General features: G+C 38.7%; 5 protein-coding genes and 1 long non-coding RNA gene across 16 annotated transcripts; 3 read left to right on the forward strand and 3 right to left on the reverse strand.

Annotated features, from left to right (window-relative positions):
• Nucleotides 1–18,577: 18,577 nt before the first annotated feature.
• On the forward strand, nucleotides 18,578–61,520 carry LOC124142549 (sodium- and chloride-dependent glycine transporter 1-like). Of its 5 annotated transcripts, none has more exons than XM_046511097.2 (14): nucleotides 18,578–18,657; nucleotides 47,937–48,194; nucleotides 49,923–50,054; nucleotides 52,355–52,670; nucleotides 52,757–52,889; nucleotides 53,653–53,787; nucleotides 54,147–54,250; nucleotides 54,706–54,830; nucleotides 55,337–55,449; nucleotides 55,726–55,863; nucleotides 57,299–57,398; nucleotides 59,793–59,893; nucleotides 60,266–60,433; nucleotides 61,061–61,520. In XM_046511097.2, exons 2-14 carry the CDS (start codon nucleotides 48,008–48,010, stop codon nucleotides 61,178–61,180), a joined length of 1,872 nt encoding a protein of 623 aa, XP_046367053.2. In that variant the 5' UTR covers nucleotides 18,578–18,657; nucleotides 47,937–48,007; the 3' UTR covers nucleotides 61,181–61,520. The 5 variants fall into 5 exon arrangements, with proteins under 5 accessions (XP_046367053.2, XP_046367052.2, XP_048253844.1 ...); XM_046511096.2 differs by lacking the exon at nucleotides 18,578–18,657 and adding an exon at nucleotides 40,723–41,085; XM_048397887.1 differs by lacking the exon at nucleotides 18,578–18,657 and adding an exon at nucleotides 47,536–47,847.
• Nucleotides 61,521–73,955: 12,435 nt separating this feature from the next.
• Nucleotides 73,956–100,323, forward strand: LOC124142550 (sodium- and chloride-dependent glycine transporter 1-like). 7 transcript variants are annotated; one of them, XM_046511102.2, is made up of 15 exons: nucleotides 74,162–74,296; nucleotides 82,719–82,806; nucleotides 83,493–83,662; nucleotides 87,160–87,291; nucleotides 90,170–90,485; nucleotides 90,579–90,711; nucleotides 91,086–91,220; nucleotides 94,593–94,696; nucleotides 96,336–96,460; nucleotides 96,778–96,890; nucleotides 97,322–97,459; nucleotides 97,782–97,881; nucleotides 98,648–98,748; nucleotides 98,988–99,155; nucleotides 99,739–100,323. In XM_046511102.2, exons 4-15 carry the CDS (start codon nucleotides 87,273–87,275, stop codon nucleotides 99,856–99,858), a joined length of 1,572 nt encoding a protein of 523 aa, XP_046367058.1. In that variant the 5' UTR covers nucleotides 74,162–74,296; nucleotides 82,719–82,806; nucleotides 83,493–83,662; nucleotides 87,160–87,272; the 3' UTR covers nucleotides 99,859–100,323. The 7 variants fall into 7 exon arrangements, with proteins under 7 accessions (XP_048253846.1, XP_046367055.1, XP_046367056.1 ...); XM_048397891.1 differs by having other exon boundaries at nucleotides 74,181–74,296; nucleotides 81,145–82,806; XM_048397889.1 differs by lacking the exons at nucleotides 82,719–82,806; nucleotides 83,493–83,662 and having other exon boundaries at nucleotides 73,956–74,296; nucleotides 99,739–99,877; nucleotides 100,263–100,323.
• Nucleotides 100,324–123,265: 22,942 nt separating this feature from the next.
• On the reverse strand, nucleotides 123,266–150,847 carry LOC124142551 (integumentary mucin C.1-like). Its single transcript, XM_046511106.2, has 8 exons — nucleotides 150,745–150,847; nucleotides 150,134–150,174; nucleotides 144,059–144,164; nucleotides 141,869–142,027; nucleotides 141,297–141,420; nucleotides 139,238–139,366; nucleotides 138,987–139,038; nucleotides 123,266–123,796 (listed from the first exon to the last, which is right to left on the reverse strand). Exons 1-8 carry the CDS (start codon nucleotides 150,756–150,758, stop codon nucleotides 123,396–123,398), a joined length of 1,026 nt encoding a protein of 341 aa, XP_046367062.2. The 5' UTR covers nucleotides 150,759–150,847; the 3' UTR covers nucleotides 123,266–123,395.
• Nucleotides 150,848–152,133: 1,286 nt separating this feature from the next.
• Nucleotides 152,134–153,246, forward strand: LOC124111343. The gene is made up of 3 exons (XR_007221693.1): nucleotides 152,134–152,294; nucleotides 152,525–152,705; nucleotides 153,088–153,246. It is a non-coding gene; the product is annotated as an uncharacterized LOC124111343 (long non-coding RNA).
• Nucleotides 153,247–156,220: 2,974 nt separating this feature from the next.
• Nucleotides 156,221–165,680, reverse strand: LOC125381092. Its single transcript, XM_048397296.1, has 7 exons — nucleotides 165,596–165,680; nucleotides 162,356–162,579; nucleotides 161,468–161,545; nucleotides 159,760–159,916; nucleotides 157,679–157,772; nucleotides 156,717–156,798; nucleotides 156,221–156,522 (listed from the first exon to the last, which is right to left on the reverse strand). The coding sequence occupies exons 1-7, from the start codon at nucleotides 165,609–165,611 to the stop codon at nucleotides 156,373–156,375; spliced, it is 801 nt and encodes a 266-aa protein (XP_048253253.1). The 5' UTR covers nucleotides 165,612–165,680; the 3' UTR covers nucleotides 156,221–156,372.
• An 8,348-nt stretch (nucleotides 165,681–174,028) lies between these two features.
• Nucleotides 174,029–194,177, reverse strand: LOC124142612 (serine-rich adhesin for platelets-like). The gene is made up of 14 exons (XM_046511184.2): nucleotides 194,106–194,177; nucleotides 193,234–193,390; nucleotides 191,349–191,442; nucleotides 190,718–190,799; nucleotides 189,521–189,604; nucleotides 187,089–187,244; nucleotides 182,360–182,511; nucleotides 179,997–180,037; nucleotides 178,683–178,788; nucleotides 177,549–177,707; nucleotides 177,076–177,199; nucleotides 176,005–176,133; nucleotides 175,534–175,585; nucleotides 174,029–174,651 (listed from the first exon to the last, which is right to left on the reverse strand). Exons 1-14 carry the CDS (start codon nucleotides 194,160–194,162, stop codon nucleotides 174,029–174,031), a joined length of 2,016 nt encoding a protein of 671 aa, XP_046367140.2. The 5' UTR covers nucleotides 194,163–194,177.
• Nucleotides 194,178–204,186: the final 10,009 nt, after the last annotated feature.

Genomic DNA, 204,186 nt, shown 5'->3' on the forward strand with positions numbered 1-204,186 from the left:
GAAATCTGAGAGTTGCTTTGATATTGGACACTCAAGTTGCTGTACCGAATTCGGCGGAATGATGGTCTTCTTCCATACCGAGATTCTGGATACTTGCGGTACCTTTAGAGAACGGCATAGAGTCATTTCAATGGTATCCGATCCAATCTGCAGTAACTGTTAAGTCAAGTCAAGATGTGCCCCTTGGGGAACTAAAAAGTCAAGTCCCAGAAGAACATCATCTTGGATTGGGCCCACTACTACAGGAATCGAAAAGGTTTTACACCCTAGTTGTAACTGGAGTGGTTGTGTTACAAATGAGGACATATGTAAGTCCCTGACGGCAGTTCTCAACTTGATGTCCTGCTTCTTCTCAGGCTTCTGTGAGTTTGTTGTAAAAAGTGTCCGAAATAATGGTAACCTCAGCCACCGTATCCACCACTGCAGTTGTGTGCTGGTCTTGGATTTGGACTGGTACCAGAAACATGGATCCACTTTTTAATTGCCTAACTGTGATTTCTGGAATTGACAGATTGTCATCATCTGAAGTACTGGTTGACTCAAGAACTGTAGGCTGAGTGTAGGCTGTCAGAGATGGATGATGTCCATTGGGTGGCGACAATGGAGGGGGTGGTGACAAAGGAAGTTTAGGGGGGTGGCCTTCTTCAGTTTGGATCGAGGTTAGGCCTCTGTGCTCGATCCGGAAGTGTTTAAAGCCTCCTTAGGGTCTTGTCTGGCTTTGCTTTACCTCCCCTGCTTTTCATGAGCACTGAACATGACTTTCTTCTCTCCATATCCACCTTCACTGTAATTGTTTTGACAATCCCTTCGGAAATGACCTGTTTTCCCACATTTAAAGCACTCCCCGATCCAGTTGGTGATGATGAGGGGCTTCTAAATCGTCGACTCACGATAGCCATCAGCTTTTTGATATCTTCTGACATCTCCTCAACCCGAGCTTCCAGGCGGGTCAAACGTTCCACCACATTTGACCTTACAGGTTGTGATGGAGTTTGCCGCTTATCCTGTGAAGGGGTATAATATGACCGAGGTGTCATTTGGGCACCTCAGTGTTCTTCCTCAGAATCATTGGCCAAGTGCGATTGCCTCACATCACGTCGAATGACTGGTCTACCATAGACTGCCTGGGTATTCTGGAAGTACTAAGTCCCAGTTTGGAAACATAGTGGGCAGCTTCTTTGTTTGCGCATCCTTGGCAGAATCTCCGCACCACTTGTTGTTCCACAAAGTCCTCAGGTAGATCTGTAAAGGCAGCCATCGCTACTTGGAGTACACGCTCCGCCCATTCTTCCAATGACTCGTCTGAGCTCTGACGAAGATTCGGAAACTGCAGTTGGGCAGTCTCAGCTGGAGACCGTTTCCCAAACTGCCTTTCAAGTTTCTTTACCATTCCTTGGAAGGAGATGAATTCATCTCTCACTAGTAATAAGGCGAAGAAGTCGGCTGCTTTCCCTGCAAGGCAGTAACACAGCTTGTCTAGTTTCTCCTCCTCATTCCAGGCCTGAGATCGGGCGAAGCGCTGAAATTTCATGTAGAAGGAGGACCATCTTGCACTACCATCATATGATAACATCCGTGGAAGTGGAGCTGTTGGTTTTTCAACAACTGCTTTACGTCTCCTCGGAATGAGCTGTGGACGTACCTCATCTGAGTCACTATCCGAAGAGTTACCTAATGGCTCTCTCCAGGCGGCTGGTTGATGATGAGGAGCCCTCCTGATTCTTTCTGTCCTATCCTTACACATCCTTTGCCTATCTCTGTGGGCATGTGCCAGATCTTCTTTATAAAATCCAGATTGATCCCATCGTGGCTGGAGTTCCCCGCAATTGGCTGGTATGCGGGCCCCAGGTTGTGTAGCATCCACCCGGCATTGGTTAGGATCCCGTACAGAATAATAATCCATAGGGTCTTGTTCTTCATGCATCTGGGACCAACGAGGACGGGAACATTGACGGCTACCAAATGAATGGCCATACATATCCACATATTCTAGGTAATCCCTTTGGGCATGATTAACCCTAGTGTACCCCTCGGCATATGTGGACAAACCATGTTCTGTCCCATCTTTCTGCCTTATGTCCTCTCTAGGCCCAACAGGGGTGCTTGAGGTTGGAGGCCAAATGGGGACACCCCCATTCTGCTTGAGCAGAAGTGTATCCTCCTCCTCTGAGTCTAGGTATCCCCTGTACTGCAAAGCCTTCTCTCCCGGACTGTCATCTTGAGCAGGCTTGGGATAACGAGACCTGGATGGAGTGGTCCGTTGGGTGGATGGGGTTTCACGCGTATCATTCCCCTGGGCTGAGTTAATTAGGATTGGTTGAGGGGCAATAGACTTAGTTTGGCCTGTCCTCCTCCATTCCCTATGCCCAGGGGTTAGAGCTTGTCTCTGGTGGACATTCCCCTCAGCACCTTGGAGGACCCGAGGGTCAATCTCCTCAGTATTGGGCTTTGTCCTAGAACTCCGCCGTAACACTTCCGTACCCTGTACCTCAGAATGAGGGTTAGGCATGGGTGCCTTAGCGAGATGCCTGGATCCAGGATCCTTAGGGCTACTGGCTTCCAGGTTGGCAAGAACCTCAGAGAAAACCTCCATCTCCCTGCTGAGATCGTGAGTGGCCGCCTGCCTCCGGCCATAGAGAGCACTATGACTTGGTGGAGTAAGTCCTCTATGCCTGGCCTGCAAGTTGATCTCCGCTTGTTCCAGTTGTTTTAGGTTTGAGTTGATAGCATCCATATCAGGGCTAGGAACTGCTTGATGGAACATTTTAGCTTGCGACAATCCACTCGAGGTACTTTCCGTAGCTGGAGTAAATTGTCCAAATGCTGATTTAGGTGTTTTGGTTTTGGATGGTGCAGCTTGCCTAGAAGCAGGTTGCCCCACCATCCCGGGAGACCAAGAGCCTGCAGTTTGAGTACCAGTGGCAAAGGATATGGTGCTTAGAGCCTGTTCAGGGTTTCTGATAGAGGGGAGATTACGAATATCCTCCTCCGTCAGTACGCCTAAGGTTTCTCGGAGCTGAACAATCTTCCGGGCCAGTTTCATCCCTATTCCCGGAATAAGCCTGAGTTCTTCCTCAGAGCACAGATTAATGTAAACTAGCGGCATGATTGGATTATCTGAAATAATCCAAAAACCCGTCTTAAATAATTAATTAGAAAGTACAAGTTATAAAAACCTCATGTTTGGAACGAATACAATTGGGAAAGGAACAAAAGTGTCCGGGCCTTCCCTAAAGTATTCTTGCTCTTGTACTACAACCTAAGGTAAGACAAAGCTGACCTTTCGGTACCTACATGGTAGCTGTATAACTTTAAACTAACTTAAGTAAAGAGATGTCAATATTATGGATATGACAAATCATGTACATGTCAAAGGATAGATGAATGGAAGCTGCAACCTCCATGGCGGATTACACCTGGGCTAGAGAGACCATGGCGGCAGAGAAAACCCAAGATATACCATCAACCATACCCCCCACTAGCAGAGAACTGTGGCAGTGGCAGCCGAAAGCGAAGCCCATCATCTGAAGAAGGATAGAGCGCCAGTTGATCGTGAAGAATGCTCCACGTTGCCGAATATACTGACTGCTGACCAGTAGAATGATGCCGTTCGTATGAAGGACAGAGCATAAAAGTGGACGCATATTGTCAGCAACCGGACTTACAGGCTTCACAAACCAGAACCAAGTGAACGATATATCGTCCCCCAGAGGACCGACTTCTCAGCTGCTAAGCATTAGCTACCCTTACCTAACACTACCAGACTTACAGATGAACACACAACACTGCAGGCAAGATATCCGAACTGCACCAGCAGTGAACAAAGCAGATGGCATACCCCAAAATAATCTGTACGGTCAGCGGTTGTCGCAAACTGAAATGAAACCCGGCCATACTAGGGTGAAATACTTGCACCATCTAACGTTTGACCTACATGTATGCTAATATAACACAATCACATTTCATGCATGGCATAAACATGACCATAAAAATGACAAATAAATAATATTCTCAACAACTGCAAAAGCTACCACACTTACCAAATTGATATAAATAATAAACAAATGTAATAAACACAACAGGTCTAGGTGACAGTTGACCGCTGTCAGTCAGTCTTATCAAGAGTGAGTGAGCGCAGAAGTGTCAACCTAACACCTTCTATAAATAATTGAAAAACCTAATATACATAAATATAACCCCAGGCTTAGGTGACAGTTGACCGCTGTCAGTCATGCGAATGACCGAGTGCAGAAGTGTCATCCTAAAACCTTGTATAAACAATTATGCACAGTGAATACATACCTGCAAACCCCTGCATTGATGAAAATACCTGCAGAATACTTACCCACTATTTAATGTGCATTAATGTGAATACATAATATATATACATATAATAATAGTGTAAAGGGATAAATGATGGTAACACTACACATATATAAATATGCTGACAGAATTTATATTAAAAACAAAACACGCAAAGCCATGGGAGTTGTTAAAGCGTTACCATGCACCCAGTGACAGTGATTGACAGCTAGGTACAAGCAACACTGCAATCAACACCATGAAATTTACACGTAATACGCCGGGTGAAAAGAATGCAGCTTCCAGCGGTTGACATGATCAAAACACATGGATAGTGGATACATCAACACCCTTTGATATTACTGTGCATTTAACATTACGAGTATGTTTTTACGGCCGAAAAGTGATTAATATAAAAACTAAAGAGCATTGGGGTATTACTCTAATAGCCAATGAAAAGGCTCAAAACGCTCCATAGTTTTGCTCTATATAAGGACATCACCTGACCCGTTCATCAGTCCTTTCCAATTGTCGTGTGACATATTTACTTTTGTCACAAATATCACAAATAGGCTTAATCCTGTTCACAGCGCTATTGTTGTGAAAGCCTAGTGATAGGGAAAATTAAGGCGCTTACCTTACAGCGTAAGCTTGATGAAGGGGAGATCGAGAACGTAAGCTTCTGTGGGTCTAGTCTGTTCAGTCGGCTGTCTTGTCTCAATCTCTCGATTGTCACCTGTCAGATTTGGCGGGTAAGTTGATCACGTGCCTCGATCACACCCGGAAACATACGAGTAACATCGGGTGGCCAATCCGATGTAACCCAATGTACGAGTGTGGAAGCACCAATCACTACATTATATATGTTCTAATATTTACAAAGATAGTAACGTTGGAAAAAATAACAAAATGCGATATCTTTGACAACACCAGACGAAGTTGAAACAGCTCTGTAAATATTATTGAAATATATTATTCTCAATCGGAAATGATTTCATGACTATTTCGTACCCAATCTAATCCAATACGTACCCTTAGTTTAAACCATAACTCCCCGCGGTAGTTAATAATTCCTAAATATACACAAATAAATAACCGATTATGCCATTATCAATCCCTTTTAAATAACAAAAAACACAATCCCATGGGCACTGATTGGTTATCGAAAACTGAACTCGCGATGTTACCCACAACAGCTAAAAGCTCCGTACACTGATCAGTAGGAGTCAGCATGGAATTATTATATCATGTACACGGAATGCTTTGGGTTTTAGAAGCCTCGTTCTCAATTGTTCAGTTTCGTTGATCTTTTTTACCGTTAAATTGCCACAAGCGAAAACGAAGTTTACCTTTTCAGTTGAGTTTGCTTGTTATTTTTAGACATACGCGAGAATAGAAATGAAACCGTGCTTGCGTTGGTCGTAGTAGAGTAGGCGATCTACTAGTCCAAATAATCACAAGCAGCTGTGGGGGTGAGGCTGATGACGTTTATTTAAATACGGTAGGTACGAATGTACGTACGTACTTCAACCTGATCCAATGAAAGTACAACATAAGCAAATAAAACACAAAGCTAATAAATATATACAACCTGTTATACATGTAGTTACTCTTTGAATTTCTAAAATAGAGATATCACTTTCATTAAATAAATAGCACTTACTTTATATCATGTAGTACTGTACGAATCTGTACAATACATCACACGTATCCGTACAAAAAACATCAATGCATCAACACACAGACATAAAATATATTGATATGATAATAAAGTGGAATATAGAATATTTATACACCATCTGAGATGACATTACATACCAGATATGTGAAACCTGAACTGGTAATATCGGTAACAATGATAACAAGGCGAACGTTCCCACTGACAAACCTGCATAATAAAGAAATACATTTGCAGAATACTATATATAAAGTGATATCCTATGGTAATAGAGTATTTAAATATATAATAAATACAACATCTTAAAATAAATAATCAACTAACCTTAGGTATGAATATATGCCTTCACATGTCCAAATACTCACATGATAAAAAACAAAAGCAGAAATAAATCTCTCCGAGTATAGGATCTTTCCTTGTGAGATGAAAGTAGCAACTGATTTGTAAAATTTAACATCTAAACATTGCTGTAGCTGTGGCCAGCTTGGCCTATCAACAAGACAATAGACTGGGGCGGGGCGCGCTGGGTCAAAGAGTGCTGTAAGTCAAAAGCATGCAGTGTGACAATTTGTGGACGTTAGACTGAGAGTAAGCTTACTTAATGTTACAGAGCTATGGAATGAATGTTTAAGGTATAAAATACTAAGGTATAAAACATTAACTAATATTATAACTAATAATATATTCTTAAAATGTACATATCGTAATAAACTAATTAGTTAAAATGGCAACAAGGTCTTATAACCTTACTACTAACTAATAAATCTGAACTAAAAGTTATGTACATATGTATAAAGACTTGAGCCTGCCACAGAAACAATTAGTATACATTTACAAATACTACAGTCAGTATTTTGTTAGGTAGTCATGTGGTCACTCGTTGTCCGGTGACCTCCAACGGTCAGAACTAGCTAAGATCGACACTGTTTTGCGTATGCTAGTTATAGTATGCTATAATTGCAAGCAATCAGAGTGACATATTCCTATTCGGCTTCGGTCATGAAGTTAGTGAACGTGGTGTTTCTAAATGAACAATGGTTGTTTTTTCTCGGGTACTGTTTGAACATTATAACAAGACATTAATTACACTTACCTCAATATATTCGAGGAAAACAGTAATCCGATGATCGAGCTTGTGCTTGTGTCTTGTCGTCTGCTCGTGGAGAGGCGCAAAAAACGCAGCACCCTCTATGAGAAGCTGTCAATTATGAGTAGGGGGGGGGGGGGGGGGGGGGGGGGGGGGAGGGGGTACTCAGCTATTATAGGCTTGAAAACTGAATCGAGTCTTGAATATTTATAAGTTCTTGGAAAACTCACTGCCAGAATTCATCAGTGTACGTATGGCCATAGGCACTAGATATCTCTTTATAAGTTTCCCCGCCCTCAAAGACATATTCCCGGAAATGAGAAGTATCTCCCCAACAGAAGCAATCTGTGGTGTGTTCCATGTATTACCACAGAATGTCCAGGGAGCTGTATAGGTACTAGAGAGCCCAGGCAAACACCGTACTCAAGTATGGCACGATGAGGCAAATGAGGGTCAGAGTGCCATAACCTATCAAAAAGAAATTTCAGTTCAGTGTGTTTTTGCTCTGAAACATTCCAAAATGTCATGTTCGTTATCATCTGTTTAGGTTTTATATGTCCATTATTCATGTATTATTCTTAAATACAAGGAATCTTAACTGATCAAATTGGGATCTGGTGGTCGGGCGCATTGAATTTGCAGATTGTGTGTCATCATTCTCCGAAGGCGTGTCATGTTGATCTGAAATAATGGAGTGCATTACAACCCCAAAATTTATCAGCGCGTCATCGGTAATCGGTAATCGTAGATTTGAATGAGGTGACATTGTTCGGGCAACATTTCATTGATTTGTCCTCGTTTGCATTGCTGAAATTAGCTGTCATGGGTGGACACATCGACCACTCCTATATTAGTCCTCGAGCAGAAAATGACCAAGTTCAACTTTAGTCTGCACCCGAGAAAAATAGGTTCACAAGCATACAAAATCTTCATCCGTGTTCTTCTTCGATCAAACTATTGCATGTTGGAATAAACATAGATGTGGAGTCATCAAATTTTGTACTGATCGTGTTCAGTTTAAGTCTGCTGTTTAACTCAATCTCACCTCAACCATTCCTTTAGCAGACAGTGAACATTCCTAAGATGCCCAGGCCACTTGGTAAACCCGGTTAGAATAGGTCCCTCATTGATAATAACCAATGGGCCAAAGGGAGGCAGGGGGTAATTACAGGTAATAGCAATGGAAAAATGGAAGGTGGCACAGACAATAAAATCAAAGCAACCGGTGAAGTGTTACATACCAATTTCCTTGCCTTCTTCAAACTTTGATGCTCATAGTTGCTGTAGATTCATGTTTAGAATAGTTCCTCAGCAAACTGTGCTGGTCGTTAGAGGCGACCAAATGTATCAAACACGGTCACTTAGTGACTTTACAGGGGGCACGGGTGGCCCAGTCGTCTGAGGTTCCGCAATTCGCTGTCCAGAAACGTATGATTGTGGGTTCGAATCTCGGGTCGCCCGGATTATTTTTCTAGGTTTGTCAGCAACATACCCGTGCTCGTTGGTTTCACCGAAGTGGTAAACGTCTAAGACCTGCATCACTTGGGGCTTTCCTCCAACATTAAGCTCACACGCCTTAATATGACTGGAATAATGTTAAAAGCGGCGTTAAACACAACTCTCTCACTCACCAGCGACTTTACAGGTCGCCGTCACTTAGCTGGAAAAGAATTGAGTGCAACAGACAGAATATATGCAAAAATTAGAACAGCAACACACTTACATACTTGAGGTCACACATGATAAATATTATTTTGTAAATGCAAGTCACCCATTGTTGACAAACATATGTGACTATATATTATTCTTTTTAACATAACACACTTACATACTTGAGGTCATACATGATACATAATACTTTGAGACTACGAATAAAGATCGGGGAGAATATGGGGTTGGAAGTCATCATCAAGGGTTAATTATAAGTTACTCAACACTAGGCAACTAAATCAGCCATAGGATGCTGGGACACAGTCGTCGAAAACTAAAGCGCACAAGCACAGAGTTTTGTAAGAACATGAACGTTCATATCGTTCAGGTGTTTGGAAACAATATTTTAGATTTCAAGATCTGATTTACTGGATTCGATATGATGTTAGGGGAGTGAACATCAGTGTAAACTCTCAATGAAGGATTCCAATTTATGATGACGATTACTGGAAAGGAATTTATGGCTTTTCTTCGCCAGATACGATATATAGCATATAATTTATGCATTTATTGACTATTTATCACATGGCTTGCAAACCATTTATCTTCGATCAGTGAATCAATACTACACGAAGGTAGTGTGATTATTTACATATTAGTGTATAACATCGAGCAACTTTTGAACTAGATTTGTATGAAGCTCTTTGACATCATCGTAGAATGACCATGCTCAATAGTTCATATAACTAATAAGTTGTGAAATGTAGACATCAAAGATGGATCTGCTGGGAAATTGCTCGACATCAAGGTAAAGTCATCCCGATCTTATACAACCTTGTGGATAGTTGTTTTGTAACAGATAAACCGATGCATATTCACTGTATGCATGATCATGTATGCATATATCAACTCCCACTGGTATTTCCCGCATTGGACATAATTTGTATGTATGCCACATAGTGACTTTATTCATGTAGCTCTGTGACTGGACAACATACATGTCATGAAATGAACTTCTGGGCCCACCTACACAGAACAATCCTAGTTACAATCGATCTTAGGCGCTTACAGTTGACAAGCATAGTCGCCTCTTACGGTAAGCAGATATATTTCTGTTGATTATATTTATTACTTCATGTAATTTATTTAAAGATTTGCTTGAAACGTCTGTTTTGTGGCTCTTTGATATGCTCGATATGGACCCGTTGTCGAAGCATGTGTCCCAGAATTTTTGTTTGCAATAACATTGCGGGAAAAAGCTTATTGTCATTGTCCAACACAGACGTTTCTTACGTAACATTATCACATGTAGAGCCATAATCAATTATCCCCTGGGTGAAAACGTCTTTTTCACTTTGCATGTCCTTTCCATCTGGTATTCCGACAGCACCTGTATGAACAGCCGGAAGTTGGATGCACCTGCTTGTTGGTCTTGGCTAGTGAATACGCGAACACATTGTTTTCATATGGCTGGAAATGTACAATATCACTAAAGTAATTTGGTTTCATGTTCATCGTCGTCTTCAATCCGAGGTAATTCCGCCGTCGACATCTGCATAACTTTCTATACTAAATGGATCGGGTGGTCAGGCTCGGTGACTTGGTTGATTGCATGTCAGCCTTTCCCAGTTCCGGTTATCGATGCTTATTATGTCAATCACTAGACTGTTTGGTCCAGACTGGTGATGGTGTTATTATTACTCTATATTATTTTTTTATTTTCCAAATTAAATACTGCTGTAGTATGAAGTCGAAAAGGGCTTGTGGAAAGAGTACATGTGTTTTACGGCAATCAGCAATGCAAATTACGCTGCATGTAACAACACACTTATTTACTTCTGATTTTGTTACTCAATGATGCAGTTCATCTACTTGTTCGTGTAGATTATTGAAAATTTATGCATACTACTCAGCATATTATGCCATGACAGATTATCTGTAGTAATGTGAAAGAATCGCGGGTGTTTCTTCATTGTTTTGAGTAGTAGAGATAGTGAGTGAGTTAGGTTCTACGCCGCTTTTCACATTATTCCAGTCATATCACGGCGTGTCAGCTTAATGTGGGGGGAAAGCCCGAAGTGATGCAGGTCTCAGACGTTTATCACTTCAGTGAAACCCACGAGCACGGGTGCTGACAAACCTAGAAACATAATCGGGGCGAACCGGGATTCGAACCCACAATCATAGGTTTCTGGCGTGCCCAAGGGACGCAACTCTGCACAGCGAATCGCGTCGACTTAGACAACTTGGCCATCCGTGCCTCCTAGTAGAGATAGTGTTTGCATAGTTGTTGTTGAAACAACTCGCGTGACTCATTATTCTAAACACACCTTGCACGAAGTATGATTGATGTGACGGATCTTCTACACGTATAACCTTGTGTAAAGGGCTTCACTTTGAGCACCGTGTTTTGTTTAAATGTGATGAACTGTGACACTATAAAGTGGTATTTAGGTAGATATAATACTAGTCAATAGCTGTAAACACATTTGAAGATATATCTGTGAGGTTTAAGTTGATTTTGATAGCCCGGGCCAAGTCGGGGCAAACACATACGTAACACTTCTGATAGAGACTATGTTGCGAATGTAGAGGGAAAAACTGAGCTTCACTTTGAGCACCGTGTTTGCTTTAAATACTGAGATCTGTGACACTAAAGTGGTATATAGGTAGATATAATACTAGTCTTTAGATGTAAAGTATGTTTAGTAACTTTAGAAGTGTTTTGACACTTATTAACACGTGTCGGCCCTGTGACATTCGCAAATATCCAATTCCAGAAAACATCCTGTGTTGGTTTAACATGAATTAGTAAATGTTAATTAGGGATGCCCAACACGTTAAACCATAAATCACACCTCAATGTCAAACCACTGCCCGCACAGACACACTCACACAACAGGCAAACAAACACATAAACATCGACACAGCTAAACTACAAACATAAAAAAACCCTAACATTAACAACTCAACCAACCCCGCCCAAAAAGCAAATAATCTCGCCAACCACTTTTCGGTGGTTAGCAGTAACACCAACTTCAGCCAAAAATTCCAAGATAAACTTAAAACAGAAAACAAACCCACAAAAGAACCAAGCAATAACAATCTAGAAATAAACCAACCCTACACAATGGAGGAGCTCCTCTACGTAATCCAAAACAGGAAAAAGGGCACAGCCCCAGGATTAGACCAAACTTCTTACCAAATAATTAAAAAAACTCCCCCTAAAACTACTCCAGGCACTACTCAAACTATACAATCTCATCTACCTAAACGGACAGGTTCCTACTCCTGGAAACAGGCCCTAGTCATACCAATCCATAAACCTAATAAACCAGCTAATCAAGCTAACTCATATAGACCAATATCTCTAACTTCAAACTTATGTAAAGTAATGGAATCAATGGCTAAAAATAGATTACAACATTACCTAACCCAAAATAACATCATAAACCCAGATCAAAGCGGTTTTACTCCTGGCCGCTCAACCATAGATAACGTCGCCCGACTAGAGCAAGATATTAAGACAGGACAACTAAATAAACAATATACCACAGGCATCTTCTTCTCTAAAGCTTTCGACATGGTATGGCACGACGGGCTAATACAAAAACTTAAAAAAATAGGACTCAAAGGTCAGATAATAAACTACATCCAGGACTTCCTAAACAATCGTAAAATAACCGTGGGTATAGACCAAACACTATCGGACCAATGTCCCCTAGAAAATGGCACTCCCCAGGGCAGTATCCTCAGCCCCACCCTCTTCAATATAATGCTAAACGATCTATTCGAGGGCCTATAACCTAAAGTAAACACATCAAAATTCGCGGATGATGGAGCCCTCTGGATCCGCACTAAAAGCATGAAAATGGCCCAAAAACTTACTCCAAAAATCTCTTAATAAAATACAACAATGGGCTGACAAATGGGGCTTCTCCCTTATCTCAGAAAAAAACAACAGGAATAGTATTCAAACATAAAAACATGAAACCCGCCTCCCCAATCCTCAGGCTAAACAACCAAACAATCAAATTTAAAAAACAAACCAAATTCTTAGGACTTATTTTCGATGAACATCTCGCCTGGGATGCTCACATCCAAAACCTAACAACTAAATGCAGTAAAGACCTAAACACCCTAAGATGCCTAACTAGCTCTAACTGGGGAGCCTCCAAAGATAACCCCACTCTCTCTCTCTACATATCACTAATTAGATCAAAACTAGACTACGGCTGCGCCATATACAACACCCTAAACAACTCCCTATCTAAAAAACTTGACTCAATACAATATCAGGCTCTCAAACTAACTACACGCACCCAACGTGGCACCTCCTACACTTCACTTCAGGCCTTAACAGAAGAAATGCCACTAAGTCTACGCAGAGAACAGCTAAGCTTAAATTTCTGGGCCGCGTCCCAATCAAACCCTCTCATCCAAAACTTAATAAACCAAAACATCAGCCCCAAAAACCAAGCTCTAGCTCGTAAACACCCCTTACTTACCCCAATATCCCAAAGAATAACAAACTACCTAAATGAACACCAAATTAAAAATCTTAAACAAAACTGCAAATAATCAAATATCTTCACCCCTAAACCCCAAAATAGACACAGCACTAGCTAGCCAAATAAATAAACAAACCGACCAAAACATAGCTAAAACCACAACACTAGCATACATACACGAAAATTGGCCAAATTGGTGTCACATTTACACGGACGGTCTTCAGATCCGACCTCCAAACACACAGGTTTCGGAGTCCATACCACACAACCAACTAAAACCACACAATCCTTCCGACTCCCAAACAACCAATTCAATATTCAGCCCTCCATAATCAAGAATCCAAAAACCACAAAAAAAAATCTAATACTTACCGACTCCCTAAGTGGACTGCAAGCCCTCCAAAACAAAAATACCAAAAACCGACCTAAATTAATAAATCAAATACTTAAAAGCTCCAACGACTTAACTAAGGCAGGCAAACAAATAACCTTCTTGTGGATACCCGCCCACGTAGGAATTTACGATAATGAAAACGTCGATAAAGCAGCTAAACTATTCCTCAAAATCCCAGAAATAAGCTTAAACTTACCCATCTCAAAATCAGAAATTAAAAGTGTAAACAAGCAAAAATTCACCCAAAAATGGCATAACCTATATCTAAACTCAAATAGCCAAATCAAAAATTCTCCATCCATCAAAAAAAATCGACAGAGTAATCACTAAACTCCAAACAGGACACACCAACTTAAATAAGCACCTAAAAAAATAAAAAAACACACTTCAGGTAACTGCCCACACTGCAAACAACTAGAAACCCCAGAACACGCACTCATCCACTGCACACACTACCTAACACATCGAACCGCATTACAAACCACCCTCAATCTAAACAAGGCTCTAACTCTAGAAGCAATACTAAACCCACAAAATAAACTAGAAAACTTCAAGGCCTTAGGCGTATTCTTAATCAAAACGGAACTAATAAAACGCATCTAAAAACACAATAACCTACCAAATCAAAATCACATAAACAAACAAACATCCACCATACCCAGCTCCCTTAGTTCTCCTCCCCAATCCCATCGGCATCTATTCCAAATCTCAAAATTCCCAAATTCTACATAAGCAGCCCCTCTTGGGTTGCACAGACCACTTTCGCCCCTTTCGGAAACACATTAAATGGCCTGGCCAGGCCCGTGTGCGAAATACGCATCAGTCGGAAAGCGCACGTTAAATCTCCAAAGTAAGTAAGTAAGTAAGTAACTACAAACAACCTACTCACACACATGAGTCCCAAAGAGGGACAGGTCAGCCGAAATTGCTAAGGCAGAAGGCGACCTCTTAAACACTTAAAGGAACAACATCATCAACAACAACAACAACAACAACAACAACTACAAACAAGAAAATCTGCACCACCCACATCCAAACTACTCCCCCCCACACCACAGGCAAACAACATCCCACAACCCAAACCAACAAAATACAACCAGCATATCTTAAAGACATAAACTGCAGATTCACGCAAGGCCGCTCAACCTTAGACAACCTCGCTCGCTCAGAACAAGACATTAAAACGGGCCAATTGAACAAACAAGATACAGTAGGTATATTCCTAGATTTCTCTAAAGCTTTCGATGTGGCATGGCATAACGGACTTATACAAACTACAAAATGCAGGACTCAAAAGCCTAATAATAAACTATATTTAAGACTTCCTAACACATCGCAAAATCAACCGTGGGTACCAACCAAACGCTATCGGACCAGTGTCCCCTAGAAATGGCAAACCTCAAGGTAGGATTCTGAGCCCAACAGTTTTCAACATTATGATATACAACTTATTCGAGGGATTATCAAATAAAGTTCAAACGTCTAAATACGCAGATGACGGAGCCCTCTGGATCCGCACTAGAAGCATAAATATGGCACAAAAAATATTGCAGAAGGCATTAAACAAAATACAAATATGGGCAAACAAATGGGGCTTCTCACTAAATGCCGAAAAAGCTACAGGGATAGTTTTCAAACACAAAATATGCGCGCAAACACCCCCAAAACAATAATCCTATAAATTTCCAAAAACAGACAAAATTTCTTGGACTAATATTTGATGAACATCTAACTTGGGGTGCTCAGATTAAAAACCTAAAAAATAGATGCACTAAAGACCTAAATACACTACGCTGCCCGACAGGTTCCAATTAGGGAGCCTCCAAAAAGACCCCACTATCATTATACACATAATCAATTAGAACAAAAATAGACTATGGATGCCCAATATACAATTCCTTATAGGTACGAAGGGATTGTCTCCCCTAAACTGAGATGTGTGTGCGAGCTCGCAGAAAATATTGCAAATATCTGGAAATATCTGAAGGGTTAACTGCCTGAAAATGTCATTTAGCGTTAGATTTGATATAAATACAGTCCCCAGATCGCACACTTTAACTATCTGTGGTGTGAAAATTATATAAAATGAACACGGACAGTGACTTCATTCAGACTGCCATAGCGGCGGTCACTCCCCTCGTCTCGGTGAATGTTGAATCTATCACACGTAGCAGAAAAAGGTGTTTCTCGGGCGATACAGATTACCCCCCACAACCTTCACAGACTTTAGCAAATAAGAAATCCAAGGGGGTCTCAGTCGGTGTTAGTAATGGTGAAACTAAGACATAGATTTCTGACAATGGGTCACATGTACATTCACAACATGAAGGAAGTGAGGTTTAGGGTGTCTTCACATCACTGCTGTCAGAATTCAAAGATATGAAATCTACACTCACAAGAGGAATAGAGAATTTAGAGGCATCGTTCGAACAGAAAATGACTGAACGTTTGGCGCTCTTGACTGAAGATAAAGTAAAAGCAGAAATTAAATTTGTGAAATCTGAACTAGATTCAAAACTCTGTGAATATGAGGTGAGGTGAGGTGAAATGGGGTTTAACGTCGCGTCCAAGATTATTGCACTTATATAGCGACGTGCATGCACGTGTTTGTCTGCTTGTACTAGTCCGGACTGATGCCGATTTATAGTGCTAGCCCACTGAAATACCATGCCGCAGTTTAACATGAATACCCCACTCAGACACAGTATACTGACTCCGAGCCGACCAGTCCTTGTTTTAGCCCCTTAATCCCGAGCGCCAGACAGGGTAACAACAAATACCATCTTTTAACGTCTTTTGGTATGACGCGGCCGGGGATCGAACCCCAAACCTTCCGCTCTCCGGACGGACGCTCTACTACTGGACCACGGAGGCAGTCTCCAATACCAAGCACATAAGATAATCACTCGCACATAACGGGGCACCTCGCTTACCTCACTGCAGGCCCTAAATCCCCCTGGATTTACGCCGAGAACAGTTAACAATAAATATCTGGGCCTCAATCCAACAAAACACCCTTATCCAACATATCCTTAAAAACAATATGAGCCTCAAACAACACTAGCACGGAAAACCCCATTATTAACACCAATCTCTCAACGCACACTCAACTACTTAAACATACACAACCTAAACGATTTAAGACTAAACACAAAACCAAACAACATATTCACACCCAAACTACAAATTCCCAATATAGACACAACAATCTCCTCCAAATTAAATAAAGAAACCGATCCTCATACCGCTAAAGCCACCACACTATCATACATACACGAAAAATGGCAAAAATGGTCTCACATCCATACAGGCGGGTCCTCCGACCCGGCCTCGAAACACACAGGATTCGGCATCCATGTATACCAACCCACAAAAGAAACTAAATGCTATAGGTTCCCAAACTATCAATCAATTTTCACGGGCGAATGGATGGGGATGGCACCAGCTCTACGTAACCCCCAAATAAAAAAAATTACACCAAAAAAACCCAAATCATTACTGACTCACTAAGTGGACTCCAAGCTTTCAAAAGCAAAAACACAAAGACACGACCAAAATTATTTCAACAAGCTCCGCAATCCAGGTAAAGAAATAGATCAGTATGGATCCCTGCCTACATCGGAGTGTTTGGTAACGAACACGCCGACAAAGCAGCCAAAGCATCACTCAAATTAGAAGAAATAAGGATCAACCTATCAATATCTAAAAACGAGATTAAAAGTATCACTAAGAGTAAAATCCCCAAAATGTGGCAAAACCAATATCAGAAATCAAATTGTAAACTGAAACAGGTGCTCCAAAAGCCACTAAAACCCAAAAGTTCTTCATAAATCCCAAACAATCGACAGGGCAATAATCAAATATTATTGCAGACAGGGCACACTAAACTAAACTCACACCTACACAGAATCAGAAAACACCAAACAGTTAAGTGCCCTCACTGCAACCGAATAGAAACACCTGAACACGCACTTTTACACTGCACACACCACCAACAACACAGAACAACCCTCAAATCCACAATAAACTGTAACAAACAAATGTCTCTGGCAACACTTCTAAACCCACATACGCATAAAGTCGGAAAGCGCACGTAAAACCACCAACTCTCTGGTCGGTGAGAAACCTCATCAAATAAAACAAGACAAGTCAAGACATTGGCTATTCTACGAGGACTCTCGGTATGTAGTCATAATTATCAGTTTATTACATTGTTAAGATACATTTTGATTCAAACTCAATTAATTGAGCAAAACTATGTCTGTGGACACTTGAGATCTGCCTAAATATGCACGTTTCGTTTTATTATTCTGCAATCCATTTTTAATATTACCCGCTGGCCCGACCCGGCCCGGCCCGACTTTTAGGCAATCCCCCCCGAAAGCAGTTACGACTGTCTTCATACAGGCTATTTACAGACAGACAGACAGACAGATAATTTATTTGAGTCTCACCTCGTTACTTTAATATTACATTGGAAATAAACTCTTTAAAAATATCTTCGTAAAAACAGCATATAAAGTAACTAGCCACTCCATACTGAGTTATGAGAGACTATGGCATAGGCATTACTTAGAAGTTGACGGATGGCAAGATAGACACTATTTTATGGATCACAACTTATTCCCTCATTCAGTCTTGCTTGACAACGGTATAAGGATCTATACCGAAACGTCGCTTTTTTACAGTATTAAAGTTCTTTACCGAAACGTCGCTTTTTTACAGTATTAAAGTTCTTTAATACTGTAAAAAAGCGACGTTTCGGTATAGATCCTTATACCGTTGTCAAGCAAGACTGAATGAGGGACATAGTGCAGAATATATATGGTTGGTGGAGGATTAACTGTACTGTACCTGGCTATTCACAAAATGTTCTTTATTGGTGCATGAATGCGGCAAACAGAGCGTTAAGTTAAGAAACTGGCGTGTTTCCGAGCTTGTCAAACAGGTTTGTACGAGTGTCCGGCGATGTGTTGCTGTTGCCTTATATTGTGACACCAGGAACATTTTCATTCGACGTACAAGTTTCTGTAAGGTAAATATGCATTGTTTCAGTCCTGGGGTATAATCAGTAGCAAAGAACAAGGCGTATGCCATGAGAAGAATGCGATTTACAACGTCAATTCTACAAACAATTCTTTCCTATTTAACTCTTCCATGATACTTCGGTGTAATGGTAGAATAGTCAAAACAGCCTTGCTTCACATAAGCCAGAATTAAACGCGATCTTTGAACTACATTTCCGGAAACTTACTACGTTAAGTCACTTTCCTTGGAAGGACGTTAATGTGCACCAAATTCATGTTTCTTTGGACGAAAGTTGATCTTTAAAACCACTAGCATTTTGTTTGTTGATTATTCTCCATTGCTGCTGACACATATTTTGGAGGTTCGATTCATCAAACGAATATGTCACACGGCTTTTGTTTAGGTGGAGGCCATTTTTAGTTTCACTGGTACAATAACGTAAAAAGTGATTGGTTTGTTGTATATCATCCTAGAGATTTTGGCTATTGAATGGTCAACAATAACAGTTCTGTGTCTTGTTTATATGCGATTGAAATATTTGGAGGACTAATAATGACCACAGAGGATGAAGTTAGGTAATAATATAAATAAGTCACTCGAAACTATGGGTCCTAGGGCTCGAGACTGTAAATGCTAATTTCACCCGGGACATATAATTCCTCGTAGCCCGTTCGTTAATATTAGCTTTATATCTGCAAACAGGTGTGGTGTATGATCCTATTTGAGGGTCAGGTAAAATTCCTCTTCAGTTTGATTTTATGCGAAGTTCAAAGTTTAAACGATTCAAGCGTGACACTCTCCTGTGTCGCAAACTTTTCATTCAGTGAATAATAATGTGTATATAAAAGGCACTAAATCAATCCATTGAAACATGCACAAAGAGCTTCATCAAAATGATAAACATATACGTAAATTTCAAAGATATTTGCAAATATAAAGTAAAAGAATTATTTTGTGAGTTAGCGTAAAATAAACTGAAAAGTATATATGCAGCCCATCACTACCATTCTCATGTGTATAGCGATTGAGATCTTAGTCAAGGTATGGGCTTTTTGAAATGATGAATTTTAAGCAGAGATTTGAAAGTGTTGAATGTTCATGACGCTTTAACAATGGTGCTGCTGTTTTGAAAGTTCTCTTGTCGAGATTTGTGTTTGGGATAGAATTTTTGTTGTTGAGACCGTAAAGCTCTGGTGGGCACTAATCTCTGGCTTCTTCTCGGCTGTCTGACACTGCCAGCAAGGGCTCACCTGCTGCCGTGAGTCGATTTGCACGCTAACGCAACTGAGCGTGACAAGAGACTGGGATACCGTCTGCAAGGACATCTAAATAAACTTCGAAGCAATATACGAATTTTTTAAATAATTATGACTTCATACCGGGAGTCCTGGTAGGAAAAGCCAATGTCTTTTTTTGACTGTGTGTTTTCTTTGATGAGAAGGTTTCCCAAGGAGGGTATGCCCGAAAAGGAAGGGCAACCTTGGGGACTTATTGGGCTGCTAATTTAATTTTGGGGAAATTTGGAATTTTGAAGAATGCCGTGCTAAAGGTTTTGGAAGTGAGGGAGTTTGTGTGGTTATGTGTTTATTTTTGATTTTTTAATAGTTTAATTTTTTTTTATTTGTTGTTGTTTTTAGTGACCTTTAGAGCACCTGTTTTAGTTTACAATTTGGTTTCTGATATTGGTTTTAACACTTTTGGAGGATTTTACTCTTAGTGACACTTTCAATCTCGTTTTTAGATATTGGTAGGTTGATGATTATTGTCCCCCGCCGCGCGAAAGCGCGAAGAGGGGGATATAGTATTCACGACCGTCCGTACGTCCCACCTGTTTGTTGCCGCGATATCTCAAGAACTGAACACTGGATTGTCTTCATATTTGGAACTATGGTGTATATACAGACTCCGCAGTCTGTTTTGGTGACCTTGACCCCATTTTCAAGGTCACAGCAGCCAAATCTGCTTTTGGAGTTGGAAAACGGTGTTGCCGCGATATCTCAAGAACTAATCGCAGGATTGTCTTCATATTTGGAACTATGGTGTATATACAGACACCGCGGACACCAGTCGGTTTTGGTGACCTTGACCCCATTTTCAAGGTCACAGCAGGCAAATCTGCTTTTGGAGTTGGAAAACGGTGTTGCCGCGATATCTCAAGAACTAAACACTGGATTGTTTTCATATTTGGAACTATGGTGTATATACAGACTCCGCAGACACCAGTCGGTTTTGGTGACCTTGACCCCATTTTCAAGGTCACAGCAGGCAAATCTGCTTTTGGAGTTGGAAAACGGTGTTGCCACGATATCGCAAGAACTAATCGCTGGATTGTCTTCATATTTGGTACTATGGTGTATATACAGGCGGGGGACATTTCGTCACTTTGTGACAAATACTTGTTTCTTCTAATTTTAGTGATGCTTTGGCTGCTTTGTCAAATGACTCCCCAGGCTCAGACGACCCTAGAGTCATTTGAGCCTAGGCTCAGATAACTCCCCCCATTTGTTTTGAAGAATACAAATGTTTTGACACTAATTGTGCAACAGTCTGTGAATGTCGTACACAAATATGTTTTCGATGATACAGCACAGTATTTTCGATGATTGCATCCCGTTAGATTTTTTTGCATAATAAAATTATATTTGATAAATTTGAAGGACATTATCAAGTCATTTCGTTTAGACTTTTTAAATACTGTTACATATCAGCAACTTTATTTTCTGACATAATGGTGGGTATTGTCGCATTACTGCTTTTTTTTTCAATAACTTAGAATATATTTTATTTGTATTCAATATGCTGTTTGATTTACTAACTTTGTATTTCAAATAATACTGCACCTGATGTTTGATTGTAATGTCTGTAATATCCTTTAGAAAGATAATTATATTGGCACTATGACCTGTTTGGCAATCTTATTTCTTCATGTAAAATGTTGATATGCATGCACGATCATTATGTAACAAAATTAATGGAAATCTATATTGTTTAAAACATGAAAATAATTACTTTACCTAATGTGATATGTTAATAAGTTTTCTTTTTGAGGTTATTTTTATCGTCAAATTACCTTAAAGTGAAGTTTAAGTGTGCTTTGTGTTCGGAAATTATTTCTTTGTGTACGAAGTCGGCGCGGTGATTGTTTTATTGGGTAATCTGATATAGAACAGGGGGAGTAGTTTGAGGGAGATATTAAAGAATCGGATACCGAGTATGGGGAGTAGTTTGAGCCTGATACTCAAGAATTGGATATAGAATAGGGGAAGTAGTTTGAGCCTGATACTCAAGAATTGGATATAGAATAGGGGAAGTAGTTTGAGCCTGATACTTAAGAATCAGATATAGAATAGGGGAAGTAGTTTGAACCTGATACTCTAGACTTTTAGACACTCCCTGTTTTTCCCTTCTTCTGCTTCCTATCTGACAATTCTTGTTGAAATGTCACTGACGATCTCGCCGACCCGAAACGCTCCACGAATGCTAATTTAACCATATGGGGAAGGCTCATGCCACTGATCGGCACATGTGCCAGTAAAAAGTGTCAGTGAGCTGACCCACATCACTGTATTATTGTTTATATCCCCTTTCAACAACAGCTGTGTTGTGGCGAGACTGTCTTTTATCTGATAGAACCGGGGGTCAGGAGACATAGACTTACACAGGATTTTCCCAAAGCATTGACAACATTTTGTTGTCTTATTATTGTACTTGTTCACATATATTATATTTATTCACATGTTACATTATTTGTCTAGTGCATACTAGGTAGAATATATCACCCTGTTCATTCATATAATATTTTTTCAGAGGAGTTTGACCAAGAAAGTCTATACTGTGGGGGTTTATAGTTAAGTTGAACTCATTTAAAAATATTCTCCAAACAGTTAAGAGCTCTTGAATTTCTTTTTAATTCCCCCCACCACCAGCCCCTCTCGCCGCTTATATTTAAGTATATTTAAGTACACTTTTCTGATTCAGCATGCATGCTCCAGTGTTTTTCTATTGAATTCAATTATGCGTGTCTATTCTATTTCTTCACTCTGGGTCATCCTAAATAATATTCTCTCCCCCCCCAACACCCGCCGGCTGTTCAACGCCAGTCTCCCGTGAACACGTCAAGGCCTAATGATGACAGTAATGATGTGGTGGATACCATATCTCCAAATAAACCGCAGCGCGGCCCCTTCAGTGAAGGTTGACATGAACAAATCTCCCACCCCCTAACTGATAAAGACGAGGACGGCTGGATTATTAATCTGCAACACTTTCTTTACTTCCGTCTGGGACTGCATTTACATTATACAATCTCATCTTCAATTAGTTCCACCATTATATCATCAAGCGTGCCAAATAAAATAGGTAAAGTAGCCATATAGATAGTAAAGATATATATCAGTGTGTTCTTGTGTTATAATGCATTTTTTTCTCATCAAATAATCTTATAAACCAATGAACTGAGCAAAAAATCGCTTGAAACTACTATATATAATATGATTCATATGATCAGTAGTTTGACCTTTGTGTATTTCTTTTCTTAAATGTATGCCCGTCTTTTAGGAATGTAATGTAATGTTACCAATGATCAAAGTTTCATTGGAAACAAAATAAGAAACATGGTTGCAAAATTACCATAAAATCTAAATGAAATACAACAAATTGGTAAAGAAATATATTTCCAAGGGTAAACACGATTATCTTAGAAGTAAAGACGAGAAAATTACAGCCACATCATATGCTTTTTCTGCATAACTCCCAACCTGTAAAATTGATCTTATGCATGTTGTTATTAATTTTGCTCTATACCCCGTCTCGGAAATTATATAGCTTCCCTTTAACACGCGGGGTTGTCAAAACAAACGTCCCTATGTAAAAAGTTTTAAAATATAGTGGCAGATCTAGGAGCCTCGCATTTTTCGCATCGAAATTGTTTAAAATACGGGTTTGAAATATTATTATCGCTTTCCTTAACCGTTTAGGCATGAAATGAAGTAAAAAGAGTCGCTCAATACCCCCTCTTGGAAACTATAGAACTTCCCTCAAACACGGAATGCCGTATATGCAAACGTCGCTATGGAAATAGCCTGAAAACTTAGTGGCACATCTGGGAGCCACGCATTTTTCGCTTCGAAATAGTTTAAAATACGGGTTTGAAATATTATTATCGCTTTCCTTAACCGTTTAGGCATAGAATAACTTAAAATAGCCGCTCTATACCCCGTATCGGAAACTATATAGCTTCCCATTAACACGGGGGGTCGTCTATACAAACGTCCCTATGGAAATAGCCTGAAAACTTAGTGGCACATCTGGGAGCCTCGCATTTTTCGCTTCGAAATAGTTTGAAATACGGGTTTGAAATATTATTATCTCTTTCCTTAACCATTTACGCATAAAATAACTTTAAAAGAGTCGCTATATACCCCCTCTTGGAAACTATAGAGCTTCCCTCTAACACGGGAGATTGTCTATGCAAACGTCGCTTTGGAAATAGCCTGAAAACTTAGTGGCACATCTGGGAGCTTCGAATTCGCATTTTGGTATGGAAATAGCTTATAATACAGGTTTCAAATATTATTATCTCTTTCAGACAATCAGGCAACCTTTGGCCCCGCAACAAGTTAAACGTTCATTTCGCCTGAATGTCTAAACAATGACGCAGTCCAAAGCAGATATTCCACTGTACTACACAATACACATTGAACGTCAAAAGCCCCTTGCATGAATGCGCAATGCGGATGCGATAGGGTAATTCTCTCAAATGTTGGAGGCAAAAGGAATTTCAAAGCTTTGTACACATAGATTGCGGTGTTCTCAGCATTCCAGAGTATTCTGGGCTCGTCCTCACGGAAGACTACACCAAATGCATGGTGATAAATGATGATCGGAAATCTACATTTGTTTGCTGTTGTTGAACGCCACACACAGCAGTATTCTAGCTATATGACGGCGTCTGTAAATAATCGAACCTGCACCAGATAATCCAGTGATTAACATCATGAACATCGATCTACACAATTGTGATACGATGACATACATCAACTAAGTCAGCGAGCCTGACCACCCGATCCCGTTAGTCGCCTTTTACGACATGCATGGGTTGCTGACGACCAATTCTCACACGGAGCTTCACGGGTTAATATTGTTAGTAGAGGGTGACCACGCCTGGATGAACACCACCAAGCCATTAGTCCTTCATTTCCCAATGATCGTCCGTTTGCCGCGTGATTGCGTTATCAATTCGAATTACGAATTCCCCGATGTGAACAATAACAACGAAGAGGGTCAGAATTTGCTCACGTGAGAAGGCACCGTCTTCATCACACAGCCTACCTACCCACATACCTACAAATGTAGATTAAAAAAAGCATAACTAAGAAATCATTTTTACGAAATAGGATTGTTAAAAATACTTAAACAAAAATGTCATTAAAATTTCCACTTAAAGAACGAGTTTTTAAATTCTGTAATGTGATACTGTTGGAGATGAAGTTCATTTTCAATCTTACTCTGATCTTAGATTTTGGAAAGATGTAGCTTCCCTAGATCTTATTTTATATACGCAGTAGTTGAAAAGCTTGTACATTAATTAAATGTCAAGTTCTACCTTTCTTAACCCCCTCGCCGCACTTCGATCTGAAATGCATAAACGGCGTCTCACCGACCATGGGAGGTATTTACAGGTTGTTACAATTAGCAATCCCCGTCATTTGAATCGGCAAGATGTTGTATTTTTAGATCGTATTTGTTTCCTGATATTGCCAAGTAGCATTGATCTGTAGGCAATAGGCGGTGGGAATAGTTATACCTAATATAGACAAACTTAAGACTGACGACGTTGCTTATACCGGTTATATGGTCGTAACGGGGAAGGTGCAGGGTCAATGAGGCTGGCTGACGAAGCATGCGGGTCACCGGGCGTGACAAAAATCTCATAGAATATTACGTTTCCGCTTCTGATAATGTAATAATGAGCATATAGGTAATTTAGTGTTATTCTTACCACGGTGTCACTGGTAATTGTGTAGATGTCGAGTCGGGGTCGGGTGACACATCAGGTGATGTGGATCTTTTCTTGTTTCCACTTGATTTTCATAGTTTCCATACCGCGAAACTTGCTCGTGTTGGTTCATAAGCGTATGGTTTTGCGATTTCTTGATGAGTCAAGGGAACTTCCTCCGACCAGGCAATGTATCGGATGCCATGTTGTCTCACCATAAAACTGGTACTCGATATCTTTTGCGTTGTGACAAGACAGGGACCCAGTTTAATTGACATTTTCAGACTTATTGTGAGCTTTCTACTTTGACTGTGAAAATGTTCAAACACTGATACTAACTAATTCTAAACTTGCGTTGTGTTTAGAATAAGAAAGAAAGTGATTCTTGCGAGTACACTTCCCCTTTAAGGACGTGACGGTGGAAATAACACAAAGGCTGATAATTAGAACGTGTTTGCTTTATTTCACAAATGCTATGTTACCCAAGACTGACAGAATGCCTCACTGTTTTCTGACGTAGAAAATGTGGAGGCAATATACCGTTGTTCGTCGCGCTTTCCCCCTCTATCTCCCATCCTTACAATTCGTGTCTTAGTTGAAGACTGAACAAATGTCATTCTCTACTAATATTCACTACAAAATATGTGCAAGTTTAACATATTCAGTAGCAACGACCATTTTGGGATGACAGGGCAACAGGGTAACGTTATAGCTTGGCTCCGTCTCTACATTTCACTAGTCGTTGCAGCGCCCATTGTTCAGGGAACCGGACCCGAAGCGACAGGTTGGACGATCGCGTATATCATTTCAAAAGGAGAGTTATTGGCCTTTGGAACTAAGCGGTCGGTCTTCGTGAATACTGTAAATCATGAAATGAGTGACACCAAATTAATGTGAGTGGTGACCCCTGGCCTACAATGCCTGAGATTAATGCAAGTAACCCTTCCTTTGAACTCATCAGCAAACGATAACACCAAGACTGTAGACGTAGAATTCCATGATTAAATTTTGGGCGATAGAACTAGGATTGAACGGTATCATATGCTATTTTCACAAATTTAACTTAACTGCTAATCTAACCTCCATGAAATCAAAATTCAGGTTATGCATTATCGCGCAATTATTTCAATTTGATGCCAAGGTAACATTTGCCATGATGTCAGTGTTAAACGCTGATGCGTTTTCAAGTTTCAAACTGAACAGAAAGGGCCGCAACATTCATTCATTTTCACTGACTGCCTGAAGGTAGCGTAGTGTCACTTCAGGCACTCGTCGCAGTCTCATTCTCTTCACGTAAGCAAGCGTTACGTCACATACATGTAGGAATATAAAGCAAAGGTTGTTGGTTTAGTGTCTTTACATACACAAATGGTGATAACACTAGCCATGGCAAGGCATGTTTTAGCTCAGTTAGCGATGTGACACACAGCAACAACACGTTAGCAGTCCCCCATCATTTCTCTTCAGTGTTTATTTATTCCGATTGAAAAGGTGGAGCCCCGAAACACTCGATGCCCAATATCAGCTTACCAAACGGACGACGTTTACATTTAGAGTTGTACTATGATATACATGAACATGTACACTAATTTTTGCATGTCTATGCAATAATTGGTTCATTTCACTTACTTCATCAACAATTACTTTTCCTTTACATATGTAGTAAAAACGCGCTTGCAAGTCATGTAATACAAATAAGTCATTCCGTTCCATTTGGTAAAAGTGCAAATTATCACTTCCTGAAAAACATTTACATTTTTCGGAGCCCCCCCTCTGAGACCATGGTGCTGAAGTTCTTAATCAATGACGCTTTCTTAAATATACCTAGTAGTACGCAATTAATATCTTATCTTAAATTGCCTATACCAACCTCAGGTGAACTGTCATTTAGGCCCATTCGTTCTCAGCCTTTTCTTAATTATCATAATATCACAGTATGCCATTGTATGTAGTTTGTAAACGTCCGATATAACATCTTTGGTTATTGATGTGTCGTTCTTCTTGTGATTTTATTAAGCTGAACTGTCATGAATATGATCCCCACAATAGTCTCTTTTCACTGAACGGCAATGTTAATGTCGAAACTTGCCGTATCTCATTATAATTGTCTACCTGAAATAGTGCACACCAAAAGGTATTCTCATTCCGCGACTATCATGTACGTCGACGTCAACGATATTCCATGACTGCTACATGATTGGTAGGACATGGATACGCCATGACAAGGCAAAGAGAAACTGAGACACATTTGATGTTACATGACTATACACTGACATTATCTCTCATGTCGAGTAGTTAACAGACGCGACGAAACCATATCCATAAACATGAGACGTGCCAGTCAAGCAGCACAGTCAACTGCACAATTCCGACCGCATCATGAGCATGCTGCCATGCATCAAAATGTGATGACACCAGCTGCTCGCGAAAAGGCGAACCTACCACACCCCACCGGTCCCACCAGCAACAAACACCTGCAAAGGCAAGCAAATTCTTCACCCGAAAAGACTCGGGTACACACGGTACAAGTCAAAATAGGGAATGGCACAGGACATCATTTTGGTCACTGACGCGTCAAATCTGGAAATGTCTTCTACACGTCCACCACAAAGCCGTCTGAAAGCCCCACAGAGGCCCCGAAGGCTGTGAACGCGACCAAACAAAACCGAGCAAGGGTCGCACTCACCGAAATCATTAGTCATGATAATTACATACATTTTCCCCCTAACCATAAAGTCAGACTGCGTTAACCATACTAGTCCCCCTAAAAACCGAATATGCATCCTTTCTGAAAGGTGATGTTTAAGATGAGACACGCATCAAACCTATACTGTTGATGTAAATGCTGCTCTGATTTAAAATCTGTTCTGTTAACAAGATATGTGCAACTATGCTTCCCTTTTGTGCTGTTATGCTGTTAAGATTATGAAATGCATCGCCCCTGTATTCATTCGATATATATAAACTGACGTCCAAAAGAAACTTTACCAGAGTTTGAAATCACTCTTGCTCAAAAACAAAAAAACCATACATGCATGAAGTAAAGTGTATTGAGAAGATCAATATATCAACATAATCAACACTGAAAATGACAATCACACCGCGACCGAGAATTACGTCAGAGCTCCCCAAAGTTGGGTGTGGTACAAAACTCGAGCTTTCAGAATCATGGACAATAGGCAGTGTACATAAACAATCGCTCACGTTCAATAACAAGTCATTAGTAGCGTGTGTGAACACCAAATGCCTCAATACACGCAAAAACTCTTCGACACACAGAAAAAGTCAGTCGTCTGATGAGGTCACGTGGGATTTGACGCCATTCTTCTTGGAGGGCCAAGATCAGTTCTTACCGGTCGGCTGGAGAGTCTGGTCGTTGTCGAACACGACGATCCATCAAGTCCCAGAGGTGTTCTATGGGGGACCTTTCGGGTGAGCGTGCAGGCCACGGCAGGACGTTGACGTTGTTGGCTGCGAGAAAGTTAGTGACAATTCTAGCTGTATGGGCTCTAGCGTTGTCATGTTGATAAATGACACCAAGTGGCTGCTGTTGGAGAAATGGTAGGACAACTGGACGAAGAATGTTATCCATGTCACGCTGAGCTGTCAAGTTTCCGTCAACGATGACCAGTGGTGTCCTCTCCTGCCCACAGGTCCCTCCCCACACCATGACACTCCCTCCACCATATGGTACGACCTCCTGCACGCAACACGCCGCCGTTCGTTCACCCCTTCGGCGGTAAACACGTTGTCTTCCATCAGCCCTAAACATACAGAATCAACTTTCGTCAGTGAAGACAACCCTCTGCCAGTCACGTCGTTGCCAACGTCGTACAGTCCGGGTCCATCTCAATCGCAGACGACGATGTTGCGCTGTCAATAGCTGTCCTCTGTATGGTCTAAAAGCCCTGATTCCATGAGCCCTGAGTCTCCTGGCCACTGTCTGTCGACTAACCCTGTGACCTAAGGCATTTGTCGCCGATGACGTCACTGTCAGGAAGCGATTTCGGAGGTGCAAGGTACGCAAGTACCGGTCATCATGGGGCGTGGTCACCCTGGGTCTGCCTGTTCTTGGCCTGTCAGCGGTCCGCCCTGTCTGTCGTTGCATCAAGTTGGTAACGGCAACACGGGAGCAACCGAAGGTTCGTGCAATATGGGCGTGGGTGGCTCCCATCTGTACCATACCCAAGGCTCGTTCACGTTGTTCGACTGTGAGTCGTGGCATTTCTTTTGTGTTTTTTATCACTGTGGATGTCTGACTTGCCGTTGCAATCGTTTAATACCCTTACCCGCACGTGCATTTGCAGTTGTCCGTGGTGCACGTGTTTTTTACGTTTTCGCGTGTTATCTCGCAAACATGTAACAGACGATTAACATTTTCTGCATACACTATTGTTGTATTTAGGTTATGTGTTTTAGATAGACTTCATCGAAAAAAAAATTATACTTTGTGTGAAATTTATATTTTCAGTTGGTAAAGTTTCTCTTGGACGTCAGTTTATATATATAAATATATATATAAACAAGGTGGGGTTAAGCACAAACTTATTTGAATATTTTCAACAGTTATAATTACTCATCCTTAATTTGATGACGACTCGAGGGAGATCGTTTCTAGATAAAACACCCTGGTCATTTTATAAAACTATTTGCTCTGCAATATTCCAACTTTATGACGGAGGTCTGTAAATAATCGAGTCTGGGCCAGACAATCCAGTGATTGACATCATGATCATCGATCCACGCAATTGGGATACGATGACATGCATCAACCAAGTCAGCGAGCCTGACCACCCGATCCCATTAGTCGCCTCTTACGACAAGCATAGTCGCCTTTTACAGCAAGCATGGGTTGCTGAAGACCTTTTTTTACCTCGGATCTTCACGGGTCCTGAAGGCTCTGATTTTGACTAAATTTCTGTTATTTCTGACACGCGCCTGAGGTACATATGTAGTACCCGCATATGGGCTCTGTGGAAATCAAGAAAGTTGTCACCAAAGTAATGCGAGTGTCGACCGCTGGCCTAAAATGTGTCATGAAATTAATGCTATAGGTCCTGCCTTTGAACTGTAAAAGCTGATCAGCTGACAAAATCACCAAGACTGTAGACTTAGAGTTTCATGATTTGGTATTGGCTGATGGAAGTTTTATTGGCAACTATCATTTGCTATCTTCAAAAGCTTAACTTCAACTGTTGATCTAACTTCTATGAAGTCAAAGCAGGAAAGTTTATCCATGACTCTCAGGAAATAAAACATGAAAGAGTAACATGTACATGCATTGGATGGAAATGTGCCTGCCTGTGTGACAGTTTCACTAAAGGGGAATCTTCTCTCTACTGGCAGTAGTGACAAATGTTCTTTTTGTGCTTGTATATAGTGTCCCAAAAAGAAATTATTGTGATGTACTTGATGTACTCACTGTTTTCTGAATTGGTTGCACAATATTGATAATGATACGTTAGTATGTTAATATGTTATAAAAAATTAAAATAGATAAAAAGTCCATATGTTCATATGTTACGTCATTGAATGTATAGAGTAGATGACTACATTATTTACCTTGGTTAGGATTAGTAATATAATCAATCTTAGAATATTGTGTCGTCTGCTAGCCCAACTAGTGTCATCTGGAAACGATTTAATCACAAGCTGTCAATCACCGACTGCCTAGCCCCAAGGTGGAATGCCCTCCTGTCGAGTTTAAAGAAAAAAACCAGTCTGCTCATACATGTTTAAACTTCAAAGTAATCAATGTACCTCGTGTACAACCAATATTTATATATGTGATGTGCAGAATTATGTCACCGAATATGTATCCGATTACACTTGCCCAGGCTGGCCCACTCGGGATTCCCTCTACTTATCATTTCTCCATGCGATACTCACACCGTAGTCTGTCTCCGAGACCCTAGAGAATCAATTAAATTTTGAAAAGAACTCCAACTCAAGTTAGAATGATTTGGCAAGTCTAGACTGCCTCAGCCCTGGCACTGAAATCAAGCAGTGCTCTGGGCTCCATTTGGATTCTATTTTGTAAATATGTCTGGGAATATATGTTAGTCCACTGACAACCGTACATTCCAAAGATGAAGCTATTTAAATCTTTTCTTAGAATATCGAATTGTCGTCCATTGTCCGATGTCAATGCATTGATGACAAGTAAGGATATCATAGTTAACATCGATGCCGCGCTTCACTATTCCCTATTTAGTAAATACGTGTATGTACATTGCTGCAATGAATATATACATGATCACGCATTGTGCTAGCAATTTAACTGGATCAGCGGGTAACATATAATATTATTGTTCCATCGATATCTCTCCTGGTTGTTCTGTCCATGTTTTATATACAAACGCAAATTTTAATATAATTCACTGAAGCATGTATACTGAATGTATACATGTACATACAAGATGTATAATTTTACTGCCATTCCAAGATAAAATATATATTTGCCATCATTTAGTTGTGGGCATGCGTTTTGTTCCCGTTTGCCCGTTTGTTGTGAGAGAAATATTCACGTATGTCAGTGCGCTCATACCGCTATAACAAGATTAGTTTGGCCCTTCTGTCGGCGGGAGCTACCGCCCGTTATCGAAGCTGGCTGATACAGGCCCTTAGGGACCCGAGGTAGAATGTGTCCCCAGCACTCGTTGCTGGTCGTAAAAGGTGACCGAATTGGGCAATCTTAAAAAAAAGAAGCTTGCAGTGGGTTGCGTCCTTATATGTGGGCAGAAGAAGGGAGTCAGGTGGCTGAGGGTACCAGAGACGGAAACAAGTTCCTGAGTCCAACATACCAGCTTCAAATAAATTAGCTGATATCCATGTTAGCTGTTCTGAGAACAATACCCTAAATGCCAGCAAGGGCTTAATCCGTGACCGTGATCACAGTCTAGCTGAAGAGACCATAGACGAAATTGTATCAGAACTTCACAGTCAAGGTGTGACTGAAGCCAAACCATTTTACATATCGCAAAGATGGCTGTGTGTTACCATCCAACACATAGCTTCTATTGTTTTATACTACAGTACTAACAGTTCAGTTAAAGTTGGTTGTTTCTATATGACTGATGACCTCTACATACCACGACCTACCCCCTGTTTCACACGCCAGAAAATTGGATATGGACACGTCTTGTACACGCAAGGCTACTTGCTTCAGATGTTCTATTGTTAAAAGCCAGGGCGGCGAAACTGTAGAAGCTGGCGTTTTAGACTTTAGCGTCGATATCAGTGACCACAAGGGTTTTTTGTCACTCGGCCAAATTGTATCAACTTAACCAAGTCTTAGAGATGTTTCAACGCCTAAACCAGCTTACTGTTTCCACAGATTGGGAAAAAATGTTTGACTCGTGCAATTCGGTCAGCGAAGCACGTGACGCCCTAACATTAGCACAAGTTAAAGAGCTCATCATTGAACCATATACAGTCTAACCCATTTAATTGGTGGGTATGGATATAGTGTCCATTTACGTATACACACTTATCATGGACATATACAGAATTTCATTCTACCTTATTATTAAAATAAAATACCCGTGAAGATCCGGGTTTGAATAGGCTTTCATCAACCCATGCTTGTACGAAGGCGACTAACATAGTCGGGTGGTCAGGCTCGCTGACTTGGTTGATGCATGTCATCGTATCCCATTTGCGTAGAACGGTGCTCTTGATGTCAATATCTGGATTGTCTGGCCCAGACTGGATTATTAACAAATCACCGTCATATAGCTGGCGATACTGACGCCCTTGTACGTTTCCCAGACCATAGAGAATAAATTTAAAAGGAATCCAGCTCAAGTCTAGAACGATTTGGAAAGCCGAGATTGCCTCAGTTCTAATCCATGAAAGTAAGCCTTAATAAAAAAATATTGCTCTTGGCTCCTTTAGATTATATTTTGTAGATACATATTTTTAACGACGTAAATTTTACTGACACCGGTACTGTCCCAATTGAAGCTATTTCGAATTATCGTCCAGTGTTCGGTGTCAATACATCGATGACAAGTGAGGATATCATATAGTAATCGTTGATGCCGCGCTACACTATAATAAAAATTATAATCAAGTTGACGAGTATGTACATTACTACAGTGAACATGTACATGATCATGCCCTTCGTTATATCAAATACTAATACATTATTGTGTGGTGAATTTAACTGGATCAGTGGTAACATGTGATATTAATATTCCATCAATTTCTTTCCTGGTTGGTCTATCCATGTCTACAAAATAAAACTAATAAAATTAAAAAGGAGCACAGAACAATTCTTAATTTCAGGCTAGATGTGGAAATCTAGACTTTCCCAATCACTGTAGACTTGAGTTGGTCTCATTTTTTACTTTACGTCGCAGCTCATACCACACAAATAACAAGACCAGTTTGCCCCCCGCCGGAGCTCCTGGCTTTTTGTCATATCATCTAACATGACCAACTCTGCTCTTAGTAAACAAGAACCTAATCAGTGAGGGGTCCTTTATCATCGCTATTTGACTACTTATAAAAATCTGATATCTCTCCTCACAGCTGGTAAATAAATATTTCTGCTGAAAATTCGAAACAGAGTGAGTGAGTTGGTACTACATATGTATACGGTTCTATTTATACAACATGCAGTATTCATTCAGTGTCGCGAGCTCTGCGCTGGGTTTGAGCACACATTTCCTACCCCTCTCCCTTCGGCAAACAACTCATGGGGGGTGTAAAAGAGATCACGGGTCAGGCGTGCACTCGTCAGTTGTCTGATGCGACCGAGAGTAAGATCTTCCGGACGACCACTGCACTAGAGGTATGTGGATTGTTGATTAGGTATTACGTGTTTGGAACTGGGAGTTGAACACTAAGCACTTATAGAAAAGAGCTCACAATGAAACGTTTTCAAGACGTATATGTATCAGGTTGAACTTCTACGACACATATAACTTGGTTACCGCTTCCTAACTGTAACATTAACTTACTTACTTACTTACTTTGGAGATTTAACGTGCGCTTTCCGACTGATGCGTATTTCGCACACGGGCCCGGCCAGGCCATTACATTAACATTAACTGAACTTTACGCCTTTTATACACATTTGTGATAGGGCGACAATGCGACAGCGAGACATATTTTGACCTTGAAAATGTCGCATTACGGCATCGTCGCCCTTTGGTGTTAAAAATATTCAAAAGTGACAATGAGACAATGCGACAAATGGCCAAAATGTCGCGTTGTTGAACTGTCGCGCTTTGGTTAATTTTGACACGTTTTGCTTGTTTTTATAAGGGCGTCAATGCGACAATACGACAACGCGACAATGTCCCTTCCAAGATTCCATAGTGATCCGTACAAATAAAACTGAGTTATGAAATCGAAGTTTAACATGCCAATTAAAAGATAATTATAAAGTGTACAAAATGCGCTATTGCAGCTTCTGATTTCATCGCTCTTCAAAAAAGATTATCAATAATGGGATGAGTGTTGAGTTCAACTCCATGCCGAGTCTATACGCTGTGATTAACAATAATGCCCTGAGTCAATACATTTTGTCAAATGTTTGACATGTATTACCTGTAGGAACATTTTGCTGCATGTCTGAAAACTAAGTTCTGTCCACCTTGGGAGTTAGCAACAAACCGAACATTAACTTGAGAATTAGCCATTTTGTTATGGCAGTATGAGAGAGAGAGAGAGGGGTTTAGAGATTTTACGACCGCTTCAGCCATCGGCTATTTCGCAGTCGGGGCCAGGAGGGTTAACAGTAATAATGTAATAATGGGTAATATTATTATTACCCATTATTACATTATATTACCCATTATGGCAGTATGCTTACTTACTTACTTACTTTGGAGATTAAACGTGCTCTTTCCGACTGATGCGTATTTCGCACACGGGCCCGGCCAGGCCATTTAATGTGTTTCCGAAAGGGGCGAAAGTGGTCTGTGCAACCCAAGAGGGGGGTTTTAGGGGTTGCTTATATAGAATTTGGGAATTTTGAGATTTGGAATAGATGCCGATGGGATTGGGGAGGAGAACTAAGGAAGCTGGGTATGGTGGATGTTTGTTTGTTTATGTGATTTTGATTTGGTAGATTATTGTGTTTTTAGATGCGTTTTATTAGTTCCGTTTTTATTAAGAATACGCCTAAGGCCTTGAAGTTTTCTAGTTTATTTTGTGGGTTTAGTATTGCTTCTAGAGTTAGAGCCTTGTTTAGATTGAGGGTGGTTTGTAATGCGGTTCGATGTGTTAGGTAGTGTGTGCAGTGGATGAGTGCGTGTTCTGGGGTTTCTGGTTGTTTGCAGTGTGGGCAGTTACCTGTAGTGTATTTTTTAAATATTTTTTAGGTGGTTATTTAGGTTGGTGTGTCCTGTGTCCTGAGTTTAGTGATTACTCTGTCGATTTTTTTCGATGGATGGAGAATTTTGGGTTTGGTTAGTGGTTTGCTGAGCACTTTTTTGATTTGGCTATTTGAGTTTAGATATAGGTTATGCCATTTTTTTCTGAGTTTTTGCTTGTTTACACTTTTAATTTCTGATTTTGAGATGGGTAAGTTTAAGCTTATTTCTGGGATTTTGAGGGATAGTTTAGCTGCTTTATCGGCGTTTTCGTTACCGTATATTTCTACGTGGGCGGGTATCCCCAAGAAGGTTATTTGTTTGCCTGCCTTAGTTAGGTCGTTGGAGCTTTTAAGTATTTGATTTATTAATTTAGGTCGGTTTTTTGGTATTTTTGTTTTGGAGGGCTTGCAGTCCACTTAGGGAGTCGGTAAGTATTAGGATATTTTTGTGTTTTTTTTATTCTTGATTATGGAGGGCTGAAGCCATGCCAATTAGTTCTGGCAGTATGACATGCAAATGCCATTTTATACACTTCCAAGATTGACATCAATCACTCATATATAATTTTGATCATCCCTATGCATTTAATAATGTACATGAGAAAACTGTTCACCTATTATCATCAAATAACAGTTAGACACTAATTGAACAGAGTTCACCCTCAGAAGAGGGTTCACTTTAATGACACAGACTATACCAAGCGGTTATACCCGTGTCTCTTAATCCCCTATAATCCACTATAACAACATTTGGGGTGAGGGCACAGTGAGGTTAAACCTGTACATGGTCACACCGGGTGATTGTTGAGATCACAAATTTTATCTACCCATAGATATGGTAGTGTATATTCATTTCCAATATCCTCTTATAATTAATGGTGAATGGTTGAGTCCCCCACAATATTTCTTCTTATTAATTCTTACAAAAACAAAACAACAAGTGGCGTGTGGGGGGAAATGGAGCAAAACGAAATTAGAAATAGGACTTAGGAAGACATCTTCCAAAAGTAGTAAAACAAATCAGAAATCAAACTGCAAACCAAAACACCTGCTACAAAAGTCAATCAAAACTCCCTAAAACCATCATAAAACCAAACAATCTACCAAATTAAAAACAGGCCACACTGAACTAAACTCACAGTTACACCAAATTAAAAAAACATAAAACCGTTAAATGCCCACATTGCAACCAAATAGAAACTCCTGAAGACGTACTACTACTTTGCACACATTACCAACAACACAGAACAACACTCAAATGCACACTAAACTACAACAATCAAATGACACTAGCAACTCTACTATACCCTTAAAACTTACAAACCTATAATTACAAGGTATTCATCTAATCAAAACAGGCCTACTCGACCGCATTTAAAAACAAGCTACCAATAAAACATAAATCATAAATCTGTAAAACCTGACAACCACACAACCTCACAAACTCCTTTAGTTCCTCCATCTTTTTAGCATGGTATATTTCCAAATTCCAAATCTATTTAATCTGGATACCAGGGCATTAGAGGTGTTGATCAGCGTAGCTTAAACTTCAACTGATGGCATTCTAGGAATCCACCAGGCATATGTAGATGTTCATTAAGGTATGGGATTTGTTTCTAATGAACAATCCGCGAAGCATGTGGTCTCATGGAATTTATGTGCGCCTTTTATCAATATATTTTCTGGCGATGGGTCGACCAGAGTGTTCCAAAGTGGTTCGAAACTATCACTACCATGCTTTACCCAACTTTTAATCTTGGCAGATAATGGAACACCCTGTCTATAAACAGAATGCAACCGTTTATCAATATGCTTTGGTGAATGACTCTCAATGGTAAAACAAGTACTGATTGCTTCACACTCGGTTGTGCACACTCAATGCACTTACTCGCTATTCACCTTATGAAGGGGCTATAAGAAGCCCTGAAACGAAGTTGCAAAGAATAAAGAAGTTGTTTTCCAAAAAGGGTGTCGTGTATTCATGTCTTTGCAATTTCTAAATGCATAACAAAAACTTCAATGGTGAAAGATGACTCACCAAACACAAGTCAATGATACATGTATGTCACACATAAGCATAACAGCAACATAGATATGGCAGGCTCAAAACTTTCTGATATAAACTCACAGCTACTAAATACTCGTGAAGTATCCAAAATTCATAACGTAGTGACAAATCTGACCGAAATGAGTCATTTTCTTTTGTGTTCTGTCACCTTGTAGAATAACACAATTAAAATCGATTTCATTGAAAGTGATATAAACATATTTATTTCCATAAAGTGGAGGGATTGGCAAACAAGCAAATTTGGCTTATCTGACTGCCTCTCCCAAACATGATACATTTACAAATAGCAATGTATTGAAAGTGACATGAGAAATAGCATACATTGTATAATTGGCATTAAAGATAAGTACTGTTCTGTAAGTGTTTAACTACAGTTACATTATTATTTACATTCAGCACAACAATATCGCAGTATCATATAGCAAAGCCATCATCTCAGACAAAATCTCTAAATCGGCAAGAAGATAGAATAAAACTGTGCACCGATTTCAAAATTTCAAAATTTGTTACTGTCGTTACCATTGAATTGCCATTTAGAATTGAATTTAAATCGTTATCCTTTACGAAATAATACATGTTTTGCCTTACTGTACTGTTTAAGGGACACGTAATAAAGAAATGAAGTGCATCTTCCGTATGATAGCCACAACAACATCTCGGGCTGTCGGATATAAATCTGGCAAATTTGTCGGCGTTTAGATCACTGCAGCCAAGCCTGAGACGGGAGTGTATAACCTGACAGAATCTTGATCCATAATTTGTATCAAAGTATATACCATTCCTATCATTGCTTTTTATAAAACTTTTAAAACTTCCTTAGCTACTGGCATTGGTGTATTCAATAGGTAGTGAGTTCCAAATATTAACTATATCTGGAATAAATGATTTGGCATAATTATTTGATTTACACTTTGTGGTTTGCAGCAGTGTTACTCATTTTCAAAACTGGCTTTACATATGGAAGAATCTTCCGGGGAAAATTGGATAGATACTGTTTTATTCGGGTTGAAATCGACCCGCCAGTTTTCTGCCCAAGAGGATATTCTACTTAGATCGTTATTCAGACAATGTGCTGCTGTATTCGGGTCATTTACCACGAAATATAGGGATGTGTCATCGGCAAACAATCTTATATTACTATCAATATCGTCTATAATGTCGTTTATGAAAATTAGAAACAGTAGCGGTCCTAAAACTGACCCTTGTGGAACTCCGGCCGTAACTGGTCGTAAGTCTGAACTATACCCATTGATAATAACCCGTTGGCATCTATGTTTTAGGTAGCTTTCAAATCATCTCAATAATTTCCCTTTAATACCATAGGATTTGAGTTTATGGATAATGCCTTTGTGCCAGACTTTATCAAAGGCCTTACTAATGTCGCAAAAGACTGCTCTGATTTCTTTGCCTTTATCAAGTTCTCTAGCAATAAAATCATATAAGTAAGTCAGCTGGTTAGCGGTAGAATCTCCTGGCATGAAACCTGATTGAAGATTTGTAAGCAAAATATTATCTCTTAAGTAATTAAAAACATATTTGAAAAAGCATTTTTCGAATATTTTAGCCACACAACACGTGAGAGCTATAGGTCTATAATTACTACATTCATTAATATTACCTTTCTTATAAATAGGCACAACGGAAGCTTCTTTCCAACTTACCGGAAAGGTAGACTTATCCAGGGATACATTAAACAATTTAGCTAGTGGATATGATATCGCTGAAGCACTTAATTTCAATAATCTAATGCCGATACCGTCGGGCCCTGTTGCTTTACTTTCATTAACAGATAGGAGAAGCTTCTTTCCAACTTACCGGAAAAGTAGACTTATCCAGGGATACATTAAACAATTTAGCCAGTGGATATGATGTCGCTGAAGCACTTAATTTCAATAATCTAATGCCGATACCGTCGGGCCCTGTTGCTTTAGTTTCATTAACAGATAGGAGAACATCTTGATCTTTTCTAATTGGCAAATAAAAACCTGGAATTGAAATATCAAAAGTAGGTATGCCGTCATGCAGCCAAGTTTCGGTCAAGCAAATAATATCGTATGAATGAAATTCAGTGCAGAGTAAATCTACCTTGTCCTTTAAACTTCTTACATTTAGATGAACAATCTTTAAATTACCATATTTTACTGGCCCAGGGTTTGGGTGAACATCACCGCAACATAAGAGAAGTATCACTACTATAGTAGACGTTCTTAGCTTATAGATACAAGAGAGAAACAGCAAGTACTTTGTAAATTTGCAAGATGCCTTGCTATAAAGTCTAGAAGCAAATAATCCCACCGCCTGTCTATAATGCGCTATATCTACCGGCATCTTTTTTTAACAGAATATATTTGTTTTCTATAGAGGCAGGCGAGGAGGTGACGCGCGAAGTTTAAATTTGCAATGCTGAAGTGCACTATATATAACCAAAAGCTGACAACAGAAAGCTGAATGAAAACTACAGAGAGAAAGAATGTCACAACACTCACAGACAAAACATGACCAACACAAAATGAACTTTCGAAACATAAACAAAATCTATATACATAAACCGAAATTGTCGGTTGTAGAATAATAATAAAAAAGCAGATTAATTGGGTAACAATAAGAAGAAAGGATAAAATCAAAGACACCATAGTTTGGTGTAGAGTAATGAGAAACTAACTGAGAGGGGGAAATAATATAAACTATGTTTTCATAACAGATTGTGTGAACGGAAGTTGTAGATAAATTTAATATAAAACAAAAATAGATGGATAAATAACAATAATAATATGAATAAACTGAGCTCACGCCTGGGGCAAGTCTAGGTTCTGGCATACCTGGGTTAATTGCACGGCACGTGAACATCGACTGACTACTGTGTGTCGCACACCTGGCTAATTTGTAAGCACTCGGCACGTGCATATGCATATGAAATGAACAAGCCACAACGATCAAAATTAGACTTCTAACAGGTTGGGATATCCTCCAAATATCAAGGAATATGCACCAAATTAAAGATTAAGGACATAATCGAGCAAATGTTCATGCGGACCATATCCAGGTAAGTTAAGAGTTAATCTGCTAACAAAACCAGAATACTAGAGATTATGCTATACGAGTATGATTGTAAACTCACTATATACATTGTAACATATCAAGGTTGATTTTAAAGGTCACAATATCACACGTTCGAGTATAATGGTAATCTCACAATATACATTGTAATAAACAAACGTTGACTTTATAGGTAACATATCACACGTTCGAATTTGATGGTAGACTCACAATATACATTGTAATATACAAACGTTGATTTTATATGTCACCATGTCACCATATCACACGTTCGAGTATAATGGTGGACTCACAATATACATTGTAATACATAAACGTTGATTTTATAGGTAATATATTACACGTTCGAGTACAATGGTAGACTCACAATATAAATTGTAATATATAAACGTTGATATTCTAGGTCAACAGTTTGTTGTATGAGGTCATCCCGTCACATACTGATTGTCACTCAGTGTCACATTTGTTATTCCATGTCACACAATGCCACACATGTCATACTATGTCACACAATATTAGCCGCTGGCCTATGTGTAAGTAAAATCGTGAAACGCATGTTGTAAAAAAAAGAAGAAAAAAAAAGGCACTCAACTAAGTCAGTTCCGATGAGTAGTTACACACCCTGACTTCCTGCTACGCACATACATATGTCAGAATCCCTGTATCATGAGTTCAGGCATTTACTTCCAATGGCTAAAATAATCATTGTTTACGAAGACTACATGTACATTAGCCATTTTCAGTGATTTTGATAAACGAAATATTTATACTTGAAAATGGAACGAGTTTGATTGACAACAGGAAATCACATCATAGCATCATCATTATCGTCGTCGTCGGCATCGGTGTATATTCCGGTGGTCCTGTGTTTCCCTTAGTGTCTGTATTTTCACCATGCTTCTGTGGTATGCCGGACACTCTGATGTTGTTACGTCGACCATATTGGTACAGTTCATCAATTTGAGCGTCTTTCGATGCCATCCTCTGGGTCAGATCAGTAACTTTTTCTCCGAGATCTTTAACTTTGCTTTCACTCTGAACGTATTTCTCACACATTGATTGAAATTTGTCATCAAGACTTGCGTTAATCTCCGGTAGCAGTATGGTGACTAAAGCTTGACCCAGCTTTGATAATAGTTCAGGTGAGCTGAAAGCTTCAATAATGCGAGGTGTGAGATCACCTGACATCACTGGAATGTCCAGGCCGGGAGCGTTATACAGGAAAACAGAACTGCCACAAATGTTTTCAAGAAAAACAGAACTTTCAGACAGTGATTTAGCACGTTTACAGAATGAATCTGTCACTTCAATTTGGGGCGAGTCGGGCGAACTACTTCGACGTTTTGTTGGGTATGGGGAATCTGACATCGATGTTATTATTCACACGTTTTCACAGTAATGTAGTGGCGTAGATATGATATTTAGTTGATAAAACCATTAGAATGATGATCAGTGTATACGTTCAAATAGTACTCACCTGACGTATTCAATATGGCCTCCCATCCGAATGTCACAATGACAAACACAATCCAGTTTCTTATCCAAATACAGTATGCCATCCAAGTGATAATCCACCTTTCATCCAATATTTATATCAATATTGTCATAACTGTTGAATTATTTATGCTCCCCTCTCAGTTTTTGGAGGTTTTAGCTCTATTTTTTCACATTCTCTTGTGACAGCTCAGACAGCCACGTCTGAACATTGAAAGTGTGGAAGTCTAACACAAAAAGTTATCCAGGCAACCTGGGATCCCTCCAACTCGCTTCAGGAGGCTATAAGAGTGCTTAATGCTTCACGTAATTTATATTTCCGGACATGACAATATAGCTTTCATTTTTACTTGGAAAAGATATGCAGCGGAAACGTAACCGAAGGAAGTGAACACTGCACTGGCTACTTTAACTGCACGTTTCGCCTACCGCTCGCGTGGTGCATACCACATGCACCATCAGTTTCAGCGACTAAAATTCATGGGGAGAGGTTGGGCAAGAGCGGTGTCGATTGCGTGTTATTGTACCTCGGCAGTGTAGTTTCAACAACAGGTTTGCCTTGTCCAGACTCGATTATTTGTCCGTCGTGATAAATGTGGACCATTGCTGACTGTGGTGTTAAAAAAATCCTTCACTCAGTCACTTCACAATCGTTCAAGTTCATAAGTCTTATGGTTTCAAAGTAAATGTAGAACATGCATTTTTACCATGCCAGGTGGAGGGCTAAACATTGGATAGTAATATTTGTTATTATTACGCGATGTTTAGTGGTGCAGATTACTTTCATCTTTCAAATGAAGTATGATTTGAACTGACAAGTAAATAAAGTTAGACATTTAATCATTTTATTTTAATTCTCGGTTAAAAACTGGAGACGTTATTACAAAAGTCGAACATACTTTTAAACGTTTTAGTTTGCAATTGTTTTACACTCCAACCTCCAAACGAAACAATACATCTTTGATCGACAGGACAGATTTCGTTCAGCTTTAGTGGATGCAAGATCCAGTTTCATTTGACAATTTTACAATATCAATTGAAGGAAATTCGTAGAGATGAATATGGCCAATCAGGAATGGCGAACACGAAAAAGATTCCTGCAATCTCATTAATTTCAGATCTTAGTTCTCGCTACCGCTAAACAAATATCTGAGGACATCCCATTACGGGGCATGTCAGACCGACCTTTGACCGACCAATGCAATGACTGACGTCGACGTTAGCCAACCAGAAGGCAGCTTTCTCGTGCCTTCCGGCACTAATTTCAAATTGGCAACTACGTTTCGAAGCATATTTTGACAAATTCTCGATTAAAAATTTGAAACCTGAACAAAAGAACATTCTGGAATGGCTAATAGATGATCCAGCTTATATGTATTTAGTCGTTAAGCCCGTAACTATAATTTACCATGTATACCCCATGTTAAAGTTTTCGAGTTTTCATGATTAGAAATCACATTCCGACTGTCACTTTCATGATCTGGTAAGCGACGATCTGATTGCTCGGATGAAAGGTCGTTCTGACGTGACCCCTAATGAGATGTCCTCAGATCTCTGTTTAGCTGCAGCAAGAACTAAGATCTAATTTTAATGAGATTGAAGATTCCTGTAATAAAAAATTAAATAAAGCTATATATTCGAGTGTATTCCCACATTCGTTCAGCTGGAATACTGCTGTGGACAATAACATTGTCAATGATTTATTAATATAAAAGCAGTTTTCATACAATTTGCACCCTTGTAATATATGTGTCTTACATCCCATTACAACTGATCACAGTAAACAAACTTTGTACTTAGTTTATATTGTTCTTCAGTAATTTTACATTCACTTAATACACAGGTCTTCCGAACTCTATTCTTGTTCAAACGTTTTTGAATTTTTTTTAAACATACATGACCGTTACATGGAAGATCTGAAAATGGAGTAATGGTAATTTTCCAGGTGTGTATATAATTTGTATTACTTTGTGTTTCATTTGAAATCAACTGCTGGAACAAAATGATATGGAACTAATCATTTTTCTTCAATTCCACACTGGTATTGCATTTGTTGACACAACATAAAACCTATAGGACCATTATTGTTTATTATCTATATCAATGACATTGTTGAAGGAATACATAGTAATATAAGACTTTTTGCTGATGGCACATCTTTGTATATGATCATAGAAGATCCTGATATAGCGGTTCGTGAATTTCAGAATGGGCTGCCAGATGGCAAGTTACATTTAGTCCCGAAAAAACTGAATCTATTCAATTTACCCGTAAAGAAAACCCTAGTCGCAAACCTAACTTATATATGAATGGTCCAGAAATCAAAGATGTACAAAGTGATAAGCACCTTGGTATGACTTTACAAAGTAATTGTACATGGAAAATGCACATTGATGATATTGTAAGGAAATGTTGTCCTCTGGTTAACTGTGTAAGGAGTTATAAATATCGTCTATCCCGAACTACCTTAGAAACTGTGTACAAATCATTTATTTTACTAATTTCTGATTATTGTTGTCATATTTAAGACAACTGTACTAATGAACAAGCTAACCTTATTGGAAAAATTACACTAAGATGCTCTTAGAACCATTTGTGGCGCTGTTCGGGATATGAGTCATCAGAAGATTTACAATGAAACAAATTGTAGGTCATCACAGAAGATAAAATTCAAAACTGGTAATGTTGTACAAAATGAATAACCATTTATCCCCGGAATATCTTTGTAGGCTTATTCCTAATACAGTTTCGGAAAACAAATTATGACTTAAAAGATAAAACTAATCTTCAAACAGTGAAGTGTAAAACAAAAGCTTATGCAGATTCATTTATACTAGCTACAACACAACTTTGGAATATGTTACCAGAAAACCTAACGGGGACAGAGACCATTACACAATCTAAGAATTTGCTTTACGTAAAGGGAGATAATAGTATACACTGGGATTTAAATTATGGAAGCAGATTATGCCAAATCATTCACAGTCGCCTCAGGCTTGGCTGCAGCGATCTTAAGGCAGATCAGTATAATAGACATATCTTTGATACAAAAACTTGTTCCTGTGGATATCATACCGAAGATGCTTTACACTTCTTTTTTTGTGTGAAAAAAATTACTATGCTCTTCGAAATGAAATGTATTTTTATCAACATGGTTATTCTGTACAAACAGAGCTATGCGGAAATTCGGATTTGAGTAAGGAAGCGCAAATGCTAATATTAGATTCTATTCAACTTTTTATATTTAAAAACTGGCAGATTTTTAGTTAAATGATTGTTTAAAATAAACTGCAAATAGATTTATTATATACACACATCTAGCTTGGCATGTACAATTTATTTGTTACATCTAACCTTCATTTATGTATTCATTGTAATATGTCCTATGTGTAATGGAGCGGTATTAACATAAGCTCTTCGCTTGTTTACCAATCCATTTTCACACTTTTGTGAAAATAAATACAGTAAACTTTGGTTATAACGAACTCAAAGGGACTTCTAATTTTAGTTCGTTATAACCGTAGTTCGTTATAAGCATATATACAGCATAACTACAGCAAATAGTCGGGACCAAAAAGTAAGTTCGTTATATCCGTCAGTTCGTTATAAGCGAGTTCGTTATAACCGTAGTTGACTGTATGTTTAAACCAAAAACCTATACATCAAATTCTGTCACTCAAAACTAATCCTGCTGATAATTCCACGCATGAGATAAGACATGTAATTAACAGAGAAACAGCACCATGCAGGTAGCATTGATAGCCACAGGAAACATGCTGTATAGTCCATACAAAGCTTGAAAATCCAATGGCCTCTGGTATTGCAGCTTTCACACCCTTTGTTTGAAAAATGAAAAGCTCACTATCCCTCTCTTCAGTCAGGTTTCAAACCCTGATTTTGAATGATGCAACATACAAAGAGAATAATAAACATATGGTAGACCCAGCACGTTCATCAAAAACATCTTTAATATGTACACATGTTATAATGTATTCCACTTTATCAGTAAATAACTTCGATTCCATACATTGTATGAACCACAATGTCGAGAACAAGGCATTTTCTGGTTGCGTACATACACATAGTAATAAGGTAATATGTTTTGACTGACAGTACAAAATCGCATCCTGTTTTGTGTTTGTACATTGATTATCAAATAACATTTGTTTTGTAACTGTACCATTTAACTGCTTTATCTGCTTCTTTATATCATATGACATGATTCAGTACTTGTGTATATCAAGAATGGCATACCCAGTTCATGTGAACCGATGGTTCATTATGTATCAATGGAATCTTAGACATTTATCAAAATGTAATCAATGTTATATTAATTGAAAAGGTTTGAAAAGAAGAATTATTTGAACCTACTTCAACATTTAATTGAGAGTCTACATACTTACCGCACGTTGTCTGGTTCAGTCTCGGTTATTTAAAGACCGCATTCATATAGCTGGAATATTGCTAAGTGTGGCGTTAAACAACATACACCCAAACGAACACACCACAAGGCGGAATAACTGCCACACGCTCCGAGACCAATGTCACGCTGTCGAAGTCCGACGGGCCGGGTTCCCTTCCACTGGAACTTGTTCTCGTATCGGGGAAAGTGAAAACTGAAGTTCAAGAGTCAAAACTTTAAGTCTAACTGGTAAACTATATGATGTTTTAATTTAATAATGACTCAAAAAGACAAGCGATAACGCAACATCTGTCTGCAGATTGTATAATAAAATATAAATATTCAGTTACAGGTGATATCACATTCAGTCTGTATAAGTTTATATTGACTCTGTTTAATACATGCAGCCGCATGTAGGTCCGCGTGATGTTACATTGCTCCATGAAAAAATTCATCCTATCACGTGGCGGGACATCGTGAATAGGAGACCCAGTGCATCCGTCTTATCATTGGCATAATATACCAAACCTTAAACCAATACTGTAACCCAGATGTAGGAAAACCGTGGTCTCTCAGTGGCTTGGCCTAACCATATGACTGGCGCTACCACTTCTGTGAAAGATAGGGATACTAACGTCACTGTCATCGAAAGCATATTTTGGTTCATTTAAGTGAACATATACTAATGCGGAAGTTCAACTGTGTCTAAAGTATAGGCTTGCTAATGCTACAAATCATTATATAGGATTATCAATCGCCATCACGAAATTGTCAACATGCCAGCTGTTCGCAAATCTGACAGCTGTTCGCAAATCTGACCAGAGTATGCCGCTGCCGGTATGTCCATTTGAGGTATAAAAAACTGCGTGTGAATGTTAAAGTACTATCACAATGCAATCATATGCGCTGCTATTAAACATTCTCGTTTTCCAACTTAACAGCGCACACAGAGTACATCAGAAGCAGTTAAACAGGAAGGACACACCAAAGAAGCATTCCCAGACACAGAAAAATGACAACCGAGGAGCAGACAGAAAATGGTTTTAAAAGAGACGAATTTGATGTGGACTTTGAAGGAAATGTTGCCAAGAAAGCCCAATGGTCCAACAAGTTCCAGTGTGTCATTGCTCTGCTTGGATATACTGTAGGACTTGGCAATTTGTGGAGATTTCCCTATGTATGTCAACGGAATGGAGGGGGTGAGTATTTACATTGTGCTTCAGTATCAGACAGCTGTCAGCAATGGCGGTCATTAGTTTCAAATATAGTTGTATCCACAGACACAAGAACCACACAGTCATTAAACGTTACGACTTCCTTCTTAGCCTTGACATTAACTGTTCATTGTACACCGAACATGAACTTCGCCAAATACGTTGTATCCTGTAAATTGAATACCACTGTAAATTACATGTTTAATGAATACAGAGATTCTAGAAGTATAACTAAATAAGGAAAAGGCATGTTCAGTTTATAAGTAAATATATATTGTACACAGAGACTTGGGTGGTCAGGCCTGCTGGCTTGGTTGATGCATGTCATCGAAGAATTCATGATGAGACACTCATTTCGTAAAATCAGTGACACACAAGCTCGAATAATAATCTCTATGAACTATGTTTGTTTGTTTGTTCATTTGTTTATTGTTTAACCCCACACTCAGCAATATTCCAGCTTTATGACGGCGGTCTGTTAATAATCGAGTCTGGACCAGGCAATCCAGTGGTAGCCATCACGAGCATCGATCCACGCAATTGGGATTACGACACATGGATGTGTAATGTTTTTTTTATTACCATTACTTCTTATTCCTTTTAAGCTCCTCTTCAGAAAATGCATTGATCACGTCCGCCTTAGAAAACTACTATTGTCGAATGACCTCACTAATCTACAGTTATGGCGTCGTAATTAGAGTGACGGCAGTCCGACATTACGTCGCAAAGAGATTTGAATGCCTTCCATATGACGTAAACAATACACTGGTGCGCGCGAAGTGATATTTGCACGTGCAATATGTATAAACTGGATTCACCATGGTAAATGAAAGTATTAACTTTCTACAACAATAAATATATTCACTGTTCTTCATACATGTTCGTCATGTATGTTGTATGTTGTGTTAAACTAAAAAAAAACAATAAAAGAAATAGAGCAGCACGCTCTGTAGCCCGTCTCAACTTTTAACTTATACCGTCTGGCAGTAGCAATAATATGATAGTCTTAATGTATGCACTGCATCAATTAATTTGACATCGTGACAGAATGTCTATTGTGCTTTATATTTAACCTCCTATTACATTGGGGCGGTCGGGGAAGCCTAGTGGTTAAAGCGTTCGCTCGTCACGCCGAAGACCCGGGTTCGATTCTCGACATGGGTACAATGTGTGAAGCCCATTTCTGGTGTCCCCCGCCGTGATATTGCTGGAATATTGCTAAAAGCGGCGTAAAACCATACTCACTTCACTTCCTATTACATTGTGAATACATACATACAGCAAAAGTGTATTTTGTTTGTTTGCTTCTTGTTTAACGCCGCACTCATTAATATTCAAAGCCATGTGACGGCGGTACGTAAAACAATCGAGTCTTGACCAGACAATCCAGTGATTGACGTCATGCACATCGATCCCAAACAAGTTAGCGAGCCTGTCCACCCGATCCGGTAAGTCGCCTCTTACGGGAAAAGTGTATTGATGATATGTGCTGTGTGCAGGGGGCATTTGGAGATCTAGAAGTGATTGTACATAATTGTACACGAAGAAGATTAGCTGGCATTACTCATTTGGATTTATTTCGTGGCTTGTCTAAAATGAACTTGCCTTTCCTCTGCATAATGATTCAAGTTGATACTTTTTGGCAATGTCCGGCAATGGAAAAGGTTTGGGGCTATTACTGACAGGTTATTTCTCCCATTGACGTTATTTCAGGTGCGTTTCTGATTCCCCACATGATCTTCACGGTTATAGTTGCTATACCTCTCTTCTTCTTGGAGGCTGCCCTTGGTCAGTTTTCCCGTAAAGGTCCTATCGGAGTGTGGGGGCTGTGTCCTCTGATGAAAGGTACGTGAGAAAATGCAACGTCTTCCAGGAAGACATACATATATGACAATATACATAAAGCACACAATGTTGCAATGATACGATTCATTGTGAAATATACATGAAAGTATAGGGATTCAGATTGACATGTAGTCAGTTATCTACCCCTGAAGTTTAAGTAATAATGAACCCTGGCAATAACCTTAGATATTGGCAGCATTATCATTGACACCTGGCGTCAGGTTTCACAAATACAAAACGCCAACGCCATAGAAAATCTTGTCTTAACCAGCGAAATTGCGACTAGTATATGGACGTAGTATTGGAAGTCCGCTTCTCAAAGGAGACATATTTTCTAAAAAGAATATGTAAGTCAGATATAAAATTTTACTGATCATTACCTCAAATGTTTAAAGATTAGTGTCGTAAATTCATTTTTTACAGAGTGCTGGCCCTTGATCTGTGTTTTTCATCTTAATGCATATTGTGTGAAGTAGGGACAAGTTTTCCCAGGAACTACTGAAGTTGCATAAATGAATGTTTGCATGTTTATCTAAGAGATACTTGTCGAGACTGAGTTCGAAAATTGGTCCCGTCAATTATTGTTTTACATTGTGAAATATACATGAAAGACTAGGGATTCAGGTTGACATGTAGTCAGTTGGCTACCCCTGAAGTTTAAGTAATAATGAACACTGGTTTACAACTTAACGCATCCTGCGTGAAATGGGGAAACTAATTATCTTACATGAATGAAACTTTGCAAGTTAACATGTATTTAAGAGATAGTTGTTCGAAAATTTGTCCCCTCATTTTTGTCCTGAGAGAGTTATGGCCCTTGCTCCGGGCTCTTCTTCTAAGTGCATAGTGTATGCAATGGGGACACGTTTTCAGAGAAACTACTGATGTTACTCTAATGAAACTTTGCAAACTTTTCTAAGAGATACTTGTCAAGACTGAGTTCGAATTATTTGTATACAGAGTTCTGGCCGTTGATCGATGTTATTTTACTTAGTGCATAGTGTGCAATGGGGACAAGTTTTCCAAGATATTTTAGCATTTAACTGAACTTTCTGTTCAAAGTTTAGGGGCGGTCGGGTAGCCTAGTGGTTAAAGCGTTCGCTCGTCACGCCGATGACCCGGGTTCGATTCCCGACATGGGTACAATGTGTGAAGCTCATTTCTGGTGTCCCCCGCCGTGATATTGCTGGAATATTGCTAAAAGCGGCGTAAAACCATACTCACTCACTCACTGTTCAAAGTTTAAGTTAATGAGATTACATATTTCTACATTGATAAACACAATCTGTTAATCTCTTGATTAACCGACCATTTGTATTCGGGAGAAGAAACAATAAATAATTATGCTTCAGACTGTTGAAAAAGAAATCCTGCCCCAAACTTGACATTGTGGCAATTCAGGCTCACAGTATTAAATTGTTACCCTGTCTTGCGGTCGGCATTAAGGGGCTGGAACAAGGACTGGTCGGCTCGGAGTCAGTATACTGTGTCTGAGTGGGGTATTCATGTTAAACTGCGGCATGGTATTTCAGGTAGCTAGCACTATACATCGGCATCAGTCCTGACTAGTACAAGCAGCCACACAAACACACATACGTACATGCACGTGGCTATATAAATGCAATAATCTTGGACGCGACGTTAAACTCCATTTCACCTCACCACATAGAATTAAATAAAACAAATACGTTTTTGTAGCTGTAGCTGAACAAACATGTAATCTAGATACAAAATTCCCCCTCCCACCTCCTCCCCCAACAATCCTGAATATCAAGTGGCCGGACCCTAAGGTGTAAGGAATACAATGCGCGGTAGATGAATAAATGTAATTTACCTTCCATTTAATTGACAACCCTTGTCTGAGATATAGTTAACTTGTGCAAGGATTGATAACAAGAATTAATTGGCATTTATTGAGGCGAGCAACAATATTGAAAGGAACGTTTTACCCAACGTTTAGATTTTGATGTAGTTACGTCATTTCCCCCCCGACCACATCCCCGTAGTGGATATAGGGTCTGTCAAGGGCGTGGAAGGTCTGTGTTTCGATCCCCGGCCGCGTCATACCAAAAGACGTTTAAAGATTGCACCTGTAACAGTTGTTGCCCTGACTGGCGTGTCGGCATAAGGGTATAAAGCACGAATTGTGGGATGGTATCTCAGAGGGCAAGGACTGTAAAACCTGATATGATCAGACTAGAACAAGCAACCACACACACACGTGCATGCTCGTTATTATAAGTAGAATAAGCTGGAACGTGGCGTTAAACCCCATTCACCTCACTTCGTTTTTCTTCCAGGTATTGGTTTTGGTATCCTGATTATCAGTTTCATCATTGTGCCGTACTACAGTATGATGTTTGCCTGGGCCCTCTACTACATATACAGCTCCTTCTCCACCGTCCTGCCCTGGACAACATGTGACAACTCATGGAACACACAACGATGTGTGGCTGTTGGTGATTCAAAACGTATCATCAATAATTCAACAGTTATAGATGAATCAAGATTCAACAAGACAAACTATTTTGTACAGATGAACGCTTCTAGTGAGACCAACGTTTCCACTGAATTAGCCAGCGTATCGGGTCATACGGCAACAGAGGAATTCTGGCAGTAAGTTAACATATATTACTTCATTTGTTATGATATAATATTCCAATACCGTTTCTCATCTGGCAGAGCTTGATTATCTGTTTAAGGTACAAAGTGCTGGGCATTTCTTCAGGGATAGATGACCTCGGCACTGTCCAGCTCCATCTCTTCATCTGCTGGGGTCTCACATGCCTGCTCCTTTTTCTTAGCATCGTAAAAGGAATCAAGTCACTTGGCAAAGTAATGTTCATTCGTTACAATATTAACATTTTAGTGCCCACTGGTATTCGTTAGCATTATCAGCCCATAAAATAAATCATTTAGAAATTCAAATCCATGTGGCGTTTAAATGGAATCACTACTATATAAACTATAGTTGCTGCTTCATATCCACTATTTCTCTGGATTTAATATACAATTCAGTATGTCCAATTGCAGCGCCATCTGGCGTTCTTTATTGTCAACGCCCTTTCGTGCTCACTGACGTTGTTCTTTCTTTTCTTAAAACGTCTTTTCGTAACATTTGACTATTAATATTGCGTACTTTTGACATTTATTTCAACTTTTTATGTTTAACCCTCGTCTGTTTGTTTTGTATTTTGACCTTAAGTAGTAACATTTAGTTCTTACTTACGTGAAAATTTGATCTTAATTGCGTACTTTTGTCCTTTTTTTTCGACTTTGTATTTTTTGACCGAATGGCCACCCATAGACTACACGATACTATGACGGAGGACACGGTTGTCCCATTCGTCTATGTCGCCGTAAGTCGTGTGCTAGAAACCTACGATCGTGGGTTGGAATCCCAGATTTGCCTTGATTATCTATTTATGTCGGCACCATACCAGTGATCGTTTGTTTCACCGAAGTGATAAACGTCAAAGACCTGCATCATTCCGTGACTTCCTCCTAAAGTGAAGGTGATGTGAGTAGAATACTGTTTAAAGCAATGGTAAACCAAAGTCATTAAGTGAACTTAATATGAATGCATATGTTACCACAGGTAGTGTATGTGACAGCGTTGATGCCATACATACTGTTGACGGTACTGCTGGTCAGGGCGTGCATGATGCCGGGTTCTATGAACGGGATTATGTACTATGTCAATCCTGATTTTAGCCGTCTTCAACACTCACAGGTCAATATTACTTTTTTTTAAATATATTAAAATATCGTTTGAGCTCATGTGAATTCCTTGTTAAGACCATAGAAACAACTTATTGTCTAAACAGGCCAACAAGTAATTTGAATCGTCATGAACAATAAACGTTTTAAAAACAGATATATGTCTGGAACCTCGCCCCTCGTTTTCTTTATTTTATTAATCTTCATTCAAAAAGTATTTTCTTCTCGACAGTTATATTGAAACACAATAATATCGTGCTATTTGTCAGTCATTATTTGAAAATATATGACACCAGTACAACAATGTTAATATCAACAAAACAATCACATACTGATATTATCAAAAATGTTATCTAGTTATATTTTTCTCAGGTGTGGCTAGAAGCAATTCTTCAGGTGTTCTTCTCAGTGGGTCCTGCTTGGGGAACTATTATTGCCATGTCAAGCCACAACTCTCCCCACAACAACGTTGCTAGGTAGGCCAATCGCTGTTCATTTAGCAATTGTGAAAGCCTTACGTTTCTCTGACCAACAGGTTCAAAGTATTGTATGGTAAACAGACAGGTGAACATCACGCATCAAATCCAAATTAAATTTATTATATTGTTCTTCCCAACCTTAAACCAAATATATCCGTGTATGACCTATTTCGTACGGGATCTTTTTCCTTATTTTTATTTGTTGTTGTATCTTATTTGACAATCATCTTCTTTCGATTCGTACAAAAAAGACCCCACTATATCAAAAATAACATGTATTTCATCCAAGGGGTTTCACACCATCCTCTTTACAGTATTGTATTTGCTGTGCAATGGTTTCCTGGCACGATTGAAACAATTGGTATATATATATATATATATGTTCGGGTGTAATTTATCCCTTCCAATCTGACAGATGATTGTATCTACACTTGGATCTTTCTCGTTTGCAGAGATGCAATCCTAGTCACTCTTTTAGGCGAGTTGACAAGTGTTTTTGCTGGGTTTGTGGTGTTTGCAACGGTGGGTTTCTTGGCTCATGATCTCGGACAACCTGTAACTGAGGTCATTACTTCAGGCAAGTCATCTTAATCAATAGTACAATGCCATGATCACTGGTTTGGTTGGTTGGTTTGTTGTTTAACGCCGCACTCAGCAATATTTCAGCTTTATGACAGCGGTCTGTAAATAATCGAGTCTGGACCAGACAATCCACATGACATTCAAACGATGAAATACATGTTCACGCACGTTCAAATATTCAAATATGAACATATCCCGAAAACACAGTTATGACTCATAAGTTGTACTTTCAGTTTGTCTTTACTTATTGTAGTTTCTAGCATATGTTATTTCTGGAATATGCAAATGATGACTAATAGTATCCATTTTTCAATGGTTAGTAAAAAATGTTTCATGGTCTCATATCACTGTCTAAACATTAATAGGGTAAACATAATTTATGCGAAAATAAACATATTTGCGTTGCCGTTTATGTGTTTATTCATTATAATAATTTATATGTATCTGCATGACTGTTCCTCTTACAAAAGGATTAATGAATGTGTATTTGCACTTTCACAGGTCCGGGCATTGGGTTTATTGTGTATCCAGAGGCAGTGTCCCTACTACCGTTCTCCCAGCTGTGGTCCGTGCTGTTCTTCTTGGTAGTTCTGATGATGGGGGTCGATTCAATGGTGATTTCAAATTCATATGCATCTTTTGAATGTGATACCTACATGTACCTGCACGGGTATGGTGCTTACAAACCTAGTAAACAATAAAAGCGAATCCAGAAAAACAGGTGAATAATGGAATACGAATACACACCGATACGTTGTGTTCCTCAAAATAAAGAAGTTGACATAACATATGTGTATACATCACTTCTAAATGCCATTCAGAGACACGATAATAACTACACTGTTGAATAAACATATGATGAACAACTCAGTTAAGTTCTGTTTGAACAGTTCGGCAACATAGAAGCAGCTCTTGGGTGTATAGAAGATATTCTGCCAAGGCGTTTTCACACCAAACACCTCCAGACCATTATGGCTGCTGTTTTGATGAGCGTTGTTTTCCTTCTTGGCCTCCTTTTCACAACTAGTGTGAGTATTGTGTTGTTTTGTTACACAAGCGGTTCGTTTGTTGTTTTACACGACATTCAACAATAGTTCATTGATATGAAGGCGGCCTGGACCAGTCATACAAGTGGTTGATAGCAATATATACCGCCGTCGGGATGAGGACACTCAATGAGTTGTGTCACAGAGCCTGACCACCCAATCCTAATTTAAGCAGCCACTTAGGAATAGTAAATGGGAATTTCCTTTGCATTTGTGTATATTGTCACTGGCTATTTCAACAGTACACTGGTGACGTTTTTGCATTTCTATGTCAATATCTACACCATTAATGAGAGTGATCTCATGTTTGCTTGTTTCTTGTTGAAAGCGGAGTGGAAATGTGGAAATAATCGAGACGGACTGACAACCCTATTTGGTCACCAATTATGATAAGCATAGGTTGCGCGGAGACTTTTTCTAACGCGGAATCCCCCCAATGATAAGAACTGTACATGTTGTAGCCGAATTTAAGCGGAGGAATATGTAAAGAACTAAATACCATATTCCTGTACACTAGCATAAACAACCTCAACATATCCAATTGGTATGCTTCTACATTGGGTTGGGTGGTTAGTTGTTTAACGCGGCACTCAAAAATATTCCAGCTATATGACGGCGGTCTGTAAATAATCGAGTCTGGATCAGACAATCCAGTGATTGACGCCATGAGCATTGATCCACGCAATTGGGATACGATGCCATGCAACAACCAAGTCAGGGAGACTGACCACCCGATCCAGTCAGTCGCTTCTAACGACAAGCATGGGTTGCTGAAGACCTATAATGTTTTACCCCGGATCTTCACGGGTCCTTCTACATTGGGAATCAAGGGCAATTCATATCTTTGAAGTCTCATCAACAGTACAATGTAATTCAGTACTTGCATTTATATTGACAGTTTACAAATACAGTTTAAACCATAAACGATTTCACAAGAAAGGAAGTACGGTTTCAGTTGTGAGAACATGGAACAACACGGGATTGTTTAAGTCGGCCACTAATATTTGCTAAATTAAAAATGATATCAAGAGTTGTTCCCTTTAGATTAACACACACAGTCGAGACAACGTGGCAGCCATTTCAAGTGTACGTTTGACCGCTCAGATAACTTAGGTCGACTTGCAATGTCGTTCAATATTACATTACAACCACGGCTTTATTAGGAACTATGGCACTGTAAATATTGATAAATCTATCAAATTTGTCGCACTGATGTCGTAACAGTTTCTCTGCATGGCTAAAGCTTTGTGACATATTGGTGACGCTACTTGACGTCATTGACGTTCATCAAAGGCGAGACTACTGTCCATCATCGATTACGCATGCTATTATATATCCATTCCATTATGACAAATGCCCTGAAGACATTCGCCACCAATCCTTTTGCCATAAGCATTTGCATACATTTTTGTTTCAGGCTGGGATGTACATGTACCAGCTGTTAGATTGGTATGTGGCTGCCGTTGCTTTGTTTGTAATCGGTACTCTGGAATGCATTATTGTCGGTTGGTGCTACGGTAAGTTGAAATACAAATGTAAAATAATTGGATCATTAGGCTACAACGTACTGTGGCTGTTGTGGTAAATGTTCACTTTCATACACCACACAAAGAGACTGTATTTCCCAAAGTAATGCATGTTAGGAACGAGGTCCTTATGGCCAATGTTTGAAATGTACGTATTATTTGGCCACCAAATGGGCACATATCATACAGGTGGCAAAACAAAATGACATATACTACAGCGCTTTGTAAATTATACTAAGTATGGTCACTGTTTTCATGTATTTCCTCTTGGTAATTAGCATGGCCACATTGTAAGAACGTTCGGTTGTAGCCGTGCTACCATTACCAGGTTGATGATCTTTGATGGAGCAGGGCAGAGTGACAGGCCTGTACATGGAAGACCACTTGCGTGTAACCTCTTGCGCGTTATCCATCTTTTAAACTGCTTCCTCCTCACGAGGACATCTGCATCGACGTCACTTGGAAATCGTGTCAGTCGACAGACAATGCCAAGATGATTGGGGAACATGGCATCCGAGGACGTCCAACCTACCGTGGAGTGACGTCAACGCACAAACGCCGACGTGAAAGATTGATATGGGCCAAGAGGGTACACCGTTGGCAAGTGTATACAAACATCAAAGGGAACGCATATAGCGCTGAACTGTGTCCATGAAGTTCAAGCGAATGGAGGAGGTGGTGTTATGGTCTTTGGAGGAATGTGTTGGAATTTGAGAAGAATGATTTTCATTCGAGGCAACCTTTTTCTGCAGCCATGTATTCAACAACTGCCACACGATATGCAACAACATAAATATTCATGTTTTGCCATGAACCCCATTATGAATGGCAACGGATTCCCGTGAACGTTATCTGAAGCTTGACGCCATCGATGCGGCGACGCGTTGTGGCATGCATTGTTAAATGACTTAGCAGAGACTTTACAAACTGTTGTTGGATAGGTGTTTTGGACATTGACATTGTGGATCATCACATTTTCCGTATGTCTTAAGTCACTGTTGCTTCTTCGCGACACCCCAAATCACCACTCTCATTAATATATATATTTTGAACTATAGAATTCAAGAGTTCCAGTACACTAGATTTGAATGTGATAGGACGCATTGTACAGTTAATGTAAATCTGAAGGGTAATGTGTTGATAGAATATTAATAGCAGGGGCATGTACTTTTCCGCATGTTGTCACCCTAAAATATACACACTCTTGGAACGGTAGTATATATAATAAAATCGTTTCCATGCAGAACGAGGAAAACAAAGACAAAAACTATGACTATTGTCACATCATGTGTGTTCAATATATCGTTACTCTGAAATGTCTTGAAATTCTAGTTGCTATAGCCACCTTCACTGGTGCTAGTACAACCCAACCATTCACTATAAGAATATATTGAATACCCAACAAAACTATCAATACCCAATGTAAATGACAACATTTGAGTAAATTTTGCGAAAACATTAGCTAGTGCCCTGGTCTCTCACTAACAGTTATCTAAACATTAAATGTCAACACCAGAGAATAACCTGTCTTGATATCCGACGAAACCGATTCCAATTATATGAATGGATCACTTAAAACCGGTAATGACATCAGGTGTTTGCAAAAAGGGTTCGTTCGTTCTGCCAGACAATCAATGATGGATCAGAAATCACACGATAGCGCATTTACTGATTTTGTTAAGACAAAATACAAAATGTAATTTTTATCACAATTTTATTACATTTGAAAAGAAGATTGATTACATCTGTTTTCTTTACAAGTGCAGAGATTTTGCTGGTTATAGGTAAAGACACAACAAGAACAAAAACGTTAAAGAAATGTGTTCGTTTTGCAACACAATGGTAACCGAGTGAATCGACGTGGTTTCATTGGTGACCTAATGTGAACCCAGTCTTTCACACAGTAGAAACATCTATGATCATCTTGTTTTAGTACCGGTAATACAAGCATATAAAAACTAGTTTATGAACACACTTGATATCCGGAATGATACATACCATTCTAAGGCATGCAAACATTTGAAAATGTACAAATCTTTCCTCATCCAAGGAAATGTTCATTTTTCAAACCCTTGCAAATTTAGCCAAAAGTTAGTTCTTATCGGGACATATACCAAAATCTGGTCATAACAAGCATTTCCTGCTATATCAGTGTTTGTTTGATATGCGTTTGGTCCCGTGAGTCGGTAAACAATCTTAACCAATCAGAATAAATCAGTGAGGGCCAGCAATGAACAATATATACAACCACATAAACACAGAAAGAACATTGCTTGACTTTCTGAAAAAGGTACATTTTAAATATTTCTTTCGCGGTTTAGAATCATTCACGAATATTTGCTGAATCAAATAAAGCATTTCATTTCTTGTGAATCTGTTTACTAGGTATGAAGCGTTTTGCTGTTGATGTGGAGGCTATGATTGGAAAACAGCTGCCAATTGTCTTTAAACTGCTGTGCTTCATCTTTGTTCCTGTTATTCTAACGGTTGAGTATGATTACTACACCAATCCCAATACAAACTCCAATGCATGTTATGGCTTGTGCTTCTGGAACAAATAAAGTGATGTTTTATTTTAATTGAAGTATTTAGAGACACTTGTTAACTAAAGACAGATATTCTTGCTACCAGACATGTGATGTTATCTGAAAAAAATATCATTTAAAGTATAAGCTAAGCATGTAACTAGTAAGTACGCATATAATTTCAAAGCATATTAAATGACATTCTCCGAGTGTTGGCGAAAAAAGTCAATATTCAACAAGTTAACATTCAAATTAAGACAGTTTGAATTTAGAATACATATGACGCCTGCATGTCTTATGAAACATATATATATATATATGTTGTTTTTGTAGGTGGCCATGTTTCTAACTGTCACTTCTTACGAACCACCATCTTACGGGAGTTATGAGTACACGCCCGTCGCTGTTACTATTGGTTGGTGTGTCGCCATTGCACCAGTTGTACCTATTCCAATAACGATGGTGATACAGATCCTGAAAGAAAGGGGGTCCTTTGCTCAGGTTTGTACTTTGTATATTTCCCTACTTCATTACACTTACGAATAAAGTTATTTGAATCCAGTCATTTATTGCAGTCTGAAACATTGCAAGGCAAAATGCCTTTCCGAGCATCAACATTTACCTTGTGTTTCATATGTTATAACAACTGGGTAAAACGAAAACAACAAGCTTGTTTTGTTCCTCGTTCATAACTGCACGCATTCCAACTATATGCCTGTAAATGGTCGACTAAGACAAACCAGGGATTTATATTATGAGCAACGATCAACACCGATACTGACAGCACGATCCATGAAGTCGTCTTTTGCGAACATAGGTTGTTTGGTGTTCATTCTAACCAGGAAAGTGACGGAACGGATGGCAAATAAATGTCTTTAAATTCTAGTTTCTCAAATCAACAACGTTTACGACTTTAAGTCAGTTATAATCACGGTCAGCAGTATAATCACAATCGATCGGTTGATACAGAACGATCCCTTGTTTGTTGAAGTGAGGCCGCTTCACGTCAATGCTGTAATAACATTATATGCACTTTGAAGTTTATAGTTATTGATCTGGCAATTTGATATACAAGGGGCAAACGACCATTTTGAAGTGCATTTTCATTGTGGTGTATTTGCATTTCAGCGTGTGAAAAAAGCCACAACGCCAAACAGGAAGTGGGAAGAATTCAAGCTACTCTATGGAGTGGAGACGACATCAAGATACACTATTAAAGAAAACATCCTATTTCTTTTCAACCGATGATCGACATCGAAGTACTGACTTACATTTGATTGTAAAGAGCTTCTCGATCATTTTTGTGACGGTGCAGCCATTGACTTCGACCGTTCACCTTTTAATTGTTTTGAAGATCCATATAGTGTTCTTGATAGTATTGTTTCAGATGAAAAACAAAATTATTGGCAAAAAGTACTAGCTGCTGGAATTGTGTCGGATTTTTTTGCGGTTCATATTTGTTCATATTGTTGTTGCTAAGACGTTTATTACATACAGTGGAACCTGCAACTTACCCGTGATAATTCTTATGTATATGTTTGGGAAATTTCACAAATTATACCTTTTTCATAAACTATACCTTTCAAAAGCTGTTGTTTATATACTAAGGTCCATGTCATCACCAGGACACCTGGCAAGACACGCTCAACATTTAACACTGTTGCCAGCCATGAATATATTTAAGACGCAAGCAAATGTCTCCCTCAACAGGGCTGAAATAATGCCGATGTGACGTAAAATTTTAACTCACTCACTCAACAGGGTCATGCCAGTCTGATTCCCTATACTTCTCAAAGTGTTTCAAACAGTAGGAGTAGGATCACGAGATGATCCTCAAAGATATGGGCTTCGTATTATAGAAATTTGAAATGTATAACTTTCGGATATCCGAAGATGCATGTTGTTTATTACGAGTCAAGAATATCCATGGTACGCTCGATGGCTTAGGTATGTCTGGATGCCATTTTTAGCGTGAAAGTATAGTCCTCTTTTAAGGGAGTGAAAAAGGTTTTACGCCGCTTTCAGCAATATTCCAACAATATCACGGCGGTGGCACCAGAAATGGGCTTCACACACTGTACCTATGTCTGGAACGGAACCCGGGTCTTCGGCGTGTCAAGCGAACTTTTTTTTACCACTGGACTACCTGACCGACTCCCTCTTTTAAGATGCAGATCCATTTGTAAATGGTTACTCCAAAAGTTGAATTCTACTATTCAGACTTGCATGACTGAGATAACGTATATACTTGTATCACTTTAATTTTTAGTTCACTTGACTGAAATATTCTCACAGGATGTCATACTGAAAATGCACATTTTCCCGATTACCATTTCTGCAAGTATAAATGTGAAATTTGTGCACCTGGCAGCAACACAGATGATGTTATGAACATCATTGAGAAGCTTCATCATAGTGATGAACTCAATTCATGCCATCCAACGCATGCAACTCTTGTACAGCATGTCAAAAGGGCAGCTTACCAGGCAGGTCATATAAGGGATCAGTCACTTCATCCACAACCTGTACCCCCATCTCCAACTGGCTGGGGCTGGATACAGGAGAAAAGTGGTCAGTGTGTTCCCCGCTGGACGACACTACACCACGCATTAAAATCGTGTCATATGTTGGTCTCTTGTGACTGCAGAATGGGTTGTAAATACCGATGCAAGTGCAAACAGTCTTCACTTAAATACACAGGATTTTGTTGATGCGAGGGCCAGTTTTCATAGAAATGACTCTGACACATTTAACTAGTATGTGGATCAGTATTTTCTTCATAAAACCTGTTTTATTTTCAACACATTTAACCAGTATGTGGATCAGTATGTTTGATAGTTACAAAGCTAAAACAGTAACCAGGAAAGGCAAAGCAATATTTTATCTACTGCGCATGCGCAAAATGAAATTAATTTGAGTGCCTCGATATCTGAAAATGTTCCCCAGGCATCAGTCTATAAATATGCAAAGTTTCTAGCTTTTCCCTGTTCATCATTAAATTCACATTTTCTCAGTTGAGCCGCTCCACTAATATGCAGTATTAAGGTGGCATGTCAGTAATTAACACATGCACTTTTTGTGTTTTGGGATATTTCAGGCTTTGTCCTACGGTACCGCTGTGACTGCAGACAGTCACATGTGATTATCATGGCAACCATATAAATATTGCCTTTATGCCTAGGTATAAGGTTTCGTGTAAAGTGTGTCTCTTGTTCAGAAAATTATTTCTAAATTATTATTTTTCCCATCCTCTTTGTACACCTGCACTACAATAATTATCGGACAAATAAGGGTAAAGATTCATCTGTACTATAACATATCTCTACACTGCGATATAAAATCGCGGAATAAGTTGTATAATATTATAAAGAAACCTACAAGCACGTTTCAACGTAGCAGTTATATTTCTATGCCGCCTTTTCCAGTATACCTCTTTTCACAGCGGTACTCCATGCTATGTTTTCAAATTACTGAAAAGATTTCCATTTTTATCAGTTATGCTATTAACATTAAACAATAATCAATGAAGTTATTGCATATTTATCAGGACAGTTAAATCAAATATCACTAAATTAAGTCGTATGTTGCAATAAGAGAATCAAGAGAATTAATGAAATAATATATTATTAGGTATTAACTTGAAAAGGTCTCCTTCATGGGTAACTCATTTCAGGTAAAATCACTCGATATGAAGAGGAGGTTTAACGTAATTTTCATGACACACACAAACAATAATATTCACAATTCATAATCTGTTTGTTGTAGATTTTACAAACAAATCAAAATTACTTTGATAAGAATTGTTTACACGACCAAAGGTCACTCTTTCGCCAATTCGTGTCAACTCTCTTGTGAAAATTGAAAATAAAGGTAAGAGTTTTTCAAAAAAATTCAACCTTTAGGAACATTCAATGTGTTCGTGATTCGGACAGAAGCCGGGACAATCATGCAAGTACCACGTTGTTTTAATTGAAAACCATGCCAGAGACAGTTTCAATGACACATGACAATAACGAATCTGGCATTGATCTTCTACACAATGTGATTGACGATATCTTAAATGACGACCTTTTTTTTAACCAAAACACGAACCAACGAGATTTGGACAAGTGCCTGAGGACAAAATTCATGACTTTTTGAACGATAACAAAATCCAGAACTACAACAAACCCAAATACGACACAAAAATTATATGGCCAAAACTGAAAAGGATTTTCGTGAACTTGAAACCATTCCTCTGCAGGGTTCCATATGGCACACATGGAGCAGTAGATTTTCAAGGCGAAGGTCATCTGTTCTCACAATCTTGTATGGCCACCATTAGAGTTCAAAACTGACTAGCATCGTCGTCCTATGGAAGAACTCAGATCCCGAATTGTGGCCTTGGGAATGTTCACCCACTCTGCCTGCAGTACTTGTGCCCAGTGCAGGAGGTTCTGTGGTTGTTACTGACGTGCTCGCAGTCATTGATCCAGTGCATCTCCTAAATGTTCAACTTGATTCACGGGGCGGTCGGGAAGCCTTGTGGTTGAAGCGTTCGCTCGTCACGCCGAAGTCCCGACATGGGTACTATGTATGAAGCCCATTTCTGGTGTTCCCCGCCATGATATTGCTTGAATATTGCTCAAAGCGGCGTAAAACCATACTCACTCACTCGATTGGGTTCAAATCTGGAGACCTGGATGTTGTGATTCCTGACAAAGTGAGTGAGTGATTTGGGATTTATAGTCACATCGGCATTATTTAAGCCATATCGTGACTAAAGCAATTTGTACTTTTAGAAAACATCAAGTTAGACTATATATAATCTGTAAATAACGGATAGTAAAATATCCAAGCTTACCACAGATATATGTTTAAAACAAGTATGTTATCGTAAAAATATATTACTAAACATAACATTATATTAGAAAACGGGCTATAGATCGCCAGCAAGTGAAGGTAGCTATATGTAGATAACCATACAAGGGACCAGGGGAATTACAGTACCTTTGCTACCTGCATGGACTTCAGCAGATTTACACCATCCCTTTGTATGCAAAATTAGCCATCGATTAAGACGAACAAATATACTACGATTAAAATCGCGGTAGGCCCACACTTACTTTGAATGGTGTGGAACTTACGTAGCCTCTTTGGGGAACAATAACTGTACCCCAGTACTCCAGCCCCCTTCGAAAATACACTAACAATCTCAATTGCAAATTTAAAACATTTATTTATTTATTTTCAAAAACATATTAATTCAAAGTTTTCAAACAACTCTATCTCCTTTAAAAATACAATAATAAAATGAGAACTAATGTCATAAAAACGATCCTTGACAGATGAAGATTTGAAATATGTATCCCTCGTGATGGCAAAATAAACACAGTCAAGCAGGACATGCTTGACCGTGATTCATCACAAGGGATACAAAATGGAGGATGATCACCTTGCAATAAATATCCCCGATATATATGCTATGGCCAATATGACATCGCCGCATTACGATCTCTTCAAATCTGGACTGACAAGCCAACCAGGTGAACCGATTGTTGGTTTAATTTGATGTGATATATTGATACCTGCTTGGGTGTCCCACCTCTGTTGCATAAGATCTCTGATGTAAGATCTGATCACCGGTTTAAAATCACTGTATAGAATGAGAATTGGTGTCATGATTATGTTGAGCGCTGCTTTAGCGGCAGCATCGGCCATTGTGTTACCAATGATTCCAACATGACTGGGTTCCCAACAAAAGACGATGTCCTATTGGCCAGAAGCAAGAACGTTATATGATTGAATAATTTCGATTAAAAGTGGAGGTTTACAAGACTGATTTTTAATTGCCTGAAGACAAGATAGAGAGTCTGAAAAAATAATAAATTGTTTATGTTTTGATTATTTATTCATATATTCTAGTGCTGTGAATATTGCCTCTGACTAGGCCGTATCAATGGAACAGTCATCTGGTAATCTTGATGATATAGTCCTGGATCCAATGATGGTGTCATCCTTGGATCCATATGTAATTATATATTTGTAAGTGTCATATGTGTGTCTTAGATAATATTATATTTTTGTTGATAAATAAGTTGATCTGTGTCAGATTTGTTCAATTTAGTTAAGGTTAGATTTACCTCTGGTTTTACTAACTGGTGGAGAAGTCAAAAGCTGAGTGGGGGCTATATTATCAAGACTTAGTTTAGCTGCAAAAATATGAGCTTGTAACTGATTCCCTCCCTACTTCGAATTTGAAACGACTCTTAATAGATCAAGTGCCTTCAGACATTAGTTTTTATTAAAGTAATTAATGTGTGGGAGTTTGATCCAGAACTAAATCGGGGTCCTTATATGGCTTTTTTCTACAAAAAAGAATACAGTTTGTTTTAGATTCAGAAAACTTAAAACCATTTTCATGTGATCATTTATGGATTTTACTTGAACATAATTGGAATTTCCTTTCAATAGCATGCATGTATTTACTACGGCTTGAAATATTAAAATAATCCACAGAGAGTGATCAATCATTTGAATCATTTAATACTTTCATAATCATTTAAACTTTTAGTGTTAATGCTGAATAATGTGACAGACAAAATACTGCCTTGTGGGAAACCTTGACCCTGATTATAATGATCAGACAGGGTTAAGTCCAAGCGGACTTAAAATTGTTTGTCTGTTAGAAAATTGGATATAAAATGCGGTAACGACCTTGCAATCCCAAATCATGTAAATCTTTTCAAATACCGTGTTTTCATGTAGTGTCATATACTTTTTCGAAATAAAAACCCCACTGAATATTGTTTGTTTATCACTCTTTTTATAAAACTGTTAGAAAACAACGAGGGCGGTTGGCCGAGATACATATACTTAACTATAAGGATGAATGTGGTTCTACACCCTCAGCTATTTTCAGATTATGGGGTAAATATTTTTCAGCCCGAAGGATTTGATGATGTATTTAAAGAAGATATAACTAGTAAGGTACAGATATTTAAACAAGTACGAGAGAGGCCTGACGAGGAATTGGAAAAAGAATGTACATGTCAAGAGATAAGAGAGGCCGTCAAATCCCTCAGCAGGAATAAATCCCCAGGTCCGGATAAGATTACAAATGAACATATTATCTATGCAGGAGAACATCTTATTTATTCCTTACGTATACTTTTTAATCATATGATGAAACTACAATATGTACCTTATGATTATAGACTTGGTATGGTCATACCAATATATAAGGGGAAGAATGAAAAATCTTATCCTCGAAATTATAGAGGTATTACTCTCACATCATGTCTCTGTAAGCTCTTTGAAAAAATACTGCTCAAACGAATAGAAGACAAACTATGTAGGCTTAACCTACACTTGCCTGATATGCTTCAGTTTGGTTTTAGAAAAGAACATGGAGCTATTATGTCAGTATATCGAAGGCATTTAGTATTACATACAAAGCGACTCTGCAGTCTATGCAGCTTTCTTAGATAATGAAAAAGCATTTGATAGGATATGGCACCATGGATTATTTTACAAACTACATAAACTTGGCATTAGAGGTAATACATGGAAATTACTACATCATTGTTATACAAATAGTTATGCTTATATTTCCTACCAAGGTGAACAATCAGACAGATATATGGTTCAACAAGGTGTTGGCCAAGGAAGAGTAATCTCTGCTTGTTTTTTTCCTTGTTTTTATAAATGACCTCATTACAGCCCTTAGACAAGCACAATGTGGCTTTCGTGCATATAGTATGGATATTCCTGCAGTCTAGCTTGCCGACGATACTACACTTATTAGCGCATCACCGAGAGGCTTACAAACATTCCTTGATATTGTACATACATATGCCTCAAGATGGCGCCAAACATATAATCCATCAAAGAGTGCAATAATTGTGTTCACCAAAGCAAAACGCAAGGGTTATAACTGTCATTGTAAACTTGGTAATACACACATTACTACAACTGACTCTACGATGTATAGTGGAATACGTCTAACATACAATCTTTCCTGTAATACAAGAATTGAAATGTACTGTCAGAAAGCAAGACAAAATATTAACTCCCTAAGATCCTTAGGATTAGATAATTATGATCTTCATCCAATTTCAAGCGTGAAAATATGGCTCAGAATGATACTCAAAACCAGCCATTATGGATGTGAATTACTCTATGACAACAAGGGCCAACATGCCGCTCTGTTGGAAGGCACGCAAAGATATTTTGCACGCATTTTATAGGGTCTTGATAAAAGATCTCCTTCAGAATCTACTATTTCGAACCTTGTACTTTGGACAATTACTGCATATATTGATAAATGCAAACTTTTATTTCTTGGTCGTATATGCAATCTGAACTGTAATAACTTTGCAAAAGATATTTTTTGCGCGTCCATTGCAATCCCTGTCAATTCAAAGACAATCTGTGGAGAACTTAAACCAACACTTGATAAATACAATCTGGGTAACTACCTTCGTACATATACTCAGTACGGTACTTTCCTCCAAAATTGAAATGGAGAAATCGTGTTAACGAAACTATATGCAAATACGAAGAACAATCATGGCTCACAAATGTATCTAATATCGCAAGCATGTCCCGTTATAAGAGAATTCATACGAAATTAACATACCATGTACTTTGGCAATTAGCTTTTCTGTACCCGGAATACCGACCTGCTTTACAACTCTGTGTGAAAGTCTCATCACGCAGTAAACTTTCGAAAGAGTGCATGCTCTGTAATAGGCATGCTTTCGACTATGACAACCACATTATTTAACATTGTGAAGCGCTGATATCAGAAAGAAATGCGTTTTTCTCTTCTCTCATTGACGTACTTGACGTTCAAAAATATGTTGATTTTTAAATGCAAGACGAAACAGATATGTTATCAGTCTTATTTGGGGCTGAAACAAAATTTACTCACAATCTGGATCAACACACCTGGGAGGCTATTATACTACAATTCGCCTCGTATCTGCACAAACTAAGGCATCTTTTGATATATATCTTTTAGTGAATATCTGTCTCGATTTAGGTATCTGAATTTGATAAACTGTGTGTTATTGTAAATATGTTATGCCTTTTTTTATTGTGTTAACTGCTTGTAATTGAATATATTTTCATCGTAATCTTAGGAATGACATCTGGAGGAAATAAAGAATCTCTCTCTCTCTCTCTCTCTCTCTCTCATGACACTTTTTACAAATGATTCTAAACATACGAAATGATCGAATGATACTACTATTTTTACGGAACCCACATTGTATATGATAATGAGATTACTGGTTTCTAATTAAGTATCAAACGTTCGATAGTTTGTAAGTACAACTGGTCAATGAAATTGTTCGATAATTTGATGGATCGGTATGATCATGTCCAGGGTTAGGTGTAGGTGTATCCTATCCTAACTGACACTGTGGTTACCCTTAAAATGTACTTTTACAGGAATAATGATGATTAACTTAGAAAATATTCGTGTGTTGTCTTCATGTATGAAACGGCCTATAACCTGAGGTGATAACCTCACACCGGCCCGTGCATTCTCACAGGTGCAAATGTGAACCGAGTTGGGGTCGCTGTTGTTGTACTTAATTGATATGTGCGTTGATAGGGTAGCAAGTTAGGATATGTTATATATACGATAGATTATATTTGCTTGGATAAATAATGGAATAGTTATAAGCTATGAAACGGGATGTGTACTGGAAGGTTGCGGTTTTGGAATCAAGAAGTATTTGTTTTTCTGTAGACGATTTCTTGAGGTAGCATCTATCTCCGCCGATGACGTATATAAATCTGTACTATCATCCACAGGTTTGATAACTGGTTCAACAAGGCTGATAGCCAGCAAATACAGCATTTATCCTCCCTTTGACATGTGTGAGTTTGAATGTTGTGTTACGTCTTGCCACGAATCCTGTACAGTTATCCATGATAGGCTCAACAGGGTTGAGCACACAATGTCTGACTTGCGTAGGTAAGACAACGTGACCGTGTTAGAATAACATCCCATGCTTGCCGTAAAAGGCGACTATGCTTGTCGTAAAAGGCGACTAACGGGATCGGGTGGTCAGGCTCGCTGACTTGGTTGATACATGGCATCGATCCCAATTGCGTCGATAGATGCTCATGATGTCAATCACTGGATTGTCTGGTCCAGACTCGATTATTTTACAGACCGCCGTCATATAGCTGGAATATTGCTGAGTGCGGTGTTAAACAACAAACAAACAAACAAACAAAATTTAGTCAGCCGAATTTTCTCCATGAACTTCTTTTCAGATGGTGTGAAGTCGACAATGTCATATATTCCTGTATGGTCGCCTTCAGACTACTCATGGTTTGCGCGACTGTATCTGGTTCTCTCGGACGTTGTATTAACTGGCGTTATCCATGACTATGACACTGAGGTTGTTTAAATGGGCAATAGCTGATTTTCCAACCAGTCTATGAACATATCTCCTTCTGCAATTTCCTTGCGGAAATCACCAATTTTCTTTTTCACCACGAATACTAGCACACATCCATCAACATCACGACGGCGTGCAAAACAATGACACGATTACCTTTACCTGATGGCACCATGGGTGTTTTAGTTCATCTGCCGATAGCCACATGTAGTCAGTGGAATGATTCATCTAGGTAAATGATCTGGAAGCCCTGAATGTGATAGTTATGAATGGTGCGGAGATAATGTGACCTCATAGATGGGATGGAATATTTACCCTGAAAACTGCTTGGTCATCGGGGGTACCTTCTGCTCATAACGCATGTACACAATACACCAATAGTCACCCTGTATCAAATATCCTCATACGGCCCGGTTTTGTTTTTGAGACCCCCCTATACCTTTTTATTTTTATTTATCACACCGAAGACTTTATGGAATGAATTGAGAACACAATAGCTTGGGCAGTTCGGTAATTCACCCTTGTATCTAAACTAACAAATGGTTCCATCTATCTCTCTAAAGTGTAAAGTACTTGTATGCATTTCCTGGTACGGACTATGTCGTGTACCGTGGCTATGGCAATGCAAGTGTAATATAACATGCATCATGGGAGCAGTGCTGATAAAACAACCGCAGCGTCATACTAGGGACCATGGGGACTTGCAGTACTTTTGCTACATCATTCCTTCAGGTCTTTACAGTTAGTGACAAATTTAGCAGGATTAAAATAACACTTATCCTGCGATTATAACCGTGACAGTAATAAACATAAAAAAAATAGAAAATGAAAACATAACTTTATTCGACGTTGTTTTAGCGATGGTTCATCAGCCTCCAGATACAGGCTATGAATCGGAGAATTCTAAAGGCGCCAAGGCAAAGCCTCAGTCCCTGATGATGAGAATAATTTTTATCAAATTTCTTGCACATGCTCCACCATAGACATTAGAGCCGTAATCGTGTTTAGAGCGGATAAGCGCCCTGTACAGTTGGATGTGGGTTTTCTGACCCCCTCCCCATTTTGAATTTGAAACTACTTTTAATAAACCTATTGCTTTCAGGCCTTTAGTGTTTATGTTTTTTATGTGTGGCAGAAAGGTCACGTGTTGGTCAAAAATATTACCAAGAAACTTTTTAACCACTTTGATAGGAGCACCATCCAAAACTAAATCAGGGTCCTTATGCGGCTAATGCTTTTTACAAAATTGAATCACATTGGTCATGGCTTAAGAAAACTTAACCATTTTCAAGTGACCATTTATTGATTTTATTTCAACACAATTGCAGTTGCCTTTCAATCGTATTCAAGTTTATACCATAAAAAGAAATTTTAAAATCGTCCACAAATAATTATCCATCAATTAAATCGTTTAAAACCTCAGTTTATTTGAACACTAAAATCCATTCAAAATGTGACACTTAAATGCTATCGATATTTATCGCAACAGTTGCTTGCAATATCAATAGTAATCGCAATTTTTTCTTTCAATATCAATAGTTATATTGTGATTTCCAGACCAATAGTCACCCCTATTATATTCCGTAAGGCTATCTGTTTTGTAAAAAACCGTTTATGATACTTTTTAATTCAGACAATTATCTCTATACATGAGAGGTCCGGAACATAACCCCTGCATCCATCCTAAATGTTGTATTTAATATATCCGATTTATACCCTCTACTCTATATTATACTGTATTGATTGTATAATGTAATTTATGCAAACCCTCAATCCATCGGTCTAAATAATGGTCGGATCGAATCACAGTGTTGTCCTTATTTTGTTTCTTGGTGAGTCAGTACCATATACGTCCTCTAGGGTTTTAACAAAGCACTTGTTTCTTTCTGTTATCACACTAATGTACAGCCACATTACGTTGATTAAGCTCAATCACCTTTCATTATTTTGATATTTAGATACACCAACCATAACTAATTCTACACAGTTGCATGAATGACTCCCATAGACGACAGTTCTCTTGAAATGCATGTTATTGGCAGATGTTGCCAAAATGTAAATAGTATCATTTGTGTATGCATAAAACATGAACAATAAAACAAACTAACATCTGATAGTCGTCAACTCATAATCTATTCCATCAATCCCCCACTCATTAAGCTGGATGCATGCTTGGTCGTGAGCGAGCGAGTTTCATGGTTGTATGACCCCTTGGATAGAGTAAATGAATTGAATTTCTAAATGAACCTATTGTAGGCAGGGTGTGCAGCCTTTATGCATAGACATGTTTCCACAGGCGACACCAATTCAGTTACCGTTTTACTCTTCCTCTGAGAACGACTTCTTCTCTCATTACTTTAGTATACATACTCTCGTTTCGTGTTTTTAAAAATACTATTTGGCTACACATGTGTTATGACTGCCAGGAAAAATGACCAGGATCCTATACAACTGACTATTACAAAAAGATTTTATATTTAGAGTAAAATGATTAAAGGTTTAAGTTGAAATGGCATTTAGTGTTCAAAACGTTGCCCATTTACGATTTGTATTTGACCAATACTGACCAAAAATACAAGGCTTAGAAAATAAATAATATTCTAGATGGTAACGACTAAAACTAGATTCAAAGCATTGCGGTATTCATCTTCAGTCAAAATAAATTCACTATCCTTAAGTTTGCAAAATCTTTTGCATCCAAACTCATATACGTTTGTAACAATATTAAGGTTTAAGTGTTACAACATGAACACATATGCTGTATTAAAACTTGAAGATCTATTCAGAAAGCAAAATGGTCAAGAGAATGAAGCTTGGTATGAAAACAACAGTTACGTGTCGGTTCCCAAATTGAAACCATATGTACGTAAAAGAACCTAGTGTAAAACCAACAAATGGTCTACAATTAACAGTTTAAAAGTTTGAAAAATCAATACAAATTACTGCACGGCAATTACAATGACAGTAAACAAAAGAGTGCCAGTACAATATTCAATGGCAATATATAATATGATGGCAGAGATTAGTATCAAATACAAAATTACAATGGTGATAGCAAAAGTCAGTGATAATAGTATAGGAGCGATCCTCAAATGAAAGCTAGAATAGGTCTCCAGCAACCCATGCTTGCCCCAATAGGCGACTATGCTTGTCGTAAGAGGCGACTAACGGGATCGGGTGGTCAGGCTCGCTGACTTGGTTGATAATGCCATCGTATCACAACTGCGTAGATCGATGCGCATGATGTCAGTAACTGGGTTTTCTGCTCCAGATTCGATTATTTATTCGATCAGACCGCCGTCATGTGGCTGGAATATTGCTGAGTGAGGCGTTAAACAACAAACAAATAGTAAAAAGTAACTGGCATTAAATGAGACAGCATTTTTCCTAATGCCATCACGACGACCTTAGCCCCTGAGACATGTTAATGAATCTGCTATAGAAGAATAGCTTAAAAACAGGCACGCATTCAATTGCATTCTGTGTCCCAACTTTTTATGACACGCGCATAGTGAACGTTTCGTGCTGTCGCACAGAGCACCCTTTAGCAGATCGTGACTGTGCAAATTCTGATAATAATTTGCCCCTTATTTTGATCCTTGTCTCTGTGGTACGTTATCACTCCTGAAACACATTCTAGATGAAGACACGACCACCTACAGCACTATCCAGTGGTCCATATTTGGCCCAATGATTTCATGAATAACCAACGATCCATGGTAAATGACAAAATCTGCGTTTATATAAAACCAGTTTTGAACACTGAGGACGGCAACGATGACGGGAAAGGAACAACTCGAAAGTGTGCCTCTTCAGGAAAAATTGGATGTGACATGTGTAGAAGGAGAAGTAGTAAAACCACAATGGTCCAACAAATTCCAGTGTATCATTGCTCTGCTTGGGTTTTCTGTGGGTCTCGGAAACTTATGGAGATTCCCCTATGTCTGTCAAAGAAACGGAGGAGGTAAGGCATTTTATCATTTGGGATTGCGAACCAATGTCTCACTTTTATTGTATTTACCAACTCAATTTAGTTATCATCCAAACGTTTTTGTACAACGTAAGTTCCGCAGCTTCATCAAACCCGAAACGCTTTACTGTGTTCTCACATGTGCAGAACTTGCGCCATGAGCTGATTTTGATCTCATAATAAAACAACGTTATTCATATATTTATTCATTATGATAATGTGAAATAATCACTGGATTGTCTGGTCCAGATTCGATTATTTACAGACCGCCGTCATATATCTGGAATATTGCTGAGTGTGGCGTTAAGTAACAAACAAACAAACACAGATTTGTTGAGTGCTGCTTCAGCAGCAACAACATCCATTGTATTACCAATGATTATAACATGGCTGGGTAACCAACAAAAGACGATGTCGTACTGGCCATTAGCAAGATCCTCATGTAATTCTATAATTTCGCGTAAAAGTGGATGTTCATATAAAATATTCTTAATGGCCTGAATACAGGAAAGGCAATCAGAATATATAATGAAATGTTTATGTTTAGAATGAGCGTTTATATGTTTGAGAGCTGTTAATTATGCCTGTGATGCTGAACCGTAATTTGGGAATATTGCTACTTCATGAGCTACAGAGGGCAAGATCATGATACAGCAGAAGGCTCTGATAATATTATTTGCAACTAAAATACTTGCCCGAATCATGTCTTGAAACTATACTGAATACATTCAATGATCTTTAATTTGGACGTCAGGGACCTTTCCTCTTTGGCATAATACAATTGTTGTCCTCACACCAAATCCTGGGCGGGATCATTCAGATCCATCAAATTACCGACCTATATCTCTGACTAGCTGTGTTTGAAAAATAATGGAAAGCATGGTAAAAAGTCTGGTACTTGCAAACAAATGATCTCATTACCAATATTCAATGTGGTTTCCGGAAAAAACAGAAGTACTATCAATCATTTAGTTCATTAAAATATTCATTGTAAATAGATAACATGCTGTATCGATCTTTTTCGATTGCTTTGCCTTGGTAACCTTTCGAACTTCTCACATTAATAGTATGTATGATAAATTGGATTAACCGTCCCTTAAGCAACAAAGTCTCGAACTATGCTCTCAATTCATCAGTGAATTGTTTTCCAGGCAGTCAAATCCAGCTTTTCATAATAAGAAAACATCTCTTTCTCCACCTCGTGTAAGAATAGAACCCGGCATATAATGCGGGGGGATATAGCGATCAGCCAGTCTGTCTGTCCGTCCGTCTGTCCGTAAATCATTCAGTGTATTTGATCGAAACTTGGCAAATCTATCAGGCACATACTGATGTGGTGCCTTTTGATATTTTGGGATTTTTCGAATTTTTATTTTTTTTAAAAATTTATGGAATGAAGTTGGACATAGACTCAATTGGGGATGGGGTTCGTTTCCGGGGCAGAATTCGAAAACCATTCAGTGTATTTGATCGAAACTTGGCAAATCTATCAGGCACATACTGATGTGGTGCCTTTTGATATTTTGGGATTTTTCTCATTTTTATTTTTTTAAAAATTTTATGGAATGAAGTTGGACATAGACTCAATTGGGGATGGGTTCGTTTCCGGGGCAGAATTCCAAAACCATTCAGTGTATTTGATCGAAACTTGGCAAAGCTATCAGGCACATACTGAAGTGGTGCCTTTTGATATTTTGGGATTTTTCTCATTTTTATTTTTTAAATTTTTTTATGGAATGAAGTTGGACATAGACTCAAATTGGGGATGGGTTCGTTTCCGGGGAAGAATTCGAAAACCATTCAGTGTGTGGCAGATCTATCAGGCACATGCTGAAGTGGTGCCTTTTGATATTTTGGGATTTTTCGAATTTTTTTATTTTTTTTAAATTTATGGAATGAAGTTGGACATAGACTCAATTGGGGATGGGTTCGTTTCCGGGGCAGAATTCCAAAACCATTCAGTGTATTTGATCGAAACTTGGCAAAGCTATCAGGCACATACTGAAGTGGTGCCTTTTGATATTTTGGGATTTTTCTAGTTGTTTTAAAAAAAATATATTATGGAATGAAGTTGGACATAGACTCAATTGGGGATAGGTTCGTTTCCGGGGCAGAATTCGAAAACCATTCAGTGTATTTGATCGAAAATTGGCAGATCTATCAGGCACATACTGAAGTGGTGCCTTTTGATATTTTGGGATTTTTCGAATTTTTAGAATTCGAAACCACTCAGTGTATTTTATCGAAACTTGGCAAAGCTATCAGGCACATACTGAAGTGATGCCTTTTGATATATTTTTTCTTACGAATTTTTATTTTTCACAACTTTTATGGAAAGAAGTTGGACCTAGACTCCATTGGGGAACGGGTTCGTTTCCGGGCCAGAATTCGAAAACCATTCAGTGGGTAAACAATGTTCCTTCTTAAAGACAATTCAACTGTTGACTCATTACATACAGAATTGCACATTTACTAGTGGTTACTTTACAGACAGCTGCCGGGGGGATATGTCATCTTTCTGATGACTCTTGTTTTCTGCTGCTAAAATACCTCTCGAAAAAAAAGCCCCCATCCAACTTTGTTTTCTCCACCATGGCAGTTAGTTAAGCCAGAGGTGGATCTGAAACAAATCAAGGTATTTATCAACAAGAATATTATCAATTAAGAAACAAATATGATAGTTACAAATCTATGGTACAGATGTATCCAAGGATGTTGCACAGTTGCTAGTGCCACAATCATTGGATCCAGAACAATATCTTCAAGATTACCCGATAACAGCTCCATTTCCACATCTTAATGCTTAATCTACACATAAACAGTTCATAATTTTTCTTCAGATTATCTTTCGTGCCTTTAGGCCATTAATGATATGTCATGTAAACATCCACGTTTAATCGAAACTGTTTTATTATTTAATGGTCTTGTTACTTACAAATATGACATCGTCATTTGTTGGTTACCTAGCCATGTTGGAATTATTGGTGACACCATTCCCGATGCGGCTGCAAAAGCAGCACTCAACAAAACTGTGACACCCCTAAAGTGTTTACAAGCCGGTGATTGGATCTTACATCCGTGATCAAATGCAAAAGAATTGGGACACCCAATTAGGTATCAATAAGTTACATGAAATTTAACCAACTTTTGGTTACACCAACTTGGCTTGTCAGTCCAGATTCGAAGAGGTCATTATGCGACGATATCGTATTGGCCAAGACATATACACACATGAATATTTGTTGTTGGGATCCTTCGTGTTGTGTCCCATGTGATAAAAGAACACAGTCAAGCATGTCCTCTTTAGCAATGTTAATTCCTATTTTATCCTTAACTCTTCTGAAAAAAAGAGAACTAAATTCACAAATTTTGATCTAAAAAGTTTATAAACTGAGATTGTTCGTGGCAATACCTTCGACGGGGTTTGAAGTAGCAAAAACTTATTGTCCCATGTAATCAATACTAAGGGCAATATTTATTGTGCTGTAACGATTCCTCTACCTTTGTTAGAGCATAGTCAAATACTCGAGTTCGCGAGTGTTTTGTAAACTGTTCGCACTTCGGGCACATTCACCATCACAAACCATCACAAACCATCACTTTTTAAGTGAAAGCGACTAAACCCTTCCCATAGCCAATGTCTTGCTCCTGTAACCCAACTAAAAACGTTCATATCGTTGTATCCGAGGTTATGCAAATATGTGATCAACTAAAAGTATTTTTTTGAGATACCATGGGCAGCGTTGGTGATTATTGAAGCCAGACAGTCACGCTAAATATCTCGGAAAATTAATTTAGTAGGCAACACATGACTTTGAACGATATACAATTTCAAACGGCCTAACACGGTGCCAGACAACGAATATTGTTTTGTAAAAGAATACTTCTGATACAATTAATGAATTGGTTGAAGGACGAATTCTAAAACAAAAAGTCGGTTTACACTATCTTGGAACTATTGGCAAAATGTGAAACACAACACATATATGCACATGAAACAAATATGTCTGTGCATTTCTGTATAAGAACTAGGTGACTGGTTACAGTTTCTTTATGTTGAAATCAGGAAGTAAAACGGAGAAGGATTATCCGCCTATATAACTGTATAATTAGCATGTACACTACTGGGGCACTGTTTCAAACTTATATGTTAAAATTACTCTAAATGTATTTTTTTTTAACATTGAGAATATCAACGCGTATTTTTTACATATCGCCCCTTATTGTAAAAGATTGTTATGAACAAAGTTTGATTGGAAATATAGGGTACCTTTTGCTGTTTTCATATTTTTCATTGTTTCCGCTCGGTTTCTTATAATTATTCGTAATAGAATAAATTCTTCCTTTAACTTTGCGCATTTTCTCAGGAACAACATATAGTAGAGCCATGGAACTTGTGCACTGCACCTTTCATATTCCAACAACCTCTCAACAACAACCTGATCGTTATTTACAGGTTTTCTTTAAGTGGTCATTTATCACATATCAGCCGATTTTGTTCAATCTTGGTACAAATTAAAGGTGAATCTCGTGACAATATAGCTGTATTGTCGTTACTAGCCTGCTTTCATGGCAACGGAAAGCAGCAGCTGCAGAGCTAGTTGATCAATATTCAGTTTAAGGTATTTCGGTACAATGTATTTCAGGACTCAACCGAATAGGTTTTCTTACCATCATGGCAATGTAACCGAGGTATCTGATTAGTCGAAATTTAGTTGGTCGATTTCGTTAAAAGATATTTAAATCTATTTTAAAGCACAAAGCACATTTTATTACAATAGCAATGAAGTCCTCTGCTTAGTTGAAATTTAGATAGCTAACTCTATTTAAGACTATTTCCCATACTATAAAGTGCTCTTTATGAAACTTGGTGTGGATGATCAGCACAAGGTGCAGTAATATAACCTCATTCAGAAATCCAAGATGGTCTCACAGTCGTCATTTCTAATTTACAGGTCTGAAATATCTAAATAAGTAAATATCTATTTATGAAGTCCTTTAGAAAACCCTCCTTCCTTTCGAATCAATGTTCATTGTACCCCCGCAACGAAGTTAGGGAGTAAACTGACGTCCAAAAGAAACTTTACCAGAGTTTGAAATCACTCTTGCTCAAAAACAACAAAACATACATGCGTGAAGTAAAGTGTATAGAGAAGATCAATATATCAACATAATCAACACTGAAAATGACAATTATACCGCGACCGAGAATGACGTCAGAGCCCCCCAAAGTTGGGTGTGGTACAAAACTCGAGCTTTCAGAATCATGGACAATAGGCAGAGTACATAAACAATCGCTAACGTTCAATAACAAGTCATTAATAGCGTGTGTGACCACCAAATGCCTCAATACACGCAAAAACTCTTCGACGCACAGAAAAAGTCAGTCGTCTGATGAGGTCACGTGGGATTTGACGCCATTCTTCTTGGAGGGTCAAGATCAGTTCTTGCCGGTTGGCTGGAGGGTGTGGTCGTTGTCGAACACGACGATCCATAAAGTCCCAGAGGTGTTCTATGGGGTACATGTCGGGTGAGCGTGCAGGCCACGGCAGGCCGTTGACGTTGTTGGCTGCGAGGAAGTTAGTGACAATTCTGGCTGTATGGGCTCTAGCGTTGTCATGCTGATAAATGACACCACGTGGCTGCTGTTGCAGAAATGGTAGGACAACTGGACGAAGAATGTTATCCATGTAACGCTGAGCTGTCAAGTTTCCGTCAACGATGACCAGCGGTGTCCTCTCCTGCCCTCAGATCCCTCCCCATACCATGACACTCCCTCCACCATATGGTACGACCTCCTGCATGCTACATGCCGCCGTTCGTTCACCCCTTCGGCGGTAAACACGTTGTCTTCCATCAGCCCTAAACATACAGAATCGACTTTCGTCAGTGAAGACAACCCTCTGCCAGTCACGTCGTTGCCAACGTCGTACAGTCCGGGCCCATCTCAATCGCAGACGACGATGTTGCGATGTCAATAGCTGTCTTCTGTATGGTCTAAAAGCCCTGATTCCATGAGCCCTGAGTTTCCTGGCCACTGTCTGTCGACTAACCCTGTGACCTAAGGCATTTGTCGCCGATGACGTCACTGTCAGGAAGCGATTTCGGAGGTGCAAGGTACGCAACTACCGGTCATCAGGGGCGTGGTCACCCTGGGTCTGCCTGTTCTTGGCCTGTCAGCGGTCCGCCCTGTCTGTCTGTAACGTTGCATCAAGTTGGTAACGGCAACACGGGAGCAACCGAAGATTCGTGCAATATGGGCGTGGGTGGCTCCCATCTGTACCATACACAAGGCTCGTTCACGTTGTTCGACTGTGAGTCGTGGCATTTCTTTTGTGTTTTTTTATCACTGTGGATGTCTGACTTGCCGTTGCAATCGTTTTATACCCCTACCCGCACGTGCATTTGCAGTTGTCCGTGGTGTACGTGTTTTTCACTTTTCCACGTGTTATCTCGCAAACATGTAAGAGACGATTAACATTTTCTGCATACACTATTGTTGTATTTAGGTTATGTGTTTTAGATAGACTTCATCGAAAAAATGTATACTTTGTCTGAAATATTTTCAGTTGGTACAGTTTCTTTTTGACGTCAGTTTATAATGGAATCAACGTGTTCGCTTGTCTGTCGGTCTTTCCGTAGAAAATGAATTTCTGGATAATTTCTTCTGAACTTATTGGTTGATTTCAATTAAACTTTGTACACGTGACCAATTCAACATACATGTATAGTTGGGCACATGGCAATTATCTTTTTCATTTCGGGGTAGTTATTGCCGTTTATTACTACGTCATTTCAATTTGTCTGGACAACTTCTAAACTACTACATCTATTTCTTTCAGATATTTACGTAGGTCTAGTCACGGACACTGTGCGACATGCCTTTATTTCATTACCATTGTGTTACCATGGCAACAAGATAGAGGCCTCTGATTGGTCGAAATTTAGAATTTGTCCGATTACGTTCAAATTTTGTATATTGACATGGCATGGGACTCCGAACTCAACCACACACGTTTTCAATTTTACCATTTCAATGGAAAGGAGGCCTGTGATTGCTCCTTTAAATGCTAAACCCTATTTCACATAATCTTTAAAAAAACCAAGAGGTTTTGATTATGTCTTCCGATATGATTGCAGAGGAACGTTTGGATACTCATGTTAACATTTTCATACGTATGCCGGAAGTATTTAATTCCCCATAGGACAGTTCTACTTAGCTTTTTTTTCATTACGTATAAGATTGCCGAAAGGCCTATGTGAGATATTGCCATCCGTCTTTGTACGGCGTGCGTCATCCGTCTTGCGAAATCTGTTCATAATCAAGTACGATTTTTTCATAAAATATGTCGAAAGATAGCATTTATAGCTCACCTGGTACGATTGGTTGGTTGGTTGGTTTGTTGTTTTAGCAATATTCCAGCTTTTTGACGGCGGTCTGTAAATAATCGAGTCTGGACCAGACCAATCAAGTGATTTATATTATGAAAATCGATCCACGCAATTGGGATCGATGACATGCATCAACCAAGTCAGCGAGCCGGACCACCCACCCGATCCCGTTAGTCGCCTTTTACGACAAGCATGGGTTGCTGAAGACCTATTCTACCCAGGATCACCTGGTACGACATAAGCTCACCGCGGAACTTCACCTAGTACGAAGTTCCGCGGTGAGCTTATGTCAGCTCCCCCAGGAGAACGAATGGTCGGTCAACGCCAAAGAAATACTCTATAGGTCGTATGCCTTTTGTTATTTTTTCGCTTTTTTCAATCAACAATGGTCTTACTACGGAATATACTAAACTGCTATAGAAAAGGCATAGACTTCATATACGAAAAATATATAACTTTTCATGGCTATATTTGACTCGACACGGTACTTGTGAAACCGACGGGGTGTTTGTTTTAAAAAAAGTAATATCATTGCATTGGAATTCCTGTCGTTTTTAATATCATCTCTCATATGCGTAATACTGCTTCAAAATGTCCATTATTTTATGCCTAAAACACTGTTAATGGGCCATTCTAACAACCGACAACCATCTACGGCTTGGTCTGGTCTGCTTGGTCTGAGTCCTCCTTTCCGTCCCTATAGTGTAAGGATATTAACGGAAATGAGTTTAACCTTGTAGAGTATCCTTTGTACAACAGTAAGTTTGATAGAGATCGGTTAAAAGAGGCAGTGGTAATAAAACCTGCACAAAGCAACCAGGTGGTCGTTGTAGAGAGGGAATCTAAAAATGATTAGTCATTTGTTCATCTCGACAAAGTAATAATCAATTAAATCTTGGAAGTTTCATGAATGTTCGATAAGTATTATTTCAGAGTGATGACCCCAAATGTAAACAAAAAAATATAATCTGTCACTTCAACATTATTTGTCACAATAACAGGCCAAATAAGGTCTAACTTTCAGTGCATAGGTGTACACACTTTGTAAGACTATGAACCAGGTATGCATAAAGGCAAGAATGGCGAGCAAGTATATTAACCTCTCAGATAAGGTAAGCATGATTTACACATGTGGTTAAATAACGACATTATGACAATATATACTTATCGCCAAAAGAAGTACGTATCTCATACATGTTGGGTACAAAATGAAAACGTACTCATATACAAGAAATATTAGATTATCATGAACGCATCACATGTGACGTCATAGATCCATGACTCGAGATGCATCATTTGTCTCGGGCAGTATTAGCGTGTAAAGTTTTGAAATCACGTGCAGCATATCGTGATAAGAATCAAGTAACACTCGACTGATTGTTAGTTTAGTCGTTAAGTGGTGCACATTGGAAACATCCCTTTTTAACGTACATACTTCTTTTTATGTTTCTATGCTTTGCGTGTCTTTTGGCGGCGAGTATATATTGCATTTCAAAATAAGAGATTACATATTGATAACATAACCTGAAAGTTTCATTGGTTTAAAAGAATTTTGCTTATTGACGATAAAACGAAATAACATGGTTAACATATATGTATTTGCAGACATAATGTTGATTTTGATAAAAGTGGTTCTTTGATAAAAATAAGCCAAATACCAGAATGTGATTGTTTCATTTCGTTTCGTTTGTGGTTCATTTTTATCGTATTAATGCTGTGTTGGTAAACGGTAAAAATTCGTTTGTAAGAATTATGGCAGTTTTTTAACGGTACTCTGATAAGTGACGTTTCTTTATAGTGTAAGTAACTACAGGAATCTTCAATGAGATTGGAGAAATACCTCGTCACATGATGGGCCTTAGATCAGACGCTGTGTTGCAGTATCTGAGAAAAAGATTAGTGAAAAAGACACTTAAGGGAACATCGGATGCACTACAGCCTCCATTTTCAGTCTTAAGGGCAAACGTTGTAAGTATCTCGTGAGTATGATTATACTAGTACATGAAGTCTTGCCAACTTGATAAGGCCATAGCATTTCGGAGTTATCACACATCTATTATATTTAATATGTTAGCTGTAAGTAACAGGACAGAAAGTATTGGCTGTAGATTATAATATGATTGTTCAGGTATTTTTTATGTGCACGAGTTTCATCAATTGTGAGAAAAAGCGAAACATCAGTGATTTTTTTGGTATTTGTATTACAGTCTGATGACTCAAAAACTACAACTGCTGACAATTCAACTGCACGACGTAACTTCAAACGAAGATATGAAGTCACATTATTAGAAGAGAAACATATAAAAATTGAATGAGTTGAAATTTTTTTCGTCTTTTCTCGAACGTCTTTGTAAACTGTTGTATAAAATGTATTTGTAGGAGAAGATTATCCGGATGTGACCAATATGACAAAACTCGAGAGTATTTAACCTGCTCTAAAATGCTTTGGTTGTTAGATTTCATTTTAAACCCTATGATTGAAGGACGTTTAAAGAAGAAGCACTTCCTACTTTTGGGCCATATATGGACATTTTATACTTTCTAGACATGTTAAAATGTGAAAACACATATGACATTTGTTTGCTATAAAAACATACAAGGTATGTTACTTGTACGGGACGGTAACTTATTGTCACATCTAGGTAACAGCTTTGTCAGGGTCTCTGTCTAAACTAATTTGTCGTCCCAGCTCTCCTTGATTGACTAGGGATGTTTGAAAGATCATATATTGAGAAGCACGTCTGTAAGACAAGTTTTGGCATAAACTGAAGCTATTGTAACCAAATGAATAAATCTGATACGTAAATAAAGATTTTTGTCCAATGCGTCTCACGTTTTGACACAACGATAGGTCCACAAAATGTGTTACTGCTATGATCATGTCCAAACGACATTATGTGTGGCGACATATGCAGTAAGTGTCACAGTTGTAGATACATCATTACCACCCATAGTACCAACAATATAAAGAGCAAGGTACATCTACAATAAGGGCCCTTTTAGGCCCACATGATCTGCGTTGTTACGTGTCTATTCCCAAATCAAAACAATAAGTTAACCCAAGAATCTGTACGTAAAACAAACAACAAGTGGTACACAACCAACACATATATTACAAAATAAACTAAGTTTACACATCACCATAAATTACTGCAAGGCAAATACAATGGCAGTATAAAACAGAGTTACAGTACACTATTCAATGGGAATATATACTATGATGGAAGTGGTCAGTATCAAATACAAAATTACAGTGGTAATAGCAAAAGTCAGTGCTAATAGTATACTCACGAGCAAAAGAAACGCTAGTCGAGTATGCAGTATACATGTTATTTATTTTCAACAGTAAAGACAAGAAATACTAATAGGGCAAGATTGACAAAAATGTGACTGAAGACAGTTTAATGGATTAAAAGGCAGATGACATAATTGTTTTTTTCAAATGTTAAGGGGTTACACAGTTTCGGGTCAATACCCAAAATGTCAGTCAATACCTGGTTTGACCACCATTAGCATTGATCACTGCCACACATCTCCTGTACATTGAGTGGATCAGACGATTTGTGAAGGCCCTAGGGATCCTCCTGCACACCCAGAGCAGCCGTGCGTAGTTCATCGGCAGTTGACGAGCGTTGTCCTGCTGGAAAATGTGTTGTTGATGTTGTGCACAAAATGGAACAACGTGGGGTCTGATCACTTGGTCGATATACCGCTGAGCAGTGACGCCGTGTCCCCGACCTTGACCAACATTCAGAAAGCACATGGGTCCAAGTCTCGCATTAAGTCCAATCCCTGTCCATATCATGACGCTAGGTCCACCCCATGGATCCCTTTCCACAACGTTTCTGTCACCGAAACGATCACCTCGACGCCGCCAAATTCTGACTCTTCCGTCTGCATGGGAGACACAAAAGCGACTTTCATCAGAGAAGATGACACGCCTCCACTCGCGATGACGCCAATTGTGATGACCCTGTGCCCACTGAAGTCGTGCTTGTCGATGCCGTGGTTGGAGAACAGGACGACGTGCTGGTCGGCGACATCTGAGGTTGTTGGAGCGGAGACGTCGGATCACAGTGTCGCGGCTAATGTGTCGATAATGTGTTCCTATGGTCTGTCGAGCACTTTCACTTGCAGTTAGGAACGGATGTCGCTGGTGTTGACGGGTAATCTGCCGATCTTGTCGAGGTGGGGTGACCCTAGGACGACCGCTCCGAGGAAGGTCATCTGTGGTCTGTGTAGCATTGTATCGATGCAGGAGACGGGAAATTGTGATTATGTTAACGTTGAAATGACGGGCAACATCTTGGACAGACTCTCCAGCTTCCAAACGTCCGATAGCCTGGTTTCTCTGAATTTGAGTTAGGCGTGGCGTTGTTGACCGAGGAGTGGTAGGTCCAAGAATCGGCCACAGTTTTATACCCACTACAGTTCGTGACAGTTCGTGCATTTTCGATTTCGCGAGAAATGGGTGCATGATACCCACATATTCATTGAAATAGTTCGTTTTGGCGATTCGTTTTTTATGTTGCGTTTTAACTCGGGGCTTCCAAGATGCAACCAAAAATATTGATAACACCATCAGACTTCACAACATGCTAAAACTCGTATCAATTTATGGTTCCGTGTTTGTTACCTATTTGCTTAAAACCACTTGCGTTTATTTTCCGTGTGAGTATATATTCACCCTTTCGAGATGGGCCTAGTCAGGGAGTCCGAGGTGAATTTCACACGAAAGCCGGTCTTCATGTATTCTCAGATGAAAATGTGTGATGAAATGTGTGAGAGATTTTCCAGTCTAGTGGCACTAGATCATTACAGAATATTGTACGTGAGTCCAAGGCATAAAAAAGTGACTTCCTGACCACAGCCTACATTAAACAGCACCACATTCCTGACGACTAATTACTGTCTATACACAATGCAATGAGCGTCTAACGAACCACAACCCAAAAAATGAAAAGCAGCCACAATCATTGTTCAACAATAGAATTCACTGCCACATGACAGCGTGATACAATAATTGACAAAACACTTGTTTAAATCATGAGCGTTATCTGATGTATTCATGTGAATGAGAATTTGCACTTGTTTTTCATATCTTGCATAATGTGGACGTATAAGAACACTTTTCGGCAAACATGTGCCAAAAAGTGGACAAAAGTGAACATTTAAACCCGAAAGGATGTTCTTCAAAATATGGTAAACAAATCACCTCGACATGGATCACCAAAGTTTGAAAGAATATGTAAATAAGAGCAAGTGATACAAACTTTATGTTGGAGTTTGATTAATACATGATATCTGGGATGGTATAAGATGTGATATGATCTTGGATGATGTTAATATGAGACCGAATCACGTTTTATGAACTACAATTTTAAATGGATTGCAGCAATAGGCGATTCATATTTAAAGGCTTGTGAACGTGCGGGCAAAATTCAATTCTCCAACTGATATTGCAGGTGCGTTTCTGATCCCTCACATCATATTCACGATTACTGTGGCGGTTCCTCTCTTCTTCCTGGAGGTTGCTCTCGGTCAATTTTCCCGTAAAGGTCCCATAGGAGTGTGGGCAATGTGTCCTCTAATGAAAGGTTAGTATGAAAGAGCTTTCAAGTGCTGGAATGACCACAAAATGATATTGTTTTGCATGCTACTGCCAAATCCATCTGTAACAATATCTCTTGAAAGGAAATGTGGATAAATTCTGAAGAAAATATAAGCGACGAAAACCTATTCCATAATCATAAGAAATATCTGCTAAAGGCAGCATCTATCGTTTGATTCTAACTATATGTATCTCATAAACTTGTGTTTGCGAATCACTTTGAGATAGTGATGATACCGGGTGTTCGCGAAAATGAGAGCATATCAAGTTGCACCATCATAAACACATTCAAAGTATATTATTTACAACAAACGAGGTCACATGTCAAAAGTAAAAATTGTCAACATGTCAAAACTCAAAAGTTGTGAAATGTAGACACCAAAGGCTGAATCTGCGGGAATATTGTACGACATAAAGGGAGAACATGATTATTGGTCAGATTAAGTTATCAGTCGTGTTCTAGATCTATATTGTGATTGATGTATGTCTTCGTATCCCAATTGCGTAGATCAATACCTATGATGTCAACCCCGGACTACTGTCTGGTCCAGTATCGATTACTTACAGACCGGACCCGTGAATATCCGGGGGAGAATAGGTCTTCAGCAACCCATGCTTGCCGTAATAAGCGACTATGCTAGTCGTAAGAGGCGACTAACGGGATCGGGTGGTCAGGCTCGCTGACTTGGTCGATGCATGTCATCGATCCAAATTGCTTGGATCAATGCGCATGATGTCAATCACTTGGTTGTCTGATCCAGACTCAACTATTTACGGACCGCCGTCATATAGCTGGAATATTGATGGGTTCGGCATTGAACAACTAACCATCAAACAAACACAATGTAACCGCTGAATGTTTTCTAAATGAATAACTAATTGCATCCATTTCTGTCGAAAATATAAACGCCTTAGTGTCCCAGACTTACATCTATGCGGCACTCCCATAAAAGTTGTAAAGGAAGCCAAAGTTTGGGAATAATTTTGTATCACCATCTTTCTTTTATAGCACATGAAATTCTGAAAGTTTAATGTCTGAAGGCGATGGATCTTTCTGACGTTGTTTCAAATTCAAAGTGAATAAGTATCTGTTCAAAACCGGACTATGGCAACATCTATAGTGGAGCCTGCGAAAGAACCATTAAACGGCTAGATTCTATTCACCATGAAGGTCTAATACTTTGTCTTGGATCTTTCCCAACCTCTCCTATTGACACTAATATGTCTGATGAGGCTGATGGCAAGTGGTAAAGCCACAGGTAGATCTGACATTGACGAAACTAATGAAATCAGAAACAAATCAATTACAGTATCAACAAGAATATAATCAGTTAAGAAGTACAAATATCAATATCAATAGTATCAATATTTACAGATGGATCCCATGATGGTGACGCTGAAGCCAGCGCCACTATCGTTTGATCCATGCTCTTTCAAATAGATTACTGGGTTACTCTCCCAATTTTCAGCCGAATCAAAGGAACTTTTAACACCATAGGATATATCAAACAGTCTGAAAAATAGTGAATTGCTGATGTTTAGAGTCTCTGTCCTGTCTTCGGGCTATTGAAAATAATTCGTGTCAGCATCCAGTTTACTGGACACCATTGAACTATTTAATAATCTTTCTACTGGCCAATGCAACATCATCTTCTGTTGGGTGCCTATCCATCATTGGCAAGTCAATAGCTGACGCTGCAGCTAAAGCAGCAATCAACAAATCTCAAACCACTTCTGATCCCATACAGTGATTATAGGCCAGTTATTAGATGTCGCAACCGAGATCTAATGCAAAGGAAGTGAGATACCCAGGTGGGTATCAATATGTTACATGAAATCAAACCAACTATCGTTACACCTCCTTTTCTTGTCAGTCCAGATTTGAAGTCATTTTGTGAGGACGTCGTATTGGTCACTCTCGTTATAGACATGAATATTTATTCAAAGGCGAGGATCCTCCATGTTGTATTCCTTGTGATGAGAGAATGACAGTCAACCATGCCCTGCTTGACTGTGTATATTTTTCTACCACAAGGGATAATTATTTCATTGTTTCGTCCATATCTTTTGATAATGTAATTTCTCGTCTAATTAGTGTTTTTAAAAAGAAATAAAATTGTATGATAATAATGTTAATATGTTACAACAGATGACCTTTTAAATTTGGTAGAATGAATTAAAAACTCTGTGATTGTCAGTGGTTGTATCCTCGAAAGGGGTGAAAGTAGTGTAAAGCTGCTGTCCCCCTGATAGGACCTCATATATATAAATTGTCAATGGAGGAGAAAACTATGTCATTCAAAAGAATATTTATATCTTACTATGGCTAAAAGGACGTACAATCGCCAGTTGCTATGTATAGACTGTTTGTATCATGTAGTGTTCTGTATTGTGAAATCTTTTTTATGGTTACACCTTAATTTTATATAAAATCTGTGATTTTCTAGTTATTTTACTGTCCTTCGAAGACCGGTTCTTTCTCTCACCACGATATGGCTGAAATATTGACGATATTGCCAAATTCCCCTGGTTTGATTTTGCCAATCCAAACAGAAATTGATTCATATTCATAAAAAAACCTAGATCAGCAAGGAGGGGAGAACAACTGGTGACTATGGTGATGCCTGTTTTTGGCATGAAAGTCCTATGCCCCAGCTCTCAAAGATCTGAGATATATCTGAGAGTTAGTCCCGCAATTTGACATATATTACTCAGTAAACTTTAGATGTCATTTGCTTTTAGTTTTGACAAATTGTCCTCAACCTTTGAAGATAGATATGTAACTTTATCTATGTTCACCACGTTCGGTGACAAATATTGCATAGTCACATTATATAAAACTGTATCTCACTTGGTACCTGCAGGTATTGGCTTTAGTATCATGACTATTAGCTGCCTTATCGTCCCATACTACAGTATGGTGTTTGCCTGGGCCCTCTACTACATATACAGCTCCTTCGCCACCGTCCTGCCCTGGACAACATGTGGCAACGCGTGGAACACTCGTCAGTGTGTGGCTGTTGGTGCTTTACGAGGTGGGATTAATAGATCGACAGAGATAGATGGAACAATATCAAACTTGACCGAATACCTTGCGGTAAAAGAGGTGTCTGGTGAAGCCAACATTAGCTCTGGGGCGACGAAGGCATTTGGACATACTGCAACAGAAGAATTCTGGCAGTAAGTGGAACCTTTGGCAGTAAAAGCAATATTAACTTCTCGACTATTTGAACAATATTACACCACTTACATTTCTTTGATCCCTTGTTTTAGATACAAAGTGCTGGGTATTTCTTCTGGGATAGAGGATGTTGGCACCGTTCAGCTTCATCTCCTCATCTGCTGGTTTCTTACATGTTTATTCTTGTTCCTGTGCATCATGAAAGGGATCAGGTCTCTTGGCAAGGTAATATTCATAATGTTTTCAACTGCAATGTGTTTTAATAGGTACAGTCATACACATAATGCTATAAAATATATTCTCTTATTTTCATATTTTCAGTGAGTTGGTTGTAAGTTTACGTCACAGCACATGTTACAAAACTAATCCGTTCAAAGACTCAAAACACTGCTCAAGTTGATGAATATTTCACTTGTTAAACACAGACTACAGAGCAATAACAAAAGCTTGGCCATTTTACAAGGGGATCATGACCATTTTATTGTGATAGAACTCGCTTGACCTATCGAGCGGTGGGGGTGACATGTGTAATATACTTTATAGTCGCATAGATTTATCCCAGCGTGATGAACTACAAATCATTATGTATGTTTCAACAGGTAGTGTATGTGACGGCATTGATGCCATACATACTGTTGACGGTGCTGCTGATCAGGGCGTGCATGATGCCGGGTTCTTTGGATGGGATTCTGTATTATGTCACTCCTGATTTTAACCGGCTGCAGCAATCACAGGTCAGTGTTATGAAAGTAGATTTCTGTTCAAGTTCACATGACACAAATAACTTTCAATACGGATCCTTTTGGTCAACCTGGAACGGAAGGTGTCATTAATATCCATATTTCTATCACCATGTATTTGGTGCGATATCCAAATATTCATGTCTTACGAGATGGAGCTGACTTTGTTACATTCCAAAAATATATGTAGAACATCTTCTGTTTCGTCAGAACAGTAGCCGTTGTGACAACTTGTACTGTCTACGTATCCCATTTTAGTAAGAAGACAGTTTGTTGGATATATGTGATGTTAAATTTGAAACTGGAACCATTGGAACCGTTCGTGCATCTAAATGTGATAAGATTGATCCTTATTCCTGTCTTGTTCTTCAATATCGTGCCCATGTTCGTACTCCCATTTAGCAAAATGATTATTTCTCTCACATATATTTTTAATAGGTATTTCATAGAAATACTGTAAAATCTTTTTTTGCTTGTTCAGATGATATATATTGTAGGATAATTGCAAATTGTGGTAATCATTATCTTCGACAGTATTGTTTAACAGCGAGAAGAACACCTGTGTAGGTTAAAACATTGGTTTTCAAATTGAAAACGGTTATAAAGGTTTCGAATGATATGAATTATTCTAATGTTCTCGTTATGCCACATATATTGTGCTGGGATACCATTGTCATTTATACGCACAATGTGGGTGCTATCTATGAATTTTCACCAGGCCTTTATAAGGACCTTGTAGTATATATTATATATCTGAGTAACCATTTGTAATCTTAATGTCTTGCAGGTAATTTCGAATGCATTATCGTGTCCAGAACGAGGTATATTTAAGAAGAATAATGGTCACCACTTTGATTTCCATTTTAATGCTCAACATACCATTGCTATTTTTGCGCATTTATTAATTCTAGTATTTTGGGACATTTTATACCTCCATCTGATGTTTCACATATAATTTGACTTTGTCGGGTTTACCTCCCTAAATGAATGAGAAACACCTTTTTTTTAAAACGTTTTAGCTTAGTATCTGGTGGATCTGGTAGAAATGAAAATAAATGGTTATTTTTGGTAGAATTAGTGATTTTAGCACGGTATTTCTCTCTTAGGGATTAAAGTTTCTTGAAGACCGAATGGACATTTCATATTTTCTAAATGCATTATCATAATTCAAGCCAATCATTTAGTCAAGATCAGTACTGAATTTAGTTCCAAGTAGATCGAACGGATCTTGCCCCAAATCCAGGTTCCTGTCTTGACATAGTTTTATTCTAGAGCGCTTCTTTTGTTTATCCTATCCTTGTTTTATAGATATAGGGAGACAAAGGATCACCTTGTCAGCAACCTCTGTATATTTTCCAAAAATTGGATCCAAAGTCATCAACTAGTATACATGATTGCATTTCGTTGTAAAAGGGTTTTTATCCATCTTCTTATTGAATTTCTAAAACCAATAAAGTTTCGTGTTTCGTCTATGAATTCCCAATCAACTTTATCGAATGCCTTTTCAAAATATACAAGTCATAATAAACCTGGTATCTGATAGTTGTCGGTGTAGTCCAGTAGATCATAGATTTGTCTTGTTATTTCACCACTGTATCTTATATATCCAGCCATAAATCCTTTTTGATCCTCGTTAGGCAGGAGGTTTAAAACAGATTTTAACCTTTATGATATTGCTATTGATACGAATTGATAGAATACAGATAGTAAGCTTATCGGTCGCCAGTTTTTCAAATGCTGCTTGGTTTATTTCCTTTTTGGGATACACGTTATTAGTCCTTGTCCTTGTGATATTGATAATTGGCCATTATTGTAAGTATCATTTAAGGATTTTATCAGATATTTCCCAAGGTCATTCCAGAACAATCTGATAAATTCCGCCGAATATCTGGCCCAGGACAGCTTCTTGTACCGCATTGTATGTCAGCTCACCTTTTAACCTCTGGGCTATTTCATTAGATAGTTTAGGAATATCATGTTTGAGTATAGTTTGAAGAATAGACTTTTACTTCTTTTAGTATATCAGCTTGTGATTCAGTCATTCTGTCATCTTCCTGTTCTATTCTGTTCATGGATTTATTAAGATAGTTGCCTGTTTCCAAACCTACGAAATAATGTGTTGGTTTTTTCCCCTTTGTTCCATCCATTGCCCCTTTGTCCGTACCATGCAACCCTTTTGTTTTATGCTTTATGATTTCTTCTAATTCTGTATTGACTATCATTATCTCTGCCGGATGTTTCACTGTTTGCTCCGGGGATTCATGTAATTTTTTAGTCAGAAGTTAACTTTTCTTGAGTTTTTCTTTTCCGTATATGTTGTTTTTTCCTTAATTGTAGGTTGAATGTTGTATTGTCTTACCTATTATCATAAGAAGAAGTGTTTACCAGAAATGTTGATTGTCTATATTAAATTCGGTTTCTTTGTTATTATCTTCATTTTTATACTGCTGCTTTGTTTCTTCAATGGTAGTCTGAACGAGTGTTACATAAGTTTCGTCTTTTAATAGAGAATAATTGAACTTCCAAAAGTCCTTTCGTTTTCGATCTTAACAGTCAAAGTTATTACCACACAGTATGGTTCCACCTCTAGAATTAGTCGGGTGGTTACGTTCAGAGAATGCGTGTTATCGTAACCCGTCGGCGCAGATCGGTGCTCATGTTATCAGGCATTGGTTTGTGGGATCTAGATTCGATTACATACACGCAACCGTCTCTATATTGGCATAATGGAATATACACATATTGTATTATCTATATTTGTTCAATCATGTGTCATGTGTCATGTGTCAGTCGGTCAATTTATTTCTATCGCAAGTGCCTGTTCATTCACATTCCCAAGATACCACATCAAGGTGTTTTGTTTCCACCTAATTTGGAAAAGAGCCCGAATTCTGCACAGATAGCAGTTATTGAATATCAATATGATCAAGATGTTAAGTTAAGAAAACATTTGGCACACTTCAGTTTCAGCTATTATTTTTGATGTGTACAATTAGGTGTAAACCTTAAAACAATTCAACCAATATTCAAATTGAAACAGGAAAACGACAAACCTACTACGAATCATATACGTCTTCAGCAACCCATGCTTGCCGTAAAAGGCGCCTCTGCTTGTCGGAAGAGGCGACTAACGGGATCGGGTGGTCAGGCTCCCTGACTTGGTTGATGCATGTTATCGACCCCAATTGCGTGGATCGATGTGCATGACGTCAATCACTGGATTGTCTGGTCCAGACTCGGTTATTTATAGACCGCCGTCATATAGTTGGAATATTGCTGAGTGCGGCGTTAAACAACAAACAAACAAACGAGTCATTTACGGATATTACCAGGAACGCTATATTGTCCTCGGTTATATTTCCTCAGGTGTGGCTAGAAGCAATTCTTCAGGTGTTCTTCTCAGTGGGTCCTGCTTGGGGGACTATTATCACCATGTCAAGCCACAACTCTCCTCATAACAACATTGTCAGGTAGGTTTTGAATGTTGGGAGCAAACCATAAACTCGGTATCGTACAGCGGACTACGCTTTCCGCAGAGACTTCATTATGACAATGGAAAGGGTTTTGTCAGTTTTTCTTGTAAAAAAAACCAAACAAATTAAATGTGACGTGTGGTAGGAAAAATGAAATTTTATCAACAGCTGCTTTGGTTACATTATATAACTACAGAATTTTATAACTCCAATCCAAAGCATATCAAAAAGTCTCCAAAACAATACGCAAACCTACAACTAACCTGTATGATACATCCATATAATAAAGTCAAATGGCCCGTTAGATCTGGGTTAGAATTGGTCTTCAGCAACCCATGCTTGCCGTAAAAGGCGACTATGCTTGTTGTGGGAGGCGACTAACGGGATCGGGTGGTCAAGCTCGCTCACTTGGTTGATGCATGTCATCGATCCCAATTGTGTGGATCGATGCTCATGATATCAATCACTGGATTGTCTGGTCCTGACTCGATTATTTACAGACCACCGTCATATAGCTGGAATATTGATGAGTCCGGCCTTAAACCGTGCATTCAGGTTATTACAATATGTCATGTAAACATTCACTTTTTAATCGAAATTCTTGAATTATTTAATGATCTTGCTACGGGCCAATATGTCATCGTCTTTTGTTGGCTAACCAGCCATTATGGAATCATTGGTGACAAAATGCTGCAAAAACAGCACTCAACAACTCTGTGACACCACTTCTTTTCCCACACAGTGATTATAAACCTGTAAATAGATGTTACATCAAAGATTTAGTGCAAAATAAGTGGGACATCCAAGTACATAATCACAAATTGCATGCAATGAAACCCACTATTGGTTACACCTACTTGGATGGTCAGTCCAGATTTGAAAGGGTCATAATGTGTCGAGGTCGTATTGGCCACAACAGAAATACACATTACTACTTATTGGAAGGTGGGGATCCTCCATTCTGTATCCCTTGTGATGTAAGAATCACCGTGAAGCATGTCAATATTAGCTCTCGTTTCATTCTTGGAATTTTTAAAAGAAATTAAATCACTTGATAAGTTTTGATGTACAAGGTGTTATTTTATGAATTGGTAGTGCTAATTTGTAACTTAGATTGTTAGTGGCTCTACCCTCGAGGGGGTTTGTTGTAGCGTAAAATTACCCCCCCCCCCCCCAAGAGGGTATGTAAGTTCCACGTCATTCAACGTATTTTTATGCATGCTAGATTTGTAAAGTAGTATGCTTGGCATATTACATTAATAGCTAAACTTGCATACAATCGTCAGCAAGGATGGTGTAATCCTTCTTGGGAAAGGTGCAGGTAGCAGAAGTTTTGTAAGTCCCCTCAGACCTTAGTGTGGTGGCCTAATGTTGGTTTCTAGCGATCTATAGACCCGTTTTTATGTTGTGCTGTTAATGGATAGTTTATTCTTATACCTGCTCTCAAATTAATTTTAAATACAATCTATGATAATCTAGTTATTATACTGTCCTTCGATTACAGGTTTTTCTTACACTCTGAATATATTTGTTGTTAATATATACATTTGTCTCGTCACGATATGGCTGGAATATTGCCGATATGACTTAAAATTATATGTAAATTTTTGAGTAAAGGTACGATATGTTTTTGTAGAGATTCCATCCTAGTCACTCTGTTAGGAGAGTTGACCAGTGTGTTTTCCGGGTTTGTGGTGTTTGCAACTGTGGGTTTCTTGGCGCATGATCTCGGACAACCCGTAGCTGATGTCATCACTTCAGGTTAGTTAGCATGGGAAAACTACCAATACCAATAAAACAATTGGTCCCAAAACATTTTTTGAAACATTTTGAAAGATTACATGTATTATCATTTTGAGTAAATTGTAGTCAATTTACTGGGTAGGTGGTCGTGGTCGTTTTCCTTACGCTATAATTTCCATGTTTATTTTTTATTAATAAAAACAAATATCAATGTTGATACACCAACATACCCTTCTCTCTCCCATTCTATTATGTTTTAAACCCCAAGCCTGTACTATTTCTACTAATTTGTACTGATTATTATATAAACAAAGTTTGTATGGATGTTTTCATAGGTCCAGGCATTGGGTTTATCGTGTACCCAGAGGCAGTTTCCCTGTTACCGTTCTCCCATCTTTGGTCGGTGCTGTTCTTCTTGATAGTCCTGATGATGGGGGTCGATACAACGGTGATTAACAAATACATCAATTCCTTTAGAGTACTCTATTCAACCACCACATCACCCGTACAGATTCCTTGTGAGAATAGGCAGGCGACCAAATGGATCGGGTGGTCAGGCTCGGTGACTTGGTTTGTTTGTTTGTTTAACGCCGATCTACGCATTTGGGATACGATGACATGATTCACCAAGTCAGCGAGCCTTATCACCCGACCCCGTCAGTTGCCTCTTACGAAAGCATAGTGTAATCATGGGTTGCTGAAAACCTATTCTAACCCGGATCTTCACGGGAAAGGTTTGCTGTTATCGTTCCCCGAAAGTTGCAATCTATTGGCTGGAAGTATTTTCCAAAGTAATGTGTTTTAATAGATCAATGGAAAATAATGTCTTCCCATTCCATATGTGGGACGTATTTTTGAGCTTGCGTTCTATATTAACAGTTTGGAAATATTGAGGCTGCCCTTGCCTGTATAGAAGATGTTTTGCCACGCCGATTTCACGTCAAACACCTCCAGACTATTTTAGCCGCTCTGTTCATGAGTCTTGTATTCCTTTCCGGGCTTCCTTACACAACAAATGTGAGTATTCTGCTGCAGGTGATAAATGCATTTTCAAAGGCCTACTTACCTTAGATATGCCCATGTGTCTTAATACGTCTAACATAACATAAAAGTGCAATACAAAGACCATTTACTTCATATCAAATATCATATATGTGTCATCGCGTGAGGCTGAAAAGCTGGTAGCATCATTATTAAATAGTCAAACATTTCAAAATCATTTTATAAATGTAAACGTGTAAGTCTTACCTTTTGCAAATAGCACGGTTTCACTCACTGTTCATTATACAGTATTAAAGAATTTGACCGCCCAGTACTTCCTGTTATTTATATATTCCAGGCAGGAGTGTACATGTTCCAGTTATTTGATTGGTATGTTGCTGCTGTTGCATGCTTTCTCATCGGTACATTAGAATGCCTGGTTGTCGGCTGGTGTTATGGTAAGGTGTACATGTTTTTACTGTTTTTCGGGCATGTACAATGTCATTGCTGTATTCATAATGACATTAAACGATATTGACAGTCAAGTGTGACGAGAATATATATTCGTACTTGAATTCATAATGTTCAGTCGTGGTAGGGTTACTTGACATCCATTTCCTGTGTCCACCGCCGTGAAACTGTAGTAATATTGTCATGCTATTCATCGTATTTTCCACATTAAAAAAGTAATATCTTGACGTATTTTGTCATATTCGCATCGTCGAGAAACGTCCATTTGAGAACATAATATCCTTGCAATAACAAAAACGTCACATAGACACTATCCCAACACGAACAAATAGGTTCACAGAAACACTATCCCAACACAAACAAAAACGTCACGTAAACACTATCCCAACACAAACAGAAACGTCACGTAAACATTATCCAAAAGGGCACATTTATTACTAAGAAAGACGGTCTTGAAAGGTAATTTCATGATTCTTTTGTTTGTGTATTTTGGCATATTCACCCTATAATAATGGTAATGCATTGTGACAGTTATACAATATATGATGTTTTTTATGAAAAACGTTGTTGTTAAATGTGTCAGTCCTCAGAGTCCTGCATAAAAGATAAGCAATCCATTTAACGAAGTGTAGACTGAGAAACGGAAAACTTTTGGTTTTTGATTTATTACTTGATTAACCGAGAATTAATAACGTTCAGTACTGAAATACGAATTCTTCTTCAGTAGTCAATTTGTATTTCCTCTTTTTCCAGGTATGAAGCGTTTCGCTGCTGACGTGGAGGCAATGATTGGAAAACGACTTCCAGTTATTTATAAGCTGATGTGCTTCATCGTCGTACCCGCCCTCCTGATGGTAGTGTTAAATCATTAAATACCTGTAGATGCACCCGTCAAACTTCGTTTGTCAATGCATACTTTTGTTTACATAATCAAAACTAAAGTTTTACTTATTGGAAACTGTGACAATTGAATAAGAAGTACATTTGTCCTGAAAGGAATGACAAACCCATTATATAATATATATTTTTAAATATGTATGTATGTTTTGTGATATGGTATTGAAAAAACCCAATTCTTTCATTGCTGTTGTAGGTTGCTATGGGTCTTGCTGTCGCTTCTTATAAACCACCGACATACGGGGGTTATGAATACCCTTATTTCGCCGTCATCATTGGTTGGTGCATTGCTCTGTCGTCGGTAGTGCCCATTCCTGTCACCTTTGTGATGCAGATCCTTGATGAAAGGGGCTCTTTAGCTCAGGTTTGTAGTCTGTACGTTCATTCATGATTAGCGTACACCGAACAACAATAAAGATATTTCCTCAGCCCAAACGTGTTACACGTACGTTGTTTTAAATATATGGGATTACATCGCTGGCATAGATCCGCCTTTACGAATGATTAATAAATAACGTGCACTATCCTAAGGCCTCTATTTGTGCACCAGTATATAGTTTGTGTGTTTCGTTATGACGAATTCCAATATTCCATCTGTACGGCAACTGTCGGTAAATAAACGAGTCTGGATCTGACAAACAAAAAGGTGATTCATATTATGAAGCAACCCACGAGATACGTTGACACGCCAACAACCGAATCAGGTAACCCTGTCAATCTAGTAGCCTTATACGACAAGCATATGACTGAAGATATAGTGTGTTTAGCAGTCTTTTCAGGTATATGTGTAAACGGGATAAATGTTTAAAATGTTAAATGAAAGATCCTTGGCCATAGAAATGTGCACATGACGATGAGAAGAACTTTTGTTATTACCTAGGGTTGGTAGCAATACAATGTAGGGGAGACATAAATTAAATATTTGATCAATATGCTTACCTTTTCAGCGTGTGGAATCCGCCATGACACCAAATTCCGATTGGGCACGGTGTAGGCGACGATATGATGTTCATGAGAGGACCAATTGTACCATGAAGGACAATGCCTTATTTCTGTTCAATCAATGATTTACGATCATCCGTCGAGGTTAGCTCACATTTGTGTTTCCGGCTATGCATCAGTGAAATTCAGCTCTCTGCAGAGAATATACTTCATCATATCTGTGGATATGCGTTGGCCTATTGAATGTATGATCCACTTTACATTCCGGCAGTTGATTAGTTAAGTGTGTTCATGTGTTATAATACGCAGTTATCATATACTGACATTTTCGAATCTGCGAACACGTCCGTTGTCGGTAATATTTAGTAAATGATACATGACAAGTGTCGTCTTGTTTGTATTACATGAATGTTAGACCCTCGAGCTTTTATAAAAAGCGGTCATCTTATACACGGCAAATGTTAAATTATGTTATGTTTGGTATGTACAAAATTCAGACAACTGATGCATAAACATTACCTGATTCCAGGAAATGAACAGATCAAGGAAGAGGCAAGTTAGCTTCAACAGCATAATAAATACACCAACCAGTGAAGGTTTTATTTTATCTGCTTTAGTGATTTTTGGATAAAAGCAAATAGTGGTCAATACTTCACGGGTGTGTATGTATGCCACGTTCCTCCATTACACGTGAATACCCGCTGTCTCCAGCTGTAACTAACGAATCAAGCGACACCGTGATTCCAGCAGTACTCGCGCAAACTGCAATGTTTCTCGCTTTTCATCGTGTGCAACATGTGCCATAGTCTTGTGTTATCTGATTTACATGTTGCTTTTATGTCATATAAGGGTTGAACTTTGACTTCCGTGAGTTATGCAAGGACTCATTTCATTCGCTGACTAAATATAGACGCACGTCACCATTTCAGGTTATATTGGCCCAATGTATTAGTGGTGGAGGAACAAGTGTATACAACCCGTGAAGTATTCACGAGGAATTAACGTGAAAGGGTATACAATCGGAAATTCAAAGATTTGAAGCCCGGGAGTGATACTACTGGGTCTATAATGCAATAGAATAGTGCGTGGTAGTGAAAGGAACAGTTGCATGTGTTTTCGACAGAAGCCACCGGTGGGGCAAGATACGCACACATTTTCGCGATCACCTGGTATCTGCACTAATTGCTAGTGGTTCAAAACTCTTGCTTATAGGCGAAATCGCACAATTGCTTTTGGCAGATATTTCTTATGACTATAGAAATGGTTTTGTCGCTTTTGTATGGGTTTTACTAAAGTGTTTGCTCTTGAAAGATCTACTTCACTGTGATCTGAGAGCAACATTGCAAATATACATGTAAGTAGACAAATGCACAGCAAGAATGGAAACCACTTTTCAGAAAATCGGAAGAGCACAGGTTTTTAGCATGCACGCAAATCGGATATATCCAGCATGTATACCAGATGGGTATGTTTTGTGTAGCAAGGTTTTGCTATAATATTGGCTTCACAGTTTTAAAAGGGACACTTTCTCATTTAATGGTGTATTCTTAACGTCACATGATCTATAGTCTGCACTGTTATTTTCAAGTTCAAGAATGTGCTGTACACATGAATCAAAGTATATGACAATTTATAGCTTAGTTGGGGCACGGGTGGCCTAGTGGTCTAAGGCGCCGCGATTTGAAGTGCAGAGTTGCATCCCTTGGACACGCCAGAAACCAACGGTTCGCCCCAATTATGCTTCTAGGTTTGTCAGCACCATAACTGTGCTCGTGGGTTTCACCAAAGTGGTAAACGTCTGAGACCTCCATCACTTCGGGCTTTCCTCCCACATTAAGCTGACACGCCGCGATATAAATGGAATACTGTTTAAAGCGGTCTTAAACCCAACCCACTCACTAACTCAATTATAGTGTAGTTTTGTATGATCACAAATCTGTATTAATCAACTAGCCTATTACTAATTGCATCAATGATACACAATTAATCACAACTTCTTACCTCTATGCCTTGATACAGTTCTGCAAGAGGATTTCGGTAGTTCAATATGTGAAGCCCATTTCTGGTGTCCTCCGCCCTGATATTGCTGGAAAATTGCTAAAACCATACTCACTCACTTCCGTTGTTAGGCAATGGAGGTGGACCGGCTGCTGTATTACAACAATTCAGCTTGAGTAGCGCAAATATTTCACGGAAACTCTGAATGATACTATTAAATTGAGTAGGTAGGTAGGTAGGTAGGTAGGTAGGTACGTACGTAGACGAATCTAACATCCAGAATTGTACATAAAAGGACCACCTAAATTCAGTTTATCAGTTAAATACTTCATATCTATGCACTATGACAGTATCCAAGAACTCCCAAACGGGGAAGTAAAATGAGGATATTCTAAGTGGCAAATAATTTAGCAATTGCACTGTTATATCTCAAGTTTCTTTCGTTATGTGAGAACATGGACATGGAGACCTCCGGTGTGCCGGTGTCACATGACCAATTACTGGCACTACTCTTTATCGTCAACGGCAACCTACTGATACAACTTTACTAATATTTACATGCAAGAGTCATTGCTCTAAGAAGACACAACCTGGAACCTGGCCTGGGCTCATACTTTAATACTAAAAGAACAAGCTTAGCTGATAAATATATATGCATGGACATAGCAGAACACCAAGCGTAGGTGTGTGACTATAGCACCCATAAAAATGAAATACTTTTGTATCACCAAAAAACCATCTGAAGATGCTATGAGGAATCAAACTTGTTGAGTCATACCAATTACCCAAGCAAGCATGAAACACAAGCTCCCAATCATACTACTGGATGGGAGGGTTGGAAAAAAGCTTGTTGCTGTGGCGAGCTTTGCCATGTTGCGTCGGCGACTGACTGCGAATGTGCGTGACAACGCAGTAAAGCTATGGACGACCTTGCTAGCTTCAACGGTCTAGGGGAGGTGATTCATAAAACTAAATTCATACACTGAATTTCCCACCCCATGAACTCGCGCTTTCAAATATTGTCATACCCAAAAAGTTTGTTTTTTTCCTTGAGTATGCCGTTTGACGAATTGTGTCTGTGTCAATGCATCGTGACATTCTTTCACTTTCATTTTGGACGGATGTTAACAGTTTCGAAACACCTGGTGAAAAGTAACCCAAGGCATATGAATATAGTTATTCAAATGTGTTCCCTCCATTGAGTATTTCTTCAGAGATGATAATATGACTACACCTGATGCATTGACGTGCAGAACGTGAATTAGTGTACTTGCTGATAATGATTGCAATAGCCTCGGAGCTCTTACAGATGTTATTTGTCTCAAAGCGTTGTCATATTTGCATTACAATGTTACAAAAGTAAATGTTATAATGAGGAACACACAATTCATTTTTTCTTTGAACATGTATCTTGTTGAAGATGAACTCTTTATATTTTCATGTTTCCATTTTTCGATCAAAACAATTCTAAATTTCAAATTCACATTTTGCCTGGCAGGTTACTGTGATCTTGCAAAGGTTATGGTGGAGTGGTTAGTTATATCCATTCCCTGTCAGGAATGTTGTTCAAGCAGTTTGAAAAGGAAATTATATTTAAAGCACCTTTAACTTTCAACTAATAACAACATTTCCAAACCCGGAAAGAGCATTGAATTACTTATCTTTCCAAATGTAAGGTAAAGGGCTGCAAACATCTTTACACAATGTTTTGCAAAGAAAATCCTCACCTCTTTAAAACTTTGCACAGCTCACCAAACGTTTCCCATAATTAATATGTTTCCTAAAATGCCATTAAGACTGCATCAAACAACGCGGTGAAGTTTTGGATTTTGTGTCCATAATTATTTGTAAAAGCATATGTATTTCTTTCGGTTATCTATTATCTTTTTATTCTTTTGCATTTGAGCATATGTGAACCACCAGGAGAAAAAGGACCGTTTTGGTGCTAGGATACAATTGTGCTGTGACGTCATAAAGAAAGACATTTGACGTCAACTTTCTTCCATAAAAATCGCCATGTGTGCGGACTGCACAGAAATAGGTAATGTAATGATCATGAAAAAATAATTTCAAAACATTTAAGCATACATGTCTACTTACAGTTAATCAGACATTATCTAAAAATCCAATTATTACATAAACATTTATAATTCTGAAAAAAGGATTGTGCAGAAAATGTGTCACAATGTTTGACGCCATGTATATCTTAACACGTATGAAATTGAAGGTCATGAATTATATTTTTGTGGTCCTAAAATACTGTAGTTTTAAAATATGATAAGAAGTCAAAATGCGATCTTTCATCCATAAAGTCCCTCATCGCATGGTTGGTCAGGTATGCTATTTTAAGATATGTCGATCTGGAGTAACCCCTCATGGAAGATAATAAATGTCTCATCTCAAATAAATTTATTGTATAGCCACGTATACAAGTCAACTGGACAATACATGAAGACTAACAAAGTTTCTTTCTATAGTATGCCAATTCCACTGGGCGACTGTGGGCATTATAGTTCAGTGACTGTATAATCATTTATACACAATTATCGTCCACTTTGCCGCTTACATCTGTTTGGTGGAGCACGTGTTGTAGGTATGGTTGTTGTAGTAGTTGTAGTGGTAGGAGTTGTGGTTGGGGTGTTTATTGTTGACGTTGGGCAAATATATGATTCATTGCAGGTACGGCAACATTGAATACCGTTTCGAATAGGGTTGAGGTCAGGACATAGAGATGCTTGACATGCTACACTTGGGTCATCTCCTTGAGGACATCCCTCTGAAAATGGTTAATTTAAACACATTGTTATACTGATCTAGCCATGATATAAATTACAGCCAAGTGTTATCATCTAAAAACATCTTAACCAAGTACTGTTGTCGTATTTATGACATTATTACCCCGTGAAGATCCGGGGTAGAAGTGGTCTTCAGCAACCCATGCTTGCCGTAAAAGGCGACTAAAGGGATCGGGTGGTCAGGCTCGGTGACTTAGTTGGTGCATGTCATCGATCCCAATTGCGTGCATCGATGCTCATGACATAAATCACTGGATTGCCTGGTCCAGATTCGATTATTTACAGACCGCCCTCATAAAGCTGGAATATAACATAGTGCGGCGTTAAACAACAAACCAACCAAAAATTTAATATGTTTCAGGATGTAGATAAATATATGACACATCCATTAGCGGAATAAAACGTCTTTCACCCGTAGCGTGTGTTTGTATATATTTATATATAAAAAATCCAACAGAAAATTAACAGATACAGATACAGTGTGCGGTGGAGCGTTGTCCTGTTGAAACAGCTCCATTTGGCGGTCAATGATTGGAAGAAGGTGAGGTTGAAGAATTTGATTTATGTAGCAATTTGCTGTCAAATTTCCCTGAACCACAACTAAGCCGGTGAAGAAGACATTGTGTTTAATTGCTAAACCACACTCGTCTCCAGTTTATCTAATTCCAAAGCTGTAAGGTAGCAAGCGTTGATGACTTCATTGTGTGAAACGTTAATATTACTTATCATTCCTTAAAAATGTTTCGGCCCGTGAAGATGCGGGGTAGAATAGGTCTTCAGCAACCCAAGCTTGCGGTAAAAGGCGACTAACACGATCGGGTGGTCAGGCTCGGTGACTTGGTTGACGCATGTCATCGATCCCAATTGCGTGGATCGATGCTCATTATATCAATCACTGGATTGTCTGGTCCAGACTCGATCATTTACATACCACCGTCATATAGCTGGAATATTCCTGAGTGCGGCGTAAAATTACAAACCAACCACCCAACATTATATTATTATTTCCACATTAAGCTGTGTGACAAAGTCGAGTTCATCTTAAATCAGTAGTTAAAAAAATACACCCGGTCTTATTGCTCGATTCAAATTTGTTTTTTTTTATAAAGGTGCAAGTAAAAACTCGTTCCTACCATTATGACTATACTGGTGTAGCTTCACAACTTACTCAACTCTTATTCCAAACCAGAATGTCCTATTAGTTTGGTTTATGTAATATTTGGTAAACTATTCTGAAAACACAGGAGTTTAAATAAGGCTTCCAAACAAAAGAATTACATCAATTATGACATATGTCTCAATTTCTAAGGGAAAAGAACTTTAAACGATCAATTTTGAATTAAAGATGACCACCAAGTCACTTGACCTATGCCAGTAGTTTTCTCACTGAAGATTGAGGAGGATGTTATAGGAACTACACAAGACAAATACCGTATGGTGCAAGCCAATATAAAATACGAAATAATCAGAGCATAACATGACCGCTTTATAATGACTTATTCTACCAGATTGATTCATGTGGTCGAAAATGAACTGCGTGATGGAAGTCAGAATGCTATTTCTGTAGCATGAGCGTAACAACGTTCCAGGCCGTCGATAACACTTTTCAGGAGCAAAGGCTAAAGGGTAGGACCATGTAAGAAAAAAAATAACGATAATACTGCATCGAGTTTATGTGCAGTATGTTGAGAAGATCAACAACCATGCAGAGTCCTTTGCTTGGATAAAGTCGGCTGGCCTGAAAAGTGAAACAGAAGGCTTTCTGTTTGCTGCTCAGGACCAGGAAATGTTGATTATGCAATAAATTTAATGAGACTATCCAACACATGGTCAGTGGATGCCCCGTGTTCCAAGTCAAAGTTGGCCGACTCCCAATTGTTCTCGGTTCCTTAGGTTTGATACCTCCCTATCTGTTGACTGACATTGGGAGAGTACACGGGTTTGCTATTAAGAATACAGCCCTTCGGGAAATGCAGAAGGCTGCAGTGTTGGGGAGTCTTCACATTCTCCGAAAAGTTCTGGGTGGGTTTGACTAGGCAGCGCTTCCTGGGAGAAGTCCCATTCGCTGTCTGGGCTGCGTGTGGATGGGGCTGAGCTGATGATAAGCCTAACCAGCCTGACTGCCAGGATCACCCAAACCCTCTTTGCTGCATTTTTATTTTAATCTGTACATAATAATAATAATAATAATAATAATAATAATAATAATAATTTCATCATTAAATGTTCAAGAACTTCAGAGTATTGAAAAACTCATACGAAGAATCATGTCAGACAATAGATCCATCCTCGCTCTTCCCTCAATTGCTTATATGTACCAATTATAATGGGAGGGCGTGGTTTAATTAACGTGGAGACTCTTCAGGATAGAATTTTATTCTGCACTTTTGCACACATTTACTTGTCCGATGATCCTCTTATGAAGCATGTTAAGACTCGTAATGGCAAGGCATTCCACAGTTTTCTTAAACGAACCAAGGATGTGGGACATAATCTCAATGTCAGTGTTGATTTTGTTGATGGTTCTGTACTGCTGGACAGAAATGAGAGCCAGACAGGCCAAGTGCCTCATCAACCTCTTACGACAAGCATAGTCGCCTCTAACGGCAAGGCTGGGTTTGCTGAAGACCAATTCTATCACGGGGTGAATATCGATTAAGATGACTGAACTTTAAGATGCCCCCAAAATTCATTAGACTGCCTTCGTAATACTAGTAGTATAGTGACTCGCCGGAGAGTGGAAGGTCGGGGGTTCGATCCCCAGCCGCGTCATACCAAAAGACGTTAACGGATGGAACCTGTTGTGACCCTGCTTGGCGCTCGGCATTAAGGTACTTAAACAAGGACTTGTCGGCTCTGAGTCAGTATACTGTGTCCGAGTGGGCTATTCATGTTAAACTATAAAATCAGCTTTAATCCGGACTAGTACAAGCATCCACGCACACAGACGTGCATGCATGTCACTAAATGAGTGCAATAATGATCCACACGACGTCAAACCCCATTTCACCTGACCTCAAAAATCATTTTGAATCATTATTTAAGTCTAATGTACATCCATATAGTTGAGTCGCTTTGTCAAACATCAAAAGATATACTAATGTTACCACACGTCCCCAAATCAAAATAAGTGTATCTAGATATACACATACACCTAATGACTGCACCAACATATCTACCTATCCGTTTGGCCACTTATTTGACAATAGCGTTTCCTCTTTGTTTTACTTAATGCACTTATTACATCTCCTTTGTACACAACCACAAATGAAACCTTTACTTCAAAACAAAAAAATATGTTCATAGTAACTAAACATGCCTTAAAGTTAAAAAAATATAACCATGTATATTGAATAAGTTCCGATAATGGGACAACCACCACTTGGGTGTTTGCATAGTTACGAGTCAATTTGCCTACACGTTCCTGAAAGAACCAAGAACATCTACTTCTATGCGATCGTCGTACTCACACGAATCTGAATATTCTGTTTCAAATGATGTTAAATAAATTTGGACACAGATTATACCCCAAAAGAAATCCACTTTTTCGTTTTTTTCTAGTTATCAGATCCTATCTTAACAAAAATCAACTGTATATAACTCAAGAAACATTTCTTGAGTTGACCATGTCCATTTGTGGAAGCAAGAACTATGTCTTACCAACAGTTTTTGGAGCCTCCGTGTTTGCTACACATCGTCCAGCTTCACACCACAGTCAAACAAAATATGAGGAAATCTTGGACGATACACGTACATTCATGATCACATTCATAGTATTTCTCTTTCAGCCTTCCCATTTGAATCTAACTTTTGAAAGTTATTTTAGGACAAATCATACGACAGTTCAGCGGTTTTATCTGTTTTTAGTGTCATTATGTCGACCAAAAAATCAGTATCATGCGAGATGGTATCATAAGCAAATATTACCTTCCACTTCCACATGAAGTTCTCGCAAAAGGATAGAACTCCCGACACTGTGATGGTGAAACCGGATGAAAACACAGGAGAGAGGAACACATGCTGTCAAAACAATTCTCACGTTGAGATGTTCCCCCCTAGAAAAAAACAAATCAATTCTGAGGTAGCTTCATGTATGTGTTTTCACATCCCTGAGTCTAAGACTACCCGTGGAAGAGTGCGAGGCAATGGACTGATACAAACATGCTCAAATGTATAATGAATGGTGAAATCGATTGAATTGGGCACCACTCTGGTTTTAATGTGTTGTTTCCTTTCATTTTACAATCATATCCAACTTTCTTCACAGGATGACAGCACCAATACATCTGGGTTCCTTCCTTATATATACGAGAAACAATATATTTGTCATTTCAGCTATAAGAATGACATGACCATCTTATTTGCACGAAACACAGTTCCTGAACGCGGCAAGCAAACATGCTAAGACTTGCACATGTTTTTATCATGCCGTCCACGGGGACACATCCTGGTAACTGGCGTGCGTCAATAAAGCTCACAACTACATGGTTCATCGACCAGGTACAAAGAAGTAAAATGCCTCCAAAAGGTTACATCACAGAAAATGACAAAAATGCGCGCAATAGAATCACAGAATGCAGTTGCCAGACACGTCTAAATCGAAAAGTGTGATATCCCGACTGATGGTACGATATCGGCAAACTGGTGGATTTTTGTTTGTTTGTTTGTTGTTTTACGCCGCACTCAGCAATACTCCAGCCATATGACGGCAGTCGCAAACCGGTGGTGTTAAGATTAGGATGGGTACTGAGGGGCAACTCCAAGGCTGCCACAGGAATCCAAAATTTCGACGTCAACCATACGAAACGGGTTGAGAACTGCGGGTCTGAAACCAAGACGTCCTTCTAGAGGAACGGCACACAGGCGCCTCAGACAACAGTGTGAACATCAGTTTTAGAGGTGGCTCTGGCGTTGGAAATACACGATATTTTCAGAAGAATTGAGGTTCTGTTTAAGCTTTACAGATGGTAGACAACGAATTTGGAAACGGCGTGGAGAGAGGTGCTATTCGGCAGTAGTCCAAGGGCACGATAGGAACAGTGGTGGCTGGCATCACATATGATAACATGACTTATCTGAAGATCGTGCAAGGGCACATGACCGGTCAACGTTATGTGGACCAAATGTTAGTTGCCAGTGGTCATCCTGTTTGCCCTGCGCGTAGGTCAGATCGTTGAGTTCCAGAATGACAAAACACGTACTCATGATCACAGAGCTCGTGTTGCCATCGACTGTCTGAGGCAGCAAGGTGTCACAACATTGCACTGGCCAACCAAATCTCCAGACATGTCACCGATTGATGTTTGGGATGTTCTGGGCCGAAGGGTCTTAACTGAGCGTTCCCAGAATTTGCAACACTTCCTTGGGTAGACCTTACAAAAGAAAAATAACATTGGATACCAGGGAAGACAAAACAATGCTTCATATCCAGTATGCTCAGAAGATGATCACGGGGCATGGACGAGATATTGACTTCACTATGAAGATTGAATTCCACAACGTCATTTCCTTACACAATTGTTTCTGAACAAATTTGGGTGTTCCCTATAATATTGTTTCTAGTGTGTTCAGCATTGTCTACGTTGCTGACATTAGGAGCACACGATGGTACAGCACATCTTATTCACAGTGGATACAGGTAACATTGTGAATATCAGTGTCTTTTGAAATAAAACGTGCCTGGAAGGTTTGCATGTTCACTTAACTAATGTTAATATAATTGATAAAAAAAGACACGAGTGTGGTAGTATATTTGATATTCAATATAATTTTGAATCAATAATTAAGAACTTATATGCTGGCATTTGATAATCGTGTTTGAGACATCTTGAAATCAAACACACAATATGCTCTGGTAGACATGTCATCACAGAGAAATTTACCCTGCAAAACTTTGAATTTGAACCCAAGAACAACCGACACTGTGCATCAGCATCAAATAGCTGCCGAGATGGTCCAAGGTCTAGGGTGGAGATGTTGGAATCTTGAAGAGTACATGGAGAAAGCCTGAAACCATAATGTAATCATTAAGACGACTGGGATGTAAACCAGTTTGTTTATTAAAAATAACTAAGTAGCTTTAATATACCATCATTTAAACTCAACGTCATAACATTTTATGCCCACTTTTGTCAGAACTGCAGCACGTATCAATATCCCCTGCACTGACTAGCACAGATAGACTGATCAATAACATATTTGAACCAAAAGTGTCACTTCTGTAAGTATCAATATCATTTGCATTGAGTGACACATATAAATCAATTTAAATACACTATGAAACACAATGTGACCCTGCTTATGTATCAATATCACATGGCGCAGTTAGACCCCATGAACACAATATGAACGAGTGACAGTTACACCATATCGATATTACTCCAAACAAAGATATAACACATCATTGAAACTTGACATACGCCAGAGTGATTTGGAACTTGGCAATACTGCACGGTGAAAATCGAAACAGGTTAACTAGCAACGAATAAGGTATCTGGCTTGACATGACAGCAAATGCGGCCATTATATATAAATCTGTATCCACACAGCCCTCGTCGGTATCGTGTAAAGCTCCAATGCTGAAATAAAGATAAAACTTTGTCAGATGTCCAAATTGCCCAATCGGCCAATGATCTGTGAAAAGAAAATCAAAATGATGGCAGCAACTGTTCAAAGCTGATGACGGGCAATGTACATCAATTTCATCTTAAGGCGTCTGCATGTCTCAACAACCAGGTTCCTTAGAGGTATATTATATTCAATTTCACGGGACACATTTTGCTTACAACTAAGTTTTTCAGTCACAAGCCTGCTATCTTTGCAGAAAGTTGACAGTTGACATTCAGAGAAATTGGCTAAATATGATACGTCGCTTGTCAACATTATGATACAACATTCTATGACCTTCACATGCAGTTTCCACGACTCCTGACTCACCGGAAGTTACGTTTTTAACGAAAACTGTGGAAATTGCGGGTGTCAATGGTAGAGCAGACATGCTTACCCTTTTCGCGAACACCTGGCGTCATCACTGACTTTTAGTGGTCCATTCATATATTTTTCATCGCTATTTTGCCGGTTTCGCTCTGTAAATATGTTTCAGCAGACATTTCCGATTGCTTTTCTGGCAGACATTTTGAATTTGTTGAACAATTTTGTTGTTGCAAAAATACAAAAAATAATAATTTCGGATTGCAAAACTGCCATTTTCAGATAAATAAATGTATGTTTTGAAAAATGTGACCGAGAAAATATTTTGTCTATAAGTAAATAGCGTCCATTCGTTGTTGTGTGCCTAACAGTCCCCTATTATCGTTTCTGCAAGGAATTGTTATATATTTATGTGTACATGTTAACTTTGCGTTACTGTATTAAAATGTCGCCATATATATATATGGGCTTGTATTCCATCTGCTTGTCAACGATGACTGTTGGCAGGATGTGCCCTCAGATCTAAGGAAATTGAGATGGAACTAACTTTATGGATATCTGAACTAGAAATTCCGCACGTAAACCAACAGCGTTTGTCAATACAATCATGCGGTTGATATTTACCAATTACAAATGTGTTTTTGTATGGAGTATAAGATCTTATATTATTCATACGACATTGACCTCATATTGATTAATGTCAACTCATATTGATTAATGTCAAAGGAACCTCCGATAACTCATGACATGTGAAAAGAAAATGTTTAGACGACTGTACCTCCTCCAGACGGTATAACGGTCTGGGTAATAACAAAGGAGAAAAAGAGGCAAAGACAGCTATTGAAATGGTAGTTAAAAAAACTTCTGCCATGATTGAATAGTTACAAAACATGTCATATGGATAATCAGTGTCTGTATTTCAATTTGAGAATGCATTAAATGTTCATCAGAAAATAAATTTAAAAACAGGGTACAAATTTCAAAAACTATACAGTTAGCGGTAATATTTTCATGGTGTATATATGCAAAGTAGCTAAGAAGCTTTGTCAGCAAAAACAAATGGGACCGTAACGATGCACATTTAACGAAACATGAACATTCCCCACTTGATATTTTAAGGAGACAATCATCCATCAAAGGAAATAAATTGTTGCCTAACTAAAACATATTTAGTAGAGTCAAATGATAAATCAATGAGGTGAGGTGAAATGGGGTTTGACGTCGCGTTCAACATTATAACACTTATATAGCGACGTGCATGTAAGTGTGTGTGTTTTTGTGAGTGTGTTTTTGTGAGTGTGTTTTTGTGAGTGTGTGTGTGTGTGTGATGGTGTGTGTGTGTGTGTGTGTGTGTGTGTGTGTGAGTGAGTGAGTGAGTGAGTGAGTGAGTTAGTGAGTGAGTGAGTGAGTGTGTGTGTGTGTGTGTGTGTGTGTGTGGCTACTTTTGATGTTTGACAAAGCGACTCAACTATATGGATGTACACTAGACTTTAATAATGATTCAAAATTATTTTTGAGGTCAGGTGAAATAGGGTTCGACGTCGTGTGGATCATTATTGCACTCATTTAGTGACTCTGTGTGAGTGGATGCTTGTACTAGTCCGGATTAAAGCTGATTTTATAGTTTAACATGAATATCCCATTCAGACAGAGCATACTGACTCAGAGCCGACCAGTCCTTGTTTGAGCCCCTTAATGCCGAGCGCCAGGCAGTGTAACAACAGGTACCATCAACGTCTTTCGGTAAAACGCGGCAGGGGATCGAACCCCTTACCTTCCACTCTCGGGGTAGACGCTCTACCACTAGACCACGGATGCGGTCAGTTGATTTTTGAGTTGTTGTGGTGCATACGAGCAGAAAATAGTATTTTACATATATTTGTTTTTATCATTTTACATGTAACATGTAACTATTGTCCGTTTCCAGCTGTAAATTTACACCATCCCATCAATAACTGGCATGTGTGTAATATGGTGAAGGACACCGTGTTCAAAATCAGTAAACCTATATGGTTGCACTGGATTGTCTAGTCAAGACTCGATTGTTTATAGGTTACGGCTGTGGAGCTCTTTCTTGCGATTTGTGTGAGTGGCGGGTGCTTCCGGGGAAGCAGGACATGCTTACCAGTTTCGCGAACATCCGGTGTCACCACTGACTTCCAGGAATCCATTCATATTGTTTTCACCACTATTTTGCATTTTACCCAAATGGAATCAGTTATTCGAGACTTATTATTCTCTAACGTTGGTGGTATATATTATCTAATCTGTACCGTGCACTGCGTGAGGGATATCTCAATGATATCCTTCTTCAATAAACAAATATGTCTTGGGGTTCTGTGACCACAACGTGTATTTATACGTTATACGTAAATGTAGTATTGTAAATATACAATAATGTACATATTTTATTCTTTATAGAGGCGAATTATGTATTTCACACCAAATACTAAGTAGTTTTCTGACCTGACCTCATGATATAATTCTAAGCCTAAGACTTGTTCTAAGATTGCCTGTGTTTCCCACAGGAGTTAGATGTGCATGCATCATGGCCAGTATGCATGTCATGTATTGTGGGAGAATGCATCTTTAAACATTTTGTATTTGCTTACCGAGAAGTCGTGATCCAGCTGAAGGGCCCCACGTGTCGTACCTACAAAAAAACTCATATTAGTATATAACGTTTAATTATCATAATGCATACTAAGATCTCATATAACTTACATTAGGTACTAAAAGGCACAAGGGGCATGGCAATTTGTGTCACCGGTTCCCAAAAGGGGACACTGGATAGGAATAACCCGAATAATTCATTTGTGATTATACATCAAGCCTATGACGTGTGTGATCTACCCATCTGTCTACCACAGAAGTGCATGGATGCAGAGAACAAGTTTATCCTCAAAGGTTTTTACAATGATAAAGTCCAGGTTGCACTCTATTCTTATAAACAGTAAGAATGAGTTTTCAAATATACTGCTGAGCAAATTTAGGAAAAGTAGGCGCGAATATAGCGTTTTGAGACAGTGAACGTTCAGTGTGCAATGGAAAATTATATTTCAATTGAACAGGAGATTAGGGTGGGACACACTCTACTTGTATTCGTCGATGTGCGACGTCGATTGTACTGGAGCCCACGGGCAAACTTTCCACCCCTCCGGTTGTTATCCACTACACAGATTATGCAGATCCGCAGGTTTAATTGTCAAGCCTCCTTCACTGATTATAACTGTTACAATGTGATATTACGTCAGGAGAAAGGATTTTAATCAAATCAATCTGCCTCAGGTGAAAAAAAATATGCAATGTTCACACTGATTGTTGATTAACGCCTCACTAATCAGTATTCAAATTAAGTAGAGGCGGTCTGTAATCAATCGGTTCGAGACCAACCAAACCAGTGATTGATGTTATGAACGTTAGTTTGCGTTAGTTTATTCCTGTACCATAAACGGCCACTAACACCATACTCATGTCAATATAAACATTGTACCCATACAGTGGTCCTTTACCATTGTTTACATTATGTACCGGAGGTATCTTAAATTTAAAATGGGACCAAGGTCATTTGTATATTTACCGAAAGTGACATGGCAGTTGTTTTTAAAGAAGATGAGCGATGCTTAGGTTGTTTTCATTTCTATAGCATCTGAATGAAAATTGTTCAGGTGTTAAGGGTTAATTTCATCTTGACCGCCTCCGTGGCCTCGTGGTAGAGCGTCTTCCTCGAGAGCGCAAGGTCGGGGGTTCGATCCCAGACAGCGTCAGACTAAAGAAGTTAAAACATGGCACTTGTTGCTTCCCTGCCTGGCACTTAGCATTAAGGGTCTGAAACAAGGCCTGGTCCGCTCGGAGTCAGTGTTTGAAATAGGCAAACGAGTCGGTGTTTTCCGATAAATAAGTATCCCGTCCGCACTTGGCTAGTAAATAGACAGCTCATAGTAGGAAGTCCTCGAATCGCCCTCAACTCGCTCGGATATAAGAAAACTATAGACTACCAGAAACACCAAGCACACACAAAGCTTCCCTGTGTCCCACTACTAACCAGGTGAGGGAAGTCACTCTATCTAACACTTCTGGTGCAGGTAGTGGACGAGATATATTGTATGAGAGCTTCATTCAATTCTCTCAAACATAAAACTTCCAGAAACAGTCACTTTCACCCTTCCGTCTTTAACAAAACTGCTACCAAACAATATGATGATATCATACAGGATACCTTATCACTTGCAATTAAAGGACATCTAAACAAGTTAAGGTGGACAACAAATAGCGTTTCAAATATCAATTGAAATTTGAGAAAGAATCGCATGTATTCCGAATGGCAAAGAAACCTCAGTGAAGGAGGAGTCGCATCCCAACGTGTTTTCAGGATCAGACGCAAAGGAGAAGTTTACAAAGAATGGCTCAGCAAGTACGAGCCAGTATTCCAACGCAAATTGTGGATCAATAATATCCCAGGTGAACCGAGGGAAGAGACAGATATATGCAAAGAGTTGGCCGTCAAGAGGTCCCAAAACGGAGAAAAAAGACTTAGGAGATGTGAATGGGCGAATGCATGGAATTTGCATTTCCGGAGGACTCTTCGCCTGCGTTTCAGGACTTTCTTTTAAATTAAAATTATGTAAAGTAGACACCGAAGCGATAAAGTCAGCGGAAGTAGGAAGTTTATACACATAAGTGTGTCTCACTCGTAAATTCATGTATATGCATGTATTTTGAAAGAGATTTATAATCTCTTTACACTTAGATAATATAATATATGTAAAATTCTATTTGGTTCTTACATCAGTTAGCAGATTATTGTACAGTATAACAACTAATATATGAATTACATCTGTTCAGAATGTAAAACGGTTTGTACTACAGTGATGTTGATGACTTCATTGTGTGAAACGTTAATATTACTTATCATTCCTTAAAAATGTTTCGGCCCGTGAAGATGCGGGGTAGAATAGGTCTTCAGCAACCCAAGCTTGCGGTAAAAGGCGACTAACACGATCGGGTGGTCAGGCTCGGTGACTTAGTTGGTGCATGTCATCGATCCCAATTGCGTGCATCGATGCTCATGACATAAATCACTGGATTGCCTGGTCCAGATTCGATTATTTACAGACCGCCCTCATAAAGCTGGAATATAACATAGTGCGGCGTTAAACAACAAACCAACCAAAAATTTAATATGTTTCAGGATGTAGATAAATATATGACACATCCATTAGCGGAATAAAACGTCTTTCACCCGTAGCGTGTGTTTGTATATATTTATATATAAAAAATCCAACAGAAAATTAACAGATACAGATACAGTGTGCGGTGGAGCGTTGTCCTGTTGAAACAGCTCCATTTGGCGGTCAATGATTGGAAGAAGGTGAGGTTGAAGAATTTGATTTATGTAGCAATTTGCTGTCAAATTTCCCTGAACCACAACTAAGCCGGTGAAGAAGACATTGTGTTTAATTGCTAAACCACACTCGTCTCCAGTTTATCTAATTCCAAAGCTGTAAGGTAGCAAGCGTCGGTGTCGATGGATTTTTTGTAAAACAGGGACGATAACTGGTCTTCTGGGTCAGATTCCAGCCTCGCGAAGATGGTTCCTGACAGTCTGGTCCGATATCCTCCTTAAACCAGGGATGCATCCTGCAGTCTCCGTATACGTAGCTGTGGCATTGCGATGACGTTGGTGGAACAGTCGAATGTGGCGATCCTGTGCAGGCGTGGTAACTCTTAGTCCGCCGGTCCTCGGACGGTCTGCAGTGGCATTGGACTGTGTGCTGTGTGCAAATGGTGCTATGGTGGACGTTGAAGTGGCGTGCAACAGAAGACTGCGATTCCCCTCTTTCAATACAATGTACGTCCTATGGCGATGTTCCGATCGATTTTTGAACAAGTGTAAAAAGACCGTTTAAGACATTGCAAATCGGCAACGGCTGCGTTTCGACGCATCGTTTGTCGAATATCAGGCCACCAACATTTTCGAATAACATATATCCAATTTATATACCAGATATTTTGTATAGTCAGTTTCAATGAACTACATATAACCTTGCGTTTGTGTTTGTGAGAATTATGCAACAATTTGGAAATATAGATTTCTCACCGTACCGTTATGTGTCGCCGAAGCTGAGGTCGACAATTAAACATTCTCAAATCAAAATATGCGTTTTCGAACCCCGCCTGCCCCACATGTTTTCTGACTAAACTTAAATTCTTTCACTTGTTAAAATGTAACAAATGTCTATTACTTATCTCAATTAAATGAAATGATGGTTCAAAATAATTTATAACTTACACATAAGTGTCCATCCCTGAACAATAATGCAACGTTTAAAAATGGAATAATCTACGCAGGCGCAGAAATGGTTATGCTCGTTTTCAAACTCCAATGGTCTCTTGTCAGCTCCAAGGCTTCTAAAATCAAAGTTCAAAAATCTACCAGATGAATCCTTCAAACTGTATCTGCATAAATGTCGACGTCGGGTGTCAGATCGTCTCTCTAAGACTGCAGAAAGACACGAAAACCAGGAAATCACCGGTCAAGAAAGTCAGACCAGCCTGATCATCCTCACCAGCAGGCCAGGATACTAGGGATCCCACTGGTCCCATGACCTCGTTAGACGATGAGGGAGTCTCTGACTCTTTTCTCACAGACGACATGTCTAAGGTCTCCACGAATCCACCCTCAAAGCCGAACCTACCGTCCACATCCGGAGACTCTCGTTAGACACGTGTGGATGACCGGCTTACGTCAGCCAACGTGTGTCGGGTACGAACCCAATCGAGGTTCGTACTTTCGACTTGTCGTGTTCTACGACTAACATGGAGCTCGCTCCTGTTATTCCTTAGGAGAGTACACACAGTACTGGTACCTCGGTCAACCCTACAAGTTTGGTCTGTTGTTTGAAATCTCCCATCGATCCACTTAAGACCAGGAGTCGTATGACGACTCATCGGATCAAGGTTCACGAACCTCCCATTCCCATTCCCGAGAGGATTCACAAGACCATAGACATTCACCCCTGGATCAACTAGCATGTTCGCTTTAAGCTGGACCATCCTTAATGACCCATATGTGTCTCGTCTCCTACAAACAGATTATCCTCTACCTCTTGCCACGACACCTCCGACGACATGCAAACCGTCTCAACATCTGTATCCAGCCAAACAACTTCCAGTTCTCATAGACGCCATAAGCGCATTACTTGTAAAGAACACAATTTAGTGTCTTGGAACTCGGCCAATGACACCAGGGTTCTATTCTCCAATTTTTCTGGTTCCCAAGAAAGACAGTCCTCAACTACGTCTCATCTTCAACATGAAAACCTTTAACAAACTATACCTAGAGACTCCTCCAACTTTCGCATGACATCAATCGCTACTACTACTACTACTACTTATTCATCCCGGCGACTTCATGATCAGTCTAGATATACAAGACGCGTACATACACGTCCCTACCCTGCCAGAGCACCGTCATTTTCTTCGGTTTGTGTTCCTAGGCCAACACTACCAATCGCTAGTGCTCCCATTTATAATTTCTTCTAACCCGTGGCTATTTAGTCGCCTCACAAAACCCATCGTTAAGTTCCTACACACTCGAGGCATTGTCTTCGAAACCTACATCGACGACTGCATTCAAGCCAACAAGGATTGAGACACTCTACTTCGTCACCCTGATTTCTCTCAACGCCTACTTCACAAACATGGTTGGGTCATCAACACAAAGAAGTCCGAAACGATTCTACAATCTACAACCACATCTCAGATGGTGGTTAACTCCATCAAATACCTGCGAAGGAGTCTCCTTACATCCATTCACCCCAACCCTCCACCTGTTCGTCGACGCCTCAACCATGGGATTGGAAGCTCATTGCCAAGACCTATAAGTGGCAGGGCGGTGGTCACGAGAAGAAAGCCAGCTTCACATCAACGATCTAGAATTCAAAGCAGTGATTCTGGCAGTGTATAATTGGTCGACACTCCCTTAGTCCACCACACTAATGATTCAGTCAGACAACTGTCGTGTACAAGATGGGATCCATCAAGTCAACATCACTGCTATCTCTAGAGCTCGACTTCTTCAAACTGATTGACTCACTCAATATTAAAGTTCGAGCAAAACATATTCCCGTCATCGCCAAAGTCATAACCACTCGCTGTCCCAACCCGACAAACCATCTGCCACGGAATGGTGACTACATCCCATGATTTTTCAGTGGATTTGCCAGTTATTTCTATGCCCCGACGTTGACCTCTTTGCAACCCGCTTCAATACTCAGCTATCCTGGTTCGTATCTCTTATCTCAGACCCCCTAGCCTGGGTCCATGATGTGTTAGCAATACCATGCGAAGGACTACATGCTTACACTTTTCCCCCAACCGGGATTCTACATCAGGTTCTACAGAAGATATCAACGACCAATCGCCTCACTCTACTTTTAGTTGCGCCCCACTGGCCAACACGCAGTTGGTTCATAACGCTCACTTGTCTTGCAGACAGGGAATTTTACCATCTATCTCTAAGGGAGGATCTTCTGCATCAACCACACTCTCAGCTCCGTCTTCCGTCGCCAACAACCCTCAATCTATGCGTTGCCGCATTTACAGAAATCATTGATAGGTAAGGGTTATTCTGAATGAGTGAGGGCTCACAGATCATCTACGAAAGCCATATATATGACCATAAACGGAAGGCATTTGAATTGTACAGTCATTCACATGACATTTCTACTCCTGCCACGGTATGCCCACAACAAATTGCTGAATACCTTCACTATCTTCGATCATCTTGTAAAACAATCATTGATCAGATCGTACAAGTTGGTGGATCAAACATCACGTTTTCGACCACCAATCTGGGATCTAAACATCATACTTTGCCATCTAACTTTGGCCGAGTACGAACCTCTCGCCTAGAAAGATTTCGAACACATTTCTTTGAAGACAATTTTCCTTCTGGCTCTTGCAACGTCGGCTTGAGTGAATGAAATTCAAGCTTTAGACATCAACAGAGTGCGTTTCGAACGAACCACACATGGGAAAGTATTTTTGGTACTACGATGGGATTTCATTGTCAAAAATCAACTTCCTAGTCAACCCGATCGACTATTCAGCATAACACCATTGACCGCCCTCTTAAACCCTGACGAAGACACATCGATATGTCCAATACATGCACTTCGAATCTATCTGGAAGCGGGTAAACTACATCGTTGATTACGCAAGAGCTTATTCATCGCGCACTCTGCGGCAGCTACTACGGAAGTATCCGGTACCACAATATCGTTTTGGATACGCTCAGTGATCCTTCAAACCTACACCTTCGCTGGCCTACCTGTCCCAGTCGCATCTAATCCTCACGAAACCCGCTGCTTCATAGTAATTGCTCCTTGACCGCAATTATGGAGGGATGTGTTCGGAAATCCGATACCGTGTTCGCATCCCATTACCTCCGAGACATTTCAGTGACGGACGTTCAAAGCCCTCACCAGTTTGGACCCTTGGTACTCTCACAACAGATCTCCAAGACACATCTGTGCAGATAGGGAGTACAACCAGTTTTTCGTTACATTACATCCATCTCTATTCATAATAAACATTTGTCATAATTATTTGATTTTATTGTATTCATTTAGGCTTCCCAGACTGAGTATTCGGTAGGAGGATATAATCACTCATCTGTAGAGACCTTGGTCTTCAACTTGAAGTCTTCATTAAATGCGGCCGATTTCAGTGTCCTGATCCCTTATTTCACACACCTCTACTTTAGGTATGTGCGTTGAGTAACGGATCGATGATCCTTTTGTGGATATTGTTATCTTTTTTTACCCATCGATTCAATCACTTACATGATTGAGGGTTTGATGAAGCGATAAAAGAGATGCCGAGCGGGTCAAACCTATCGTCCTCTGGAGATAGGATCACCCTGTCTTGTAGATTCGACGACTGGATGCATACTCTCTCGAATATAAGTCGTACTCGTTCGTTTTAGACCTACGATTACGCTTCCTTACGTTTGAACATGTTACACATATTGTACCCTACTTAATGTGTTTCAATTGTTCGTGTATCTGATCTCAACATTCTTTGAGAGTGTTCTTCTTATCCTGTCTACGAGTTTGTTTTTTGTTTGTTTGTTTTTTGTGTCTTATGACACTTAACTGTGTTTCTGAATTAAGTATTGTACCACTGTTAAGTTCCAGCTTCCTCATTAATATCCTACGGTTGTGACAAGGGAGTTGCGCCCTACCATCCAACCGTGGGATAAAATGTAAAGGGTGAGATAGGATAAGTTTAAAAAATTGAAACTTTTATTACAAAATAAGATAGTATACTTATATAGTATTACTTATACTATCTCACACGTTATATGCCCACCCATCCATCCTGCATCGCATTTTCTTAGTCTATATGCTCTTGAAAGAGAATGAGTTGGCTTGGATAGACACGTGATCAGTGCAAGAAGGTCAACCAGCATGCATAGCGCGCAAGACCCAGATCTGGGAGCTGACTTTTGCGATGTGAGGTATGACAGGGTTAATTAACTTTAGAAGCTTTTATTTCAGACACGTTTCCACTCAGAATCGAAAGAAGAAAGAGAAATGCATACGTGTGAGATAGGCTAAGTATAAAAATATACCATTTATAATAAAATGTTCAACTTTCATCATTACTTTACAAATTACAGCTGTACAGAGTTGCGGCTCAGAGACGTAGCGGAAAACTATGATCGAGGGTTCGAATCCCAGCACGAATATACGCCCGGGTACAATAATTTAAATGGTCAAAATGTCACACTGTCGCATTTTCGCGCTTCGGCTAATTTTGACACTTTTTACTTTTTGTTGTTGTAAAGGTGACAACGCGACAATGTCACTTCTAAGATTCTATATTTATGCAATGCCACAGCATGCTGAAATCAATATCCGTGGGTATGTAAGTAACGTCACGCTGCAACAGGATAATGGTTGCTCTTAAAAGACTTTTGAGGCAGCATAACATTGCTGCACAACCATGGCTAGCTGTTTCACCAGACCTCTCCCATAAAACATTTCATGGATGAGATGGTAGGAGACACCTGCGACAGGACCAGCCGGTAACACAAGCTCAACTGGCCAAGCCTGCAGTCTTTGCAACAGCGTCCCTGGGCCACTTTTCAATCACTTTTCAATTGACATTGTTAATCGTAAATCGACTTTTAGCAGATATTTCTTGTGGTAAGGATTTTGTCGCTTTTATTTAAAGATGTCCCTTTGGAGCTTGTTTTCAGAATTCCATTTTTCAAAATTTCAAGTTCACATATGCCTGTGTTCTGAAAAGACTGTGGTGCAGAGTCTTGTTATATCTGTTTCCTGACAGATGTCCAAGCAGTTTGTAAGGAAACCACCTTTCAACTTATAGAAAAATGCACGATTTCCGGGTCATGATATCCAAGCAAACGTCAAAAGGATAATATTTTCAAATGTAAAATAAGGGGCTGCAATGTTTCCAAGAAGAGCGTCACCTCTTCAAAACTTTCCACAACTCATCAAATACTTCCATAACTTTCTGAACTTTCCAAAGGTTCTGAAACATGGCATTTTCGCTTGGAATTCACAAATGTCAAAACGTGGCATGTTTCAAAAGAGAACCATTGACATGGCTTTGAACAACACAGAATCTTTGTAAAAGCAGATGTACCAATAACTGGGTATTTCAGTTACGAATGTAATTATTTATGAATACAGTTCTTTTGCATTTGATTATGTTATTTCAAGATATGCTGATACTGACTAGCACCTCATGGAAAAAAATACATGTTTTATCGCAATAATTTTTATTGTATGTCCATATTACATTACACATTAGGACACTTTATTTGGACAAACATTTTTTCTTGGCATAATAAGCAAATTCCACTTTGTTCGGTAGTTGATTACTTGTATGATCATTTACAGTAATCATGGTCCAGATGGCCGCTTACATTTGGACAATCTGTTTGGTATGTTGGGAATTGTAATAGTCGTAGAACGAGGTGAATGTGTGGTTGTTGTAGTAGAGGTTGTGGTAGTTGTGGTGGTGGTAGAGATTGTTGTAGATGTAGTTGTTGTGGTGATAGGGGTGGTAGTGGTGGAACTTGTAGTAGTGGAAGGGGTTGTGGTAGTGGTGGGGGTTGTAGTAGTAGTGGAAGGGGTTGTGGTAGTGGTAGTTGTAGTTGTAGTAGTGGTAGGTGTTGTAAAGGGGCATATATATGGTTCATTACAGGTCTGGCAACACAGGACACCTCTTACAATGGGGGTGAAGCCCGGACAAAAAGCGGCTTGACAAGGAACTATTGGGTCATCACCTTGAGGACATCCCTCTGAAAATGATCAAATTAACAAATAAGTACACAGGTGTGGCCATGATATGAATTACAGCCAAGTATTATCATCATAAAACGTCTTACCCAAGAACTATTGCTTTCTTTACGACATGATATAATAATGTCAATATTAGCTTTGTTACAATATCACTTGAACATACCTGATCTTCCGTCTTAAAACAGAATGTAGTTGTAAATACATCTCGTCTTATTACACAATTCATGTTTGTAAAAAATAATGTTATTGTGACATATGCCAGCGGTAAAAAGTAACGGTGCTTCGTATACAGTGGTGTAAATGTTGTTATTGCAAAAAAATCAACTTACTTTTTTATCATTCGTCTGATCAATGTTTTATCATAACAAATACCTGGTAACAGGAGACAGAGCGGCACGTCCTAAAAGAGGGATGGTGTAACAACTGAATTAACAAAGTCAATCTTGGGTGTGACCACCAGTTGCGTTGATACAGGCGAGGCGGTGCATTGTAGACACTAGATGATTGAAAAGAGCCTTGGGGATGTTGTTCCACATGACAACCAAAGATTGGCTCAACTGAGCTTGTGCTACCGGCTGGTTCTGGTCCTGTCGTAGGCGTCTCTATCTGACCCCAGAAATGTTTTATGGGAGAGGTCTGAGAAACTGCTAGCCATGGTTGTACAGCAAATTTATGCTGCCTCAAAAGTCTTTTACAACACATGGAACGTAAGAGCAGACATTATCCTGTTGCAGTGTGACGTTACTTCCCTGCATTTGCACAAAGGGATTTCGAACCATGACGTCCCGGTGGCGTACGTCATTCCAGTTGCCCTTAACAATGATGAGTTGCCACCATATACCACCCACAAACTGACGCGGTGAATAACACAAGAGTTGCTAAAACGTTCTCCTGGCCGCCTATAGACCATTGCACGAACCTGAAGGAAACCTGGAATCATCTGTGAACTGTACACTGTCCCAGTCTTGTCTTCTTGACATCAGATGCTGTCTACACCAAGCTAAGCTTTCCCGACTGTGACTCGGAAGCAAAATTAGGCGTATCGTTGGATTGATGTTTGGCTCCCTCAACCGGTTGTGTACGGTCGTGCCACCTAGTGGTCCAAAACCCAGGAATTGCCCTAGCTGTTAATGTGGCAGTTTGGTTTCGATTCAGTAGATGTACCAACCGAATATGGTTGTCTTACTGACTTGATTTCACACGTGGAAGACCGCCCCAGGCAAATCACGAGTGTTGCCCTGGTCTAGATAATGTTTTCATGAATATGTATTGAAAAGGCATTCTTTATTTTAGAATAAATTCATTTTTAATGAACTATATATGAAACACCGTTACTTTTTATCGTTATGCATGTAAAAACACTTCCTATCATTAAGGGTGTACTGATATAATTCACCAATAAGTTATTCAACTCTTATTCCAAATCAGAATGTCATATTGGTTAAGTATACTTGGTGACACCGTTTGGTGATTTGTTTCTTCTAAAAACACCTCTTATTACAGGAGACACATGAGCAAAGGAATCATATCATTTACATGGATGACACATGTTGCTATTTCAAAAGGAGAAGAACTTAAACGATTAACAATATATAAACAACCAGCTTTGAACTTAATATGGCCATCAGGTTACTTTACCTGAGATAAATATAGGGTTCAAGCCACATGATCATGACTTTGGTCCCTAAAATAATCAGTGCACAACATACCAACATTGTGAGGAATAATAATACCAAGTTGATTCACAAGGTAGAAAATGAGTGTAACCATGAAAAAGGCTACGGCAGGGAGAGGGTTAAAGGCTACGTCTGAAACACATAAGCACAGGCATCCTTTCACACCGTTGACACTGACGTCAGTTCGATAACACGCGGTCATTCTGACCACTAGATTCTCAGTTTTGTCAGCTCTTATAAAAAATCATTGGGTGTTTATGACATATCTGGATCCAACTGGTTAGAATTGTTTGTAATACTGACTGGTGTTAAAGGTATATACAAGTCGGCTGACGTTGCTGAGTGCGACAGAAGCAGGTATTATACGCTTATAGTCCTAGCCACTTGAAATAGAAACACGAAATGTGTGCTAATACTTCTGTATTACATACACATGTAAGTGCAAACAAACGATGAGGAATATTACTTACAACAATAATGACACAAAATGCAAAGTGCGCTTTTCAAGAAATATCTATTTTGTTAGCAATAAAGATCGTCATTGAGTTTTGATCATGTGTTTACAGTCCGACTGAGGGTCGGCAGCTAGGTACCTGCGAGCGGCTATATTCAGCAGTGAGTGCGGCGTATGTACATTACCAGTACGACCTGAAAGGAAAACCCCGCGCAGATGTAGTATTTAAAGCTAAATATAACCTCCAGTAACCTGACTGCCGACTCTGACCCGGATTGTAACCACGTGATCAAAACTCAAAGATGATGTTTATGGCATAAATCCATAAAAACAAATAACAGTACGCAGTTAGTCAGGTTGTTTCTGATTACTAAGTGACACATTTATAAATAAACAACCCATGAATCATCGAAAATTCCGCAACCTGCTGTCAGGGAACACGCCAGTTTGTAAAAAGAGGTCACAGGTAGTGATGTCATACAACATTTTTGTACGCACATGGATTTTTCGTACCATTTACATATTTTTATCGCAGTGGATCACACTGTTGAATGTTTATCAATGTTAAATATCATATCATACGTAGATCTAGGCCACAAAGTGGATGAACCTTTGTAATTTGATAGCTAGTACTCATCTTGTTCAATTGAGATACACGACCAACCTGACTTATTTGTACTCTATTCTAGACATTGTGTACACCATAAAAACATATTATGCTGTGCCTGAACAGCGTTGAAGTCTGTCTTACAAATAAAGATTTTATCGGGTGAGATATATAAAAATCACAACACCAATATTCGTCCTTCTCCGACGACGTTAAAAACACTAACACTGCATGAATTTGTGCATTTCCGTGTATGCCCTCATGTTTGGATTAATGTGTGGAATTGTTGGATTCTATGGCCACAGGCGGCATCACCTTCGGAAAATAATATTGACATGTGCACACTACACTACATTTCATAAGTAACTTCCCCTATTTTCGCGAAAATTTCTCGCCACTATTGCGGCACTAACGCGGAATTATCGCGCCACCTTTGAGCCATTAACGCTAAACTATTGCGCCACTTTCGAGACACTTTCGCGCCATTTTCGCGATAACATTTTGCAAGATCGCGGCACTTTCGCGGCACTTTCGCGGCACTTTCGCGGCACTTTCACGGCACTATCGCGCCACTTTCACGCCACTATCGCGACACTTTCACGCCACTATCGCGACACTTTCACGCCACTATCGCGACACTTTCGAGACAGAATAGTCACGCTATCTTGTGACAGTTGTGCTAAATGTACGGTACAATATATTGTATTACTTTTTTCCTTGACTGATTTTGAGTTACGTTTTCCATGGCATGCTACTCTGCATTATTTAAGATCATAGTGTAAAGCTTCTTTTCCTTTTACCAATACCGATATCTATACTTTATTTAGACTTCAAATGTTAGGTGATCTTGTGGTCATGACTCCAATCACAAATACTCGTACACACATTAGCTGAGGTGATTTTCACGGCAACAAATAAGATAGCACAGAATCAAACACTATCATGTGTCGGCCAAAATGACCGTCAGGAAACCTCATAACCAACTAATGTTTTGTGCATGTCTAGTATCCCATAATGTTTCGTGATAAGTTTCATTCTGAATATAATGTGAAATAGTCTGGACAAAATCGTTTGGTTATTAAAGATTTCCTATGGTAAACGAAGTCATTCACAAATATTACGTCGTTAGGTATTTGTATTACACAGTTCTTGATGTGTGGACGACTATTAACATTGTAAAAGAAAACGCTTTTTATTGGAAACAAAATAAACAAAACCATTTCCATAATTTACTTCTTTTCCATTCTATTCCGACTATATCATAAGCATGTGTTCATGAATCATACTCATGAATCAGGTTAGAGCGTATCCACCACAAACACATGCAAATGCAAGTCAGGTATTTGCAAGTCAAAGACATACATGTACAGTTACCACATTGAAATAACACAACTTTATACGAAGCTTCTGAAATAAACTTAGGGAAGAGCTGGTTTCGTGTTTTAGAGGAAGACACTAGAATATACATGTATGTATTTACATAGACTTATCAGGCTGATTATAACTAGATTTGATTGGGAAATTTTAATCAAATTTTTTTTTCAAGTACATTTCTTAGAATTGATGAGAGAATGTAAATCTTCCATGAACTGCTATTTGAGCGTCTTCAGGATTTATAACATGGTGCCCCGATTTTGATTTCAGTGGGGGGCACGGGTGGCCCAGTCGTCCTAGGCGTTGCGATTCGCTGTGCATAGTTGCGTCCCTTGGGCACGCCAGAAACCTATGATTGTGGGTTCGAAACCCGGTTCGCCCCAATTAAGTTTCTAGGTTTGTCAGCACCATACCCGTGCTCGTGGGGTTCACCGAAATGGTGAACGTCTGAGACCTGCATCACTTTGGGCTTTCCTCCCACATTAAGCTGACACGCCGTGATATAACTTGAATACTGTTAAATGGGCAATTACCTAAAGCAATTCCCCGAGAGTTGTTGCCTTTGTTATTGTTTTTCCCCGTGAGTACCCGGATGATATAGCAGAGATCTAGACTAGTTCGCGGCCTGTGCTGCGCCATTCGTAAGCGCAGTTGTCACTTTTATTGACAGTATAAGGGCGTATGGTCACATTTATCAACAAAATGAAATACAGTTTTGGAAATAATATGGAAATGTAGGTATCTTTGTGGGTAGCATCATTAATGGTGACGGTGTTTTGATAAGTCACTTGCTTGGTAATTGTGTGATTTTCGTTTACACTATTTTGACTTGCAACACAAAGAAAATATTTCACCTGCCCATTGCTTATTTTATGGTGTTTATTTTTTTACAGTCAAAATGTGCAAACGTTTCACTTAGGAAATTTATTAAACGCCTAAATATTCAGTTATTTCACAAATTGACTGAAAAATATGCCCATCTGTATTATTATGATGACGAAATGCAAACATTTTTATGTTTAATATCATCACCAAGTGACTGAAAATGTAAGGATATTAAAAGTACATTTCTATATTGTTTGGATTCTAATCCCAGCATAATTAATCTATTGTGATGTTTTTAATTATAAGCCCTTTTGACAGTCTTAGTCATTTTTAGTCAATCTGTTAAATAAATGAACAGATTTTTCAGTCAATCGCCTGAAATATTTAGACATTCTATAAATTGCCTGAGAGAGTCATATTTTACACATTGACTGTAACATATACACGCATACAAAGGAAAAGACTTGTGAAAAACAACGTCTATCGCGCATCGAAGAGCTTCTCAACCAAAACGTAGAGGAACAAGAATGATTCTGTTCAATGCTACAGCAAATGAATGAAAACAAAATGCAAATATCATAATTACAACCTACCAAAGTTATATGTATATTTTTAGTCAGCTGCCTTGTTCGAGGAATGCAACCGTAAATATTCACATAAAGGAACAATATTCCACACATCTGCAGCTGTACAAAGAAACTTATTGGATGTCAGGTGTCTCTGTAACAATCAAATATTTCAAAATATATTTATCGTTTCGGGATATTATAACCCGTGTTTGGTTTCTCAACTGATCACTTAGTTTGTTTCAGTTGTTTCACATTGGTGTCAAGTCTCAAAGGTCAGCTGAGAAAGCCCACGTGACAACTGTTTTCATAATGTCCACGGTTCTTTAAAAAAATCCATTGAGTTAGATAACAATGAGCAATCAATCAACGTTATATCGGCTTTGAACAAAGTATGTTGTTTTCACATCGGCACTTCACGCCCAGATATTGGGGTATTCCGTCTGCTTTAGTAAACATACACATGTAAACGCTTACTTTTGACAAATCCACTGTGCAAAATAACAGTGATTATTCAATCAACGTAATTTCTGCTGATCCTTTGATGGCGCGGAATGATGGTGATCACTCCTCTTGCTGGGCTGAAACGTGCATATTATATGACATACATTTATCCTCACTTCAAACCGGGATTCGGTTTAAACCTGGATTTGAATTGAATAAATACCCCAGACACACGAAATGCCTAATGGGAACCTTTATCAGGTAATCTGAGTGGTGCCTCCAGTAATTATACCTGTAATAAATTAACTGAGCATCAATTGAATGACGACAAATACACAAGTTTAGGGTTATACCAGAAAACATGGATGGCAACTAGGGAGTAGTTTACCCACGTGCACGCAATCCGAAATCCGAAAATGCTTTCACTGCAGGGATACTATTTTTATTATAAACTATAACCACCAGGGGTATTTCCAAATAACGACATCCGATGAGCTTCCTGAAGTGGTCTAACGGGTTCATTTTGTGACACGTGTACGTAGCAAAAGTGTCAGTTTAATGATACTGATACGCATGTATGTGTTTAAAAGAACATCCTTGAAAGGGGCCCGGTGGAAATATTATCTGGGATGGTAGGAGGCAAGACGATTGTGTTGTATTATTTTCCACTTACATGGAATTAACGTTTCACGAACGCCCGATACCATCACTATTTGATAGTGATTTATAAACACATGCTCACGATACAGTCGGAATGCTTTTAGCAGAGATTTTCTTTTGAATATGGAAAGGATTGTGTCGCTTTTATTATGAAACTGTAGCATATTAAATATTTCACTAACATTGTTGGCGGGTGTTAGTGCAGTCAGTATAGACGCTTGAATTTCGAAATATACCATTTGAAGTTTGAATCCATCTGTCGACATATCCGATAACACACTCGCGAGTAATCAGAACCTCTCTTACTTTCTTAAACATATGTTCGAGCTCAAATTAATGAATTGAATTGTTTACAAATATCAAACGATGCTTGGAACCCATGTCGCCAATATCTTCTCTATCCAGGGAATATTTACCAGAAACAGTGTCAAAAGAAAACCAAATCACTCTATTGCGAAAAGCGTTTTTGTAAAACGATAGCCAATGAAGCGTGTTGATTGGTAAAACAATAGAGGATTATAGGGGGCGTCTCACAGGCAAGTGAGCGAGGCTCAAGATGGTGAGCAGAGGTTTCAGCTCCACATGATCCCAAACAACCAACCAGGTCGAAGGCTGGCATTCTAATAAAAGTAAGCGGGGTCCGACCAGACACGCATTTATAGACGGAACAAAAGCTACAGAAACCCTGATCATGCAGCTGAATGCCGGGGGTCGCCTGACACCTAAGAAGAAAAAATAGGGCGCCTGATAACGCCCTGCAGACCACCCAACACCTGCTATGGGTGGCCAAGCAACCATTCAGCAATATCATGACACTGTGTCAAATTATGTTTGCTTATAAATGTAAATGTGCTTATTTAGAAAGAGCAACATATGTACATTCGTATTTGAATTGTCGCTTCAGGACCATCGCTTATGTGTCCTTGACTTGATCATCATGCTTGTGACAACCGTTACGTTCGGTACTTACTTACTTACTTACTTTGGAGATTTAACGTGCGCTTTCCGACTGATGCGTATTTCGCACACGGGCCCGGCCAGGCCATTTAATGCGTTTCCGAAAGGGGCGAAAGTGGTCTGTGCAACCCAAGAGGGGGTTTAGGGGTTGCTTATATAGAATTTGGGAATTTTGAGATTTGGAATAGATGCCGATGGGGTTAGGGAGGAGAACTAAGGGAGCTGGGTATGGTGGATGTTTGTTTGTTTATGTGATTTTGATTTGGTAGGTTATTGTGTTTTTAGATGCGTTTTATTAGTTCCGTTTTGATTAAGAATACGCCTAAGGCCTTGAAGTTTTCTAGTTTATTTTGTGGGTTTAGTATTGCTTCTAGAGTGAGAGCCTTGTTTAGATTGAGGGTGGTTTGTAATGCGGTTCGATGTGTTAGGGAGTGTGTGCGGTGGATGAGTGTGTGTTCTGGGGTTTCTGGTTGTTTGCAGTGTGGGCAGTTACCTGTAGTGTGTTTTTTTTTTAAATTTTAGTTGGTTATTTAGGTTGGTGTGTCCTGTTTGGAGTTTAGTGATTACTCTGCCGATTTTTTTTTATGGATGGAGAATTTTTGGTTTGGTTAGTGGTTTGCTGAGCACTTTTTTGATTTGGCTATTTGAGTTTAGATATAGGTTATGCCATTTTGTGTGATTTTTTGCTTGTTTACACTTTTAATTTCTGATTTTGAGATGGGTAAGTTTAAGCTTATTTCTGGGATTACCGTGGATTCTTGATTATGGAGGGCTGAGGCCATGCCCATTAGTTCTGCCGTGAATATTGATTGGTTGTTTGGGAGTCGGAAGGATTGTGTGGTTACGTTACGTTCGGTAGTAAACTCTCCATTATATCTAAAATGTTAACTGTTCTTTAAACACGACCAGGTGTTATAAGCGTACGCTTAGACAACAAAGGCACACATTTGAATGTCGCCGCTCAGTCATCGTCATGCATATCATGAAGTAATTAGGGTATTGTCACTAAAGCTTCGCGCCCGTCTGTTAGTTCTGATAGGGATTACATAAGCTTTGTATTGATATGTTTATCGAGACGAGTCAAAGTACGTGAGGGGTGTATGAATGTTTTAATGCCTCACCGTCACACGAAATGAAAACCGGAGTCACTCGAATGGTTAAAGACAGTGGCAATAAATAAGGGCGTCATGAGGGTCACACTTTACAGACAGGCGATAGTCAATTTACGTCAGACCTCTATACAACGTTAGCATATGCTCCGATTAAATCCAGGGCGCATTCAAATATTATTGTCTTATCAGCAGCATATTGGGTGAATAATAACTATAATTGTCGGATGCTTAACGTAAGTTAGGGACATATTCTAGAATATTTAAGACTTTAAAAACGATAATTTAGTTGATTTATTTCGATAATAATTTTTATTATTATGAATATCTCCTTAACGAATATCTAATATCAGAAAGAAGATTGCAGCTCGCTTTAAAGTGCATTCTATCCTCGGCAGTTTGATTTTTGCAATTTTTGCATTTACAAATGCTGGTCACCACTCCGTAACAATTAATGCGATGGTATTTGTGGATTAGCCTTCAAATGTTATTACTGTAGAATATCATTTTTTGTAAGTATTATGAAGTGGACATTTGGAGGCGTCTCAGGATATCTTTCAGGATGTGTTTTCTAGCATTCACCACTAATTATAACAGTGTATTGGAAACATTGGTATAGATTGCCTGGCTGTAGATAGGATTTGTGATCTTAACAATTACCGGGTGTGACAAAGTATACAAGATCTCATTAGGGGATAACAAGGGTATCAGTTTAATATGAGAGGACGTTGGTAGTGAATACGTAATGGCATGTCGATTTCTAATCCTTTCTTTCTCTGTGGGTAATCCTTTCAACCTGATGAAAGGAGGTCACTCAACCAGTTCGTGCTTTTTGGTCAAATGTGTCTTTAAATGAAGGACAGCTGAACAAAAAGTAAAATCTATTTCCCATGTCACTTCCAGCTGGTGACATGTAGTGAACTTGGCATGTGATGATGACTTTTCATGTTTATATTATAATAGTTTTTCAAACTGTAATATAAATTATTAATTTATTCAATGTGAGGAAATGTCAGTACGGGATATTGCCCGAGTAGGGGACTCTCGGTGTGGGGGAAATGACCTACACTCCTTAAATATATGGTGTGGTACATAATAAATGAGCAAACAATCCCGCGTTGTAAATGTTCCTATTTTAGAACGTAATATGTGGCAATGAGTATGATAACCTTTTTATTCAGATCTTCGGAGGGGCAGCAGCAGAAGCCAGCACTGGCTTGTTTTGTCCTATCCGTTTACAAAACGTTCTAAAACAGTGTCAAACCATACCTACATTGTTTTGTGTGATGGATGATACAGGTACATGCTATCTCGTCTTCTTAACATTCGCTTACTTCACTAGTGCAGGCGCACACGTATAACTAGACACAACGAAATGAGAAACATATATTCATGACCTGTAGCCTAGAGGTCCTTGTCAATTGTAGCCCTCCCTCCTTTAGTGAACAATAATAAACAACCGGTATCGATACATAACATGTTCTCTGGTCTCGAATCAACGTAACAAGTTAATTAAATAATGCGTAGCAATCCTATTTCAGTGAAGGAATGTTTAGAACAAGACGACAAAATGACTGCATAGTGTAATGTGTTTGAAGTCATTGTTCTATATTCTAAGCAAACACGATACCACAGGATATGTGAGATGTTGCTGACGAAGAAATATGATCTTGTGTCAACTCAATTTTATTCTTTATTTCAATTCAATTCTTTATTTTTCAGTATAAAGGCCATAGGTCCACGTACAAATACTCACTGAAAAATACAATATACATGTAGATCTTGTGTCACAAATATATGGTAATCCTTGTTCCTCGCACAAACCTATCGATATCGTTCATATTTGTTGCGCTTCCGTCCTTATGACCATGAGTATTACATATGTTCTTAAATGTAAAAACGTCTTAAATGCCACTGGTTAACGCTACTATTCAATTGCCTGCACAGCTGAATCTGCCCTACTCCTACAATTTGCTGGAAGGTGGATTTCATCCTCCACGTTTATGATGTTATATAACGCATGACTCTTCCTGTTATTTCGTGCACCTGCTTAGCATTGTGAGTAGACAATGTAATTAACTCTCCGAGTTGTCTCGCTATAAGTTACATAATAAACTGTGGGGTGCTTTTTTTATTGGAGTAGATATTCTGAGTATATTCATTGTGAATAATGTTGCAGTCTGGTTCGCTCTCGAATGTCTAGAGAATAAAGAATTCATCAAATCACAACTATATCTGCAGACCCCGCCACCAAAAACCCTAATCGTTTCAGATTCATTAAGTGGGCTCCAGGCTATAAAAAAACTAAAACACAAAAACCGCCCAAAACTAATACAACAGATAATTAAAAGCGCCAACAATCTACTTAAACTAGGTGAAGACATAGAAATAGTACGGATCCCTGCCCACGTTGGAGTGTTTGGCAACGAACACGCAGACAAAGCAGCCAAATCTGCACTAAAATTAGAAGAAGTAAGCATCAACCTACCAATGTAAAAAGATTAAATTAAAAGTAATACAAAAGTGGCAAAATAACTATCAGAAATAACTAAACTACAAACAGGCGACACTAAGTTAAACTCCCACCTACACCAAACTTAAAAAACACCAATCCGGGAAATGCCCCCACTGCAACTTAAAAGAAACTCCTGAACACATAATACTATATTGCACACAGTACCAGCAACATAGAACAACACTCCAATCCACTCTAAACTGCAACAATCAAATGACACTAGCAACGGTACTAAACCCCCTAAATGACTTACAAACCTTTAAAGCACTAGGCATATATCTAATCAAAACAGGCCTACTCGGCCGCATCTAACAAAGTACAACAAACAAGCTGCCAATAAACCTTAAAATTCTATATCTACAAAAACATACTTAGAACTACATCTACTAAAACTACATTTAGTCCCCCCCCTCCATCTTTTGCATGGCATATTTCAAAATTCCAAATTTGTTATCCAAATTAAGTAAACAACCCTAAAAGCCCCCCTAGGTTGCCCCACCTTCTCGGACATACCCTTTTCGACCACACACTAAATGGCCTGGCGGGCCCGTGCGCGAAATACGCACGTTAAAGTCCAATTTTTAAAAAGTAAATAAGTAGACCCCGCGTATCTGAGACACTCGACATGTGTATACGTGCATCAACTTTTGCACAAACCAAGTGTAGCAGTAGTTTGTCTGATTAACGAGCAGAAACTCATCTTACAACTTACCACTATGTGGAACAGATAAACAACACAGTATTTGACCTATCATTTTAAAACCGTCTATGGATCATGTCTTTGAAAATCATTTACAAGTTCAACACATAAGGAAGGCATCTTTAATTTGGGGAACACAATGTTTTGGAGTGTATACTTACTCCTTCACCTGATGAAAGAGTAAAATTAATATTACTTCGAAACATTGTGTTCCTCATAATAAAGTTACCATCCATAAATTCTCTTCGTTACATGTATGTATCATCCGTGTATCACCTGGTTTCTACTTCGTTTTGAGGAAAGTTATTCCGTTTTCATAAGCACATCAAAGCGAAATGTATTTTCATATATTTAATCCTGAATGCTAAATGCTAAACAGAGACTGTGATGGCCGCTGTTAACACTCAGCATTTCAGGCATTTACGGACGAACGCAAGTCCTTATTGTGTATGAATCAGATGAACTGAGGACCAAAATCGGGGTGAATCTAGAAAAAAAAGTGTATTCAGGCACCACTGGGAATTGCGTTCTCATACACTACTCCCAATTCCGAAGACTATTGATAACTTATACAAATGAGTTACACACATCAGGGAATATAAACATTTGTCCATTAATTTCTTATTGATTAATATAGAATAGGTCATGCATCCTTGCGGAAAAAATACAGTTTTAAGAACATAATTTTTTATCCATGTAGAGGCTTTATACTGTTAATGGACCTACCACCTACACCTCTTTAAATATAACACGAGTAACATGCTTATATAGCTCCAGGTTAGATTGAACATACATCCGACATACATGGGGAAGTAACGCACGACAGCATTTCTGAAGTGTACATGCAGTGTGCCAATATGCCGCCACTTTCTCGGCACTATCGCGCCACTTTCACGGCACTATCGCGCCACTATCGCGCCACTTTCACGGCACTATCGCGCCACTATCGCGCCACTATCGCGCCACTTTCACGGCACTTTTGCGCCACTTACGCGAAACTTCGCGGCATTAGCGCGCAACTTTCGCGGCATTTTCTAGCCACTTTCGCGGTATTATCGCGCCACTTTCGAGTCACTTTCGCGATACTTTCACGGCACTATCGCGAACGTATAGCGAAATAGCTTCGCGATACAGGGGAAGTGACTTTTGAAATGTAGTGTATGTCTTTATATGCCAAATGTTTAGGTCGTACATGTATGCTCCTGAAATAAATTATGTCCATGTATTCCAAACGGTGCTGGAATGAATGCAAACAATGGAATGAATGCATTTTATGTGACCAGGTTTATACAGGTTTGAAATTAATGGAAATAAAAAAGTCCATGCCTCGACTGTTTCCATAGGTATAAAGTAACGCAAATGATAGTATTATTTACACATATTCCAAATGTGATGAAATTGTATTGGGAATGTTTTTCCGTCAGAGAGAGAGAGAGAGAGAGAGAGAGAGAGAGAGAGAGAGAGAGAGAGAGACACACACAGAGAGAGAGAATAATGTTTATTATAGTGTCACATTATAACGTCATGATCTGGATAAGGTGAAATAAGACATATACTAACATAATGTTTAAAGTTAAGATTGGGTTATGAACACGCACGCACGCACACGCACACGCACACACACACGCCAATTTACTTATAAAGTCACGCACGCAATCATACACAAACACGTACATATCCATTACGTACATATCCATATCCGTACGTCTCATTTGATCTATGTCTTCTGTTGACTTGCAAAGGGGGTTCAGTTTTTCATGCCTTACATAATACATTGCAGGGATTGTGACCTCGAAATATGTATTTGCACGCATTAATGAAATTATCTTTAGGGAGACATTGTACTACTGTTAATTGCCATTTTAGAACTGCAGATTATATTTTAGTTCTCCAGCCTACTTCGAAACACTAACTTGACCACGACTTGAGTACAACCTGTTAGCAAAGATTGAGAAATGTCAATAATTATAAGGATATATCAACAGTTTCACTTATATATAAAACACCAGTGGTTGTATAAAATAAACATTCCTCTAAAGATCTCGCCTATATATGAGGCTATTTATTGACATTGTTAGAATGCCACAGGCGTAATCGTCCTAAATGTAGATTCAATATGGCAGTTGAAGTATATTGTAAAAGTGATTGTTGACGAATACCAATATTTGTTTTTGTGCCCTATATTTCATAAAACAATACATAGATTGTAAACTCATATCTTCATTAATCAAAGTTCACTGCTTTTAGGGCACCTCACTTCTGATATTTGTCATACATGATGACGCGATGACATGCTTTTGATACAAATCCACTGTACCAACTCACATAAACACCGGAAAATGCAGTTGCTGACATGGATGAGTGTTCGTATAAATGCTTTTATGCCCTCATGACAATATCTCTGATGTATCATATTCATTATCTTGGAAACAAATTCCGGTGAAATACCCCATGTTCCCTATTGTGTAACCTTTCACCATGCCTGACTGACTATTCACATTTTAGTCTCCTTCATGTTTAACTACAACATAAATTTGATACGTAAATAATGTCTGCGGTATTGTTTCAAATTGCATTAGTTAACTATATGTACGCATATAATGTCACGACGTTTCATATGATGACATATATCATTGTGTCATGCAGTTCATACCGAGTAACGACACAAACACACCTGCCGGGATAAATGACCGATAGGGACACTGATGTAAATTAGCGCTATTCTACATATCCAAACATTCAAAAATCTAGGCATACATGTAAATATAACCAAATGATTTGGAATACTTGAAAATAAGTGCATTTGCATTAATACCAACACTATTCCAAACCTCAGGTAACGGGCTTTTTCGTCCCTATAAAACACGACATGACAAACGTGATAGTATAACAAAATTGTAAATTTATTACATTTGATTATACGACTAGTTCTCTATTAATAATTGGGAACATATGTCACATTACTTAATATTTATGTAGTTTAATTTCGTGATACGAACAAGTGTACGGTTTCCGTATCAATATTTGTGTTGGTTACTCGTGAAAGAAATAACAACATATACAGTGATAATCTATAGGCAATGCCAAGCAGAAGAGCTGAGTAACTTTAGCCTATTTTGAAGCACAGCAGACTTATTCCCATTCCTTTGTGCGTGTCCCCGGGGAAACATCTTCTGCGAAACTATCATCTACTTTTCCGTTTCGTTTCCTTATCCGTACTTAATACGATTCGAATGCATGAATAATTTCGATGGTCCAAAACTTGTAGAGCTGACCATGTAAATCTGTGACAGCAATCTTACCAACAGTTGTCGGAGCCTCCGTGTTTGCTACACATCGTCCAGCTTCACACCACTGTCAAACAAAAGAAAATCATGAACGATACATCCATGATCACATTCACAGCATTGCCGTTTCAGCCTCAACATTTGCACATGACATTTGACTACTATTTTATATTACGAAAAACAAATATTACAGTCCAACGATTGTGTTATAATGTCAACGCAATAAACTTAGTGTAATACGAGATGGTATGATAAACAAACATTACCTTTCCACTTCCACATGAAGTTCTCGCTAAAGGAAAGAACTCCCGACACTGTGATGGTGAACCAGGATTAATACACAGGAGAGAGGAACACATGCTGGCAAAACAATTCTCCCGTTGAGATGTTTCCTCCTAGAAAAAAAACAAATCAATTCCGAGGTAGCTACATCCAGCTGTTTTCCCATCCCTGAGGCTAAGATTACCCGCGAAAGAGTGCGAGGCAATGGACTGATACAAACATACTCAAATGTATAATAAATGCTGAAATCGATTGCATTGGGCACCACTATGGTTAACTTGTTGTTTCCTTTCATTTTACAATCATATGCAACTTTCTTTACAGGATGAGAAGTGCGAGACAAAGGGCTGACCCAAACGGTTACAATGCAGTTGCACTGAAACTTTAATCTATATTAACAATTGCAATCATGGGTACTAGTGACGACCTTAAAGGCGAGGATCTGTTTTCATGAATATGTACTGAAAGGTGCATTATTTCATTTATTCAACTTTTTATGAAGCACAGTTACTTTTTTTCTGTTTATATATGCTCCTGACTTCGGATACAAATGATGGTGCAGTAAATCCTATTCACTGGAGCCATTGTGAATCTCAGTCTCTTTCGATGTGAAATTGAGCCAGCCGAACATGCCTGGAAGGTTTGCATGTGTTGATACAGATAATACCAAAAGACGCGAGGTCGAAATTTTATTTACCGTATTCAACGTAATAAGCGCTCAAAATTAGGAATAGGGGGCTCTCATTAGAATATTATTTTGGTAAAAAAAAAACAGAGTTGAAAGATAAATTTCGTGGTTTATGCTGACAGCCTGAAATGTTTATGTACGACAGATATATTTTTCAAGAATTAAATTGCCCATAATTAAGGGTGCATATGACACACGAGTGTGTATTATACGCGAATAAATAAGTCTTGTGTACATTGATCAGTTGGAAGGGGTGCTAATTGGGATTGTTCACTTGCCAATATATTAGCAAATATCGCCGTGGGCGCTTATTACGTCGAATACGCCATTTTCAAATGTAAATCTAAATAATTAATAAAATAATCAATAACTAAAGAATGCAAAAGGATTTTCATTTCATAATCGCGTGACCGACTCCGTGGTCTAGTGGTGGAGCGTCCGCCCGGAGAGCGGAAGGTCCGGGGTTGGATCCCCGACTGCGTCAAACCAAAAGACGTTGTAAGATGGAACTTGTTGTTACCCTGTCTGGCGCTCGGCATTAAGGGGCTAAAACAAGGACTGGTCGGCTCGGAGTCAGTACACTGTGTTTGAGTGGGGTATTCATGTTAAACTGCGGCACTATAAATCGGCATCAGTCCGGACTAGTACAAGCAGCCACACAAACGCCACACACGTACATTCACGTCGCTATATAAGTGCAATAATCTTGGACGCGACGTTAAACCCCATTTCACCTCACCTCACCTCATGATCGCGTTGATGTTTCAGACATTTTGAAATTGCTAAGAGGCATCACAGCACACAAAAGTATCAAGATAAAAAAAACCATGATTATAAATTTATGTTAAAATACGGGAATTTCAATCGAAATGACGCTGATATCGCCTTGTTCTTTCGGGTATCACATTCCCACCCTGTTTGTTCTGCAAAAACATCATTGTTAATTAAGTCAAAAGAAGGTTAATGGCAACTATCATGTAATATAGTTATTTCATAAGCCCCAATAGTACCACGTAGACATATTTCTAGTTTGCTTTCAATGGCATAATTATACCGTTCTCTACATGTTGCAATCATGTAACGAAAAGCGATGATGCCGGTAAATTGCTTTGTTTTAGCGAATTAATTTAGTTCAAAGATTATCGGTCATGTTCTGCTTATCATAGCAAATTCAATAAATTACCTAAACTGCTTTGACGACAAACGTATTATTATTATTATTATTATTATTATTATTTTTATTTTGAATAACAATTAACTTTTAGTTTTTTTCCAAACCCACAATTCGCTGTTGTAAACGGAGTTGTCGCTACATAGGAGATGTTACAAACATGTCATCACAGAAAGAGATTTACCCTGCAAAACCTTGAATTTGGACCCAAAAACACGCGACACTGTGCATCAGCGTCAAAGAGCTGACCAGATGGTCCACGGTCTGTTGAGGGGATGTTGGAATCTTGAAGAGTACATGGAGCAGACCTGAAGTCATATGTGACAAGGATGTAAACTAGTTATTTAGTAATAGTTACTCAGTTGCTATTATATGTTATCTTTTAAATACAAATACAAAAGTAGAGTAAAGGGCTTCAAACATGTTTTACACAATGTTTCTAAGACAATTTTCCCCTATTCACAACTTTCCCAACTCGTTAGACATTTATATATATACAAGGTTTTGAAATGTGGTATTTTTGTTTTGAAAGTTTGGAATGTTTGGAAATAGGGCTGGGGATATTTCTTCAAGTGTGACATATTCTATGTTCTCCTACTCCAAAAGTTATAGTTTATTACAGTTATCTAGACCGATTATAAAGCAATTGGAACATAATCCGACACTGCGTATGTATCAACATCACATGGACTGAGTGACACATGGCACACTTAAACCTTTTGAACACATATAACACGTGATTTAAACAAGACATACAAAAGTGTGCTTCTGAACTTGGTAATACTGCATGGTGAAAGTCGAAACAGGTTATCCAGCAACGAATCAGGTATCTGATTTGGCATGACAACAAATGCAGCCATAACAAAGAAATCTGTATCCATGCAGCCCTCTTCGCTATCGTGGAGAGCTCCAATGCTGAAATAAATATACAAGTTTCTCAGATAATGCATGAGGATAAATCAGTTCATCTATATATCAGAGTTGGAAATAAAATAAAGAAATGAGAAAATATATCCAGTATCCACTCTGGATCTGTACATATCAATTCGAAGTAACGACAACGAATGTGCACACCAAGCTGTACGTCAAGAGGGGAGCAACATACCATCAGCTTTTCTGTCAAAGTCCTTAATCAGCAGAATTTTAATGAATATGTCATGTCACTTGTCAACATGAAGCACGCTGCTACGCCATGCGATGATCTTGACATGGAATTTTCACACCTCCTTACTCATGCTGGCACTGACATCTTTTCATGAAAATTGTGTTATAGTTGGTGCTAATTGTGCGGTAGAACATGCTTACACTTTTTGCGAACACTTGTCGTCACTGATTTTCAATGATCTATTCATATATTTTCTACATCTAACTCACGTCCTGTAAATCTGTTTTAGCAGATATTTCCACCTGATTATTCTCTGACGTTGTGAAGTTTTTTATAACATAACTTGTTCATGGATTGCAAAAGAATATCAGTCTGCATTGTAATGCTTGAAAATATTAAAGCGTTTAGGTTTTAAGTTCAGTTCAGACAATATACTCTCTTTAAAAAAGAAACGCACAGGTAGATTTTTAGTAAATTTATTTTACCTACGAAACATATATTTAATTAAATATCATAGATACAAATATGAAATTTTGGAGCTCGATAGTCGCACGTTGTCGTTGTACAAAGGCATTGAAAACTGCTCATTGTCATGTCACATAAGGCCACAATGAACTCAGTATCTCGTGTGACTGCCCCGGGCATCACAGCTTTGCATCTCCTCGGCACTGACTGGATATGTGTACGAATTCTGTCCTGCTGATCTCTGCGCCGTTCTGCTTGTAACGCGTTGGCCAGTTGTTGGAGTGTCTGCGGCGTGTCCTGACTTTGACATACACGTCGATCGAGTTCATCCCATACCGCCACCGAAATTGTCGAATTAACGTACACACGCAAATTTCTTCCATCTCCCCGGTGAAGAGGAAATCGGGATTCGGGATTCCCTGTTGGGATACTTCTTATGGCGATGTTCCGATCGGCAGCGCTTGGTCTCGGCATTTTCTATCTTGAAAAATGTTGACAATTGAATGACAAATTATTGTCTTATGCTTGCCTTTTTTATAGCCTCTACCAAGAGTTACGAATGCCATAACTTTCACGTGCATTTTGCTTTACTGTTTTCCTCCATGACATTTTTGAACAAGTGAGAAAACTATGCCGTTTAAGACATTGCAAATCAACAATGATTGCGTTTTTACGCACCGTTTGTCGAATATCAGGCCATCAACATTTTCCAATAACATTTATTCAAATTATATACCGGATTTTTGTGGAGTCAGGTTAACTGAACTACATATATATACTACCTGTGCGTTTCTTGTTTTTGAAGAGTGTACTAATTGCCTGAATATTGACTGTAACATATACATAACAATATCATATATTCCGCAGGTAGTAGTTTCACATCACTCCTTTAGTTTTATATATTCTAAACTTCGATGTATATTTTTGGAATAAATACGACATTTGCTTCATTTTGTCTAAGGAACGACTGACACACGATAGGTAGAAGAACACTGATGTTCCTCCAGATGGTCTCAAAGAGTCATAGCATATGATACGAAGATTCAAAGGAAGCAATTAGAAAGGGTACCAACTTACTATTAGCATGGACTAGTTATAAAACATGTCACATTCATAATCAATTTCAGTTTCTGCATTTCAATTTGAGTAGGTCTCTTTGTAAACACAAACAAATGCGTTTCATCTAAAATGAATACAGGGTACTTTTTTTGAAAAGAATATGAATACACATAACCAGCGGTATTATTTTCCAGGTGTATATCAGCATATTAGCTTAATTAGCTTCGTGAACTGAAACAAATGGGGCTTTAACGAGGCAGACTATAGGAAACATGAAACATAGGAAGGTGATGTATACTAAAAGATACTAGTAGTACCTATGTCCAAGCTCATGTCCTGCAATTTTGCTTTCCCAGCCGACGAACTGATTCTCATTAACGGAAACAGAAAACGATCCACACAGAGCATCAACATAGGCGAGACCTGAAAGGAATGTAAAAATCACAAGTAATAGAAATATGTGCATTGTCCTCTCTACAGTTATTGTATGTAATAAACGGTGCACCTAGCCTATTCCAAACCAACCCAACCCAACCCACATTCTGTTTTAAAATTGACATCAGTTTTGTTTTCGTTTTTGGAGGCACCACCGTAAAATAGCGGATTTACCCAAAGAGTGCATACCTCACTCTGTAAACATAAAAAACACAATTAAGTCAGAATTTCTAACTAAATACGCAAATAATAATAACTCCACATACTGCTTATGTAATCAAAATGTAAGTTATCATTTACACACCAAAACACTAGACAATAATCCGGAAGCAGTTGCATCAGCGCAATAATTCAACCCAAGCCCCGCCCAACCTATAATTCGCAAATTGGTAAACCATCAGTTGGCCTGGCCTAAATCTTTTTCGGGTTATTGCTACATGAACGCAAAACAAATTACTTGGTGTGCCAGTCAAATGCCATGGTATAACTTGCAAGATCGGCAGTGAATGTAAACTGTCCTGAAAGTAACTATCGTCTGTATTCTGTGATGGATATTACTTGCCTGTTACGAATGATAGCTCTAGAAAAGACAGGGTAGACAGGCAACAATAGGAATAAATATGGTGTACTATTTCCCTTTATGGTGTGAATGTACTCCGTCTTTTGAATAACTATCATGCGTATTATTCGGTGAATGTACACCGCACTTATGCGACAATATTTATTTCATCTTCACCGTGCACTGCGCGATAGCTCTGCACCTGATATATCAGTGACATTACAATAATTTCGAGAACCTGCTTCAATATGCGGACATATTTTACTTTTCAGTTACCACGATACGAACTATGTATTCATACATTACCTGTATGTAGTTATGTCAGGTTTCGTTTATCTCTTTTGGAAAACACGTGAAAACAAGAAAACTGGTTTTACCTTACTCTGCATTCCCTGTTTAGGTTAGTGTTTGCATGTTGTGTCATGAATGTAAATTATGCGATACCTGAAAAGGATATATAAATCTTAAAGTAAAAGAAATATGTGCATTGCCTTCTCTGCAAGCGCCTGTATTACACGGTGAATCTTATATAATGTAATCTGACCCATTATCCCATTTAAGAATTGCCTTTAATACGATTTGCTTTATATATATAGAATACTAAACGAGCTCCCGTGTAATACCAATTTTATTAAACGAGTGTAGTTCTGGTGTCTGACGAGCGAAAGTGAGTCAGATACCACAACTATTCACGAGTTTCATAAAATTGGTTTTACACGGGGGCGAGTTTAGTAGTTTATCTATTATTTGCCATTTATAACATTTTTAGAATTATACTGTTGAGTGTAAATAGGCTGACACCGACACGACCAACTGCATAATCCAATTGAGTTTAACAGAATAATACTTCAAACACGTCAAAAGTTGAAACGTATGAATTTACTACCATACAAAGGTCCACCTTTAGAATTAAGGCGCCCGTTCAACAAAATTATCGTAGCGCTAAGGTTATCGCAACTCACATTCTTTAACTTAGACTAACGACTTCGTTGCGCTACAATACGATCGCCTTGTGGAACGGGGACTTGCACCTCAAAGTTTACAATCACGCCACAATACCCGATGACGTAATTTGTGGAACTTTGTTGGAAAATCCATTGGGAAACAATGCAATGTGACGTCAGTCTAGCAACAAGGTTGCTGGGGTCATCGAGTGTGCATAAGCTCCTCTCAGTGATCTATCATCTTCACACGTAATGTGTCGTTGAATAAGCCAAGGGATGTTGAGAGCTTTCAATATTTGTTCGTGAAACGTGTTCCGAGAGTACATAAGCACGCGTTTTGGTATTACACAATGTGTAATACAGCTGTATGTTTATTAAACGGGTGATCTCTTCACGGGCAAGTACTGAAAGGTAAAATCGGATGTGCACACTGTGAAAATCCAAGTGGTAATTACCTCCAAAAATGCCAACACTTAAACCTGAAAACAAAAGTTTTCATAAAAGGCAAATCTTATAAATACATAAGTGAACAATAATAAGTTAACAGATTAAAGTAACCATTAATAAAACATTCTAGACAACACTACGAAATCAGTGACATCTGCAGTGCTGTCAATGCAATCCAAGTCACGCTCATCCTGTCATCAGCCTATCAGGAAACAATAGATCTGTGGTGGACGTGGCCTAATTCGTGGCCTGAATACGCTGTTTGTACTACAAATATCTCTGTATTATGCGGTGAGTGTACACCATCCTTTTCATAACTTTTGTGTACATTATAGTTAAAAGTTTACAACACCCAAATATTTACATATAATTATCCTTTTCGCGAACACTTAGTGTCATCAATGATTTTAAGGGATGCATTCTCAAAGTTATAGTCATTATTTTGCCTTCCATGCCCAATGGAATCTGTTTCGGGATAATTGCGGAAATGGTTATTCTCTGCCCCGCCAGCATGTGCACATGGGCCCCATTTTGGGTTAGAGTAGGCCAAGTGAAGCAACTGGTTAAGTATTTTGCCATCTGGGATCACATGTTTTCACGAATGATGTATTATGAACAAGCATTGTAATAAGTGAGCCGTGGTGAGCTAAATACATATTCAGTGTTTATTCCTACTACAGGATGTTTTCATCCCAAACTCACAAGTGTTATAACATCATTAGAATATAATGCTATTCCTAAATTCTTTCGTCACAAATGGTTCCAAAACATTTCAACTTTTCCTAGAATGTGCTTTTCATCTATTGCGTCATAAGGTCAGTGTTTAGTCAGTCGGATAGTGACAACAGAAAATATAGTTCCAACTCAAACTTGTTTTTAGTCAGTGGCCTAACAGCCGGTTTGAGTTATTGCCCTTTATCAAAGGAAAGTTATTACAATTTATAAGGCAACTAAGCGGGTCTCCGCGGTCACTCGTCCCAGTGTCTACTCGGGCCAGCGTCTGAAACCAATGAATGAGGCATCACGTTTGTTAAGAGTTTGCCCACTGATTACATTCCTATTTCGTTGCGAAATATAGTAAGATGTCCCACATCCCTTCAGAGTGATACAGGGCAAGGTATGAATGCAGTTTGCCGGACACTCTTCCGCCATTTGGGACACGTTTCGGTGAGGGATGTGCACGAACTGTGTCCTCAGTAACGGTTTCTAAGTTTTTCAGCCACCGACTAAATAAATTGAGGATATTTCGTGTGTCGAGTGAAATCTCCTTTTCCACATCAAGAGATGAAAGAAACATGATATTTCACGAGACACATGAATATCCTATTCATTATATACTTTTTGTGTAGTTATCCATCGGAAAGTAAAATTATTTCATTACAAATGTAAAACCTTAAAACGTAAATTCTCCCTACCTAACACCAAGGGACGATTCACCACCCCTAGTATTTGCTACTAAAAAGTAGTTTCGTGTTTGCAAATTCTCAATAAATATAAAAATAGTAACAAAAAGTATTTAGGGTCACGATATTCTGTATCAAACATATAGATATGATATTCTCGGAAACTACGAGACCGCTGTTGGTAGCGAAAGAATACACGGTGGTCAAGTAACAAAAATGTCGCTCTGCGAAACGAACAGTCTCGAATGACGAATTAAATGGGAAATGTACAATTTATGGCGAAACAAACGACATGAAGCGATATTAACTCCATAAATGACAGTCAGTCATTGTATTACCTTGTCAATATTGAACAAACGTAATAAGGAAGTGAACAGTTCGTGTACGGGCCAGACACGTATGATAAAGGGAGACAAATTGAGGGGAGGTAACTCTTGTATGACAATAGTTCCGTCAAAGTGTTTTGATCACAACAGTGAAATAGCAAGTGTTATGTTCGTTGCAATGAAAATATCACTTTTCTCAACTTCGGAAAAATCAGTCTTTAAGACTGAAGTATGTTATAAAATAAATTGTCTCATATTCGTGAAAAGTCGCAGAGGTCTACACGTACAGTTATAGGAAGTGATACCCTTACTGTGTTTGCATAATGTCTTCGCAAATTACAAATCATTTTTATGTTGCCTGTCCACTTGCAAAAGATAAAATATCACTTGGTATTGTAATGTTGAATTTGAATCACAACATTTGCTCGAAATAGCGTGATATATTATAGATAATTTAAAAAGTGACTCGCGCATAAAGACTGGGTTCAGTCTTATTTTTTTAAACTCGTATATGTGCCGTGCGTTATTTAAGGAACTGGCCTACTGCGGCTCTGCTTGCGTTTTTCCTAGAGTGTACAACGACTTCTGTTGTTGAACACATGTCTTTTATTGTAAAATTAGGGTATTTGTTTAAATGATAATATAATACAAGCCTAACTTCTAAAATACCACACCTCCATAGATTGGATGACACACAGACTAATATAAAAATAACTGAAAATACCTTATATTATAATGACAATATAAAAAAGAAAACATCAATGGCTAAGAGTGAAATGTAAAGGGCCAAAGTTCAGATAACTATAACAATACCTAAAAAACATATGTTGTAACATTTGGCATTCTTTGGTTGAGCATTGACCAGTACAGTAACACTTGATGTAGCCCTGACCGCTACCAGTACGGTCAAGTGTGGTAGCTATAATAAGAAATATGTATCTTTACTGGGGTTGTCACGATATTGCTGAACTATTGCCCATGTGGCCTTATGTCAGTCAGGGATGACATCTCAAATAATTTCGTTATCAGGCCAGGTCGTCTGCTTTGGTAGTCATCTTAGACTAACATTTAGTCTCTGAAATCTTATATTACACAATATCCTTCTTGACTCTAAAAATAAAAATAAAAATCCCTATGCTGATTAGAGCTAGCTTGAGCTGGCTAGACTTGCTTTTGTATGCATTTCTAGATTATGTTTTTTTCATAAAATAAATATGTTCCACGGTCATGGTACAGGACTATAGTCATCTTTGTGAAGCCATTTGAAATAAGAACAGCGATCTGATTGGATATCGCGTTTTCATCACAAGGGACATAACGTGTGTTCTACACGTGGTTTTACGCCCTGGTCGAGCAAAGGAAAGTCGGCAAGGGTAGAAAGTAGGCTTTGATATTGGTTTGTGGACTCTCCTGCTCTGGAAGATGGTATAATTATGTGGTAACTGTACACCGTCCTTGTCATCTATGTTATGCAGTAAAATGGGCTCCGTCCTCACAATAAATGGTGTCTCTGACATGCGGTAAATAAAAACCGTCCTTATCATAACTATTATCTGTATCATCCGGTTAATGTTCGCCATCCTTATCATAACTCGCGTCTGTTTTATGCGGTAAATGTCCACTGTCCTTACAAAACGAATGTGTTACATCATGCGGTAAATGTACACCGTTCTTTTAACTATTGAGTGGTAAATGTACACCGTCCTTACCATTATATTTACTGTTCTTTGCATCAGGCATTGAATCGTTTCTGTCTGTACTACAAATATGTCCATTTCATGCTTTAAATGAACACTGCCCTGTTAATAACTACCATGTATGGTATTCGATGTGCAGCGTGCTTATGCGATTAAACAGCTCTAATCTGTACCGTGCTCCGCATCTGATATATGAATGATATCATCACTATTTACGATAATCTGCTTCTCAATATACGTATACAGCGTGTATTTATACGATCTATACAGTCATTAGAATACATATATGTAGTAATGTAGGGTGTCGTGTATATCTTTCAAAATTTCCTTTGGAAAACAAGGAAATCAAAAGGAAAACTGTTTTGGCACATTCTGCAATCACCGTTGGTGTTTAGTGTAAGGCAAAGTAAAATTTGCAAATTGGTCACATCATTTGTGCTCTATGGATGTATTTCACACGCAATGATAAGGATGTTTCCTGCCTGACCTCAAGATAGCATGTGCATGCATCATGTCAAGAATGCATCAGCAGGCATGTATTGTGGGAGAAAACATCTTTAAAATATTTTGTATTTACTTACCAAGGTTTCTTGAGCCGCCGTCAGTCGTCCACAGGTCGTACCTACAGCAAAACATTATAAATGGTCACTAATATGTGTTATCATTATAACGCTACTAATGTGTTCAATAACTTTGTATATATATATATTCAATAACATTTTATTTATCACGTTATCAACATGCAACTACTTTGACAAACAGTCAAGACATTAACATATATTTTAACCAAAAGCGTTAATATTATAAGTCCCTGTATCCTCTGTATTATTCAAATAATTCATTTTTCATCTTCGACTCATATGACGTTACATACATCATGATATTGTCTGCTTTCATATCAAGGCACAGGGGCATGGTGAATGTGTCGCCGGTTCCCCTAATAGATGATTGGAACACCGGATATGATTATCATGAATAATTCATTTTCAATGTTGTTGATGAACATGTGGCGATTGCAAATGTTAGCCACCACTGATCAATTGGCCGATCATTGAACAAAGTGATTATAAAGATGTGTCAAATATATTCTGAGGTAAATTAAGAATGCTGCAGACTGTTACTGTCAATCTAGACACGGATCGAGACTACATATCAGAGGCGAAGTCACGAAGTGAAAACAAAATATACCTACCCTGAAAAGGCCATTGAGTGATCGCCCCCTGGAACAGCACCCTGTCTAATCAGCGTATCACTATAGGTTGCGAAGGCATTTATAGCTGCCGTGGCGTCGAGAAAACTGTAAAAGGACCATGAACATCGAAGGTAGTGAGAGATTGAGTGAGTACTGCCTTTCCGCCTCTATACTATACCACGGCAGGGGACAGAAGAAATGGATCAATAAATCAATAAATCAGTCAGTCAGTCAGTCAGTCACAGTCACAGTCACAGTCACAGTCACAGTCACAGTCAGACAGTCAGTCAGTCAGTCAGTCAGTCAGTCAGTCTGTCTGTCTGTCTCAGTACTGAAAAGGCCACAGGTCTATAGTTCATACAGTACCAATGGGTGCAATAGGAATAAATATGTCGTAAATAATATCACATCTACAATGAGGAGGGTCGGGTGTTATTTGCATGGTATATATACATTGCAAGATACTTTGTGACTGTTTTGTTTGAAGACAACATGAGGCTATAAAATTTGTCTATTAGAAGATTGAAATAATGATGTTGCTTTGTGCATTCGTTTCTGATATTTGCATTCAATGGACAAACAAGCAAAGAATTGGTAATCCCTTAAATGTCTACCCTTTTCCATTAGAAAAACATGAGAAGTAAATCAGAAACGGGAGAGTGCTCTCCGATATTTCTTAACATTTACATCTAAAATATATTCCTCAGTGAGAATAAATGATTTAAAAGAGGAGTACTGATTTAACTTATAGTAGAAACATAGAGAAGAGTACCACTTTTGTCTGAAATTATATATGAAATGATTTGTGTATCTTTTTTACATCCGAGGCATCATGTTACGACATTTCTTTTGGGAATCTGGCATTTTTAGCATATGTATCCAAAATTGTATTACTTTCATGTAACTAAATATATACATATGGTATCTCCCACATTCCCCATAAACTGTAACATGTGGAGTGTGGGGATTTACACCTAAATATATTTTACATGCATGTAGATAGAGGCTACTTCATGCTTTTTGTCGAATACGATTTATATTTCGTCGAGTGAGGCTTCACGAGACGAAATATAAATCGTATTCGACAAAAAAGCATGAAGTAGTCTATTTATTATATACATCTCCCATTTTTACATATTTTAAATTGAAATTTAGTCAGATCTTTCAACTACGAGAACGACGATGATATTTCTCGCGTCGTGACCTGCTCACATACGACCTGTCGCTTTTACTACGATGAAGTAAATAGTTCACTCAATTTATACTTATTTCAAATTGTCAAAGAAAACAAAATTCAAATGTGAATCAAAAACATTTACTCAAATTTGCATTTTATCAATTTCTTAATTTATTATTGTATACAACTCATTGTCCAAACAATAATTCGCACTAACGTCAATGCGTAGGAATACATAATAATCCATAGTCAGCTGATAGTGTTCAGAGAAAAACAACGTCGCACACTCGCTTCGCTTCGAAAGTTTGAACTTTTGTCAACAAAGTCAACAACGTAAAAGGATATAACAAACACTGAATATGAACGTGAAAAGGTAAGTCCAAACATATTTTGTTGTCAATATTTTATGTCGAAAATTATTTATGCCATATTTCAAGATGATCTTGTCATTCTATTGCAAGCATGGTCTTTTCAATGGTGGTAACTCGTCTTCACATGTGTTTGATGTTGTCGCATTTGCAGTGTGTTTTTCGGAGGACATTGATACATTGAACATGTCAGGTGATAGACATATGTTAACATTTCCGTTGATTGTATTTCCAGACAACAAGCTTGTCAGAAAATGTTGATTCTGAAGGCGGTTGGACACAGATTGCATCGCAAATCCACCCTGCATTGGTGCCGAGTCCGGATTTCGATCAGCTGTTGTGACTGTGCTGCTGGCGGTGTTACTGTTTGACAGAATGCGAGATATTCCCTTCTGCTTTTCAGTATTCATACTTGAGTAATTATTTATCGAATACACTTTTATGTGGCCTGAAATTTGGAAAACAAAATAATTCAAAATAACATTTTATCCATATTTTGAAATATGAATGAATGGTATTTGTATTTCTCTTAAGAGTATTTTATTATTTATTTGGTATTTCATTACTTTAATGTCCTTAAACAACAAGTCTATAGGATGAGGCCAATAGAATTTTCAAATGTTTATTTTCTTTACCGATATATGTTCTCATAATATTAAAAATACCAACAAAATGAATTTAACTAACTTATACAAACACATTTTAACCATTGATATTAAAAAAGGAAACTAAATTTGTTCTTGTTGTTTTAATATATGTAGTATAAATATTTCATGAATTCTTTTTTTTTGTTTACAGCTGTCATCTCACCAGATATCTGAATGATGTCATTGGGAGAAACGCCGCTGTCTGTTAACTTCTTGACCAGGTGTTTCCTCAAATTTATTTCACAATACCATTTATATTTTCACTAAATATCTATATATTTCATACTTATGTATATAATAAAAAATATTTCATAAACTAATTTATTTTGTTTACAGCTGTCATCTCACCAGATTTCTGAATGATGTCATTGGGAGAAACGCCGCTGTCTGTTAACTTCTGGACCAGGTGTTTCCTCATACTGAAAAAAACAAACAAATGATTCAGGTATATTCAATATCATGCCATTTATTTGATATTTATTACCTAATTTATTTTGGCTTACTTTATGGCTGATTGTCATTGTATTTCCCAATATTATACTAAAGTGTTATCCAAAACTAATATAGATATTGAATATTTACCTGTATGGTGTCAATCTTTTGTCATCAGCTATGTCAGCACCTTCTGTCATAGCCTTCATAATTCCATATAGCTTGTTGACACCCAGTGGGGCATTTTTGTACCAGTACGACTGTTCCTTCCTGTTGTTATTGACTGCTAGAAAAAATGGACTGTCTGGTGTACAAGAGGCTGGTGGTCGTCTTTGTCTGTACAATTTATATGCATTGACAGGGCATCTTTCCAGGTCTTCTGGTGTTGCATAGACTCTTAGTTTTATTTGCCGTATATTTTTAGGATTATCAGGTCTTGTTTTTGTTTGTCGCTCACTTATAAAGATAAGATACTCGGATCCATCATCATCATTTCTTTTGTCAATGTCTCCCCATTGTAAATTTCTGGTTTCCTTTCCAGTTCTCATGCCGAAGTTCAGACAACAAATCATCCACATGGTGTGAAGGAGGCTGTGGGGGTTATCACTTCCGAGGGTCTTGGCATCGTACATGGCATCAATATCCATATCTGACAGCTCTTCAGCAACCTTGGGTTTGTTGCCTTTACCCATTGATTTAAGTTCTTTTTGTTTGCATTTGAGTGTTTCTCTAGATCTTGCAAATGTGATATCGGAAATGATGTTAAATGTAGAACCCATTTGTTTCAAGTATCTTAGTAGGGAAGATTGGTAGCTTTTTAGACTGACTGGTTCATATTCTGATCCATCATTCTTTTTTACTGACAGAAAAATTCTTGACAAATAGGAATCTAAAGATACTGCATCGATATCTTCAATTTTTCTAGTTTCCCCCTCAACCATCACTAGGTACTCACTGATAATTCTAATGTCTCTATCTGTCTTCTTTCTTGTGTTTTTATTTTCCAGATCTCGAAGAAACCTTGAAACATCATCATCACTGATAGATTGATACTTTTTTATTTTTTTATTGCAGTTAATAAATTATCCACATCATCTCTCTCTATGTTGTCGCTCATTTTGGCTAGCAGACGATCCAAGGGAGGTAATCATGAAATTATGTCCCTTTGTATCAAGGGGAAGTAACTCGAGATGAAAGTAGTTCCGGTTCAAATTAAGCTTATATTTTCACTGCAGTGAAATATCATTTTTCAAATTTATTTCACAATACCATTTATATTTTCTATATATATCTATATATTTCATACTTATGTATATAATAAATGTACCTTCTCTATTTTCTAGACCCCATACTATCAGTTTCGTATGGATATTTAAAACAATTCAGGAATCAAATTATCTTCTACAGCTGCTTTATTAGTTTATATATTTGCGATGCTTCTGAAATTTCTTTTCTTATTATAGGTGAATGACGAATATCCGGCAAAATGAATTATGAAATGCATTCGATTTTTCCTCGTTCTCTGTAGAAGTTGAAAATAGATCCCTGAAATGGTTAAACCAATCATCGATTGGAATATTGGTTTGTGGATAACAATTAAAACTTACCCCTTTAAGAGTGGCCCTAAACTGTTTAGAATCGCGTATACACTGGTGAAGATGGTCCTGTTCCATTTGAACAAAATCACTTTATTTTCTCTGCATACACTGTTAGAGTTATTTGTAGTCACATTATACTCATTAAACTTGTTTAAATATGTATATTTACTTTCTTTCCTGTGTAGCTCTGTTGACTTGACTTGTTAAAAGCACCCACTCTTTTCCAATAAAGAAAAGCATTCGCTGCTCAGGAAGTTGGACATAAATTCGTTATCCTTATCGTTGATCAAAACAAATGTGAAAGCCTTCTTAATACTATGATGGGTTAGCCTTGTGGTTTCAGCATTCGTTCGTCACGCCGAAGACCCGGGTTGGATTCCTCACATGGGTAATATATGTGAATCCCATTTCTGGTGTCTGCAGCCGCGATATTGCTGGTATATTGCTTAAAGCGGCGTTAAACCATACTCACTCACTTAACAGAAGTACGTAAGCTAGCCAGTACAGGAAAATGTGAAGATTTAGTACGTGATACTCGTTGACGTTACATAATATGTCAAACAACCCAGATAAACAGATTACCGAATCTATCACGCTAGCATGTTGATTGCTTATACTCCCTCTACATTGCCTATTATGCATTTCGCCTGTCCTCCCGAATGTGTATCAGGAAGTTATAATTGTGATTAAGTTCTCGATTTAAATTTGTGAGCACCGCATCCGAGTTTGTAGATGCCTCACCATATGGGGTCCTTTTCTCCATTAAATAAAACATATATAAAACAAATGTGCACGTGCCTACACCATTTAGAGGACTGTCAGGAATTTAAACTTAATTTCATGATAAACTAGTACGTCATTACATAGAGATCAATAGCCTTGTCTCAGAGTAATGTAGTTGGAAATTTCTATTGGTCATCCAAACCTGATATGGATGTTTAATGATCAGGCCTGTTCGCAAACTTACTTAAAATTAACTAATATAGTCCTTGTCCGTCACTGCGCGTATTAATGTTTGTAGAATATGTTATAAGTACATTAAATCTGACTCTGTCAGAACTTTAAGCAAATTTCAAACTTGAATTAGAATCAATGACCAGAGAAGACACTGGTTGTGTCCATAAACACGTTTTGTACCTTTTAGTGGTCAAGATATAATACCGGTACCGTGCTTTGTATTAAATGGGAACTACTCTGCAACTGTTGTTGGCGAATTTGTTATTACCTTACATTGGTAATTTAATCATTTGTGTAGCAACTGGAACTGAATATATGCTTCTGTGATGCCAAGACACGTTATCAAGTCGTAAGCAACTACTCACTTTTGCAGAGCGCTAAATATCTAAATGAGCATATTAACGCATGAACGTGGGCTAATATTCTGTTCATATTTACTCTTATTCTTGTCACCTTATATTACAAAGAAAGTCGCAAATCAAAATAGAAAACATACTACATGCACAATACCATACCCTTGCTATAATAAGACCTATAGTCTTGACAATGATGTTTATTTCTGGATCATCCTCAACGACTGTTCCGTATGTCAATGTAACCTGGAAATGAATAAGACAAATTGTTCTTTTAAATCTCAAAATGTATTTCGGGAATTTGAATATCTCAAATCCAGTCTTCTGGTGCTTACTTGACATTTAAACACCCCAGGGATACACCGAAAACACAGTAAATGTATTTCTTACTTAACCACACTGTAACAGAATGCAAAGATATCTTTAGGGACATGTCTTACAAATTCGGCAATCGTTGAATACCAAAGGGACATCATATCAATCGTTGCTGCTTCCGACGTTATACCAAACTTTTGTTGGAAGCTAGAACAGAAGGATAACGAACATTTATGTATGAATCTCTCTCTCTCTCTCTCTCTCTCTCTCTCTCTCTCTCTCTCTCTCTCTCTCTCTCTCTCTGAAGAAGAACGTTACCGTTATAATAGCTAAAGTGGATGGAATTTGTTATCAAATTAAAAGAAATAACAATGTCGGTTTTGAAACAATTATTGCAATCAACACGAATGTCACTGACCCACTTTTACAAATATGGACAACCATAGAACAAACCAGATGACGTCACTATTGAACGTGACGTCACCTATCCTACCCTATGACGTCACCTAACATCGGGCGTGATAATGGCCACTCGTCAAGCAATATGAGGGTATCATCAAGTTACAGTGGCCCGCTCATTTCTGATAACATACGGGAGGTTTAATGATAATTCTATCCATTTTTGCTATAAAGAAATATAATGAATATATATTATGGTGCTAGTTTTGTATCCTAATTAAATAATATTTCTCAATGATGAAACATATTATACGTGCTTGTACGTAATTTCAATATACATTTGCCTGAAAATATGTTTTTGAAGACTGATTGTTTTACATAGAAAAAAAGTCTTCAGCTCAATTATCATGATCAGTCTATATTTGACTTTGTAATCAACTCAGAGTAACCTATCTGCATATGTCAACACATATATTTTAGAGGTCCCTTACCTGTATCGTGAAACGTCAGCGATAGTGCCATGAAACTACAACGAAAGTCGCAATAATATCGCGAAATTGGTTAAATGAGTTGTGCAAATGGCGGGTAAACTTGGGGAGGTTACTTGTTACGTGTAGGAATCATTATGCAAAAAAAAGCTTGATCAAGATTACTACTTTGCAGTTGTAAATGTCCTCATGTATCATACTTTGTGTAATCTCTGTTATCGGTGTGCATCACAAGTTCCACTGTGTAGGTCTGTGTGGTTCCTGCCAAAGGCGGGATTGGGACAGCGTCCGCATCTGAAAGTTACGTGCATCGACATTAACCAAACATAAGAGAATATAATCTGGTATGTATATGTGTCATACTTTTATATTATGTGCCGCAGTCTCTATTCAAACAGAATCTGTTAACAAACTGGCATGGCAGTGTATTTATATTGTACCGAAATGGTACTTTTAATTGTATCTGCTCTTAAACCACAACAAAGTAACAAAGGTCGTTTATAAAACTCATCTAAAAATATATATACATATAGCCATGCTGTTCAAACGTGAGCTGGTCGCAATGGAGACACAGATTCAATTCCCTGCAGATTTGCATTCTCAGTGGCCCGTTCAGAGAGTTGATGAAATACTGTTTAGCGTGGCTTTCAGAATCTGAGATTCAAGAGAACACAGATAATATTTAAAAAGCGTTGAAATAGATGTACATGTGCCTTAATTCGATACATGTACGTATATTTACCACGAAACAAAGGGAAAGGTCTATCCTGGTGCAATAAGATAGAGAGACTTGGAGTTTTACGTCGCTTTAGGAATAATCCAGCATAGTATACCACTGCAGGGGACAAAAAAAAGCTTCATAATTTTACCCATGTGGAGAATAGAACAAGGGTCTTCGGCGTGACGAGCGAACTTTTTAACCACTAGTGTAACCCAAGCTAAATGTGTGTGTGAGTGCTTGCGTGCGTGCGTGCGTGCGTGCGTACGTGCGTGCGTGCGTGCGTGCGTATGATTTGACAGACATAAATTTGCTGAGATCACAATTCTTTGAAGTGCGAGTCCAATGACCCATGCATCTTTTAAACACATCTTGGCCTCAGGGATATTAACAGGTAAGTAGGTTATTATCTATATCATGATCAGAGTCATTGACTGGGGCATTCATAGTAACATTACTGATGTAAGTGGCTTCCCAAAATTCTTTTGTATTTATAGAATATGTTAAATATATTGGTATTGTTGTAGGACATTTGGACACCTAGTGGGCGGTGCGTTAGCCTGGTGGTTGACTCGTTCGCTAATCACACTGAAAGCCGGCTGCTGTATAATTTACCATATGACAACAATATGTGGAGCCCATTTCGTGCGACCCCTGCCGTAATACTGCTTGAATATTGCTTTACACAGCGCTGCGACCTTTGTGCCACCTTTGAGCGATCAAAAACTTGCCAGGGCCCTCAATGGTCGCATAAACCCAGAAAATTATGTTTCTTTGTAACTGATCCAGCAGTTGTTCAGCAGTAACTGCTCGAGTTATTCAACGTCTGCAACCACAATGAAACTCTGAAGGTACAAGCCCTCTATTCACAGGTAGACTGAGAAGGCACTACAGGTAGCTCAAAGGAGGCAGAAAAGAGGCAGAAGCATTGCAATGGTGTCTCAAGGGTTGCCTTGGTCGCCGAATGGAGGCACGGCGGTCGCCACAGCCATCGTTCAATGCGCGCTGTTGGTCGCCCAAAGGAGGCAGGAAAAATGGCAAAAGCATCGCCCAGATTGACGGGAAAATATTTCAGCAGAACGCTTCTATTACCTGGCGACCATTGGGCGACAACTGTGCCTCCATTCTGCAACAACGGCAATGCTTGTGCCTTCCTTCTGCCTCCTTTGAGCCACCTGTAACCAACCTCCTCGGCGACCTTTGTGCGACTGTTTTGAACATGTTCAAAAATTCACGGCGACCATGGCGTCCATGGCGATGTCTGAACCTCCTATGTACCACCTTGGAACGACCTAGGCAACCATTCTGCCTCCCTTGAGCCTCCAACGACGACCTGGCAAATTGTATAGTGGCACACGGGAGGCACAAAGGTCGCCATCATGCGTAAAGGCCCCATAAACGCAGAGTATACTCCCACTCACTCACTCACTCACTTACTCACATGTATGATGTTCATGTTGCGGACTATACAACAGTGCCAGAGCTAATCGTTATGCATACAATGTACGTCAAGAAGTTGAACGGGCATATTTTTCCTCCCTCTCGTCACATACATGTATTTACCATTAAGTATCTTCGAGTTATTTCTTATAATGAAATCTGTTGCGCCTTCTTCAGTTTCCTTTATACTTCTCATAACGTGGATATGTGCTTTGCCAGCACTGTTCGTATCTGCTGGCCACAAGCGGTACTGATGTCCACGAATTAGCATTGTGCCCATCTGTGAAGTGTTTGAAGAAGAACTTTACACAACATTGACATTTCACATGCAGTAAGATTTACGTTGTAAATTCATTAATATATCACTTGTTGTACATAGACCTTTCTTCAGAAATAATATTTTATCACACATTTATGAGTATTTAGACATGAAACTGGGATTTAACTCTGACATTTGGACATGAATATCCAACCCAGACAGGAAATGCTGGCCCTGAGCCGACCATTCCTGGTTTCATATCCGAGCGGCAGGCAGGTTAACTTCTAGAGGATAACATCTTATAACATCTGTTGGTATGAAGCGGGAAGGGGATCGAACCACCGACCTTCATCATTCCGAGCAGGCGTTCCATCCGCAACACAACAGGCGGTTCTGTTCAGGGTTAACTTATTTCAAAAGCTTAATTTATGAGTGAGTGAGTGAGTATCGTTTTACGCCGATTTTAGCAATATTCCAGCAATAGCACGGCGGGGGACACCAGAAATGGGCTTCACACATTGTACCCATGTCGGGAATCGAACCACTAGGCTACCTGACCGCCCCCTTAATTTATGAGATTATTATACACACTTCCACCTGTGAAAAATTTTTCGTCGTAGAATAACAAAGTAGGTATAATAATATTTTAACTCATCTTTCATTTCAAACAGAATACGCAATTATCTGGTCACAATACTGGGACCGAAAGCTCCTGTCCAGTGACAATACAAAGTAAGTCTCACAAAAATTAGAGTCATCAGAAGATTAAATATATAAATAGACTTTTGCTATTTATACCTCACTTTGGTTTCATTGCCATTTGATACCTTTAGTAAAATGAAGGAAATTTAAACGTTATGTTAGTTAGTATCTTTCAATATCCCCAATCCTCAAGAACGCACCAGTTCACCACTAGACTGACCTGTATGGCGGACATGCTGACCGCTATATCCCCCCGTTTTTTTCAACAGGTACATGATATAAGACAGCAAAAAATATATTTTGGTCTATTCCTCTAATTCAGTGTGACAAAAAATCTCCAGAAAACTTTATGACAAGAGGGATGACTTTAACTTTCTTTAACTTTAACGGCAAGCATGGGTTGCTGAAGACCTATTCTACCCCGGAATCTTCACGGGTCGGTGAACATTAGACTTGCCTTAGCATGTCTTTGTGGCGAGTGCCACCGTTATGACACCTGGTATCATAGCTATTTCATAGTGATTCATAAACACTTCCAAATTGAAACAAACTGTTTACGCAGAAATCTATACAGAAAAGAATTCAGTGTGAAACCAAAAGCATCAACAAAGGATTGGTAAACAAGTAACAATCGTAACATAACATGAAGTACATTTACACATCAATACAGCTTACTGCCAAGTAATTACAATGGCAGTACACAATGGCGTGGGCAATAATCAATTCAACGGCATTTAAAATAACCGATCAACAGTGTGACCTAAAGGTTATATCAATTAGATGTTTCGATTTCTGACAACAATCCTTTTCAAAAATGGATATGTAATATGGGATGGGTTTGACACAAATTATGGCTGGTAGAATACTTACAATATCAAACTGACCATCCTCATCTAGTCGACACACAAATGCTCCATGGTATTTCATATTTCTGTATAACCCACAGTTCTGAAACGATGAATATGCAAACAGTGGGAAGAACGTCCTAAAGTACATACCAAGGTTATATTTAAAATATTAAAGGAGCCAGGCCCACAAACAAGACCATCGTCTTCGTCAGTAAACGATTAAGATGAGGAGGTTTGGATAAAATCACCTTTACATGAACATACCCGACAGAGGGCCTTCGTAGAGGAATATGAAAATTAAAGCAATGTAGAGTTTTTTGCCAATGTCTTTTATTAGACATAATTTATATAATGTATACACTATAATAATAATAATAATAATAATAACAACAACAATAACATTGTTATTGACAAGATTCAGGAAAAACAAAGCAAATTTGCGGACCTCGCTTTTGACATGTCACGCTTGCATCCCAAGTACCAAGTTACCCTCATCTTCTTTAAGCAAGGTCGCGACAGCTAAAGGTTGACCTTTATTTAATTGAGAGAACGTATCTAAAAAGTTTGGCCATGATAAAGAGAGATTGCGAAAATTCTTTCCCGTGTATTTTGTAATTGACCCATGATTGAACAAGTTGATGTGTTATGCATGATGTGAGCGGAAAAGCAACATCCTTACTTGAATACTGGCAAACAACGGAACAGAATGTGACTGGAACCTGAGGAGAGGCAGATCTTTAGAACAAAGGGACTATGGAACTCTCACCACGGGACCATGGTTTCATCATGCCCGTGTTGTTAATGATTATGCACATACCTCTTTCAGATGAAATTCAAATTTTATTACCCCTCCTTGTTACCATTGTATTCGATAATCTTGTTACCATTGTTTTCTATAATCTAAACTCACTTCGTTTATCGCCTCAGTATATGTTGATGTATAGTGGCCTCCAGTGTTCTTAATGCTGTACACAGGCATGTTGACTGTGTTGACTGGACTGAGAGTCAGCTTCAGTTCCATTGTCTCCTCGAGTGTATGGAGCATCAGATGGAGTTCCTCAGGCATGTCTGTTGACCCATTGTTTGGTCCTGTCTTGTCTGATTTCATCGGCATCGTAGTCAACCATGAAAGTTCTGAAAAGATGTGTGTCACGAGTGTTCTTAGAGCACACGTACTTCTAATGAAACATTACAAAACAATGGGAGTGGCATAATGAAGGAAAGAACAGTTTTACTGAAATGCAGACACACATATACAGTTGCAGATGATACAAATACGATACTTATACAGTTTCTTTAACAAATATAGATACAGTTACATTTTCAGTTACATGTACAAATGCAGGTGCAGATGCGGATATACAAAAAGTAACAGTTAAAGTCACATTTATGGATAATGTTACGTGTTGATTCGAAACGAGTACGTTGACCTAGAAATCAGTATGTACAAAACTAAATGGTGCTAATGAGTAAATAACCATACAAGATCAATGAATAATTAAAACACTGATAGGTTACATTTAATATACATGTGATACATGTTCGGCTTTTTATCAAACAAATTAAGGTTGAAATGGACAATGCACATTAGTTTAGAACATATTGCAACAGACTCACATAATCATATCGTTGATATATCATGAAATGTTATCTGCAAGTGATTTCCATTTCTGTATGTAGTTAAGATATCGGTTATTTGCAATTGCAGTAGATTTTTCGACTCTGCATACAGACGATAAGAAGAAGATAATATCTCATTTTCCCCCGTCACGAGATGAGAGAAACTTGATATTTCACTCGACTTATGGAATATCCTATTTGCGTAAGAGGCGACTAACGGGATCAGGTTACTTAGTTGATGCATGTCATGTCCCAATGACGTAGATCGATTACTGGATTGTCTGGTCCAGACTCGATTATTTACAGACTGCCGACATAAAGCTGGAATATGGTTGAGTGCGGCGTTAAACAACAAACAACAACCACATTATCCAAACTAAAAGAATTCGAAAACGTATTACATGAGTTAGTGCACTCACGAATGTCAAGGATTTGTAACAATCGAATGTCTTGAATCAGGCACGAGCTCCGTTATTGAGTTCAGGAACCCACGTTGGAAACAGACAGAAAAGTCGGTGATTTCAGAATGGTATCTTAATGGCACGTATATAAGTAGAGCGACCTCCTCTTGCACTTACATGTATATGGGTACATGTATGGTTGGCCTTTGGGAAACTGTTCCCTTGCGAAGATCCTCGAACGAAGCAGTCAGTCCCGGAAGAAAGCAACAACTGTAATCAAGCTCCTCACAAAGGAGTTCTCAATACCGGGAGGGTAATAAAGAAGGTGTCTAGCGCTGGGATAGAGTTTGGACTGTAAACCAACAAAGGGAAGTCGCTCTAATTTAAGCGAGCAGCCGTGGAGTTATCGCCATAGACCAAGAATACTTGACATATTTTTAATGTTTCATTCAATTTGCTACCACTTACAGTAAAAAAACCAAAAAACTTACAATATATACTGCCACATGGCGGTACAAATTCTAATACCGTTACAGCAATTGTTGCATACAGATACGGAACCGGATACAAATACAGTTACAGATATGGATAAATACAGTTACAGATATGGATAAATACACAGACACAGATACTGATACATGTCATTATGCAGATATAGCTACATGTACAGCTATAGATACTGATACAGGCTCTTATCGAGTCACAGACACACATACAGATAAAAATACAAATATAGTTCAAGATACAGTCATGGATAAAGGCCGTCATATAGCTGGAATACTGCTGAGTGCGGCGTTAAACAACAAACAAACCAAACCATGGATAAATAAACACATTGCTTTTATAGAGTTCCATACACTATCATAGATACAATTACAGATAAGGATAAATTATGGTACAGTTGCAGTCACACACATGTATATTGTTGCAGTTACAACTACAGATACAGTCACATATATTGATGTAGTTAAAGGTGCAGATACTAACAGATGCAGTTACATCTTATCACATATCTGGTTATCAAGCACAAACTAAAAATCAATTTGTCAATTTAATGCTTAAATGTTTAAGGTGATTACAGGTCGCCACCGCCTGGCTGGAGTCCTGGAATGCAGCATCAGGCAATAGATACCAGTATACAATTGTGAGTGGCGGATTGTACGGGTAGGGCAGGACATGCTTACCGTTTTCGCGAGCACCTGGTGTGTTCTCTAGTTTTCAATATCAAATTTTGTAATATTCACCGGTATTTTGACTTTTATACCCAATGGAATCTGTTTCTGTTGATAATGGAGACGAATCATGCTCTGGAGTTGACATTTTATATTTGGACAAGGATTTAACGACTTTAACATCTTGTGAAAATGTAAATACATGTACAAGCGACAAAACAATTTCCACTATCAAAATGAAATCTCTTCTGAAAGCATAGTCTGTCTGTATGGATAACTATCAAACAGTGACACCGGGTGTTCGATTCGAGGAAGGGTAATTGTATCTTGCGGCACGGTTGACACCAGACACAAACTCATAAAAAAAGAGAGTCAAGTGTTCACGAAAGTTGTTGATTTCTGGGCAGATTACTAACCGGATCGACTTTACCTTTCGTTGAGCATGTGCCTCTTTACGCATTTGTAGTTCATGGACGTGCTATCTGGACACAATTAATAAACAGTTCACAATATTCTACTACGTTTTATAGGATAAAAAAAAAGGGATTTCGTAAGAATAAAATAGCCATTTTGCAAACACTTTACACAAAGTCTGGACATAAACCTGCTCATATTTGCATTTAGAGAAGTCACGTAATCGTAGGGTTTCAAAAGGAAAATTTACACATATATGTCTCAAAACGACTATGCCATACCTAACGTGCACATGAAGGGGAGAATTAACCTACACCACAATTGCAAAGTTAAATGCGATGTCAGCAGACGTATTATCTGGAATCAGTATAAAATCTTGATTCGGTTGGTATTAGGTGACACCAATGATCACATGTAGACTAAATATGTCCTTTCAGATACAGAATGTTATGTTCATCAATAACCATCCATCTCCATAAATGTTTGTTCATATTGAGAACAATCTCCAGCAACGAAGTATGAAACGAATTAAAAAAAGACTACCTTTGATTGCTTGCATACGGTCCCCAAAGAAAGCGGCTCGTGTTCCTCCTAAGCATAGGAGGAGGGTCGTCAAAACAACACACCACATTGCTAATGTTTGATGAAGGAGGCATTAGATGATCACACTTGAGATGTCTTTCTTTATTCATTTCTTCCCTACAGCTATTTCATGATGAAACGCCAACCCTTTATCGTCTGAATCAGTTTGCGTTGTCTTGCGCACACATGAAGTGCTTCAGTCCATGCTACATTAAATACACAGTCAGGTATGTTAAATGTATGCTTCACCTGCAGCTATGTACCTTTGTGTATATGTCTGCATGGTTTACTTCTGAAGAGTAGTCTTCGAAGAGCAATAGCTCAATCATTATGTAACTAACGGTATCCCTGTCGAATAGATTTCAAAATGTTTATTGCAGTTAATGAGTGAGTATTGTTTTATGCCGCCTTTTAGCAATATTCCAGCAATATCGCGGCGAAATTGGCTTCACACATTGTACCCATGTCGGGAATCGAACCCAGATCTTCGATGGAGGTTGGCAGGATACGCTCACCGTATCGAAAAAGCCTGGTTACATCACTTTTTCGTAGTGATTCACGCAAAACCTGCTTATGACATAGTCGGAATAGTTCGCTCGTATAATTTTTGGGGGATTACGGAATCGTTTCTGTCTCATTTTGTTGACGTAATGTGTGTTATTGGATTCAGGATAAAGGTTGGTGTTTTAAAACTCGCAAAGGACATTGTTTTTTTTTGCAATGGTAATAAAACCCTAACCAAATAATGGTATAAAATTAACTCTAACCAATCTCTAAATTGCAAATAAAGATCACGTTACTGTTCCCATCATCTGAGACTCAGTACTTGTATTTGATATATGACTATTCGGAACGATTTTTCATCGTTTCATCTCAAAGTAATATGATTAAGATTGTAGAATTTGGACCTCGACAATTTATTTAACAGGAGGTTATAAAGTCATTGCTATTGCACTGCCAAGTCTACATAATTGTAAGTATTTTTTGTGCTCAACTGTCACATCTCACGTTAAAATACCCAGGCGAAAACTAAGGCATTCTGACATCCTCATGGCTCTTCGCTTTGGAATTGTTGATTCAATGCGCCCATAGAAACAACCCATATTTAATCCAGTAGATTACGACATCATGAGCACTCAATAGGCAGTAATAATATATGAGTTGCTATTCAACGATAGCTTCAAAGGACAAAAAGTTCACCGGATACATATCATAATCCAGAACAAACATTGTCCATGACCTCATTTTCTTTTACATAATACCTCAAAAACGTACAAATATCAGGCAAGGACGGGTACTTATTGTACTCACAGTCCATGGGTTACGGTTGTTCCGGAAAAGCAAAGACCACTGAAAACACGTTGTCATAAGAGGTGACAAACGGGATCGGGTGGTCAGGCTCGATGACTTGCTTGATGCATGTCATCGTATCTCAATTACGTGAATCGATGCTCATGATATCAATATCTGGTTAGTCTGGTCCAGACTCAAGTATTTAGTTGGAATATTGCTGTTCGGCGTTAAACAACAAATAAACAAACAGTGATTGTGCGCACAGGAACTAAGGACAACCTGTTCAGACGTGAAGTTTTAATGATGTGGCAGTAGGAATTAACAAATATCACATGTTCTATCGAGTGAATGATTAAACGTGGAAGCTTGTCTATCCAAATTCATTGAACAAGGCAAGAAAATAACTTTACGAGATGTTTCATGTTTGCTTATTTGAAGCTTGTATTTTATTTTTAGATTTTGTACGCTAGATGATATAACTGAGATTATCGAGAGCGTACAGGGTGCAACTAACTGTGACATAAATATCATGTGTGGGTGAGTGTTTCATAAATATATTTGCCTTACAATAGAGTTCAAGATAAAATGAAACAGAGTTCCCATTAAAAAACTGTTATTGTGATAACTAACAATATTGTTGCAAGTGGTAAATTTTGATAAAATAATAAATACTAAATTAAGTGAATATCATTGTTATATTGCTACTGATGTCACATGGAGATGCAGTAGCTCTAGACCACACACATGTTTGGATAAAATTATATGTTGATTCTTTTTGTTTCGTTATGAATGAATATAAAATTGTTAAATCTTCAGAATGTGTTTGTGTTTACTTACTGTGATGGTATTTAATTTTAAAACGGAAGACTAGTAGATTTACTAAGTTTTTAAAATGTTGGCCCACCTAAAAAAATCTGTATAGACAACAAACTGTTCTATATCTACAATCAATAAGATAATAAGGACTATGCTTAGTGTTTAAGAAAGACCCACATCTGCGACCCTCCAATAAGCAGCTAGTAAGTTATCCATAATTCAGTAATTATGACTAACACTTCTAACAGTCATTATGCATCAAATAGCTTAAATCGAATGACATTTACTTCTTTAAAATGGAAAGATTTCCGCCCGTATCCCCTCTCCAAAAGTTATATATGCGTATTCATTGCCGCTCAATTCTTTTCATAATATATATTTTGAGGGGCGACACGGGTGGAAGTCTTACCATTACTAATACTTTCGTAAAGTTGTTGGTACAATTCCGTGCAAAGAGTTTAATTTTTTTAATACCACTGTCAGGAAAGTTAATATGTTTTACACTGAAATAACATATGCATCTATGGTAAATGACATCATTGTAGAAATACTATTGGCCCCAGGGGTTATGATAATATTCCAGGAGGAGCTGAGTTTCCAAAACTGTATATAAGCACAGCCGTATCGTTGATCAGTGCTTTCTTTAATTAACATTGTCAGAGTTTTGAGACATATTTCTTATTTCTAATTCATTCCTGATATATATTAAACAACACAAATTATTTGGACTTCTTTGACACGACTGCTTTGGCTATAAACAAGTCGTTTACATAGCCCATTGAAGCTATCTAGGGAGAAAAATACAAATTAATGCATCTCTATATATCTGTGAATAAGTGGTACACAAGGAAATATGAAGTCATCAGTTTTCGGATAGAAACAGATCTACGCAAATTTTACCTTGGGTGTGTGTGTTTTATGAAGAGTTTATTCTTTTTGTATTAAGCTTAACATTAAGCCATGTGGACAAAAAAATGTTTTAAGATTAAACTAATATCATGCAGTACTTGACAGTTATGATCATTTCATGATATTTTTCAATATCCTGGGACCAGCTGTTGACAAATTAAACTACAAATGTAGTGTTTGATCTCCCTTAACCTTAATGAAGTTGAGACAAGGAAAAGATGACATGGAGCTTGATATCTCGTATGTATGAAGTCAGTCGATCTGTTTTTTTTATATATTTCCAGCTACAAGAGATGAACACATGACCACTAAAGGAAGTTACACATGAAACCAGCCCAGAAAAAATTGACAAACAATTTCCATCAACAATGCTCTAACTTGATGCAACCCCTATCCAGAAGCTGTCAAATGTAAAAGCCCGGAGTGCCACCTTTTCGACGTACAAAAATAAGAACATGAGTGGCTAAACGCCCCGTGGTGTGGTATCTAACATTAGCAGAAGCTATGGGGCATCAGCTAGTGACCGCCAAATCATTGGAAGAAGTAAGTTGTGTTCTGATACTGTCTCATTATTCCAAAGGAAAGACAGTAAAATGGCCGATAGAGGCATCAGGATCCAGGATTTATTTGCGGCCAAGGATGTGTATGTGAACACACCTACCATGCTCAAGGGAAAATCTCAGCTCGAGCTAGAGGAAGTTGTTAATGACAGGAGAATTGCAAAATCAAAGCAAATTCACATTGAAAGTGAAATTGATCTGGGTAAATCTTTCAAAATTCTGACAAGAGACTTACCGCCTAGTAAAGTTCTGATGGGTGAAAAGAATGCTTTTATACAATGCATGTTTCTGTATACATAACTTCAGAAATGCAATCGTGGGATTGCTTGCATACACTTTCTTTTGTCATCAATATTTTAATATCACAGTATTTGAAATTTGAGTATTATAAAATGTACAGTATAAGTCATTTGTTTGTTGTTTAACGCCGCACTCGGCAATATTCCAGCTACATGGCGGCGGTCTGTAAATAATCGAGTCTGCACCAGACAATCCAGTGATTGACATTATAAGAATCGATCTACGCAATTAGGATATGATTACATGCATCAAGCAAGTCATCGAGCCTGACCACCCGATCCCGTTAGTCGCCTCTTACGACAATCATGGTTTGTTGAAGACCTATTCTCTACCCGGATCTTCACGGGTCTCTTACAAGTCTGCTCACACTTGCGTTTCCATCATTAAAAAGCATTAATTGTACATGTATACATTTATAGAACTGTATCATTACCATGTGTTTTGCTATGAAACAAATGACAACATGCAGGGTAAATATTCTGAAATTCATGATCCATGCTTGTAATTATGCAAATCACTCTCAATTATCACAAAGTAGTGTTTTTATTTGCTCAAAAATATTAAATCATTCACATTTGACATGTTCAAAGCATATTATGTAATGGATTACACCATCTGATCGCATTGAATATGTTAATTAAATTGTATGCCTTTTTAGAGAGTGTAACAACTGTTATATTTGGGATGACACTTCCTTAGTCTAGCACAAATTCTGGTACTTTTTAGGAACCCACACGCTCAAAGTGAGGCGATTTAAGCCACTCATCCACCATAAAAATGATCTCGACTACCTGTTGTCTGACTTCCATTTTGTGGAAACCGCGGTGTTAACAGTTGATATTCAAATTATTTTGCAAACTCTTAGGAAGGATGGCCACATACACAGTAACATTTTATGTAGAATTACAATATTTCAACTGGCATCTTGTAAAATCTATATCAGACAGCCTCTACAACCATGCAGTAGTTAAGAGTGTCCTGCAATAAAATGTCTTAAGTACTTCTTATGAAATAATTCAAAACTTTTGCAACTTTGAAATTTCACAAAGTTCTCTGTCTTAATTGACTTTGCACAAAAGCAAATCTTTATGAGTGTAAACAACAAAGAAACATGTTTTTTGAACGTGACAAATACAATTGACCTTGTAGCTGACTCCGTTTCTTGTGAGAAATAACAAAAACATGAAAACATTTTACCATGTTCAGTTTCACATCTTTTCCTACATATGGACATTTTATTTCCACAATCGTGTCATTGTCAAAAACTCCAACTGGTGAAGCCCCTTAATATGAAAGCTCTGGCCAAACAAACAGCCCACATTTCTGAACATTTAAGTTGTACATAGATTGTTTCACTGCCACAGATTCATACTGTTTCCCATGAACAACAGGTGCCCCAGAAGAACTAAGGGGAACAATAGACTGGCACAGAGTGTCACTGTTTCTTCTCTCTGTTGCATTGGACATGTCCCCTAAACGCGATGCCGTAATCCTCCATTTGCGCCCGATCTGCCAAAGTTTATACTTGGCCTAAGTGTGAGTGTTTACTTCCAGCAGCTGAGCAGATTTCTGTGTCACCTGTCAATAAAATATAAATTAAAACTTTTTTGCAATGTCCGGCAAGTTTATGATGTTCCAAATGAAAAGTTTTTGGTGTCCACAGTTAACATTGAAAAGGCAATATTGAAATGTAATTTCAGCAAACACAACTCACATGGTAGTTTGACTCTATAGACTGTTGGTGTTCCAAAAATGTAGAAAACTTCAGAAATAAGTTATCAACCACGTACTCTGTTAATGGTAAGGGAAGATAATCGTGGTCCTTAGGTGCAGTCTGGATATCTGCTTTGGGGTAAATGTACCTCAGAGCCAGATCCTGTCCTGTGCTTGCACATAAGTTGAATACCAGGTTTTCTAACATGGTCCTGGTGAGCCTGGAAGGTTTCAATACTGCATCGGTCGTCAATCAGACATTGATGGCATCTGCTTAGTTGTGAGACCAATCAAGTAGAATTAAGTGAAATGATATATCTGTTATTTAAAATCGTTGTGTCAAATGGTAAACTGCAAATACAAATTTGTACAAACTAATTTATGAATGATACAGATGATGTAATGTATAATTATATATGCAGTTGATATTCACAGATTTCACAGCGCAGAACCACAATGATGCATGCTTTCCTCCTGCAATAACACTGGTTGCTTCTATGCAAGTGAAATAGAGCAAAGTATAACAACAACTCGGTCAATCATTTGTAATTCTAATGTATACTGGTTATCTGCCTGAAGCAATGTTAATGAATTGAGTGTGGGATGACGGCAGGATTTGCAATCATGTGTATATTCAACTTGGCGTCGACAGATATTTTTGAAATCTTGTCAAGTTTTTAATCAAGGTGCTAAATGATCTGAAGCGCTTCGCAGGTAAGACCTGTTTTATTACAATACATATTTTGATTATCGATCAGATCGTCTAGACTGGGCGCTTCTATTTTGTTCGAAGCAATTGCAAGCGATATGAGAGATTGAATCTGATTGGTCAGTCGGAGGGACATAGAAGGGACATTACTCGTAAAAGCCACTGGTGGCGCTGCGATCGAGCCTAGAAACTCCAGCCTAGTTCAGCAAGAGTTGAAACTGGACTTTTTTCTCCCTTTCCTTGCTTTTTAACGGCTTAAACTTTTCCAAAACTAAAACTAATTGTGTACACTTTTGCAGTAAATATAGACAGTACAAGTACCCAGAACTATTTATATCTGGCAAACCCATCAAAGTAGTTGAGGAGGCTAATTTCTTGGACTTATTTTCGACCGCCACTTGACATTCTTGCCACACATCAAATATCTCAAGGCAAAGTGCCTAAAAGCACTAGACTTACTGAAAGTCGTTTCAAACTAAAAGTGGGGCGGGGGTCAAATATTTGTAAAGATCGCTGATCCGCTTAAAATTAGATTACGGTTTCATCATTTATGGTGAAGTCTGTAAATGTTGCTTACTGAAACTAGATTCAATACATCACCAGGGCTTGAGGCTCTGTCTTGGAGCTTTCGGGACATTATCCTGTTGATAGTCTGTATGTAGAGGCTCACATAACAGCAGCAAATATCTAGATACCGATTCATGTCTTCGCTCATTGGTAAACTGAAAAGAAATCATTTTTGAGCCAAACAACTAAATTTTTACAGCTGAAGCCAAGGCGATGCAAACTAGCCTTGGCATATATTCAGAAACAACCTGAATGTGAACATTTCATAATTTTCTCTGATACCTTATTACGCCCTACAGGCACGTATGAATGTCAACTCGAATTATCCATTAATTCCTTGTATATTTTAAATCTAAAAATACTCTCGCCACTGGCCAATACGACATCTTTCTTTGTTGGATACCTTGTCATGTTGGTGTTGCGGGTAAAGCAGCTCTTGATACGAGGGGCGTTCAATAAATTTTGCAACTTCAATATAAGGCCAAATCGCAGAATATCTTTTGCACTTTTATTTTTCAATATAATCTCCATTCACCTCAGTACACTTATTCCATTTGTCCTTCAAGCTTTTCATACCACTTCTATAGAAATCCGCAGATTAACCCTCTAAGCACGCCTCTGTTGCAGCCTTTATGTCCTCGTCATCCTGGAAGCAGCTTCCACGAAGGGCAGATTTCATTTGCCGGAACAGGAAAAAGTCACTGGAGGCTAAGTCTGGACTGTAGGGTGGGTGATTTAACTGTACAGCCCAGATTTAGCCCCCAGTGACTATTTCCTGTCACTCGAGTTTAAAAGACTTAGAATTGTTTGATAAATTTTGAATGCTTGAATTGTGTTTTCAATCTGTGTGATGTTTTCACCAACTGAGATTACTGAAGGTGGTGTCAATCGAGGGGTTAAGGTAGCGTAAAATTATTTCCGCCCTGACAGTGGCACGTGAGTCCATCTTAATTAAAGTACATGTATATAACAACGACTAGTGTTTTAATTCCTTGATTATTGTTTGTTTTAAATATTGATTAGCATTCCATATAACCACAGGTGCCCAAGGTGATGACATAAAAAGCAGAAGCCCCGTGAGTCCCCATGGTCCTCCGTGAGGTGGTCTAGCTTTGGATGCTAGTGGTCGATAGCCTAGTTTTAAAACATTCACTTATTCTATTGAACATTTATTTGTTTTAATGTTGACCTGGTTTTCTTTGTAAATAATCTGTGATATTTAACTTACTGTTTGACCATCCTTTGTCGACAGGTATTAAACAATAACTAACGTGTTCTCATCGCGATATGGCTGCACAATTTCCAATGAGATGTAAAATATGAACTCACTCACTCACTCACTAGCTCCTCGTGAAACAGAATACATGTCTTATCTCAAACCTCTTTATTGCATGTCCACATTACACCAGTGACAGGAAGACAGGGTTATCCTTGAAAACGAACAGTTTCTTCGTGTAATAATACGCCAGTTTCACTTTAAGATATACCAGTTCGGTATTTGTGACTTGCATAATATTTTAATCGATATTATCGCCCAAACTTCCGCTTACACTTGGACAATCTGATAGGTATGTTGGGAATTTCAATAACCGTATCAGGCGTTGTTGGTATGGTTGTTGTTGTTGTAGAAAAGGTTGTGGTATGGGTGGTGGGTGTAGGGGTTGTGGTAAAGGTAGTGGTAGTTATAGTGGTGGTAGAGGTTGTGGTTGGGGTTGTGGTACTTGTAGTAGTGGTTGGAGTTGTTGTAATAGTTGTAGTGGTGGTTGTTTGAGTTGTAGTACTTGTAGTAGTGGTTGGTGTTGTAGTTGTAATAGTTGTAGTGGTGGTTGTTGGGGTTGGGGTTGTGGTACTTGTAGTAGTGGTTGGTGTTGTAGTTGTAATAGTTGTAGTGGTGGTTGTTGGGGTTGTGGTTGTGGTACTTGTAGTAGTGGTTGGTGTTGTAGTTGTAATAGTTGTAATTGTGGTTGTCGGGGTGGTGGTTGTGGTTGACGGGGTGGTGGTTGTAGACGTTGTGGTAGGTGTTGTAAATGGGCATATATATGGTTCATTACAGGTCTGGCAACATAGGATATCCCTTAAGACAGGGTTGAAAGAAGGGCACAGAGAGGCTTGACATGCAACACTTGGATCATCTCCTTGAGGGCATCCCTCTGAAAATGTTCAAATTAACAAACTGTTATCCTAAACTGGAAATGCAGCCAAGTAGTATCATCGTCTTACCCAAGAACAAGCACAAATGTATATAATCATTTCCATATTAGCTTTGTTACATTATCCAATAAAAATACCACAGCTTCTATCCTTACTCTTTTTCCAAACCCAGAATGTCCTGTTAGTTTGCTTTATGGTAATATTTTGTAAACCTTTCTGAAAACACATGAGTTTTAAAGAAGGCTTCCTAACAAAGGAATAACAACAATTATGACACATGGGGGAATTTCAAAAGGAAAAGACCTTTAAAAAAACAATGAATTTTGAATTTAAGATTTCCTCCAAGTTATTTGACCTAAGCCCGTGGTTTTCTCACATCAATCATTGAGAATGATTGACCAGAAGAAGAAATTAGATATTTTTTAATCTACAACTACAAAACCAGATTTTGAGCTGTAATATTTTTTTCTGAAAACATCTTTCAACAATGCATTTTTTTGTGATGGGCAATTTCATTTGTTAATTGTCTGAAATCTTTTCCAGAATTTTCAGGGACAATTTATTTTTTGGGATAAAATCCTATTGTCAATCGTTATTACAACACAAAGAATAGATACATTCTTAAAGAACATGCGTAAAAGAAAATTTAAAAAGAATATCTATTGAATCAGTTCCAAAAATGTGACGTACAAGACGTTGTTGTTTGCATAGCAACATCCTTCTTGTTAAACAATCAGTTTGCCTTTCGGGGACCAAGAATATCTTCTGTTATACTATCATCTACGCTATCGTTTTCTTTCATTATCCGAACTTTACTAAACTAAACAAAATGTATGTAAAATGTCAATGGTATCTCTGTGCAAGCAATAACTGTGTCTTACCAACAGTAGTCGGGGCATTGCTGTTTGCTACACATCGTCCAGCTTCACACCACTGTCAAACAAAAATATGTGGAAATCTTGAACGATACATTCAGGATCATATTCACATTATTGCTGTTCACATTTGCACACCTTTGACCATTAAGTAAGGGTATAAAACATTACAGTCCATCGCTTTTATCTTGTTTTAAGTATCACAATGCCACAGATGTAGTAGTTGAAATAACATTTTCTCATTAAAGTACACATTCTAGTTCTATTTTCCGGGATTCGAACCTACACCCGAGTGAGTCACCTAATTGTCAGTACACAAAGTCAGCCTCTTACCCACGAAACAACCGAGGTCCCCACTAAGTTCGACAACTTGTAGCCCAGATAACATACTTTGTGTACCCCTCTGATAAGTGTAAATCAAAACGTTGACCCAGTAAAGTCAATATAAGGAAAGATGGTATCATACACAAATATTACCTTTCCACTGCCACAGGAGGTTCTGGCAAAAGGAAAGAACTCCCGACACTGTGATGGTGAAGCCGGATTAAAGCACAGGAGAGAGGAACACATGCTTGCAAAACAATTCTGGCGCCGAGATGTTTCCTCCTAGAAAAAAAACCAAATCAATTCTGAGGATTCTACATTGAGCTGTTTCCATATCCCTTAGATGGTGCTGAGTCTAAGAAGTGTGAGACAATAAGATTACTCACATACGGGCACAATGCAGATGCACTACAAACCCTGATGTGTAGTTGATATCATGATTACACTGTTCCTTTCATTTGGCAATTATTTATGATATATGCTTGCAATTCTCTTTACAGAATAACAGCATCAATACATCTGGTATAGTTGATTTATGTTCAGCAGTTTGTTTCCAAAATTAGGAACACGTGCTTATAGAGTATTCACACTGCATACATGAGCCATGGTGGATCGTTGTCTTTTTATATCAAAATGAGTCCGCTCAACGCGCCCGTAGAGTTTGCATATTCATTTGACTGGTGTTGATGAAGTTGATATCTGAAGACACGAGGGTGAGATTATGTTTATTACCAACAATTAGTGCAAAATGCAATTGATGATGGTGTTTGTGTTTGAGATATCATCACATTGTTAAGAGGCATCATAGCACAAAAATATTAAGATCCAAAACATAGTTTCGACTGAAAATTTTAAGACCTAACCTGTACATGTTAAAATCTATTTTAAATTACTTCCCCAACACTGCATTTGCATGTGAACATACATTTCAATAAGTTGAACAAAAAGTTTTCTTTAGTACGACACATAAAACGGTCAAGGGCGTAATTTGTTGAAACATGACATCTCCCTGTATGTGACACAAACAGTAAATTTATTGAAAACGAATGTTTAATGAAACTACAATTTTGTATCAGATATAATTACATTACATTTGAACTTTCCAGCATCCTGATCAGGAGTCTATCTTTGTTTATATGGCATAAATTCGTTGCAATCCATCCCAGCATGTGAAGTATCATATAAATACTTCATACAAACATGTCATCAAAGAAAAGGAGTTACCCTGCAAAACCTTGAACTTAATCCCATGAACGACCGACACTGTGCATCAGCGTCGAAGATCTGCCCAGATGGTCCACGGTCTATGTTGGGGATATTTGAATCTTGAAGAGTACATGCAGCTGCCCTACAATCAGATACGTTTACGTTAGAAACCATCATGTACTCTTAATGATGACGTCTTATATCTTTTTTGTCAGATTGTACACTGGACGAAAAAGCAACATTTGCAAAAAGGGGGAAACAGTGCCACTTCGAGCAAGAGTAAAGGGCTTCACAACATTTACAAACATTTACGTCATCAACTGTATAGACATATCCAAAAACAAACAAAACATTTAAACATAATAACCCACTGCTACATGTATTGATATCGTATGGCACAGTTATACCAAATCAACACTATACTCGTGACAACTCTAGATATTGTTGTAAGCCCTAAAGAAAATAGAACACATGATTGAAACTAGACATACAATAGTGTGCTCCTGAACTTGGCTATACTGCATGGTGAAAATCGAAACAGGTTATCCAGCAACGAATCAGGTATTTGGTTGGGCATGACAACAAAAGCGGCCATTACAAAGAAATCGTTATCCGCACATCCCTCACTGCTATCGTGGCGAGCTCCAATGCTGAAATAAACATAACAGTTTATCAACGGATAAAATAAATCAAAGAGTCAGAAATCAAAGACACAACTAGGAAACCATATTCAGTGTCACATCTGGACATGTGTATTGCCATTCAAACTTATTGCAGCCCACGTTCAATGGTGTACGACAAGAGGGTCGATGTAGGACAGTTATACCATTTAATCAAGCTTAGTGCGTCTAAATGTCACAATTGCTTTGGTACTTTTACAGGTACGTCTGGTTAACATTTCACGGAAAGACACATTTTGCTAAAAAGTAAGCTTTTCAGTCAAATACCTGGTTGTCACTCCAGAATTTGAATAGTGGATAATCAGAGAAATTTCGTCAATATGAAACGTCGCCTGTCATCATAATGCGCGAGCTACCCAATGGTATGTCCTTTTTGTGAAAATTGTTTAAATGCCTGTGTTAATAGTATAGTGGCGCCTGTCGCCATCACCGATATTCAGTAATCCATTCATATCTTTTCCATAACTTATTTGCATTTTACGCCCCGTAAATCTCTGATATTCCCGATAGATTACTTTCTGGTGTTGACAGGAATTGATGAAAAAAAAGAAACTTTGCATTGTAATAATTTCAGTGGAATTTTTGTTTTGTTTTGAAACAGTGACCCTCAAAAAGTGATTAGGCCGATCGTTGTTATTCACATGTACGTAATACGTTGACTGAGGAATGGTACGCCTGATATAAATTTCTTCGTGTTAACCTTGTGTGATTTATTTAATATATTTAGTAGAAAAAGACAAATAATTAAACAGAGCTTTGAGACAATTGCTGTTGTACATGCAAGCAGAAAAGTATGGTATTCTACCATATTTGTTTTTACCATTGTACATGTAAAACCTGTATTTACTTTCGATGTTTCTTTTATACCTACCAATATGATACTCGTTCTTTAAGTGAATCGGTTTACCCATCAACAAAACAAAGTAGACAGGTACTAAATTATACCTATGTCCAAGCTCATGTCCTGCAATTTTGCTTTCCCAGCCGACGAACTGGTTCTCATTAACGGAAACAGAAAACGATCCACACAGAGCATCAACATAGGCGAGACCTGAAAGGAATGTAAAAATCACAAGTAATAGAAATATGTGCATTGTCCTCTCTACAGTTACTGTATGTAATAAACGGTGCACCTAGCCTATTCCAAACCAACCCAACCCAACCCACATTCTGTTTTAAAATTGACATCAGTTTTGTTTTCGTTTTTGGAGGCACCACCGTAAAATAGCGGATTTACCCAAAGAGTGCATACCTCACTCTGTAAACATAAAAAAACACAATTAAGTCAGTACTTATAACTAAATACGCAAATAATAATAACTCCACATACTGCTTATGTAATCAAAATGTAAGTTATCATTTACACACAAAAACAATAGACAATAATCCGGAAGCAGTTGCATCAGCGCAATAATTCAACCCAAGCCCCGCCCAACCTATAATTCGCAAATTGGTAAACCATCAGTGGGCCTGGCCTAAATCTTTTTCGGGTTATTGCTACATGAACGCAAAACAAATTACTTGGTGTGCCAGTCAAATGCCATGGTATAACTTGCAAGATCGGCAGTGAATGTAAACTGTCCTGAAAGTAACTATCGTCTGTATTCTGTGATGCATATTACTTGCCCGTTACGAACGATAGCTCTAGAAAAGACAGGGTAGACAGGCAACAATAGGAATAAATATGGTGTACTATTTCCCTTTATGGTGTGAATGTACTCCGTCTTTTGAATAACTATCATGCGTATTATTCGGTGAATGTACACCGCACTTATTCGACAATATTTATTTCATCTGCACCGTGCACTGCGCGACAGCTCGGCACCTGATATATCAGTGACATTACAATAATTTCGATAACCGGCTTCAATATGCGGACACATTTTACTTTTCAGTTACCAAGATACGAACTATATATTCATACATTACCTGTATGTAGTTATGTCAGGTTTCGTTTATCTCTTTTGGAAAACACGTGAAAACAAGAAAACTGGTTTTACCTTACTCAGCATTCCCTGTTTAGGTTAGTGTAGGCAAAATAAAGTTTGCATGTTGTGTCATGAATGTAAATTATGTATTTTACACAAATGATAAGTTGTTTTCTGACCTGTTTTGAAGCTACAATCCTAAGCCTCATATTAGTCCTAATAGTACTCTTGCTTCTTGCCTTAGTTAGATGTGCATGCATCATGAACATAATTAAGCATATGTCATGTTTTGTGAGGAGAATGAATCCTTGATTTTTTTGTATGCACTTACCTAGGTTGCGAGAGCCAGATGAAGACGTCCATAGGTCGCGCCTGCCGAATATACAGGTTACTAAAGTACTCACGGAAATGAAAAAACCCTGTTTTTTCGATCTTAGATTTTAAATAAATGCAGTTAATATACAAAATATATAAATATTCAAACAACTCAATTAGTACTAATTGGGCCTTGCCACAAATACAGCGTATCAAAGGTTTTTATGTCTTTTTACAGGTAAAAGTGTGTAAAAATATGAACAAAACAGACTATTGTGAAACTGAGCATGACCAGGTGTTAGTAGATCAAGGTGAATGTCCATGACCTTTGACACCTTTGCGACAGGTGAAAACAGGTGCTTGAAACCCAGGAGCATGTGATTTGTCAGTGGTTAGTGATTTGTGAGTGGCATTGTGGGATAGTGAATCATCGTCAAAATATCAGAACATAAAAGTAACATATTCCCTTCTCAAACAACTTACATGTCATTTTTATTATGTACATAAACATAGCTGTTATTTTTATTGTTGTTTTGATAACTTTTTTTACCAAGGCTAATTTGCATAATGCCTATAGCCTGTTTCTGCCATGTCAATTTGGACTTAGTTTTATTTTTGAATGTTGAAAGTGCCTACAAATTACCTCCTGTAAAGTACATTTTGTATTGAGCACTGAGATAAAACTAGCAAATACAGACTAGTACTTTTCCAGTTGTTTTGTTATTTCGTATTTTCATTTGTGTCGATTATTAGATCCAACAAAACAGGTTTTTTTCATTTCCGTGAGTACTTTAATATGAGTTATCATGATCAAACGTAGTGAATACTAAACTCTTTAATGACTTTGCTTATTCAAGTATTCTTTTACTAAAAAACGTTCTTAACATGCACACGCTGATAAGTGAGTGAAATGTGTTGAACGCCGCTTTTAACATTACTCCAATTATATCACGACTTGTCACCTTAATGTGGGAGGAAAGCCCCAAGTGATGCAGGTCTTAGACGTTTACCACTTCGGTGAAACCCACGAGCACGGGTATAGTGCTGATAAACCTAGAAACATTATCGGGGTGAACCGGGATTCGAACCCACAATCATAGGTTTCTGGCATGCCCAAGTGACGCAACTCTGCACAGCGAATTGCGGCGCCTTAGACGACTGGGTCACCAGTGCCCCCTCACGCTGACAAAGTTAACAAAAATGTTACAGGTAAATAAAAAGCCTCAAAATAAACACTAACATCATTAAGTCAGTGATGCTTTATAAATAACATTGTCCTGCAAAAAGTAGAATGAAGATAATATGAAACAGTGGTTGATGGTACTGCAACGATTCATGCTATTCGTGACAAACGATTGTCAGGTCACATACATGTACTTTTACCGATTGCGTCCATACTGTAAGACACTGTATCTTCCGCATGATTCGAAGAATTCATGTTTCATCAATCTTATGACGTGTATGAACGAATCATATACCTACCACAAAGGTGTATGTATGTTCGTAAAGGCGACTATGCTTGTCGTAAGAGGTGACTAACGGGATCGGGTGGTCAAGCTCGCTGACTTGGTTGATGCCTGTCATCGTATCCCAATTGCGTGGAGCGATGCTCATGACGCAATCACCGGATTGTCTGGTCCAGACTCGATTATTTACAGACCGCCGTCATATAGCTGGAATATTGTTGAGTGCGGCGTTAAACAACAAACAAACAACATGTATGTTCACAACAGGTTTATCATCAAAAGATCAGGTTGTCCTTCTTACTGCATATGAAGAGCCATGTAATAACTATTCATATATATTGCTAACGGCAATGTTTGGGGTTAGCCATTGCCATTCCTATGTGATACTGGAATATCATGTACACCATGCGTGTCATATGAAATATACGCTTACACCGAATCTGTGTAACTGACCACAATACTTGTCAGCAAGCGACAGTTCGTAAGTATCAGGTAAATAGTTCTTATTCATACATAAAACCGCCTGAGTTCAATATCATGATAGTTTTCACTCAATGACGTCCAAACTAAAACGGGAGAATCCATGTAAATGTGAAGGAGACTTAAAATAGGTTCATCCACTCAACATTTACAAAGTAAGAATTATTCATTTAATAAATTTATATTCAAATACTTCAGTCCCGAAGTCATAGAGATGTATGAACGAATATCAACCTAATGGTATGGTTGGGTTATATCAATAGTTTAAGGATGATACCATCTACAAACTAGTTTCGGCTTTTATGATGAAAAATACCCACCAAACATATAACTTTTCCCTTATGAAAACACTTCATAATTACATGAATTTAGATTAGTCAGGGACGAAGTATTAACCCTTGACCAGCCAAGGAAACAGCATGGTGATGCCTACCCTGTAAAAGCCATTGAGTGATCGCCCCCTGGAACAGCACCCTGACTAATCAGCGTAGCACTATGGATTACGAAGGCATTTATTGCTGCCGAGGCGTCGAGTGTTCCGTCAGTGCGTATATTGTTGTCCGACCAGGGAGACTCATTTGGAGACTGCAAAAGGAGCATGAACATCGGATTTAGTTAAAGATTGAGAGAGAACGGATTTATGCTTCTTTTAACAATTTTCATCCATACCATGACAGGGGGCACCAAACGTCGGTTTTCACAAATTGTATACCGGCGGGGCATCGACTCCGGATCATCGTTGTGACGAGAGAACGCTTTAACCATTTGGATCGAGAAAAGTTCACAAATAGTGACACTAGTGTCCCATTAGGGGAACGCATTTCGCTGCGTAGAGTGGCCAACCGAGGAAATGTCAGAAATTTTGATCGTTCTGTAATATTCGTCCTGATTATGCTTCTAGGTTTGTGAGCACCATAAACAAATACTCAAATAAGTCGTTCAACGCTGATATGAATGTTCCATTACTGGACTGTTTGCACGGTCTGCAGGTCTTTGTCATAATTTATGATACGAAGGATGACTTCAACCTTCCCACTTGTCAATTGTCCCTTTATGCCGAAAATTTCCAGCAGTTTAGTCTTTGATGTCTACATTTCACAACTTTTAAGATACAATCGATCATGCTCTTTCTACGAAGATTCCCAAGACATTTAAGGCCTAAGGCCTCAGTGCAGCATTCAAAAGGTTTTATGGCAGACAGGTGAACAATTGTCTTGCCTTTGCATGTGTTTGGGAAGGGTACAGGCGGTAGGGCAGGATACGCTTACCTTTTTGAGACCACCTGGTATAATCATTGTTTGATTGTCACGGAAAATCATGCCTTGAATCACATTTGAAAAGCAAATGTCAACATACCAAAATTAGAAAACTGCGCCAAATTATTTCGGTGTCAGTCAAGGTGTAAGTCTCATTTACTCGTCGGTCACTGTGGAAATCGTGACTTGCGACACATTATATGAAGGGTACACTTTCCATCGATAATTTGTAAATCTAATATTAATGACAATCCATCGCAGAATGCTGAAAGTAAGCACCCTATCTTGTTATAATAATATATTCCATGTTCTGTTGAAATTTTTAATGTGTAGTAGATCCTACATATACATATATTTTCAGTTATCAGTTATCTTGTACGACCACAGTACAAAACAGGATCATTAGACATGAGTAAAATACTATTTCAGCAAATCCATCATTGCACCATTTACAAAGATTCGATGAAAGGAAAAAGAAATAGAAATCGAACGTTACAGCACAGCAATAAGCGGTTAATTCAAATTTACAAAAAGGTACACTTGTCATCATTTTAAAGGTGAGGTTGATGTTTTCAGTAGTTGTACTATTTTTGTACTGCGGGTATTATCGACTGAAACTCGGGAAGTAGTCTAGAAGCCAGACCACGAAAATAGCCCAAATGAATTGCAGTTCTGGCGACCACATTTTCATAATCAGGAATGGGCTAACATTGATTGAAGACAGGTTGTCGTCATAGATCTTGAGTTAAAACCGAGCAGGGGACCTTTTAAGCTGTAACATGCCATTTCAGTTAAGGTAATATTTCAACAGTTTACAGGGAAGTCTTATTCTTGTTTGGATTCACAGATTGTCATCAAATAAGTATTTGTGGAATGCTCAGATCATGATTTATAATTGCTTTCTCATAATATTGTATATACTCGACACAAAATGTAAGGTAAGGTCATGTAATAATCATTCTTCTTCCGGCAAATGCAGTCGTTGAGATAAAAGTAGTTTAAAACACTTAAACTAAAGTTGATTTTGCTAAATTGGTTTCTAGCTCGAACAAAACTCTGCAAAAAAGTGATTTAAGGTATATACTTTATGCGTCATATAAATAATCAGCAGATGGTAATCGATTGTAAAAGGTAGGCACACATCATTGCCATTGACCCAGGTTCTATGTGGCACACAGGGAACAGTTGATGTTAGGTAAGGGTCTTCTGTTCTTTATATTTTGCAAACTGACTGACATCGCCGTCCAATGAAAGCAATTAGATTTTGAATTGTGGTCTGGGGAATGTTCACCCACTCTGCCTGCAGTTCTTGTACCAACTGTCGTTGATCCAATACATCCTATACATGTTCGATTGGGTTTCAATCTGGAGGCCTGAAGGTCTATGATAGGACCTGGCTATTGTGATTCCTGAAAAGGATGTTGTCAGTCTTACTCTGTGAGGTCGGGCGTTGTCTTGTTGGAAAATGACGTTTGTTTGATGCATAATGGTAAGGACGTGTGGCCGAAGAATCTCGTTGTGCCGTTCATTTCCCAAGAACTGGCCCCAAGTCTATTTCACCAGTGTAGAACAGTGTAGAGCAGTAGAAATGGGTGCCCACATCATCACACTACTGCCACCATGCAGTTTCGTGCATAACGTGTCCCGGGACACATGTAAACACGACGTCTAAACATTACGTTGTGCCGTTAAATTCCCTCGAACTTGCCCCAAGTCTGTTCTGTCAATGTGGGAGATGGTTGCCCACATCATCACACTGCCACCACCATGCAGTTTCGTACATAACGTTCCCCGATACGCTTCCAAACACGGCGTCTACCATCCACACGGCGAAGCATAAAACGTGACTCGTCTCCAACGCAGTTGTGGTCATACTCTGTGATCTCGACACCATTGACGTCGTAGCCGACGATGCAGGTCCGTCAAAATGACACCTTGAACTGGCTGATTTCTCGGTTGGCCTTTCTTCAGTCGTGGCATGTTTTCGCTGTTCACTAGCCATAATATTGTGCCGACATCCAAATAAAAACCTAACAAGTGATGTTGCATGTTCATGTCATGCTGGTGTGTTTCGGCACCAGGATCTCACGTGTTTGTGTTTTTTCGATTTTCCCATCTTTTCACCATATTTGTACAGTACCTCCTTTCCACACAAATCGATACCTATCCATGCAGAAATGACCAGTTTTGCGTTTCTTTTTTTGCAGAGATTATATTATTTAAAAATCATATTGTTTGACATTGTATCCATGGCAAAACATTACGAGTAAAAGAAGTTTCTGATTTGTATTTAGATAAACAAAATATTATATACATTGAGCATCAATTCCATCCATTGATGAAAGCTCGATGTCAAACAAAAATTTATACATACCAATTAATTCGAAGAAACAGAATATTATCAAAATATAAGGATAGCTTTAAATGGAATACTCATATAAGTGAATTGTGTGAGAGGCATTACTTAGAAGTTGGCGGATGACAAAGTAGACACAATTGTAAGCCTTGCTTGACACCGGCATTGGTATCTATACCGAAAAGTCGCCTTTGTAGTAAATAAAAACGGATATACGGTCCCATAGCACACGCAGGGTTACGTTACAATGGTTGCTCTGACACGAGGCTAAACATTCAGCACAGTAACGCTCGAATGTAAACTACTTAGTACTAGCGACTAAATGTTTTTATTGCAGGTATATCATCTTACGTTTACAATTCTACCTACTTCCTGTTGCGTCATTGCACGCGCGTGTCCTCGGAAGTTACGCAACCATCTCGTGGTGACGTCATCACTGCTTTTTCAATTACATAACTGTCTCTACTCATCACTCTCGCATAGCCGTTCATCGCTTGTACATCGCATTGTCGCTTTCCGCTTTTATCTCTTCCTTCAATCATACATTCGCTAACGTTTAGTCATACTCTTCGCACAACCGTTTCACGAGATATCGTTGATAGATCGATCTAATAGCTATTCCCGCGAAAAGAAGAGCTGGCATAAACCATCGTTTGGTCAGAGGGGCCAAACAAGCACGAGTTGTCACCCCACCCCCAAGAGAGGTTAACGGGATCCTCATCATGCCAAGTGCTAAGTGCTACAGCGGACGGTGAAAATCGTCCGTCGGGGGAATCCCTCGTCTTCAACTCCGAGTTTATCGATGCACATGTCAAACAACAAACAAGGGAAAAAGTATGGCAAGGTGAGAATGTTGACATCGGGACACTTCTACCCAACGACGCTGGCACCGAGGAGAGCGAAGCTCTTACTATGGTCACCGATACAGCAGGTAAGGTGCTATTTAAACCTGTCAAAGCGCCAACGAAAAAAATAACACCTGGAAGCTGGACATCCGCTTTCCATATTTACATGAATATATACCTTCCCAAACATTTCAGTCTACGGATGGTGCAAAGCCTATTATCGTACATGGAGACAATCCGTTCAGCGGCACTTAGATTTGGACCGGATGACTGGTGTCTATACGACCAGCAATTCCGACATAGGATGGCTAGATACCCTCTACGACAATTGGACAAAATTGACGGTGAGCTATGGCTAAAATACATGATCCCGCAGTCGGGGCGTCAACAGGTAGGTGGTTCAGTCGGTCAGCTGACTGCTTCAAGTGTTTCAGACCCTTCATTTAACCTATGCTACGCATTCCACAAACACCATGGGTGTAAAAAGTACAGCTGTGCGTACTCCCACAGATGCAGCAAGTGCGGCGAAACATCTCACGGGGCGTCGACCTGCTTTCGAGGACAGGGGGTCCGTCGACCCCCTTATCAAACAATAGTTCAAGCCCTGCGTGGGTAAAACAGGATCTTCAAATATGGCTTACATTTCTCACGAACTTTAATGGTGTAGCAGTATTTCAGGACAAGCTGTGGGTAGACAACTCTCACCTTCAGCTTTACAAAGATGCAGCAGGCAGCATAGGTTTTGGGGCCTACCTTCAGGGCAGATGGTTCTGCGGTAGATGGCCTGACCAGTGGGTTAAGGATGGGACAACACTTGACATGACCTTTCTGGAGCTGTTTCCCATAGTCTGCGCCATTCAGCTATGGGGAACACAGCTGATGAACAAGAAAATACTGTTCTACTGTGACAACCAGGCAGTGGTGACAATCATCAACAAGCAATCAACCAAAGCCCCTCGGCAGATGAATCTTCCCCGCCGCCTTATCCTCCTTTGTCTTAACTATAACATTTTGTTCATTAAAGATTTCCCCTGACCCACTTCCGATGGACCTAGTGGAATGAAACTTGGCATAGGTATTAGTCTTTCTTCACATAGGAACCACCAAGAGTAACACACTTCTCCCATCGTTGTATGCAACTATGGAGACCTCGCTTGTAAAAGCCCTCATTTTGCGTCTCGAAACAGGACTTGACTTCAGAAATCAGTGTTTCATCATCTGTGAAACGTTTTCCCTTCAAAATGACTTCATGGTTGGAAAGAGGTGGCAGTCAGATGGTGCAAGGTCAGGAGAGTAAGGAGGATGTGGAAGGATTCCATAGCCACAGGACCGCGCTTCTGTCTGGGCAACATGAGAGTTGTGTACTGGAGCATTGTCTTGCAGGAGACGGACACCCTTGGTCAGCATGTCACGCCTCTTAAGCTTGATAGCGTCCCGCAAATTCCGCAGCAGTGAAGCATAATAAGCTCCTGTAATTGTGGTACCCTTTGCCAAGAAATCCATCATCACTACTCCGTGCTGGTCCCAAAACACCGTGAGCATGACCTTGCCTGCAGAGGGTTGGACACGTGCCTTGTTTGGGGGTGGTGACTCCACATGCTTCCATTGCATCGACTGAACTTTAGTCTCAGGATCATAGTGATGGACCCATGTTTCATCCTGTGTGATAAGTCTGTCAAAAAAGTATGCCTGTTTTTTGGGGCACATGTCAAAATGAACCTTTGAGCAATTGACTCGTTCCTGCTTTTGGAAAGGTGTGAGGAACCTTGGAATCCATCATGCAGACACCTTATGCATGTTCAAATTGTCATGGATGATTTTTTCACAGACCCTACACTGATCTTGACATCTTGTGCTAAAAGGCGAACAGTTATACGTCGGTCTGCCAAAATGGCGGTCTCCACTTGATGGATAGTGTCCTCATCAATGGCTGAATGGGGGCGACCAGGAATGGCAGCTGTTTCCACAGATGTCCGACCTCACTTGAACTGGCGATGCCAGTGTTTAACAACGCCATATGATGGGGCATCTTCCCCATAGGTTCCTTTCATTTCATCAAAAGTTTCTTTTGGTGTGCGACCTTTCAAATATAAAAACCTAATCACTGCTCGGTATTCTACTGGCTCCATTGTCACACCCTACTCGATCATAACACCTGTAAAAGTGGTAAGATTAATAGTTCGGTGCTGCAAATTCAGACATAGCCCATAGATACATGTATCATTACAAATGTGAAATTTCAACCAAATATGATAACCCTAAGTGGTTTAGGGGAAATCTTTAATGAACACCCCTCTTATGATTGTGGGTTCGAATCCCGGTTCGCCCCGATTATGTTTCTAGGTTTGTCAGCACCATACCCGTGCTCGTGGGTTTCACCGAAGTGGTAAACGTCTGAGACTGCATCACTTGGGGCTTTCCTCCCACATTAAGCTGACACGCCGTGATATAACTGGAATACTGTTAAAAGCGGCGTAAAACCCAACTCACTCATTCACTCTCATTAGGCAATCATGGCGGTCACGCGTATCATCATCCGCGGCCATGGGGTGTGGGGTAGCACTTTGGTGCTAAGTTGCCTGGTTCTTCTGGGCTACCTCCTATATCATCATAATTTATGTAAATATATATACTAATTAGGGTTTCCGGTTACCTGCTTTCCAGCGAGAACACAGACTGGGTTACCTTCTTACCAGTTGGAACCCAGTCTTTCCCGGGTTTTCACTCGGGAATCTAGTAACAATTATATTTGGCAACGCAGCTGTGGTCGGGTAGTGACGTTTCTGCCATTTGGGCCTTAGCATTAATTATCTATTAACAAATATGTTTAGCGACTCAAGTCGCCACATAACGAAATTTGGCTTGACATGGTTATTCCATTTAGGCCTGTAATAGTATTTATTCGTTTTCTCAATTGGGGTAGCCCTTTGGAACCTCCACACCCTCGGCCATTAAATCCACTGTTGCGTCTTTGTCATTCTTTCAACATAGCCCACCTTCCTCAGGTAGGTGGGCCCTCGCTGTAATATCCTGCAATAAGAGGGTATTATTATATCATTTACTACATCCCTGTTATAGTATTACAAACAAGATCGTAAATCAAAATACCAAAATAAGCACCAGGAACAATACCATACCCTCGCTGTGACAAGACCTATAGTCTTGACAAGGATGTTTATGTCTGGATCATCCTCAACGACTGTGCCATATGTCAACGTTATCTGGAAATGAATGAGACATACTGCTCTTAATATCAGATGTCATAACCCCTCAATCCACAGGGTAGAATAGAATGATTAGGTGAATTTTATATTCAACATACTGTTGTGACAGAAAAGGGAATGTATTGTCAAATATTGAACAGAAATTAATGAAAATTAAGCTCCTCGCAACGTGTACGACACCAAGTATCCCATTTTGAATTGGTCATGGTTGGATGGAGATAAATCTTCTGCGGAATATATGTTGTAAAATGCATGATACTGTGTGCTGCAATAGATCTAGAATTGGTTACCATCGTGATTATATGGTATTACAAAGTCGGAAATTCGGACTTATCAGTGTTTATGAATGTAATGTGGCTTTCAACGTCACGAAACTAATATATCTACTTTATACATTTGATGTAATCGCAGTGAGGTCAGTCGCTGTGTGTAGAGAGAGTAGAATGTGTGACGAACGTGTGTCCTATTTATTTAAACTATTCGAGACATCAGGGGAAATTTATGCTTATACTTGGGACTCCCATTAGCTAAAACAAGGACTGGTCGGCTCGGAGTCAGTATACTGTGTCTGAGTGGGGTATTCATGTTAAATTGCGGCATGGTATCTCAGTGGGCTAGCACTATAAATCGGCATCAGTACAAGCAGCAACACACACACGTACACACACGTGCATGCACGTCGCTTTATAAGTGCAATAATCTTGGACGCGACGTTAAACCCAATTTCACCTCACCTCACGGCAACCGGGAATTCGGCATATCTAGTTCGAGAGATTCGAGTATAATGTTTGATGAAAATAGAAGGAACTTACATGAACCGGAATGTAAGTTCTAGACAGCCAGGAAATCGACATATCCATGTTCCACACAACGAGGTTCGACTGTAATATTTGCTTTTAGATTTCAGAATAGTATTGATGTGAGGAAAATTAATCTTAACACTTGAAATGACATTTCCGGGCTTTTGTATTACCCAAACCCAGTTTAACAGTGTTTAATTTAACATCTGAAACCTCAGCCCTGCACCGTGTAAACATGGTAAGTGTGTCTCTTTTTTCACCAAACTGTTATGGTATGCAAACAAATCTTCACTTCAGGAACATGTCTTACAAATTCAGCAATCGATGAATACCAAAGAGACATCATGTCAATCGTTTCTGCTTCGGACGTTATACCAAACCGTTGTTGGAAGCTAGAACAGAAGGATAACGAACATTTATGTATAAATCTTGAAATTCTAAAATGATATATACTGGTTATAGATTAGTATCCTTAAAAAATACTATTTCTCAAAGATCAAATACATACATGTATTCAGGTAATGACAATGCACACTTGCCTGCACATATGTTTTGGATGACTTATAGTTGTATACAGAACAACAGTCTTCACCTTAAGTGCCATGATCAGTATTCCTATGGCTCTGTCTCTGTTTGTATCGTCAGTACGATCCTACTGTGAGGAAAGAATTTGTTTGAACGATGTATGCTGTTGTGTCATAAAGTTTGTTGTTCTTTCCCTGTTCCGGGAAATAGTCACGTGCATGGCGCGATGTATTGCGTAGGTAGTGGTAAAAGTGACGGGATAATGGTTAAAACTTGGCACGATATTGGCGCGAATATGTTTGGCGTAACTGAGGCGTATTATACTTATGAAATGTTGTGTTTACTCATTATTATGTAAAAAATAAGTTGAATACCTACAATTAATGAACTTTTGTAAACGTCTGTATATATCTTACTTTGTGTAATCTTTGAAATCGGTGTGTATTACAAGTTCCACTGTGTATGTCTGTGTGATGCCTGCCACAGGAGGGATCGGGATAGGGTCCGCTTCTGAAAGTGAGATATATGTGCGTCAATAAATATTAAACACATAATATCTAAAACAGCGTTTAAATGTGCATATAACTGAAGGCGAATCCGATACCTAAAATATACACATAACCTATATTTACAAGGGAACAGGAGGACGGTCTCATGTAATGCATTAACATTAATGAGAGTTGAGTATTTTTGCCGTTTGCAGAATATTTCAGCAATATTGCGGCGGGGGATCAACTTCACACATTTTACCCATGTTAGGTATAGAACCCGGGACAGCACTGCATCATGAAATGATATGCATTAAATATACACCAAGAATTTAATTAAGCACCCCTGACAAAATAAAGAACAGTGATATACCCGTTTATAAAGACTCAAGTTTCATTATACTCATTCATAGAATGGCTGTCGATCTCCAGTGTAGTCATGACAATAACTATCTATGACGCCCACACAAGATATATGAACATGAAGCATGATACCCTGGAGTTTCAGCAAAATCACTTTGATATTGATGCAAGAAAGAGTATATAAAGTGGCTGTTATGCGATTGTTTGGTCAGCAGATAACTATGGCACGCAGAAGGCTGTCAGGGGTACTCCGTTGGCAAATTTTTGGCATGCATGACACAGGTATGTCATACAGAGCCATAGGACGTCAACTTGGCTCTGGCCATACTGTCATCAGCAGACTCATAAGAAAACACCGACAGACACGCGAACTTAAAGACCGTCCAAGACCAGGGCCACCCCAAAATACAACTGTGAAGCAAAAACCCTTAGTTAAGATTAAGCTCTGAAGAAAACAATGGCTTCCCAAAAGTCGTCTGTCCACAGAACTGTCGCAAGTCTGCTAAAATCATTTAGGTTGAAGTGACGAAGGGTCATCAGACGTCCTTTGTTAACTGCTCATCATCAGAGACTCCGTATGACTCGACGTCCATTGGTCTGATGTAAGCATATTCTTGCTGTACGTCACAGATTGGCGAATGCGGGTTTGGAGACACTGAAACACTGTATATACCCAACGGAACATTGTACCAAGAGTTCCCTATGGTGGAGGCTCCGTCATGGTGTCAGGAGCAACATCTCCTGACTGTCAACTGGACATGGTAACAGTATGAAGTAATCTCATCGGTGATCGTTACATCCAGGGCACGTTGTCACTCGACCTGTGGTTACGGACGACAACGCTAGACCCCATCGTTCTTGTGTTGTGACTGTATTTATACTATGAGACGCTATTCACACTTTGCCTTGACCCGCTATCTGTCCAAATTTGAATCCACTGGAACATGTTTGGGACATTCTTGGACGTCGGCTTCAGGCAATGGATCAACCAGTACAGAATGTGGCAGCCCTAGAGGTGGCATTGCATCGGGAAGAGGCAGCAGTTACCTCTTGATCGTATCAGAAGACTCACTGAAGGAATGAGGGCGGTTACAGTCGCTACTGATTTTCAGGATTGTGATTATCTTTGTGAGGGAGTAATGGTCGTTCATGCATGGAACTTAGTTTACGCGGTTATCAATTTTGCTTAGTTAGAATACCATCACAACTGTGTTTTCACTGCAATTACAATATTTAACATTTGCATCATTCTCTGTGTTCATCTTAAACAAGACATTTAATTTTCCACCATAACGTATGATACCTTGTTGTTATACAGATATGGTCGCAAAACCGATGTTGCTTAAATAATCTCTAGAACAGTGCGAGACCTAACCATTCTAAATAAAATATACGTTAAGAAGTAGAACACGCATACAGTTTCTCCGATCGTTATATGTGCAACTATTACCACTGAGTATCCTAGAAGTATTTCTGATAAGGTAATCCATTGCGCGTCCTTCAGGTTCCTCTATGCTTCTCATAACGTGGATATGTGCTTTGCCGGCACTGTTCGTATCTGCTGGCCACAAGCGGTACTGATGTCCACGAACTAGCATCGTGCCCATCTGTGAAGTCATTGAAAGAGAAGAAATTGATATATCCGTTACATGTTACTTGTAAAATTTACGTTGTATCTTCGTTTACATCACAAGGCAAGGTGCCCATCTGTGAAGTCATCGAAACAAAATTGATGAGTATTACTAAAACTACCACGCAATGCAACATGTTATATAATAGTTGTTAAAGTGCCATATACATTACTTTTTTTGTAAGACACTATTTCGAGATTTATTTACAACAGGAGCGATAAATATTTCATCATGTAATGACACAACGGTGTATGGTAATTTTGTTTTGGGATTTACCAAAATATTAAAATGAGCAGTTAATCTGGGGATTCAACCATAGACCTTTCGGTGATTTGATATTGGAACACTTATATAGTAAATATAAGACAAGCTATAACAAATATGAATACATTGTCCAGCCCAAGTTTCACTGAATCACGGTCATAATTACCAATTTTACGAACACTTTTGAACACTTTAAGTTAATACAAGCTATAACATATAGGAATACTAGTATATTGTCAAGCTCTAGTATCACTGAATCATAGAGTCATAATCAGGGTTGGTGAATTAATACTTGTCTTAAACCTTAAACAACAGTTTGACCTTAAGGCTATATCAAGAAGATGTTTCCATTTCTGAGAACGATCCTTATCAAAATGAATTTCATAGGATTGACAATACAATAAAATAAGGTTGCTTGAATACTTACAATGTCAAACTGGCCATTCGCACCTTGTCTGCACACAAAAGCTCCATGGTATTTCATATTTCTGTATAACCCACAGTTCTGAAAAGACGAATGAGCAAACAGTGAGAAAAGCGTCCTTCATGCACATATTGATGTTCAGAAAACTGTTAAAAGAAAACGGTACTACAAACAAGCCCATCGTATTCGCGAGTTGAATGTTACAATGAAAACGAGTATATACGGAAACAATCGAATCAATTTTAGTATGGTTAATATTCCCATGTACTTGTTATACTCCAGAGTGTATGCGTGGAAGAATATAAATATTAAATATTGAATAGAGTGTATTTTGCGTTTTGCATTTTGAGTTGCATTTTGGTATTGCATTGTCTTCAACTTGTCGTTATTTATTTAAAGTAGTAGACATAAGAATAATGAGGTAAGAAATAACGCTATAGCATCTAGTTTATGAAAAATAATTACATCCTCGTGCTGATATGCCCTTACCCACTAGGAAACAGAAGGCCAAAACAATCATGAATTTTACAGTTGCTGAGCATAACGCAGTCGCCAAGACTGAATTACGTATGAAGGAATGATTGAGATAGATCATATATACGTCCCTGACACAGTTTATTTTGGTTTAAGAAACAGTACGTTTAAACATTTAAGACGGCATCGTACATAATAGAGAACTCTCATCTTCTTTCGGCAGGCCGAGACAGCTGAAGCTGGACCAATCTCTAATTAAGAGCACGCATCTTCAAGGTCCTAACCATAATTGTTCAACATGCATTTCGTGCATGAGTGACCAAGTTGACTAAGTTGATGTTTTATGTATCTTTGAAAAATGGTTTAGGTATCTTGAAAGAAAACCGCAGGTATTCCTTGCTGGAATAGTAGAAAACACAGGAACAGTCTGTGACTGGAACCTCAGGAAAAGTAGATCTGGATAACAAAGGCACCATGGGACTATAACTATACAATTAGTGTGCATATTCGTGCTCCCCTCTTTTTATCTGATTTTCATGCATATAAATCGCAATTTCTTTGGATTGGAAAATCAAATTGGAATTTGGCAAGAAAGATATACCGATGATCTGATATCGTTCAAATCAAGTAAGATACTATTAGGCAATTCTCTTCTACTAATTAACCCATCTGAAGTAGAAATAAGAGCAAGAAATTTAACCGCCTCATTTGTTTCATCTTTAGATTTATGCATGAAGATGCATAGTGACAAAACGACTTCCCACAACACTTAAGACTAGATGAATGACTGGGACTTTCCAATGGACCGACCAAACATGTCAATCAAAACTGGCGCATGCATGCGTCATTTCCATAAAGAGGTAGAACCCAATAATGAATTCCCAAATCATATTTCTGTGAATGGAAGCACGTGAGAAGAACAGTAAATTGCCGAAATATTTTGAAAGATTAATAAAGACTAAATTCTTTGTTATGAGAAAATTATTTAGACATTTTCACAACATACCTATTCACTGGTAATGGGGTCTTATTGACAAATAATTTAATGAAATAAATCAACTACTGAAAACACATTCAAGGTAATGTTTATTGTTTTACTAGAAATTAGAGCAATATATTGTTTAAACAAACAGATTAATTATAGAAACATGAAAACGTAATGGTATAAAGTGTCATTCAATCAAGTAATCACTTATTATTCAGTTACTTGATTGATGCAACATCAAAGTAAGATTTCACTGCAGGACTAGGCACATAAACAATTAATAATTCATGTAACAACATGTTACACTTCGTTTAAAATCTAGCTGTTGACTGTTGCTATATGACATATCTTTTTAAATATTATATCTGTTAAAAGGATAAGATTGAAAGTGGTTACACAGTGTCCTAAAGCAAAACAGATGTTTGAAGGCACAAAGTATATGTAAAACCAGAGACAGTATCTCTTTGTCATACTTTGGTCAGACATTAACCTGGCCGCCTGAGTAACTCTCTAACATAATCTAATCAGTTTCATATATAATTGTGATTAATAATGAAATGCCTTTTATCCAGAATTGATGTAAATCTATACAGAGAAACATTAGCAAGATTTTGGGGGCGTTGTCATCATTGGATGATTTAGCTAGATCTAGTGTTTATCAAGAATGTTTAACAATTTTGATTTTGGTGGACAAACAATGGCTTACGGGCTTTTTCCTTAGTTTCGATAGGACATTACAAAATCGTTTTGGATGTCAATCAGTTAGTGTCCAAGAAAAAGAACCGGTCTGAATCCGCTGAGTTTTGTTTATTTAAGGAAAACGTTTTTCACACTAGGATTTATGAACCATACATGGAAATGTTGTTTTTTTAATAACTATGGTAATGAATATCAGGTGTCAAGTATTACTTGTCATATATTTTCCCCTGATGTATGTTGTGACATGCTTTCCCCTGATGTGTAAAATCAAATAGATATTATTTAATGTTAAGTCCTATAGGCATGTGGACTCTTGCAATACAATAATTATTGTTTTTAATCATTAACGGTCATAATAACTGCATGTAATTATATTTATAAAAACTTGATCTTGATAGATATTCTTCGTACCTAATTAACAGGTTTCGTAGTTAACAGTAAATAATAATGAGAATTCTTTTAAGTCTTAAATAATATGACTGGATGGACTGAAGTCCCCCTTTTCAGATAATTTTGGCATCACAGGTTTCGTTTTTTTCGGAAAGATGGTTCCGATGGTTTCGCTATGGCTACTGCAGATGCTGGTTTTAAATTTGAAAGGTATCAATTTCTGCCATTTTGGTGATGGTGAGTGTGTGAGCATGGCTTTACGCCGCATTTAGCAATATTCCAGCAATATCACTGCGGGAGACACCAGAAATGGGCTTCACACAGTGTACCCATGTCGGGAATCGAACTCGGGTCTTCGGCGTGACGAGCGAACGCTTTAACCACTTGGCTACCCGACCGCCCCAAGACTTAAATACTGGCAGCTCATAAAAAGCTATATTCTTGAAGTGTGACCAGGGATTAGTATACATGATTCGAAACTAATTGCCATTGGCAGGCAAATTGAAACCAAATACGATTTGCTCAAAATGTGAATTTTGTAACTTATATTATTTTCTTAAATTCAGAGGGTTTTTTAGCATAAACATGCAAATGTTAAAACGTTGTGAACGTGAAGTGGAAAAAATTACTGACATTAGCTGCAGATTTAGGGCTGAATATCGGCCTCAGCGCAGGACTAGATACCTCCTTGCAATTGATGACATGGTGTGATGAAGCCCTATCATATGTTCCAGATACCCAAATAAAACATAATAGATTATGTTATGATTCATTCATTATTACAACTGTTAATGAACAATGAAGCAGAGAGGGAAAATAATTTACTGCTTTGTTCTTATATAGATTTCTTTAACTAATATTCATTTAAAATAAAAGGATAATTATACGCATTTCACAATATTGATTTAAATACGTGTATCAGATATAAAACATAGGCAAAATCGCAACTGTTGACAATCTATTTATAGATATCCAAATGCATGCACGTCGCTATCTTAGTGTCATAATCTTGAACGCGACGTTAAACCCCATTTCACCTCACCTCTTCATTGACGGGCTCGATTAACAACAGATACTGCAACATTATTTTCACTCACTATACAATTTAACAGCTAACATAAGACAGAACCTGAAACTTTAATATGCATAACCTTTCTCTTTAGATTCTCATTGACAAATGACTGGTACCAGAATACCCCAAAGCAAATTCACAGTTCACACATGTTTAGCCTGCAGCGACGCCATAGCGATTACCGCGAATTGTTGTCCACCCCTAAGGTCAAACATGAAGACGGACGATAGCTATTACTATGTACATATTAAAATAAAAAATGCAGCAAACAGGGTTTGGGTGATCATAGCATAGTCTGGCTGGTTAGGCTCATCATCAGTTCAGGGCCCTTGCCCCTCTACACACAGCCCAGACAGCGAATGGGACTTTTCCCAGGAAGCGCTGCCTAGTCTAACCCACCGAGAACATTTTTGAAAATTTGAAGACTCCCAAACACTGCAGCCTTCTGTATTATCCAGACTGTCAGAAGGGCTGTATTCCTGGCAGAAAACCTGGGTACTCTCCCAATGTCAGTCAACAGATTGGGAGGTACCAAACTGAAGACACCGAGAACAATCGGGAGTCGGACAATTAGCGAGGTCCTCATATATGCTTTGTTTTTCCTGCATCTTGTCAATCACATTAGTTAAACAGGACAGATAATTCAAAGAAATAGATGATTTCATTATATTTGCAGGTTTTGGTCCTGCTTACGTCTGATGATGTATGCGGGTCTATTCCAAAGAGTTTTATGATTATCATTTTCCATGACACCGTCTGCATATTCTGGGTCGTACCATGGATGGACCTCTGTGTCGATACCACAAGCATGTCGAAGACGGTAATAAAAGTCAAGCCATCAGGCCATCACACCATCAAACCTCATGCAGATGAAATTAGAATTACATTAACACTTCTCGTCAACATGGTAATCTATTATCAACACTCACTTCGTTTACTGCCTCACTATATGTTGATGTATAGTGGCCTCCAGTGTTGTGGATGCTGTACACAGGCATGTTGACTGTATTGACTGGACTGAGAGTAAGCTTCAGCTCCATAGACTCCTGCAGTGTATGGAGCATTAGGCGGAGTTCCTGTGGCATGTCCGTTGACCCGTTGTTTGGTCCCGTAATGTCTGAAGTACCCGGCATCGTAGTCAACCATGATAATTCTGAAAAATATTTTCCATGAGCGTTCTCAGAGTACTTCCTGTGAAACACTACAAAGCAACTGGAGCGACATATTGAATGAATGAACTGATAAACACATTCAACTGCGGATTCAAACATATATGCGCAAATGCATATGATGGTACATATACGATATGTATACACTTACAGTAAAATATGTAGATACATTTATAGTTATAGTTACAGATGCAGACCAAAATACGGGTATGGAAGCAGTCACAGTTACAGTCATATATATGCCAACGGACGAAAGGCAATTGTGCTTCATTTGGATGTTTGCGTTTTTGTTGGGAGCATGATACTCATACACGTTGTTTTTGGTTGTGACTGTTTAGCAATGAGAAGCTCATAAAGTCATTTTTGTTAAAGCGTCAATAGCGCTTACGCAGCGCCACGGCTTCATCATCTACGTTCCCTGGGTATGCTGCAAAAATGAATGATATTGGCAGACATTTTGAAGTGCATCGAAACACAATATTATCTTATCTACAGCAGGGAAACACATGCTAGTGTCGGTCGTGCCCGTGTGACGTCACGTCAACAGGACAGCCCTATTCGGTTGGTCCATCTACGGAATCGATACCGAACTGCCACATTAACAGCTCCGACAATTCCTGGTAAGACCATTAACCAAATACAACATCCGGCCTCGACGTCACTGTAAGACACGCTTAGCTTGGCGTAGACAGCATCTGAGGTTTAGAAGACAAGACTGGAACAGTACACTGTTCACAGTTGAGTCCAGGTTTCCTCTGGATCAAAACCTCCATGAGGACAACTCTGGTGGTCGCAAGGTTCTACAAGGAGAACGTTTAACGGAGTTTGCGTTACTCAACGTCGTCAGGTTAGGGATGGAAGCCTGAAGGTATGGCGTGACAACTCATGGGAGAACACAATTCATCATTGTTAATGGCAATTGAAATGACTTACACTATCGGGACGACATCGCTGAACATCATGTTCTACCGTTTGTGCAGATGAAGTGACGTAACGTCAAGTTGCAGAAGGATAATGCCCGCCCACACGTTGTAGATGTTGTAACAGATTTTTCTTAAGTAGCTTAACATTGCTGTGCTCCCATGGCCAGCTGTTTCTCAAGACCTCTCCCCCATTTAACGTGTCTAGGTTGTAATGTGAGGACACCTACAACAGAAGCACAACCAGTCGGTGTACCAGTTCTGTTGGGCCAATCTTAAAAACATCCCCTGTTTTCAATCATCTGGTGTATACAATTCACAGTCGCGGCCTCGCCTGCATCATCGCAAGTATTGGTAACACGCGCTGTTGACATTGTTGTTACATCACGCCTCTTTTAGGGTGTATCGCTCTTTATCCTGTTACCAGGTATGCGTATTTTTTTATCAGTGCGTCTGTGATGATAGACCATTGATCAGACGAATGATCAAATATTATGTTGTTTTTTTCAATACCATAAACAGTTACACCACTTTATATGAAGCACAGTTACTTTCTTTCCGCTGGATATACAAACAGCCAGAAACTATTACAAATACAGTAACTATTACAGATTCAGATGCAGTTACAGATACAATACAGAGACAGAACCGGATACAAATACAAAGACATACTCGGATAAATATACCAATACAGGCACATATACGGATACATATCCAAATATAGTAATCTGTTACAGTAACACGCATTGTACAGATACGGATACGTCGTATACTTCAGGGTCTAAGAAGATTTAATCAATGCTTTAGTCAATCTTTTATCGCGTGACAATGTAACCTATTTCGTTATGTTGGTTACCAGTCAAATTTCGAACTGTGTACTTCTATATTTCGTTATTTCTGTGCTTCTTTTTTTCATGAAATACACGATCCACACATAATTCATAAACGGTTCACAATATTTTACCAAATTGTACTGGACCAAAGATGGATCATTGTAAACACGAAAAGACAATTTGCAAACATTTTACACAACCCCAGGTAATATACCGGTAGTGATCTCTATTTCGTTTGTGTGCCCTGGGTGAACAAACTCGTAATCTAGGGGTTTCAAATGGACAATTTATACGTAGATGTTACACGTCAACGATGTGTTGATTTCAAACTAGTGTTGTGATTTTGGTTAGCGTTTAGAATTAGGCTACACCAATGAACACCTGTAGATTAAATATGTCCTTTCATATTACACAATGGTATTTTCATCGACAGCAGTGACGGTGTGGTTATACGTATGCAAAGACATGTGTATGAATAAAAAACAATTTGATAGAGACTACCTTTGATTGCTTGTATACTGTCCCCAAAGAAAGCTGTTCGTGCTCTTCCTAAACACAGGAGAATTAAGATACCTCGCCACATCACTAATGTTCGATAAAGAAGGCATTTAGTGGATAGACACCAGCTGATCACAAATCAGATGACATTCTTTTTTATTTATTCCCTAAAGCTATTTCACAATGATACGCCAAATCTTTAACGTTTGAGGCGGTTTACGCTTTATTGCTAAAGCATGAAGCTCTACAGTTCATGCTAATACTGCCTGTTAGTAAGCATGTTAGTAATAGGTGTCACTTAGTCGAGACGAAGGAGCATGCATGTAACTTTTTTTCCAGATTGAATCGCCTTTATTTGTGTCAATATTACATACGGTATTGGTTATCAATTAAAACAATCATTGACCTAGTTTGTAAAGTGTATGCTGAATCTGCAGGAATATGTAATGTACCTTTGTGTATCCCTCTTCATGCCATACCTCTACCTCTGTAAACAATAACACAATTAATGTCAGTCGTTTCTTAATATTATTGGAAGTGCAACATACAACGTGTCAATCAATATGTAAATGGCTGTGACTGTTTAAAGTACAAACAAAACAACACTTCCTCCTCTTACTGGTGTTTGTTATTGGAAACAAAGCTACTTGCGTAATATGTGTTATGTGATTCAGCCGACAATTTGGTACCTTAAAACTCGCACAGGACATTGTATTATATTGCAATGTTAATAAAATCTATCACCATATATGATATTGAATAAACTCTCACCAATATCTAAACTGCAAATAAATGTACCGTTCCTAGTCCCATCATTGAAGACTCAGTATCTAATATTCGGAACGGTATTTCGTCTCAAGTCGTATTATTAAATTAGATTGCAGAATTTGGTCCTCTTGGACGTTTCCTACATGTCGACATACAATTGTTTATACTCATCTCCTAAATCTCTGGTTAGGATATTCGGGTGCAAACGAGGGGTTGCTGTAATCATCTACATGTAGGTACTTCGCTTGAGGCATTATGAACTCGATGACTGTATAGAAATTATTGATAAGGATATATCTCCTAGCTACTCAAGTCCTAATATAAACAATAATTTAACAGTTTCCTATTTGCCTTTAGGATATTCTGCCCATCCTACTTCGGTTCCCTAAAGCTAAAAAAAGACGCATTTATTCTACAGTTAGACTGACTCAAATGTCAAAACACAGTAGGTTTATCTCCATTCTACCAAGACGACGATGCCAGTCAGTTTTGGACTCTAATAGTGCCCATACAAGATATGACAGATGATAGAACAGATGTCCTTCACCTTTAAAATCTACTGTTCCGTGTATGCCGTATGGAACCTTGGTCAATGGCAATGTTGAGTGCCAATTGCGAACAATCGTTGCCATCTTTTCATTATCTATATGATATATAAAATATCTATCTAAAATTACTTTTGTATTTCTGTTTTTCTGCTGAGTATATTTTGTGAATAGGAAACGATGAAATAACCGTCCATAGTTATATACTTAATTTCATCGCAACCCGTTGCATAATTTCTCTTCTTGGACTCATCACAAACTGTTTTGCAAGACATTGAGCATGTCCGAAGAACAGTAATCGTTTGGAAAAAATCTTGGGGGAAAGTTCCTTTCTGGAAAGTATGAAACAAACATACCATCCCTCCCTCCTTAGTTGTTGGATGAACCCATTACCACATGTTCAGTTCTTCAGGTTCACGCATTCGCAAAGTGTGTGATACGAGTGTACACTTTAACTTTGAATACTATTAAGATTTATACAAACCACTCATCGAAACTGTTGCCGTAGGACATGTAGATGGACCGGAAGTATTAATCATATGTATACACATACAAGAGCAGAGATACAATAAAGCACTGGTGATTTTCAATTGGTTAAAATATGATGTTACGCCCCCTTGGGCACAGCAAATAATCTCACCAATGTAAGTGACAATCTTTTTATTGTCACGTTGTATTGACCTTTACGAAGAAAGACATGGTGACTATTTGATGTTGATGTGATATTAACCTGTAATGGGAGTTCTTGGAGTAATTATTGTGTTAGAATTGCTACAAATAAAGGCTATCTCAGCAGTAAAAATAACCTTGCATTCTTCCACACTATACGATGTCAGAAGTTTTCGCTATTTTATAGCTTGAGGGTAAATGAGTGAGTTTGGTTCCATCAGCTTTGTATTGTACTTATATCACGTGGCGGTAGATTAATGTGGCTAGAATGACCGAGTGAGTGAGTGAGTATGGTTTTACGCCGCTTTTAGCAATATTCCAGCAATATCACGGCGGGGGAAACCAGAAATGGGCTTCACAGATTGTATCCATGTCGGGAATCGAACCCGGGTCTTTGGCGTGACGAGCGAACGCTTTAACCACTAAGCTACCTGACCGCCCCTGGAATGACCGAAATGACCCTTGTAGGACTATGGTGCAGAAACAACTAGCAACACTGGACACTCGTCCCTCCTTATTGTTTCATTTCTAATTTCTATGCGAAATCGCACTAGCTATTCCTGATATAAAGATTTCGAGTTTCTGTTTTGTTATTTTCTTTCTTTCCCGCCAATGAATCTACTGCAAACATCTCTGGATGTAATTAAGATGTAACTCTAGATGTAATTCTGTCTGTCACAACATGTCATTTCACACGCTGAAGATATTTTCTTTATTTAAACTAATAAACAGAGTGTTTGATCCTTTCAATATATAATAAACATTTCAGAATTGACTGTGGATTTTTTTTTGGTTCATTCAGGTATGAATAAAAAAACGATGTCCAAACTGTATGAAACCGGGTAGCCTCAGACCACCATTATTTTCCATCTTTGCTACCTACGGTGACAGGACTGCACACCACAATTAATATCGGTCGTATGCAGCTGTTCTCCAGTTACAGGCTGACCAACCTGCTAATTGTCACTTAAACCACAAAATATAGGCCTGGATCTCAAACTGTCAACAATGAGCCATAACACACACAACGACCTTGAACTTAGGGTCAATTCATGGGAAGGT

The sequence above is a fragment of the Haliotis rufescens genome, unplaced genomic scaffold (genome assembly GCF_023055435.1).
Source record: "Haliotis rufescens isolate VD_foot unplaced genomic scaffold, xgHalRufe1.0.p SCAF_17, whole genome shotgun sequence".
In the NCBI taxonomy this organism is placed as follows: Eukaryota; Metazoa; Mollusca; class Gastropoda; order Lepetellida; family Haliotidae; genus Haliotis; species Haliotis rufescens.

Bases quoted from the DNA above. Each gene is read 5' to 3' on its own strand.
- LOC124142550 (XM_046511099.2), top strand. From the start codon at position 74,110: ATGACGGGAAAGGAACAACTCGAAAGTGTGCCTCTTCAGGAAAAATTG. The intron at 74,297-87,159 runs GTAAGGCATTTT...CTGATATTGCAG, and splicing joins CTGTCAAAGAAACGGAGGAG to GTGCGTTTCTGATCCCTCAC. The intron at 98,749-98,987 runs GTAGTGTTAAAT...TTGCTGTTGTAG, and splicing joins TCGTACCCGCCCTCCTGATG to GTTGCTATGGGTCTTGCTGT.
- LOC125381092 (XM_048397296.1), bottom strand. The intron at 161,546-162,355 runs GTGAGTTTAGAT...TCATCGTTTCAG, and splicing joins ATACTGAGGCGATAAACGAA to AACTGTGGGTTATACAGAAA. The intron at 156,523-156,716 runs GTAAGACATGTC...ATTCATTTCCAG, and splicing joins ATTCAACGATTGCCGAATTT to GTTACATTGACATACGGAAC.
- LOC124142551 (XM_046511106.2), bottom strand. The intron at 139,367-141,296 runs GTAAATCTCTTT...TTTTTTTTCTAG, and splicing joins CAAATTCAAGGTTTTGCAGG to GAGGAAACATCTCAACGGGA. The intron at 139,039-139,237 runs GTAATGTTTGTT...TTTGTTTGACAG, and splicing joins CTTCATGTGGAAGTGGAAAG to TGGTGTGAAGCTGGACGATG.
- LOC124142612 (XM_046511184.2), bottom strand. From the start codon at position 194,162: ATGAAATACCATGGAGCTTTTGTGTGCAGACAAGGTGCGAATGGCCAG. The intron at 191,443-193,233 runs GTAATAGTTGCA...TCTCACTTTCAG, and splicing joins TACTTCTAGGATACTCAGTG to AAGCGGACCCTATCCCGATC. The intron at 187,245-189,520 runs GTATGGTATTGT...TGTTCCCCATAG, and splicing joins TAGGTCTTGTCACAGCGAGG to CTGAATGGCGCAGACTATGG.
- LOC124142549 (XM_046511097.2), top strand. From the start codon at position 48,008: ATGACAACCGAGGAGCAGACAGAAAATGGTTTTAAAAGAGACGAATTT. The intron at 48,195-49,922 runs GTGAGTATTTAC...ACGTTATTTCAG, and splicing joins ATGTCAACGGAATGGAGGGG to GTGCGTTTCTGATTCCCCAC. The intron at 57,399-59,792 runs GTAAGTTGAAAT...TCTGTTTACTAG, and splicing joins TATTGTCGGTTGGTGCTACG to GTATGAAGCGTTTTGCTGTT.